Source organism: Tachyglossus aculeatus, chromosome 2 (genome assembly GCF_015852505.1).
Source record: "Tachyglossus aculeatus isolate mTacAcu1 chromosome 2, mTacAcu1.pri, whole genome shotgun sequence".
NCBI classification, from domain to species: Eukaryota; Metazoa; Chordata; class Mammalia; order Monotremata; family Tachyglossidae; genus Tachyglossus; species Tachyglossus aculeatus.
The window spans coordinates 43,821,262-44,109,619 of record NC_052067.1 but is presented as its reverse complement, the minus strand read 5'-3'; the positions used below and the strand labels follow the sequence as shown (position 1 = coordinate 44,109,619).

The window sequence follows — 288,358 nt, the reverse complement described above, 5'->3', positions numbered from 1 at the left end:
CCTATCTAATATGATATGCCTGAAGGATTTGCTTTTCATTCAATCATTCCTTCATTCAATCATATTTATTGAGTGCTTACTGTGTGCAAAGCACTGTACTAATTGCTTGGGAGAGTACCCTATAACAATAAGCAGACACATTCCCTGCCCACAATGAGCTCACAGTCTATGGAAGTTATGAGGACACAGTGGTCAGGCGACACAGAACCGCCAGAGTCATTCCCGCTCCACCTCACCTCACCCTCTCACCAAGTTGGACACACCCCCTCCAATTTCCCAAAGACATCTTGTCTCATTTGGTGCCCATATCAAACAACTTTCTCCACGCAAAAACCCACATCTTCAACTCAGCCTCTCCTCCGCACTCAACTCCATCACTCCCCGTCCCTCCGTCAAACTCACGCTAACCAACCCGGCACCCAGGATCACCTCTGCAATACACTTCCTCCATTTTTTTGCTCAAGGCACAGAGCAATGCGGGAGGAAGTTCAGACACTGGGCCCACACCATCCATCTCAAACTCATCATCACTACCTATATAACTCTGCCCTCCCCTCTACGCAGCAACAATATTTCTCCATCCTTATTGACTCCCATGCCCCTTTGCTTGCATTAGCTGTGTCAAACTCTTAACACCCTCCTCAAACTCCCTTCCCCCCTGCTTTCTCCGCCTCCTCGTGCCTAAGACCTTGCCAAATATTTTATTGAAAAAATTGAAACCATCAGGCAGGATCTTGCTAAAACCTCCCAACTCCTCTCTAGTCCCATCCTCCTCCTGCTTCTCTTTGACTCTCCCATCCTTCCCAGCATTATCACGAGAGATCTTCCACTCCTCTTAAAATCAATCCCCGCCACTGTACCTTCGACCCCATTTCTTTTCCCCTTCTTAAAACATTTGTTCACCTCTCTTCCTCCCTCCGTGGCCACCTTTTCAACTGCTCAGTCTCCAGTGGCTCCTTCTCCAGTGTTTTCAAACATCTCCATGTATGTTCAATCCTTAAAAAATCCCTCCTTAAACACACAACATACTCCAGTTATCGCCCCGTCTCCCTCCTACCACTGCTTTCAGAACTCAAGCAAATTGTTTAGCCTCACTGCCTCCACTTCCTCTTCAAGAGGCCCTTCTCGACCCTCTGCAATCTGACTTCCACCCCCTCCTCTCCACAGAAATCGTCATCTCTAAAATCACCAGTGACCTTCTTTGAGCCTAATCCAACAGCCGCTACTCCATCAAACCCTCCATGACCTCTCCATTGCCTTCGACACTTTGGACCACCCCCTTTTGCCAACACTATCTAACCTTGGCTTCACTGACACTGTACTCTACTCAATGTCCTCTTAACTCTCTAGTCGTTCATTCTCGGTCTCTTTCATTGATTCCTCCTCTGCCTCCCACCCGCTGAGAGAATCCCTTAAGGCTCAGTTCCGAGTCCCCTTCTATTCTCCACCCCAACCCACTCCCTTGGAAAACTCATTTGCTCCAACTGAACAGTTTGTGATATTCATTCCATCATTCATTCTATCATATTTATTGAGCGCTTACTGTGTGCAGAGCACTGTCCTAAGCACTTGGAAAGTACAATTCAGCAAACAAGGTTAGAATGTTAGTATTACTGTCATCATTATTATTATTACTACTACTATTAATAAGGATAATGATAATAGCACTTGTTATTCATTCATTCTATCGTATTTATTGAGCACTTACTGTGTGCAGAGCACTGTCCTAAGCACTTGGAAAGTACAATTCAGCAAACAAGGTTAGAATGTTAGTATTACTGTCATCATTATTATTATTACTACTACTATTAATAAGGATAATGATAATAGCACTTGTTAAGAACTCTCTAGTCCCTATCCCTCGTGGGGTTCACAGCCCAAGTAGGAGGGAGGTCAGGTATTGAATCCCATTTTACAGATGAGTAAACTGAGGTACAGAGCAGGGAAATGGCTTGCCCAAGATCACAATGCAGGCAAGTGGCAGAGCCGGGATTAAAAAACAGGTCCTCTCTCAGGCCCGTATTCTTTCCACAGGGCCACTCAGCTTCTCCAAGGGTTTAATAATAAAGAGAAATATAATTGTAAACTTCTTATTTTAATTCACTCAATCATATTTATTGAGTGCTTACTGTGTGCCAAGCACTGTACTAAGTGCTCGGAAAGTACAACTCGGCAGCAGACAGAGACAATCCCTACCCAACGACAGGCTCACAGTCTAGAAGGGGGGAGACAGACAACAAAACAAAACAAGTAGACAGGCATCAATAGCATCAAAATAAATAAATAACATTATAGATAGATATACATCATTAATAAAATAAATAGAATAATAAATATGCACAAATATACACAAGTGCTGTGGGGCAGGGAGTGGGTAGAGCAGAGGGAGGGAGTCGGGGCGATGGAGAGGGAAGAAGGAGCAGAGGAAAAAGAGGGCTCTGTCTGGGAAGGCCTCCTGGAGGAGGTGAGCTTTCAGTAGGGCTTTGAAGGGGGGAAGAGAGATAGTTTGGCAGATGTGAGGTAGGAGTGAGGAAGTTAGCGGCAGAGGAGCGGAGGCTTCGCGCTGGAGAAGGAGAGAAGGGAGATGAGGTAGGAGGGGGCGAGGTGATGGACAGCTTTGAAGCCAACAGTGAGGAGTTTTTGCTTCATATGAAGGTCGATAAGCAACCACTGGAGATTTTTGAGGAGTAGGCTGTCGTGCCCTTTAATCCTTAATGCGGTAGATTCTGTACCTGTATCAGAGGGAACCAAGGAGCAAAATATTTTCCTTGGAGACACTGTGACATACGGAGAAATTGTGACAAAATGAACCAGTGGCAGAGTCAGGAAAAGAACCCCCAGATTTCTGACTCGTAATATCCAGCATTAAACTCTGAACCTCACATTCCTTCCCTCAGAATGAGCTTTCAAATTTTAAGATACCTAAATCTGTATTTTCATGTCGCTCGGTTTTCACTCTTCCCATCTCCATCTTTATTTTACCCTACTCTTCAAATAGTCGGTCTAGAAATATCTCATGGTAAGTAGAAAAAATGATAATAGTGGTACTTGTTAAGCACTTACTATGTGCTAAGCGCTATTCTAAGTGCTGGGGCAGATACAAGTTAATATGATTGGACACAGTCCCTGTCCCACATGGGGCTCACACTCTTACTCCCCATTTTACAGGAGGTAACTGAGATGTAGAGAGTGAAGTGACTTATCCAAGGTGACACAGTAGACTTGTGGCAAAGGCAGGATTAGAACCCAGGTCCTTCTGACCCCCAAGTCCATGCTCTATCCACTAGGCCACGCCCCTAACAGTTTTTCTGTTTTTTTACACTAAATGGCTGTGCAAAAAAGCGTAAGAGGACTCATCAGTGTTTGTTAGCATAGAGGGCACAAAGAGATATTATTTCCTTCTGCCGCAAATGGAGATTGCAGAATAAATATACGAAAGCGTATTTGAACAAACATACATTCTGGGAATGAGCGTAAATTATTACATCAGTGCTGGAGATGGCTGGTGAGTTGAAACCACTTGGAGCATTGGGAATTAAGTGGGGAAGGATTCACTCTGCTGCCCGGATCATTTTTCTACAAAAACGTTCGGGCCGTTTCCCCACTCCTCAAGAAACTCCAGTGGTTGCCCATCCACCTCTGCAAATGGAAACTCCTTACCATCAGCTTTAAAGCAATCACCTTATCCCCCCACCTCACCTCACTACTCTCTTACTACAACCTAGCCTGTACACTTTGCTCCTCTAATGCTTACCTTCTCAATGAACTCCAATCTCATCTACTTTGCCACTGACCTCTTGTCTGAATCCTGCCTTTGACCAGGAACGCCCTCCCTCTTCATATCCGACAGATAAATACTCTCCCACGCTTCAGAGCCCTATTGAAGACACATCTCCAAGTGGCCTTCCCTAAGCCCTCCTTTCCTTTGCTCCCACTCCCTTCTGCATTGCCCTGACTTCCTCCCTTTATTCATCTCTCCTCCCGATCCCACAACACCTAAGAACATATCTGTAATTTTATTTATATTAATGTCTACCTCTTCCTTGAGACTGCAAGCTCGTTGTGGGCAGGGAATGTGTTTATTGTTGAATTGTACTCTCACAAGCACTAGAGAAGCAGTGTGGCTCAGTGGAAAGAGCCTGGGCTTAGGAGTCAGAGGTCATGGGTTCGAATCCCAGCTCCGCCACTTGTCAGCTGTGTGACTTTGGGCAAGTCACTTAACTTCTCTGGGCCTCAGTTCCCTCATTGTAAAGTGGGGGTGAAGACTGTGAGCCCCACATGGGACAACCTGATCACCTTGTCATCCCCCCAGTGCTTAGAACGGTTCTTGGCACATAGTAAGCGCTTAACAAATGCCATTATTACTTATTATTTTTACATAGCACAGTGCTCTGCACACAGTAAGCACTCAATAAATACGACTGACTGAAGGCTTATTGAGAGGAGTTGGGATTTGAGGAAGGCACAGAGAACTCTTCCATTTGACAACTCTTCTAATCCTCACTTATTGACACCCACAACTGCCACCAACTTTTCCTAACCTTCAACTCCTCCCTGATGTTTCCAGTCCTCCCACTGTGACTCCTTTTAACCCCAATGCACGCCCTGCATTTCCGCGGACATTCGCTCACAGTGGGGAAGGACGCTTAGGAGCTGCTAGATCTGTAGGGTCCCCTTTCCTCAGGAGGAGCCTCATTAGGGATCCCATTGTGGAGAAAATCCCCTTGAGTTCTGGACCCATTCCTTTCCCTATCCCCACCCCACGCCGGGACTGTGGTGGATAGAGCCAGGGCTCCGGGCTAGGCCAGGGAGAGACAAGGATGCTCGGAGGAGGAGAAGGGGGGTACAGCAAACTCATGCAGTCCTAAGGCTCTACTAGGGTCTCTCCTAAAGCTGCCCTCGGCTCTCCCCAAAGCGGCACCTTGAAGACCAGTGGTGACCCAAAAGCGGTTCCTCTGATCCTGGAGGGCAAGCCCCCATCGCTACCATCTGGGGGATTCCTTGCAGCTGGCATTCCTCTGGCCGGCAGCTCCACCCTACCCCCTTCTCCGTGACACGGGAGGATGAAGCAGCAGCCTGAACTTTGGGGTTGGGCTCTGTGTGACAAACCACCCTGCTTGGGCGGTAAGGAGCATGAAACTGTAACTCCAACGGAATGCATTCTTGCCTTTGCTTGTGTAAGACCTCTCTTCCTCGCTCTCTCTTTCCACGCTGCCACCTCCTCAAGGGTGTGGGAGATGGAAATCGGGGGCATGGAGCCACAAATAATAATGTTCATATTTGTTAAGCGCTTACTATGTGCCAAGCACCGTTCTAAGTGCTGGGGTAGATACAAGGAAATCAGGTTGTCCCACGTAGGGCTCACAGTCTTCATCCCCATTTTACAGATGAGGGAACTGAGGCATAGAGAAGTGAAGTGACTTGGCCAAGGTCACTCAGCTGACAAGCGGCAGAGGCGGTATTAGAACCCATGACCTCTGACTCCCCAAACCGGGCTCTTTCCACTAAGCCACGAGTCTGCCCTGTTCCAGAGCTAGCTGGAGGCATTCATTCATTCATTCGTATTTACGCAGTCATTCATTCAATCATATTTATTGAGCGCTTACTGTGTGCAGAGCACTGTACTAAATGCTTGGGAAGTACAGATCGGGAACATATAGAGACGGTCCCTACACAACAACGGGCTCACAGTCTAGAAGGGGGAGACAGACAACAAAACAAAACAAGTAGACAGGTGTCAATACCATCAGAATAAATAGAATTACAGCTATATACACATCATTAATAAAATAGAGTAATAAATATGTACAAATATACACAAGTGCTGTGGGGAGGGGAAAGAGGTAAGGCAGAGGGAGGAAGGGGGGGATGATGGGGATGGGAGGATGGAAGGAGGAAGGGGGTCTCTGGGTACAGAGAAGCCCCAAGAGGTAAGGCAGAGGGAGGAAGGGGGGGGCGATGGGGATGGGAGGAGGAAGGGGGTCTCTGGGTACTGAGTAGTCCCAAATGAAAAGAGTATCTTCCCTCCAAAAGTCTTGTTACTTATGAACTTGTCTTGATCACTGTGCTTTAATCAATCAATCAATCGTATTTATTGAGCGCTTACTGTGTGCAGAGCACTGTACTACGCGCTTGGGAAGTACGAGTTGGCAACATATAGAGACAGTCCCTACCCAACAGTGGGCTCACAGTCTAGAAGGGGGAGACAGAGAACAAAACCAAACATATTAACAAAATAAAATAAATACAATAGATATGTACAAGTAAAATAAATAAATAGAGTAATAAATATGTACAAACATATATATATATATATATATATATATATATATATATATATATATACAGGTGCTGTGGGGAAGGGAAGGAGGTAAGACGGGGGAGATGGAGAGAGGGACGAGGGGAAGAGGAAGGAGGGGGCTCAGTCTGGGAAGGCCTCCTGGAGGGGGTGAGCTTTCATTAGGGCCTTGAAGGGAGGAAGAGAGCTAGCTTGGCAGATGGGCAGAGGGAGGGCATTCCAGGCCAGGGGGATGACGTGGGCCGGGGGTCGACGGTGGGACACTGCTTTAAGAGAAGCAGTGTGGCTCAGTGGAAAGAGCCCGGGGTTGGGAGTCACAGGTCGTGGGTCTAATCCTGACTCCACCACTTATCAGCTGCGTGACTTTGAGCAAATCACTTCACTTCTCTGTGCCTCAGTTACCTCATCTGTAAAGTGGGGATTAAGGCTATGAGCCCCACGTGGGACAACCTGATTACCTTTTATCTACCCCAGGGCACACAATAGAGCTTGGCACATAGTAAGCGTTTAACAAACACCATTATTATGGGCAGGGAACGTGCCTGTTATGCTGTTGGATTGTACTCTCCCAAGAATTTAGTACAGTGCTCTGCACACAGAAAGTGTTCAACAAATACGACTGACTAGCTGACTTACCATTAATTTATTTTAGTGCCTGTCTCCCCAGCTAGACTGTAAGTTCCTTGAGAGAAGGGATCATACCCATGAATTCCATAGTATTGTACTCTCCCAAGGGTTTAGTACAGTGCTCTGAATAAATTGTTCAGGAAGTATTATTGATCGACTGCATGGCTGGCAGAGAGGGTTCACTGGCTCCTGGAGGCTTTGAGGGAGAGGGGAATTTCAGAGAGTCCCCTTGTCTTAAAGCACGCAAGGCAATCTTGCAGGGCAGCGAGGGGTAGGCATATCAAGACGTTTTCCTGTCTAAACGTGATTCCAACCAAAATCCCAACTGGTTAGTGGAGGGAGTTAGGATCAATGCTTTAGATGAATCTCCAGTCCGGGATCATTTGGAAGGTGTGGGGCCAAGAGCAGCCTAAAAAGACTAGATTTAAGACACAGTACAAAAACCTTTGGGGGCCAGAAATCTTGCTTTTCTGCTTCGTGCTTGGTAAACTTAAAAGGGGAATCTTTGTTTTGAAATAAAAAGCACCTCCACAAACTTATTCAGCATTTATTCATAAATTACATGGCTTGTTCAGAGCTCAGACCTTCTAATCAAGATGTTATATCTTGACTTGGAGGAAGTGGGAATTTAAATTCTTTAGAAAGGTTTGTCACCCCAAATTTACAAATTACGGACCTTCTTTCCCATTGTTTAGATGGGAAAGGAGTCTGACTCTTAAGAGATGCAAATTTGTGAATTTTGGAGGACTCAAACCTTTCTAAAGAATTTAAAATTCTCAGGGTCCTCAGGGTCCTTTCCTATCTAAACAACGGGAAGGGAGGTCCACAGTTATGGAAATCGCCCCAAGGAGGTTCTCACTGAAAATTACATTTTTTTTGGCGGGGGTAGGGGAGACTGGGAATTGAAACCAAAATGAATGAAAGATAGGATGGGAGACTTTATGGTGGGGGAGTGTCTCTGGAGTTGAGGAATATTCATTTCTTTTCGGAATCCTTTTTATCACTATATTTATGTTCTTATTTTTATTCTCACTTCACACAAACTACCACCCCCACAGTGTGGGTTTGACAATGTACTTGCACTTGGGAATTTAGCAGATATACATAGATCATGGTTGGGAGGGAGCTATTTTATATAATAATAATAACGGTATTTGTTAAGTGCTTACTACATACCAAGCACTGTTCTAAGCGCTATGGTAGATCATCATCATCATCAATCGTATTTATTGAGCGCTTACTATGTGCACAGCACTGTACTAAGCGCTTGGGAAGTACAAATTGGCAACATATAGAGACAGTCCCTACCCAACAGTGGGCTCACAGTCTAAAAGGGGGAGACAGAGAACAAAACCAAACACACTAACAAAATAAAATAAATAGAATAGATATGTACAAATAAAATAAATAAATTTAAGAATAAACAAAAAAGAGTAAGAATAAACCAAAGAATAAACAAAATAGAGTAATAAATATGTACAAACATATATACATGGTAGATACAAGGCGATCAAGTTGTCCCACATGGGACTCACAGTCTTAATTTTCAAATGAGGTGACTGAGGCACAGAGAAGTTAAGTGACTTGCCCAAGGTCACACATCAGATGAGCAATGGACCCAGGATTAGAATCCCTGTCCTCTGACCTCCAAGCTCGTGCTCTTGCCAAAGTGTATATAACTGCACCCCAAACGTTACCCCACTACAAAGTATACTGTGGGGAGGGGCAGATAGAGTGAGAAAAAGAAAAAGAGAGGGAAAGATGGAGAGAGATGTCAGAAAGGTCACAATTTGCAGCTGCCCCACTCCTAACCTCTCAAAGCCAGACTAATTTTAACGCAAGGGATGGGGAAATCAGCAAGTGGGTGTGAGGGAAAGGAGCTGAAGCAACAGGTTCTCTGGAGAAGTATTTAAGAATTGGCATTCATCTCAAATTGAAATGCCCAGGGCAGCCCACTGACTGCTATATTTTTTTGTTAGGAGGGCAGGACGGGAACTATGGAAAGAAGTTTTTTTTCTGCCAAACTCTACCAAAGAACAACCCAGCCACCCAAGCCAACCCCTGGAAAACTGACAATGCAAATAGCCAGTGGGTATGAGCGACATTTCGCTGAGCACCTAAGCCCCTCTGCCAGGGTCGGGGGTTGGGGCTGGGGTGGGGGTGACATGGAAGGAAAGGAGAGAAGAAGCTGCTGATTTGGGGGCTAGGAATAAGCAGCCTCATCCACCCCCTTTCTCCTCCCCCTCAGCCATTTCATTAAGCACCACTTCAGCCACTAGCCCAGAGCGGTTATGTCACAAGCATGTGGGACTCATCAGAGTAACGGCTTGGCAGGCACGGGCCTGAGAGTCAAAAGGTCATGTGTTCTAATCCTGATTCCGCCACTTGCCTGCTGTGGGACCTCGGGTAAGTCACTTCACATCTCTGGGCCTCATTTACCTCATCTGGAAAATGGAGATTAAGACTGTGAGCCCCATGTGGGACAGGGACTGTGCCCAACCGGATTTGCTTTTATTCCTCCCTAGCACTTAGGTACAGTGCCTGGCACATAGGAAGCACATAACAAATACCATAATTATTATTATTGGAGGATGGGTCACAGGTGGCTCAGTGGAAAGGGCACGGGCTTGGGAGTCAGAGCTCATGGGTTCTAATCCCAGCTCTATGTCTGCTGTGTGACCTTGGGCAAGTCACTTAACTTCTCTGAGCCTCAGTTACCTCATCTGTAAAATGGGGATTAAGACTCTGAGCCCCACGTGGGACAACCTGATCACCTTGTATCCCCCCTCAGGGCTTAGAACAGTGCTTTGCACATAGTAAGCGCTTAACAAATGACATTATTATTATTATTATAGCTCTCAACAGACAGCTTTGCCCACCAACCAAATCTGCCTAGAAGCACCCAACAGGTAGATTTTTCCACGAACCAGATACTAGCTAGGGGGATCAATCAGAGGAAGGGGTGGTAGGGGATGATCAAAAATCAATGTTTTTAGTTAGAGGAATCTGAAACCAAAAGTTGCCTGGAAGCCTCTCATTGTCAAGGGCATCATAACTTTACAAGTTGCCATTCCGCCCTTTACGAAAAGTTTCCCAACCTAATCTCAAAATCCACCCTCTGTACCTACACCTCTGACCAAATCACCTCTCCCCTCCTAAAAGCATTTGCTCTTCTGTCCTTCCATACTGCTATCTTCGTCATTTCATTCTGTTGACTCTTTCCCTCTTGCCCAAGATTGGATTCTGCTTAACCACTGAGCTGCCTTCAGCAACGTGGATCATCATCAATCGTATTTACTGAGCACTTACTGTGTGCAGAGCACTGTACTAAGCGCTTGGGAAGTACAAGTTGGCAACATATAGAGACGGTCCCTACCCAACAGTGGGCTCCTTCCTCCTTGAAACACTAACAGGCCTTGGTTTCGTTGACACAATACAGGTGGATTTGGGGCCCCAGGGAAGGGGGTGGCATAGGAGACATGTAAAGTCAGGAACCTGGAAAATTTTTTTATGTTCTATACGATTTGTGGCGGGGGGGATTATGGCATTTGTTAAGGGCTTAGTACATGCCAGGCACTGGGGTAGACACAAATTATCCACCCCAGCACTTAGTACAGTGTCTGGCACATAGTAAGCACTTTAACAAATACCATGATCACAAGCTAATCAAGTTGGACTGAGTCCATGACCCTCATGGGGCTCACAGTCTTAATCCCCATTTTACAGATGAGGTGACTGAGGCACAGAGAAGTTAACTGACTTGCCCAAGGTCACACAGCAGACAAGTGGCGGGCCCAGGATTAGAACCCAGGTCCTTTTGTCTCCCAGGACCATGCTCTATCCACTAAGCCACGCTGCTTTTCTAGGGGTTGGGTAGGGGAGCGGGACAGCTTTAAAGAGTGGTGAGGCAGAAGAAGATAAGAGGTGGAATGAAAGTACATCATCATCAATCGTATTTATTGAGCGCTTACTATGTGCAGAGCATTTGCCTGGTGAGACAACATGACAGATTTACTATGTATAGAAGTAAAAATTGCCCTCCTACCACCTGACCAGACAGACCATTTTTATTCTGGGTCTTAGCCTGGAGTGGACGAGTGCTTTCACCATCTTGACTTCTGACAATTATCGTGATAAGTTTGTTTCTCAGAGAAGCCACATTACGCTTACAGATGAGGTCCCTTTATCAGTTCAATTATGAATTATAAAACATTAAAAATGTTTGAGCATGAGGTTATGCAGAAGGATTTTTGTTTGCTTTAATTATCATGCTTGCCCTCCAGTAGGTCTCTCTAGAGAAACATTAACGAACTCTCCAAAAGTTAGGCATTTTATGAAATTCAGAGAAAGGTTCTGAAAAAGAAATAAAACTGCATCATTTTGAGGAGAGTTACAAAGTTTTCAAAAATTGGATTTTTTTTTTTTTCCTTTCAGACATCAGAAAAACTAGGTAGCGAGGCCTGGACTAAACATTCTTTTAAAATGAGGTTTCATCTTTATAAGTTAAAGAAGTGGAAAAAGAAACATTTGAAACCACAATACTTTTTTGGAGGCTTTTAGCAGCAGAACTGATCTAAACCAAATTTTGGAACCAAAATGGAAAAAAGAAAATTCTCGGACTGAGGATTTCTATGCCAAGTTTCAAGCCAGGCCAAGTTTTTATAGCTGGCTCATAAACCCTAGAAAAAAAAAATGGGGTATTTTATAATGGAAATGCTGACATACTAATTTCCACACTAATAACTATATTTGAACTTGAAATATCTAACTCCAATAAAACAAGCACAAACAAAAGATGAAATATGACAAAAATATCTTTACCAATAATTTATAACCTTGTCAAATAAATGGTCTGTACATTAAGCAATGAAAAAACCTGCTGTTATTCTAAAGTTCACTGGTCTGAAAATAAAGGAAACATTAATTTCAAGTTTAGTTCTATGACTGAGAAGGAAAAGAGAAAAAGTGAAGAGTATTTTTTTTCACCCATTCATAAATCCTGGCAATTCTTTACGAATTACAATAGATTTTCAAAGAAAATTGGGGAAAAAAACCAGTCATGATTTACAAGTGAATCCTTCAATTTAAACACAATTTAACATTAGTGTTAGGGTATTCTAAATACTTAAACTGCAAGAGTGTAAAACTTGAATATCAACATATATTTATGTATCAAGAAGCAGCGTGGCCTAGTGGATACAGCATGGTCCTGGGAGTCAGAAGGACCTGAGTTCTAATCCTGACTTTCCCACTTATCTGCTGAATGACCTTAGGCAAATCACAACTTCTCTATGCCTAAATTACCTCATCTGTAAAATGGGGATTAATACTATGAGCACCATATGGGACCTGGACTGTATCCAACCTGATTACCTCAGTGCTTAGTACAGTGCCTGTCACTTAGTAAGCACCTAGCAAATACCATTTAAAAAAAACCTCTCAAGAACGCATGAATTTTAATCTGTGAAGTTCTGCTTACCTATTGACAGTAAGGACTTTCCACTGATATTGTAGGGCTCCATTAAACAGGAAAGTCCTTTTACTTCACAGCTTGAATTTAACTTGATATTTTGCATGAGAAATTCTTGCTTAAAAATCCCCGTGCAAATTATTCAAAAGATTAATAACATAATTTGGAGGCACCTTCGCTAGGCTGCAGCAGCACGGGAGAGAGTCGAGAGCGGAGACTCAAGTTTACCACGCGGAAGGCGGCAATTCTAAACCACTTCCATATTTTTACCAGGAAAACACTATGGATACATAGAGTTACTGACCCCTCACCCATATTCTGCCTCTGGCCTGGAATTCCCTCAATCTTCATATTCAACAGATGATCTTCCCCCACTTATTAAAGTCCTCCAAGAGGCCTTCCCTGATTAAGCCCTCATTTCCTCTTCTCCCCCTCCCTTCTGCATTGTCCTTGCACTTGGATTTGCACTTTACAGCAATTAGGTACATACCAGTATTTATTTATATTAATGTCTAAGCTCATTGCAGGCAGGGAATGTGCCTGTTTGTTGTTGTACTCTCCCAAGTGCTTAGTACAGTGCTTTGCATACGGTAAGTGCTCAATAAATACAATTGATTGATTGATTGATATCTGTCTCCTCCTCTAGATTGTAAGTTCCTTGTGGGCTGGGACTGTGTCTTCCAACTGTTATATTGTACTCTCCCAAGTGCTTAGTATAATATTCTGCACAAGGTAAGTGCTCAATAAATGTGATTGATTGATTGACTGGTTTGATTCTTCTAGCAACAGGATACACCTTTCCTCTTCCTCAACTAAAGTCTTATGAAATGTAAGTAGCCCCATCTGGTCACTTGTCTGGGGAGCACGCAATACCATTTGACCACAGTCTTCATGGTGAGTATAGTGAAGAATAAGAAAAGAAGGGGAGAACAAGGATTGGGGGCAATTTAATCTCCGTTGCACATTCAAGAAAATAAACTAGTACTTCATGCTCTGTAAAACCTTTTTGGCTACTGAAAACCAAAATTGAACTATAAGAAACTGTAACAATTAGTTTGGTGTTAAAAATCTAATGTTAAAGTTGATGCGAAGAATCATTTAATAATTAGTATATGCCATTTAATTATGTAATAATTACTACATGTAAAACCCAGGCAGTATATTTAGATATATAGCATTTAAGTTATTTTAGTTTATCCATGGATATTCAATTTGCATTTCCCTAAAGTTACCTACCTTATTTTGGCAGATCTGGTGGACTGGTCTTGAATGAAGATCTGGTATAACTGCAGCACTGCAACCTACACTTAGATCAAAAACTTCCAATGCTCTGTTAGTGCCAGCTCCCAGTACAATGTCTGCGATATCCACAAGTTAAGATTAGCTATCAGAAACATCTTAGGGGAAGAATTTCGAAGACTTAACAAATGATGTTCCTGACCCTTTCATTAGTTCTAACTGGTTTCAACCGAAATAAATGATAGTTTTCAATCACTTGTCTTTGGCTTCTGGAAATATGCAGATATGGTGTCAAGCATGCATTCACATAGGTAACTTTATATTATATTAAATACATTAAAGTAATTTAGCAAGTGTTCAGTTCAATTATATATGCACATATACATACAAGTTTATATTTATGTGTATATACATTATTTCATCAGTAAAATGAGCTATCCACCAAAGTTGAAGTATGAAAAATTATTATGGCCAGCCTATAAGTCACGGAGCTGGAATTAAAACCCTCGGACTCTCAGACCTGGGCTCTTGGCACTAGGCCAAGCTGCTTCTCACGTGTACTCACACAAGAAGCACTTCTGCATATATTACAATAACCTTCTATTTTAGATACCAAGTCATATGTCCTTCCAATCTGTAAGTTCAGTATCTGTCTCCCCAACTAGATTGAAAGCTCCCTGAGGTCAGGCATTGTTTCTACTAACTATACTGTCATGTCCCAAGAGCTTAGTTCAGTGATCTGCACATAGCTGGGCTTCAATAAATGCTATTGATCGGTTGTTCCGGACAATACGGTGAATAAGACTAAATGAATCCTGCTTTACTCCATTTATGATTGGAAAAGAAGACTGAGGTAACACTGGATACTATAGTCTTTCCATAACTGTGGTAAACTTTGCAGGAGAGCCAAAATAATAATAATGGCATTTGTTAAGCGCTTACTACTTACCAAGCACTGTTCTAAGTACTGGGGGAGATACAAGGTAATCAGGTTGTCCCACGTAGGGCTCACAATGTTCATCCCCATTTTACTGAGGCCCGGAGAAGTGAATTGACTTGCCCAAAGTCACACAGATGACAAGTGGTGGAGCGGGGATTAGAACCCACGACCTTTGACTCACAAGCCCGGGCTCTTTTCACTGAGCCACGTAATACCTGACACATGGCTATTGCCAAATGCTTTTCAAGGTCTCTGAATACCATATCAATTTAAGAGGCTACCAAAGAGACCAATAATTCCATATAACTGTACTGAATGCCTTTCAAAACAAAGCAAGCACCAAGTCTGCAGAAGAGTGGGAAAAGACCCTGGTCAATCAGAGAAGATGAATTTGAAACAAAGGATGTGTAGGAGTTTAGAAGACAGGGACTTTATCCCCTGGAGATTTTGCATCAGTTTAACTCCTTTCAACATCCATTTTGCCAAGACTAGAGCAGAACAACAGGTTAAGACTGCAAAAACATGCCCTTCCCTGGCTTTGATTCTGGAATTGCGGAGGGTTTCCACCGCCCCAGATCCGAAACCCAAAGCATGAGGCTCCCAAGTAGGCAACACTTAATCTATCTTCTTAACGTTTCTCCGCAGTAGTGACTTCCTCAAAAGTTGGAACAAAAGCCAAGACTTCACATTCTGAGAAGCCATTCTTTCTTGCTAGGATTTCTTCTTCAATAGTGGAAAATGTGCCAGATTGCCATTCCTTTTTTGAGGACGGCGCCTTCTACACTCATATGCAGTTCTTTGGGAAAGCTTTAGGCCCCATATATATTTTTCAGGGATACAGAAGCCCAGTGAATTACAAGGCACTTTACTGACGAGGAAGAATGAATACAAGCCACTACCAGTAGGACTGGATTAAACACGCCATTATCATCCATCTTTGACAAATACCAAGGAAGGACCTACCCGGGTCTCCTTTCTGTTTGATGCCAGTCAGAGACAGGCTGGTCAGATCATTGATCAGACTCATTAACATCATTTCTAACGTTCTTATGTAATTATGTTTGTGTATTAAAAAGAAAAAATAAAGAGAAACAGAAAAGGATACGTGAATAGAAATCGTTCACAGCAGACAGGCTGGTAATCTCCACTGGAGAAGTCATGTGGAACTTCTGAACTGATTTGCATATGCTCTTCTGTTGGTACCTGCAAAACAATATTGTAAATATTGCCAATCATCCAACCTTTTTCCTGAGAGAATAACTTGTCAAGATTAATTTGCCTTCATTTGACTGAAACAAAATAGTGTTCGATATCTTAAAACACCATGGGAATATTTTGCTGGCAGCCCCCAAGAAGGGGAAATGTATATCCATTTAAAAACACCAGTGAAAAACAATCCTTCCCATCTTCTTTGATCTCTTTCTTCTATTATCTAACATGAAAAGCAATATCAGCGGAGTAATCACATTGTGGAATACCTTTTCACTTACCTTTGCCTTAAATATATCCCTCCCCGCCCAATTCATCATGTCTGTCCTATTTACCTTGTTGAGAGTCAATAACCAGGATTATCAATATCTGAACACCTAGGTTGGTTAGAGAAAGCAAGACACTTTTGCCGGAAATTAAAGACCTTCTAAAATCACTACCGACCTAGACATGTACTTTATAAGTAAAATTGAAACCATCGGATGTGATCTCCCTGACATACCCCCTGCTCCTTTTCAGTCCCCCCCTCCTCCTGCCCCTTCTTTGACTTTCCCATCTTTCCCAGCAGTATTTCAAAAGGAAATCTCTCACCTCTTCTCAAATCCTACCCCCATATGTACCTCTGATCCCATCCCTTCCCACCATACCAAAATGCCTCCTTCCTTCTTCACTCCCTCACTGCAATTTTCAACGACTCACTTTCATTCATTCAACTGTATTTATTGAGCACCTATGGTGTGCAGAGCATTGTACTAAGAACTTGGAAAGTACAATTGAGCAATAAAGAGAGAAAATCCCTGCCCACACCGGGTTTACAGTCTAGAAGGGGGAAGACAGACATCAAAACGAGTAAACAGGCATCCATATAGAGTTAAAGGTATATACACATCAAAACAACTCATTTTCCAAAACTTTCTTCCCCACTGTTTTCAAACATGTCTGTCTCAGCATCCTAAAATAAAAAAACCCTCCCTTGACTCCAAGGCTCTCCCAGTTATGCCTCATATCCCGCCTAACATTCCTCTCCAAGCACCGTGAGCAAACTGTCTACACCTAATGCCTCACTTCTTCTCCAATTCTCTCCTCGACCTCCTGCAATCTGGCTTCCACCCCTTTCACCTTCCACCCCTTTCACTCCATTGAAACTGCCCTCTCTAAGGTCCCCAATGTCCTCCTTCTTGCTAAATCCAATAGCCTCTATTCCATCCTAATCCTCCTTCTTTCTTTCAACACTGTGGACCACCCCCTTCTAGAAACACTATCTAACCTTGGCTTCTCTGACACTGTCCTCTCCTAATTCTCCTATCTCTCTGGCCGCTTATTCTAGTCTCTTTAGCTGGCTCCTCCTCTGCCTCCCACTCTCTAACAGTGTGGGAGTCCCTCAAGGTTCAATTCTTCATCCCCTTTTATCCTCCATACACACCCACTCACTTGGAGAACTCATTTTCTTTTCGATTCCACCAAGCAATTTGACTTCTTCTTCGGCATTATAATTACAATTCATTTTGTGGGTTTAAAGGAATTGCTTCGTACAGTGCTCTGAACACAGTAAGCGCTCAAATCCTTCGCTTTTAAATACCATTTCTACACAGACGATTCCCAATTTTTTTTTAATTTATGGTATTTGTAAAACCTTTACCTTGTGCCAGGCGCTGTACTAAGTGCCGGGGGAGATACAAGCTAATGAGGTTGGACACGCTCTACATCACCCCTGGGGCTCACAGTTTCCTCATTTTACAGATGAGGTCACTGAGGTACGGATAAGTTAAGTGATTCACCCAAGATCACCCAGCAGACAAGTGGCAGAGCTGGAATTAGAACCCAAGCCCTTCTGACCCCCACACCCATGCTCCATCATGAAGCAACGTGGCTCAGCGGAAAGAGCGTGGGCTTGCGAGTCAGGGGTCATGGGTTCAAATCCACGCTCCGCCGCTTGTCAGCTGTGTGACCTCGGGCAAGCCACTTAACTTCTCTGTGCCTCAGTTACCTCATCTGTAAAATGGGGATTAAGACTGTGAGCCCCACGTGGGACAACCTGATCGCCTTGTATTCCCCCCAGCGCTTAGAACAGTGCTTTCCACATAGTAAGCGCTTAACAAGTACCACCATTATTATTATTATTATCCATTGGGCTACACTGTTTCCATTATTATTATTATTATCCATTGGGCTACACTGTTTCTCGTGATCAAAAACTAATTCAGTTTCCCAGAAGCACAGGTGGGGAGCATCCGTGCTTCCCAGACCTGACGTCCCTTACCAATCAGCAGCAGTGCCAGCCCCGGAACTTAAGCCATGATGCTCCCTCCCTTTCCCATTTGGGACAGGGAACAAGTCACCTGTGCAGTAGCTAAATCTGGGAAGGTGAAGCGCCTCCATCTCCTCCTTCTCCCTGCGACTCAGCCCCAACTCAGAGTGGATCTCCCCCTCCTCCTCCCCTCATAGGGTCTTAGCTCCCCGCTCCCTACACCATTTTTCAACTGACACACCTGGGCTGGGAGAGAAGGAAGAGAGAAAGGAGGACAAGGATCAGGTGGGAGAGAAGGTCTGAGGTAGAAAATGAGTATGATGCTTCCAGGGAGCCTCTGAGGGATTATCCCCTCTGCCTTGGAAGATTCTCCCTGCACTCTCTCCTAATGCCACTTCTCTCCCCATCCTACCCTATCTTCTGGCTTCACAGCTCTGAAAGGAGGGGACCGCCAGCCACAGATACGACCAGAAGGACAGAAAAGACATAGAAACTGGTGAAGTGTTGCAAGGGACTGGGTTTGCATGCATTGGAGGGAACGGGACTATAACTGGATTGAGAAGTACCCCTTACCATACCATGGCTGCATTCGATTCCACCAATTTGACTTCTTCTTCAGCATTATAATTACAATTCATTTCGTGGGTTTAAAGGAATTGCTTCGTACAGTGCTCGGAACACAGTAAGCGCTCAATAAATACGATTGAATGAATGAATCGAAAAACTGTCTATTGTTCCTTCTAAGAACGTTGAATTCTCCTAATTCTGGGTAATATACGAATAAATACTTGATTTGGTGCATGAGGAAAAATATTTACCTACCTTTTTAGCTCATCCTTACAAGTGTCAATATGGTATTTTAGGAGCTGAAATTCTACCCCAGAAGACATCAATATAAAATTGTCCATATAATAAAACTGTGCAGAGCTGATCGGCTTACAAAACATGTCCTTGCCCTGAAATGAAAATACAGTGATTACTTCCAAAATACCATTAGCATATTCTAAAAGTCACTTATTATGAATATAAAACTACTTCCAGCAAGACTCCCTATTTTCCAATTGTACTTTTGGGTATAAACATGTCTGACATTTAGCTAAAATTTTCCAAACATTGTCTTAACCCTCAAGGGACCTTTTTTTCTTCTTTATAAAGCTGTTGTTTAATTTCAAATACGTTTTAACAAAGTAGAAAAATCTTAAATAGAACAAATTACTGGACTTTCAAACGCTTCAAATTTGGCAGTAAAATTGTTTTTCAATTAAATGTTTTTCTTTTATTTATATCAAGCCAATATTTACTCACACTTCTAAAAGTTTTTAAATGTTGTCAGAGAGAAATTATTAAATGTGCCTTTACTTTCATATTTACATCTGGGGATCTGTAAAATTATTATTTTATTAAGTGGATCCTGCCAACAGCTCTAAAATCCTCCCCACTCTCTCTCTTGCTAAAGGTTTCTTCCCCACTTTAGTTACCTAATTTTCACTCTTGCAACCTCTTCCTTGTTGTTTTTCCTCCTCTTACCTATCCTGAGCCCTAGTTCATTTTGCATCCAGGTTTAAGCCCCTCTAGTAGCTTCTACTTGCTCCAGAAAAAAATTAAACTTACCTTTTCCTTGAGGAAACACCACCTGTTTACTTCTTGTGACTGTTAGCTGGTCACAGTAGCCTCTAATAAATGGTGTGAGTCACCAATCTTGCCACTTTTGAGATCAGATGAACAAGGATATCCCAGGGTCCTAGTTCACTCACGTATTGGAACTGAGATGAGTTTTAGATCCCCTTCTATTTTCCCTCTTCCCCGGTCTTTCTCATCGCTGCAAACACCATTATCCTCCCTATCTCACCAGCCCATATCCTTAGTGTTGTTCTCAACTCATCGCTCTCTTCCAACCCACGTATTCAATATGCCACCAAACCCTGTCGATTTTATCTTCACTGCATCGCTAAAATCTGCCCTTTCCTTTCCATCCAAACTGCTACCCTGCTAATACAATCACTCATCCTATCCCGCCTGGATTACTGGCTCAATGGAAAGAGCCCGGGCTTAGGAGTCAGAGGTCATGGGTTCAAATCCCGGCTCCTCCAATTGTCAGCTGTGTGACCTTAGGCAAGTCACATCTCTATAAGCACTTGTGTATATTTGTACAGATTTATTACTCTATTTATTTTACTTGTACATATTTACTACTCTATTTATTTTGTTAATGATGTGCATATAGCTATAATTCTATTTATCCTGACCGTTTTGACACCTGTCTGCATGTTTTGTTTTGTTGTCTGTCTCCCCCTTCTAGACTGTGAGCCCGTTCATGGGTATATATGTTGCCGACTTGTACTTCCCAAGCGCTTAGTACAGTGTTCTGCAAGCAGTAAGCGCTCAATAAATACGACTGAATGAATGAATGAACTTAGCTTCTCTGTGCCTCAGTTACCTCATCTGTAAAATGGGGATTAAGACTATGAGCCCCACGTGGGACAACCTGATCCCCCTCCAGCGCTTAGAACAGTGCTTTGCACATAGCAAGCACTTAACAAATGCCATCGTTATTATTACTATTACTGCATCATCCTCCTTGCTGACCTCCCTGCCTCCTGTCCCCACTCCAGTCCATACTTTCATTCATTCATTCAGTCGTATTTATTGAGCGCTTACAGTGTGCAGAGCACTGTACTAAGCACTTGGGAAGTACAAATCGGCAACATATAGACACAGTCCCTACCCACCAACGGGCTCCCAGTCTAGAAAGGGGAGACAGACAACAAAACAAGTAAACGGGTGTCAATACTATCAGAATAAATAGAATTATAGCTAGGTACACATCATTAATAAAATAGAGTAATAAATATGTACAAATATGCACAGGTGCTGTGGGGAGGGGTGGGGGGCAATGGGGAGGGGAGGAGGAGAGGAAAAATGAGGGGACTCAGTCTGGGAAGGCCTCCTGGAGGAGGTGAGCTCTCAGTAGGGCTTTGAAGGGTGGAAGAGAGCTAGTTTGGCGGATGTGTGGAGGGAGGGTGTTCCAGGATGGAGGTAGGACGTGGGCCGGGGTCAACAGCGGGACAGGCAAGAACAAGGCAAAATGAGAAGGTTAGCTGCAGAGGAGCAGAGTGTGTGGGCTGGGCTGGAGAAGGAGAAAAGGGAGGTGAGGTAGGAGGGGGCGAGGTAATGGAGAGCTTTGAAGCACCAGATTCTTCACTCTGGTGCCCTGATCATTTTTCTAAGACAACGTTCAATCCATTCTCCCCACTCCTCAACAACCACCAATGGTTGCCCATCCACCTGCTCAGTAAACAGACACTCCTTACCATTGGCTTTAAAGCAGTCAATCAGCTCTCCCCATCTTACCCAACCTCACTGATCTCGTAATTCTTATTACTATTATTAACACAGCCTTCCCAAGTACTCCCCACTTCACAGTTCCTCTCTTCAAGGACCCTAAGATGGAGACCTTGCTCCTCAGGTCCTCTCCCTCAAAACCCTTGTCTCACCCCATCCTCTTTGCCCAAATCTCCCCCAACCCCCCTACCCCACTGTGATTAGTGTGCTCCTGTTGGTGTCACTATGAGGATGACTGACACCATAAATAAGTTTTCCCTTTGGGAGGGCTACTTAGAAGTTAGTAGTAATTTGCTTAGGCAACTTCTGGGCCTCTCCCTTATAATAATAATAATAATAATAATAATAATAATTGCAATTTTTGTTAAACACTATGTGCCAGGCACTGTACTAAGTGCTGGGGTGGATACAAGCAAATCAGGTTGGACACAGTCCCCTGTCCCACTTAGGGCTCCCAGTCTTAAATCCCCATTTTATAGATGAGGTAACTGAGGCCCAGAGAAGTGAAGTGACTTGCCCAAGGCCACACAGCAGACACGTGGCAGAGCCAGGATTAGAACTCATAACCCTCTGACTCCCGGGCCCATGGTCTAGCCATTACACCACCTATGTGCGGAGCTAGCTCAGTTTGGACCATCATGCTATTGTACTAAAAACCTGCATCTACTGTGTTTTCACTAATGAGGGAGACGGAATAGTAAAATAAATTACAGGACGAAAACGGGGCTCTGTACAAGAACTCGGATTGCGATTATTTTAAACGGGATACTCTCTAATTTTACTCAGCTTGAAAAGATTTGTAACCACCTGACTTCCAAGTTCACAAAGTTACGCATTTACAAGTGACCTCCTGTAAGAAATACGAAACAGTCATTACCAAGAATAATGCAGGTTTTGTACTCCGAACTGACCAGATCCTCAGTGTCCTGTCTTCAGAAGCAGAAACTAACCACTTCCTGTCATGACTCCAACCAACTGAAGTCACTGCTCCATCATGACCTTAATGAAAACAAGGAGAAAAAAAACCCTTTTTTTATTCTTCTGCCACACAGATATCAATGACATGAGGACCCTTGTGTTTCCTAATATTCTTATTCAACAGAGTAGGAATGGCATTTTGTAAGTAATACAATAACAATGTAAAAGGCTTTATTGGGTGAGAATGAATCTCGATTTCTCAGGTTTCTTGTTCCACTCCGACCTTACCCACACTGGATGTCATCATCAAAAATCACACTGTACCACCTTTCTCACATAGCCAACTCTGACAAACCACTCTCCAACTGTAAGTCCTTAATGTAATAATAACAATGATTGCGGTATTTGTTAAGCACTTTCTATGTGTCAGGCACTGTTCTAAGTGCTGGGGTGGATATGAGCAAATCGGGTTGGACACAGTCCCAGGGAGCTCATAGTCTTAATCTTCATTTTTCAGATGAGGTAACTGGGGCCCAGAGAAGTTAAGTGACTTGCCCAAGATCACACAGCAGACAAGTGGCAGGGTAGGGATTAGAACCCATGACCTCTGACTCCCAAGCCTGGGCTCCTGCCACTAAACCATGCTGCTTCTCATGGCTGTGAGACACAGATCCTACACCATTGCCGACTATTTGAACAGTTCCATCGCTGTATTTACGGTTCACACTAATCAAATGGCCAGATAAGATCATGACCAATGAAGTTCTGGGATGTAGTTCTAGCGTTATATTGTACTTTGCCAAGCGCTTAGTACAGTACTCTGTACACAGTAAGCACTCAATAAGGAGACATTTGATTGATTGACTGATTGATTGGAGCTCTGCTCAAAGTAACAAAGCTTCACTGGCTGAACCATGTGAGAGAATGGGCATAGATATGGAAACAACTGCTGAAGGGAGAGCTGAAATTGGGAAATGAAAATAATGCAGGGGCTATTTATTGAGCACTTACCATGTGCAGAGCACTGTATCAATCAATCAATCATATTTATTGAACGCTTACTGTGTGCAGAGCACTGTACTAAGCACTTGGGAAGTACAAGTTGGCGACATATAGAGATGCTCCCTACCCAACAACAGGCTCACAGTCTTAAAGGGGGAGACAGAAAACAAAACCAAACATACTGTACTAAGCACTGTACTAAGAGTACAATATAACAATATATAACAGAGTTGGTAGACACATTCCCTGCACACAATGAGGTAACAGTCTAGAGGAGAGAAAGCATTTTAAGGAAGCAGCGTGGAAAGCATTGTGGCCCAGTGGAAATAGCAGGGGCCCAGGAGTCAGAGGACATGGGTTCTAATGTTGGCTTTGCTACTTGACTGTTGTGTGACCTTGGTCAAGTCATTTTACTTCTCTGGGCCTCAGTTGCCTCATCAGTAAAATGAGGATTCAATACCTGCTCTTCCACCTACTTAGACTGTGGACAGGGACTGTGTCCAACCAAATTTCCTTGTACCACTCCAGCGCTTCGTACAGTGCCTGGAACACAGTAAGCACTAAACAGATACCAGAATTATTATTATTATTATTATTATTATTATTATTATTATTATTATTATTATTATACAAGCAAATCAGGTTGGACACAATCCCTGTCCCACCCGAGGCTCGTAGTCTCAATTCCCATTTTACAGATGAGGTAACTGAGGCACAGAGAAGGGAAGGGATTTGCCCAGGGTCACACAGCAGACAAGTGGCAGAGCCAGGATTAGAACCCATGACCTTCTGATTCCCAAACCTGTGCTCCTTCCACCATGCTGCTTCTACCCATCCCTTCGGTGTGAATTGAAAATCTTGAGACACTTTTCTCTCCACTGAACTCAATTCCCTCACCCAACGTTGGGAGGTGAAATAGAAGTGATCGAAAACCAGCAACTCCCAGGCCTGGATTACTTCCACAATCTGCCTCCTGTTGCAGAGCTCTGTTGATGGAAATATAGTTGCCAGGCCATCTCCTGCTACTTCCAGTTCACCCTTACTTGTTATAACTTTGCCATTCCCCACCCCCTTCTAGACTGTGAGCCCGTTGTTGGGTAGGGACCGCCTCTATATGTTACCGACTTGTACTTCCCAAGTGCTTAGTACAGTGCTCTGCACACAGTGAGCGCTCAATAAATATGATTGAATGAATGAATGAATTCTCCAGCTCAGCAACATTACTTTTCTCTTGCTGACTCCCACGTCCACAGCCCGCACCAATTAATCCAGACTTTTAACTCTTTTCCAAAATCCCAGCACTCCCTACTCTGCCCTCTCTTGCTCCTGATGATCTCGCCAACTACTCTGCTAAAATGGAAACCATTAGCCACATGCTCCCCCAAATTCCCCCCCAACTCACTCTCTCCTATCCACAATCACTTGCTTATCCTTTTCAGCCACTCTCAAGGGATTTTCTCCATCTGCTTTAAAAATCTACCTCCTCCACCTCTGCCTCTGAAATCACCCCTTCATCTAATAAAAGTACCTTCCCTCACCTTTGTTCCTTCCTTTACTGCCATCTTCAATTACTCACTCTTATGGCTTTTTTCCCTCCACCTTCAAACATGTTCAGGTCTTTCTCATTCTAAAAAACCTTTCCCTTGATTCCATTCTGTCTTCCAGCTATCATCCCATTTGCCTTTCCCCATTCCTGTCCAAACTCCTTGAACAAGTTAAATACACCCGCTGCCTCCGTTTACTCTCTATCAACTCCCTTCTTATCCTACTACGCTTCTCTGCACCCTTCACTGTACTGAAACTGCCTTCTCCAAAGTTTCCAATGGCCTCCCCCTTGCCAGATATGGTGGTCCCCACCCTAATCTTCCTTGACTTCCTAGCAACCTGTGACACAGTGGACCACGCTCTATTCCTGGAAACGCAATCCATTCTTGGTTTCATCCACATAGTTCTCTCCTGGTTTCCCTCCTACCTCTCTAGCTACCCTTTCTCCGACCTCTTTGCTGACTCCACTTCCACTTTTCAGCCCCTAACTACAGGTGTCCTTCAAGATAATTCTTTGTACCCTACTTTTATGACTGTAAACCCACTCCCGCTGGGAGTTCATCCACCCCAGGGGCTTCAACTCACCCTTCTTATATGGATGACTTCCAGATCTACTATACTAATTCCAATCTCTCTCCCCACTTGCATCTCCTTTAGCCTGCAAGACCTCTCCAAATGACTTCAATAACTCCTAAACCAATTAAAAATGCAGGATTCAGAGATGGGGTAGTTTGCAATCCTCCCAGTCTGCTCCTACCACCTCTGCCCCCTACTCTTATGGCTCAGTGGAAAGAGCCCGGGCTTGGGAGTCAGAGGTCATGGGTTCTAATCCCGGCTCCGCTGCTTGTCAGCTGTGTGACTTTGGGCAAGTCACTTCACTTCTCTGGGCCTCAATTTCCTCATCTGTAAAATGGGGTTTAAGACTGTGAGCCCCACAGGGGACAACCTGATCACCCTGTATCCTCCCCAGCACTTAGAACAGTGCCTTGCACATAGCAAGCGCTTAACAAATGCCATTATTATTATTATTATTACACCGGTATTTTCTAGGAGTGATTTCAGAGCATAGCCAAGTCAACTGTCCAGCCTTCGTCACTGAAAGTGAAATACATAAAAATTGCTTAAAAGTTTTGGAGCCTTAAATTCTCTTTCCTCATTGTGACTGCTAATTTCAAATGCATCTGTAGACTGGACCCTGGTTACATGAACAAAGACAACAAACCACATTCAATTGAATGATCTGTGTGGCATGCCTGAGTTGAAGCATTACTGCGTTTTATTTGATCTGCTCTGCCTCAAAAACTGGTTTGTGGAATAGTATTATTCAGAGGAGCAAAATAAAGACGACCCATAAAAAGTGGCTACGAACATTATGCTTGTTTATTCTTCTGTATAATGGCTTTAAAGGATTTTCATATTGCTCATAAACAACTATATAGTCAGAAGTGAAGCTTAAATAAGCAAAATTTGTAGCTCTTGCATTCAAAATCATCTTTCTGAGATGTCTCTCAGCACAAGTCCCTCAGCACCAAGCAAAGGCTCCTTAATAAGGTTTCAGGACCATCCACTAGCTCTCTTCACATTACTAATCAATTCTCCTGGCCTGCTATTTCCCTCCTCACACTCTTTTCTCCTTCCAAGCCTACTTGCTTAGCTGTAACCCGCTCTTGTTTGCTCACCTTAGACCCTTTGCTCATAATGGCTCCACGCCTTATAACCCCACCTTCCAAGACCACCAGTCCTCAATCCTCCTCACCTTCACCAATAAGACTTATGCAAATATCAATCCCCTGAATCTAATCAACCCTCCAGCTGCCTCTTGTGCTTACTAGCAGTACCAATCTAACTTATTAAGCACTTGCTGCCTTCAGAATACCGCTAAAATCTGCGCTTTCCTCTGCATCTAAACTGCTACTCCATTAATAAAATCATTCATCCAACCCACCTGGATTACTGCACCAGCCTCCATGCTGACTTCCCAGCCTCCTGTCTCTCCCCACTCCAGTCCATACGTCACTCTGCTGCCTGGATCATCATAATATGTTTTGTTCTCTGTCTCCCCCTTCTAGACTGTGAGCCCACTGTTGGGTAGGGACCGTCTCTATATGTTGCCAACTTGTACTTCCCAAGCGCTTAGTACAGTGCTCTGCACACAGTAAGCGCTCAATAAATACGATTGAATGATTGATTACTGTATCAGCCTCCTCTCCGATCTCCCATCCTCCTGTCTCTCCCCACTTCAATCCATACTTCCCGCCGCTGCCCGGATCGTCTTTGTCCAGAAACGCTCTGGGCATGTTACTCCCCTCCTCAAAAATCTCCAGTCAACCTAGGCATCAGGGAAAAACTCCTAACTCCAAAGATTAGAACCCACACCCGAGGCCCAGACTTGCCCAAAGTCACCCAGCTGACAATTGGCGGAGCCGGGATTCGAACCCATGACCTCTGACTCCAAAGCCCGGGCTCTTTCCTCTGAGCCACACTGCTTCTCCAAGTTTAGGCTCTTCGTGGCTCCATGGCCACGGTTACAACTGCAGCCACAGTGATGGCTACAACGGCAGATGCCACAGCCTCCCTGAGGTGTTGCAGAGGGGCTCCAGGCTGCAGCTGATTTACTCTTTCCCACCAGGGCAGACTAGGTGGTGACATAGACGACAGCCAGTGTGGGATCCGGGGAAAACCAGTAGAGGAAGTTGCCCAAGGGCCTGGAAAGCCATTATATATATATATATATATATGTGTGTGTGTGTGTGTACATGTGTGTGTTTTGTGGGTGGGGAGAGAGAGGGATTGGGAAGGGGAGTGCAGCACAGCATAGAGGATAGAGCACATTCCTGGGAGTCAGAAGGTTGTGGGTTCTAATTCCAGCTCCGCCACTTGTCTGCCGCATGACTGTAGGCAAGTCATTTCACTTCTCTGTGCCTCAGCTACCTCGTCTGGAAAACAGGGATTGAGCCTGTGAGCCCCATGTGGGACATGGACTGTGTTCAATGTGATTTGCTTGTAGTAATAATAATGATAGCATTTGTTAAGCGCTTACTATGTGCAAAGCACCGTTCTAAGTGCTGGGGAGGTTACAAGGTGATCAGGTTGTCCCATGGGGGGGCTCACAGTTTTAATCTTGGCTTCACAGACTCCGTCCTCTCCTGGTTCTCCTCTTATCGCTCTGGTGGTTCATTCTCAGTCTGTTTTGCAGGCTCCTCCTCCCCCTCCCATCCCCTTACTGTGGGGGTTCCCCAAGGTTCAGTGCTTGGTCCCCTTCTGTTCTCGATCTACACGCACTCCCTTGGTGACCTCATTCCCTCCCACGGCTTCAACTATCATCTCTACGCTGATGACACCCAGATCTACATCTCTGCCCCTGCTCTCTCCCCCTCCCTCCAGGCTCGCATCTCCTCCTGCCTTCAGGACATCTCCATCTGGATGTCTGCCTGCCACCTAAAACTCAACATGTCCAAGACTGAACTCTTTGTCCTCCCTTCCAAACCCTACCCTCTCCCTGACTTTCCCATCTCTGTTGACGGCACTACCATCCTTCCCGTCTCACAAGCCCGCAACCTTGGTGTCATCCTCGACTCCGCTCTCTCATTCACCCCTCACATCCAAGCCGTCACCAAAACCTGCCGGTTTCAGCTCCACAACATTGCCAAGATCCGCCCTTTCCTCTCCATCCAAACCGCTACCCTGCTCATTCAAGCTCTCCTCCTATCCCGTCTGGACTACTGCATCAGCCTTCTCTCTGATCTCCCATCCTCGTGTCTCTCTCCACTTCAATCCATACTTCATGCTGCTGCCCGGATTATCTTTGTCCAGAAACGCTCTGGACATATTACTCCCCTCCTCAAAAACCTCCAATGGCTACCGATCAATCTGCGCATCAGGCAGAAACTCCTCACCCTGGGCTTCAAGGCTGTCCATCCATCCCCTCGCCCCCTCCTACCTCACCTCCCTTCTCTCCTTCTCCAGCCCAGCCCGCACCCTCCGCTCCTCTGCCACTAATCTCCTCACTGGGCCTCGTTCTCACCTGTCCCGCCATCGACTCCCGGCCCACGTCATCCCCCGGGCCTGGAATGTCCTCCCTCTGCCCATCCGCCAAGCTAGCTCTCTTCCTCCCTTCAAGGCCCTACTGAGAGCTCACCTCCTCCAGGAAGCCTTCCCAGACTGAGCCCCTTCTTTCCTCTCCCCCTCGTCCCCCTCTCCATCTCCCCATCTTACCTCCTTCCCTTCCCCACAGCACCTGTATATATGTATATATGTCTACATATTTATTACTCTATTTATTTATTTATTTTACTTGTACATATCTATTCTATTTATTTTATTTTGTTAGTATGTTTGGTTTTGTTCTCTGTCTCCCCCTTTTAGACTGTGACCCCACTGTTGGGTAGGGACTGTCTCTATATGTTGCCAACTTGTACTTCCCAAGCGCTTAGTACAGTGCTCTGCACACAGTAAGCGCTCAATAAATATGATTGATTGATTGGAGCCAGAATTTGAAATCATGACCTGCGACTCCAAAGCCCGTGCTCTTTCCACTGAGCCACAGTTTCGGCTTAAAAGCTTTGATTACCTGCATCTCTGAAGCATTTCTTTAGACCTACTGGTTTTTGCTTTCCCAATTTCCGAATTTTTTTGATCTAAAAATCACTCAGTTGAATTCACTGAAAGCTTACTGTAGGCAGAGCACTTTGCTAAGCAATGTTGGGCATTATCCTCACCTCAGCTCACTCCTTCAACATACATATTCAGTGGGAAATTAAATCTTGTTGGTCCTATCTGCCCAACATCTCCAGAGTTTGTTCCTTCCTCTCCAACCACACTGCTACCACACTAATGCAAATATTTGACATATCCCATCTCAGCTACTCTATCAGCCTCCTCGCTGACTTTCCCGCCTCCAGGCCCTCCCTTCTCAGTGCATACTTCACCTACTGCCGGGGCAATACTTCTAAAACATCATTCTATGCCTCTCTCCCCACTCCTCAGGTGACTCCATTGGTTGCCCATCCATCAATCAATCAATCGTATTTATTGAGCGCTTACTGTGTGCAGAGCACTGTACTAAGCGCTTCGGAAGTACAAGTTGGCAACATACAGAGACAGTCCCTACCCAACAGTGGGCTCACAGTCTAAAAGGGGGAGACAGAGAACAAAACCAAGCATACTAACAAAATAAAATAAATAGAATAGATATGCACAAGTAAAATAGAGTAATAAATATGTACAGACATATATACATATATACAGGTGCTGTGGGGAAGGGAAGGAGGTAAGATGGGGGAATGGAGAGGGGGACGAGGGGGAGAGGAAGGAAGGGGCTCAGTCTGGGAAGGCCTCCTGGAGGAATCCATCTCGGCATTAGGAGAAATTCCTCATCGTCATTCATTCAATCGCATTTATTGAGCGCTTACTGTGTGAAGAGCACTGTACTAAGCGCTTGGGAAGTACAAGTTGGCAACATACCGAGACGGTCCCTACCTAACAAGGGGCTCGCAGTCTAGAAGGGGGAGACAGAGAACAAAACAAAACATGTGGACAGGTGTCAAGTCGTCAGAACAAATAGAGTTAAAGCTAAATGCACAATCATCAATCAATCAATCAATTGTACAATCAATGGTATTTATTGAGTACGTATTGTTTGCAGAGTACCGTACTAAGCACTTGGGAATCTACAACACAAAAAAGCCGGCTGATAATAGTAATAATAATAATAATAATAATAATAATAATAATAATAATAATTGTGGCATTTATTAAGTGCCTATTATGTGCCAAGCACTGTTCTAAGCACAGGGGTAGATACAAGATAACCAAGTTGGACACAGTCCCTGTCCCACAGAGGGCTCACAGTCTGCTTAGAAGCAGCGTGGCTCAGTGGAAAGAGCCCGGGTTTTGGAGTCAGAGGTCATGGGTTCATATCCCGGCTCTGCCAATTGTCAGCTGTGTGACTTTGGGCAAGTCACTTCACTTCTCTGTGCCTCAGTTCCCTCATCTGTCAAATGGGGATTCAGACTGTGAGCCCCCCGTGGGACAACCTGATCACCTTGTAACCTCCCCAGCGTTTACAACAGTGCTTTGCACATAGTAAGCGCTTAATAAATGCCATTATTATTATTAATCCCATTTTACAGATGAGGGAACTGAGAAGTGATCTGCCCAAACTCATGCAACGGACAAGTGGAGGAGCCGGAATTAGAACCCATGACCTTCTGCTCTGTCCCCTAGGCCACGCTGCCCTACCCCCATGGAGCTTACAGCTCTCTCCCCTTTAAACATCTTTACTAGAGAAGCTCAGTGGAAAGAGCCCGGGCTTTGGAGTCGGAGGTCATGGGTTTGAATCCCGGCCCCGCCCACTGTCAGCTGTGTGACTTTGAGCAAGTCACTTAGCTTCTCTGAGCCTCAGTTCCCTCATCTGTAAAATGGGGATTAAGACTGTGAGCCCCACGGGGGACAACCTGATCACCTTGTATCCTCCCCAGCACTTAGAACAGTGCTTTGCACATAGTTAGTGCTTAACAAATAGCATTATTATTATTATTATTATTATTATTATCATTTACTCCTCTCCTACTACAACCCAGGTCACACACTTCACTCCACTAATACCAACCTACTCACTGGCCTTTGCTCTGTCACCTCACCCACCCCTGAACCCTCATTCCCACCCTCCCTCCTACCTGGAATTCCTTCCCTTTACATGTCCAACGGACCAGCGCATCTTCAAAACCCTTCTGAAATCCAGGTCGCCTTCCCAGACTAAGTTCTCCTCTCCCCACCCCATTTTCTCTCTCTATTTCCTCTCTCGTGTACTTAGTTCCACCCGCTAAGCACCTTACAGTCCTTCTGTATGTATTCTTATACTCTGTGACTTCCCCTAGCTGTAATTTATTGTAATTAATTAATTCAATCATATTCATTGAGCACTTACTGTGTGCAGTGCACTGTACTAAGCACTTGGGAAGTACAAATTGGCAACATATAGAGACGGTCCCTACCCAACAATGGGTAATGTCTGCCTCCCCAGTTAGTCTGTATGATCCTGAGATCAGGAATTGCATCTAATCAATCGATGGTGAGAAGCAGCGTGGCTCAGTGGAAAGAGCATGGGCTTTGGAGTCAGAGGTCATGGGTTCGAATCCCATTTCCGCCACATGTCTGCTGTGTGACCTTGGCCAAGTCACTTAACTTCTCTGAGCCTCAGTTACCTCACCTGTAAATTGGGGATGAAGACTGTGAGCCCCATGTGGGACAACCTGATCACCTTGTATCCCCCCCAGTGCTGCTGAGAGCTCACCTCCTCCAGGAGGCCTTCCCAGACTGAGCCCCTTCCTTCCTCTCCCCCTCGTCCCCCTCTCCATCCCCCCATCTTACCTCCTTCCCTTCCCCACAGCACCTGTATAGATGTATATATGGTTGTACATATTTATTACTCTATTTATTTATTTATTTATTTATTTATGTTACTTGTACATTTCTATCCTATTTATTTTATTTTGTTGGTATGTTTGGTTCTGTTCTCTGTCTCTCCCTTTTAGACTGTGAGCCCACTGTTGGGTAGGGACTGTCTCTATGTGTTGCCAATTTGTACTTCCCAAGCGCTTAGTACAGTGCTCTGCACATAGTAAGCGCTCAATAAATACGATTGATTGATTGATTGATTGATTAGAACAGTGCTTTGCACATAGTAAGCGCTTAACAAATGCCATCATTGATTGATTGATTGATGGAATTTACTGAATGCTTGCTCTGTGTTTGAAATTAATCAAGCCCTTACTGGTATTTATTGGGTGTTCAGCAGAGAAGCAGCATGGCTCAGTGTGGCTCCCAGTCTTAATCCCCATTTTCCAGGTGAGGTGACTGAGGCCCAGAGAAGTTGAGTGACTTGCCCAAAGTCACACAGCTGATAAGTGGCGGAGCCGGGATTAGAACCCATGACCTCGGACACCCAAGCCCCCGCTCTTTCCACTGAGAAGCAACGGCAACGAGGGGCATCCCTGATGAGGCCAGGCACCGCTTCCCTTGGCTCCCCCAAGTCCCCTTAGGAGTTCAGATGGGTGGTCATGGCACAGAGAACTGTCCCTGCCCTTTCTGCCACCCCAGAGGGGCAAGATGCGGGTGGTCACAAGGGCAATGCAATCAATCAATCGTATTTATTGAGCGCTTACTGTGTGCAGAGCACTGTACTAAGTGCTTGGGAAGTCCAAGTTGGCAACATATAGAGACGGTCCCTACCCAACAGTGCGCTCACAGTCTAAAAGGGGGAGAGACCAGGATGCAGAGACAGGATGTCAGCAGTGACGCAAATGCAATGTTTTTAATGAACACAGGATTAAGAAATGATGCTACTTGGTTTTATAGTTTTATGCACTTCATAAGGCAATTGTTTAAAAGTGTCACCCCCTCTTAACCTCCCCCTCCCCTTCTTGGAGACTTTTCCCCATTCCATTTGCCATTGGGAATTAAGTGGGTGAAGGATTGAAGTTAATGAAAGAAGCTAATGAAAGTTAATGAAAGGAACGGACCGGGTGTCAGTTCTTCAACCAACCAATCAATCAATCAATCGTATTTATTGAGCGCTTACTGCGTGCAGAGCACCGTACTAAGCGCTTGGGAAGTACAAGTTGGCAACATATAGAGACAGTCCAACAGTGGGCTCACAGTCTAGAACCAGTCCATCGATGGGATTTATTGGGTGCTTACCAGGTGCAGGACACTGTACTAAGCGACTGAGAAAGTACAGCATAATCGAGTTGGTATTTGGGAACTCTGCCTACAAGGAGCTTACCGGTGAAAGGGCTGTTTATCTGTTTCTCTCCATGCCCCTCATCCTGCCACGTCATTTTTCATTAGTTATCCCGTGGTCCATGGAGTTGGGAAAGTTGGGAAAGGCCAGGCTAGTCAGTTGGGGGAAGAAGCAGTGCTTTCCCGGAAATCTCAAGCCACTGGAGACCCTCCCTCCCTGCCTACCCATCTACCTTCTCCTCTTATCAGTCTTAAAATATGCCCGGAAGATGGGTTAAATTAATCTGCCATATTTACCTTTCAGACAAGCAAATTCACTGTTAGGGAGAAGTTATTGTACTACAACTCTGTAGTACTGCCCCTACTACCCTAAAGAGACACTTCATTATTAAGCGGGTAGATTTTCCAATAGTAAATGTGGATTTTTAGTTAAAACTTAAAGCGAAAATCATATTTGGGAGAAAATGTAGCTATTTCTATGTAGTACGTTATTTGTGAAAATACGCTTCCTTCAATGGTTTTCAGCCTTTGCTGCCATCTTGGCAGAGCTGATAATGTAAACTTACACACACACATACAGCGTGGTTCAGTGGAAAAAGCCCGGGCTTGGGGGCCAGGGGTCATGGGTTCTAATCATCATCATCATCATCATCAATCGTATTTATTGAGCGCTTACTATGTGCAGAGCACTGTACTAAGCGCTTGGGAAGTACAAATTGGCAACATATAGAGGCAGTCCCTACCCAACAGTGGGCTCACAGTCTAAAAGTCTAATCTAATCTAATCTAATCACAGTCTAATCCCGGCTCCACCACTTGTCAGCTGTGTGATTTTGGGCAAGACCCGCTCTCTCCCCACCATCCTTTCCCCCCTGGGCCTCTGCCCCCTCTCTCCCGCCCGACTTGTACTTCCCAAGCGCTTAGTACAGTGCTCTGCACGCAGTAAGCGCTCAATAAATATAATTGATTGATTGATTCTTTGGGCCTCAGTTCCCTCATCTGTAAAATGGGGATGAAGACTGTGAGCCCCATGTGGGACAACCTGATCACCTTGTATCCTCCCCAGTGCTTAGAACAGTGCTTCGCACATAGTAAGCACTTAACAAACGCCATCATTATTATTATTATTATACACACTTACAACTGAACATTTTGCTATCACAATGCCAGGAATAAGGGACTTCTCACAGCAATGATGCTACAGAGAAAATTATTTTCAATCGACATTTATGAAGTATTTATTCTACGCAAAGCTCTGCAGTGTGCGGGAGTGTGCAACAGAGTTAGCAGATACAATCTTGTAATCTAGTAGGGGAGACAGACATTAGCAGGAGGCAGCCACGGAGTTTAAAGATACCTACCTCAGTGCTACAGGGAGGGATGAGGAGTAAATGCCCAAAGGCTCAGGAGCCATGGAAGTGTTGGAGTGACAGTAAGAAGGTAGGAAGGGGGAGAAGACGGGAAATTAATCAGAGAAGACCTCCTGGAGGAGATGTGAATTTAGAAGAGCTTATAAAGATGGGATGAGGAGTGGTCTGTATATACGTCTGTACATATTTATTACTCTATTTTACCTGTACATATCTATTCTATTTATTTTATTTTGTTAGTATGTTTGGTTTTGTTCTCTGTCTCCCCCTTTTAGACTGTGAGCCCACTGTTGGGTAGGGACTGTCTCTAGATGTTGCCAACTTGGACTTCCCAAGCGCTTAGTACAGTGCTCTGCACACAGTCAGCGCTCCATAAATACGATTGATTGATTGATTGATTGGTCTGCCAGACGTGAATCTCTTGGCCAAGGGGATTCACTGAGTGTAGGTTAGAGTTTTCACTAGCCGTAACGAATAATCATAATTGTGGTATTTATTAAGTGTTTACTATGTGTGAGGCACTGTACTAAGGGCTGGGGTGGATACAAGCAAATCAAGCTGGACGCAGTCCCTATATCCCACACTGGACTTGGATTCTCAATCCCCACTTTCCAGATGAGGTCATTTAGGCCCGGAGAAGTGAAGTGACTTGCCCAAGGTCACACAGCAGACAAGTGGCAGAGCCAGGATTAGAACCCACAACCTTCTGATTCCCAGGCCCGTGCTCTATCCACTATGCCAGGCTGCTCAGAGGGCATGAATTCCCCTTCCAGTTGGTTTGCAGGAGGTTAAAATCGAAATGAACAGCCATAGAGGCCACGGTGAAAAGGTTTGAGAATAATAACGATAATAATAATTGTGGTATTTGTGAAGCACTTATTATGTGCCATGCATTGCACTAAGCACTGCGGTGCATATAAGATAATCAGGTAGGATGCAGTCCCGGTCCCACGTGGGGCTCACAGTCTAGGAAGGCGGGAATAGGCTTTGATCCCCATTTTACAGATGAGGAAACTGAGGCACAGGGAAATTAAGTCACTTGCCCAAGGTCATAGAGCAGACAAACGGTGGGGCTGGGATTAGAACCTAGGTCCTCTGCCTCACAGGCCGTATTCTTTCCACTGGGTCACACTACCTCCCAACTGCTGATGTATTCATCAATTTAAAAGTCACGTGAGTCTGGAAAGCAGAATTCTTTTTTTAAATTGGGGAAAATAAAAAAGAATATAAGAAAACAAGTTACGGCGGTTCAGTACGGTTAAATAACAAATCGGTCTATCGGAAATCTGCAACTGCAAGCCATTTGAGCTCCCGGGAATTTCAAACTACTTTGCTGCCCTCTTGTGCAATTTGAGGCCGTTTTATATTGGAGCGAAGTATTCCGTACGCTATCGGAAGTGTCTGCGGTTCAATTTCTCTCCCAATTAAAAGAAATTAAGGTCTGGTTAAGGCCTTGATCTGAGGCTGGGGGAGTCGACTGGCTCTGCCTTGGGCAGGTCAAGCCCGGGCTGCCTCTTAAAGAGAAGCAGCGTGGCTCTGTGGAAAGAGCCCGGGCTTTGGAGTCACAGGTTATGGGTTCAAATCCCGCCTCCGCCAACTGTCGGCTGTGTGACTTTGGGCAAGTCACTTCACTTCTCTGGGCCTCATCTGGAAAATGGGGATTAAGACTGTGAGCCCCCCGTGGGACAACCTGATCACCTTGTACCCCCCGCCCCGCAGCACTTAGAACAGTGCTTTGCACATAGTTAGAGCTTAATAAATGCCATCATCATCATCTTAGTGCACTCTTTGCTACGGGATACACTTCAACCCATCCCCTGAAATTCCTGGCAAAAGGAAGTTTGCCTTGAAATAATCATATTTATTGAGCACTTGCTGTGTGCACAGCATTGTGCTAAGCGCTTGGGAGAGTACAATATAATAATAAACAGACACATCCCCTGCCCATCTAGCGACGAAATGAAATACTCACCTGAATGCCGTGGGAATAACTTTCTAGATCTCTGTATCTCATTGCTTCACCCTCTCCCAAATTCCAATAATCCCAACATTACCACTACAGAGGCAGCCTGGCACAGTGGATAAAGCACGGTCCTGGGAGTCAGAAGGTCATGGGTTCTAATCCTGGCTCCGCCACTTGTCTGCTGTGTGACCTTGGCCGAGTCAATTCACTTCTCTGGGCCTCAGTTACCTCATCTGTAAAATGGGGACTGAGACTGTGAGCCCCACGTGGGACAAGGGACTGTGTCTAACCCGATTTACTTGTATCCACCCCAGCACTTAGTACAGTGCCTGGCACACAGTACGTGCTTAACTAATACCATCATTATTATTATTATTATTGCCACTGTCCCATTTTGCCAATGAATTAATGTTTCCCTAATTGCTTAGACTTTAAAGAATAGTATTGCTTTATGTTTATAAATGAATTAAAAAGACCCCAGTGGTTTGCAGGGCAGATATAATAATAATAATAATGGTGGCATTTGTTAAGCACTTATTATGTGCCAAGCACTGTTCTAAGCACTGGGGGGGAATACAAGGTGATCAGGTTGTCCCATGTGGGGCTCACAGTCTTAATCCCCATTTTACAGATGAGGTAATTGAGGTATGGAGAAGTGAAGTGACTTGCCCAAAGTTACCCAGCTGACAATTGGCGGAGCCGGGATTTGAACCCATGACCTCCGACTCCAAAGCCCGGGCTCTTTCCACTGAGCCACGTTGCTTCTCTTTAAGAGGCAGCCTGAGCTTGACCTGCTCAAGGCGGAGCCAATTGACTCCCCCAGCCTCAGATCAAGGCCTTAACCAGACCTTAATTTCTTTTAATTGGGAGAGAAATTGAACCGCACACACTCCCGATAGTATACGGAATACTTCGCTCCAATATAAAACGGCCTCAAATTGCACAAGAGGGCAGCAAAGTAGTTTGAAATTCCCGGGAGCTCAAATGGTTTGCAGTTGCCGATTTCCTTGATGGTGGCATTTGTTAAGCACTTATTATGTGCCAAGCACTGTTCTAAGCACTGGGGGGGAATACAAGGTAATCAGGTTGTCCCACGTGGGGCTCACAGTCTTAATCCCCATTATACAGATGAGGTAACTGAGGCATGGAGAAGTTAAGTGACTTGCCCAAAGCCACCCAGCTGACAGGTGGCGGAGCCGGGATTAGATCCCACAACCTCTGACTCCCAAACCCGGGCTCTTTCCACTGAGCCAAAGGCATAAAAGAGGAGGCGGGCATAGCATCATCGTCATCAATCGTATTTAGTGAGCGCTTACTGTGTGCAGAGCACCGGACTAAGCGCTTGGGAAGTCCAAGTTGGCAACATATAGAGACGGTCCCTACCCACCAGTGGGCTCACAGTCTAAAAGGGGGAGACAGAGAACAAAACCAAACATACCAACAAAATAAAATAAATAGAATAGATATGTACAAGTAAAATAAATAAATAAATAGATAGATAGAGTCTGCTACTGCCAATCGGTGCTCACAAACACATTAAACAGGCATGGGGAAGGCCTCACTGTCCATAGCATCGTTTTAAAATATGATGGGCGGCTACATATTACTGCTACTTGGAGGATAGCCATGACTTGACAGAGTGCTCGTCTTCTAGCATTCTTTCACGGTAGCGCTGCTTCATTTTAAAGATGGTATATGTTGGTACTTCTAAAACTGCTTCCTCACTTCGAGCTAATGCTGCAGAGTGTACTTTGCCTTAAACACTTCCCTTCTTCTCCTCCTCAACTGACATGTATAATGTGATAAAAATCCACTTTGTTTGGTACTATCATCATCATCATCATCAATCTTATTTATTGAGCACTTATTATGTGCAGAGCACTGTACTAAACACTTGGGAAGTACAAATTGGCAACATATAGAGACAGTCCCTACCCAACAGTGGGCTCACAGTCTAAAAGGGGAAGACAGAACAAAACCAAACATACTAACAAAATAAAATAAATACTAGATACTAGTACTAGTACTAGATACCAGCATATCAATTAAGCATAGAAATGGCACCTCTAATATGTTAGCCCAAGGTGGTAGACTGTGACTGTGACTTCTAGACTGTAAGCCCGCTGTTGGGTAGGGACCGTCTCTATATGTGGCCAACTTGTACTTCCCAAGCGCTTAGTACGGTGCTCTGCACACAGGAAGCGCTCAATAAATACAACTGAATGAATGAATGAATATAAAGTATGAAACGTTAAAAATTAAGTATTTATGTACGTGCTAATCTAATTCAATCAGTTATTATTGGTTCATTTATATTAACTGATCTTATTATATTTAATATTGAACATTTTTTAAACATATTTTTATTGCTTTTCTCAATATTGTTGGAACTTGAGAACGCGTTAATTCACTGTACATTGCTTCTTGTGGTAAACTATACTTTCTCAGGGAAACCTGCTTCATTGAGCACTTACATATTCTATTTTCAAGATTTGATATTTCCGAAATCTAATGAGACTTGCTGAAAAACACCAGATGAGCTGAATAGTAACATGATTATGGTTAGGAATCAAATCCCCTTTTATCCTCCTGTTTTAAAAAATTAAAGGATTTTCAGAAAAGGTATATTATTCATTTTAGAAAAGAGTGAGGTAAGAAGCGGTTTTCCATTGCCACCTTCCACACAGTAAACTTGAGTCTCCACCTTCGACTCTCTCCCGTGCTGCTGCTGCCCAGCACGGGTGAGTTTTGACTTGTAGCCGATTGTCTTCCACTCACTAGCCACTGCCCAAGCTAGGAATGGAATGGGTAGGCCTCGGCTTGACTTTCCCTCCCATCCCTTTGACCGTGGGGAAAATGGGGAAGGTAGGATAATTGAGAAAGAGAGAGTGGGAATTGTGCAGAGAAGGCAAAGAAAGGACAAGGATAAAGAGCCAGTAACTGGGGTAGAGACTTGAGGGGAAAAAGTGGAGGAAAGGAGAGGAGAGGGTGACAGATGAAAAGGAAGAAAAGACAGGACTGATAGAGAATGCACCAGAGGAGAGTGCTGGAAAGGGACAGAAGGAAAGGGTGATATGAAAGGGAATAACAAGAACAGGAGGAGAGAAAGACAAAGGAACAGAGAAACAAGGAAAACTGAGTCACTGGGTAAAAATAAGAATGGGAAAAAGAAACAAGAAAGGGCACCAGGAGGGAACGAGAAGCGGCGTGGCTCAATGGAAAGATCATGGGCTTGAGAGTCAGAGGTCATGGGTTCAAAACCCGGCTCCGCCAATGGTCAGCTGTGTGACTTTGGGCAAGTCGCTTCACTTCTCTGTGCTTCTGTAAAAGGGGGATTAAGACTGTGAGCCCCACGTGGGACAACCTGATCACCTTGTATCCTCCCCAGCGTTAGAACAGTGCTTTGCACATACTAAGTGCTTGACAAATGCCATCATTTTTAATAAGAGAAACATGACAAGTAAAGCAACAAGAGGACTGGTACAGGCATGGGAAAAATGAATGGACAGTTACATGTAAGGCGAGGCTATCTGATGAAAGTTATTTCGAAGAGTCAGTAATCCTTGGCCTCTGTGGTGAAATGCTGGAGAAAAATGGGGGAATCATACGATGAGTAAAATTGAGAATTATTCACCCATACAACTGAGGATGATTGCACAAGAAAACAGGGACACTGCAACGCAGCCAACACTTTTCTCCTTTAATGCCAATTTACTCAGTGTACCTTGAACTATTAATGGTATTTAACGAGTGCTTACTATGTGCAGAGCACTGTACTATGTGTTATTTTTAATGGTATTTGTTAAGCCCTTACTATGCTCCATGCACTGTACTAAGCTCTGGGGTAGATATAAGTTAATCAGTTTCATTCATTCAATCATATTTATTGAGCACTTACTGTGTGCAAAACACTGTACTAAGTGCTTGGGAGAGTACAATATAACAACAAATAGACACATTCCTACCGACAGCGAGCTCACAGTCTACAAGGGGAAACGCAGTCCATCTACCATATGGGATTCACAGTCTTAATCCCCATTTTACAGATGAGGGAATTGAGGCACAGGGAAGTGAAGTGACTTGCCCAAGGTTACAGAGCAGACAAGGGGCAGAGTCAGGGTTTGAACACAGGTCCTTCTGAGTCCCAGGCCTGTGTTCTATCTCTCTAAGCTCCCAGTAAATAACACCGATTGAAAGACTTATTAGCTGGGTGGTCAATGGCAAGAACATGATGAAAAACATCATCATCATCATCATCATCATCAATCGTATTTATTGAGCGCTTACTATGTGCAGAGCACTGTACTAAGTGCTTGGGAACTACAAATTGGCAACATATAGAGACAGTCCCTACCCAACAGTGGGCTCACAGCCTAAAAGGGGGAGACAGAGAACAAAACCAAACATACAAACAAAATAAAATAAATAGAATAGATATGTACAAATAAAATAAATAAATAAATAAATAGAGTAATAAATATGTACAAACATATATACATATATACAGGTGCTGTGGGGAAGGGAAGGAGGTAAGATGGGGGGGATGGAGAGGGGGACGAGGGGGAGAGGAAGGAAACATTCAGTATGTGTGCAACAGAAAGTAAATGACACCAGCAACAAAAGAAACCAAGCAATTATTGCAGAGAAAACTCCTCTCTCATCCACCCCACTGAAACACAACCAAGCAGAAACTAACAGGTACACATACACAAGTCCTAACACAATTACATTCTGAAAAAAATATAGAGTCAGCACATGGACTCCTTAACATATGTTCCTAAACAGGCACTAAAACACTAATGTGTTTTAAAAGTCACAGACTCAAAGGATACGAAATGACATAAGATGCATGTGGTTAAATCTTCTACAGAGAAAAGGCATCCATTCATTCATTCAATTGCATTTACTGAGCACTCACTGTGTGCAGAGCACCGTACTAAGCGCTTGGAAAGTACAATTCAATTTTTATATCAAATTCTTTACACAAATAGACTATGTACGACAATCATTCATTCATTCGATCTCATTTATTGAGCGCTTACTGTGTGCGGAGCACTGTACTAAGTGCTTGGAAAATACAATTCGGCAACAGAGACAACCCCTACCCAACAACGGGCTCCCATTCTGGAAGACATTCAGTCCCCTCTAGACGGTGAGCTCGTTGTGGGCAGGAATGCGTCTGCTTGTTGTTACACTGTACTCGCCCAAGCACTTAGTACAGTGCTTTGCACACAGCAAGCACTCAATAAATACGACTGAATGAATGAGTGGATGAATGAATTCAGCCCCAACACTCGATTTCTTAGAGCGAGAATCGGCTGTTTGGGGAAGAGAGAAAAGTGGCAGTTAGCAATGCGTGCAAAAGAATGTGTTGGGTCCAATTTAGCAGTTTACCTGAAAATACAGCTGGAGTTTTAGAAATATTGGAATCAAACACCAGTAAGGACTGATTAGCCAACCCACAAGCCAAACGTTGACCATCTCCTAGGGAAAGAAGAACATGAGAAACGGCATCACTGCTCAGACCAGTAGTTCATCCACTCCTGTATTCAATCTAACTGGGAACGTGTTTGCTAATTCTGTTGCACTGCCCTTTCCCAACTGCTTAGTACAGTGCTCTGCACATAGTAAGCATTCAATAAATACCATTAATTGACTGATTGATTAATAGGATCAATCAAGAGTATTTCCCAAATAGGCAGTGGACTCGAGGGAGACTACGCCAGCTGCAAAAAACACAATCCTTGCCTTCAAGGAGTGAACAGCAGCATGGCTCAGTGGAAAGGGCACGGGCTTTGGAGTCACAGGTCGTGGGTTCAAATATCGGCTCTGCCAATTGTCAGCTGTGCGACTTTGGGCAAGCCACTTAACTTCTCTGTGCCTCAGTTCCCTCATCTGTAAAATGGGGATTGACTGTGAGCCCCACATGGGACAACCTGATCACCTTGTATCCCCCCCAGCGCTTAGAACAGTGCTTTGCACATAGTAAGCGCTTAACAAGTAAAAAAAAAAACAAAACAAAAAACTAGATATTTGGCCTCCTTATCCATTCTGACGGGTAGAGAGATGGGCTATTTAATAACATTAACCTTTTACCGTGTATCCTTAGTTTTCCATTATTAATCCACAATGGAAAGCTTGCCCCCCAAAATATCCCTCAACAATGTATGGATTTATTTCTCTGTGCCTCAGTTACCTCATCTGTAAAATGGGGATTGAGGCTGTGAGCCCCACGTGGGGCAGGGGCTGTACAACCCAATTTGTTTTTATCCACCCCAGTGCTTAGCACAGTGCTGGGCACGTAGTAAGCCTTTAACAAATACCACAATTACTGTTATTATTATGGGCCATTTGCTCCTTTCAATTCAGAAACTCAGCAGGAAAATATGGCCTCTAGGGAGCAAGGGGATGAATTCTATTCCTGCGCAAATTAGCTACATTTGACTATTTTGGCTGTTTTTAGCCATTTTATAAGGCTGAGTAGACATACATGCAGAAATGCAGGTATGCGTGTATCTATCTGTTCTGCATAGGTGAAGATGACCCTATAATGCCTGTCTCCTCCTCTAGACTGTAGGCTTGTTGTGGGCAGGGAATGTGTCCGTTTATTGTTATATTTTACTCTCCCAATAAGCACACAATAAGCGCTCAAAAAATGTGATTGAATGAATGAATGAATGAACGATGGGGTCCTACCAATGAATGTAGATTTGGGTGAAAGTCCAATGTAAGGATCGTCAAACCCTCCTGCATTATTCTTATTATACCTGTATATATGTATATATGTTTGTACATACTTGTTACTCTATTTATTTATTTATTTTACTTGTACATACCTATTCTATTTATTTTATTTTGTTAGTATGTTTGGTTTTGTTCTCTGTCTCCCCCTTTTAGACTGTGAGCCCACTGTTGGGTAGGGACTGTCTCTATATGCTGCCAACTTGTACTTCCCAAGCACTTAGTACAGTGCTCTGCCCACAGTAAGCGCTCAATAAATACGATTGATGATGATGATGATAATGGTATTTGTTAAGCACTTACTATGCGCCAGGCACTGTACTAAGAGCTGGGGTGGATACAAGCAAATCGGGTCGGACACAGTCCCTTGTCCCAAGGTGGGGGGTCACAGTCTCAATCCCCATTTTACAGATGAGGTAGCTGAGGCACAGAAAGGTGAAGTGACTTGGCAGACAGGTGGCGGAGCTAGGATTAGAACCCATGACCTTCTGACTCCCAAGTTGATACTCTATCCACTACACCACGCTTATGGTTTGTCCCCAATTGGGCCCATCTCCATTGTCTCTCTGTCTCCTAACAGTCCACTCTTAGCTCTAAGAGGACAAGCCCTCTCCTGCTCTCGGCCCACCAGACTGTAATATATTGTTTTAAACTGGGCTTCACCATGTCTTTAAAACATTTACCCCACAGTCCACTGTAATATACCCTCACCCCACAGTCCACTATAATATATTGTTTTAAACTGGGCTTCACCACGTCTTTAAAACATTTACACCGCCCTTTGAGGGGCTGTGCCTTCTGTTACCTCCCATACCGCACCCGTTCTATCCCCCCGTCATCCATTCTCTTCACGTTACTCTGATGCTGGCGAGCTGACTCTTTGGGGCTCTGATTTTTGGTTATCTTGTCTTCATCATCATCATCAATCGTATTTATTGAGCGCTTACTATGTGCAGAGCACTGTACTAAGCGCTTGGGAAGTACAAGTTGGCAACATGTAGAGACAGTCCCTACCCAACAGTGGGCTCGCAGTCTAAAAGGGGGAGACGGAGAACAAAACCAAACATACTACCAAAATAAAATAAATAGAATAGACAGGTACAAGTAAAATAAATACAGTAACAAATATGTACAAACATCATCAATCGTATTTATTGAGCGCTTACTATCATCATCATCATCGATCGTATTTATTGAGCGCTTACTATGTGCAGAGCACTGTACTAAGCGCTTGGGAAGTACAAGTTGGCAACATATAGAGACGGTCCCTACCCAACAGTGGGCTCGCAGTCTAAAAGGGGGAGACGGAGAACAAAACCAAACATACTACCAAAATAAAATAAATAGAATAGATAGGTACAAGTAAAATAAATACAGTAACAAATATGTACAAACATCATCAATCGTATTTATTGAGCGCCTACTATGTGCAGAGCACTGTACTAAGCGCTTGGGAAGTACAAATTGGCAACACATAGAGACAGTCCCTACCCAACAGTGGGCTCGCAGTCTAAAAGGGGGAGACGGAGAACAAAACCAAACATACTACCAAAATAAAATAAATAGAATAGATAGGTACAAGTAAAATAAATACAGTAACAAATATGTACAAACATCATCAATCGTATTTATTGAGTGCTTACTGTGTGCAGAGCACTGTACTAAGCGCTTGGGAAGTACAAGTTGGCAACATATAGAGACAGTCCCTACTCAACAGTGGGCTCACAGTCTAAAAGGGGGAGACAGAGAACAAAACCAAACATACTAACAGAATAAAATAAATAGAATAGACATGTACAAGTAAAATAAATAAATACAGTAACAAATATGTACAAACATCATCAATCGTATTTATTGAGCGCTTACTATCATCATCATCATCAATCGTATTTATTGAGCGCTTACTATGTGCAGAGCACTGTACTAAGCGCTTGGGAAGTACAAGTTGGCAACATATAGAGACAGTCCCTACCCAACAGTGGGCTCACAGTCTAAAAGGGGGAGACGGAGAACAAAACCAAACATACTACCAAAATAAAATAAATAGAATAGATAGGTACAAGTAAAATAAATACAGTAACAAATATGTACAAACATCATCAATCGTATTTATTGAGCGCTTACTATGTGCAGAGCACTGTACTAAGCGCTTGGGAAGTACAAATTGGCAACACATAGAGACAGTCCCTACCCAACAGTGGGCTCGCAGCCTAAAAGGGGGAGACGGAGAACAAAACCAAACATACTAACAAAATAAAATAAATAGAATAGATAGGTACAAGTAAAATAAATACAGTAACAAATATGTACAAACATCATCAATCGTATTTATTGAGTGCTTACTGTGTGCAGAGCACTGTACTAAGCGCTTGGGAAGTACAAGTTGGCAACATATAGAGACAGTCCCTACCCAACAGTGGGCTCGCAGTCTAAAAGGGGGAGACGGAGAACAAAACCAAACATACTACCAAAATAAAATAAATAGAATAGATAGGTACAAGTAAAATAAATACAGTAACAAATATGTACAAACATCATCAATCGCATTTATTGAGCGCTTACTATGTGCAGAGCACTGTACTGAGCGCTTGGGAAGTACAAATTGGCAACATATAGAGACAGGAGAACAAATATTTCCTACAAAACAGCGCAGCCTGACATTTGGAAATCAAGAGAGGGTTTGGCGTCTCTGAGCAGAGGCGATCCAGAGGCCGACTGGGGAAAGGGATCCACCTGGACCTCACATCAGCCGACCTGTACTTCCCAAGCGCTTAGTACAGGGCTCTGCACACAGTAAGCGCTCAGTAAATATGATTGAATAAATGAATGAATGAATCAGCACAGCAATCAATCAATCAATCGTATTTATTGAGCGCTTACTGTGTGCAGAGCACTGTTCTAAGCGCTTGGGAAGTACAAGTTGGCAACATATAGAGACAGTCCCTACCCAACAGAGGACAATCTCTATATACGCACCACGTGGATTGGATTGTTGTTTTGCCCTCACAGAGAAGTAGAAAGAATCAAGCCACTAATAGCTTCGTGTAGATAATAATAAAAATAATAATAATAATGGCATTTGTTAAGTGCTTACTATGTGCACAGCACTGTTCTAAGCACTGGGGAAGATACAGGGTGATCAGGTTGTCCCTCTTGGGGCTCACAGCCTTCATCCCCATTTTACAGATGAGGGAACGGAGGCCCAGAGAAGTGAAGTGACTTGCCCAAAGTCGCACAGCTGACAAGCGGCAGAGCTGGGATTTGAACCCATGACCTCTGACGCCCAAGCCCTTGCTCTTTCCACTGAGCCACGCTGCTTCTCTATAGATGTAGATATAGTAATCAATCAATCAATCATTTATTGAGCGCTTACTGTGTGCAGAGCACTGTCCTAAGCACTTGGGAAGTACAAGTTGGCAACACATATAGACGTATAGTAATCAGTCAATCAATCAATCGTATTTTTTGAGCGCTTACTGTGTGCAGAGCACTGTAGTAAGCGCTTGGGAAGTACAAGTTGGCAACACATATAGATGTATAGTAATCAATCAATCAATCGTATTTATTGAGCGCTTACTGTGTGCAGAGCACTGTACTAAGTGCTTGGGAAGCACAAGTTGGCAACACATATAGATGTATAGTAATCAATCAATCAATCGTATTTATTGAGCGCTTACTGTGTGCAGAGCACTGTAGTAAGCGCTTGGGGAGCACAAGTTGGCAACACATAGAGACGGTCCCTACCCAACAGTGGGCTCAGTACAAATTGGCAACATATAGAGACAGTCCCTACTCAACAGTGTCTTTTTCTTAATGGTATTTATTGAGCACATACAGAGCACTGTACAAAGCACCGTCCAACGCAACAGAGTTGGTAGACACATTCTCTGCCCACGATGAGCTTACAGTCTTAGAAGGGTGCCAGCTGTGACTATGGGCAAGGTGCCAGGGACAGTCTTGTCTTGCCATTTGATTGTGAGGTGGATTTTTAGATGGCACTGATAAAACTACTCCTGAAACTGGACGTGTTACAGCAGGTGGGACTCAACCACAGTCCAGACACTGACCTTGGTGCAGAGCCGGAGGCCTCGTTGTCATCGCACTCTCTCTTCTGGTCTTCCCAAGACCCAGCTGGCCTCTTTCATGTTGTTTTCTATCTCTTTACCCTTGTATTATTGGTCAGCGTACTGCCTAGGTAGCGGAATGAGGAGACTACTTTGAATTCCGCTTTGAACTAGAAGCAACATGGCCCAATGGAGAGAGGACAGGCGTGGGAGTCAGAAGGACTTGGGTTCTAATCCCGGTCCTGCCGCTTGTCTGCTGTGTGACCTGGGCCTCAGTTTCCTCATCTGTAAATTGCGGATTAAGAACGTGAGCCTCACATGGGACTGGGACTTTGTCCAACTTGATTAGCTTGTATCTACCCCAGCGCTTAGTACAGTGCCTGGCACATAGTAAGAGCTTAACAAATATTATGTGTTGTCAAATGGAAACTTTGGGCTTTGTGTAGTAGTGTTTCCTGGGTATGGAGTAACTAAACTGCCATTTTAACTGGTTTACTTATGTATTTATTTCTTGCTTACTTTTGTTATTACCGTCTGTATCTCTTCTCCCTTTTATTCCAGGTTGGGGCAGGGGGCGTGTGTGTGTTGGGGTGGGGGGGCATGTGTGTATGTGCATGTGTGTGTGCGTGTGTGTGTGTGTGTGTGTGTGTGTGTTTGTGGGGGCAGGGGGAAAAATCTTCTCCATTAACCCATCAGTTCCTTGGAAGAAGAGATTATATCATCTACTTTTATTGAAGGCTCTCAAGTGAGCCCATTGTTGGGTAGGGACTGTCTCTATATGTGGCCAATTTCCCAAGCGCTTAGTATAGTGCTCTGCACACAGTAAGCACTCAATAAATACAATTGAATGAATGAATGAATGAATGAATGAAAGTGCCTATCGCAGGCGCTCAATCAATCAATCAATCATATTTATTGAGTGCTTACTTTGTGCAGAGCACTGTACTAAGCGCTTGGGAAGTACAAGTTGGCAACATATAGAGATGGTCCCTTCCCAACAGTCTAAAAGGAGGAGATAAATAGTAAATACCGATGATGATGATGATGCATTGATAAGATACTTTGTAGAAAAAAATAGTATTTCCCCCCCCACCCTTGGGACTGTTCTGCACAAACCTGAATACTGAACGGAGCATATGGCTGTTGGTTTATGGTCTACAGGTATCTGTCTGCTAGGCTTGGTTGGAGCTGAACTCTCCAATGAATATTCTTTCCTTTAAGAAACAAAGAAATAATCAAAATAAAGAGTAAAGACTTCACAAACACAATCATGCCAGAAAGGGAATTTTTCCCCACATTTTTGCAAAAATCCAGCTACCTTTCTTAACTTCATTCCGAAATAAAAGATAATAAATTCCTGCATCATTACCAACACACCCCTGTATCTAGAAAAGGCCAAGAATAATACGTTCAGCATAAACTGATGCAGATAACAGGCTAAGGTATATTTTTAAAATTTCATTTGGATTTACAAGCATGATTTATGAACCAGTTCACCTTGCGAAAACAAGTTAAGGTTAGAATGGGTCTGTCATTTATCAAATGGGCCTAGAATATGCTACTGGTTCTCTCCTTCCTATTTTCTCTTAATTACGCTCCCATGAGAAACTTTTGGAGGAATGTCCTTTTATATACATTTCCTAAGGGAAAATGTTTATTCTCCCTTAGCTTACTGTTATGGAGAGCAGCAGCAGATAGTGGAATGGGTAGGCAAGGGAAGGTAGGTAAATGAAAATGGAGTCAATGCAGTTTTTTGCTAAAAAATGAGATTTCCGCAAGTTGAATATATTTTGCAAATTACCTGGTTTGGATTAAATACCGGCTGCTTTGACGGAACTGTTCAGACTATTTAAAGTGCTTTCCTTAGAAATTATTTAATACGATGTACTTAGAACAAAGCTTTTAAAAATCAGCATTGTACAAAATGGAAGTTTTAAACAAAAACATGTTTCAAATTGTATTATCATGTAGCAATTTACACCGTGCTTCCTTTTTTGCAACTAATAATAATATTAGAGAAGCCCCAAGGCCCTCCTGGAAAAAGCATGGGCCTGCGAGTCAAAAGCCCCGGGTTCTAATCCAGCCTCGGCCGCGTCTCTGCTGTGTGACCTTGGGCAAGTCACTTCACTTCTCTGTGCCTCAGTTTCCTCATATGCAAAAGGGGAATTAAATTCGGCTCCCTCCAACCTACACTGTGAACCCCATGAGGGATAGAGACTGTGTCCAAATTGATAACCTTGTCTCTACCCCAGGGCTTAGAATAGTGCTTGACACATGGAAAGCGCTTAACAAATATTTGTGGTATTTGTTAAGCAGTTGCTATGTGCCAAGAACTGAACTAAACACTGCAATAAATACAAGATAATCAGGTGAAACATAGTCCCTGTTCCACATGGGGCTAATAGTCTAAATAGGAGAAAAAACAAGTACGGAATCCCCATTTAATTAATCAAATTTACTGAATGCTTACTAAGGCACTGTACTAAGTGCTTGGGAGAGTACAACACAAAAATATAACCGACACATCCACTGCCTACACAGATGAGGAAACTGAGGCACAGAGAATTTAAGTGACCAGCCCAAGGTCACGGAGCAGTCAGGGGGCAAAGCCAGTATTAGCACCCAGGTGCTTATCCACTAGATGCACCTGCTTCTGTATATTAAAAAGCTGAATAAAGTAGAACGATTGTATTACATAACTAAGCACTTTTTTAAAGCATATGCTTGGAAATTACCTGCAAATGACATGAAAAGGAACTGTTTTCCTTTTACTTTTTGCCTAATGCACAACGGTATTACATACCACTGGCAACTGGTTCTTGGCTTTGAAGATTTTCCAATGTCGTTACTTCTGTTCATTTTTGGTGAAAACATAGTTCTTCTGTTGGAAAGAAAATTCGCTTTTTGTGACACTTTAAAATGTGCAGAGAAATACGGTTTGCTGTAATACTGAGGTATTTTGTTATGTGCCTTCCCAGACTGAGCCCCTTCCTTCCTCTCCCCCTCGTCCTCCTCTCCATCCACCCCATCTTACTTCCTTCTCTTCCCCACAACACCTGTATATATGTATATATGTTTGTGCATATTTATTACTCTATTTATTTATTTATTTATTTTACTTTTACATATCTATTCTATTTATTTTATTTTGTTGGTATGTTTGGTTTTGGTCTCTGTCTCCCCCTTTTAGACTGTGAGCCCACTGTTGGGTAGGGACTGTCTCCATATGTTGCCAACTTGTACTTCCCAAGCGCTTAGTACAGTGCTCTGCACACAGTAAGCACTCAATAAATATGATTGATTGATTGATGTGCTTGATTCACATACTTAACAACCTTTATCATTAATAGGAGCAATCAGTCAGTGGAATTTATTGAGCGCTTACTGTGTGCGGAGCGAAACAAACCGAACAATTCCAGTTAAATGAGAGCATCTGAAACATAAAATAATCAGTGTGCTGTCCCTCACAATATTTCAAACGTGAATCTTTCAACCATCATCATCATCATCATCAATCGTATTTATTGAGCGCTTACTATGTGCAGAGCACTGTACTAAGCGCTTGAACGAAGCGCATTTTTTACAAACACAAACGAACTAAAAACTGATGATGGAGCAAGGAGAGAAAATGGTATTTACATGAATAGATAATTTGGAAAAAGATTTGGCTTTGTCTATAATTCACTATATTTATGCAGAAAGCTCAAACTCAGTTATGATTTGGTTAGTAAAAGAAGAAACAGTTGGTGTGCAGATATGCCTATTAAGTCTTTCAAGCCATGCACTTCGTTAATGAGTAACAAACCAACAAAATTAAGACTGTGAGCTTGTTGCTGGCAGGGATAGTCTCTCCTTATTGCTGTACTGTACTTCCCCAAGCGCTTAGTACAGTGCTCTGCACACAGTAAGTGCTCAATAAATACGACTGAATGAATGAATGATTGAATGAATGAAAATTAAAACTGTGAGCTTGTTGTTGGCAGGGATTGTCTCTATTGCTATACTGTACTTTCCCAAGCACTTTGTACAGTGCTCTGCACACAGTTAGTGCTCAATAAATAAGATTGAATGAATGAATGAATGAATAAAAAAACACTACTGGAGCATGGAGTCAATTTTAAAGTAAGCAAATGAATTTATAAAAATAATTGAAGAAACACCTGATGGAAAGAGGAGTTCAAGTAAGACCTCAATAAATACAACTGAATGACTGAGTGAATGTTTAGAAGGAGATGGTGTGTTACAGGACACTTTGTAAGGACAATAAGAAGGGTATTGCTCAATATAAAGTGGGCAGGTTCATCATCAAATTGAAAAACCACCACCACTATTAGCAGAAAAAGCTTCTACTTATCATCAATCATCATCATCAATCGTATTTATTGAGTGCTTACTATGTGCAGAGCACTGTACTAAGCGCTTGGGAAGTACAAATTGGCAACGTATAGAGACAGTCCCTACCCAACAGTGGGCTCACAGTCTAAAAGGGGGAGACAGAGAACCAAACCAAACATACTAACAAAATAAAGTAAATAGAATAGATATGTACAAGTAAAATAAATAAATAAATAAATAGAGTAATAAATAAATAGAGTAATAATAGAGTAATAAATAGAGTAATAAATAAATAAATTATGCAGCCTCCTGCAATGATTCATAATTATTCTACAGATCCTAATTTATTTAATGTTGTGATGTTATGCTCTGAATTACCTGAACAAAGATTTAGCGATAGTTCAGTGATACTTAATGTCAAAGAATATAGATCATGCGGGAAACCTATCAACTCTACCAATCTCCCAAGTGCTTAGCGCCCTGCAAACGGTAAGCACTCAATAAATACTACTGCCTGGAAGAAGGTCATAGTTTTCCAGAGGTTTTGGAATGGATCCTGTTTATATTATTCTATATTATATTATATTATATATTATTCTATATTCTATATTATAAGTCTATAGGAAAATGTAATGCATGCTATAGCTGTTCATGATACAACCACAACTGCATCATGGGGTATACATGAATAGGTAGTCAGATTTTTAAACAAATGTACTACCGACATCCTATGAGAAGCAGTGTAGCTCAGTGGAAAGAGCATGGGCTTGGAATCAGAGGTCATGGGTTCTAATCCCGGTTCCACTACTTGTCAGCTGCGTGACTTTGGACAAGTCACTTCACTTCTCTGTGCCTCAGTACCCTCATCTGTAAAATGGGGATTAAGACTGTGAGCCCCACGTGGGACAACCCTGATTACCCTGTATCTCCCCCAGAGCTCAGAACAGTGCTTGGCACATAGTAAGTGCTTAACAAATACCAACATCCTTATTATTATCATTATCATTATTACTATTATTACTCACCGTGGCATGGACAGATAACCCGATGATCGAACTTTTTTGTGAAAAACCAGAGGTTGGTCTTTTATTTTGTTCTTTCCATCTGAATTCAAGCAATTTGAAAAGTTAACAAAATGTTCTTTAGCATGGCAGCTTTGTTACGAAAATGACAGGGGCACTATTTCTTTAAGTTGGGGAAGAAACATTAGCAGACACCGTAGGAGCCCAATTCCTAGTTGGTACGAAATTGGGCCGCAGCACGGCATAAGTCGGGTAAAAGAGAAAGAGGCCTGAGGACAAATCAGTAGATCTCTCAGATCACCGATCCAGAGTTAATTAGTGCATCAGTCAATAAATGGTATTTTTTGAGAGTCTTCTGTATGTAGAGCCGTGTACTGAGGTGCTTGGGAGAATACAACATAGTTGGTAGACACATTCCCTGCCCACAATGAGCTTACAGTCTTCAGGGGGAGACATACACTAAAATAAATTACGGATATGTAAATAAATCCTCTGTGTGGCAGAGGATGGGGTGAATATCCAGGGTTCAGATACAAAAACATAAGTGGCCCAGAAGGAAGCATAAGGAAAATGAGGGCTTAGCTGGGGGAAAACCTCTCAGAGAGGCCTACTCTGCCTCTCACCCCCTAACTGTGGATGTCCCTCAAAGGTTCATTCATTCAGTCACTCAATCGTATTTATTGAGCGCTTACTGCGTGCAGAGCACTGTACTAAGCGCTTGGGAAGTACAAATCGGCAACATATAGAGATGGTCCCTACCGGAGACCTTTAGAACCACTCCATCATCTAAAACTCCATGCATGGTGGTTTCCCAGCTTCCGATCATCATCCTTGCCCTGAGCCTGGACTGCAAGGAGTGTGAGGATTTATATATCTATATATATCTATATCTATATATATATATTATATATATATATATATCTACATATCTATATATATAGATATATCTAGATATATATCTAGATATATATATCTAGATATATCTATATACACACACACCCCACACCCATACATATATATATAGCTATATATATATCTAGATATATCTAGATATATATCTAGATATATCTAGATATATATCTAGATATATCTAGATATATATATAGCTATATATATATGTATGTGTGTGGGGGGATATATGTGGATATGTGTGCATGTGTGTGTGTGTGCGTGTGTGTCTGCAAGGAGATACAATTGTGCATGAGTATACTTAGGGAACTATAGGCAGATAGAGAATAAATCAATAAAAATCAATAAAATTGTGATTTGCTTGTAGAAACAGTGGTGCGCTTCTTGACTCTTATTAGGCTAGTGTAATTGATGCTGGGTAAATCTGTGCCGGCCGTAAGATCCAAATCCCAGACTGACCTCTTGAAGTACTTGTCACCCCTATTAGACTATCTATTCTATTTATTGTATTTTGTTAGTATGTTTGGTTTTGTTCTCTGTCTCCCCCTTTTTAGACTGTGAGCCCACTGCTGGGTAGGGACTGTCTCTATATGTTGCCAACTTGTACTTCCCAAGCGCTTAGTACAGTGCTCCGCACACAGTAAGCGCTCAATAAATACGACTGATTGATTGATTGATTGATTGTCACAAATATACTTCAAAATCTTAAAACAAACTAAAAAGCTTATACTTTACAAGCTAAAAATGGGTTTAGAGCTAATTAAAAGGCTAAAACATCTTCATGGCTTGAAAAACGCGTAACATTTTTAAGTTGGCAAATCTAAAATACCAGGTGCATTAAAAAACAATACTATGAATAGCCTAAACATTAATTTACTGCTTTAAACCATCATGGGGTGCTTATACTGACCAGATTTTTTTTGGCTGCCTGGCTGGGTGGTTTTCTTTTTAGCAGCTCCAATGCACAGGGGAGAAGTAGGTAAGAGACCACTACTGAAAATAAAAGCACGAGAATATGAGAAATGACTTTCAGGATCAGCCCCACAGGTCATTCAATGTGACGATGGCACCATGAGATCGTTGGAGAAGTGGAAATTACTGGCCTTGAAATTCATCCCTCCGGTTGAAGATCTGCATACCAACATCTCTAACTTTGTCCTTCCCTTACTCGTACCTTATGTCATCCATGTACATGAATTATCTATAACAATCAATCAGTCAGTAAATGAATTTATTGAGTGCTTACTGTATGCAGAGCACTGTACTAAGGGCTTGGGAGAGTACAATATTACAGAGCTGGTAGACGCGTTCCTTGCCCACAATGAGCGTACAGTCTAGAGGGGGAGACAGACATTAATATAAATAAATAAATTACAGATATGTACATAATTATTGTAGGGCTGAGGGAGGGGTGAATAATGGGTACAAATCCAAGAGCAAGGGTGATGCAGAAGAGAGTAGAAGAGAGGAATTGAGGCCTTTATTAAGGCTGTGTGGTTTTACCAAGGCTAATAACTTCTTACTAATTAGGAATTAGGAATTAATTCCTAATTAGTAATTAGTTACTAATACTACTTACTAATTAGTTATTAATAACTAATAACCATCGCAAACTACACACCAGGCTGCACATCAAAACAAGCATTAATCGCAGATGGTTAACAGAGGTGAATAATTCCCGAGTTTTCGAGGAAATACAACTTTTTATGTATCGTAGCCCTCTGTCCTAGGGGATTGGGAGATCTTGGTTTCTCTGTCCCAATCAATCAATCAATCAATCGTATTTATTGAGCGCTTACTGTGTGCAGAGCACTGTCCCAGAACCAGAAGAGCGCACTACTGCCCCAGAAAAATACACCTTCCACCCATACTTGATACTTGGGAATTAATAGGAGAGCTCAGCAAGCAGGACAAAGAGAGAGGTAAAGTTAATGAGTGCATATCTTGATTTTCTTTTGCTTTACCATCCCGAACTGGGAAGCTGAGAGGCTAGGGGTATTATGAAAAGAAAGGTAGATTCCGGGGACACTAACAGTATCAAAACTAGAAATTGTAGTGCTTTGGCCAAGAAATAAAATGTCAGTCCTCTCCAAGGCCTGTGCAGGAATGAGAGGTTTGGAGACCCTGGGGAAACTGGCACTGTGGGTGGAGAGGGTTAAGAGAAGCAGTGTGGCTCAGTGGAAAGAGCCCGGGCTTGGGAGTCAGAGGACGCGGGTTCTAATCCCGACTCCTCCACTTGTCTGCTGTGTGACCTTGGACAAGTCACTTCACTTCTCTGTGCCCCAGTTCCCTCATCTGTAAAATGGGGATTAAGACTGTGAGCCCCACGTGGGACAACCTGATTACCTTGTATCTACCCCCGTGTTTAGAACAGTGCTTGGCACATAGTAAGCGCTCAACAAATTCCATAATTATTATTATTATTATTACTCATAAAGAACTCCAGTCATTTTGTTCCAGGAAGCTTTAATTAAAGGGTCCATCCCTATCTCCATCTTGTTTCTGAGAGAAGGGTGACGGGAGGAGAAGGCTGTCTACTGCCTTTTAACCTCCCAGCTTGCCCACTGTCACAAAATAGTAGTAGTAGTTAGTTGAGGTATTTGCTAAACGCTTACTATGTGCCAGGCACTGTACTAAGCTCTGGGGTGGATACAAGCAAATCAGTTTGGACATAGTCCTTGTCCCAAATGGGGCTCACAGTCTCAATCCCCATTTTACAGATGAAGTAACTGAGGCCCAGAGACTTGCCCAAGGTCACACAGCAGACACCTGGCGGAGCCGGGATTAGAACCCATGACCTTCCCTTCCCCACAGCACCTGTATATACGTATATATGTTTGTACATATTTAATACTCTATTTATTTATTTATTTTGCTTGTACATATCGATTCTATTTATTTTATTTTGTTAGTATGTTTGGTTCTATTCTCTGTCTCCCCCTTTTAGACTGTGAGCCCACTGTTGGGTAGGGACCGTCTCTATATGTTGTCAACTTGGACTTCCCAAGCGCTTAGTACAGTGCTCTGCACACAGTAAGCGCTCAATAAATACGATTGATGATGATGATGATGATGATGATGACTCCCAAGCCCGGGCTCTAGCCACTACACCATGCAGCTTCCCATAAATGAGCGACGTGGGGAAGACTGTAGCGGGGATTGCCGGCATCCTGGCTCCGAGGGGAATATGCAGGAGCAGCAATCGGGGAGTTTCAATTAATAATAGGGAAGTTTGAGTCTGATCTACCAACTCCCTGCCCCTTCCCCTGGAGTGTTTGTTTGCCTGTTTGTTTTTTTACACTGGTATGTACAATTCATAGGATATTTGTTACTCACTGACTAGGTAGAGGTTATCTGTCTACAAGACTTTCTCCAAACAACGAAATTCCCCAATGCCCTGCTATGGGACATGGAAGATTCAGATGCTGGTGGTACCAAATATTTCTTTCTGCATCAGATATTTAAGAGACATCTATAAGACTGTGTTGAAAATACAACTGAGACATTTTCCTCTTGGCTGGGTCACCACAACACTATGTTAGGAAATATCTGGACAGTGTTAACAGCCATTGGGAACCGTTTAGTACATATTTACTATTCTTTCTTTTGTTAATGATGTGCATATAGCTTCAATTCTATTTGTTCTGATTATTTTGACACCTGTCTGCATGTTTTGTTTTGTTGTCTGTCTCCCCCTTCTAGACTGTGAGCCCGTTGTTGGGTAGGAACTGTCTCTATATGTTGCCGACTTGTACTTCCCTAGCGCTTAGTACAGTGCTCTGCACACAGTAGGCGCTCAATAAATACGATCGATTGACTGAATGAATGAACAGTGCACTACATAAACAAAACACTACTCTCCCTTGGGTTTCCACGCTGGTCACCTCCTCGACTAGCAACTTCCTAGGTAGTGTCCTGAGCTGACATGACTGGAGAGAAAGGTACTAGGACTGGGATTTGGGATTTTAGCCAAAAGCTTGCCAGGCAATGAAAACCAGGGTCATCTTCCAAGAGAAAGGCTAGAGCCGATGGGAGAAACTACCAGGATATCACACTGATCCCCACTGCCAGAATCATTTTGGCCTGGCTTCTAAATGACCGCGTTAACCACGTGAACCATGTTAATCCTGAATGCCAGAGTGACTCCACACCAAAGCACCATTCAGCAGATAGGATTTTTGAAGTACGACAGATAAAAGTGAAGTATGAAGAACAGAAAGAAAGAACAGAAGCACTTATGGACACAAGGGTGACTGAAAAGACCTAAGTGAAATCTTCAGTCCTGACTACGAGATAGACAGACACACACCAAGCTGTCGCATGTTATGCTGCCATGTTGCTGCTTAAGCCCTTTTGTTGCTGTTTTCACATTTCTCATTTCTCAATCCTAAAGGAGCTTTGGCCCCAAAACAGCTACCGCATTTTTATTAGGGTCTGCCATCCTGGTCCAACTGTGACAACTGACCACCCGCTCTCAGCTGGGATGCAGCACGGCTTGACACTTGGTTTCATTTTATCTGGAAAACATCTCCCCCATCCTCCTTCCTTTCCAATTTCCCAATTTCATTTTACCACCGAGCCACGGCTCAGATATACCGCTGTCATCCATTTTTCCACCCTTGTCCGCCCCGGCAAGACCGCGTGGCCATGAACGTTGCTTTGATGTTGCATTTTGGAACTGACTTTTAGCCATTTGAGGTTGAATACGGCTTGAAGGTGACACTGAAGACACTGCCCGGGAGTTGGTTGCGTCTGCTGTAATAGATCCGGGCCTCAAAGCGGGGCAGAAGCTATGCTAACTTCGCAGACCTCCAACTTGACGTGGGCTTGGTGCTTCATGGATGCCATACTCTGTTTTGTAGCCTCCCAAAGGACACTACTGGCTTCTTCCACTCTGTTTCCTCTCCCTTGAATAATCTGGGCATCATTGAACAGGTCACTGCCAAGGTAGCAGAACTGGGTAACTGCTGTAAATTTTATCTTGTTGACGGAGGCGGGGTATGTAAACTGGAAAGCAATTAAGGAACCGTGCTCTCATTGCTACTGGCCTCACTGGAGCATGCAGAGCCTGCCCAGAAGGGAGTAGGAATAATGGATATTGCTCCCAACTTGTAACTCTAGGATGATATCTGTTTGATAGGCCACCATGGATACCAACCATGAAAGAGTCACTTAGCACAGTGCTTTGCAAACATTTGGCACTTGATAAATATGATTGATTGAATGAAAGAATGATGTCATTTTTAGCCTGTGAGCCCACTGTTGGGTAGGGACTGTCTCTATATGTTGCCAACTTGTACTTTCCAAGCGCTTAGTACAGTGCTCTGCACACAGTAAGCGCTCAATAAATACGATTGATGATGATCAAGCTTATTGCCCAAAAAAGTAGAAAGTTATTATTATTAGGAATAATGATAACAATTGTGGTATTTGATAAGCGCTTACTATGTGCCAGGCACTGTTCTAAGCACTGGGGTGGAGACAAGCAAATCAGGTTGGACACGGTCCCTGTCCCATGTGGGGCTCACAGTCTCATGCTCCACTTGAGGTAACCGAGGCCCAGAGAAGTGAAGTCACTTGTCCAAGGCCACCCAGCAGACAAGTGATGGAGCCGGGATTAGAACCCATGACCTTCTGACTCCCAGGCGTGCTCTATCCATGCTGCTTCTCAAAGCTGAAAGTTGAATAGTTAAGGCCAGTATTTCTACGGGAAACTGGCAGACAAAAGGGGGAGGTCTACCAAACCAAAGTGGGTCAATCTTCTTTCTGACTGGAAGATCTTCCTTCCTCTCCCCCTCGTCCCCCTCTCCATCCCCCCATCTTACCTCCTTCCCTTCCCCACAGCACCTGTATATATGTATATATGGTTGTACATATTTATTACTCTATTTATTTATTTATTTATTTATTTTACTTGTACATTTCTATCCTATTTATTTTATTTTGTTGGTATGTTTGGTTCTGTTCTCTGTCTCCCCCTTTTAGACTGTGAGCCCACTGTTGGGTAGGGACTGTCTCTATGTGTTGCCAATTTGTACTTCCCAAGCGCTTAGTACAGTGCTCTGCACATAGTAAGCGCTCAATAAATACGATTGATTGATTGATTGATTGATCTGAACATTATACCAAAGACACTTCCAGCTTCTCAAGAAGTTTCACCACGGTCACTGATCAACCATACTCAACGGTAATGGCAATGCTCATCTCAACACAATACAGTATGTATGAAAGGAAAGGATGATAGTAAGTTACCCAGCTGTAGTTGTACAGCAAATTGCGAAGAGAGATGCCTAATAATAGTGATAATAATTGTGGTATTCGTTATGTGCCAGGCACTGTACTAAGCTCTGCGATGGATCCCAGAGAGAAGCAGTGGGGCTCAGCGGAAAGAGCACGGGCTTTGGAGTCAGAGGTCGTGGGTTCAAATCCCAGCTCCACCAATTGTCAGCTGTGTGACTCTGGGCAAGTCACTTCACTTCTCTGTGCCTCAGTGACCTCATCTGTAAAATGGGAATTACGTCTGTGAGCCCCATGCGGGACAACCTGATCATCTTGTATCCCCCCTAGCACTTAGAACAGTGCTTTGCACATAGTAAGCGCTTAACAAATACCATCATTATCATTATTATCCAAGCAAATCGGGTTGGACACAGTCTCTGCCCCAGTCTTAATCCCCATTTTACAGATGAGGTAACTGAGGCCCAGAGAAGTGAAGGGACTTGGCCAAAGTCACGCAACAGACAAGTGGCGGAGCCGGGATTAGAACTCAGGTCCTTCTGACTCTCAGGGCTGTGCTCTATCTATTAGGCCAAGCAAGGTGGGCAGTACAGCTATAAGGCAAAGCTAAATTTAATGTCAGTAACCAGAAAAAAAGCACCCTGTTGGGAAGTAACAGCTGCAGATTGACAGGACATGATGGGCAACAAGTGGGGGATTAAAAACTAGCAGATGCATTACCATAACAGAGAAAACCCTCTATCCCCAACTCTATCTCTGGAGTGAATTCTGTATTGAACATTGGTCTTTTATCCGTTAATTCGTAGCATCACCTTATAAAATACATTCTCTCCACAGACGTATTCAAGCTCTTAAAATGTACCTGGGAATAACTGAAAGAGTCTTTCCTGTTTTGCAATATTGCTGTGACTTCATGAGGGAAGGAAAATCAATCTCCAGGATCGAAATTTGATGTCCCAACTTCGAGGTGAGCAAACAGAAAACCTACAGGGGTGCAGTCACGAAAGAATACATCTGTTTATATCATTAAAGGCACAAAAGATGTCCACCGCCACCAAAATTATAAATGTCACACAACAGCAAGAGTTGACACACAGGAGCGAGGAACCCGACAGATCGTCCAAGCCATTATAAACGGTGGTTTCTTCCGGGGGCAAAAGTTCAAAAAAGTCTCATTAAGTCCAGTGATGTGGTGAGACTTCTAGAACTAAGATCTCCAAGTGCTCAGTACAGTGCTCTGCACACAGTAAGTGCTCAATAAATACGATTGAATGAATCTCCAGGGGACAGGACTTTGAACCAGTGAAGCAAAATATAAATATATTAGGAATTAAAGGCAACTTTTAAAACTCAGAAAAGGCAACCCTACTTACTCCTACTTTTCCTCCCTATGTAGACCCAGGTTTCCTACAACACATATGTTCATTCTTGAAAAATCCTGGACCAAAGAAAACTTGCATTTGAGTAGTCACCATGACTGGCCCCACATTAATGCTTAGCTGCATATATGTACACAGATCATTTCTTCCAGCACTGACTTCAAACAGGTCATGTTGTCAGAAGACTATTCCCCAATTCCTTGTACATTTTCTAGCCAAAATGTGCTGTGAAATCAAGCCTGATGACAGAACTGAGTATAACTATATATCATCTCCTACCCAACTGATTTTTCCAAAATTTTTCTGTCCTTACTTCATGGCACTTTTGTCTGACACCTCCTCTTCTCGTGTTTTGTTTCCTTGACTTCTCTTTATTGCCTTTCATTTATACAATAATTATACCAATCATGGTATTTGTTAAGCACTTACTATATGCCAAGCACTGTTCTGAGCACTGGGATAGAAACAAGGTAATCAGGTTGTCCCACGAGGGGCTCACAGTCTTCATCCTCGTTTTCCAGATGAGGTAACTGAGGCACAGAGAAGTTAAGTGGCTTGCCCCAGGTCACACAGCAGACAAGTGGAGGAGCCGGAATTCGAACCCACATCCTCTGACTTCCAAGTCCATGCTCTTTCCACCAAGCCACGCTGCTTCTCTATGTCCTGGCCTCGTTTCCTTGTGTCATCCTAACCTGTTGCCCTGCCTCTTCTTCAGTTCTGTTATTTTTCTCCCTTTGATCTCCCGTTCTATTTTTGTTTATTTTTTTTATCCTAGACAGGGAGGTCTACAGAGATGTACGTGAAAGTTCCCATTACAGCAACCTTAACCACAGCAGTTGCTGGGGTAGCCAAGGACCCAAAATGATTATCGTGGACGTTATTAAGCCCTTAGGAGTCAGAAGGACCTGGGTTTTAAACCCAGCTCCACCGCTTGTTTGCTGTGTGACCCTGGGCAAGTCACTTCGCTTCCCTGTGCCTCAGTTACCTCATCTATAAAATGGAGATTAAGACTGTGAGCCCTGTGTGGGACAGGGATTGGGTCCAACCTGATTAGCTCAGCTGTGTCCAAGAGGGAAATTCTACCACTACAAAGAACTAGGTTAGACAAAACTGAATGTCAAGGGATTCTTGTACTGTTTTGGAGCCTCGAATCATTGTATAATATCAGCAAAATAGTTGTTCTATGAGTGACACTAGTAAAATCAGAGACTGAGTATTCTAGCTGGGGAAAATCCTCTATCTAGAGAAAACACCAGAAAGCTGACCACCATTTCCCTAAAAAGTTTTCGAAGAAGGGCCTCCAAAACTCAGGTCTGGCCCAGGCACAAGGGAATCCTGAATCACCGGAAAAATCTGGGAGTACCAGCTAGAATCATCAGAGGAGTATTTCTGGGGAAGATTAGGACTATGAACTCCAAGTACTGAAAATTTAAAGAGTTTACAGTTTATACAGAACTGTACAGAATTCACAGATAAGGGGCCAGCCAAATGGAGCTGTTACGCCAAATAATTTTAAAATCGAGTGAAAACAAATTAAAGTTTGGCACCTTAAAATGATGAAAAATTTGGATTTTAAGGTTATTTATTTCCACAACTCACCTTTTGATTTACAGGATTGTTCATGATTGCACATGATCCAGCAACTTGAATGCTCAGCTCACTGAAATCTTAATTAAAAAATAAAATTTACAAATTCTGAAATGATTTTCCAGAAATCAAGGGAAAATGTATCTCTAAAATGTGAATGCATTATAAGCTGTAATTTCAAATTCCACTAATTAATGACTTGGCTTTGCCACCTAAACTGTAACATAAAACATACTTATTGGTGACATGTTTATTTGAACTGGCTATCCAGTGGGGCAGGGTCAAAAAGACAGGAAAAACAAACAACAGACAGCAAAGGAATGGTGAAAAGAAGAAAAGTCAGGAAAGGAAAAGAAGAAGGGGCAGTAGAAAAGAGACAGAGAGCGATGGGGGAAAAATATCCAGAGAAAGAAAGGAAGATAGAGGAAGGAAAATCAAATCAGCAGGACAGAACAAGAAAAAGACAGGGATGCTATTGTCTACAAACCAAATAATGGGTCATTTGGGAGCATAGATGTAATAATTGTGGTATTTGTTGAGCGCTTACTATGTGCCAAGCACTGTACTAAGCAATGCAGTAGATAGAATACAATCAGATTGGATACAGCCCCTGGTATCTGAATCAGTAATGCATTTTTTTATGGTTTTAAAACAAAGACATTTCTAACAATGTATGTCATTTTAGCATGTTCGAATCTTACCTTTATAATGTAAAACAGCTTCTAATTCAAAGTTTGCCAAGTTAATTACGTATAAACCACTTGAGCTTCCTATCCACAAGCGTCTGGCGTTCGTAACTGGAAAACTAATTTGAAAAGGAAAAGAAAAGGAAAAACAGCTTCTAAGTTTTCCATTACTCAGGAGAACAGACACTGTTAGGTTTCACAAAGTGGATTACAAATCCATTGGCATTTCACCCGGACAGGCGACTGTTTTAATACGTGAAGCATTACCGTTCACTCTTTGAATTACAGTTTTCTCACGTTTAGAAGAAAATAGATTTTATTTTTAGGGGTGATGGTAGGCTGCTCCTGAAAAATAGAAAATTATCCCCAAATCCCCTGTTATTAAATGTTACTCTTCTGGCACTTTTTTGCGCCTTCCTTATTTTGAATGTGGAAACATCCTTCTGCCTTATCAAACTGTTTAGGTCAGGTTGTAGAAAATGAGCACTTGTTTCCTTTCTAAAGAGAGACTTTACACTCAAAACTCATGTCTGGGTCTCCTTTAGAAAAAAAAAAACCCTCTTAATTTGAAGTTTTCCAGCTTTGAATATCCAGCAGCAGCTGGGTAGTGAACAAAGTTCTTGTTCTGGAGCACGAGGTGCAGAATACTTCTCAGAAGATTACTTATTTTGTGGCCTCGCAGTGCTTAATTTCTTTCTTAATCTTGCCCAAGTTTTGTGTAAATCTAGTACTTTTATAACCACAAAGATAAATTTGAATTGTAGACTCTAAGTGATCTACTGAACTAGTGATGGTCACTGATAATTGTGATATTGGGTGAACTGCAAACCCGTTACTCAAAAAAGAATCTCAGCAGATCAATCAATCAATCGTATTTATTGAGCGCTTACTGTGTGCAGAGCACTGTACTAAGCGCTTGGGAAGTACAAGTTGGCAACATATAGAGACAGTCCCTACCCAACAGCGGGCTAGCATTTCCACCCTCTTTCAATCCAGCGTGATTAAGTGGGTACAGCACAAGCCCGGGAGCGAGGAGCTGGGTTCTAATCACTGCTCTGCCATACTTCTGCTGTGTGACCCTGGGCAAGTCCCTTAACATCTCTGGGCCTCAGTTACCCCAACTGAAAATGGAGATGGAGGCTGTGAGCCTCAAGTGGGACCGGGACTGCATCATTCATTCATTCATTCATTCATTCAATCAATCATATTTATTGAGCGCTTACTATGTGCAGAGCACTGTACTAAGCGCTTGGGAAGTACAAGTCGGCAACATATAGAGACGGTCCCTACCCAACAACGGGCTCACAGTCTAGAAGGGGGAGACAGACAACGAAACAAAACATGTAGACAGGTGTCAAAATTGTCAGAATAAGTCGAGTTTATAGCTATATGCACATCATTAACAAAATAAATAGAGTAGTAAATATGTACACATAAAATAGAGTAATAAATCTGTACAAATATAGACAAGTGCTGTGGGGAGGGGAAGGAGGTAGGGTGGCGGGGGGAAGGGGAGGAGGAGAGGAAAAAGGGGGCTCAGTCTGGGAAGGCCTCCTGGAGGAGGTAAGGCCTCCTGGCATCCAATCTGATTAATTTGTAGCTACCCCAGCGCTCAGACCAGTGCTCGGCACATGGTAAGTGCTTAATAAGTACCGTAATTATTATTAGTAGGAGTATCCACTTATCTCAGGGTATCTTTACAACACTAAAGCAGTGTTGTAAAGATAAGCAGCGTGGCTCAGGGGAAAGAGCACGGGCTTTGGAGTCAGAGGTCGTGGGTTCGAATCCCGGCTCCGCCGCATGCCTGCTGTGTGACCTTGGGCAAGTCACTTCACTTCTCTGAGCCTCCGTTACCTCCTCTGTAAAATGGGGATTAAGACTGTGAGCCCCGCGTGGGACAACCTGATCACCTTGTATCCCCGCAGCGCATAGAACAGTGCTTTGCACATAGTAAGTAAGTGCTTAATAAATGCCATCATTATTATTATTATTATTATTAAACAGGGAGTGTGAAGCAAGGCAGCAGTTGAGCAGTTGAGTTGTGTGAGCCCCTTCCTTCCTCTCCCCCTCGTCCCCCTCTCCATCCCCCCATCTTACCTCCTTCCCTTCCCCACAGCACCTGTATATATGTATATATGGTTGCACATATTTATTACTCTATTTATTTATTTATTTATTTATTTGTTTTACTTGTACATTTCTATCCTATTTATTTTATTTTGTTGGTACGTTTGGTTCTGTTCTCTGTCTCCCCCTTTTAGACTGTGAGCCCACTGTTGGGTAGGGACTGTCTCTATGTGTTGCCAATTTGTACTTCCCAAGCGCTTAGTACAGTGCTCTGCACATAGTAAGCACTCAATAAATACGATTGATTGATTGATTGATTGATTGGCCCAGGAGAATACACAATTGGCAACAATGCCAACATTGCCTCATTTCCTCCCTCTCCCTGCTGCCACTCTGCCTGGACTCTGGAGACTCATTCTTTTTGTTTGTTTGTTTATTTTAATGGTATCTGTTAAGTGTTTTCTATATGCCAGGCCCTATCCTAAGCGTGGAGATGGATACAAGCTCATCAGGTTGGACACGGTCCATGTCCCACATGGGGCTCACAGACTTAATCCCCATTTTACAGATGAGATAACTGAGGCACAGGGAAGTGACTTGCCCAGGGTCACTCGGCAGACAAGTGGCGGAGCTGGGATTAGAACCCAGGTCCTTCTGACTCTTGGGCCCATGCTCTATCCACTAGGCCACGCCGCTTCTTGTCTAAAATTCCTGTGTGGTAACTATAATTTCAAACATTTCATCAGAGAAGCAGCGTGGCTCAGAGAAGCAGCGTGGCTCAGTGGGAAAGAGCCCGGGCTTTGGAGTCAGAGGTCATGGGTTCAAATCCCAGCTCCACCACTTGTCAGCTGTGTGACTTTGGGCAAGTCACTTCACTTCTCTGGGCCTCAGTTCCCTCATCTGTAAAATGGGGATGAAGACTGTGAGCCCCACGTGGGACAACCTCATCACCTTGTAGCCCCCCAGCGCTTAGAACAGTGCTTCGCACATAGTAAGTGTTTAATAAATGCCATCATTATTATCTGACCTGTGTGCTTCAAACAATAATAATTGTGGTGTTTGTAAATTGCTTACTATATGACAAGCACTGTACTAAGTGCTAGGGTAAATTCAAGATAATCAGATTGGACACAGTCACCGTCCCACACGGGGCTCAACTCACTGTGGGCAGGGAATGTGTCTGTTCCATCGTTATACTGTACTCTCCCCAAGTGCTTAGTACAGTGCTCTGCATACCATAAGTGTTCATTAAATACAACTGACTGACTTACTGGGAGAAAAGATATTTAATCTCCATTTCACAAATGAGGAAACTGAGACGTAGCAGTCATTGTCTTACGTCGTCGAGTCGTCTGATCCATAGTGACACCAAGGATGCATCTCTACCACAACGCCCCATCTCCATCTGCAATCGTTCTGGTAGTGGATCCAGAGTTTTCTTGGTAAAAATCTGGAAGTGGTTTACCATTGCGTCCTTCCACGCAGCAAACTCCAGCCTCCGCCCTCGGCTCTCTCCCGTGCCGCTGCTGCCCAGCATAGGTGAGTTCTGACTTGCAGCAGATTGCCTTCCACTCGCTAGCCACTGCCCAAGCTAGGAACGGGTAGGCCTCTGCCTGACTTACAACACGTAAATTGTGGATTAGAACCACAATTTTGAGGCCTCGCAGTGCTTAACTTCTTTCTTAATCTTGCCCAAATTTTATGTAAATCTAGTACCTTTATAACCACACAGATAAATTTGAATTGTAGACGCTAAGCGATCGACTGAACTAGTAATGGTCGCTGATAATTGTGATATTGGGTGAACTGCAAACCCCTGATGTCCAGGCCCGTGCCTTTTCCGCTAGACCACCGTCCTTCAAAAAATAAATTGGGGCGTGGAAATCTCTGCTATCTCTTCATTAAAGACTAATCTAAAGAATAAATTGAACCTGTTTATCCTTGAAAACATCTTTTACCCCCCATTATCATGTAGACCCACCAATTTCTAAGCCCCAAGTCATACCTTTTAGACTGTGAGCCCACTGTTGGGTAGGGACTGTCTCTATATGTTGCCAACTTGTACTTCCCAAGCGCTTGGTACAGTGCTCTGCACACAGTAAGCGCTCAATAAATACGATTGATGATGATGATGATACCAACTGAACATACGTTTATATCTATCCTCAGCACTTAAGCATCTACATATATATCTGAATAGTTATGCATATATAGTCACATATGAATAGTTATATGTTATCATTTATTCAGCTACTTAATCCTGAAATATTCATGCAACTATAGTTCATCAAAAACCTCATATGAATGCTCATTCATCTCCACATCAAGCAGAAATTCCTGACAATTTGAATTTAAGGGAGTCAATCAGCTCTCTCCCTCTTACTTCTCTATACTCTTCTCCCAGCTCGGCTCACCCTCTTCATTCCTGCCAACTAACGTACTCAACATTCCTCATTCTCATTTCTCCCACCACCAACCTCTGGCTCACCCGCTCCCACAGGCCTGGTCAGACCACTAGACCACAATCAATCAATCGTATTTATTGAGCGCTTACTGTGTGCAGAGCACTGTACTAACCACAGTTTTCCCCATCTTCCTAACCCTCCTGAAATTCATTCAATCGTATTTATTGAGCACTTCTTGTGTGCAGAGCACTGTACTAAGCACTTGGGAAGAACAAATCGGCACCGTATAGAGACGGTCCCCACCCAACAATGGGCTCACGGTCTAGAAATCACGTCTCCTCCCATATACTTTCCTAAATTCATTTCTAATCTCGCTACTTTCTCCCAACTCTCATGGCAGTACTTTATACCACCTATAAGCACTCCCAAAGCAGTTTTATCCATAGCTTATGTATTCCTTGACTCCTTCCTGTCTGTAATTTTCCATTAGTGTGTTTGCTTAGACTGTGAGCCCACTGTTGGGTAGGGACTGTCTCTATATGTTGCCAACTTGTACTTCCCAAGTGCTTAGTACAGTGCTCTGCACACAGTAAGTGCTCAATAAATATGATTGATTGATTGATTGATTGATCTGCTTCTCCCACTAGACTGCAAACTCCTTGAGGACAGGAATCACAACTACTAATTCTATTGTACTCTCACGAGCACTTATTACAGTGCTCCTCACAGAGATAGAGTAGGTGCTCCGTAACTACTACTGAATGACACTATAACCATGGTCTTCCTTCACCTCCCACTATTTGTAAGCAATTAATATGTATCTGTCACCCCCTATTAGTCAGCTAAATGAGGGTGGGGAATGGTTGCTTTGTTTAGGGCACAGAGTCCCAAGTACTTATTATGATGCTTTACGCAAAATATGCAGTCAATAAATATCCCAGATTGATTGATTAGTTAATTGAAAACTAATATTCAGACACAGAGATACACCTCAAAAATGATATAAACGCAAACAGCTGATAGAGAAGCAGCATGGCTTAATGGGTAGAGAAGGGACCTGGAGGTCAGAAGGATCTGGGTTCTAATTCTGACTGTCACATCTATTTTTGTGAACATGGGCATATCATTTAACTTCTCTGTGCCTCAGTAGCTCTCTTCCTCCCTTCAAGGCCCTGCTGAGAGCTCACCTCCTCCAGGAGGCCTTCCCAGACTGAGCCCCTTCCTTCCTCTCCCCCTTGCCCCCCCTCCATCCCCCCCATCTTACCTCCTTCCCTTCCCCACAGCACCTGTATATATGTATATATGTTTGTACATATTTTTACTCTATTTATTTATTTATTTTATTTGTACATATCTATTCTATTTTATTTTGTTAGTATATTTGGTTTTGTTTTCTGTCTCCCCCTTTTAGACTGTGAGCCCACTGTTGGGTAGGAACTGTCTCTATATGTTGCCAATTTGTACTTCCCAAGCGCTTAGTACAGTGCTCTGCACATAGTAAGCGTTCAATAAATACGATTGATGATGATGATGTCACATAAAAAAAAATGGGCTTGGGAGTCGGGGGATCTGGATTCTACTCTTGGCTCTGCCATTTGCCTGCCGGGTCACTTCACATTTTCCTCACCTGTAAAAAGGGGATTCATCATCATCATCATCATCATCAATCGTATTTATTGAGTGCTTACTGTGTGCAGAGCACTGTACTAAGTGCTTGGGAAGTACAAATTGGCAACATATAGAGACAGTCCCTGCCCAACAGTGGGCTCACAGTCTTTTCCCCCTTCCTCTTAGATTGTGAGCCCCGTATAGGACAGGGACTCTGTGTGCCTTTATAATAATAATAACTGTGGCATTTAAGTGCTTACTATGTGCCAGGCAGTGTACTAAGCACTGGAGTGGATACAAGCAAACCGGGTTGGACACAGTCCCTGTCCCGCATGGGGCTCATCGTCTCGTTCTCCGTTTTACAGATTAGGTAACTGAGGCCCAGAGAAGTGAAGTGCCTTGTCCAAGGCCACACAGCAGACGAGTGGCCGATCCAGGATTGGAAAGCATGACCTTCTGAATTCCGGGCCTGTGCTCTAAACACTATTCCGTGCTGCGTCAATGAGCAGTATGATTTTTAGTACGCTTGATAATGTGTTATGAACTAAGCGCTTAGTACAGTGCTCTGCACATAGTAAGCGCTCAATAAATACGATTGATGATGAATTTGCTGAGCTTTTAAAAGTACGCAGACATGTTTGAGTCCCAATCCTTCCTGTGCATTATCTTGGGTGCAGCATGGACTAGTGGAGAGACCACGGCCCTGGGAGTCAGAAGGTCGCGGGTTCTAATCCCAGCTCCGCCACTTATCTATTCTGATGGTACTGACGCCCGTCTACTTGTTTTGTTTTGTCGTCTGTCTCCCCGTTCCGGACTGTGAGCCCATTATTGGGTAGGGACCGTCTCTATATGTTGCCGGTTTGTACTTCCCAAGTGCTTAATATGCGCTCTGCACACAGTAAACACTCAATAAATACGGTTGAATGAATGAATGAATGCTCTTTGGCCTTGGGCAAGTCGCTTCTCTTCTCTGAGCCTCAGTCAGCTCTGGAACAGGGCAGACTCGTGGCTTAGTGGAAAGAGCCCGGGCTTGGGAGTCCGAGGTCATGGGTTCTAATCCCGCCTCTGCCGCTTGTCAGCTGTGTGACCTTGGGCAAGTCACTTCTCTTCTCTGTGCCTCAGTTACCTCATCTGGAAAATGGGGATTAAGATTGTGAACCCCATGTGGGTCAACCTGATTACCTTGTACTTAGAACAGTGCTTGGCACATAGTAAGTGCTTAATCAATCGTATTTATTGAGCGCTTACTATGTGCAGAGCACTGTACTAAGCGCTTGGGAAGTACAAATTGGCAACATATAGAGACAGTCCCTACCCAACAGTGGGCTCACAGTCTAAAAGTGTGATCAAATTCCAAATTAACAAATTCCATCATGATTATTAGTATTATTATTAGTCTAGTCAGGTTAGGATAAGCCCCTGGACCAGGATAGAAGGCATTTGGATACAGGGAAATGGGCAGATCAAGAAAATGTTGTGGAGAAAAAAACCCTCTGGATTTACCAACATTTTGAACATGAGAGATGCAAAAGAACAAGGGATCAAGAGCTACACCAAAGCTACCCTGGTGATTTCAAAGATGTGATCATCACCAACAGCATTTACTGAGTATCTCCTGGGTGCAGAGTATTGTGTAAGAAACACAAAATACAAGGAGACATGGTCCCTTCTCTCAAGTAGTAAGCTACTGACGATGCTAACTGGTTTGTATTTTCACCATAATTCATTCAGAGTAAAGGATTCTAGTGATTCCCTTTATGTTAATTTTTAGCTAAGTTTATATAAGCTTATATACTTATAGGTATATACTTACAAATCATATTCTGCATTGAAATTAAATGATTGATCACAGAGTTCCAGCCTAAGTACAGGCAACGTGGCTTCCGCCCTTTCTTCTTCTTGAACCCTCGGGCAGGAAAACTGGTTCTCACCTAGAGAACACAGTCGTTAATAGTTATTATGAATGATGAAAATTACAACGTTACCACCAGTGGATTTCAGAAGCAGTTTTCAGAAACCAATGCTGCCATAAACCAGAGAACTGCCTATTATAATAGACACAATCAAAACGCAGCAGCCGGGCAGACAAAAATTTCACACCTACAACACGTTCCAAGAAAAAGAGAACAGACAGAGATAATGAAACAAATCTAACAATCAATAATAATAATGACTGATAAGCGCTTGATATGTGCCAGGCAGTGTATTAAGGTACAAGTTAATAAGTTTGGACACAGTCAAATAAATAAATGAATGAATAAATAGATGTATGAGTTGCTGATGGGATGACATGGAATGGGATGACCGTCCTCTAAACTGTAAGCTCACTGTGGGCAGGGAAAGTGACTACTAACTCTGCTATACTGTACTCTCCTACTTAGTACAGTGTTCTGCACACAGTGAGGGCTCAATAAAAAAGATAGATTAACTGACCGACTGGATGATGATGTGATAGTCACAAAGGATGTTTGAGACCAAATTGATCAATTAGATGTGAACCAGTACCAAAACCGGAGAACACACACCCAAGAATTGTGAAAAAATATGAAGGATAAGTGGCAGAATGCCTGGTAAGTCTGAATAATTTATCATTACAGAGAAGCTGTGTGGTCTAGGGGAAATTAATCAATCGTATTTTCCGAGTGCTTTCTGTGTGCACAGCATTGATGCACTGATGAGCATTGATGCATTGATAAATACGATTGATGATCATTGTACTTGGGAGCGTACAATGTAACAGAGTCGATAGACTCATTCCCTGCCCACAGAGAGAAGCAGCATGACTTAGTAGACAGAACACGAACCTGGGAGTAGAAGGACTGAGGTTCTAATTCTGCTCTGCCACTGTCTGCTGTGTGACCTTGGACAAGTCACTTTACTTCTCTGTGCTTCAGTTATCTCATGTGTAAAGTGGAGACTAAGACTGTGAGGCCCATGTGGGACAGGGACTATGTCTAAGCCAATTATCTTTTATCTCTTCCTCCCTTCAAAGCCCTACTGAGATCTCACCTCCTCCCGGAGGCCTTCCCAGACTGAGCCCCCTCCTTCCTCTCCCCCTCCCCAACTCCCCCCACCTCCTTCCCCTCCCCACAGCACCTGTATATATGTTTGTGCAGATTTATTACTCTATTTATTTTACTTGTACATATTTACTATTCTATTTACTTTATTTGGTTACTGATGTGCATCTACCTTTACTGCTATTTATTCTGATGCCTTGACACCCGTTCACATGTTTTGTTTTGTTGTCTGTCTCCCCCTTCTAGACTGTGAGCCCGTTGTTGGGTAGGGACTGTCTCTATATGTTGCCAACTTGTACTTCCCAAGCACTTAGTTCAGTGCTCTGCACACAGTAAGCGCTTAATAAATACGATTGAATGAATGAATGAATGAATGAAGTACTGAAGGGATGAAGGGTGAATAAAGGGGGCAAATCAAATCGCAAGAGTGATGCAGAAGGGAGTGGGAGAAAAGGAAATGAGGGCTTAGTCAGGGAAGCCCTCTTGAAGGAGATGTGCCTTCAGTAAGGCTTTGAAGAAAGGGAAAAGGCTCACTGTGGGCAGGGAACGTGTCTATCAATTCTGCTGTACTGTACTCTCCCAAGTGCTTAATACAGTACTCTGCAGCTCAGTAAATACTCATAGAACGGCTGAAGATGACGGTCAGAGAGGGAGGGAGAAGGCGAGTGTTTTGATAAGGTGCGAAGGGATGGGGTCGGAGGCACAGTGGAGGGTGTGGATTTTGAGAGGAGGTGGGATGTCTCATCTTGAGACGCTGCTGGGAAAGTTGGGAGAGACGAAAAAAGGGCCAGGAGGATGGAAGGACTGGAAAGGAACAGGTGAGATTTTAGGGAGATCACACCTGATGGTTTCAATTTTCTCAATAAAGACGTAGGAATCAGAGGATCTGGGTTCTAATTCTGCCTCCACCACTTGCCTTCCGTGTGACCTTGGGACAGTCAACTTAACTTCTGTGCTTCAGTTTCCTCATCAGTGAAATGGGGATTAAAATACCTGTTCTCTCTCCCAGGCTGTGACCCCCATCTGGGAAAGGGATTGTGTCCAATCTGATTAACTTGATTCTACCCCAACACTTAGAATGGAGCTGTCAATCAATCAATCAATCAATGGTATTGATTGAGTGCCTAGTCTGTGCATCCCACTGAACTAAGCACTTGGGAGAATACAGAGTTGCTAGACATGTTCCCCGCCCACAAGGTGCTTACATTCTAGAGGGGAAGAGGGGCATTAATAGAAACAATAAATTACCTAAGTGCCTAAATTCCCTCATCTGTAAAATGGGGATTGAGACAGTGAGCCCCACATGGGACAGAGACTGTGTTCAGCCCAATCTGCTTGTATAACAATAATAATAATGGTATTTGTTAAGCGCTTACTATGTGCAAAGTTGGAAAACTTGGGAAAGTTGGGAGAGACGAGAAAAGGGGCAGGAGGATGGAAGGACTGGAAAGGAACAGGGGAGATTTTAGGGAGATCACACCTGATGGCTTCAATTTTCTCAATAAAGTAAGACCTAGGAATCAGAGGATCTGGGTTCTAATTCTGCCTCCACCACTTGCCTTCCGTGTGACCTTGGGAAAGTCAACTTAACTTCTGTGCCTCAGTTTCCTCATCAGTGAAATGGCGATTAAAATACCTGTTCTCTCTCCCAGGCTGTGACCCCCATCTGGGAAAGGGATTGTGTCTAATCTGATTAACTTGATTCTACCCCAACACTTAGAATGGAGCTGTCAATCAATCAATCAATGGCATTGATTAAGTGCCTAGTCTGTGCATCCCACTGAACTAAGCACTTGGGAGAATACAGAGTTGCTAGACATGTTCCCTGCCCACAAGGTGCTTACATTCTAGAGGGGAAGAGAGGCATTAATAGAAACAATAAATTACGTAAGTGCCTAAATTCCCTCATCTGTAAAATGGGGATTGAGACAGTGAGCCCCACATGGGACAGAGACTGTGTTCAGCCCAATCTGCTTGTATAACAATAATAATAATGGTATTTGTTAAGCGCTTACTATGTGCAAAGTTGGAAAACTTGGGAAAGTTGGGAGAGACGAAAAAAGGGGCAGGAGGATGGAAGGACTGGAAAGGAACAGGGGAGATTTTAGGGAGATCACACCTGATGGTTTCAATTTTCTCAATAAAGACCTAGGAATCAGAGGATCTGGGTTCTAATTCTGCCTCCACCACTTGCCTTCTGTGTGACCTTGGGAAAGTCAACTTAACTTCTGTGCCTCAGTTTCCTCATTAGTGAAATGGCGATTAAAATACCTGTTCTCTCTCCCAGGCTGTGCTCCCCATCTGGGAAAGGGATTGTGTCTAATCTGATTAACTTGATTCTACCCCACCACTTAGAATGGAGCTGTCAATCAATCAATCAATCAATGGTATTGATTGAGTGCCTAGTCTGTGCATCCCACTGAACTAAGCACTTGGGAGAATACAGAGTTGCTAGACATGTTCCCTGCCCACAAGGTGCTTACATTCTAGAGGGGAAGAGAGGCATTAATAGAAACAATAAATTACGTAAGTGCCTAAATTCCCTCATCTGTAAAATGGGGATTGAGACAGTGAGCCCCGCATGGGACAGAGACTGTGTTCAGCCCAATCTGCTTGTATAACAATAATAATAATGGTATTTGTTAAGCGCTTACTATGTGCAAAGTTGGAAAACTTGGGAAAGTTGGGAGAGACGAAAAAAGGGGCAGGAGGATGGAAGGACTGGAAAGGAACAGGGGAGATTTTAGGGAGATCACACCTGATGGTTTCAATTTTCTCAATAAAGTAAGACCTAGGAATCAGAGGATCTGGGTTCTAATTCTGCCTCCACCACTTGCCTTCCGTGTGACCTTGGGAAAGTCAACTTAACTTCCGTGCCTCAGTTTCCTCATCAGTGAAATGGGGATTAAAATACCCGTTCTCTCTCCCAGGCTGTGACCCCCATCTGGGAAAGGGATTGTGTCTAATCTGATTAACTTGATTCTACCCCAACACTTAGAATGGAGCTGTCAATCAATCAATCAATCAATGGTATTGATTGAGTGCCTAGTCTGTGCATCCCACTGAACTAAGCCCTTGGGAGAATACGGAGTTGCTAGACATGTTCCCTGCCCACAAGGTGCTTACATTCTAGAGGGGAAGAGGGGCGTTAATAGAAACAATAAATTACCTAAGTGCCTAAATTCCCTCACCTGTAAAATGGGGATTGAGACATTGAGCCCCGCATGGGACAGAGACTGTGTTCAGCCCAATCTGCTTGTATAACAATAATAATAATGGTATTTGTTAAGCGCTTACTATGTGCAAAGTTGGAAAACTTGGGAAAGTTGGGAGAGACGAAAAAAGGGGCAGGAGGATGGAAGGACTGGAAAGGAACAGGGGAGATTTTAGGGAGATCACACCTGATGGTTTCAATTTTCTCAATAAAGACCTAGGAATCAGAGGATCTGGGTTCTAATTCTGCCTCCACCACTTGCCTTCTGTGTGACCTTGGGAAAGTCAACTTAACTTCTGTGCTTCAGTTTCCTCATCAGTGAAATGGGGATTAAAATACCCGTTCTCTCTCCCAGGCTGTGACCCCCATCTGGGAAAGGGATTGTGTCTAATCTGATTAACTTGATTCTACCCCAACACTTAGAATGGAGCTGTCAATCAATCAATCAATCAATGGTATTGATTGAGTGCCTAGTCTGTGCATCCCACTGAACTAAGCACTTGGGAGAATACAGAGTTGCTAGACATGTTCCCTGCCCACAAGGTGCTTACATTCTAGAGGGGAAGAGAGGCATTAATAGAAACAATAAATTACGTAAGTGCCTAAATTCCCTCATCTGTAAAATGGGGATTGAGACAGTGAGCCCCGCATGGGACAGAGACTGTGTTCAGCCCAATCTGCTTGTATAACAATAATAATAATGGTATTTGTTAAGCGCTTACTATGTGCAAAGTTGGAAAACTTGGGAAAGTTGGGAGAGATGAAAAAAGGGGCAGGAGGATGGAAGGACTGGAAAGGAACAGGGGAGATTTTAGGGAGATCACACCTGATGGTTTCAATTTTCTCAATAAAGACCTAGGAATCAGAGGATCTGGGTTCTAATTCTGCCTCCACCACTTGCCTTCTGTGTGACCTTGGGAAAGTCAACTTAACTTCTGTGCCTCAGTTTCCTCATTAGTGAAATGGTGATTAAAATACCTGTTCTCTCTCCCAGGCTGTGCTCCCCATCTGGGAAAGGGATTGTGTCTAATCTGATTAACTTGATTCTACCCCACCACTTAGAATGGAGCTGTCAATCAATCAATCAATCAATGGTATTGATTGAGTGCCTAGTCTGTGCATCCCACTGAACTAAGCACTTGGGAGAATACAGAGTTGCTAGACATGTTCCCCGCCCACAAGGTGCTTACATTCTAGAGGGGAAGAGGGGCATTAATAGAAACAATAAATTACCTAAGTGCCTAAGTTCCCTCACCTGTAAAATGGGGATTGAGACAGTGAGCCCCACATGGGACAGAGACTGTGTTCAGCCCAATCTGCTTGTATAACAATAATAATAATGGTATTTGTTAAGCGCTTACTATGTGCAAAGTTGGAAAACTTGGGAAAGTTGGGAGAGATGAAAAAAGGGGCAGGAGGATGGAAGGACTGGAAAGGAACAGGGGAGATTTTAGGGAGATCACACCTGATGGTTTCAATTTTCTCAATAAAGTAAGACCTAGGAATCAGAGGATCTGGGTTCTAATTCTGCCTCCACCACTTGCCTTCTGTGTGACCTTGGGAAAGTCAACTTAACTTCTGTGCCTCAGTTTCCTCATCAGTGAAATGGGGATTAAAATACCTGTTCTCTCTCCCAGGCTGTGACCCCCATCTGGGAAAGGGATTGTGTCTAATCTGATTAACTTGATTCTACCCCAACACTTAGAATGGAGCTGTCAATCAATCAATCAATGGCATTGATTAAGTGCCTAGTCTGTGCATCCCACTGAACTAAGCACTTGGGAGAATACAGAGTTGCTAGACATGTTCCCTGCCCACAAGGTGCTTACATTCTAGAGGGGAAGAGGGGCATTAATAGAAACAATAAATTACGTAAGTGCCTAAATTCCCTCATCTGTAAAATGGGGATTGAGACAGTGAGCCCCGCATGGGACAGAGACTGTGTTCAGCCCAATCTGCTTGTATAACAATAATAATAATGGTATTTGTTAAGCGCTTACTATGTGCAAAGTTGGAAAACTTGGGAAAGTTGGGAGAGACGAGAAAAGGGGCAGGAGGATGGAAGGACTGGAAAGGAACAGGGGAGATTTTAGGGAGATCACACCTGATGGTTTCAATTTTCTCAATAAAGACCTAGGAATCAGAGGATCTGGGTTCTAATTCTGCCTCCACCACTTGCCTTCTGTGTGACCTTGGGAAAGTCAACTTAACTTCTGTGCCTCAGTTTCCTCATTAGTGAAATGGTGATTAAAATACCTGTTCTCTCTCCCAGGCTGTGCTCCCCATCTGGGAAAGGGATTGTGTCTAATCTGATTAACTTGATTCTACCCCACCACTTAGAATGGAGCTGTCAATCAATCAATCAATCAATGGTATTGATTGAGTGCCTAGTCTGTGCATCCCACTGAACTAAGCACTTGGGAGAATACAGAGTTGCTAGACATGTTCCCTGCCCACAAGGTGCTTACATTCTAGAGGGGAAGAGGGGCGTTGTTAGAAACAAAGTGCCTAAATTCCCTCATCTGTAAAATGGGGATTGAGACAGTGAGCCCCGCATGGGACAGAGACTGTGTTCAGCCCAATCTGCTTGTATAATAATAATAATAATGGTATTTTTTAAGCGCTTACTATGTGCAAAGTGCCTAAGTGTTATCAAGTGCTCAAAGAGTATAGATCTGAGTACATAAGCAACGCAGAAGGGCGAGGGAGTTGGGGGAAAGAGGGCTTAATTGGGGAAGGCCTTAATAAGACTTTGAAGGTGAGGAGAGTGGTGATGTGCTGTGGTGAATATGGAGGGAATGTGGGAGGGAGGATGCGGGAAATGGGTTGGCAGTGATATAGAGCGGAGGCGGTAATGTGGCGTAGTAAGGGAGCTGTGGACCTGGAAGCCAGAGGTCCCGGGTTCTAATTCTGACTCTGCCACCTGTCAGCTCCGTGGCCTTGGGCAAACCACTTAATAATAATAATAATAATAATGGTATTTTTTAAGTGCTTAACTAGGTGTCAGGCACTGTACTAAGTGCTGGGGTGGATACAGTGTGGTTCAGTGGAAAGAGCATGGGCTTGGGAGTCAGACGTCATGGGTTCAAATCCCGGCTCCGCCACTTGTCAGCTGTGCGACTTTGGGCAAGTCACTTAACTTCTCCGGGCCTCAGTTACCTCATCTGTAAAATGGGGATTAAGACTGTAAGCCCCACGTGGGACAACCTGATCTCCTTGTGTGTCCCCCCCACCTATGTGCTTTGCACATAGTAAGCGCTTAACAAATACCATTATTACTATTATTATTATTATTATTATACAAGCAGATTGGGTTGAACACAGTCTCTGTCCCATGTGGGGCTCCCCATCTCAATCCCATTTTACAGATGAGGGAACTGAGGCACAGAGAAATGAAGTGACTTGCCCAAGGTCACACAGCAGACAAGTGGAGGAGCCGGGACTAGAACCCATGACCTTCTGACTGCCAAGCCTGTGCTCTATCCATTACATCACGCTGCTTCTCAACCTCAACTTACCCTCCTTGTGACTCAGTTTTCCCAGCTGTAAAATGGGGATAACAATACCTGAAGCTTACTCTGCAGGGCTGTTGTGCGAAGTAAATAAAGATAACAAATGTCAGATGACTTAACTTTTAGACTGTGAGCCCACTGTTGGGTAGGGACTGTCTCTATATGTTGCCAACTTGTACTTCCCAAGCGCTTAGAACAGTGCTCTGCACACAGTAAGCGCTCAATAAATACGATTGATTGATTGATTAACAATAAAAGCACCAAATAGAAATTCCTCTAGACTGTAATTTCATTTTAGGCAGGAATATGTTGACTAATTCTATCGTACTGTACTCTCCCAAGCACTCAGTAAATACATTGTATTTACCACACAACGATACTGATGCTCACTAATCAAACTGAAAATCCAAAGCTGAAAAGAAAGACATACTGCATTACAAATAGGCTTCAAAAAAATGACAAGAATTCAACTAGACATATTGATTGATTGATTGATAGAGGAGATGGAAGCATAGTGAGCGAGCTAGATGGGAGGCAGAGGAGCAAAGTGCTCTGGCTGGGCCATAGTAGGAGATCAGTAAGTAAGGTAGGTAAGGAAAGCTGATTGAGCGTCATAAAGTCACGGTAAGGAGTTTCTGTTTGATGTGGAGGTGGATGGGCAACCCCTGGAGGTTCTTGAGGAGTGGAGAGACGTGGACTTAACGTTTTTGTAGAAAAGTGATCGGGGAAATAGAGGAAAATATGGACTAGAGTGGGCAGGTCAGCAGGGAGGCAGATACAGTAGTCGGGCGTTCAGTAAAAGGGATTGCAAAGTAGGATTGGCTCTGAAAATAAATATTACCTGCCCAAACAGAACCTTGCTGTTGAGGGGACGGCAACACACCAGTGAGGATGTATGCGCAAAGTGGCAGTTAATCTGGAGGAGGAAGAGGTACCCCTCTCAAAACTCATTATAACTTGGCCTAACAATGCTCTGGTGATTTTATTTCTGATTGTCCAATCAATTAATGGTATTTATGGCGCATTTACTATATGCAGGGTGCGGCATTAAGTGCTTGGGAGAGAAAACATCGCTGAAAAGAAAGAATCCTGAATAGACATCATGTAGTTTTGCAAGATAAAGAGGGTCAAGGTGTTGCTGAAGTACGAAGGCGTATTGTGGGAGGGATCTTAGAAACGTTACCGAATAGAGTGTGCTGTCCTGACTTGATCCTATGAGTGAGGAAATTCCTATGTTTCTTCTTTAGGTCAATATTTACCACACAACGATACTGATGCTCACTAGTCAAACTGAAAATCCAAAGCTGAAAAGAAAGACATACTGCATTACAAATAAGCTTCAAAAAAATGACAAGAATTCAGCTAGACATAACATTCCTTTTCTCTTTTAAGGATCTCATCGTGATCATTGCCACTTCATAATCTTGGGAAAGGGGCTGAATTCTTAGTTTAACCATTTTTACATTTTAATGTGCTCTAGGTTTGGTTTAATAAAAAAAAAAGCGATTCAGACCCAAGCCCCTATCTTTTAGAAATCCTTGTTCCCACTCCGTTCTCCCACTTAAATCTATGTTCAACCTCTCAGTCTCTGTTAAATGGTTTCTTTTCCACATTCAAACGTATTCAGATTTTCCTTATACTAAAGTTGCCCCTTCAACCTCCACACTGTCACCTTTTTCCCATTCCTATCCCAGCTTCTCAAACAAACTGTATACATATTCACTCCTTTCAGTGCCTCTCCTACAACTCTCTAAGACCAATCTAGATGTGTCTTCAGTTGTTCTTTGTATTCGAGAGAGTTGGTGCCCAGTGTCCCTGCCACACTGTGCACAGGAAAAGCTTCTCCTTGTTTCGTTGTCACGCTTGACGCTTTCAGGACCTGATGTTTCTCTTTAGCCTCTCTGTCTTCAGTTCCTTACAAAGCCTTGGTTCAAATCTACTCCTTTCCTGATAGTTCCATGCCATGCTTGTCTATCTTTGGCCCCTGATTCCCAGTTTGGGGGCTGGGATGCAGCATTTTTTGATGCATTGTGTCCTTAAAATGTTTCCTCTGTCCTTTGAATTAACAATAATAATAATAACAACTGTGCATTTAAATAATAATAATAATTATGGTATTTCTTAAGTGCTTGCTATGTGCACTGGGGTAATAATGATAATAATAATGATGGTATTTGTTAAGCGCTAACTATGTGCCAAACACTGTTTTAAGCGCTGGGGTAGATAAAAGGTAATCAGGTTGTCCCATGTGGGGCTCACAGTCTTACTTCCCATTTTACAGATGAGGTAACTGAGGCAAAGGGAAGATAAGTGGCGGAGCCAGGATTAGAACCCACAACCTATGACTCCCAAGCCTAGGCTCTTTCCACTAAGCCAAGCTGCATCTCTAGGTATTATGGTATTTGTTAAGCGCTTTCTATGCGCCAGACACTGTTCTAAGAGCTGGGGTAGATGCAAGATAATCGGGTTGGACACAATCCCCGTCCAACAGAGGGCTCAGAGTCTTAAGCCCCATTTTACAGATGAGGTAAGTGAGGCACAGAGAAGTTAAGTGACTTGACCAAGGTCACACGGCAGCTTGTTAAGACCCCTTCTATGTGCCGAGTGCTGGGGTTTCAAGATAACCAAATCACGCACGGTCCTTGCCCCCCACAACTCTCAGAGTCAAAAGGGGAGGGAGAATGTGCATTTAATTCCCTTGCTTCTGATGAGAAAACGGAGGCACTGAGAAATTAAGTTACTTGACCAAGGTAACACGGCAGGCAAGTGGCAGAGCCAGGATTGTCCTCTCCCAAAACACTCATTACAGTTCTCTTGCACGTAGTAAGCGCTCAATAAATAACACTGATTAACTGATTAGCACTCAGGTCTCCTGACTCCCAGACTCCTGTTCTATCCGCTAAGCCGCGATGCTCTACTTGAAGAGCATCTTTGAGATCTTGTGACATTTCCTTAGTGATCCCCCTCTTTTAGACTGTGAGCCCACTGCTGGGTAGGGACTGTCTCTATATGTTGCCAACTTGTACTTCCCAAGCGCTTAGTACAGTGCTCTGCACACAGTAAGCGCTCAATAAATACGATTGATGATGATGATGATCCCCGTGTTGAGGAAGAGTTTGGGTAAGAGCTCAAGCAGGATGTCCCCTCCAAGTCTGCAGGGCTCAGCGGGTGGGCCAACGAGGAAAGTTGCTTTTCGGTTTTTTAGGGCTCCGCTCCCGCGCCTTCCCCAGTAGCCGGCCCAGAGTCCACGCTGACATGTACTGGATGTTCAGTACGTTCTGCAGAACCTCGTCTTCTATAGTTGAGGAAGGATACCGATATTTCCTTACCATCTTTTTAGGACTCCCGCCTTCTCCGTGATGCCCCTGTATCCACATTCAGTCTACAGAGGCACCACAATAGCATGAACAGGGCCATAACCAACCACAATCAGGTCTTCGCCCCCTTCACTCAGTATTTTATTACTCTATTTATTTATTTTACTTGTACATATCTATTCTATTTATTTTATTTTGTTAGTATGTTTGGTTTTGTTCTCTGTCTCCCCCTTTTAGACTGTGAGCCCATTGTTGGGTAGGGACTGTCTCTATATGTTGCCAACTTGTACTTCCCAAGCGCTTAGTACAGTGCTCTGCACACAGTAAGTGCTCAATAAATACGATTGAATGAATGAATGAGAGACCTTCCTCATAGTCAAGTCCGGTGGATTCTACTCAGTCCTAATCTCCCTTAACCTCGTGCCTCAGAATCGAGGATCGCCCACTGTCGCTGATAGGAGACTCTATCACAATCAATCAATCAATCAATCGTATTTATTGAGCGCTTACTGTGTGCAGAGCACTGGACTAAGCGCTTGGGAAGTACAAGTTGGCAACATATAGAGACAGTCCCTACCGAACAGTGGGCTCACAGTCTAAAAAGCTCAGAGGCAGAATGTAACTAGAAGATTTTGACACCAAAACAGCTAATTCTGTTTGCTAATGTTAGACTGGGGCCTAACAATAGGTTTGGCCTGGACAGATTCAGGTCATAAACCCCAGAATTTCTCACTGGAGAATGCCTTTCCCAAATATAACTCTGACAAAAAAACATAGGAATCTTACCTCCTTCCCTTCCCCACAGCACCTGTATATATGTATATATGTCTGTACATATTTATTACTCTATTTATTTATTTATTTTACTTGTACATATCCATTCTATTTATTTTATTTTGTCAGTACGTTTGGTTTTGTTCTCTGTCTCCCCCTTTTAGACTGTGAGCCCACTGTTGGGTAGGGACTGTCTTTATATGTTGCCAACTTGTACTTCCCAAGCGCTTAGTACGGTGCTCTGCACACAGTAAGCGCTCAATAAATGTGATTGATTGATTAATGCCTGCTTTAAAAATTTGACATTTCAGAATAACTCTCTTACCTGACCATCACCACTCCCAAGAACTAGCTGCTGATTTTCTTCATCAATAAATAAACTTAGCAGAGGAGAGGCTGTTGGAAAAGAAAATTTTAACCAGAGGGTGCGTAGCACATTGCATATAAGAAACATTACACAGAATATTGAATACATCCTATAGGGCAACATTTTATAAAATATGATATTTCATACTACAAAAATCTTTCCAAATCTCATAGTTTAGCAGAGTGCTTGGCACATAGTGTGTACCTAATAGATCCCACAACTATTATTATTATCCCTCAGCCCTTGGTTTGAGCTCCTTTTAATAACTGTGGTGTTTGTTAGGCCCTTACTAAGGTCTAGACAGCGAGCCCATTGTCGGGTAGGGATTGTCTCTGTTGCCGAATTGTACTTTCCAAGTGCTTAGTACACAGTAAGTGCTCAATACATACGACTGAGTGAATGATGATGATGACGATGGCATTTGTTAAGCGCTTACTATGTGCAAAGCACTGTTCAAAGCACTGGGGAGGATACAAGGTGATCAGGTTGCCCCACGTAGGACTCACAGTCTTAATCCCCACTTTACAGATGAGGTAACTGAGGCCCAGGGAAGTTAAGTGACTTACCCAGAGTCACACAACTGACAAATGGCAGAGCCAGGATTAGAACCCATGACCTCTGACTCCCAAGCCTGTGCTCTTTCCTCTATGCCATGCTGCTTCTCATATAAGATAAGAACGTTTTTACTGTGAAAACATGATAGCCCTGCTTGTTTCTCCTTTTTCTTATAATCAATTTGGATCTAATTATGTGAATTTTCCTGTGTATAGCTAAACGGTATTAATTCATTCGTTCCGTAGAATAATCCAACGAGAAACCACATAACATGGGCCTGACCAGGAAAGCTGAAGAATTAAAATTAGATAAGCAGTTTTGTTACTCTAGCATCTAATGAGCAATCAATTTCAATAAATAATGAGGGGGAATCACTTTTCAATATTCCAAAGCAAGTTATGTGATTAAAATGAGGCAGCAGGCATGTGTACTAAATGCAGAAATTGAATTAATGATTCATTTCTGAAGTGCTGATAGTATGCACCATCTTCAGGCACAATATCAATTTAAAATATTGCTGTATTTACTAAGTGAATCTAAATGAAAACTTAAAATAGCAGAGCCAATAAGCAGAAAAAGTAACTCTCTTTCCAACCATAAGCAGAGTAAATGGTAATCTTCCCTCTGAAAGGGAATATGAAATCAGGAATGAGAAATATTCATGGCAAACTTCTTTCACAGAAATAATAGTTGGATAAGAGAAGTCTCGTCAGACTGTATTACTCAGTGAATTCATCACCCTGGTCACTTTAGGTCTTAGTCTAGAAGTGATAAAATATAAATCAGTAAGATGTTGCTATTGACTGAAATACTGACAGAGTAAATTAAAATTTTTACGGTAAAGATAGCTACTTCATTGGAATCTCTGAAGCAATGAGCGTACACATTCATTCATTCAATCGTATTTATTGAGCGCTCATTATGTGCAGGGTACAGTACTAAGCGCTTGGCACTGTACTCACGCCTTCCCAAGTTCCAGATTCAATCACTAGTGAAATCTGGTTGCAGTCAGAGTAGCCATATGAAACAGAGAAAAATTACCTGTTAAAATTGCAGACTGGTATATTAATAGTGCGTTGCAATGGTCCCATACCTTTTGAAAATATGTTTTTTTTAGAAGTCAAAACTACGAATGGGTCATAAAAACATAAAAAATATATCAAAAGTTACCAAAAATCTGTAAGAACAATTGAAATTACAGCCCTCTAGCTAATAATTAATAAAAAAAATTACCGCAAAATCATAGAAAGGAAAAAAAGGAAACAAGACTGTATATAAAAAATACAGGAATTGTGATTCAGAGAAATATGCTGAAGCAACACAGAAGTATGAATTAAAGTCATTTCTAAAAGAAAATTAAAAACTTGGAAGAAATAGGAAAAACATGAATACATCAAGATGCTAGAAACATTTTTCTCATTATTTCATCAACTAAATAATAATAATAATGATGATGGCATTTGTTAAGCACTTACTATGTGCAAAGCACTGTTCTAAGCGCTGGGGTGGATACAAGGTGATCAAGTTGTCCCACGTGGGGCTCACAGTCTTAATCCCCATTTTACAGATGAGGTAACGGAGGCTCAGAGAAGTTAAGTGACTTGCCCAAGGTCACGCAGCAGACATGTGGCGGAGCTGGGATTCGAACCCATGACCTCTGACTCCAAAGCCCGGGCTCCTTCCACTGAGCCACGCTGCTTCTCTAAACTAAAGGGACCTAAGCAACTGCAAAACAACCTTTAAAGGGCAAACAGTGATCAAGCAGTAGTGATAGGGAAAACATAAACAAATATTATTGTATAGGTTAGTTTTACTAATTTTTTTATAATGGAAATAAAATTTAGAATACATTCCAGTTTGGCATTTCATTTTTCTCCAGAGTATTGTAACACCCTCACTTTGGACTTCCTGATCTGAAGTGCAAACCCGGGGTTTAGCCGACTAAATTTTGTCAATATACTTTGACTAGGTTTTGAGAAGCAGCGTGGCTCAGTGGAAAGAGCATGGGCCTTGGTGTCAGAGGTCATGGGTTCAAATCCCGGCTCCGCCAATTGTCAGCTGTGTGACTTTGGGCAAGTCACTTCTCTGTGCCTCAGTTACCTCATCTGTAAAAATGGGGATTAAAACTGTGAGCCCCATGTGGGACAACCTGATGACCATGTATCCTCCCCCGGTGCTTAGAACAGTGTTTTGCACATAGTGAGTGCTTAACAAATGCTATTATTATTATTATTATTATCCAGTTATTCAAAGGAGAGAAATAGTATTTTCTCCCTGAATGAAAAGTCATGCCGGTTGTAGTTCATAGGCTTATAAATCATCTCACTTACCTTAAAGCTTCTGTCTTCAGATACTGATACCAGTTTGTTTGGCTGCCAGACGCAAAACTCAACCGCTGTTACTGGGTTTAAGTGACCTTCCAATTCAGCTAATACCTCTTCGCGCTGTGATCATTTATAAAAGAGAACAATTTGACCTGTTTTGTAGTAATTACTATCACTAATGATTACGTACGCGCAAAATGTCCCACGGAATTAAAACACCTGCAATATTCCTGCACCTTTTATTCAGTGATCAGTGCTTTGCAATCACCTGTTGTCTACTTAGCACTGGAAAGGTGATCGTTATCAACAACCCAGAGACCCACTTTCCCGGGTCACCGATAACCCGATCTCAACTCAAACCTAATCTTCCTCCACCTGTCTTCGGCAGAAGAGATGGCTCCCTTCCCTGGAAATGCTATCTAACACTGGTTTTGCAAATACAGTCCTTTCCTCTTCTTCATTCATTCATTCAACCGGATTTATTGAGCGCTTACTGTGTGCGGAGCACTGTACTAAGAGCTTGGAGAGTACACCTCTCTGGCCACTCCTCCGTGTGTCTGGCTATTGCCCCTTCTGTGAGTTGATGGGTTCCTTTAGACTCCCTGGGAGTCAGAAGACCTGGGTTCGAATCCCGATTCTGCCACTTCCCTGTGACCGTGGGCAAATCATTTAACTTCTCTGTGCTTCAGTCTCCTCAACTGTAAAATGGGGTTGAAATACCTGTTCTCCTTCCTGTTAAGACTCTGGGACCCCCTTCGGGACAGGGACTATGTCTGAACTGATTGACGTCTATCCATCCCAGCGCTTAGAACAGTGCTTGGCACAGAGTAAGCACTTAACAAATACCGTGGAAAAATAAGGCTTTGAAGGTGGGAGGACTCCCAAATCCATTTTGATAGCCCCGCCTTTGTTCCCTATCTGTAATCTTATACTTCCTTTGGCCACCAAGACCTCTGCACATTGATGTCTCGTTGGCCCCTTAAGCTCAATATTTTTTTGACTTGTCTTATGCTGTTGAGTCGTCTCCGCCCCATAGCGACTCCATGGACAATCTTCCAGGGTGTTGAGCACGACGTTCTTTCACTGTATGCTCCAATCGCCCGGCAAAGTGCTCACGTGATTAAACCTGTGATAAAAGCAGCTGCTCCCCCGGATCCTCTCCCCATTTCCCGGTGGGACCCACGTGTGGTGGCCTAACAATGGTCATCGATGTCGGCCTAGACCTCCAGGAGAAAACCACCGTAGGTTGAGGCTCACTCCCCGATTTACAGATGAAGTAACTGGGGCCCAGAGAAGTGAAGTGACTTGTCCGAGGTCACAAAGCAGATGAATGCTGAGTAGATGCCAGGACCTGCTGACTTCTAGGCCCTCATTTCTGGGAAGATCCCAGGGCAACCCAAGGATCATCTTGGTCACCGGATTTGTTCCGCCTGCACATGTCTTCCCCCTTCCTGTTCCCTCCAGCCGCTTTCTCTTGAGGGCTTGGCCCTTCCCTGCCTTTGCCAGTACTCACTGCCCAGGCCACTGGAGAAGTTATTTTCTGGGAAAAAGAAAGCCCAGAGGTCTGGGCTGGGTGGAGGTGGGAGCGGGAGGGGACGGCTGGGCTAGCCCAAGTCCCCAGCAGCGCACCATGAAACCGCTTGGAGGCCCAGACAGTCACTACCATAGCCATAAGTGCTTAGTACAGTGCTCTGCGCACAGTAAGCGCTCAATAAATACGACTGAATGAATGAATAATTTATTTTAGCGTCAATCTCGCCCTCTAGACTGTGAGCGCCTTGTGATAATTATAATTATGGTACTTAAGTGCTTACTACATGCCAGGTAGATAAGTTCATCAAGTTGGCCACAGTCCCCGTCCCGCATGGGGCTCACGGTCTTAATCCCCATTTTACAGATAACTGAGGCCCAGAGACATTATTCATTCAGTCATTCGACAGACGTGAGGCGGAGTCGGGAGCGGAACCCGAGTCCTTCTGATTCCCAGGACCGTGCTCTATCCACTAAGCCACACTGCTTCTCTCTGCTTGTGTGCAGGGAATGGGGCTTCCAACTCTGTCATACTCTACTCTCCCAAGCGCTTGGTACACTGCTTTGCACACAGTAAGTGTTCCATAAATCTGACTGAATGAATAAATACCGTTAAGTGTTTGGCTGATTAATTAAAGATTATTTTGCTGTACCTCTGTTAGAAGTTGACCTTTAGAAGAAAGGGCTCATTTGACACAATGCAAACCATCCTTATACTTTACCCAAAGCAGAGTCAAAAATAGGATGTTTCCCTTTGGGGGATTCTTTATAATAATCATCATCATCATCAGTCGTATTTATTGAGCGCTTACTGTGTGCAGAGCACGGTACTAAGCGCTTGGGAAGTACAAGTTGGCAACATATAGAGTAATCAGGCGGGTGGAAGTAACCTCAAGCTTGCAAAATCTGGACCTCCTCCAGATGGAGAGGATTTTTGAAGTACATCAGAGCTTAGCTCCTCTTGCTAAATAGGACACATTTCCTAACCCTCCTCCCCAAAATGTATATTCATTCAATCGTATTTATTGAGTGCTTACTGTGTGCAGAGCACTGGACTAAGTGCTTGGAAAGTACAATTCGGCAACAGATAGAGACAATCCCCACATAACAATGGGTTCGCAGTCTAGAAAGGGGAGACAGACAACAAAACAAAACAAGTAGACAGGCATCAATACAATTGTTGTGTACCAAGTAGTGAACTAAAGCCCTGGGGAAGATACAGAATACAAGATCAGACACAATCCCTGTCTCACAATGGTTAAAGAAGGAGGGAAAGTAGGTATTGAATCCTTTGGAAAGAAGGAAAAGAATCTAAGGGATCTGAGAGCCTAGAAAATCCCATATGAGCAAAGCTAATAGCTACCACAAGTGACAGTCTCACCTTAGTGTTTAGCACGAGTATGCGATTTCCAACACATACTGCAACTTTTTGATCATCCGGACTAAATCTTATATGGAGTACCATTCCCAAAAGAGTTCCAATTACGATTCCTCGAGGCATCAACCCTACAAAAAAGATATTTAATTATTAGTTCACAGTGCTATGCTTTCTCAGATGCTTAGCACGGTGTTCTGTGCAGAGTAAGCACTCAATAAATGCCACTGATTGATAATGCTTGGGAAAAAAACCTCATTTACCGTAATCATACAAGAAAACTATAGGGCACTAAGTAAAAGAGTAATTATCCGATCAAAACTGATTTACAGAGCAGCAAACACGGATCTCCGTTAATATCTTCAATGAAATTAAAAGGCTTGAAGGCTAAATTGAAGATACCCAGTAGTCTGTTGACTCAAATGCATTTAGGAAAGGTGTCAGATTTAACATCCAGAAGCCGGTTAGTTGTTCCTTTAAGAATAAAGCATTGGACAACGCTCTCGAAATGCAAAAGGAAAAAACAAGACAAATGTGAGGCATTTTACAAGATACCATTTTGTACACTGAAGCAGTGATTTATTAAATAGCGTCAGAGGGGTCTGAAAGAATGAATGCGACTCTAAAAGCTCCTTATGCTTCTTCTGGTTACTGCGTCTCAAGAAGGCTACAAGTTTCCCCGGTGGAAGTGTGTCTTTTTGGATGATCGTCTTGCAGTTTGGCAAATTCTTCCAAGATAACCTGATTAGATGCCACGTTGTTTTACCGGCCAAATGTTTCTGCAAGCTGTTTCGAAGAGGGGACGGGGCAGGGAAGAGGTACGGCGAGATGTCCGCTGACCTTCCCCGGCTGGCCGGCCCTTTGGGATCCTCGCTTCCACCCAACCCCGGGAGCCGAGAGACAGCGACTGAGGATAAAAGCTTCTTAAGTGAGGTGGGGAAGGGGGTGGGGGGAGCCGCGTGTGGCGAGGGTGACGGTGGAGGTGGCGGCAGCTGGCAGTTGGAGTAGCCTCGAGAATGCCCTCTGTGTCCATCTGGCAGGAAGATGGTTGGGGTACACAGGAAATCTGCTAAAGAAGGGCCAAGAAATGATGGATCCCTGGGCGACATTCTATGACCATATTCCACCAGTTGAAAGGATTGCTTTATGCTTTATGCATCTACTATGTGCCAGGCACTGTTCTAAGCGCTGGGGTAGATACAAGGTAATCATCATCATCATCATCAATCGTATTTATTGAGCGCTTACTGTGTGCAGAGCACTGTACTAAGCGCTTGGGAAGTCCAAGTTGGCAACATATGGAGACAGTCCCTACCCAACAGTGGGCTCACAGCCTAGAACGGGGAGACAGAGAACAAAACCAAACATATTAACAAAATAAAATAAATAGAATAGATATGTACAGGTAAAATAAATAAGTAAATAGAGTAATAAATATGTACAAACATATATACATATATACAGGTGCTATGGGGAGGGGAAGGAGATAAGATGGGGGGATGGAGAGGGGGAGGAGGGGGAGAGGAAGGAGGGGGCTCGGTCTGGGAAGGCCTCCTGGAGGAGGTGAGCTCTCAGTAGGGCCTTGAAGGGAAGAAGAGAGCTAGCTTGGTGGATGGGCAGAGGGAGGGCATTCCAGGCCCGGGGGATGACGTGGGCCGGGGGTCAATGGCGGGACAGGCGAGAACGAGGTACGGTGAGGAGATTAGCGGCAGAGGAGCCGAGGGTGCGGGGTGGGCTGTAGAAGGAGAGAAGGGAGGTGAGGTAGGAGGGGGCGAGGTGATGGACAGCCTTGAAGCCCAGGGTGAGGAGTTTCTGCCTGATGCGCAGATTGATTGGTAGCCACTGGAGATTTTTGAGGAGGGGAGTAATATGCCCAGAGCGTTTCTGGACAAAGATAATCCAGGCAGCAGCATGAAGTATGGATTGAAGAGGAGAGAGACACGAGGATGGGAGATCAGAGAGAAGGCTGCTGCAGTAGTCCAGATGGGATAGGATGAGAGCTTGAATGAGAAGGGTAGCGGTGTGGATGGAGAGGAAAGGGCGGATCTTGGCAATGTTGCGGAGCTGAGACCGGCAGGTTTTGGTGACGGCTTGGATGTGAGGGGTGAACGAGAGAGCGGAGTCGAGGATGACACCGAGGTTGCGGGCCTGTGAGACGGGAAGGATGGTAGTGCCGTCAACAGAGATGGGAAAGTCAGGGAGAGGGTAGGATTTGGGAGGGAAGACAAGGAGTTCAGTCTTGGACATGTTGCGCTTCAGGTGGCGGGCAGACATCCAGATGGAGATGTCCTGAAGGCAGGAGGAGATGCGAGCCTGGAGGGAGGGGGAGAGAGCAGAGGCAGAGATGTAGATCGATGTCATCAACATAGAGATGATAGTTGAAGCCGTGGGAGCGAATGAGGTCACCAAGGGAGTGTGTGTAGATCGAGAACAGAAGGGGACCAAGCACTGAACCTTGGGGAACCCCCACAGTAAGAGGATGGGAGGGGCAGGAGGAGCCTGCAAAAGAGACTGAGAAAGAACGACCAGAGAGATAAGAGAAGAACCAGGAAAGGACGGAGTCTGTGAAGCCAAGGTCAGATAGCGTGTTGAGGAGAAGGGGGTGGTCCACAGTGTCAAAGGCAGCTGAGAGGTCGAGGAGGATTAGGACTGAGTATGAGCGGCGTTGGATTTGGCAAGCAGGAGGTCATTGGTGACCTTTGAGAGGGCAGTTTCCGTGGAATGTAGGGGATGGAAGCCAGACTGGAGGGGGTCGAGGAGAGTGTTGTTGTTGAGGAATTCGAGGCAGTGCGTGTAGACAACTCGTTCAAGGAGTTTGGAAAGGAATGGTAGGAGGGATATGGGGTGATAACTAGAAGGTGAGGTGGGGTCAAGAGAGGGTTTTAATAAGAGAGGGTTGTAATAAGGTTGGACACAGTCCCTGCCCCACATGGGGCTCACAATCTTAATCCCCATTTTACAGATAAGGTAACTGAGGCACAGAGAAGTGAAGCGACTTGCCCACGGTCACACAGCAGGCAAGTGGCGGAGCCGGGATTAGAACCCAGGTCCTTCTGATTTCCAGGCCCGTGCTCTATCCACTAGGCCTGCTGCAGGGTGACATCCTCTGATTGGTTTCTGCCAACTGGAGCCGTGGGGGCATTTGGGGGGAGGTGGTACAGTTGGATGAGTGTGCGTTTGTGTGTGTATGTGAGAATTTGGAAGCGCAGGGAGGATGGAGGCATTACCATTTTCACCAGGAATCTCATGTTCTTAGCTTTTCACATTTCTTTGTTTTTGTGCTATGTGCCGAAGGGATCCTTTCTTAAAAAACAGTTGATTTTTAATAGTGGGATCACAGTGGGATGCACAGAGACTGAGACGGTACGAATGTTTCCGAAAAATCAAAATCAGTACCTCACCCCACTCCTCAACCTCACTCATCTCCTCCCAGTTGGACCTGGAGCGCCAAACGGGGAATGGTCCAGCCTCCAGACACATCATCACCACCACCGCTCTCTGGGGAACCCATCGCTCTGCCACGCTCAGGAAGTGCATCTGAATGGAAAGCAATCCTCCTATTTGGAGAATTTCTCCAAGATAATCCATTAGGCGCCCTAGTCCTCGTGGGCAGAAGGGTCTGGAATTCCCTCCCCTTTCCTATCCAACAGTCCACCACTCTCCCCACCTTTAGAGGAGCATCGTGGCTCAGTGGAAAGAGCCCGGGCTTTGGAGTCCGAGGTCACGGGTTCAAATCCCAGCTCTGCCAATTGTCAGCTGGGTGACTTTGGGCAAGTCACTTGACTTCTCTGTGCCTCGGTTACCTCATCTGTAAAATGGGGATTAAGACTGTGAGCCCCCCGTGGGATAACCTGATCACCTTGTAACCTCCCCAGCGCTTAGAACAGTGCTTTGCACAAAGTAAGTGCTTAATAAATGCTATCATTATTATTACTATTTAAAACCCTCCTAAAATCACATCTCCTCCAAGAGGCCTTCCCTGACTAACCCTCATTTCCCTTACCCATTCTCTCCTCTCCACCACCTACGCGTTTGGCTTTGTAACCTTAAACAAACTGACACCTGTCTACTTGTTTTGCTTTGTTGTCTGTCTCCTCCTTTCATTCATTTATTCAATTCAATCGTATTTATTGAGCGCTTACTGTGTGCAGGGCACTGTACTAAGCACTTGGGAAGTACAAGTTGGCAACATACAGAGACGGTCCCTACCCAACAACGGGCTCACAGTCTCGAAGGAAGAGACAGACAACAAAACAAAACATGTGGACAGGTGTCATCAGAACAAACAGAATCAAAGCTAGATGCACATCATTAACAAACTACACAGAATAGTAAATAATAAATAGAATAGTAAATACTATTCTTCTAGAGTGTGAGCCCATTGTTGGGTAGGGACTATTTCTATCTGCTGCCGAGCTGTACTTTCCAAGCGCTTAGTACAGGCTCTGCACACAGTAAGCGCTCAATAAATACGATTGAATGAATGAAACTGATACCCCACCCCTAAAGCACTTATATACTTTTACTCTACTACTTCCTCTATCTGTAATTTATTTTAACGTGAGTCCCCCTGTAGACTGCAAGGTCCTCGAGGGTAGGAATCACATCTACCAACTCTATCGCACTGTACTTTCCCAAGCTCTTAGAGCAGTGCTTTGCACACCCTGTTCTATAAATGCAACAGACTGACTGATGCGTTCACCAATAACAGCCCATCGGCGGGAACCAAGCAGAGAGTGCGGCCTGTGAGCGGCCCGAAAAGCAATCCTTTCAACTCGCGGAATATGATCGAAGAGGGTCTCTGGGCGAAAAATCACTTCTGGGTCCTCATAATTTAGCAAAGGTACAGACTTCTCATCTACAGAGCTGGAAAAAGTCAAAAGAAGGGCAACCAAAACAAACAAAGCACAGAGAAGCATCCAAATAAGGACAGGTTGAAATGATTATGATTGTTCGCTCTAGAAAGAAACGAGCTGAGTGAAGGTGTGACGAGCTTTCAAAATCATGAAATGTGTGGGCAGGGTGGACAAGAAATGAACAATAAGGATCTTCCGATGATCTTTCTCCTCGTTTTGTGATTCGACTGTGACAGTTGTTTAGAACTTATCCCCACTGCTATGTGTCTTCCTCTCCCATGTAAGTTGGGAGCACCTAGTAGGAAACGTGTGGGACAGAAAGAGGGTTGTTGAGTTGTCGTCATTTCTCCCCGAGTTGGCCACACTTCCTGAAGATTTTGGAGCTTCACCTGCTTTGGGAGAGGGAAAGCAGACACTCCTTGGGAGCTTGGTTCCAGATGCCCTGTAGCTAGGGATGCCTCAGCATCGTCTGAGGGGTCTAAGCCCTCAAAACCCAACAGGAAAATGCTCCACCACCCCCAACTTCCGCAGCGAGACAAACTTCAAGCAGGTTCATTGCAGAATGAGTCAGGGCTCAAATATCCCTCCACTGCCCTTGGCTCTGAGCTGGGCATTCTTCCCTGAACGCCCATTCCATGGGAGCACATTAGAGCCAGTCCATGGTGGTACCACTAGAATGTATCCAGGGTACGGACAATTTATGAAATTTATCCAAAGAATGGAATTTAGGAGGAAAATTAAAGGACATAATACAGAAAGCCAAAGGGAGGAATGATCATGAAAATACTGAAGGTTCGGAGGTGCAAAAGAGAACAAGGTTCTCAAATCCAGTATTAAATATAAGCCTTTTTGAAGGCACATCTCCTCCAAGAGGCCATCCCAGATTAAGTCCCGCTTTTCCTCACCTCCTACACCCTTTGTTCTTCCCCTCCTCCAGCTCCACAGCACTTATGTATATATCTATAATTTTATTTCTTTGTATTGACCTCAATCAATCAATCATATTTATTGAGCGCTTACTATGTGCAGAGCACTGTACTAAGCGCTTGGGAAGTACAAATTGGCAACATAATTGGTCTCCCTTGGTCTCCCCCACTCCCCCGCAAGACCGTGAGATCATTGTGGGCAGGGATTGTCACTGTTTATGTTGCATTATTTAGTACAGTGCTCTGCACACAGTAAGCACTTAAATACGACTGAATGAACAAGTTGTTTTTATAAATCTACTGACGGTCTTAATTGGATGTTTACCGTGTGCAGAGCACTATTTAAAACACTTGAGAAAGTACAATAAAAAAAGATTTGGTGGGCATAATCCCTGACTTCAAGGACCTTACAATCTAGTGGGAGAGACATGCGTTAAAATAAATTATACGTTGAGGAAGCAGGTGAGTATAAGAATCTGTACCTAAATGCTGTCAGGGTGGGATTCATTTACTTATTCAATCGTATTTACTGAGCGCTTACTGTTTGCAGAGCACTGTATTAAGCGCTTGGAAAGTACGATTAGGGACAACCCCTACCCAACACGGGTTCACAGTCTAGAAGAGGGGAGACAGGCAACAAAACAAGCAAGTAAACAGGCATCAATAGCATCAATATAAATAGAATTATAGATATATAAACATCATTCGTAAAATAAGTAGAATAATAAACAGGTACATAATACACAAGTGCTATGGGAGGGGGTAGGGCAGATGGAGGGAGTCAGGGCGAGAAGGAGCAGAGGAAAAGGGGGGCTTAGTCTTGGAAGGCCTCCTGGAGGAGGTGAGCTTTCAGTAGGTCTTTGAAGAGGGGAAGTGTGCTAGTTTGGTGGAATTGAGGAGGGAGGGCATTCCAGGCCAGAGTGCTTGGGAGTATGGATGTTTTATGGAAATATTACTCTGACATATGGATGCAAATATACACAGCATATTTACTCAAATAATTGCCCCCATATTTTGCAAAACTTTTGCAATCCCAAAACAGGAAAGGGGCTAATACATGGGCTCTTCTAAGAATTAAGTCTAGAAATAAGGAGAGTAGGAGAAAAATGTGAAAACACAAGGAGGAGAAAAGGAGGGGAAATGAAAGAGGGCACTTGGATTGTATATCTTACTCTCCCACTCTCCCAGATGCTCCAAACAATAGGCACTCAATGAATTAACGTTCCCCCTTCCCCTCCCTCCATTCCTCCACCTTCATCTTTCTGTTCCTTCCACTCTAGAGTTCAGGTGTGCAAGCCTGAATCTGTGATATCCATGTGTTCTGACCCTTTTCTCCTTCCTAACGGGTACACTCTACTAAAATAAACATTTATTTCCTCCTCAAAATCCATGGGGACAGGGGAGAATTATGAGGTGAAGGCAATTATGCAAGTAAATACAGTCCAACACAAAAATATAATTTCAAAAATTACATTCACCTTGCTGTACTTTCTCTTCACACTCGTCCAGGCTCCACACTATGACATAGTCATGTGATGCGGAACAGACGAGAAGAGGACTGGCTTTATTTCCAAATGCCACAGCAGTGATTGATTGATGATGTCCTATCAAGTGCAGTGGCTAGGGAATATCAACACATATCGTCAATATCCAATGTTACTTCTGATGAAACACAAAACTCTGAAGTGAAAAAAATAACATTACAAAAACTACCAAAACAGTAATAAGATCCTTCAATGAAAGAAGCTGACTGTCCAAAGAATTTGGTATGCTTCAGTATGGAAAACAGCCTACTCAAATAATTCACATTAAGGCATTACTTTACTATTGAAATTGCTACAGGGGAATGTCAGGCTTCTTATCCAAAGTCCTAGGCAAACCAGTGACAAGCAGTCCCCATAAAATACAAAAAGAGGTTACCCTAAACTCAGAGGTCATGGAAAATGTCTGCATTTTCAGATTTGCTTCTAATTATCTTGACAATTTTTAATCAATGGTATTTGAGTGCTTACTGTGCACTGAAAGAAAATCAGCGTGGCCTACTGGATAGAGCGTGGTCCTCAGAGTCAGAATAAGCTCTGCCACTTGTCTGCTGTGAACTTGGGCAAGTCACTTTACTTCTCTGTGCTTCAGTGACCTCATCTGTAAAATGGGGATTGAGACTGTGAGCCCCATGTGGGAAATCCTCCTGATTTGCTTGGATCCACCCCAGAGCTTAGTACAATGCCTGGAACATACTAGTGCTTAACAAATATCATTATTATTATTAAGAGCTGAGTAGAGCTGGGTAGGGTAGTAGCGCTTAACAAATATCATTATTATTATAATCACTACTACTAAGATCTGGGTAGTGTAGTAGTGCTTAACAAATATTATTAATAAAAATAATAATAATGTTGGTATTTGTTAAGTGCTTACTATGTGCCAAGCACTGTTCTAAGCACTGGGGGGAATACACGGTAATCAAGGTTGTCCCACGTGGGGCTCACAGTCTTAATCCCCATTTTACAGATGAGGAAACTGAGGCACAGAGAAGTTGAGTGAATTACCCAAAGTCACACAGCTGACAAGTGGCGGAGCCAGGATTAGAACCCATGACCTCTGACTCCCAAGCTCAGGCTCTTGCCACTGAGCCCCGCTGCTTCTCTATTATTATTACAAGTATTATTATTATTAGTAGTACTAAGAGCTGGGTAGAGTACAATAGAACTGAAAGGCACAATCCCTACCCTCAAGGAACTTACAGTCTAGATGGGGAGACAGACATTACAGATCAATCAATCAATCAATCGTATTTATTGAGCGCTTACTGTGTGCAGAGACTGTACTAAGCGCTTGGGAAGTACAAGTTGGCAACATATAGAGACAGTCCCTACCCAACAGTAGGCTCACAGTCTAAAAGGGGGAGACGGAGAACAAAACCAAACATACTAACAAAATAAAATAAATAGAATAGATATGTACAAGTAAAATAAATGAATAAATAAATAGAGCAATAAATATGTACAAACATATATACATATATACAGGTGCTGTGGGGAAGGGAAGGAGGTAAGATGGGGGGATGGAGAGGGGAGATATGTACAGACGCGCTGTGGGGCTGAGGGTGAAGTGACTATCGAGCGTTTAAAGAGTAGAGAGCCAAGTGCAGAGGCAACACTGAATGGAGAGGGAGTAGGGGATAAGAGGGCTTAGTTGGGGAAAGGCTCTTGGAGGAGATGGGATTTTAATAAGGCTCTAAAGTTGGGGAGAACGGTGGTCTGCTGGATACAAAGGGGGAGGGAGTTCCAGGTCAGAGAGAGAAGGTGAGCAAGGGGTCGATGGTGAGATAGACGAGATCAAGCGAATAAACTGGTATTAAAGGAGCAATCCCAGAATGGGTTGTAGCGGGAAATCACTGTGGTAAGGTAGGAGGGAGTGAGCTGGTTGAGTGTTTTAATGCTGATGGTAAGGCGTTTCTATCTGATGCAGAGTTGGATGAGCAACGTCTGGAGGTTCTTGAGGACTGGGGAGACATAGGCATAGACACAGAAAAGTGATCCTGGCAGCAGAGTCAAATAAGGACTACAGTGGGGAGAGACAGGAGGTTAGGGAAGTCAATGAGGAGGCCAATGAAGTAGTCAAGGTAGGGGATGATAACTGCTTGGATCAGTGTGGCTGCAGTTTGAAAGAAGAGGGAAAGGTGGCATGAAACGATGTTCTGCAACAGGATCTGTTGACAGGTTGAATATGTGGGCTGAATGAGAACGATGAGCTGAGGATAATGCAGAAGGTACAGGCTTATGAGTCAGGGAAGGATAGTAGCTGTCTACAGTGATGGGAAAGGTAGTAACAGAACAGGGTTTGGGTAGGAAGATGTATAGTTCATTCATTCATTCACTTAATCGCATTTACTAAGCACTCAATGTGTGCAAAGCACTGTACTGAGCGCTTGAGAAAGTACAATACAACAATTAACTGACAACCCTTACCCACAATTAGCTCACAGTCTAGAGGACCATTTTGGACTTGTTCTGTTTCCAGGTTTTGGTGGGACATCAGAGTACTGATGTCCTGAACGCAGGAGGAAAGGAAAGACTGCAGGGAAAGAGGTTGCTTAGGGCTGGAGGGGTAGATTTAGGAATCATCTGCATAGAGGTGGTAATGGAGCTGTGGGTTTGAATGAGGAGTAAAGGGAGAGTAGAAGGGGGCCCAGAACTGACTCCCAAAGTGTCGGGATGGGAAGCTGAGGAGGAGCCCATAAAAGAAACTGAGACGGGGCGGCCAGAGAGCTAGGAGGAGAGCCAGGAGAGGATAATGTCAGTGCAGCCAAGGTTAGATAATGTTTTCAGGGGACGTGTCGAAGGCAGCTGAGAGGTTTAGGAGAATTGGGATGGAGGTGAGGCCCTTGGATTTGGCAAGAAGAAGGTCATCGGTGACTTCGGAGAAGGCAGTTTCCCTAAAATGTTGCAGGGAGAAGCCAGGTTGGAGGGCGTTGAAGAGAGAATTGGAAGCGAGGCAATGGAGGCAGCAGGTGTAATAAGAATGATAATAGCAATGGTATTTGTTAAGCACCTACTATGTGCCAAGCACTGTTCTAAAGCATGGCTCAAGGAGTCTGGAGAGGAATGGTAGGAGCAAGATGGGGCAATAACTGAATGGAGCCAAGGGGCCCAGGGAGTGGTTTTTTAAGATATAGTAATCATGAGCAGTGGGGAAGAAGCCATTGGAAAGTGAATGACAAATTTGTGACAAATTTTCTTTCAGCTCCTGTAAGCTCCCTAGAAGAGTCATTCATTACGCATATTAAAATGATGTAGGTGCCCCACTTTAAAATTTTGATATTGATCTATGGAGTTGGCATAAAAACGTATTTTGAAGTACCTCATTCGAAGGGATATCAGTATCCCATACACAAAGTTCATTTCCATCCAAAGGGAACGCACAGTAATGCAGGCCACAAGCAAGCTGAACAGGAGACGCCAGCCTTGAAGATTCAACAAAAAGTTTTTCCCGAATTATGTCGTCAACGCAATCGTCTTTAGTGGAATAAAGATCTTCTCGATTGTCCATACTGAACCTAAAATTAGAAATATAAGGCTTACTTGTAAGGTAGTTTCCAATGAAAAGCCTGCAACTGTCTAGTAAAAATCATGTCTTATGGAAAATATCACCAGGCCTCCTGCTAACCACATTCACTCATTCAATCGTATTTATTGAGCGCTTACGGTGTGCAGAGCACTTTAATTCAGTAAGATATACCCCGGATAACACTCTCCCCACAACCTAGTGATTTTGCCACTACTGCTTGATTCAATATAATGATAACTGTGGTATTTGCTAAATGCTTACTATGTGCTCAGCTAAAGCACGTCTAATACAATCAGATCAGATACTACAGTCTTTTTACAGATGAGGAAACGGGTACAGAACAGTTAGGTGACTTGCCCAAGATGAATAATAATGGCAATAGTAATAATTGTGGTATTTGTTAAGCACTTACTGTGTGCCAGGCACCGTACTAAGCACTGGGACGGACACAAGCAATTCTGGTTGGACCCAGTCCCCGCCCTACATGGGGCTCAACAGCTCAATCTCCATTTTACAGATGAGGTAACTGAGGCTCAGGGAAGTGAAGTGACTTGGCCAAGGTCACACAGCAGACAAGTGGCAGGGTCAAGATTAGAACCCATGACCCTCTATCCATTATACATCAGGCAACTGTCAAAGCAAAACTTAGAAGCCAGTTCTCCTGATTCCCCATCCCGTGCTTTTCCACTAGGCAAGCTGCTTCTCTAAACTCATTTAGAGTCATCCTATGATACATAAAATAATAATAATAATAATAATGGCATTTATTAAGCGCTTACTATGTGCAAAGCACAGATGCCATTTTTTGGATGGCTTGCCTCAGGGTTACAGCCACCCCACAGTTCACAAAACTGGGATAAATATCCAGTATTGTTTAATACCTTGCCCCAGGCTGCAACCACCACACAATACAGTGACCTCAAGGAGAAAGGAGAGGTTTGCTTCATTCATTCATTCAATCGTATTTATTGAGCACTTACCGTGTACAGAGCACTGTACTAAGCACTTGAGAAGTCCAAGTTGGCAACATATAGAGATGGTCCCTACCCAACAACGGGCTCACAGTCTAGGAGCGGGAGACAGACAACAAAACAAAACAAAACATAAAGACAGGTGTCAAAATCGTCAGAACAAATAGAATTAAAGCTATAGTCATTCAGTTATATTTATTGAGCGCTTACTGTGTGCAGAGTGCTGTATTAAGAGCCTGGGAAGTCCAGGTTGACAACATATAGAGAGGGTCCCTACCCAACAACAGGCTCACAGTCTAGAAGGGGGAGACAGACAATAATAATGATGGCATTTATTAAGCGCTTACTATGTGCAAAGCACTGCTCTAAGCGCTGGGGAGGCTACAAGGTGATCAGGTTGCCCCATGGGGGGCTCACAATCTTAATCCCCAGTTTACAGATGAGGGAACGGAGGCTCAGAAAAGTGAAGTGACTTGCCCAAAGTCACACAGCTGACAATTGGTGGAGCCGGGATTTGAACCCATGACATCTGACTCCAAAGCCTGGGCTCTTTCCACTGAGCCACGCTGCTTCTCTAACAAAACAAAACAAAACAAAACATATAGACAGGTGACAAAATTGTCAGAACAAATAGAATTATAGCTATATTCATTCATTCATGCGTATTGAGCGCTTACTGTGTGCACAGCACTGTACTAAGCGCTTGGGAAGTACAAGTTGACAACATATAGAGATGGTCCCTACCCAACAACGGGCTCACAGTCTAGGAACGGGAGACAGACAACAAAACAAAACGTATAGACAGGTGTCAAAATCGTCAGAACAAATAGAATTATAGCTATATTCGTTCAGTCATATTTATTGAGCACTTACTGTGTGCAGAGCACTGTACTAAGCGCTTGGGAAGAACATATAGAGACGGTCTCTACCCAACAACGTGCTCACAGTCTAGGAGCGGGAAACAGACAACAAAACACAACATGTAGACAGGTGTCAAAATCGTCAGAACAAATAGAATTAAAGCTATGTTCATTCATTCATATTTACTGAACACTTATTGTGTGCAGAGCACTATACTAAGTGCTTGCGAAGTCCAAGCTGACAACATATAGAGACGGTCCCTACCCAACACCGGGCTCCCGGTCTAGAAGGGGGAGACAGACAACAAAACGAAACGTGTGGAAGCAGCGTGGCTCAGTGGAATGAGCCGGGCTTTGGAGTCAGAGGTCATGGGTTCCAATCCCGGCTCCGCCACTTATCAGCTGTGTGACTTGGGACAAGTCACTTCACTTCTCTGGGTCTCAGTTACCTCATCTGTAAAATGGGGATGAAGACCGTGAGCCCCCCAGGGGACAACCTGATCACCTTGTAACCTGCCCAGTGCTTAGAACGGTGCTTTGCATATAGTAGGTGCTTAATAAATGCCATCATTATTATTATTATTATTATTGTAACCTCCCCAGCGCTTAGAATGGTGCTTTGCACATAGCTGGAGCTTAATAAATGCCATAATTATTATTATTACTATTGTAACCTCCCCAGAGCTTAGAACGGTGCTTTGCCCATAGTAACTGCTTAATAAATCTCATCATTATTATTATTATTGTAACCTCCCCAGCGCTTAGAACGGTGCTTTGCCCATAGTAACCGCTTAATAAATGCCATCATCATTATTATTATTATTGTAACCTCCCCAGTGCTTAGAATGGTGCTTTGCACATATTAGGTGCTTAATAAATGCCATCATCATCATGATTATTATTGTAAGCTCCCCAGTGCTCAGAACGGTGCTTTGTACATAGCAGGCGCTTAATAAATGCCATCATTGTTGTTATTACTGTAACCTCCCCAGCATTTAGAACAGTGCTTTGCACATAGTAGGCACGTAATAAATGCCATCATTATTATTGTCCTTCTAGATTGTGAGCCCACTATTGGGTAGGGACTGTCTCTATATGTTGCCAACTTGGACTTCCCAAGCGCTTAGTATAGTGCTCTGCACACAGTAAGCGCTCAATAAATACGATTGAATGAATGAATGCCATCAATATTATATTATAATTATATATTATATTATATAATAATTATTATATAATTATTATATGATTGTAACCTCCCCAGCGCTCAGAACGGTGCTTTGCACATAGCAGGCGCTTAATAAATGCCATCATTGTTGTTATTCCTGTAACCTCCTCAGCGCTTAGAACAGTGCTTTGCACATAGTTGGCGCTTAATAAATGCCATCATCATTCTTCTTCTTCTTTTCTCTCTCTCTCCCCCATTATTATTATTAGTATTATTATTACGTGGCCAGGTGTCAAGTCACCAGAATAAACAGAAGTGAAGTCAGACACACATCATGAACCAAATAAACAGAGGAGTAACAGTGCTAAGCGCTTAGAACAGTGCTTTGCACATAGTAGGCGCTTAATAAATGCCATCATCATTCTTCTTCTTCTTCTTCTTCTTTTCTCTCTATTATTATTATTATTATTATTATTATTATTATTATTATTATTATTATGTGGCCAGGTGTCAAGTCACCAGAATAAACAGAAGTCAAGTCAGACGCACATCATGAACCAAATAAACAGAGGAGTCACAGTGCTCAGCGCTTAGAACAGTGCTTTGCACATAGTAGGCGCTTAATAAATGCCATCATCATTCTTCTTCTTCTTCTTCTTTTCTCTCTCTCCCCCATTATCATTATTATTATTATTATTATCATTATTAGGTGGCCAGGTGTCAAGTCACCAGAATAAACAGAAGTCAAGTCAGACGCACATCATGAACCAAATAAACAGAGGAGTCACAGTGCTCAGCGCTTAGAACAGTGCTTTGCACATAGTAGGCGCTTAATAAATGCCATCATCATTCTTCTTCTTCTTCTTCTTCTTTTCTCTCTCTCCCCCATTATCATTATTATTATTATTATTATCATCATTAGGTGGCCAGGTGTCAAGTCACCAGAATAAACAGAAGTCAAGTCAGACGCACATCATGAACCAAACAGAGGAGTAACAGTGCTCAGCGCTTAGAACAGTGCTTTGCACAGAGTAGGCGCTTAATAAATGCCATCATCATTCTTCTTCTTCTTCTTTTCTCTCTCTCTCCCCCATTACTATTATTATTATTATTATTATGTGGCCAGGTGTCAAGTCACCAGAACAAACAGAAGTCAAGTCAGACGCACATCATGAACCAAATAAACAGAGGAGTCACAGTGCTCAGCGCTTAGAACAGTGCTTTGCACATAGTAGGCGCTTAATAAATGCCATCATCATTCTTCTTCTTCTTCTTCTTCTTTTCTCTCTCTCCCCCATTATCATTATTATTATTATTATTATCATCATTAGGTGGCCAGGTGTCAAGTCACCAGAATAAACAGAAGTCAAGTCAGACGCACATCATGAACCAAACAGAGGAGTAACAGTGCTCAGCGCTTAGAACAGTGCTTTGCACAGAGTAGGCGCTTAATAAATGCCATCATCCTTCTTCTTCTTCTTTTCTCTCTCTCTCCCCCATTACTATTATTATTATTATTATTATTATTATTATGTGGTCAGGTGTCAAGTCAGACGCACATCATGAACCAAATAAACAGAGGAGTAACAGTGCTCAGCGCTTAGAACAGTGCTTTGCACATAGTAGGCGCTTAATAAATGCCATCATCATTCTTCTTCTTCTTCTTCTTTTCTCTCTCTCCATTATTATTATTATTATTATTATTATTATTATTATTATTATTATGTGGCCAGGTGTCAAGTCACCAGAATAAACAGAAGTCAAGTCAGACGCACATCATAAACCAAATAAACAGAGGAGTAACAGTGCTCAGCGCTTAGAACAGTGCTTTGCACATAGTAGGCGCTTAATAAATGCCATCATCATTCTTCTTCTTCTTTTCTCTCTCTCCCCCATTATCATTATTATTATTATTATTATTATCATTATTAGGTGGCAGAATTATTATAATTATTATTATTATTATCATTATTAGGTGGTAGAATAAACAGAAGTCAAATCAGACGCACATCATGAACCAAACAGAGGAGTCACAGCGCTCAGCGCTTAGAACGGTGCTTTGCACACAGTAAGCGCTTCATAGATGCCATCGTCATCATTATAATACGATAATATGATAATAATATCATCATTATTATTAAGAAGATGTCGAAGATATTTCCCCAGAGCCCCGCTGCTTCTCCAGGGTTGGAGGCCGCTCACCCCAAAGTCCCGAGGGCCCGACGGGCCCGACCCTGGGATGGAGTCGTTGCCGTTGGTGACGGGCCGCCGCCGCTCGGTTGCCATGGTGACGGAGTCGCTCCCGCCGCCATCTTTTTTTCCTTTCCCCCTGTTCTCGCGAGAGGCGGGCGGCCTTCACTTCCGGCGAGGGGCGCGAGGCGGGCGGCCTGCACTTCCGGCGGCCATGGCGGCTGAGGCGGGCTGAGGCCGCGACGGGGACCGCGGTGAGCGCTCGCCTCCTCCAGGAGGCCTTCCCGGCCACTTATCATCATCATCATCCTCCTCACAATAATGGCGTTTAGTAAGCGCTCACTATGTGCAAAGCACTGCTCCTCCTCCCCATCGCCCTTCCCTTCCCACAGCACTGGTGCAATTTGTACATTTTTATTATTCTAGGCATTCATTCATTCAGCCGTATTTATGGAGCGCCAATTGGTTTAATTTGTACATTTTTATTACTCTAGGCATTCATTCATTCATTCAGCCGTATTTATGGAGCGCCAATTGGTTTAATTTCTACATTTTTATTACTCTGTGCATTCATTCATTCCATCGTATTTATTGAGCGCTTACTGGGTGCAGAGCACTGGACTAAGGGCCTAGGAAGGACAAGTTGGCAACATTCATTCATTCAATCGTATTTATTGAGCACTTGCTGTGTGCAGAGCACTGGACTAAGCGCTTGGGAAGTCCAAGTTGGCAACATTCATTCATTCAGCCGTATTTATTGAGCACTTACTGTGTGCAGAGCGCTGGACTAAGCGCTTGGGAAGTCCAGGTTGGCAACATTCATTCATTCAATCGTATTTATTGAGCGCCAATTGGTGTAATTTGCACATTTTTATTACTCTGTGCATTCATTCATTCAACCGTATTGAGCGCTTACTGTGTGCAGAGCGCTGGACTGAGCGCTTGGGAAGTCCAAGTTGGCAACATTCATTCATTCAGCCGTATTTATTGAGCGCTTACTGTGTGCAGAGCGCTGGACTAAGCGCTTGGGAAGTCCAGGTTGGCAACATTCATTCATTCAATCGTATTTATTGAGCGCTTACTGTGTGCAGAGCACTGGACTAAGCGCTTGGGAAGTCCAAGTTGGCAACATTCATTCATTCAGTCGTATTTATTGAGCACTTGCTGTGTGCAGAGCGCTGGACTAAGCGCTTGGGAAGTCCAAGTTGGCAACATTCATTCATTCAATCGTATTTATTGAGCGCCAATTGGTGTAATTTGTACATTTTTATTACTCTATGCATTCATTCAGTCAACCGTATTGAGCGCTTACTGTGTGCAGAGCTCTGGACTGAGCGCTTGGGAAGTCCAAGTTGGCAACATTCATTCATTCAATCGTATTTATTGAGCGCCAATTGGTGTAATTTGCACATTTTTATTACTCTGTGCATTCATTCATTCAACCGTATTGAGCGCTTACTGTGTGCAGAGCACTGGACTACGCTTGGGAAGTCCAAGTTGGCAACATCATTCAATCGTATTTATTGAGCGCAAATCGGTGTAATTTGTACATTTTTATTACTCTATGCATTCATTCATTCAACCGTATTGAGCGCTTACTGTGTGCAGAGCGCTGGACTAAGCGCTTGGGAAGTCCAAGTTGGCAACATCATTCAATCGTATTTATTGAGCGCAAATCGGTGTAATTTGTACATTTTTATTACTCTATGCATTCATTCATTCAACCGTATTGAGCGCTTACTGTGTGCAGAGCGCTGGACTGAGCGCTTGGGAAGTCCAAGTTGGCAACATTCATTCATTCAATCGTATTTATTGAGCGCAAATTGGTGTAATTTGCACATTTTTATTACTCTGTGCATTCGTTCATTCAACCGTATTGAGCGCTTACTGTGTGCAGAGCGCTGGACTGAGCGCTTGGGAAGTCCAAGTTGGCAACATTCATTCATTCAATCGTATTTATTGAGCGCAAATCGGTGTAATTTGCACATTTTTATTACTCTGTGCATTCATTCATTCAACCGTATTGAGCGCTTACTGTGTGCAGAGCGCTGGACTGAGCGCTTGGGAAGTCCAAGTTGGCAACATTCATTCATTCAATCGTATTTATTGAGCGCCAATTGGTTTAATTTTTTATTACTCTATGCATTTATTCAGCCGTATTTATTGAGCGCTTACTGTGTGCAGAGCACTGGACTAAGCGCTTGGGAAGTCCAGGTTGGCAACAGATAGAGACGGTCCCTACCCAGCAGTGGGCTTACGGTCTAGATATCATTCATTCATTCAATCGTACGTATTGAGCGCCAATTGGTGTAATTTGTACATTTTTATTACTCTATGCATTCATTCATTCAGCCGTATTTATTGAGCGCTTACTGTGTGCAGAGCGCTGGACTAAGCGCTTGGGAAGGCCAAGTTGGCAACATATAGAGACAGTCCCTACCCAACAGCGGGCTCACAGTCTAGATATCATTCATTCATTCAATCGTATTTATTGAGCGCCAATTGGTTTAATTTGTACATTTTTATTACTCTATGCATTCATTCATTCAGCCGTATTTATTGAGTGCTTACTGTGTGCAGAGCGCTGGACTAAGCGCTTGGGAAGTCCAAGTTGGCAACATTCATTCATTCGCATTTATGGAGCGCTTACTGTGTGCAGAGCACTGGACTAAGCGCTTGGGAAGGACAAGTTGGCAACCTATAGAGACGGTCCCTACCCAACAGCAGGCTCACAGTCTAGATATCATTCATTCATTCAATCGTATTTATTGAGCGCCAATTGGTTTAATTTGCACATTTTTATTACTCTAAGCATTCATTCGACCGTATTTATTGAGCGCGTACTGTCTGCAGAGCACTGGACTAAGCGCTTGGGAAGTCCAAGTTGGCAACATATAGAGACGGTCCCTACTCAACAGCGGGCTCACAGTCTAGATAGTCATTCAGTCAGTCGTATTTATTGACTGCAAATTGGTTTAATTTGTACATTTTTATTACTCTATGCATTCATTCAGCCGTATTTATTGAGCGCTTACTGTGTGCACAGCACTGGACTGAGCGCTTGGGAAGTCCAAGTTGGCAACATTCATTCATTCAATCGTATTTATTGAGCGCTTACTGTGTGCACAGCACTGGACTAAGCGCTTGGGAAGTCCAAGTTGGCAACAGATAGAGACGGTCCCTACCCAACAGCGGGCTCACAGGCTAGATGTCATTCATTCATTCAGTCGTATTTATTGAGCGCCAATTGGTTTAATTTGTACATTTTTATTACTCTATGCATTCATTCATTCAGCCGTATTCATTGAGCGCTTACTGTGTGCAGAGCACTGGACTAAGCACTTGGGAAGTGCAAGTTGGCAACATATAGAGATGGTCCCTACCCAACAGCGGGCTCACAGTCTAGATTTCATTCATTCATTCAATCGTATTTATTGAGCGCCAGTTGGTGTAACTTGTACATTTTTATTACTCTATGCATTCGTGAGGGGACCGTCTCTATATGTTGCCGACCTGGACTTCCCAAGCGCTTAGCGCAGTGCTCTGCACACAGTAAGCGCTCAATAAATGCGAATGAATGAATGTGTATTCAAGTTGGCAACATATTCATTCATTCAATCGTATTTATTGAGCATTTACTGTATGCGGAGCACTGTGCTAAGCGCTTGGGAAGTACAAGTTGGCAACATTCATTCAATCGTATTGAGCGCTTACTGTGTGCAGAGCACTGTACTAAGCGCTTGGGAAGTCCAAGTTGGCAACATATAGAGACGGTCCCTACCCAACAGCGGGCTCACAATCTAGAAGGGGGAGACAAAGAACAAAACAAATAATTAACAAAATAAAATAAATAGATTAAATATGTACAAGTAAAATAGAGTAATAAATATGTACAAACATATGTACATTTATATGCAGGTGTTGTGGGCAGGGGAAGGAGGGGAGTAGGGGGAGAGCTATAGAGCTATAATATAGTGTATAGAGCTGTAATTCTGTCGATTTCTTTTGATGTAATTGATGCTTGTCTCCTTGTTTTGCTGTCGGTCTCCCCCCTTCTAATCATAATAGCAACGCACTGTTCTAAGCGCTGGGGAGGGTACAAGGTGATCAGGTTGTCCCCCGGGGGCTCACAGGCTTCATCCCCATTTGACAGATGAGGTCACCGTGGCCCAAAGAAGTGACTGGCCCAAAGGCACACGGCTAAGTTGTGGAGTCAGGATTAGAACCCACGACCTTTGACTCCCTAGACTGCGAGCCCGTTGTTGGGGAGGGATTGTCTCTCTCTGTTGCCGAATTGGACGTGCTTAGTCCAGTGCTCAGCACACAGTAAGCGCTCAATAAAGACGATTGAATGAGTAAATAAATGAATGAAGAACGAATGAGTGTCTTCGGACCGCTCCCTCGGCCTCCTCCTCCTGCAAGCCCTCCTTCCATCCCTCCCTCTCTCACCCACAATTATTAATAGTAATAATAATAATAAATAATAATAATAAGGGTGTTTGTTAAGCGATTCCTAAGTGCCAAGCACCCTTCTTGTATCTGGTAATGATGATGATGTTATCTGTTAAGCGCTGACTATAACGAAATTACGGCATTTTTTAAGCGCTTACTATGTGCAAAGCACTGTTCCAAGCGCTGGGGGGGATACAGGGTGATCAGGTTGTCCCAGGTGGGGCTCACAGTCTTAATCCCCATTTTCCAGATGAGGTAACTGAGGCTCAGAGAAGTGAAGTGACTTGCCCACGGTCACACAGCAGACATGTGGCGGAGCTGGGATTCGAACCCAGGACCGCTGGCTCCAAAGCCCATGCTCTTTCCACGGAGCCACGCTGCTTCTCTCTGTGCCGAGAAGTGAAGTGACAGGCCCCGGGCCACACAGCGGACAAATGGAGGTGGTAGGATTAGAACCCAGGCCCGTCCTCCATCCCTTCAAAGCCCTACTGAGAGCTCACCTCCTCCAGGAGGCCTTCCCACACTGAACCCCCTCCTTACCTCCTTCCCTTCCCCACAGCACCTGTATATATGTTTGTACGTATTTATTACTCTGTTTACTCGTACATATTCATTTTATTTTGTTAATATGTTTTCTTTTGTTGTCTGTCTCCCCTTTCTAAGACTGTGAGCCCGCTGTTGGGTAGGGACCGTCCCTAGATGTTGCCGACTTGGACTTCCCAAGCGCTTAGTACAGTGCTCTGCACACAGTAAGCGCTCAATAAATACGATTGATGATGATGATGATGGGCCAAGCACTGTTCTAAGCGCTGGGGGAGATGCAAGGTCAGCAGGTTGTCCCCCGTGGGGCTCACAGGCTTCATGCCCTTTTTCCAGATGAGGCCACTGAGGCCCAGAGTAGTGAAGGGACTTGCCCAAAGTCACACAGCAGGTAAGTGGCAGGCGCAGGATTAGAACCCATGACTTCTAACTCCCAAACTGGGGCTCTTGCCACTGAGCCACGCTGCCTTTCGTTAATTAACTCTGATATTTGTCAAGCACTCTTCTAAAAACACTGGGATAGGTACAGGTTTAACAGGTTGGACCAGTCTCTGGCTCCCGTTTAGGAAGGAGGTATTGAATCCCTATTTCTTCTGAAATTTTCACAAATAAATTTCACTTTTTTTGCCCGTACAGTCCCTGTTGACTATCTCAAGGAGATTAAGTATGAAGAAATAACATCTGTTTAGTAACAAGGTTTAAAATATCAGTTCTACAGTACAGGGCGTACATTGTTTCTAGAAGCAGCGTGGCTCAGCGGAAAGAGCAAGGGCTTGGGAGTCGGAGGGTGTGGGTTCTAATCCTGACTCCGCCGCTTGTCTGTCGTGTGACCTGGGGCAAGTCATTTAATGTCTCTGGGCCTCAGTTACCTCATCTGTCAAATGGGGGTTGAGACTGCAAGCCCCACCTGGGACAACCTGAATACCTTGGATCTACCCCAGCGTATAGAACAGTGCTCGGCACATAGCAGTTAACAAATGCCGTAATTATTATTATTTTCTTTAAAATGAATCAATCCTACCTTGTCAGATGGAAAAAATATTTAGGTTTGGGGGCGGGGGGGCAGTTTTGCAGGATTTTTTTACCATCTCTAAAGGACTTTTTTTCCCCCACTCTGTTTCGTTTGTTTTAGTTTCATTTTTTAAATGCTCTGTGCCAGGAACTGTATAGAGCGCCGGGACAGATAAAAGTTGATCGGGTTGGGTACAGTCCCAGTTCCGTACGGTGCTCACAGTTTTGCCATTTTACAGAGGAGGTAACTGAGGCACAGAGAAGTCAAGTGACATACCCAAGGTCACACAGCAGGCAAGTGATGGAGCTGAAAGTAGAACCCAGGGCCTCCTGATTCCCAGGCCCGTGCTCTATCCACTAGGCCACGCTGCTTCTCAGTCAGTGATGGGAAGTATGAATTTCATCTTCCTGATGGGAAAAGTGGGGGTGCGAGAAGTGGACTGACTTTTCCCAAACCACTAGACCTCATGATTCCTGTTCAGTGTTAATTTGTCGTTGGTTGTGAGCAGCAGCATGGCCTGGTGGATAGAGCACGGGCCGAGAAGCCAGAGGGCCTGGGTTCTAATCCCAGCCCCACCACTTCTCCGCTTATCAATTGTATTTATTAATCTTGGGCAAGTCACTTTGGTTTCTATGCCTCAGTTTCCTCATCTGTAAAATAGGGATTCGATACCTGCTCTCCCTCCTACGTAGGCTGTGAGCCCCCTGAAGGACGGGGACTGACTGTATCCAGTCCGATTAGCTTGTATCTACCCCAGGGCTTAGGAAAACGTTTGATACTTACTGCTTAACAAATGCCATTTAAAAAAAAAAAAAGGAAAAATTACAACCTGTTTAGGGCTCACTAATCCTTACAGATCTCCTTCAGCAGCCAACTGAATTTCCGGTCCTGTTGGTTGTCTTTGACGCAGGTTTTTTTTTAGTAGTAGCATTTATTCAGCTCCCACTCTGTGTGGTCCATGTACTAGGACTTTGGGAAATACAGAATAAAGAGGTGACATTTTCCCTGACCACCAGCAGCCTACACTCTGAGGGGAGGCAAACGAGATATTTACAGCTCGGGTGGTCAGAATAATTGAATGCACACATGTGCGTGTTAGGTTTGGCTCATTGAATAATATTTATAGAGCACTTACCGTGTGCAAGAGTACTGTAGTAAGTGCTTGGGAGTGTGTACACTTTTTAATCTCATGGTTTTTAAGAAGTGTTCCTTGATCGTCAATCAGTGGTATTTATTGAATACTTATTCCGTGCCGAACACTAAGGACTGGAGAGTATAGTGGAGTAAAGAGACATCTGCCCTGAAAGAGTTTACAATCCAGCAGGGGAGACAGACAAGAAAATAAATTACAATGGGGGAAATTCACTATTCGCTCTAGAATTTTTTTTCCCCCCATAAGTCGTTCCCTGTATGCTTGCCTGTTAATGTCGAGTTCAGGTGATCCATACATATCCCTGCCTTCAAGATGTTTCATTTGTAACACTGTTTTTCCTTTCCTTGGGTTGGTATTCTAACCAACAAATGATATATCTTTAACCGTCTGTTCTACTTTGAAACTGTGAATTTCTATTTAAAACTGGATAGTTCTTTGGAAATTAAGGCCATACTTTGAAATCTGTAGTAATTACTCGTTTTGAATTAACAGAACATTTACAGATGACAGAAGACCTTTTACAATTAAGGCTTTGGCAACTATGGCAACCCGCTGGAACAGGGCCCTTCTCCTGTTTCTAGCATCTCAAGTGCTGTCCGTGAACAGCTTTGAGGAAGAGGAAGTTCCCGCAGAATGGGTACTCCTGCATTTAGTTCAGGGTCAGATTGGCGCTGGAAATTATAGCTATTTGAGACTGAATCACGAAGGGAAGATCATCCTTCAGATGCAGAGCTTAAAGGGCGACGCAGACCTGTACGTATCTGATACCACGCTTCACCCAAGTTTTGATGACTACGAGTTACAATCAGTTACTTGTGGCCAGGATGTCGTTTTCGTGCCGGAACATTTCCAGCGCCCTGTGGGAATCGGCATCTATGGGCACCCGTCGCACCTTGAAAGTGAATTTGAAATGAAAGTATATTACGATCAAACGGTTGTAGAGTATCCATTCGGCAAGGGCACGTACGGTACAGACGGTTCAGAGGCAAGCCGCAAGCAGTCTTACACACCAGAAGAGACATCTCAAGAAGAGGAGTCAGTGGTTTGGACAATACTAATTGGAATTTTGAAACTAATACTTGAAATTCTTTTCTAATATCATCATTGGATACCCTGGAATATGGAACCCCTGACCTGTTCAATTAACTGTGTTTGCTGTGGGAACATTTATATAGATCAAAATGTGGGGATCAGGGTGCCTTTTTTATATAGGGGAGGGTGGGAAAGTCAAGCCATATTTAGTTTTGTATTTAATTCCACAACAGGGAAAACAGCAAGCACAATATTTGTAATTTTGACTATAGAGTTGGAGAATGTACAATAAAGTAATTGCAGAAATTTCATCATCTTGAACAGTTTTTCAGAGTGAAAGGAAAATGCACTTCAGTGGGTTGGTCTTAGGTAAAAGTCTCATTGTCCAGTTAGAATTTGATTTTTATTTTGTAAAATCGCAACAGATGTTAAATTTTGGTCTTGGAAAGCCAACTTAAGTGAAGTTTTTTCTAATGTTTTTTGCACTTTAAGGAGGTTAGAAGCGGGGAACAACTAGGGAACAGAGCCATGTGGACTGTACAGCTGCCCAAGAATAATCCAGTATTAAATTAAAAAGAAGGTGATTAGTTCTTGCTTGAGATTTTAATAAAGACTCACTTTAATTATGCTCAAGAAGTGTGGCATTGTCCTCTATTTGATTTTGCTGATAGGGAAAAATTAACTACCAGAGTGGAAATAGTAAACAAGTCACATTAAGTAGCGTGAATGAAATTTAAGATAAAGTCAGTAAACAGTTAGGATTCTACAACTGAGTAATAAGTGATAGTAGAAATAGCAAATTGATCATTTTTATTTCTTTAGGGCTGGCAGAACTAAATAAAAAAAGAGACTAACTTTTCCAGTTACCAGGGAAATATTTTAGACAATCGGGTATTTTTATTAAGGTTCCCATCATGTCTTTCTTAGACAATTTGATGTTCTTTTGTAGTAACTTACCTTAATGTGTTACGGAAAACCAAACTGCTATGCGAAGAGATATTTATTTTGTCTTTAGCGTACATATCCATGGGTCACTTGGATTCAGGGCCTAGATTTCTGATATATTTTCTTCAGTGCTTTTCGGTTCAAGAACAAAGAAGTCTATCAATAACTAGAACTAGGATCAACTTGAAGGATTAAATAGCATCAAGTTTTATTTGTTGAAAAATGAAGTGGTGTTTTCCATAAAGTGGTAGGTTAATTGGCACCAAGTTCGTCAATTTAAATGCATGTCACAGCAATAGGAATTCCCATTTTATCCTTCCTTGCTGTTTTTTCCCCGTCTTCCCCCTTTCCTGGGTGTTGGGGGGGCTCTTTGACAACAATCACAGATCCAGCGACCTAGAAAGGAAATAGTCGGTCAGTAACAAGGCTATTACTGTTGCTTAATAAAAGCATTGTCATAGTTTTGTCACACCACAGACCACGTTAAAACTAACTGAATAGCGGGGAGAACATTTTTTTATTAACTTAATTCACTTACAATGACTGTTGAAAAGGAAAAGAACCTCCCAAACCATCACCGTTTGCTTGGTGTCTGAGATTAATTTGTCATCTCCCACTGTACTGCTCCCCTTAGTTGCGCTTTTTGTCTGAAAATGCTGACACGAAACTGCACCAGATTAAAGCTTTATATACTCTTTATATACTTGATTTTGCATAGATTCACTACTTGATGTAAGTTGATGTATATGTTACTTAACTCCTTAATATGGTTTCCAGAAATAAAGATATTCTACATTGCAATTTTAGATAAAGTTACTATGCAAGTTATACAATCCATTAAGAGGGTATAAAGAGTCATTGGGATTTATTTAATACAGCTTTTTTATAAAGGTTTTTGACTAAAAAGGTAAATGTTCTATTCCTAACCTTGTAAATAACAGCTTATGAAAATACTGTAAAGATAATACAGCCCCAGATCTATTACATCTCACACCCCTTAGGCGTTAGGGCAGATCAATGTCTTATTCTTGTAAAATTTCCTGATGATCTTATTTCATAACACGGGATTTTAAAAGTTCTTCCTCTTGAGACATTTCGGGATAGTTTTCCCTTAACGCTTTTCGCCGATATAAGTAAATTTAAAAGTTTGTTTCACAGTAACCCTAAAATGACGTCTCCTCCAGTAACATAATTTGTTTCAAGTTCAGTGGAATGAAGCCTGTTATAGAAAAGTGAATAAAGTATGATTTGTCCTAGTCATGACTGCCTTAGTGTTTGGAAAACTTAAAGTCTACATGATCATGAATCTTTTATTAAGTCTTGAAGAACGCTGGGAAGTGTCAAACATTCAGTACTTTTCAGACTGATCTTTGTTCATTACCTGATGGAATGGCACCAAGCCCCACGCAAAAAGTATGGTAACCTCGGTCACACACATCACAGAACATCATTTCTTCTTCGTGGTGAGGCTGTCCGCATATAATACAAGTTTTACACTCCATACATTGCCACGGGTAGGTCTTAATCATAGAAACAAGTTCCGTGGTCATGTCCAGGCAGGAGGGGTGGCCTAGATTAAAATTAATATTAAGGCAGAACTTTACCCACAGACATTTCAAATAATTCTTGTATAACAAAAGCTGCTTTCGTTACTTTAAAGCTTAGGTCGAAAACACCAATGTTACCAATGAGTGGTGTAATACTTTAGGACAGAAAAATCTGCCCAAAAGATGAACCTTTGAGATTTAAGACTTCTTTGGAGTCAAAAGCAGTTGAACTTTTAAAAATCCTAGTTTCAGAAGTAATGAACGTGGCACTCGAAAGGTTAAGAAATGATATTACTTACCACTATTCTCACATTGGGAGCAGTGTATAAGTGATTCAGGCTTTCCTTTCTTGCTGGAGTCCTTACCCTTCAGACAAATTCCACATAGAGCATTGGGAATGACCTTTGGCTGGAAGGGTAGAAGAGGGCTATAAATTCATGCCAGAAGAACTTTGTATGGGAATTTTGATAAATGATCCCCTTAATCTTAAAGACTGCTAATGAGGAACTTTTATATATTATGTAACAACTGCGCTTAAGGTATAGGTTATCTATTGAATGTCACTTTCAAATTTCATCTTGGTGTGTAGCAGTCTTTAACAACGTGTTTCAGTAGGACTGAACTGCGAACAGAATTTGAGGGCAATATATGGTAAAATTTTAATCAAGTAAAGAAACAGAAGTTACTCAAGTAGAAAATCCATTTTTTAGGAAATGAATGGGATTCAGCGATACTGGAGGATAATATTAATATCTTTAGATGCATTCAAAGTTAATCGCAATTATATATGGGATGGTTTCTATTACAAAATTATAGACATTTTTCTATTTAAAGGCTTGAAAATAATTCCATGTACGCATTTTAGACATTAGCAAAACCAGTCACAAATGCCCATATGTGTGAAAATTGAATTCAGGGGTTCTCCTCTTGCACATCTAACATACATAACACTCCAGTTGCTAAGGAAAACAAATACATAGTTTGTAATTTAACTTTCCAAAGCTTGCTAAGAGTGGGAAAATACCCATTTAGATGTATAAGACGTTACTTTTAGGAAGGGTAGAAAAGAAATCTTCAGCAGGGCAAGATAGACTAGGTTATTTTGTACTTTTTGATGGGAGTCAGTAAATATCTCTCCCAAAAAATATCTCCAACTTTACTGGAAAAAAAAAAAATGTAACGGCATGTCAGGAACACAAAGCGGTTTGTGCCAAAATATGACGTACTCCATGTTAGAATTTATAATTTAATGGATTTTGTTTGGAGTTTGTCTTATGTTTGAACATCTATTAAAGTCAAAAATAGTCAAGCCTCACCATCTGATATACTTTTTGTAGACGTACTCCATGTTAGAATTTATAATTTAATGGATTTTGTTTGGAGTTTGTCTTATGTTTGAACATCTATTAAAGTCAAAAATAGTCAAGCCTCACCATCTGATATACTTTTTGTAGACTCCAGCTAGTCCATAGAGGTAATTAGTTAAAGCTTTTAGCCAGTAACTCTTGAACCTAAGTAAAAATACTTTGAAATCAGAAAGAGCAACAAAGTCCCCTATTCAATTTAGCAAAATAAAATTCCCAAACTATCAACTGAGAAGGGACAAAATGGGTAGAGAGGAAATTTAAATTTAAAAAAAGGAAAGTAAATCAAACTATTGAAGTACACCACTCTCTTTAAGGCCTTGAGCCACACCTAATCGTTAGTTTAGCAACTCCAAGGGTGGATGCATTTCAGAACAGGTCTCAGTTGTTGAGCCATCATTTGTCTGGCCTGCTCAGATTGTTCCTCATTGTTTACCATTTTTTTTAAGATAATCTTCCTGTTCAAAAGATGACAGAGGCATTCATTAAGACTTTTTGTGCTTATTTATTTAAAAAAGCAGAATCAACCTGTATTATACATAAATATAATAAAAAATGGTAAAATAAATCTAAACATTCATGTCTCTACAAAATAATAAATACCACGGAAGTGAAAACATACATATAAAACTTTACTATTCTACACCTCCCAAATGTATTTCTTTATACCCTGCTCCCCCCAACAAAAGGACAGTGGCACATGCTTAAACCGTGGTCTTGCAGAGTTCTTACCCTCTCGTTTCTGCTACGATTCTAAGAGGAAGGTTTTAAATATTTTTCAACCTACACCTAAATAAAACAAACCTTGCTAAAAATAAGTAGCAAGTGCACTTCTCTAATCCAAATTCTACTTCTGTTAAATGGCTTCAGTTTTGCTGTAGCTGCCATAATATATAGCAGGAAGCTCTCTCAATGTACCAAAATGAAGAATTGCCTTTTGGTGGTGGTTTGTGTGGAATACCAAGAATATTTTAACACCTGTTAGATACTGGCATTATATTTTTGGTTAATTATCTTAATATCATTTCACTAATTTAAGTTCACTAAAAACAGTGACCTACCCCCACTATTATTCTAAGAAATAACTCCTCAGATACGGAAGTAATGAAAAATGCAAACACAATCAGGTGGAAAGCTATTCACATTGCAAAACGATTCAAATTCTACGCTCGTTAAAAAAATGTAAATGGCTAGAGGAAAAGGAAGCGACACGATAAAAATTCTAGTATTACTAAACGTGAAATCATTTTGTTTGAAAATTTCATATTTTCCTTACTCAGTGTGAGCAGCTTCACGGAAAAGTGGGAAAGAAAGGTAAGGGGGAAATACACCTTTGTAGCATCATTTCCTAGGATGCTTTGAAGCTCAATCTTTTACTATACTCAAAACAGTGAACAAGTAGCCTACTGGAAAGGGAGTCAAAGGACCCATGCTCTAATCCTAGCTCTGCTACCCTCCTGCTGTGTGACCTTGGGCAAGTCACTTAATTTCTCTGTGCCTCAATTTCCTCATCTGTAAAATGGGGATTAAACAGCTGTACTCCCTCCTAATTAGACTGTGTCCAACCTAATTAATGTCCACCCCAGGACTTCGTACAGTGCTTGGCATGAACTCTTACTGTTACTCCAACTGGTTCAGTGTACTGAGGTCTCTAAAAAGTCACTGCCTAATGCAGAATTTTTCCATTTAATGATCAAATTTGGGGTATTGGTTGGGAATCTAGTCTCTCAAGAAACATAATGGGAATGATCTGTCAAGTCCGCGGAACACTGAGATTTTAGAACCCCCTGTGCCCAATTGGAATAGCTGGTTTTACTTCTGATTATTGCAGCAACATCAGAGTCATTATTTTCATCAAAATAAAATACGATCATCATCCTAAACAGTTTCGATATCCCAAATGGAAGGCTCACAAAAGAACTTCATTTTGGAACTTTTATCAGTTTTCCTGCTTAAAAAGGACCCCAAGGCAAATATGAGAGTTTCATAGTAACTAAGACAGTAGACATCATCGTGATCTGTATGTCTGTATCCCAATAACTACTTTTCCATTTCAGGTTAATGTAACCTAAAGAATATTGTCCTCTGACAGTACGAGCTAATGCTAGTGAATGGCAGACAAACATGTTTGAATTTTCAAACTGTAGGACAGAATCTTCAGCTTAAAGTGCCGTTATACTTAGGCACATTTTGGTTACAAAGAAAGAGGGTTTACTTCCACTAAGTGTGTTCATTTTTCAGCTATATGATTTCAGAAACTTAAACAGGTAACTCCTTAAGAGTCCCCATCAAAACCAAAGCATCATCAGTCATATTTATTGAGCGCTAACTATGAACAAAGCACTGTATTCTAGTCTTTAAAGTACCTGACATCTCAGTTTGAAATAGGATACATCAAAATTTTTTTAAAGGTACATGCACAATGAGTACTTTGGGCACGCTTAATTCTCCAATTATCCCGTATTTCTTGGTTATTAAACGAACGGCAGCAACTACCAGGCAACCCCACGCTTGGGCCTTCATTTTCCAACTCAGGTTTTACTTTTTACTTTACTCAGTTCCTTTCTCTACACTTCCCTTTTCTTCCCCAGAATTAATCCAGTCTCCCCCTCCTCCTCATAAAGACCACTTAGAGTAGAATCAGGCTAAAATGTTAATGTCTTTAAATGCTGCCAATCTCAACAGAAATTCTTACTTTCTAGAGACCAATTGCACGAAACCACTAATAGAAAATTAAACACGGTTAAACGCAAGCTTCGTCTTTGGATGTCATCGGTGTTTGTGTGCAGCATGAATTTAAGTATTTTAATAAAGTAAATTAGGAAATGGGTGTAAAAGATTAAAGACTTCAAACTTGAATACGCAGACGTCACCTCTACGAGATGTGACAAGCTTTTGTTTCAATAAACTGTCAAACGTGCACCTGTTGGAGAGATTTTTAGCTTTTCAACAGGAACAGGAAGGGGGAAAATTAATAATCTCAAAATTCACTTCTGGAATATTTTCCAATACCTCTCAGTTTTAGCAGAAAACAGGATTTTCTTGCTTCTCTCAACAAATCAAGTCAGTTCTAAAAGCAATCTTGCAGAACCCATCACAACTGCACACATCACCTGACATCCAATTCTCACATTAATTCCATTTTCAAACATTCAAAGAGGTTTTCAAATGAATAAACACTCATTGTCATTCACTAAACCTGAAATTATGAGGCTAATTTCAATTCCTTTTATCTAACTAATCCCAATCTTTGCCCTGGGCACTCTTGAAAACTAATTTATGATTCAATTCAAATATATGCCCTTAAATTTAAAGAATTACAAGTTAAAGGGAGTGTCAGAAGCATATCCAGAAAATTTCCATTCTCCATAAATATGCATTCCTTTTTACTTGGCTACCTTAGTGTTCTTTGCCAGTTTCTCTTCTAAAAAAGACTGTCTCATCAAAGTAAGCAACTACACTGTTTCACACCAAAGAAGGCTGCATGTTGCTCGATGACAGGAACAGAACTTTAACCAAAAGATTAAATTCATTCTAAGTTTCTCTACGGATGATGTTAGAGAAATACAATTTTAATCTAAAATGAAAGACAAAAATGCAAGTCTACCTAGAATAGAAAAACGTTTAAATGTATACTTGCCTGGAATTTTAAAATCTTATAGAAAAACGGGCTTAAGATTCAGAAGCAGAAGCAACTCCACAGCCAAAGTAACAGAAAAGCCCAAAGTGAAGTAAAGCCAAAAGTAAGGAAAGAGTAGCTAGTGAAGTAGAGCAAGCGAAAGTTCCATATTTTTGAAAAATGAAGTTTGAATTAATATTTCAGAAAGGAAGGCTGGCCAGGAAAGAAGCCGAATCAGGGGCTTTTTTCTTCTACCTTGTACCCAGGAACTGTTTTGGAAAGAACAGAACGTTTGGAACCATCTTTTCTTGGAGTTGCTTTGTCTCTTGTTTTTTGCTTTCCTTGAAAAGAATCCTCCTGGTTTTCAGTAGGGACTTCACCTTCAGAGACATTTCCAGAGGAGCTGTCCTACAATAAAGAGATCACAAAATTGTCTTCACGAAAGTAGAAGTGATTGAGAATCGTCATTAATTACGATAAAAAAGCCCTTTCCTTCTCTACAGAAGTACACACGGAGGACTTTAAATAAAAACATATTCTCTACTGGTCTGGAGGAAAGGCCATTCCAAAAGGGGGTGAATCTATGCATTAAAATATCTTTCTGTGGTTAAAAAAAAAAAGGATCAGGATTCTTATTTTAACTTTAATAACAAATTATAACTTTTATCTTTCATAGCAAAACTGACCTAATAGAGAACTCACAATATGAGCATTCAATTTTTATGACTGGAATAACATAGAATTCCTACGGAAATGTATTCCTTTGTCTCAATCAATCAATGGTATTTATTGAGCGCTTATTATGTGCAGAGCACTTTAATATGTGCTTGGGAGAGTATAATATAACAGAATTAGCCCAAAACGAGCTGATTTTAACAGCAGGCCCACCTATTCCAATTTTTTCTAAATGCCAAATGAGTGCTAAGAGCAATAGATGCTTTCAAGGAATTTCTTCGATTCTCATTTTTTTCCAAAGGATGGCTGTCAAAAGAAAAACTTGGAGGCAATTTTCAATTAAAAGTGTATCACTTTTCCCGTACATTTTCACTTCATATTCATTTCTTTTATTGAAAAACAAAAAAAGGGCACAAACTTAGGAGCTACATTTAGATACCATCATCATCATCATCATCATCAATCGTATTTATTGAGCGCTTACTGTGTGCAGAGCGCTGTACTAAGCGCTTGGGAAGTACAAATTGGCAACATATAGAGACAGTCCCTACCATCAGTGATCCCAATATTCATCGAGTGCAAGAGCAGACTTGGAGTACTGACCTGGGCGCTGCAAAGGGGGGAAGAGGAACAGAGGCAAGAAAAGGAGGAAGGAAAAAGTGGGAGGAAGGAGAGATGGTGGGGAGGGAAAGGAGAAGAAGGGAAGAAGGTACTTACCCTTACTGCACTGCAACCTCCACCACTGCTGTCACCGCTGCCATCACCAACCCAGCACCCTAAGACGGGCTGTCTGGTTGAATCAAAGTCACTAAACTTGGGAAAAGCAGCAGTGGAAAGTGCCTGTGGACTCGGCCTCGGTACAAAACCTATAAAAACTGGTCCCACCGAGTTTACCCAGCCCCTGCTGCGGCTCAAGAATCTTGGCAATGGTCTCATCCCTGGAACACCCTCCGGGGAGTGAGGGGGAAAGACAGCTATAATAATAATTAGCATTTGTTAAGCGCTTATTATGTGTCGGACACTGTAGCGCTAAGGTGGACACAGTCCCTGTCCCATGTGGGGCTTAGAGTCTCAACCCCCATTTTACAGATGAGTTAACAGAGGCGCAGAGAAGTTAAGTGTCTCATCCAGGGTCACACAGCAGACAAGTGGTGGAGCCGGGATTGGGTAGGGAAATGTCACTGTTTACTGTTGTATGGTACTTTCTCACGCACTAAGTACAGTGCTCTGCACATAGTAAGCGCTCAATAAATACGACTGAATGAACCCATGACTTTCTGTCTCCCAGGTCTGTGCTCTATCCACCGTGCCACACTGCTCACGGCTTGTCCTCCCTGGGCTCCAAGGATGGAGCAAGAGGAAAAAAGCCTCTGGCTTAGCCCCGGACCATCCAGGAACAGCAAGAGAAACCTCGCGGGCATCGGGCCGGTAACTGCAACCTGGTGTCGGGGCAGGAAGCAGAGGCAAACATCTTGGCCAAAATGCCGTTGGGATAAATCCCACTTGGTGCCAATCCCAAAGGGTGACCTAGTGCCCCGGTTATCAAAATCTGGCAGGTGTGAAAACTCTACAGTAAAGGAATTGCTAAACCCACAGGGACATAAATCACCCGTCCAATACTGAAATACATTCTGTTGGGTGACATTCTTGAAAACCTAAATCGATCCACCAGCAACCTCAAACAAAGAAACACACACAAAAAAAGCCCTTCACTGCAGTTACGGTAACGGAGAGGATTAGAATTAAAGTCATCGATGGGTCTAGGGTTAGGTTCATTCATTCATTCATTCAATTGTATTTACTGGGCGCTTACTGTGTGCAGAGCACTGTACTAAGCGCTTGGGAAGTCCAAGTTGGCAACATATAGAGACGGTCCCTACCCAACAACGGGCTCACAGTCTAGAAGGGGGAGACAGACAACAAAACCAAACATATTAACAAAATAAAATAAATAGAATAGTAACAATGTACACGCAAAATAGAGTAATAAATCTGTACAAACATATATACAGGTGCTGTGGGGAGGGGAAGGAGATGGGGCGGGGGGGATGGGGAGCGGGAGAGGAAGGAGGGGGCTCAGCCTGGGAAGGCCTCCTGGAGGAGGTGAACTTTCAGTAGGGCTTTGAAGGGAGGAAGAGAGCTAGCTTGGCGGATTTGGGGAGGGGGGGCATTCCAGGCAAGGGGGAGGACGTGGGCCAGGGATCGATGGCGGAACAGGCGAGAACGAGGCACGGTGAGGAGGTTAGCGGCAGAGGAGCAGAGGGTGCGGGCTGGGCTCTAGAAGGAAAGAAGGGAGGTGAGGTAGGAGGGGGCGAGGTGATGGACAGCCTTGAAGCCAAGAGTGAGGAGTTTTTGCCTGATGCGTAGGTTGACTGGTTGCCACTGGAGATTTTTGAGGAGGGGGAGTAACATGCCCAGAGCATTTCTGCACAAAGATGATCCAGGCAGCAGCGTGAAGTATAGACTGAAGTGGGGATAGATGAAGTAGCTACGGATACCCGTGATCGGTTCTGTCGACACTGGACACTCGATTTGAAAATAACTGACGTTTAGAAATTGTGGTTTTTGACAATTCGTTATTTATCCAGAATTCCTCCAAAAGGGGAAAATACGCATCTCCTGCAATTTTATCTCACCGAAGTGCCTTTGTTTTTTCTTTTCTCATCACCTCGTCCCTCTTCTGCATCATCTGAATCTCCGTCGCTGTCTAAAGCAGGCAGCTCTGGGTCCAGAGGGGGCTCATACAGTGCTGTGTTTAACGGCAAATAACGCAGTTCATCTGGCGAGTACCTAAAGTCCAATGATAATAATTTTCCTAATACCAGTCACCATTAAAACCCAATGCAATGTCTACAGAATTTTGAGACAACGTGCTATTTTCCTTATTCATTTAAACGACGGTATTTACTGAGTGCCAACTACATGCAGAAAACCATATGAAGCACTTGAAGAGTACACTAGAAAGCAAAACACACATCCCCAGTTGGCAAAGAGTTGACAATTTAACGGGGGAGTCGGGCCGATACAAAGTAGTTCCAAACAGTGGGGGAAAAAGCAAGAACCAGAATAAAACTGATAACACAAACATGCCGGGATGAAATAAGTGAAAAAATGAATGTACATAGATGCGTAAGTAATGACGGAGGGAAAAAATGAATATGTGCTCCGGCTTGAGTGAGGATCTGAGCTTCTGGGACATGGAGGACGGGAAAAGAAGGATGAGTGGATTCAGGAGGGAAGAGTTTGAGAAGTTCAGTTGGACACGTGTTGAGTGTGAAGTGCTGGCAAGTAGAGAGATATCTTGGATATTGGTGAGAGGGAATGTGAGATTTCTTTAGCTGGAGAGAGGTCAGGGCTAGTGACACAGCTTTGGGAATCATCAGCACACTTTAAACGTGCTTCATATAACTGAAAAAAGTAAGCTGGCTCATTCTTGCAATGCTGGCTATGCAAAATACATTATCATTAATACCGTCAAATTGAGTCACGGTTTAACCTGCTGCCCTTTCAGGGAGTTAAATTTCGATAACGTATGAAAAAATTGTCACTGAGGAACTTGAATTCAGTGGTAATCCAACCCATTCCCCCACTCCAACCCAATTTACCCAAATGATTCTGCTGTATTCTATTACCTTCTACAGCCTATTTTGATTTTCATCTCACATAATTTCAACAGAGGAATGGAAGTGTCTCCAGAAAAAGACAAAACTTTAATAAAGCTAAAAATGCAAATGTTTGAAACACGGCAGGAATTATTTTTTATTTACCATTCAACCCAGTTTGCTTAACACCAGACCTATGTGAATGTTCTAGCTGCCCGGGAAAAAACCTGGGGTTCTCTGGAAGTGGAGATGTTATGAGGAGAGGGGGACGGGCACTAGGATACTATATCATTAAAAAGCAGATTCAGCGCCTATGTTGGCCACCTCTCTGCTCTTTCTTTCTTCCTACCTCTGGGTACTCCGCTAACGCCCAGGAAACAGCCACTACAAATAAAAATGAAAATGAAAGATACCTTTTATAATACTCCTGGAACTGTCCCGGTATGAGGGCCACTGGATAGGAACTGACCTTCGTTCGCTCTGAAGGCAAGACTTTGTATTTTCCTTGGGGCACTTGAATAACCTGCATCATATTTAATACCAAAAGCAGATCGCTGATTTTCATGAGTAGAAATACTTCAGGCAAAGAACAGCAGAGTTACCTATTGCAAGAGGCCACCTGTCCTCTCATATAATTTATCCTTTCACATAATCAACCATATAATCATACGTCAAAATGAAAATGATTGGTTGATTTAATTTCATATAGATTATCAATATTATTTAATATTGTAAGATTGTAAGGAAATCAGAATTTTCGGAAGACATACATCACCAGTATTTACTGAGCACGAACTGAGTGCAGAGCAGTCTACTAAGCCCTGAGAGTACAGTAGAATTCTTTTCTATAATAATAATAATAATGATGGCATTTGTTAAGTGCTTACTATGTGCAAACCACTGTTCTAAGTGCTGGATGATAAATGATAAATGGCTATAATGATAAACTACTCATATTTATCAAGAAATTTAAAATAGCCTACGTGCGTCTGTAAATCAAAATAAGCTCTTCTTTCTTCCATTCGCTCCCGGTTTAAACTGCTGTTGAACTCGGCCGCTTTTTTGGCCGCTTTCTTAATGTACTCTGGAACTTTGCTGGCTTCCACTTTCTGGGTGTTTTGCTGTTGCATTTGCTGAAATGAGTGAGAAATTTGATCAAGGAGAAAATTAAGCTGCAGTCAACTTGACAGTGGAGTACTTATTTCGACAGTACGTACGGAGAGCCTACCGGTTGCGGAGCTCTGTTACACATCAATCAATCAATCAATCAATCGTATTTATTGAGCGCTTACTGTGTGCAGAGCACTATACTAAGCGCTTGGGAGGTACAAGTCGGCAACACATAGAGACAGTCCCTACCCAACAGTGGGCTTACAGTCTAGAAGGGGGAGACAGAGAACAAAACCAAACATACTAACAAAATCAAATAAATAGAAGAGATATGTACAAGATAAATAAATAAATAGAGTAATAAATATGTACAAACATAGGATGCAACAACAAAAGTGGTCCGTACAATCTAGTGACTGTAAAACCCGTTGCCAAAGCCCACTGTGTGGTCAGAACAAACTCAAAAGGGCTTCTTCATGATAAAACTTCTTTATTTTAGAGCACGAGCCCCCTGAAGGACAGCGATGCTGTCCAATTCCCACATTACTACTACCACCACCACTACTCCTTTATATTCTAAGTGATATCCCTTGCTTCAAGCATGGCATACCAAGAATTACACTTCTCTGAGCCTCAGTTACCTCAACTGTAAAATGGGGATTAAGACTGTGAGCCCCACGTGGGACAACTTGATCACCTTGTATCCCCACCACCGCTTAGAACAGTGCTCTGCACATAGTAAGCGCTTAACAAATGCCATTATTATTATTATTATTATTATTCCAGTAGCTGGGGCCCCACTAAATCCAACATAAGTGAATGAATCCTCACAAATGGACGCTGACAATCCCGTGAAGGGGGAAAAAGGCATTAATAAGAAAACAGACACAGATAAATGAAACGGATAAAAACAGGCTTGGGCTAACCAGTCATTTTGATGATACAACAGACTTCAGTTGTAATCACTTGCATAAAACTGTATACAACGTGTCATAAGGCAGGGGCCCCTATTTAATAGGTATGTCCTAGTAGAGAGAAGATTAGGGTTTGGGGAAAGGTAAACAAGTTCTACGTTGTCCAGTCAGTCAGTCAATGATACTTGTTGAGCGCTTACTGTGTGCAGAGCACTGTACTAAGCGCTTGGGAGAGTACAATACAGGAACGTGTCAGATACATTCGCTGCCCAAAGCGAGCTGACAGCATTTATCCCTAAATCCTTGGGTTTTTCTCATGGACAAATTGTAGAACTTGGATTCCAAGTTCTTTTGGCAACCCAATCTCCACCACTGCAGCAACAATCCCGAGGCAGAGGATCTACCGGAGAGTCTAATAAGCCGATCCCTCCTGGCCCACTCAAGAGAAAAAGACCTGTAATCACCCAGATTACTTACAGAATACTCCTTATAATGGTCTGTTATTCGTTGGCGTTCTTTCTCTTGCAGAATAACCGAATATTCAGCATGTTTAGCAGGGTATTCTTTAATCATCAGATCGATAACTTCGTCGCTACGCAACGCTGTTAAACCTGGATTAGATAAGGAGATGAATGACTCACCCCAGCAACCTGGGTTTCAGCTCATAAAGCCGTTTCCTCACAGTGAATTACAGTTTGGCATCAATTTAGTTGTAATACTACTTGCAAGATCAGAAAGATGAACGACCAAAATAAGTTAAGGTCATTTCAGATTTTGATATCAAGTAGAGTGCAAAATGGGCAACTGAATTACAAATTTCCACCTGCGGGTATTTTTACGTATACATTAACATACATTTAGAAAAACTTTCTGAAATGGACATCAAAGAGAGCACAAAAGTTTTGTAAATCCCTCGCATTTCTGTTATCCATTTAAAAACGTATATGGAAAGAAACAATAATAATAACAAGAATAATAATGATTGTGGTATCTGTTAAGTGCTTACTATGTGGCCTGCACTGTGCTAAATGCTGCAGAAGATATAAGGTAATCAGGTTCCACATGGGGCTTACAGTAAGAAGGAGGGAGAACAGGTATTGAATCCCCATTTTGGAGATGAGGAAACTGAGGCCTAGAGAAGTTAAGTACCTTGTCAAACATCCCACAGCAGATGAGTAGCGAGCTGGGATTAGAACCCAGGTCCTCTGGGTCCCAGGCCCGTGATCTATCCACTAGACCATGCTGCTTCTCTACATTAGAAAACAGCTGAGAAATAATGTTTGCACCAAACTGAGGCAGTGAATCTTATCTGTTCATATGTCCAAACTTCTTTCATAGAAAATTTACTCACAAACTAACCGGTGTTTTTAAAAGATCAGTCCATCTTTGGAGAATTGAGTCAATCGGTTTTCCAAAAGGGCAGAATCCTCCCACCCTCAAAATGTAATAACAACAAATGCCGGCATGTTGTAAAATTTATGATCAGAGTTTTTCTTTCCATTTCCAATAAACAACAAAGCATGGGTCAGGCAATTCGGCTCTGGCTAAATACAGTTTCCAGTATTTTAGGAATCGATTGAATCCTTGCGACATTACTTCTTCAACAGTCAGTTTGCAATGTCATATTAAGAAATTACCTAGTGTACACTGAGTCTCTGTGATGACATTTAATTCCCTAAGGTACAATTTCTCCTTGTGAGACAAATCTCGTCGCTCTAAATCTCCAGAAAAAAAAGAAAACATTTTTTTAAATTATGAAATGCAACATTTCCCAATCCGATAAAACATTTTATAAAAATAAAATAAACTATGCATTGCTATTCTTAATCAGCATATTCTAGCATAAGAAAACAACAGAATTAACAACCGTAAAAATGATTCCAAGGTCATGTTTTCTCCAAATTTTTTATTTATAATAAGCACAAAAGGATCACCTGCTTTACATATATTTAGTATAAACAAATATATAGTGTACATATTTCATGTGTATAAATTCCTGCCCCAATGTGAAATTTTGCTGCATGATCTGGGTAGAACAAGATTCGTTCATTCGATTGTATTTATTGAACGCTTACTGTGTGCAAAGCACTGTGCTGAGCGGTTGGGAGGGTACAATATAACAATAAACAGACACATTCCCTGCCCACAGGGAGCTCACAGTCTAAAGGTGGAATGATAGAGAACAGAGATGTATAACATGACCATGACTAAATCCCAGCACCAAGGCTCAGTGAATTTTCAGGAATTATACCCTCCAAAATACTAACTCATTAGCATCATATAAGGAACTAACTGTCATTGCTTAAAGCACACTGGTTCCCCTAAGCGTTTATCCGGCAACGGTGAATTTGAAAGTTCTGATTTTATTCTATTTAATGGTCCTCCCCAAAGACTCCAACACAGTGGAGTCTGAGCAGTGAAGTTTTCTACCCAAAGAACCAGGCAGAGCTTCTTGTGTGACCGACAGGTGCAGGAGGAATTCTGAAAATAGCTGGACGATGAAAACTTCAGCAGCTATCAAAGAGGCTACCCTGGTAAGCCCCTTCCTTCCTCTCCCCCTCGTCCCCCTCTCCATCCCCCCCATCTTACCTCCTTCCCTTCCCCACAGCACCTGTATATATGTATATGTTTGTACATATTTATTACTCTATTTATTTATTTATTTTATTTGTACATATCTATTCTATTTATTTTATTTTGTTAGTATGTTTGGTTTTGTTCTCTGTCTCCCCCTTTTAGACTGTGAGCCCACTGTTGGGTAGGGACTGTCTCTATATGTTGCCAATTTGTACTTCCCAAGCGCTTAGTACAGTGCTCTGCACATAGTAAGCGCTCAATAAATACGATTGATGATGATGAGGCGGGCACGTTGGCCGGATGCGGGTTTCGTTTATACCCTCCTGCTCACTTGTTTTACCCGCTGTCCCATATGGAACACGATCGGCAGCGATGAGAAAATGCACCAGCGCTCCAATCGATTCCTTCGTGCAGATTCCTGGCCCCAGACTTTTCGGGACTAAATTGAATCCTTGGCCTATATGGGAAGATTCCATCATACAATACTACAAAAGATAGATACTGCTCACGATAAGGTCAGAAAAGCCCAATGTAATTCTTGAGGGCAGACAACTTGAAACACCCTTTTTTGTCTGTTCATGCAAACCTTTAATTTCATCAGACGTGGCCCTGCTAACTCCTCTGTGGTCTATGTCCATTGTTTCCAAATCATCTTTAGTCCATCAGTGGTATTTACTGAGCGCTTACTGTGTGCAGGAGCACTGTACTAAGCACTTGGGAAGAAAAATACAATTCAACAGAGTCAGCAGATGCCATCCTTGCCCACAAGGAGCTTTCAGTCTTCATTCAATCGTATTCTTCAGGGGGAACCAGACTTGAAAACAGATTAGGGATAAGGGAAACAGTACAGTATCAAAATATTTACATAAGTGCTATGGGGTTGGGATAAGTAACAAAGTGCTTAAGGGGCTCACAGCCGTAACCCACTGAACCAATGGCCAATATGCAAAAACACAACTATAACATTGGGGCAGGAATGCTATATATATATATGTGTGTGTGTGTGTGTGTGTGTGTATATATATGTATCTATGTATGTATATGTGTGTGTGTGTGTGCACATCAGATTAACACATCTATAAACTGGAACCCAAATACCTGGATATTTCCGCTTAAATGACGTCACCCCCAAGTATTCACTGACTTGTTCCTGAAGCATGTAATATTCTCCGGTTTCATCAGGTGGCCATTTATATTCTATCAGATTTTCTGCTGGAAAGTAGCTAAAGCTAAACGTAGAAACATTTCATATAAAGCACCATAGTTTCAAAACACTGGTCTTCAACATTTTCGTTTTGCACGGGGTTAGATTTGGGGGAGCGCTTTGTAAACAAGTCAGGGAATTTTGTTACGACTGGCAATAGGAAAATCAGGCTTGGGACTGTTGCGTGCCAAAATCTAAAATTGAACTTAATAAAATGCGAATACTGTTTATCTTACTCTAGACTGGAAGCGTCCTCTAGTTTGTAAATTTGCTGTGGGCAGGGAACACGTCCACCAAGGTGGGGTGAATAAAGGGCATCGATACAAGCTCAAGTGTGAGGCAGAAGGGAGGAGGAGTAGGGGAAACGAGGGCTTAGTCAGGAAAGGTCTCTTGAAGGAGATGTAATTTGAGTAACGCTTAAAAGGTGTAAATGAATGTAACCGTGTCCAACCCAATTTGCTTGTATCCACCCCAACGCTTAGTACAGTGCCTGGCACATAGTAAGTGCTTAACAAACGCCGTTAACATTATTATTATTAACAAATGCCATTATTATTATCCACCAACATGTCACCTGACTCACTCCCTTTACTCACCACCGCGCCCTCCCCCTCCAAACCCCCAGCAAGCTGTAGTGAGGAGCAGCATTGCCTAGTGTATAGAGCACAGGACTGGGAGTCGGAAGGTCATGGGTTCTAATTCCTGCTCTGCCACTTGTCTGCTGGGTGACCCTGGACAGGCCATTTAACTTCTCTGGGCCTCAGTTACCTCATCTGTACAATGGGGATCGAGACGTTAGCCCCACAAGGGACGGGGACTGTGCCCAACCCGATTTGCTTGTATCCATCCCAGCGCTTAGTACAGTGCCTGGTACGGAGTAAGCACTTAACAAATACCATCATTATTATTAGTATTATTATTAACCCCCAACACTTATGTATATAACCTGTAATTTATTTATTTATATTAATGACAGTCCCCGCCTCTAGACTGTGAGATCGTTTTAGGCAAGGAGTGTGTCTATTATATTGTTGCATTGTACTCTCCCAAGCGCTTTGAACAGTGCTCTGCAAACAGTAAGTGCTCAATAAATACGATCAAGAGTTGATTACCAACTCTTTTATATTGCACTCTCCCAAGCTTTGTACACAGTAAGCACTGGATAAATATGATTGATTGATTGATTGATTGATTAGATTAATGGTCAGCAAGAAGCCACTAGGTTGCTAAATGAATTTTTGAAACTGGAATAGCTTCTTGAAACAGAACTAGGGCCCCTGACCTGACTAATTCTATAGGGGTATATCAGTCAGGAAACCTCAAGAGGCCCAGACTAATTCAGCATATTCAGTAAATATGCTGAAAAGCGCCAAGATCCTGCACCCCCGTCGGCTGACAAATGAGCAGGAGTAGCAGTTGAAGCGTGCTCTGTAAACGGCTACAATTCACGGCTTTGCAGTCCAAGATTCAGGACCTGCACAAGAGCTCTGAATTCCTATTCCACCCTCCACTGGTCAGTCCTTATCATCTGAAAAAGGAGTAGGATTCCAGCACTTATACCTAGACTATGAAGTAATAATAATAATAATAACAATACTACTTACTATGTAGCAGGTACTGTTCTAAGGGCTGAGATGGATACAAGCAAATCAGATTGGACACAGTCCCTGTCCCACATGGGGCTTCGGAGTCTCAATCCCCATTTTACAGACGAGGTAACTGACGCCCAGAGAAGTGAAGTGACTTGTCCAAGGTCACCCGGCAGACAAGTGGTAGAGCCTGAATTAGAACCCAGGTCCTTCTGAATCCCAGGCTCGTGCTGCTTCTATATGGTTCAGCTTCAATGGTATTTAATGAGTACTTACTGTGCGCAGAGCACTGTATTAAGCACTTGGAAGAGTACGATACAAAGAGTTGGTACACACGGATCCCTGCCTTCAAGGAATTTACATCTGGAGAATAAGGTGAGGGGCATTTACCATTTGAATAATGGGTTTGTGGGACCAAAAGGGCAAACTTCAAGCACAAATGCAATCGTGGTAAAACAGGAGTTCAAGACATCTGCCAGCCAAGATTCATGGAAGCCTGGAATTATGTTATAGCAACAAGGAAAAGTTACCTGCTCCTAAATGAAACTTTGCACCCATGGGAAATATGCTCTTTGCCAAACGTACACATATTTAAATGGGAACATATTTTCAACCCAGGCAGTTTCAAGAATTGTCATACACAAGGGACCCCTGAGAAAGTCTGAACGAAGAAAAATGCTCTACTCTTTCCTTTCTTTATCAATGTTCCCAACTTCCTTGCCTCACTGAATCCCTCCTCTGGCTTGTGACTCCTTTCCTCCCTGTTACACGGGGGCCTGAGAGAGAGCAGGACAAGGTCCTTCCACCCCAGACAGAGGACAAAGACGGCCATGACTGACCCAACAGTCAGCAACAAGGGAGGCTCAGGAATGGTGTTCTCCGGTCCCTTTAATAATCGTGTATTCATTAAGCGCTTACTCTGTGCTAAGGGCTGGGGAAGGTACAAAATAATCACATTGGGCACAAGGAAAAGGTCCAGTGACTTTGGCCTTTAAACCACCAGTGAACTGGGTGGGCTGCTAGAGGGGAAGCTGCTTGAGGGGCATCAAGCCCCTCTGCTGTGGCACCCAATAATTGGAAGAGATTTTTTGCAAACTGCTTTACTTTCCATGAAGCAACTTGGTGGGCACTCAAATGTTTGTGGTACTGTGCATCAATCCCCTGAGAGAAAGGCATTCTGAGGCCAATAAGGATAATAATAATAATAATAATAATGGTATTTGTTAAGCGCTTACTATGTGCAAGGCACTGTTCTAAGCGCTGGGGGATACAAGGTGATCGGGTTGTCCCACGTGGGGCTCACAGTCTTAATCCCCATTTTACAGATGAGGTAACTGGGGCACAGAGACGTTAAATGACTTGCCCAAAGCCACACAGCTGACAAGTGGCAGAGGCGGGATTAGAACCCATGACCTCTGACTCCCAAGCACGGGCTCTTTCCACCGAGCCATGCTGCTTCTCAGATGCAGGAATGATGATGCAGGAAGGATGATGACGAACGAGCGTGAACTGTAAAGAGTAGCTTCTAAACCATGACATAACTGACCTCACGGAGCAAATAGGAAAGGGAAGCACCGATGCACGGGTGCAACAAGCCAACGGCACAAGCGCTTAGGACAGTGCTGTGCACCCAGTAAGCGCTCAATAAACACGACTGGATGATTGAATGACTGAACTATTAAACAATAAAATGACAATACCCAAGGTCTTGACTAGATGTTTCACAACTCCGGGAGCTATCGCCTGAGCCCATCCTCCTCCTTTTAGATGGCTGGGTGTCATCATTGGAATTTTCTTCAGTGTCATCCTGAAATTTAAAAAAAAACGGTTTCAATGACTGTTTAAAAAGAACTACTCATCTGGGTACACTTGCACGTGAAACTCGTATGTTCATAAAGCAAACTTCACCGATTCAGATTAAAGAGGATCTAGTTTGAATAACTAAATTGCCAAGGTGGTTTCCAATGTCCTTTCACTACCACAAGTGGATGGTGCCCTGTGTATCACAGAGAAGCAGTGTGGCTTACTGGAAAGAGCACAGGCTTGGGAGTCAGAGGTCGTGGGTTCTAATTCCAGCGCCGCCACTTGTCAGCTGTGTGACTTTAGGCAAGTCACTTCACTTCTCTGTGCCTCAGTTACCTCATCTGCAGATGGGGATTAAGACTGTGAGCAACCTGATACACTTGTATCTACCCCAGCGCTTAGAACAGTGCCTGGCATATAGTAAGCGCTTAACAAATGCCATCATTATTTTTTTATTATTATTACTCTGGATTACAACCATAGTGCAATTTGAGAACCCTCACTCAGCACTAATGACAGAACCACACCTTTCCCTTGAGCTTGGCGATGGACACTCCATGGATGTTGGAATAAGCACTGCCCAAAGTTTGTGTCAGATTTTCAAGGTCGCTAAACCACTAACCAAATAAATTGAAGAGCTAGGAAGGTTCAGCAACTTCAGAAGGTGTTGATGAGTTTACTGAAGATTAACCGGTATCTAGGTTTTTAAAAATTAATTTTATATTACTTTTCCAGAGGTTCTGGAACATGTTTTCCCCGAGAAAAAGCACCCCATGATACAGCCATTCACAATACCACTACACTGCCCTTTTACCACTCAACTCTCAAGGCTTCCGCGCCACTGTGACTTCCGTTCACTCAATTGTATTTATTTAGTGCTTACTGTGTGCAGAGCACTGTCTTAAGCACCTCATTGGGTTGTGGGGTGTGTGTGCTCGCGGGTGTGCGTTTGTGTGTGTGTGTATGTGTGCATACTATGCTCTTTGGTATCTGTACCAACCTCTCTTTAAATCTGGCAAAGAAGGCTAAGTGATTCAGTGCTCTCTCCACAACTAATGTCACCTATCTCCCGCTTCTTGCACCTTAACTGATGTAAAACCCAGCCTGGGTCAAATATTTCTTTCTTAAATGTAAAGTCAACCTGCCTCCCTTTACCACTAGAAAAAAAAAAAAACAAAGGAAAGAAGCAATGGGTCGAACGTCACAAATTCTGTATTAACGAATTCCGAATTGATGCAGTTTTACCGTGTACTTTTTTGAATGTATATAGGCGAAACACTAAGATTTCTAAGTATACAACTGAACAAATAAAAATATTTAGACTAGTAAGTCGTTTTCTTTATCTTGATGAACTTTGGAAAGAGCAGAATTTAACCCAAGAAGCCTAGAGATTTGATTACTTTACTTTTTCAAAATAGGATTATTCCACACAAGAAGATAATTAATCTTAGAACTCCAAACTCAATACAATTACTGTGGCATCAACACTTTTTTCAGGATTAAATACTGTTCTGCTGAATTCCCTAAGACTAAACATATTACCACCATATACAGTTGTTCTTCATTCTCATAAACCAACACTGAGTGCGTGTAAGTGTGAAAGGCCAACACACACCCAATACGGGCTGCACCATGTACACACAAAATATGATATGTTTGATGTTTGCAGCCATGGCATTGTTTGTGCTTTTTGCCTCTTAAACTTTTTAGAAAGCATCTACTCAAAAAGAGCTGCTTTCTTGGGTTCAGCATGCTATACTGGCCTATCTGTGGAAAGTGACCGCCAGGTTTCAGAAGGGACAGAACCATAAGGAGCTACTCCTTTCCTGAATTTGGCATGCTATACTAGTCTCTCCGTGGCAAATCGACTGCCAGGTTTCAGAAGGGACACAGCAACTCTGAGGAGATACTGAGCAAGTGGAGCTTAATATAATAATAATAAGAGGAGGAAGAGGAGGAGAAGTAGTTGTGGTATTTGGGGGGAGACAGACATCAAAACAATTAAAGAGGCATCAATATAAACAGAATTATAGATATATATATATATATATATACGTGAGTGCTGTGGGATGGGGAGAGGGGTTAAAGAGCAAAAGGAGCGAGTCAAGGTGGTGCGGATGGAAGGGGGAGCTGAGGAAAGGGGGCTTAGTCTGGGAAGGCCTCTTGGAAGACTTCAGAAGAGGATTAGAACCCAAGACCTTCTGACTCCCAGACTGTGCTCTATCCACTAAGTACTGAGGGGCTGCATCCACTTCAAACTCTTGCATTAGACTCCCAAATTAGACCACTGTACTGGCCTTCCGGGTTTGCCAATCATCCGTAAGCTACCGGTCTGTAAAAATGACCTAAAGTTGGCCAGGACTGTAATGCCCGTAAAATTAGGGCGGGTGCTACACCTGGATGGCAGGGTGAGAGATCCTGACTGCTCTGTATTGCAAACTGGAGTCTGTGCCTCTTCGGGTACCCACTGGGTTTTCCAACACAGGGCTCTTGCTCTCCGGGTACAAGGGCCAACAGAGGATAACTACAATCCCATTGTCCGGAAGGGAGGGAAAAGGAGGGAAGGGGAAGGGGGAATGGGGAAGGGGGCCCGGTGAGGAAGGCCGTCCGTCTCGGAAACAGGGAGAGCGGCCAGAAAAAAGGGGGCCGCCTCTCACCCGTCACACACCGCACGTTCGTGGGGAACCTGGTGCTAAATCATTCGTAGACGACCTGCTGCCCTCCCTCCGCCCATCCGCCAAGCTAGCTCTCTTCCTCCCTTCAAGGCCCTACTGAGACCTCACCTCCTCCAGGAGGCCTTCCCAGACTGAGCCCCTTCCTTCCTCTCCCCCTCGTCCCCCTCTCCATCCCCCACATCTTACCTCCTTCCCTTCCCCACAGCACCTGTATATATGTATCTATGTTTGTACATATTTATTACTCTATTTATTTATTTATTTTACTTGTACATATCTATTCTATTTATTTTATTTTGTTAGTACGTTTGGTTTTGTTCTCTGTCTCCCCCTTTTAGACTGTGAGCCCACTGTTGGGTAGGGACCGTCTCTATATGTTGCCAACTTGTACTTCCCGAGCGCTTAGTACAGTGCTCTGCACACAGTAAGCGCTCAATAAATACGATTGATGATGATGATGATGTTGAAGGAGGGCATTTTCCACATTACCCTGCCCCGTCCGTCCCGGGCCAATCAGCAGCTGCCCCCGCCTCAGCACTTTTTGTAGAAAAACGATCCGGGCAACAGAGTGAAGCTGTCACTGGGGGGAATCAGCCTCGGGGCAACACGTGAGCTGACGGATCGGAGGGTTGGAAATGGATTCACAGACTCGAGGGTTATAGGTGATGGAGGCGGGTTTATTAAGATGATAGCCCACGGAACTCACGCTAACTAACCCTCAGAAGCGAAGCTATTCCTAGGCTAACATGCAGTAAGTGGTCAGCAGAGTGCTCGGCTTCTAGAAGCTGATAAAACCGAGGAGACACCTCCGAAACTAACCCAAAAAGGCTTCTTTTTGTCCCCAAATGGGCTACCTCTCAAACCACCCCAAACGGGCTTCCCTTCAAGTTACCCCGAACGGGCTGTCAAAGAAGTACCCCAAACGAGCTACCTCTCAAACCACCCCTATCGGGCTTCAAGTTTCTGGGCCGAGTTACTAGAATACACACTCCTCAGCGCCAACGGGGCGGTCCGCTCGGTGTCTCGGCGCCACAAAAGGTCTGACGGATTGGGGGTCCCCGACTCTGGGTAGAGGCGACTCGCCACTCGGGTGTGGCGGAGTTCGTGGAGACCCCCTCCCCAGATATACCTCGCTACTTCCCGATCCTCTTCCCTCCTGTTGACCATACTTGAGGTGAAAAAGGATCGCGTGACAACAGCCATCCCCATTTTCTCATTCCGGGTCTAACTGTTCGGCCTTAATGCTCACTCAGCGTCTCCCGGCGACAGCGCCGGGAGCTTTGGGAAGCGTTAATACTTCCTATCGCTCCCTGTCAGAACCTCAGGTGCTGGTGAGCTACGGTTAGCCTGGCCAGGATTTGACTGGTCCCAGAAACATGGGCTGGAGTGGGGAGAGACAGGAGGCACGGAGGTCAGCAAGGAGGCCGATGCAGTAATCGAGATGGGAAAGGATTAATTCCTGGATTAACCTGGTTAGCAGCTTCTACGAAGAGGAAAGGGAGGATTTTAGTGTCGCTGTGAAGATTGAACCGACAGGATTTAGTGATAGATTTAATCTGCAGGATGAATGAGAGAGATGAGTCAAGGATAACACCCAGGTTCTGGGCTTGTGAGACGGCAAGGATGGTGGTGCTGTCTACAGAAGCGGCGTGGTTCAGTGTAAAGAGCATGGGCTTTGGAGTCAGAGGTCATGGGTTCAAATCCCGACTCCTCTGCCATCTGTGTGACTTTGGGCAAGTCACTTGACTTCTTCATGTCTCAGTTACCTCATCTGTAAAACGGGGATTAAAACTGTGAGCCCCCCCCCCCGCCCCCGTGGGACAACCTGATCACCCTGTAACCTCCCCAGCGCTTAGAACAGTGCTCTGCACATAGTAAGCGCTTAACAAATACCATCATCATTACAGCTATGGGAAAATCGGGGGCAGAGAGAGTTTGAGCGGAAAGATATGGAGTTCTGTTTTGGACACGTTAAGTTTGAGGTGTCCAAGTGGAGGTGTCTTGAAGGCGGGAGGAAATGTGAAACTGCAGAGTGGGAAAGAGATCAGGGCTGGAGATGTAGATTTGGGAATGGCCTGCGTAAAGGAGGTAATTGAAGCCATGAGAGTGAATGCAACTTCCTTGCAAGTCCTCTCCTCCTAACTTTCCCATCACTATAAACACCACCACCTTACTGCCTCTCAAGGCTGTAACCTTGGTATTACCCTTGACTCCCCTCTCAAGCCCCATACTCCGTCAATCTACAAATCCTGCTGTTTTATTCTCCACATCTCCAGAATCCTCACCTTCCTCTCCATCCAAACTGCTGCCACCATGCTGGTCCAAACACTTGTCATACTCCATCTTGACTCACAATCAACCTCCTCCCAGACATCTCCGTCTCCTGACTCTCCCCTCTCCAGTCCCCATTTCACCCTGTTTCACGGATCATTTTTCAGAAAATGTTACTCTGCAAACATCTAGATGTTCCTCCAAAACCTCGAATGGTTGCCTACTCTCCTCTGCATCCAGCAGAGCTTTCAGGCACTTAATCAGCTCTCTACCTCCTACTGACCTCCCTCCTCTTCCACTACACCCCAGTTCACTTACTTTGCTCCTCTGGAGCCAACCTAACAATAACAATTATTGTACTTCTTAAGCGCTTACTATGGGCCAAGCACTGTTCTCAGAACTAGGGTAGATACAAGATAGGTTGGACACAGTCCCTGTCCCACATAAGGCTCCCACTCAATCGTATTTGAGTGCTTACTGTGTGCAGAGCACTGTACTAAGCGCTTGGGAAGTACAAGTTGGCAACATATAGAGACAGTCCCTACCTAACAGTGGGCTCACAGTCTAAAAGGGGGAGACAGAGAACAAAACCAAACATATTAACAAAATAAAATAGAATAGATATGTACAAGTAAAATAAATAAATAAATAGAGTAATAAATATGTCCAAACATATATACATATATACAGGTGCTGTGGGGAAGGGAAGGAGGTGAGATGAGGAGGATGGAGAGGGGGGCGAGGAGGAGAGGAAGGAAGGGGCTCAGTCTGGGAAGGCCTCCTGGAGGAGGTGAGCTCTCAGTAGGGCCTTGAAGGGAGGAAGAGAGCTAGCTTGGCGGAGGGGCAGAGGGAGGGCATTCCAGGCCCGGGGGATGACGTGGGCCGGGGGTCGATGGCGGGACAGGCGAGAACAAGGCACGGTGAGGAGATCAGCGGCAGAGGAGCGGAGGGTGCGGGGTGGGCTGTAGAAGGAGAGAAGGGAGGTGAGGTAGGAGGGGGCGAGGTGATGGACAGCCTTGAAGCCCAGGGTGAGGAGTTTCTGCCTGATGCGCAGATTGATTGGTAGCCACTGGAGATTTTTGAGGAGGGGAGTAACATGCCCAGAGTGTTTCTGGACAAAGACAATCCGGGCAGCAGCATGAAGTATGGATTGAAGTGGGGAGAGACACAAGGATGGGATATCGGAGAGGAGGCTGATACAGTAGTCCAGACGGGATAGGATGAGAGCTTGAACGAGAAGGGTAGCGGTTTGGATGGAGAGGAAAAGGCGGAGCTTGGCAATGTTGCGGAGCTGAGACCGGCAGGTTTTGGTGACGGCTTCGATGTGAGGGGTGAATGAGAGAGCCGAGTCCAGGATGACACCAAGGTTGCGGGCTTGTGAGACGGGAAGGATGGTAGTGCCGTCAACAGTGATGGGAAAGTCAGGGAAAGGGCAGGGTTTGGGAGGGAAGACAAGGAGTTCAGTCTTGGACCTGTTGAGTTTTAGGTGGCGGGCAGACATCCAGATGGAGATGTCCTGAAGGCAGGAGGAGATGCGAGCCTGGAGAGAGGGGGAGAGAGCAGGGGCAGAGATGTAGATCTGGGTGTCATCAGTGTAGAGATGATAGTTGAAGCTGTGGGAGCGAATGAGGTCACCAAGGGAGTGCGTGTAGATCGAGACCAGAAGGGGACCAAGCACTGAACCTTGGGGAACCCCCACAGTAAGGGGATGGGAGGGGGAGGAGGAGCCTGCAAAAGAGACTGAGAATGAACGACCGGAGAGATAAGAGGAGAACCAGGAGAGGACGGAGTCTGTGAAACCAAGGTCTGATAGCCTGTTGAGGAGAAGGGGGTGGTCCACAGTGTCGAAGGCAGCTGAGAGGTCGAGGAGGATTAGGATAGAGTATGAGCCGTGGGATTTGGCCAGCAGAAGGTCATTGGTGACCTTTGAGAGGGCAGTTTCCGTGGAATGTAGGGGACGGAAGCCAGACTGGAGGGGGTCGAGGAGAGAGTAGGTGTTGAGGAATTTGAGGCAGCGCGTGTAGACAACTCGTTCAAGGAGTTTGGAAAGGAATGGTAGGAGGGATATGGGGCGACACCTAGAAGGTGAGGTGGGGTCAAGAGAGGGTTTTTTTAGGATGGGAGAGACACGGGCATGTTTGAAGGCCTAATTTCCATTTTTCACATGAGGTATCAGAGGCTCAGAGAAATGAAGTGACTGGCCCGGGGTCACACAGCAGACATGTGGCAGGGCTGGGATTAGAACCCATGACCTTCTGACTCCCCCACTGAGACCGAGTCACTGTGCTCTGTTCTCATCTCTTGCGGCTGACCTTTACCTCACTCCACAACCAACACACCTCTGCTCTCCAGCTACTCCCTAGGGCCCGTTTTCAATTCTCCCTCCACTGACCTCTTACTGATGCCCGCCCTCCCTCCCACCTGGAACTTTCTTCCCCTTCGTAACCCGCAGACCACGGCTCTCCCCATCTTCGAGGTCCTTCTGAAACCACATCTCCTCCAGGAGGCCTTCCCTAATTATCTCCCACCTTATTTCCCACCTTACTGTCACTTCAGCACGTTTGTATCATTTAGCACTCGGGTACCAATCCACCCCTTCTCCCTCAGAGCACCCCGCAACACCCACAGACACACACACCCACACTCAAGTACATATTTTAAATCACCGTTACTTCCATCTACCTATAATTTATTTTAATGCCTGCTAAAATGTATCCTCCTTGAGGGCGGCCTACTAACTCTACTGTACTCTCTCAAACACCCAGTACAATGTTTTGCACATTGTGAGAACTCAATAAATACTAGAGACCAAATGATTCATTACACTACCCCCAAAATGATCTTGAGATAACAATTAATTTTGTTCTCATCAACCATATTCTCTATTTGCAAGGGAGTAAGGGGTTTGTTAAATCATAGTTTTGTGCAAAAAAGCGATGTACAAATTGCCATGTAGGAAAAATAGATTCATTTTAAGGGATTTCATTATTTTCTTACTTTCATTCATTCATTCAGTCGTATTTATTGAGCGCTTACTGTGTGCCGAGCACTGTACTAAGCGCTTGGGAAGTACAAATTGGCAACATATAGAGACGGTCCCTACCCAACAACGGGCTCACGGTCCAGAAGGGGGAGACAGACAACAAAATAAAACATGTAGACGGGTGTCATCGTCGGAACAAATAGAATTAAAGCTAAATGCACATTATTAACAAAATAAATAGAATAGTAAATATGTACAAGTGAAATGGAGTGACAGATCTGTACAAACATATACAGGTGCTGTGGGGAGGGGAAGGAGGTAGGGTGGGGAAATGGCGGGGAGGAGGAGAGGAAAAAGGGGGCTCAGTCTGGGAAGGCCTCTCAGAGGAGGTGAGCTCTCATTAGGGGAGGAAGAGAGCTAGCTTGGCGGATGTGCGGAGGGAGGGCATGGGCCAGGGGTCGACGGCGGGACAGGCGAGAACAAGGTACAGTGAGGAGGTTAGCGGCAGAGGAGCGGAGGGTGCGGGCTGGACTGGAGATGGAGAGAAGGGAGGTGAGGTAGGAGGGGGCGAGGGGATGGAGAGAGAGCCTTGAAGCCAAGAGTGAGGAGTTTTTGCTTGATGCGTAGGTTGACTGGCAGCCACTGGAGATTTTTGAGGAGGGGAGTAACATGCCCAGAGCGTTTCTCCACAGAGATGATCCAGGCAGCAGCATGAAGTATAGACTGAAGTGGGGAGAGACAGGAGGATGGGAGATCAGAGAGGAGGCTGATGCAATAATCCAGTCGGGATAGGATGAGAGATTGAACCAGCGAGGTAGCGGTTTGGATGGAGAGGAAAGGGCGGATCTTGGCCATGTTGCGGAGGTGAGACCGGCAGGTTTTGGTGACGGATTGGATGTGAGGGGTGAACGAGAGAGAGGAGTCGAGAATGACACCAAGGTTGCGGGCTTGTGAGACAGGAAAGATGGTAGAAGACCTCAGTGCTAATACTGGCTCTAGCACTTGCCTGCTATGTGTCCTTAGGTAAGTCACTTGACTGCTCTGGGCCTCAGTTTCCTCATCTGTAACATGGGAGTTAAAGGTCCCCTCTCTTTCTCTCATGGGGCTGTGAGCCCCACTGTGGGATGCCTGTCTTCTTATCTTGTTTTGTTGGCTGTCTCCCCCACTTCTAGACTGTGAGCCCACTGTTGGGTACAAGTTGTCTCTATTGCCAAACTGTACTCTCCAAGCGCTTACTGTGTGTAGAGCGCTCAATAAATACGACTGAATGAATGAATGATAGGGACCATCTGATCCATTATCCTACATCTACCCCCAGCACTCAGCAGTGACTGGCACGAAGTAAGCACCGAACCAATTTATAATGTTTAATACAGTGCCCCAGCGCTTAGTACAGTGCTCATATTATTGTTATTATATCTCCTCCAGGAAGCCTTCCTGATTAACCTCCTCACCTTTTCTCCCACCCGTCAACTAGGGACTTGAGTTCATTACCCACCCATTGTTGGGTAGGGCCGTCTCTATATGTTGCCAACTTGTAGTTCCCAAGCGCTTAGTACAGTGCTCTGCACACAGTAAGCACTCAATAAATACAATTGAATGAATGACTAAGCACTAGGCACTCACCCCCATTCCCACTGCGCTTTTTTTAATTTACAGATTCGCACCGTTGGTCACTTTCCCTCCCTACAATTTACTTGAATGTCCATTTCCCTCCCTAGATTGTCAAGTCTTTGAGGGAAAAGAGCGTGTCTACCAACTCTCCTGTACACTCTGAAGCACTCAGTACAGTGCCCGGCACCGCGGAGATGTTCAATAAATACCACAGGGCGCAGAGCCTAGCGGACGGAGCCCGGGCTTGGGAGCCAGTAGGTCGCGGATTCTAATCCCGGCTCCGCCACTCGTCTGCTGTGAGGCCTTTGGCAAGTCACTTTACTTCTCTGGGCCTCAGTCACCTCTCCTGTACAATGGGGATCGGGACCGTGGGCCCCAAATGGGACAAGGACTGTGTCCAACCCGACTTGCTTTTAGTCATTTAATCGTATTTATTACGCGCTTACTGTGTGCAGAGCCCCGGACTAAGCCCTTGGGGAGTACAATACAACAAAGTGAGGATGCAGCGCTTAGTACGGGGCCAGGCACAAAGTAAGCGCTTAGCGAATGGCACGGTTATTCTGTTTCTCACTGAGTGTCTCCGGGCAGGTCAAGGAGGGAGGCGGGTTTCTGGGCTCGGCGTTTGCTTCAGCCAGTGTCCCCCGATGTCCCCCTTCGGGGAGGGTTTGGATCCCGCTGGGTGGGGAGGAGGGATTCCTCCCCTCGCCCCCCTCATCACCTCACAGCACCTCAGGAGGAGGCCAGACCCGGCTGCCCCTCAGGAACTCCTTCCCACAGCCCCTCAGCACTTCCACCCCTCACACCCTCTGCCCACAGCCCCTCAAGCCGTCCCTTCGCCCCCACACCCTCTGCCCACAGCCCCTCAGGCTGTCCCTTCTCCCCTCATATCCTCTGCCCCTCCACTCCTCAGGCCCTCTGTCCCTTCAGCCCTCAGCCCCTTCGGTCCTCAGGCCCTCCTTCCTTTGCCTCTCTGGCCCTCGGTCCCTCTGGCCCTCACGCCCTTCAGCCCTCTTTCCCTCAGGCCCCCTGCCCCTCAGGCTCTCCGGCCTTCAGCACTTCCGTCCCTGCTCAGTGGAGTCAGAGTCGGAGGTCATGGGTTCAAATCCCGGCTCTGCCAATTGTCAGCTGTGGGACTTTGGGCAAGTCACAACTTCTCTGGGCCTCTCAGTTCCCTCATCTGGAAAATGAGGTTTGGGACTGTGAGCCCCCCGTGGGACAACCTGATCATCTTGTAACCTCCCCAGCGCTTAGAACAGTGCTTTGCACATAGTAAGCGCTTAATAAATGCCATCATCATCATTATTATTATTATTATCCCTCTGCCCCTTCGGCCCTCAGGTCCTCCTTCCTTTGCCCCTCTGTCCCTCCGCCTCTCAGGCCCTCTGCCCCTCCAGCCCTCCTTCCCTCAGGCCCTCTGCCCCTTCGGCCCTCAGGCCCTCCTTCCTTTGCCCCTCTGCCCCTCCGGCCCTCCTTCCTTCAGGCCCTCTGCCCCTCCAGCCCTCCTTCCCTCAGGCCCTCCTTCTTTTGCTCTCTGGCCCTCAGGCCTTCCTTCTTTTGCCCCTCTGGCCCTCAGGCCATCCTTCCTTTGCCCCTCTGGCCCTCTGCCCCTCCGGCCCTCCTTCCTTCAGGCCCTCTGCCCCTCCGGCCCTCTGCCCCTCCAGCCCTCCTTCCCTCAGGCCCTCTGCCCCTTCGGCCCTCAGGCCCTCCTTCCTTTGCTCTCTGGCCCTCAGGCCTTCCTTCTTTTGCCCCTCTGGCCCTCAGGCCCTCCTTCCTTTGCCCCTCTGGCCCTCTGCCCCTCCGGCCCTCCTTCCTTCAGGCCCTCTGCCCCTCCGGCCCTCCTTCCTTCAGGCCCTCTGCCCCTCCAGCCCTCCTTCCTTCAGGCCCTCTTCCCCTCCAGCCCTCCTTCCCTCAGGCCCTCTGCCCCTTCGGCCCTCAGGCCGCCCTTCCTTTGCTCTCTGGCCCTCAGGCCCTCCTTCCTTTGACCTCAGGCCCTCAGGCCCTCCCTTCCTTTGCCCCTCTGGCCCTCCTTCCATTGCCCCTCTGGCCCTCGGTCCCTCCACCTCTCAGGCCCTCTGCCCCCCCCAGCCCTCCTTCCCTCAGGCCCTCCTTCCTCTGCCCCTTCGGCCCTCAGGCCCTCCTTCCTTTGCCCCTCTGGCCCTCGGTCCCTCTGTCCCTCCGCCTCTCAGGCCCTCTGCCCCTTCGGCCCTCTGGCCCTCCTTCCTTTGCCCCTCTGGCCCTCTGTCCCTCCGCCTCTCAGGCCCTCTGCCCCTTCGGCCCTCAGGCCCTCCTTCTTTTGCCCCGCTGGCCCTCGGTCCCTCGGTCCCTCTGCCTCTCCGGCCCTCCTTCCCTCAGGCCCTCTGCCCCTCGGAGTCCCCGGCCTTCGGCACTTTGGTCCCTCCGTCCCTCCCTCCTTCCTTTGGCTCTCCGGCCCTCGGTCCCTCCGCCCCTGGGCACTTCCACCTCTCCGGCCTTCAGGCCCTCCTTCCTTCGCCCCCCCGACCCTCGGTACTTCATTCATCCATTCAATCGCCTTTCTTGAGCAGCCTGTGTGCAGAGCACCGGACTAGGCGCTTGGGAAGTCCAAGTCGGCAACACACGGGAGCCGGTCCCTCGGCACCAAGGGCTCCCGGGCCTTCGGCACTTGTCCGCCCGTCCGTCCGTCCTCCCCCCCGGGGTGGGGGGTCCCGGGGGTCCCGCCCGTTTGTCCGGTCCCCGTCCCCGGTCCCCGCTCACCTTGGGGGCCGGGGTCCCGGGGCTGCCGGGCTCGCTGTCGCCCAGGCGCGGGGAGAGCTTGGCTCCGGCCATGTCCGCCATGAGCCCCAGGCCTTCGGGGCCTCCGCCCCGCACCGGCGGCGGCCGCCTCCTCCTCTTCCTCCTCCTCCTCCTCCTCCTCCTGGGCGTCGTAACCGCCGCCGCCGCCGCCGCCGGCCCCCCCGCGCGGAGGAGCGGCCGTCCCGGAGCCCGTGGCCCCGGCCCCGCCCCGGCCCCGGCCCCCCGCCGGCCCCGGCTCCGGGACCCCCGCCCCGGGCCCGACACCATGGCGACACCCCAACCCTCCGAGCCGGCACGCCCGCTCCTCCCTCCTCCTCCTCCTCCTCCGCACAACACTGCACTAAGCGCTCGGCCGAGAGCCGCCGGCACCGTGCCCTTAGCCAAGTCCCTTCTCTCGGCCTCGCTCGGCCGTAACCTTCATTCAGTCCTATTGATTGCGCGCTGACTGCCTGCCTGCCTGCCTGCCTGCAGGGCGCTGGACTAAGCGCTTGGGAAGGACAAGTCGGCGACATCTAGAGACGGCCCCTGCCCAACAACGGGCCCAAGGTCCAGAAAAGAGGGACTGAGTCCATGAGCCCCATGTGGGACGGGGACCGGGTCCACCCTCATTAGCCGGTCTCTACCCCAGAATTGAATACATCATCAATCGTATTTATTGAGCGCATACTATGTGCAGAGCACTGTACTAAGCGTTTACAGTGGCTGGCACATAGTAAGTGCTTCACAAATACCTTTTTAAAAAAAAAAAAAACTTGGACTCTAGCCTTAGACACTACAAGACTGGGCTCTGGTCAGGCATGGCCCAGGACTACAGCAAGCTAAATAGATAGATGATAGGTAGATAGGTAGATAGATTAGATAGATATAGATAGATATGATTGAGCCCCTTCCTTCCTCTCCCCCTCGTTCCCCTCTCCATCCCCCCCATCTTACCTCCTTCCCTTCCCCACAGCACCTGAATATATGTACATATGTTTGTACATAGCCCCTTCTTTCCTCTCCCCCTCGTTCCCCTCTCCATCCCCCCATCTTACCTCCTTCCCTTCCCCACAGCACCTGAATATATGTATATATGTTTGTACGTATTTATTACTCTGTTTACTTATTTATCTTACTTGTACATATCTACTCTATTTTATTTTGTTAGTATGTTTGGTTTTGTTCTCTGTCTCCCCCTTGTAGACTGTGAGCCCGCTGTTGGGTAGGGACTGTCTCTATATGTTGCCAACTTGTACTTCCCAAGTGCTTAGTACAGTGCTCTGCACACAGTAAGCGCTCAATAAATACGATTGATTGATCGATGGATAGATGATTGATAGATGGATAGATTGGAGATAGATTAGATAGAGATAGATAGATTAGATAGATGATAGATAGATGTGAGCCCACTGTTGGGTATGGACCGTCTCTATATGTTGCCAACTTGTACTTCCCAAGCGCTTAGTACAGTGCTCTGCACACAGTAAGCACTCAATAAATACGATTGAATGAATGAATGGATGATAGATAGATGATAGATTAGATAGATAGATACGTACATATATATACACACACGTATACTCATTAATTCTATCGTATTTATTGAGCAATTACTGTGTGCACAGCCCTGTACTAAGTGCTTATATATACATATGTAGATATATACCTCTATATACACACGTATATATATAGATAGATAGATAGATAGATAGATAGATAGATAGATATCCCTGGACAGAGGAACTGTGGCCGACGATGTCCGGGGCCATCTGGGATTGGTCCCCGGCCCCAACCCGTCTCCGCCCGTGACCCACTGGGGGAACCCCACGCTGACTTCTCCCAGCCCCCCAAACCCCTCCGACCCGAAGGAGCCCGAGACTCCTGGGAATCAGAAAATTTGGAGTGTGCTCCACAAATACGATTGATTCATTGATTGAGTGCCTCATCTGGAATCTGCCTATCAGACGTATCTTGTTTCAGTGCCACTTGTCAGCTGTATGACTTTGGACAAGTCACTGAACTTCTCTGTGCCTCAGTTACCTATCTTGTTTCAGTGCCACTTGTCAGCTGTATGACTTTGGACAAGTCACTGAACTTCTCCGTGCCTCAGTTACCTCATCTGTAAAATGGGGATGAAGACTGTGAGCCCGACGTGGGACAACCTGATTATCTATCTCGGCGCTTAGAACGGTGCCTGGCACATATTAAGCGCTTAACAAATACCATCGTCATTATTATGCTGCTGCCAACAGCTGCCCTACCTGTCCTTTCTGCTCATCTTTTATTTCATAAATTATATTTATTGAGCGCTTACTGTGGGCAAACCACTGCACTAAGCGCTTAAACATGACCGACTGAATGAATGTTCACAACCTGTAACCTGGAAAGCATCTTTGCTTTCTTGCAGCTGCCCAATGCTACCTCGCCTGTCCTTTTTGCTCATCTTTTATTTCAGTCCCTCCAAGGACTTTAGTGTGCCCCCCAAACCTTGTAGATCATTCCCCCCAATACCCCTCAACTTTTCACTGATTTATTCTGATCCTAACTTGTCCCCTGTATTTTATAGGTCCCCCTTTCGGGGCTCTCGATTTCCCCCCATTCTGCAGGCTCAGAGGCCTTCTCTTTTACCAAATCCACTCAATCTTGTAGAATCAAAAGTGACACTAGGGCCTCTGGGGCTTATGGACTCCGTGGAGTTTTATACTTTCGTCCATCTTTGTCCCCTGCTAGAGGGAAGGAGGTGTGGAGCCAGGGGTTTAAATCTTGAGATTGTGCCTTTAAATCTCCATTAGCATTTCCTTTTTTTGAATTTTTTTCAATTATATCACCGACTGAAATATTGAACAGGCACGTTCAACGAGTTTTACAACTCTTCAAAGAACTCGGGCCAAGTTCCCTTTCAAATTCTGGCTAGGTTTCACATCTTTATTTCTTTTGAATGGCTGGATTGACAAGGGGCTCCTTTTGCTTCTCTGTCTTGATCTTTTATCGAGGCGGTCCCTTTCTCAAAAATAGTTTACAGATCTGACACGCGGATAGCTATAGCTGGTTTCTCTTACTATTCGTTTCCTCATCCAGTCTGCTGATATGGTCCCAAGTTTCTACAATTCACTCCGGTTCACAATAAAACGCTTGTTAAAGACCTTCAATAAATGAACCCTAACACCCCTCCACAATGATTTAAAGGATAAAATTAAGTCAAATAAATTTCAAAGCTAGGATATTTACAATCATATTGATGGTGTTCCAAAATATCTATTACTGAATTTTTCAAGTACATTGAAAATTTCAAAAATCCATTTAGCAACAAGTCACCTGAATTATTCAAAATAAAGAGCAAATACTAGGGCCAAGACGACATAAGTTTCAGTTTCATATTTAGCTGAGAGCCAGTTGTCCCAGGCAACATCCCAGATCCACCTGCTAGCAATCTGAGAAAGAAACAAGAAAAAAACAGATCTCGGTGAAAACGCTCACAAAATATATCAGATGGTTTTCACACTAGAAAAGGTTTCATTTTTTAATCAACTGTTCTGTAGCAGAGTTAACTAGCAATCGGTAATCATCAATGGTATTAAGCGCTTACTGTGTGCAGAGCACAATACTAAGTGCTTGGAAATTGGCAATGTTTCACAAAGAAAAAATTTCTTTGGTGACATACGCAGCTCCTACAGAAAGAAGCAGCGTAGTTTAGTGAAAAAGAGCGCAGACTCGGGAGTCAGAGGACGTGGGTTCTAATCCCGGCTCCGCCGCTTGTCTGCTGTGTGACCCTGGGCAAGCCGCTTCACTTCTCTGGGCCTCAGTTACCTCATCTGTAAAATGGGGATTAAGACTGTGAGCCCCACGTACCCGTATCTATCCCAGAGCTTAGAACAGTGCTTGGCACATAGTAAGCGCTTAACAAAGCCTATTATTGTTATTATTATTTGGGGACACCTCTTTTAAAATTAGATTCCTCATTTTCTGAAGCTCCCTCATCTCGGACCCACGGCCTTCCGACGCACAGTATTTCATACCAATCCAGCCTAATATTTTGACCAAGATGTGAAGTGGAGGGGTAAGGAGGAAAAAACAGGAAAAGGTAAAAGAAGGTGAGCTAGAAATGAGAGGCAGAGATAAGCTGCCCAAACACCATTCCCATCCTCAGTCACCCCTCACCCTGTAGCCTCCTCACCGAACCCTCCCCCTGCTTCAGCCCTCTCACCATTTCCATCTCTCAACGGCCAAGTTGCCATTTTAAATAACAAGACTTGCTTTAATTGCACTAGTGATCTGATTGAATGGCCATTTGCCCAAAAGCAAACTATCGAAAGCAAAAGCGGCGGCAAAGGTGTCACTAAGACTGCATAAAAATCCTCTGGATGTCACATTTGAGAAACCCCACGATTTTCACAGCTCAGCCTTACAACTACAATAGAGCAAGTAGGAAGGAACCAAAACTGAATCCAAAAATCCATTTTTTTCATGCCAGAGTTACTAACACTTAACTCCTGGGATCCCAAGGTAAAATTGTCAGGATACTTACATTTACTGCCTGACCAGTCTTTTGAATGAAGAATACTTGTGTTATGTATTTATAGCGTTGAAACCCAAATTCCTTGACTGTTGCTAAAATTTCATCTGCCAGCTGAATTGAAATGGAAGGACAAATCTCTTCATCATAGGTGACTTCTTTAAGTCTGGTCTAGGAACATAATTTTTAAAAGAAACTTCATTTTCAACCTAGTGGTTGAACAATGTCCCTTTGATAAGACTATTCTTGAAGCCCCTTGGGCTACATGCAGCTTTTAAAAAAGGCTTCAGTGTCAATCCCAGTTACTCCTTTTCTGGCACAACCATTTCCTATGCCCATTTCCCTCTTCACCCTGCCAAATTACTCCCCTCGTGCCCTTCACCCTAAGTATCTTCTGCCCTCGGCTCCCAGGAAGTGGAGGGAGATCGTGAGGGGTTTTTAGTACTTTCTGTTCCTCCACAGACAGAGCTGAGAATGCCCAACAGACACAGCCCTTTAACCTGTGGTTTGTTATGTATTTATTATATGCCAGGCATGGGACGGCAGCGAAAATGGTGGCCTATGCGATTTATTACTCAATTTATTTATTTATTTATTTTACTTGGACATATCTATTCTATTTATTTTATTTTGTTAGCATGTTTGGTTTTGTTCTGCCTCCCCTTTTAGACTGTGAGCCCACTGTTGGGTAGGGACTGTCTCTATATGTTGCCAACTTGTACTTCCCAAGCGCTTAGTACAGTGCTCTGCACACAGTAAGCGCTCAATAAATACGATTGATTGATTGATTAACGCTTCAAAACCCCCTTGATGGTGATGATGACGAATAACCAGCCCCCAGAGTAGTGGTAGTAATACTAGTAGGAGTAAAAGCAGTGGGGCATAGTGGAGAGAGCACAGGCCTGAGAGTCAGAAGGACCTGGGTTCCAATGCCAACTCTGCCACTTGCCTGCTGGGTGACCTTGGGTAAATCACTTCTCTGGGCCTCAGTTACCTCATCTGTAAAATGGGATTCAAGACCGTGAACCCCATGTGGGACGGGGACTATGTCCAACCCGATTTGCTTGTATCCACCCCAGCAGTGCCTGGCACATAAGCTTAAGAAAAATACCACAATTAGTAGCAGCAGTGCACTGTACTAAATGTTTGGGAAGTGTAAAATAAAGAAGTCCTTTTAGACTGTGAGCCCACTGTTGGGTAGGGACTGTCTCTGTATGTTGCCAACTTGTACTTCCCAAGCGCTTAGTACAGTGCTCTGCACACAGGAAGCGCTCAATAAATACGATTGATGATGATGAAGTGACACATTCATTCCCCTTCCACAACTCTTTTGGAGGAGACAGACATAAGAATACTTACAATTGCAGTGTTTGAAATAAATGTACATTTGAATGAACTTACATATATAAGGGCTGCATTTGAGGAGACTTTCATAAACTTACGGGTAGCATTAATACTATTGTAAAGGTTTTAGCTTGTCAAAGTAGCAAAAATGTTCTCCTACCTTCAGGATCTGTTGGATTTCCATTTTTATTGCCCAAGTCTGAAATTTCTTGTATGGCTCCATTCTGTACGTGTTGGCATACTTAATCTTGGCCAAGGTATTCTTCCATGACCCTAATTCTCCTTTACCTAAATCTGTAAGTGACTCATCGAACGGGGGTTCCACGGCGTGAACATCATGAATCGACTCTCTCAATCTCTCCTTTAATATCTGTGTATACTAAAACAGGCCAAAAAAAAAAAGTGTGTTTTGGTGTATCTCAGTGTTGGTTAGTTATCTGTTTTCAGATAACGTTTGTTTTAGCGAAATGAACTAAACCACCACTGGAAGTGTTTCTTTTGATTGGCCATTCAATTGACTAGGCAATTGCATTTCTACCCAGGGCTTTTTAAGGCCCCATTCTGTGGAGCTCTCCCCCATGTTAACCCACTGGAAGGGCTCAATAATTGATTTGGATTCACTTTTGCAGATGCCCCAAGCATTTCTGGCGGCCGACCTGTATATATGTATATATGGTTGTACATATTTATTACTCTATTTATTTATTTATTTTACTTGTACATATCTATCCTTTTTATTTTATTTTGTTAGTATGTTTGGTTTTGTTCTCTGTCTCCCCCTTTTAGACTGTGAGCCCACTGTTGGGTAGGGACTGTCTCTATATGTTGCCAATTTGTACTTCCCAAGCGCTTAGTACAGTGCTCTGCACATAGTAAGCGCTCAATAAATACGATTGATGATGATGATGACCGCTAGCCCATCCTCGCCTTGCCCAGGCCTCTACCCTCACCACCGGCCTCCTGTCGGGCGGCGTCCCCCTCATCGGCCCTTGACTCAGTCGATTGCATTTATTGATCACTTATTGTGTGCACTGTACTAGGTGCTTGGGAGAGGACAATAAAACTGTAAACACATTCCCTGCCCAAAACGAGCTTACAGTGTAGAGGAGGAGAAAGATATTAATATAAATAATTACAGATACGGACCTAGGTGCTGTGGGGCTGGGAGGGGGGATGAATAAAGGGAGCAAGTCAGGGTGACCGAGAAGGGAGCTGAAGTAGAGGAAAGGAGGGATTAGTCGGGGAAGGACGTCTTGGAGGAGATGGGACTTCAATAAGGCTTTAAAGGTGGGGGGAAAGTCACTGTCTGTGGGATTTGAGGAGGGAGGGTGTTCCAGGCCAGAGGCAGGACGTGGGTGAGGGGTTGGCGGTGAGACAGATGAGATGGAGGTACAGTGAGAAGGGTGGCATTTAGAGGAGCGAAGTGTGCCAGATGGGTTGTAGTAAGAGGTTTAGCCTGGTGAGGTAATAATAATAATGGTATTTGTTAAGCGTTTACTATGTGCCATGCACTATTCTAAGCACTGAGGCAGATAATAATAATAATAATGGCATTTATTAAGCGCTTACTATGTGCAAAGCACTGTTCTAAGCGCTGGGGAGGTTACAAGGTGATCAGGTTGTCCGGCATGGGGCTCACAGTCTTCATCCCCATTTTACAGATGAGGTGGCAGACACAGAGAGGTGAAGTGACTTGCCCAAAGTCACACAGCTGACAACTGGTGGAGCAGGGATTGGAACCCATGACCTCTGACTCCAAAGCCCGTGCTCTTTCCGCTGAGCCACGCTGCTTCACAAGACAGTGAAAACAGAGAATAATGAGAATTTATAGCATCCTGTCGGTCCTAACTGGATTCCTGAAATTCCCAATTGCTCCGCTCCCACGTTGCTGTATCTCAATAAAAGAAACAGTGAGAACGGGATCGGGGCTGCTTGTCACTCGTACCTCTCTCGGGAGGTGAACGGGCAGGTGGCCACTTTTCTCCTTTCCTGCTCTATCTGAACTCATGTCTCCGAGTCATTTTTCCTATCTGCATCACCACCTTGGGTACTCGAAACCTGCCGCCAATTTACACTGATTAACCTATTTTGCACCCTATTTTTTGATAATTTTGGATATAGCAGCTGGTAACCACGATGAAAGAAACCTGAGTTGAATTTTTCCAGCTTTGTCCATTCATCTTTAAGATAAGCTGATTCGATTGGTCTCATCTTCCCTCCCAAATCCTCTCTAACTTGCTCACAACCACCGTCTGCCCTGTCTCTCGGGCCCGCTCCTCCCTCCGCCCCTTCTTTCTTTAACTTCTCTGTGCCTCAGTTGCCTCATCTGTGAAATGGGGATTAAAACTGTCAGCCCCCCGTGGGACAACCTGATCACCTTGTAACCTCCCCAGTGCTTAGAACAGTGCTTTGCACATAGTAAGAACGTACCAAATACAATTATTATTATTATTATTATTATAATAACAGTAAGCACTTAACCAATACCATCCTGATTATCATTACTAAGCCCTGGAGGGTCTTGAGGGGCGGGAAAACGGGGCCCAGATCATTTATGAAGGGAAGGGCTGAGGGCGGCCCAGTGGAGTGTGGGCTGTGAGCCCACTGTTGGGTAGGGACCGTCTCTATAAGTTGCCAACTTGTACTTGCCAAGCGCTTAGTCCAGTGCTCTGCACACAGTAAGCGCTCCATAAATACGATTGAATGTTGCCAACTTGTCCTTCCCAAGCGCTCAGTCCAGTGCTCTGCATACAGTTAAGCGCTCAATAAATACGATTGAATGAATGTTGCCAACTTGTCCTTCCCAAGCGCTTAGTCCAGTGCTCTGCATACAGTAAGCGCTCAATAAATACGATTGAATGAATGAATGTTGCCAACTTTTACTTCCCAAGCGCTTAGTCCAGTGCTCTGCACACAGTAAGTGCTCAATACGATTGAGTGAATGAATGTTGCCAACTTGTCCTTCCCAAGCGCTTAATCCAGTGCTCTGCACACAGTAAGCGCTCCATAAATACGATTGAATGAGTGAATGTTGCCAACTTGTACTTCCCAAGCGCTTAGTCCAGTGCTCTGCACACAGAAAGCGCTCAATAAATACGATGGAATGAATGAATGTTGCCAACTTTTACTTCCAAAGCGCTTAGTCCAGTGCTCTGCACACAGTAAGCGCTCCATAAATACGATTGAATGAATGAATGTTGCCAACTTGTCCTTCCCAAGCGCTCAGTCCAGTGCTCTGCACACAGTAAGCGCTCCATAAATATGATTGAATGAATGAATGTTGCCAACTTGTACTTCCCAGGCGCTTAGTCCAGTGATCTGCACACAGTAAGTGCTCACTAACTACTATGGAGTGAGTGAATGAAAGGTAGCACTTAACTCATACCACCCTGATTATCATCACTAAGCCCTGGAGGGTCTTGAGGGGCAGGCATTCAATAAGTAGAAGCACTGGAAAGAGCCCAAGCTTTGGAGTCAGAGGTCACGGGTTCAAATCCCGGCTCCGCCAATTGTCAGCTGTGTGTGACTTTGGGCAAGTCACTTCACTTCTCTGGGCCTCAGTTCTCTCATCTGGAAAATGGGGATGAAGACTGTGAGCCCCCCGGGGGACAACCTGATCCCCTTGTAAACTCCCCAGTGCTTAGCACATAGTAAGCGCTTAATAAATGCCATTATTTTATTATTATTAAGTAGAAGCATCGTGGCTCACTGGAAAGAGCCCGGGCTTTGGAGTTAGAGGTCACGGGTTCAAATTCCAGCTCCGCCAATTGTCAGCTGTGTGTGACTTTTGGGCAAGTCACTTCACTTCTCTGGGCCTCAGTTCCCTCATCTGGAAAATGGGGATGAAGACTGTGAGCCCCCCGGGGGACAACCTGATCCCCTTGTAAACTCCCCAGCGCTTAGAACAGCGCTTTGCACAGAGTAAGCGCTTACTAAATGCCATTATTATTATTATTAAGTAGAAGCAGTGTGGCTCACTGGAAAGAACCCGGGCTTTGGAGTCAGAAGTCATGGGTTCAAATCCCGGCTCCGCCAATTGTCAGCTGTGTGTGACTTTGGGCAAGTCCCTTCACTTCTCTGGGCCTCAGTTCCCTCATCTGGAAAATGGGGATGAAGCCCGTGAGCCCCCCGGGGGACAACCTGATCCCCTTGTAACCTCCCCAGCGCTTAGAACAGTGCTTTGCACAGAGTAAGCGCTTAATAAATGCCATTATTATTATTATTATAAGTAGAAGCAGCGTGGCTCACTGGAAAGAGCCCGGGCTTTGGAGTAGGAGTTCACGGGTTCAAATCCCGGCTCTGCCAAATGTCAGCTGTGTGTGACTTTGGGCAAGTCACTTCACTTCTCTGGGCCTCAGTTCCCTCATCTGGAAAATGGGGATGAAGACTGTGAGCCCCCCGTGGGACAACCTGATCCCCCTGTAAACTCCCCGGCGCTTAGAACAGCGCTTTGCACAGAGTAAGCGCTTAATAAAAGCCATTATTATTATTATTAAGTAGAAGCAGCGTGGCTCACTGGAAAGAGCCCGGGCTTTGGAGTCGGAGTTCACGGGTTCAAAACCCGGCTCTGCCAATTGTCAGCTGTGTGTGACTTTGGGCAAGTCACTTCACTTCTCTGGGCCTCAGTTCCCTCATCTGGAAAATGGGGATGAAGACTGTGAGCCCCCCGGGGGACAACCTGATCCCCTTGTAAACTCCCCGGCGCTTAGAACAGCGCTTTGAACATAGTAAGCACTTAATAAATGCCATCATTATTATTACTTCCCAAGCGCTTAGTCCAGTGCTCTGCACACAGTAAGCGCTCAATAAATACGATTAAGTACGATTGAATGACTGAATGACTGAATGAAGGCGTGTGGCTTGAGGCGTGGCGAGGAGGCTGAGGCGTGGCGAGGATTGAATGACTGAATGACTGAATGACTGAATGAAGGCATGGGGCCTGAGGCGTGGTGAGGAGGCTGAGGCGTGGCGAGGATTGAATGAATGAATGACTGAAGAATGACTGAATGAAGGCGTGTGGCCTGAGGCGTGGTGAGGAGGCTGAGGCGTGGCGAGGATTGAATGAATGAATGACTGAAGAATGACTGAATGAAGGCGTGTGGCCTGAGGCGTGGCGAGGAGGCTGAGGCGGCTGAGGCGTGGCGAGGATTGAATGAATGAATGACTGAATGACTGAATGAAGGCGTGGGGCCTGAGGTGTGGCGAGGATTGAATGAATGAATGACTGAATGACTGAATGAAGGTGTGTGGCCTGAGGCGTGGCGAGGAGGCTGAGGCGGCTGAGGCGTGGCGAGGATTGAATGAATGAATGAATGAATGAATGAATGAATGAATGAAGGCGTGGGGCCTGAGGCGTGGTGAGGAGGCTGAGGCAGCTGAGGCGTGGCGAGGATTGAATGAATGAATGAATGAATGAATGAATGAAGGCGTGGGGCCTGAGGCATGGTGAGGAGGCTGAGGCGGCTGAGGCGTGGCGAGGATTGAATGAATGAATGAATGACTGAATGACTGAATGAAGGTGTGTGGCCTGAGGTGTGGCGAGGAGGCTGAGGCGTGGCGAGGATTGAATGACTGAATGACTGAATGACTGAATGAAGGCGTGGGGCCTGAGGCGTGGTGAGGAGGCTGAGGCGTGGCGAGGCGGGGATTGAATGACTGAATGACTGAATGACTGAATGAAGGCGTGTGGCCTGAGGCGTGGCGAGGATCCTGAGGCGGCTGAGGCGTGACGAGGATTGAATGACTGAATGACTGAATGAAGGCGTGGGGCCTGAGGCGTGGTGAGGCGGCTGAGGCGTGGCGAGGATTGATTGAATGAATGAATGACTGAAGAATGACTGAATGAAGGCGTGTGGCCTGAGGCGTGGCAAGGAGGGCTGAGGCGTGGCGAGGATTGAATGAATGAATGACTGAATGACTGGATGAAGGCGTGGGGCCTGAGGCGTGGCGAGGATTGAATGAATGAATGATTGAATGACTGCATGAAGGCGTGTGGCCTGAGGCGTGGCGAGGAGGCTGAGGTGGCTGAGGTGTGGCGAGGACTGAATGAATGAATGACTGAATGACTGGATGAAGGCGTGGGGCCTGAGGCGTGGTGAGGATTGAATGAATGAATGACTGAATGAAGGCGTGGGGCCTGAGGCGTGGCGAGGATTGAATGAATGAATGACTGAATGACTGAATGAAGGCGTGGGGCCTGAGGTGTGGCGAGGATTGAATGAATGAATGACCGAATGACTGAATGAAGGCGTGGGGCCTGAGGTGTGGCGAGGATTGAATGAATGAATGACTGAATGAAGGCGTGTGGCCTGAGGCATGGTGAGGAGGCTGAGGCGTGGTGAGGATTGAATGAATGAATGAATGACTGAATGAAGGCGTGGGGCCTGAGGCGTGGCGAGGAGGCTGAGGCGTGGCGAGGATTGAATGAATGACTGACTGAAGAATGACTGAATGAAGGCGTGGGGCCTGAGGCGTGGCGAGGAGTCTGAGGCATGGTGAGGATTGATTGAATGAATGAATGACTGAATGACTGAATGAAGGCGTGTGGCCTGAGGCGTGGCGAGGAGGCTGAGGCGGCTGAGGCGTGGCGAGGATTGAATGAATGAATGACTGAATGACTGAATGAAGGCGTGGGGCCTGAGGTGTGGCGAGGATTGAATGAATGAATGACTGAATGACTGAATGAAGGTGTGTGGCCTGAGGCGTGGCGAGGAGGCTGAGGCGGCTGAGGCGTGGCGAGGATTGAATGAATGAATGAATGAATGAATGAATGAATGAATGAAGGCGTGGGGCCTGAGGCGTGGTGAGGAGGCTGAGGCAGCTGAGGCGTGGCGAGGATTGAATGAATGAATGAATGAATGAATGAATGAAGGCGTGGGGCCTGAGGCATGGTGAGGAGGCTGAGGCGGCTGAGGCGTGGCGAGGATTGAATGAATGAATGAATGACTGAATGACTGAATGAAGGTGTGTGGCCTGAGGTGTGGCGAGGAGGCTGAGGCGTGGCGAGGATTGAATGACTGAATGACTGAATGACTGAATGAAGGCGTGGGGCCTGAGGCGTGGTGAGGAGGCTGAGGCGTGGCGAGGCGGGGATTGAATGACTGAATGACTGAATGACTGAATGAAGGCGTGTGGCCTGAGGCGTGGCGAGGATCCTGAGGCGGCTGAGGCGTGACGAGGATTGAATGACTGAATGACTGAATGAAGGCGTGGGGCCTGAGGCGTGGTGAGGCGGCTGAGGCGTGGCGAGGATTGATTGAATGAATGAATGACTGAAGAATGACTGAATGAAGGCGTGTGGCCTGAGGCGTGGCAAGGAGGGCTGAGGCGTGGCGAGGATTGAATGAATGAATGACTGAATGACTGGATGAAGGCGTGGGGCCTGAGGCGTGGCGAGGATTGAATGAATGAATGATTGAATGACTGCATGAAGGCGTGTGGCCTGAGGCGTGGCGAGGAGGCTGAGGTGGCTGAGGTGTGGCGAGGACTGAATGAATGAATGACTGAATGACTGGATGAAGGCGTGGGGCCTGAGGCGTGGTGAGGATTGAATGAATGAATGACTGAATGAAGGCGTGGGGCCTGAGGCGTGGCGAGGATTGAATGAATGAATGACTGAATGACTGAATGAAGGCGTGGGGCCTGAGGTGTGGCGAGGATTGAATGAATGAATGACCGAATGACTGAATGAAGGCGTGGGGCCTGAGGTGTGGCGAGGATTGAATGAATGAATGACTGAATGAAGGCGTGTGGCCTGAGGCATGGTGAGGAGGCTGAGGCGTGGTGAGGATTGAATGAATGAATGAATGACTGAATGAAGGCGTGGGGCCTGAGGCGTGGCGAGGAGGCTGAGGCGTGGCGAGGATTGAATGAATGACTGACTGAAGAATGACTGAATGAAGGCGTGGGGCCTGAGGCGTGGCGAGGAGTCTGAGGCATGGTGAGGATTGATTGAATGAATGAATGACTGAATGACTGAATGAAGGCGTGTGGCCTGAGGCGTGGCGAGGAGGCTGAGGCGGCTGAGGCGTGGCGAGGCTTGAATGAATGAATGAATGAATGAATGAATGAAGGCGTGTGGCCTGAGGCGTGTGGACGCGGCCCGGTGCGGGGCACTCACGGCCTCCCTCTCGAACATGCTGGGCCTCCTCTCTCTCCTGGGCCCGGCCGGGGCCGCCCCCGGTGGCACCGACACCTTCCTCCCCTTCCTCTCCATGGCGTCGGCTTCTCCTCAGCCCGCTCGGGCGGGCCGCCCGCCACGAGGACGGAAGGCGCGCGTGCGCGCGGGCCGCCCGCCACGAGGACGGAAGGCGCGCGTGCGCGCGGGCGGCCCGCCACGAGGACGGAAGGCGCGCGTGCGCGGGCGGCGCGAGGGGCGCGCATGCGCGGGCGGCGCGAGGAGCGCGCGCGCGCGCCCTGGGGGGCGGGGCCCGCGCGTCACTCGGGCAACGGGCCGGACCCGGAAATGGCGGAGGTAAGCGCGGTCCCCTCCGGGCGCGCGACACCCGAACAGAGGGAGGGTCACGTGACCCCCTGGGGGGGGGCGCGCGCCCCCCCGCGCCTGCGCGTTTCGCTCCCCCAGGCCGCCTCAGGCCCGCGAGGCGCCTAGTCAGTTATTCATTCCTATTTATTGAGCGCTTACTGTGGGAAAACCACTGGACTGAGCGCCTGGGAAGGACAAGTTGGCAACATTCCTTCATTCCATCCTATTTATTGAGCGCTTACTGGGGGAAAACCACTGGACTGAGCGCCTGGGAAGGACAAGTTGGCAACATATTCATTCATTCATTCAATCGTACTTATTGTCTCCCCCTTTTAGACTGTGAGCCCACTGTTGGGTAGGGACCGTCTCTATACGTTGCCAACTTGGACTTCCCAAGCGCTTAGTACAGTGCTCTGCACACAGTAAGCGCTCAATAAATACGATTGATTGATTTATGGAGCACTTACTGTGTGCAGAGCACTGGACTAAGCGCTTGGGAAGGACAAGTTGGCAACATTCATTCATTCAATCGTATTTATTGAGCGCTTACTGTGTGCAGAGCACTGGACTAAGCGCTTGGGAAGGACAAGTTGGCAACATAGACATCCCTACCCAACAGCAGGCTCAAGGTCTAGATTTCATTCATTCATTCAATTGTATTTATTGAGCGCCAATTGGTTTAATTTGTACATTTTTATCACTCTGCATTCATTCATTCAACTGTATTGAGCGCTTACTGTGTGCAGAGCACTGCACTAAGCACCTGGGAAGTACAAGTTGGCAACATTCATTCAGTCCATCGTATTTATGGAGCGCTGACTGTGTGCAGAGCACTGGACTGAGCGCCTGGGAAGGACAAGTTGGCAACATTCATTCATTCAATCGTATTTATGGAGCGCTTACTGGGTGCAGAGCACTGGACTGAGCGCCTGGGAAGTGCAAGTTGGCAACATTCATTCATTCAATCGTACTTATTGTCACCCCCTTTTAGACTGTGAGCCACTGTTGGGTAGGGACCGTCTCTATACGTTGCCAACTTGGACTTCCCAAGCGCTTAGTACAGTGCTCTGCACACAGTAAGCGCTCAATAAATACGATTGATTGATTGATTTATGGAGCACTTACTGTGTGCAGAGCACTGGACTAAGGGCTTGGGAAGGACAAGTTGGCAACATTCATTCATTCATTCAATCGTATTTATTGAGCACTTACTGTGTGCAGAGCACTGGACTGAGCACTTGGGGAGTACAAGTTGGCAACATTCATTCATTCAATCGTATTTATTGAGCGCTTACTGGGTGCAGAGCACTGGACTGAGCACCTGGGAAGTAAAAGTTGGCAACATTCATTCAATCGTATTTATTGAGCGCTTACTGGGTGCAGAGCGCTGGACTGAGCGCTTGGGAAGGACAAGTTGGCAACGTTCATTCATTCAATCGTATTTATTGAGTGCCTACTGTGTGCAGAGCGCTGGACTAAGCGCTTGGGAAGGACAAGTTGGCAACGTTCATTCAATCATATTTATGGAGCGCTTACTGTGTGCAGAGCACTGGACTAAGCCCTTGGGAAGTCCAAGTTAACATCATTCATTAATTCAATCATATTTATGGAACGCTTACTGTGTGCAGAGCACTGGACTAAGCGCTTGGGAACGACAAGTTGGCAACATTCGTTCATTCAATCGTATTGAGCACTTACTGTGTGGAGACCACTGGACTAAGCACCTGAGAAGTACAAGTTGGCAACATTCATTCATTCCATCGTATTTATTGAGCACTTACTGTGTGCAGAGCACTGGACCAAGTGCTTGGGGAGTATAAGTTGGCGTCATTCATTCATTCAATCATATTTATTGAGCACTTACTGGGTGCAGAGCACTGGACTGAGCACCCAGCAAGTACAAGTTGGCAACATTAATTCATTCAATCATATTTATGGAGCGCTTACTGTGTGCAGAACACTGGACTAAGCGCTTGGGGAGTACAAGTTGGCAACATTCATTCATTCACTCAATCGTATTTACGGAGCGCTTACTGGGTGCAGAGCACTGGACTAAGGGCCTAGGAAGGACAAGTTGGCAATATTCATTCATTCAATCGTATTTATGGAGCGCTTACTGTGTGCAGAGCACTGCACTAAGCACCTGGGAAGTACAAGTTGGCAACATTCGTTCATTCAGTCGTATTTATTGAGCGCTTACTGTGTGCAGAGCACTGGACTGAGCGCTTGGGAAGTCCAAGTTGGCAACATAGAGACACGGTCCCTACCCAACAGCAGGCTCACGGTCTAGATTTCATTCATTCATTCAATCGTATTTATTGAGCGCCAATTGGTTTAATTTGTACATTTTTATTACTCTATGCATTCATTCATTCAACTGTATTGAGCGCTTACTGTGTGCAGAGCGCTGGACTAAGCACTTGGGAAGGACAAGTTGGCAACATTCATTCATTGAATCGTGTTTATTGAGCGCTTACTGGGTGCAGAGCACTGGACTGAGCGCCTGGGAAGGACAAGTTGGCAACATTCCTTCATTCAATCGTATTTATTGAGCGCTTACTGTGTGCAGAGCACTGGACTAAGCACTTGGGAAGGACAAGTTGGCAACATTCATTCATTCCATCGTATTTATTGAGCGCTTACGGTGTGAAAAGCACTGGACTGAGCGCCTGGGAAGGGCAAGTTGGCAACATTACTTCATTCAGTCGTACTTATTGTCTCCCCCTTTTAGACTGTGAGCCCACTGTTGGGTAGGGACTGTCTCTATATGTTGCCAACTTGGACTTCCCAAGCGCTTAGTACAGTGCTGTACACACAGTAAGCGCTCAATAAAAACAATTGATTGATTGATTGATGGAGCACGTACTGTGTGCAGAGCGCTGGACTGAGCGCTTGGGAAGGACAAGTTGGCAACATTCATTCATTCAATCGTATTTATTGAGCGCTGACTGTGTGCAGAGCACTGGACTGAGCGCCTGGGAAGGACAAGTTGGCAACATTCATTCATTCAGTCGTATTTATTGAGCGCTTACTGTGTGCAGAGCACTGGACTGAGCGCCTGGGAAGTGCAAGTTGGCAACATTCGTTCATTCAATCGTACTTATTGTCTCCCCCTTTTAGACTGTGAGCCCACTGTTGGGTAGGGACCGTCTCTATACGTTGCCAACTTGGACTTCCCAAGCACTTAGTACAGTGCTCTGCACACAGTAAGCGCTCAATAAATACGATTGATTGATTTATGGAGCACTTACTGTGTGCAGAGCACTGGACTAAGGGCCTAGGAAGGACAAGTTGGCAACATTCATTCATTCAATCGTATTTATGGAGCGCTTACTGTGTGCAGAGCACTGGACTCAGCTGTGTCTCACAGGAATGCCAAAAGTAATACTGAAAAGTTTATAAGTTGCCTTGAATTGAGAAAAATGCTATGGTGATTTTAAGTCTTGTTGACCCGTAAACAGTTGGTAACTGTGTAAAAGAGAACAAAAATATTATTTAAAAAAATACCTTGCTCTAGCTAAAGAATTGCCCTTTTGGCCACGGATACATTTTTAAACTTAACGCATTTTTAACCCCAAAATGTTAGCTCCAGGTTTAGCATTATTTAGACTGTGAGCCCACTGTTGGGTAGGGACTGTCTTTATATGTTCCCAATTTGTACTTCCCAAGCGCTTGGTACAGTGCTCTGCACACAGTAAGCGCTCAATAAATACGACTGATGATGAGTTCCCTTTATGTCTTTTGCAACGCAGGTGTTGATAATCGATTCCGTCACCACGTGCCTTTCTTCCCCAGTGTACGAGATGGTGTGTAAAACTGGATTTGATTTAAAAGATAATTACGATATTACCGGCATCTTATCTCAAGACGGTGAAGTATATTGGAAAGCAATTGCTGAATGTTTGTGCTTTTCCGAATCAGGTTTGTGTGGGGGGTTTTTGGTTGGTTTTTTTCGGGAATCGTATCCACCAAATCTACTGTATTGTACTCTTCCATGTATTTAGTACAGTGCTCTGCACATAGTAAGTGTTCAGTAAATACCACTGCCTTTTTCTGCTTAATAAACTTGAGTCTCCCCCCTCAACTCTCTCCCACGCCGCTGCCGCCCAGCACAGGTGACTTTTGACTTGTAGCAGATTTGCCTTCCGTGCACTAGCCACTGCCCAAGCTGGGAATGGAATGGATATCGCAGTTAGAGGCCTACTCCATGGTGTTATTTTAATTAATTCAATCGTATTTATTGAGCGCTTACTGTGTGCAGAGCACTGTACTAAGTCCAACGTGGCAACATATAGAGACGGTCCCTACCCAACAGCGGGCTCACAGTCTAGAAGGGGGGGACAGAGAACAAAACAAAACATACTAACAGAATAAAATAGAGTAATAATAATAATATATAATATTACAGAGGAACAATATTAGAGTAATTAAGAATAATAATAACCAAAGCAGCAACGTCCTTACTACCCCAGGGATTAGACAGTGCCTGGTCCAGAGTAAGCGCTTAACAAATACCACAGTTATTATTATTATTATTACTCTCCCAAGCTCTCGGTAAAGTGCTCTGCTCACAGTAAGTGCTCAGTAAATACAATTATTATTATTATTATTATTATTATTATTATTATTATTATTATTATTATTATTCCCCCAAGCACTAAGTACAGTGCTCTGCACACAGTAAGTGCTCAATAATAACAATTATTATTATTACTCTCCCATGCTCTTGTTAAAGTGCTCTGCTCACGGTAAGTGCTCAGTAAATACAATTATTATTATTATTATTATTATTATTATTATTATTATTCCCCCAAGCACTAAGTACAGTGCTCTGCACACAGTAAGTGCTCAATACTAACAATTATTATTATTACTCTCCCATGCTCTTGTTAAAGTGCTCTGCTCACGGTAAGTGCTCAGGAAATACAATTATTATTATTATTATTGTTATTCCCCCAAGCACTAAGTACAGTGCTCTGCACACAGTAAGTGCTCAATAATAACAATTATTATTATTACTCTCCCATGCTCTCGGTAAAGTGCTCTGCTCACAGTAAGTGCTCAGTAAATACAATTATTATTATTATTATTCCCCCAAGCACTAAGTACAGTGCTCTGCACACAGTAAGTGCCCAATAATAACAATTATTATTATTACTCTCCCATGCTCTTGATAAAGTGCTCTGCTCACAGTAAGTGCTCAGTAAATACAATTACTACTATTATTATTATTCCCCCAAGCACTAAGCACAGTGCTCTGCACACAGTAAGTGCTCAATAATAACAATTATTATTATTACTCTCCCATGCTCTTGTTAAAGTGCTCTGCTCACAGTAAGTGCTCAGTAAGTACAATTATTATTATTCCCCCAAGCACTAAGTACAGTGCTCTGCACACAGTAAGTGCTCAATAATAACAATTATTATTATTACTCTCCCATGCTCTCGGTAAAGTGCTCTGCTCACAGTAAGTGCTCAGTAAATACAATTATTATTATTATTATTCCCCCAAGCACTAAGTACAGTGCTCTGCACACAGTAAGTGCCCAATAATAACAATTATTATTATTACTCTCCCATGCTCTTGATAAAGTGCTCTGCTCACAGTAAGTGCTCAGTAAATACAATTACTACTATTATTATTATTCCCCCAAGCACTAAGCACAGTGCTCTGCACACAGTAAGTGCTCAATAATAACAATTATTATTATTACTCTCCCATGCTCTTGATAAAGTGCTCTGCTCACAGTAAGTGCTCAGTAAATACAATTACTATTATTATTATTATTCCCCCAAGCACTAAGTACAGTGCTCTGCACACAGTAAGTGCTCCATAATAACAATTATTATTATTACTCTCCCATGCTCTTGTTAAAGTGCTCTGCTCACAGTAAGTGCTCAGTAAATACAATTATTATTATTATTATTCCCCCAAGCACTAAGTACAGTGCTCTGCACACAGTAAGTGCCCAATAATAACAATTATTATTATTACTCTCCCATGCTCTTGATAAAGTGCTCTGCTCACAGTAAGTGCTCAGTAAATACAATTACTACTATTATTATTATTCCCCCAAGCACTAAGCACAGTGCTCTGCACACAGTAAGTGCTCAATAATAACAATTATTATTATTACTCTCCCATGCTCTTGATAAAGTGCTCTGCTCACAGTAAGTGCTCAGTAAATACAATTACTATTATTATTATTATTCCCCCAAGCACTAAGTACAGTGCTCTGCACACAGTAAGTGCTCCATAATAACAATTATTATTATTACTCTCCCATGCTCTTGTTAAAGTGCTCTGCTCACAGTAAGTGCTCAGTAAATACAATTATTATTATTATTATTATTATTATTCCCCCAAGCACTAAGCACAGTGCTCTGCACACAGTAAGTGCTCAATAATAACAATTATTATTATTACTCTCCCATGCTCTTGATAAAGTGCTCTGCTCACAGTAAGTGCTCAGTAAATACAATTACTATTATTATTATTATTATTCCCCCAAGCACTAAGTACAGTGCTCTACACACAGTAAGTGCTCAATAATAACAATTATTATTATTACTCTCCCGTGCTCTTGATAAAATGCTCTGCTCACGGTAAGTGCTCAGTAAATACAATTATTATTATTATTATTGTTATTCCCCCAAGCACTAAGTACAGTGCTCTGCACACAGTAAGTGCTCAATAATAACAATTATTATTATTACTCTCCCATGCTCTTGATAAAGTGCTCTGCTCACAGTAAGTGCTCAGTAAATACAATTACTATTATTATTATTATTCCCCCAAGCACTAAGTACAGTGCTCTGCACACAGTAAGTGCTCCATAATAACAATTATTATTATTACTCTCCCAAGCACTTAGTACAGTTCTCTCCACATAGCAAGTGCTCAATACCACAATTATTATTATTATTACTCTCTCAAGCGCTTAGTGCAATGCTCTGCACATAGTACGCATTCAATAGATACTATTGATTGGTTGAGGCAGAATGAATAAAGCCTTATTCATTCAAAGAATAAACATTCCCACTAAAGTTTGAACTCAGGTATCTCCTTCCCCATCACTTTAGACAGTTGGTCCCAAGAAAAGATTTTCGATCTGAAAATGCAATTGAAAAGAAAATCCTTAATCAATTAATCAATCAGTGGTATTTATTGAGTGCTTACTGTATGCAGAGCACTGAACTAAGCGCTTGGGAGAGTATAAGATACCTTAAGCCTAAGAAAAGCTTTATTTATTATTAAGTTTTTCAGAGAGCTGTTTAATCTAGTTCTTCTGAAGTTCAGCTTTTATTTATTTAATCTTTAAGACCAAAGTGTGGATTACGGAAGATGCGTGAGACTTCTGGGACCACTGTGTCAAGCTGTTCATCTGCACCTACTGTCCCTGACTAAGGACCAGTTTGAAGTTCAATATATCTCATGGTTCCAGTGGACAAATGTCCCAAAGGTATGGAAATCAGTACTGAAAAATATCTAGTACACATTTTGAAGAGGGTAAAGCTCAGGCACATAAGACCGGGTGAGGCAAGTAAGACATTAGAATATTGTTGTGATTGGGGCATATTTTCAACCATTTTACCTCCTGCAGTCCCTCAGAATTAAATCTGAGAAATGCCCTATGAAACTGAGAATTAAATTCTAATCCCGGCTCCACCACTTGTCAGCTGTGTGACCTTGGGCAAGTCACTTCGCTGCGCCTCAGTGACCTCATCTGTAAAATGGGGATTATGACTGCGAGCCCCACGTGGGACAACCTAATTACCTGGTATCTTCCCCAGCACTTAGAACAGTGCCTGGCACATAGTGAGCGCTTAACAAATACCATCATCATCATCATTATTATTATTATTAGTGGTATCAAAGGTTAAATGACAACACTGCTGTCCACTTGCCTCCTTTCAAAAGCCAGTACATTTTGTCTATATGAGAAGTCAGAATTAATGCCAAATGCTTTTATGTTTTATTCTCAGGTGTACAGCGTGTGCTTTCATTTTTTTTTAATGGTATTTGTTAAGCGTTTACTATATGCCAGGCACTTAACTAAGTGCCAAGTAGATGCAAGCTAATCAGGTTAGACACCGTCCCTGTCCCACCACTGTCTTAATCCCCATTTTCCAGATGAGGTAACTGAAGCACAGAGAAGTGAAGTGATTTGCCCAAGGCCTCACAGCAGACAAGCAGCTTGGCTTAGTGGAAACGGTACAGGCTTGGGAGCCAGAGGACATGGGTTCTCATCCCCGCTCTGCCACTTGTCTGCTGTGTGACTGTGGGCAAGTCACTTAACTTCTCTGTGCCCACGTTACCTAATCTGGAAAATGGGGATTAAGACTGTGAGCCCCCCGTGGGACAACCTGATTACACTGTAACTACCCCAGCGCTTGGAACAGTTCTTGGCACGTAGTAAGCGCTTAACAAATACCATTATCATTATTATTATTAAGTGACGGAGCCAGGATTAGACTACAGGTCCTTTTGACTCCCAAGCTCATGCTCTATCCGCTCGGCCACGATTCAGGGCAACCAAATTTAAGAAGTAATCGCCAGATCTACGGATGTGTGGTCCCATATTAAAACTGTAATATGGTATCTTTGAAATCTTGTGGTATTTCCTCAGTTTTCCATATTTTCAGAAGAAGCGTGCATTAAATGCTTAAGCACGCTCCACGCTCTTACATCTTGGGAGATATGCCAGCAGATCAAGGTACTTCATCGTTTTTCATTACCGTGACTACTGTGGTCACTTTTTCAAGAGTTAGAAGCAGTATGGCTTAGTGGAAAGATCAGAGGACCTGGGATCTCAACTCAGCTCTACCACTTGCTTGCTGGGTGACCTTAGCCAAGTGACTTCTCTATGCCTCTGTTTTCTCATCATCATCATCAATCGTATTTATTGAGCGCTTACTATGTGCAGAGCACTGTACTAAGCGCTCGGGAAGTACAAATTGGCATCATCAATCATATTTAACATATAGAGACAGTCCCTACCCAACAGTGGGCTCACAGTCTAAAAGGGGGAGACAGAGAACAAAACCAAACATACTAACAAAATAAAATAAATAGAATAGATATGTACAAGTAAAATAAATAAATAAATAAATAAATAGAGTAATAAATATGTACAAACATATATACATATACACAGGTAAATCATCTGTAAAATGGGGATGAAATACAAGCTTTCCCTCCTATTTAGATTCCGAGTCCCATGTGGGACACAGACTGTGTCCATTCTGGTTATTTTGTAACAACCCCAGTGCTCAGTTTAGCGCTTGGACCATAGTAAGCCTTTTAACAATACCACAATTATTATTTTTATTAAAACAAGTGCACTGTCTTCATTGACTGGTTGATAGGGTGTCTAGGCTTTGAAGAACATCATCTTCGATAATAGAAGGAGAAGGGTCCAAGAGAATGCTGAAATGTTACCATTTCCACAGGAGTGCAGCCATGTCTGTGATGATGGCAGAGTTAAATTCACTCTGTATTAACGCTGTGATTGTGTATAGAGGGCCATGGAGGGAGGGAGGAAAAGTGGGCCTTAGTCTGGGAAGGCTTCTTGGAGGAGATGTGCCTTCAGTAAAGCTTTGAAGAGTAATTGTCAAATTTGAGGAGGGAGGATGTTCCAGGACAGAGAGAGGATGTGGGTGAGAGGTTGAAGGTGAGACAGGCGAGAACGAGGCACAGTGAGAAGGTTAGCACCAGAAGAGCAAAGTGTGTGGGCTAGGTTGTAGAAGGAGAGAAAGGAGGTGAGGTAGGAGGGGGCGAGGTGATGGACTGCTTTAAATCCAGTGTTGAGGAGTTTTTGTTTGATACGGAGGTGGATAGGCAACCGCTGGAGATTTTTGAGGAGCGGGGGTGACATGCCCTGAACGTTTCTATAGAAACATGATCCGGGCAGTGGAGTGAAGTATGGATTGATGTGAGGAGAGACAGGAGGTTGGAAGGACAGTAAGGAGGCCTATGCAGTAATCTAGGTGGGATAGGTTGAGTGATTGTATTAATGTGGTAGCAGTTTGGATGGAGAGGATGGATATTTACTGATGTAACCACTATCAACCAGAAAGTTGCCACTTCCCATGTAGATCAGCTTGCTGGACATAAATGTAGTGGATAGAGCATGGGCCTGGGACTCAGAAAGTCAGCATTCTACTCCCAGTTTAACCACTTACCAGCTGTGCGACCTTTTTTTTTTTAATGGCATTTATTAAGCGCTTGCTATGTGGAAAGCACTGTTCTAAGCACTGGGGAGGTTCCAAGGTGATCAGGTTGTCCCACGGGGGGCTCACAGTCTTAATCCCCATTTTGCAGATGAGGTAACTGGGGCACAGAGAAGTTAAGTGACTTGCCCAAAGTCACACAGCTGACAATTGGCGGAGCCGGGATTTGAACCCATGAACTCTGACTCCAAAGCCCGTGTCCTTTCCACTGAGCCACGCTGCTTCCCCTTTAATTATTATTAAAAAGGGAAAACTTCTCCAAAAGCTCTATCCAGCACCTGCCTCTGTTCACAATCCTTCATCGGGAAGTCTATTTCTGGTTAGTTCCATGATACTGATTCAGTGTATTGCACATTCCCATCCAATAAGTACCGTTCATTCTTTCAGGTAATAAATTTTTATCATCTGTAACCTGATGGTTGTTCTCTCTGTGTTAGATCATGTAAAACGTTTGGCAACAAAATAATTTCAATTTCAAAGATTTCACCATCACTTAAGTCAAACATCTTGCAATCACAGCTCTTAATAATAATAATAATAATAATAATAGTATTTGTTAAGCACTTACTATGTGCAAAGCACTGTTCTAAGAGCAGGGGGAATACAAGGTTATCAGGTTGTCCCATGCGGGGCTCACAGTCTTAATCCCCATTTTCCAGATGAGGTGACTGAGGCACAGAGAAGTGAAGTGACTTGCCCAAAGTCACACAGCTGACAAGTGGCGGAGCTGGGATTAGAACCCACGACCTCTGACTTCCAAGCCCGGGCTCTTTCCACTGAGCCACGCTGCTTCTGAGCAAGGTGTTTGACTGAAGTGATGGTGAAATCTTCTCACTTTGAACAGTCTATCTCTGTGCTGTCTTCGAGTGAGGCAGTGACATCAGATACAAAAATCATAGGGATCTTCACTGGAAACCTAGAATTTGGTACTCGATAGGTGTACAATAAATAAAAGGCAGTTGTAGTTAGTAAAAGTGTGGAAAGAAAAGAAGGAAAAAGAGGAGAAAAAGAAGAAAAGTGGGGAGAACATACAGTGCTGAGACAATGCAGTTAGGGTAGGTGCAGTGTAATTTGCTCAGACTTGATCCAAAGGGCTGCTCAAATAATAATAATAATAATAATAATAATAATAATAATACGTAATAAGCACCTTGTGCCTTTAAACACTGAGGTATATATAAGATAATCAGGCCAGACATAGTCTCTGCCCCATACAGGGCACAAAGTCTAAGAAGGAGGGAGGACAGGTATTGACTCCCCATTGAGGAAACTAAAGCACAGAGAAGGTAAGTGACTAGTCCATGGTCATACAGCAGGAAAGTGGTAGAACCCATGTTCTCTAACTCTCAGGCCCATGCTCTTTCTACTAGACCATGCTGCTTCTCATACAGCACTTGGCGCATAGTAAGCGCTTAACTAATGCCATTATTATTGTACATTTTGCCACTTTGCTCTCTCACTGTCTGGTAATCTCCGCTTCTCTGAATCACTAAATTATGACGCTGAAACTCTTTTTTGATTTTAATTTGTGGTCGCATCTAGAGTGGTTAAGATACTGGTTTCGTAATTAAGCCCGTCACCTCACCATTGCATTTTCATCTCAACAGCTATTTCTTGAGATATTTGATGCTCTCCAAAGTCTACAACTTACGGCTGTTTCGCTTAGCTTAATGAAGCTGACAGCGAACCTGGAACGCGCTCTAGGAGATGTAAGTGCCAAGAGGTTCGTGTCTGAGAAAAATCACATTCGTATTCCGTTTATTTCTATGGACTTCCACATCTAGCGTTTCTTACTAATTATTCCTGTTACAGAAGAGCTGGAGAGTTACAATAATTTCCATCTCATTTGGGGATTTAGTTGCTGCTTCTCTAACCGTCTTCCTCAGAGATGGGCTTAGAGAAAAATAAGGTGACGCGTTATTCAGGTGTCTCGCCACCTAATAAGCGATGCTGGCGTTACCACCGTTAAGGCCACAGCTAAACTGGCCCATCTCAGAGTCTTGTTTGGGAATTTCTTCCGTGTCCAGCCAGGGAAGACCCCTGGGCCCCTGCTACGTCCTCTCACATGGGGATGGCCTAGCCCATTAGCCTATAATTGGCCATGCCTATGTTCTACTGCCATTTTGGTCGAGGGGTGGGTATAGTGGTGGCTCCGGTGGTCACTTAGACCAGAGTGGGCCAGTTCAGCACAGTCCTCGTTTGCCACCCCAGGTCCTGAGGTGGATAAGAGAGGAGGCTGATGCAGTAATCCGGTTGGGATAGGATGAGAGACTGAATGAGCAGGGTAGCGGTTTGGATGGAGAGGAAAGGGCGGATCTTGGCGACGTTGTGGAGGTGAGACAGTAGATATGATCTTAAATGCCCAACAGGTATATATAACGTAAACAGTAACAAATCAAAACCTTTTAATCATGTTTATTGACCTTACAAATGAACCATAAACAGACCTAGAAATTGCGCAGCAAATTTGGTTGCCCCAAGAAATGACAGAATAATAATAATTGTGGTATTTGTTAAACGCTTACTTTGTGCCATACACTGTTTTTTTGTTTGTTTGTTTTTTTTATAATATTTATTAAGCGCTTACTGTGTGCAAAGCACTGTTCTAAGCGCAGAGGGGGTTACAGGGTGATCAGGTTGTCCCACAGGGGGCTCACAGTCTTCATCCCCATTTTACAGATGAGGTAACTGAGGCACAGGGAAGTGAAGTGACTTGCCCAAAGTCACACAGCTGACAATTGGCGGAGCCGGGATTTGAACCCATGACCTCTGACTCCAAAGCCCACGCTCTTTTCCACTGAGCCACGCTGCTTCTCTATTCTCTATTCACTGTTCTAAGCACTGGCTAATCAGGCCGGACACAGTCCTTGTCCAACATGGGGCTCGCCTTCTAGGGGCTCACGTTGTTGGGTAGGGGCCATCTCTATATGTTGCCAACTTGTACTTCCCAAGCGCTTAGTACAGTGCTCTGCACACAGTAAGCGCTCAATAAGTACGATTGAATGAACGAATGAAGAGGTGACCGCGATTGAAGTGGTCTTCTGGGCCAGTGAAGCCAGGTGTTTGGCCACCACTGCCACTAGGGAGGAAGTAGCTGAAAGGATGGTGAAGAACATCAGAAAAGGCATTGAGGATGAATCTGTAACCTTTCTCCTTCCTTCGTCTTTCTCCTCTCGCCATTCTATTTCCCCCTCCCTTCTCCTCTTTTCTTTTCCTCTCTTTTTCTCCTCCTTTCTCTTCCTTCTTGCCTCTTCTCTTTCCCTTTCTCCTTCCTTTTTCTTTCTCTTCCTATTAGTCTAGTTCCCCCCTTCCCTTTGTCCACCCTCCTCCTGACTGAACCCACCCTTCTGAGAGCTCACCTCCTCCAGGAGGCCTTCCCAGACTGAGCCCCTTCCTTCCTCTCCCCCTCGTGCCCCTCTCCATCCCCCCCATCTTACCTCCTTCCCTTCCCCACAGCACCTGTATATATGCTTGTACATATTTGTTACTCTATTTATTTATTTATTTACTTTACTTGTACATATCTATTCTATTTATTTTATTTTGTTAGTATGTTTGGTTTTGTTCCCTGTCTCCCCCTCTTAGACTGTGAGCCCACTGTTGGGTAGGGACTGTCTCTATATGTTGCCAACTTGTACTTCCCAAGCGCTTAGTACAGTGCTCTGCACACAGTAAGCGCTCAATAAATACGATTGATGATGATGAACCCGCCCTTGTAAGATGACCAACAATCTTGTCACCTGAGTGTTTCAAAAGACATTTAATTGAAATGGTGGTAAAAGGAAAAATGATCAAAATTAGAGTAGCTTTCATTTTTAAAATAATCTTTTTTCTCATACCATTAATCTTTACAGAATTACATACCAAAAGTCACTGTTGCCGATTTGTACTTCCCAAGCACTTAGTTCAGTGCTCTGCACACAGTAAGCGCTCAATAAATATGACTGAATGAATGAATGAATTTCCTTAAAATAACTGTTTTCTTTCTCCTGTTTTCCTCCATATTTGTTCTGGGGGCTACTTGGATGAAGGTAATATTTTGGCTAAAAGAAAAATCTTTGAATTTTAGGTATTTTTACTGATTGGTAAGGGCTGCCCTTTCCTGTTACGGGATCTGCTCTCATCTCAGGAGCTTTCTGAAATCTTTGGACCCTCTGTGGTAAGTGAATCAGTTTGAAAATAGCGCACTACCACAGTTTCTCCTTTTCACAAACAAAACTTCTCTTCCAAAATTGTGAAAAATCTGGGTAGAAAACAGAGGCACCAAGTGTAATTTAAATGAAGAGGCAATTTTTCACTGTCATTACTGTTGCCTTCTCATTATGATCACCATCAGGGAAGCAAAAAAAGGTTGAATGGCAACACTGGCTGAAAGTTGAATGAAGTAAAGTTTGTGGTAGCTACAAGATTCATACCTAAAAAAGCCATTCTACTGCCATCACTCTTCTCTTTTGAAGGTAAACTCCTCCTGCCTTTCCCCCCAAAATGATTTTGTTATCTATTCTGTTTTCGTCAGAATGGCTTTGACATTGTATTGCTCAGGAATTACTTCCCAATCAATCAATCAGTGGTATTTATTGAACACTTACTGTGTGCAGAGCACTGTACTAAGCCCTCAGGAGAGTACGATACAACAGATTTGGAAGATATGTTCTCTGCCCACAAGGAGCTTACGGTCTAGAGGGGGAAACAAATATTAATATAAATCTATTAATCACGGCTATGAAAGTAAGTGCTGTAGGACTGAATATCAATTGCTTAAAAGGAGAGGAAGGGGGCATGCTGTTTAATCACCTGCACATTTTCCCTCAATATATTTCCACAGGATTTCAAGTATGCCACCATTATTACATTTTCAGGAAAATAATTTCATAGCACCTGAAACCCACTGTGGATTCAAATTTATATTGCCCTCCCCAACAATTTATTGTCCTTGTCTTGATTAGATGAATATACTCAGAGTATTCATTGGGTCTCCAAATGGTCTCAACTTACGTAATATTTTGTGGCATGGATTTGCATCTCCACAAGAAATTCCTCCCAAGTAAGTTGAATGTGAAATGCTTACGTGGCTTCATTTTATTACCCATCAGAGCTAAAAGGGGCAGAGAAAGCTTCAGGGAAAAGATTATACTAATGTATGTGGACACGGGTGGCCATTTAATTGCAAAGTCCAACCTCTTATATGAAAATAGGTCCAGGAAAACAGAGGAGTGTATCTACAGAGCACTAAGCAAATTGTAGTTTCTCATAGGAAATAAGGTAAGATGTATTAATACATTCCAAAACAATATAAAGGTATATAGTTACTTGATCAAATTGCAACATAAATATAATAATAATAATAATAGTATTTGTTAAGTGCTTACTATGTGCCAGGCACTGTACAAGCTGCGGTGGATACAAGCAAATCAGGTTGGACACAGTCCCGTCCCCTGTGGGGCTCACGGTCTCAATCCCCATTTCACAGATGAGGTAACTGAGGCACAGAGAAGTGAAGTGACTTGCCCAAGGTCACACAGCAGGCAGGTTTTAGAGCTGGGATTAGAACCCGCATTTAGCATTTTACCTTCGAGGCCCGTGCTGTAACCACTATGCCATGCTGCTTCTCATGGAGGAAGAAGTAAGGATTAGGGCACTGGAGAAGATGCCTCTAAAAGAAAGAAAATCAGGAACTAGCTGCTATTAGAGCAATAAAAGATGTTTGAATTAGAATTTGCATTTTGAGCATATGAAACTTTAATTTTTAAAACATCTTTCACACGCTATCAGTAGTAATGATAGTAATAATCATAATAATGATGATGTTTGGGGGTAGCTGCAAGATATTCAGATTGGACACAGTCTTTGTCCCTCATGGGGCTTAAAGCCTAAGGAAGAGGGAGAACAGATATTTATACCCCATTTTACAGTTGAGGAAACTGAGGCACAGAGAATTTAAGTGCCTTGTCCAAGGTCACACAGCAGGCAAGTACAGCACCAGGAGTTAGGAGCCATTTCCTCTGATCTCGTCCCACTAGGCCGTGCTGTTTCCTTGAATTTGCAAAGTCGAGATCTGTCATTATCTAATGATAAATTGAAGCGGGCTTTAATCTCTTTCTTCAAGTTAGCCAGAGGTTGAGGAGGAGAGGAAAGTTGGTGTTTAGGCTTCAGTAAACCTTATCGCTGTAAGAAACACCAGCATTAAATTTTAATAGCCTTTTTGTGAAAAGAGCACCAAAAGAAAAGCGCTATAATGAGAGTTGGCTTTGTAGATCAGCTTATATTTACGTATTTGGTGTGTTTTCACTGATGCCTTTGAAATAGAGCCAATACAGGTGGTCTCAGAAATGCTGTATTTAGGCTATAGTCACTTCTCATATAAATGCAGGAGTTGTTTTCACAAAGAATCTTTTGTTCACAAAAATGTGCATGTTGAACATGTTGTAAGTGTTGCACACCGGACACTGCACAAGTGCTAAGCAGTTTCTTCCAACACAGCATCACAGAGTACCCAGCTGGATGCCTATTGTCAGAAAAAGTCCTCAATTTCTCAGTAGCATTCTTTCAAAACGCATGATGAGAACTGCTACTGTGGCAAAACAGCATGGAATACCTTAGGACCAATGCGAGAATTTAAGGCATGTGGCCCTAAAAACAATGTGTTGTATAATTCACTTGATGGTATCATTCTGTGAATTACTTCAGGAGATGGGTGAACAATTTTTGTTTGCAAAATGTAAATTAAATTGAGGTACATGTCAACCCTTTATGAACCCTTGGTTCAGGTAAATTGTCGAAATTCCTTATTCTATAAGTATTGAGTTTTTAAAATCTAGCATTCTAGCCTCATTTATATTCATTTCCTAATAAACTCACTGGCATCTTTTCCTAGATATTGTTCTATGTTACTATTGTTGACAGCAGGATTGGGACAACTATTAGAGAGTTACCTTCAAAAAACAAAATTTACTTTAACCCACCGACCCTCTGTAACTTTTACCAACTTAAATGAACTGGAGATTTTTCCTGGTAAGTATTTCCTATTTTCATTCATTCAGTCGTATTTATTGAGCACTTAGCGTGTGCAGAGGACGGTACAAAGCACGTGGAAAGTATAATTCGGCACCAAATATTTTGTTACACAGTCCCTCTTTAAAAGCAGTCCTTTAGGCTGCTTTTAAATTCAGAAAATAGAAATATGACCAAAGCTTTTCCGTCTGTTAAGGAAGACCTACAGGGTCCATTGACTTGGTGTAAAGTTTGTTTCCTTTTATACCCGTGTCTCTCAACACTTGGGTTTACTATCTTTTTTTGTTAAGTGCTTACTTTGTGCCAGGCACTCTTCTAAGACCGGAGCAGATATAAACTGTCAGGTTGGACACAGTCCATGTCCCTCATGGAGCTCGCAGTGTTAATCCCCATTTTGCAGGTGAGGTAACTGAGACACAGAGATGTTAAATTTAATGCTAAGTGATGTGAAGATGTTAAGTGACTTGCCCAAGGTCACACAGCAGAAAAAAAGCAGCATGGCCTAATGGATAGAGCATGGGCCTGAGGGTCAGAAGGACCTGGTTCTAAGCCTGACTCCGACACTGGAGTGTGACCTTGGGCAAGTCATTTAACTTCTCTGTTCCTCAGTTGCATCATCTGTAAAAATGGGGATTAGAACGGTGAGCCCCATGTGAGACATGGATTGTGTCCACTACCCCCTCTCCCCACCCCACAGCACCTGTGTATATATGTACATATCTATAATTCTATTTATTTATATTAATGCCCGTTTACTAATTCTGATGTCTATATAGAATTTGAGATAAATATACATAAATATTTATATTTATTTTTATGAACAATTATTTATATAGTAGAAATAATTATAATAATATAAATAATTATAAATGTTTATTTATAAATAATATTATTTATCATTTATTTATATACATGAATGTATAGCTAGTTAAAATAAATAGAATTCTAGATGTATATAAATAAATAGAATTCTAGATCTATATATCTAGATATATATTTATATAAAACTAATATAGTTTTATTAGTATTAGAAATAGTATAATGGTCATATATTACTATAATAGCATAACACACTATATAATCATAATATATGTTACAGTTTAATTACGGTATAGAATAACAGTATAATATAATAGTATAATGTCATATATAATACTATGATAGTACAACAGTCATAAATGCTATTAGTAATAGTATTCATTAAGCACTTATATATATATATATCTAGATATATATATCTAGAATTCTATTTATTTTTATTGATTCTATTGATACCCACTTACTTGTTTTGAGGTCTTTCTCCCCCTTTCTAGAGTGTGAGCCCATTATGGGCAGGGATTGTCTCTCTTTGTTGCTGAACTGTACTTTCCAAGTGCTTAGTACAGTGCTCTGCACACAGTAAGCGCTCAATAATTATGATCGAATGAAAGAATGAATAATTTCCTTGCATCCACCCTAATGCTTAATACTATGCCTGGCACATAGTAAGCGCTTAACAAATACCATTTTTTTTAAAAAGTGGTAGGGTCAGGATTAGAATACAGGTTCTCTGAGTCCCAGGCCTGTACTTAGAACAGTGCTTTGCACATAGTAAGCACTTAACAAATGCCATCATTATTATTATTACTTTATCCCCTGGGCAATGGTGCTTCCCTTTCTTTATCTTTTTCGGGTACCCTCATTCACAAAACATATTAGTTTTGTTAGCATTATAAATAGTATAATAGTCATATATTACTATAATAGCATAACACACTATAATCATAATATATGTTACAGTTTACGGTATAGAATAACATAGTATAATATAATAGTATAATGTCATATATAATACTATGATAGTACAACAGTTATAAATGCTGTTAGTAATAGTATTCATTAAGCACTTACTGTGTGCAAAGCACTGTATTAAGTCCTGGGAAAAAATATACAGGTGAGCGTTAGACACAGTCCCGTTGCCTTCCGGAGGCTCACAGTTGAAAAATCCCCCTTTTAGACTGTGAGCCCACTGTTGGGAAGGGACTGCCTCTATATGTTGCCAAGTTGTACTTCCCAAGCGCTTAGTACAGTGCTCTGCACACAGTAAGCGCTCAATAAATACGATTGATTGATTGATTGAGTGGGGCAGAGTTTGGTGACAGAAAGAGCAGGAAAGATGAAATAATATAAATGCAAAACACCAGCACAGGAGTTCAGAATCTAACAAGTCCATTGGTAAAGGGGACTTCTGGGGGCTTTTCACATTTGTAGAGGCGGCTGCTGATTCTCCTAAAATCCCCTCCCAGCCCCACAGCATTTACGTACAGATCCGTAATTTATCTATTTCTATTAAGGTTGGTCTTCCCCTCTAGACTGTAAGCTCCTTGTGGGCAGGGAATGTGTCCACCAACTCTGATGTATTGTACTCTCCCAAGCGCTGAGTACAGTGCTTTGTGCATAGGAAGTGCTCAATAAATACGATTGATTGATTAAATCCCCGACAGCCCGGAGCCCGGGATAATGGAAGGGGCTGACCTCAGGGGTTTTCGGTGGAGAGAGAGGTCAAGGGGCACGATGATTTAGCTTAAATCCCCGATGATCCCACAGGCAGAGAGCATGACGGAAGCAGGGATCTTGGATGCCCTAACGGGAAGGCAACGGGACTTCTCTCCCACCTACAGACTGTGCTCAAAATCATTTTGTTTCAGAAAACATCTCCTTCCTTTCTGAAGATGGGAGAGGAGAGGGTAGGAAGGATTGTAGTGTCCATATTGTCAGATTCTTCTGGGACCTAAGAAGTAACAATTCTTGTGCTTATCAGAATTGTCTTCAATATTTTTTTTTGCAATCCTTAACTTAATCTTGTTCCAGTCGGCTATAATTCCCAAAGTAGATTTTAACCTCATTTAACCTTAACCTTTAACCTTTTACAGTCAGCTCTAATTCCCAAATTAGATTTTAACCTCATTAACCTTAACTATTAACCTTTTGCATTTGGCTCTACTTCCCAAATTCGATTTTATTGCAATGATGTTCTACAGATGGACTAGTGATTTTTTGATAGGAAAGGTGAGAGTGTAGATAGCTGTTGTATTTGTTTACCTGGATCAAGATGTCCCTAGATCATCATCATCAATCGTATTTATTGAGCGCTTACTATGTGCAGAGCACTGTACTGAGCGCTTGGGAAGTACAAATTGGCAACATATGCGCAGGACTCAACAGTGTGAGAAACATCTTCGTTTAAATTCCGATTTAGTGCTTGCCTGTGAATTAAGAATTTCTTAATTGATTTTGCAGATATCAATCATGAAGCACTCTCAGTTGCCCAAGAACTGTTGAAGAAATCTGGTTTCGTCTTAAAAATTATGTTGCCATTTTGGGAAGCTGCAATAACAGAATTCAGACTACAAAGGTAATTAAATGATAAATTCAGGATTTCGTTTATGATTTGGGGGAAAAGCAGAGTGTGAATTAATATTAATTATAATAATAATGGTGGTTGTTAAGCACTTATTATGTGCCAAGCACTGTTCTAAGCACTGGGGTAGATACAGTGTAGTCAGGATGGTTACAGTCCCTGTCCCACATAGGGCTCACACTCTTAATCCCCATTTTACAGATGAGGTAACTGAGGCCCAGAGAAGAGAAGTGACTTACCCAAAGTCACACAGCAGACATGTGGCAGAGCTAGGATTAGAACCCATGACTTTCTGACTCCCAGGGCCATGCTCTATCCACTAAGCAACGCTGCTTCTCATTTCATTACATTTTTTGACCTATGTAAGACAATCTGTGAATGTGTCATGCTTCAGTGGCTTGGAGAACCACAGAGTCAGTAGCTGGATTAGATGATTAAGTGTGTTTTGGTAAGTATTCCCAGCTCCTCCACTAGTCAGCTGTGTGACTTTGGGCAAGTCACTTCACTTCTCCGTGCCTCAGTTCCCTCATCTGTAAAATGGGGATTAAGACTGTGAGCCCCCCGTGGGACAACCTGATCACTTTGTGACCTCCCCAGCGCTTAGAACAGTGCTTTGCACATAGTAAGCGCTTAATAAATGCCATTATTATTATTATAAGTAGTCCAAATATCAGGTCTGGAACGATCCTTGTTTTCCATCCATATTTCTGGATCTGGATAGATGAAACCTGTCCCTTCTCTCCCCCACAGTCCCTCCCTGCAAATGTGTCCGGTTCCTCCACGGAGATCGCCCACCTTTTAACCTGCATTATTTTGATCCCTTTCTCACATTCCTTTTCTCTTTTTCCATCCCTACACTGACCCCTGGGGACTTCATTCCCCATGTGGGTGTTCCCGACAACTCTTCTGCTGCTCGCTTCCCATCACTCCCCACATCCACTGGCCTCCAGCTTCACCCCACCTCTCACCCACTCCCCTACTTGGACACACACTCAATGTCACAGTGCTTAGAACAGTGCTTTGGCACATAGTAAGTGCTTCACAAATACCATCATTATTATTATTATTATCTCTCGTCACGCTGCAGTCGCTACCCTCAGCAGCTCTGAAATCCCTCTCTCCGACCACAACCTCCTCACCCATCTTCTCTCCCACACAACCCCTTTCAGTCCGTACTTGGCCCTGCTGCCCGGATTATTTTTGTGGTGGTATTTCTTAAGCGCTTACTGTGCACCAGGCACTGTACTAAGCGCTGGGTGGATTCAGGCAAATGGGGTTGGACACAGTCAGGGGCGGACAAAACCATATAGTCCTTGTTACCCCACCCGTCAAGAATCTCCAGTGGTTGCCTGTCTACCTCCACATCAAACAGAAACTCCTTACTATTGCCTTTAAAGCACTCAATCGCCTTGCCCTTTCCTACTTGGGTTCAAATCCCATGTCTGCTGTGTGACCGTGGGCAAGTCACTTAACTTCTCTGAGCCTCCGTTACCTCATCTGTAAAATGGGGCTTGACTGTGAGCCCCACGTGGGACAACCTGATCACGTCATATCCCCCCAGCGCTTAGAACAGTGCTTTGCACATAGTAAGCGCTTAGCAAATGCCATCATCATTATTATTATTACTTTACCTTTCTATCTACTACAACCTAGCCTACACACTTCACCCCTCTAATGCCAACCTAGTCACTGTCCCTTGATCTCGTCTCTCTCTTTTCAATTCTTCTTTGAAGAATTGGGCATACGCTTGTTTCCATTAGAAGATCTAGGAGGGGTGAAGGGAGATGATTCTTCACACTGCAGCTCCAGAGAAATAATTGTGGAATACTCCAAAGCTGCAGAGGAGGACCTTTTGCTTGGTATTTATAAAGTGCTTTGGATCTTTCTAACTTCCTGTCCAATGAATGAGCGTCATTTTCAGTTTTCTCATTTCTGCGATTTCCACAGGTATGCTGAAAGTGTGATGTTGCTACTCCCTCAGCTGGAAACTGGACTCAGAAAAGTTTTTATCACAGTTAACAAATGCGCAGAAAGACTTCTAACAGCGGAGGTATATATTTCTTTTCTATTAAAAAAGTATTCGGCCAGTTACCCAGCAAGCTACTTATCAGGGGAAGTTTCTAGCAAAGAACCTTGGTTTTATTTTTGATTAGATTTGCATTTTTAGGGTCTACCCAATTTCTGCCTCCCATGTAATTTTTAAGATAGATTAAACCTCCCAATTTAACCCAAAAAATCATCAAGGTTTTTTGTTTAACATTCTTACTGTGTAAACGGTCTTAATTTGATTTATGAATCCATCCTAATTCTGCCACGTTCATTTAAATTAATTTAGCTCACATGAGTAAGGAATGGCCTTACTCTTTCGTCAGTAGAATCGACATGCATTTGGAATGAGGTATTTGGCAGGCTTTGGTCCTGTTAAGTGGGACATGAATCCCCCTTTTTCTTTTCTGGGGAGATTTCCCTTCTCTCTACTCTGCATGTAGTCTAGAGTTTCCGTAGGTAACAGATACCCGTACGTGGAGCTTACTTATCTCTTATGTAATGACATCATTCTTGCTAAGAAGGACAGTTCTCGTCTCAAGACCAAGATCAAGGTATTTTTAAGGTGGTGTGTTTACCAGAGTCCAATACTCCCAATAATAGAAGGCTGCAGGATGCACAGAATTATACTATACTATACTATACTTATAATATACTATACTATACTATGCTTATAATATACTATACTATTATGGCTCCGGGGCGTCCAGCATGGGAGGATTGTTTTGTTATGGAGTCCTGGCCTTCTTGCCCCACACAGCAGCTGGGCACTCAGGATCCAGCCTCTCCACCCCGGGGTCACTTGGGCTGTTATTATTATTATTCTTAGTAGTAGTAGTAGTAGTATTAGTAGTCTTAATTGCTCAATAAATTCAATTATTATTATTAGTAGTAGTAATAATAATGGCAGTAATTGAATTTATTGAGTGATTACTGTGTGGAAAACACTGTACTAAGCGCTTGGGAGAGTACAGTATAACATTAGAACAAGTGAACCCTTGCCCACATCCTGCCTCTAGCCTAAAATTTCCTACCCCTTCGTATAATAATAATGATGGCATTTATTAAGCGCTTACTATGTGCAAAGCACTGTTCTAAGCACTGGATATCTGACTGTGAGCTCACAGTCTAGAGACGAACTGCTGTCCCTAAATCCCACGCCCTCCAGGAGCTCCATCCTTTCATTCATGCAGTCGTATTTACTGAGCACTTAACTGTGTGCAGAGCACGCGGGAGAGTACAATACAACAATAAACGACATATATTATTCAATAATAAACGACAATGAGCTTACAGTTTACAGGGGGAGACAGACATTAATGTAAATAAATTACAGATATGTAAGTACACATCTGTACAGCACTTAGAACAGTGCTTTGCACATACTAAGCGCTTAATAAATGCCATTATTATTATTATTATAAGTGCTGTGGGGTTGCAAGGGATGGATAAGGGGGTCCTCCTATCCCCACCCACTCTCTGCAGCCCCAGACAGACTCTCTGCTGCATCTGGTTCCCTCTCGGCCCTCCCTCAGGAAGCCGCCTCTGTGTTCCTCCCTATTAATGAATCAGTATTATTTACTGAGAACTTCCTCTGGCAGAGCACTGTACTAAACGCTTTGGAGAGTAGAGTGAGTTAGTAGACGTGATTTTTCAGTCCCTCCCCCGCACCCCCCATCTACTCCCTCATCCTTCCTAGCCATCTCCGAGGAGATCTCCTGCCTCGTTTTGAAATCTGACCCCTCCAACTGCATGTGCAGCCCCATCCCTTCACACTTGCCCTGCACTATTCCACCCTCAGTGACCACAATGTTCAGCTACCCAACTTGTACTTCCCAAGCGCTTAGTACAGTGCTTTGCACACAGTAAGCGCTCAATAAATATGATTGATTGATTCTTCTCCTCCACTTTCAGGCACACCTGAATATCTCCTCTCCTAATAAAACCCCTCCCTCAATCCTACTGCACTCTCCAGCTATTGCCCCATCTCCCTGCTCTCACTCCTGTCCAAGCTCCTCAAACCAGTTTTTCGCACCCACTTCTCCTTCTCAGTTCCTTCCACTCCACTGTAACTGCTCTCTCCAAATAATAATAATAATGATGGTATCTGTTAAGCGCTTACTACGTGTGAAGCATTGTTCTAAGCGCTGGGGGGGATACAAGGTGATCAGGTTGTCCCACGTGGGGCTCACAGTCTTTACCCCCATTTTCCAGATGAGGTAACTGAGGCACAGAGAAGTTAAGTGGCTTGCCCAAGGTGACACAGCTGACAAGTGGCCGAGGCAGAATTCGCACCCATGGCCTCGGACTCCCAAGCCCACGCTCTTTCCACTGAGCCACGCTGCTTCTCTAAAGTGACCAGTGATCTCCCCTCTGCCAAATCCAATGGCCTCTACTCCATCTTTATCCTCTTTGACCCTTCAGAAGCCTCTGACATTAAGGGTAGTAATAATAATAGTAATTTTAATGGTACTTGTTAAGCACTTACTATGTGTCAATTACTGGTCTAAGTGCCGGGGTAGACAAAAGTTAACCAGGTTGGACATTCCCTGTCCCACGTGGGGCTCACAGTCTTAATCCCCATTTTGCAGATGAGGTAACTGAAGCCCAGAGAAGTTAAGTGACTTGCCCAAGGTCACACAGCAGACATGTGGCGGAGTTGGGATTAAAACCCAGGTCTTTCTGATGCCCAGCCCTGGGCTTCTCACCCCTTCTCCTGGAAATGCTATCAAACCTGGTTTCTCCGACGCTGTCCTCTCCTAGTTCTCTTCCTACTGCTCTGGCCGCTGTTTCTCAGACTCTTTCACTGGCTTCTTCTCTGCCTCCCATTCCCTAACTGTGGGGTTCTGTTGGGGAGATCATCTACTTCCACAGCTTCAATTAGAACAGTGCTTGGCACATAGTAAGTGCTTAACAAACACCATCATTATTATTATTATTATTATTATTATTACTATTATCTCTCCATGGATGACTCCCAAATCTACACCTTTCCAGCCGCAGCCTCTCTCCTCCTCCTCCATCTCACATTTTCACCTGCTTTCAGAACATCTGAATTTGTTCCTCCCAAACCCTCTCCTTCTCCCGACTTTCCCATTATCCACCTTCCTCTCCATCTCACAGGTCTGCAACCTTGGTAGAATCCTCGACTCTTCCTTCCCTTTCAAGCAGCGTGGCTCAGTGGAAAGAGCCCGGGCTTTGGAGTCAGAGGTCATGGGTTCAAATCCCGGCTCCGCCAATTGTCAGCTGTGTGACTGGGCAAGACACTTAACTTCTCTGGGCCTCAGTTCCCTCATCTGGAAAATGGGGATTGAGATTGTGAGCCCCATGTGGGACAGGGAATGTCCAACCTGATTAACTTTTGTCTACCCCAGCACTTAGACCAGTAATTGGCACATAGTAAGTGCTTAACAAGTACCATTGGGACAACCTGATCACCTCGTAACCTCCCCAGCACTTAGAACAGTGCTCTGCACATAGTAAGTGCTTAATAAATGCCATCATTATATTATTATTATTATTAACCTGCATATTCTGCTTGGCCTAGGGGACAGAGTGCCTATTTGGGAGTCACAGGGCCTGTGTTCCAATCCATGCTCTGCCACTTGTCTGCTATGTGTCCTTGGGGAAGTATTTCACTTCTCTGTATGTGTCTTGTTGTATTGTTCTTTCCCAATCACTTAATACAGTGCTCTGCACACACAGTAAGCCCTCAGTAAACAGTATTGATTATCTTCAAAGCCCTATTAAAATAGCATCTCCTCCAGGAAGCCTTCCCCAACAAGTCTCTCATCTTCCCATTCTATTTTCTCTCCCTACTGCGTCCCCCAAGCACTTGAATCTGAACACCTAAGAACTGAGCTACTCACATAGTCCCACAGCCCCCATGGTACTTCTGTACGTATCTTACTGCTTCTTCCTACCTGTAATTTATTTTAAAGTCTGTCTCCCCCTCTGCTTGAGGGCAGAGCTAAGTGTCTACTCTGCTTTCCCAAGTGCTTAAATGACGGTGCTTTGCACACAGTAAGGGCTCAGCGAACGTGGTAGGGACGATCCCAACCCTCAAGAAGTTTGCAGTCTAGCCGGGAAAACAGACACTAAAATAAATGGCGGGAAGGCAGAAGCAGTAGGGTATAAAAGTTCGGGTGTAAAAGTAGCCAAGTTTTAGGTGATGCAGAAGTGCCTAAGTGGAGGTTGGGGGGCCTTGGGGAGTGATTGCTGCGAGTTTGGGGTTGTGAGCGCAGGGTGGGAGGTAGGTGGAGCCGACATTGAGTAGTAAGAAAGGAGAAAGCAGGACCCGGACATGTTTTAATAATAATAATAATAATAATAATAATGGCATTTATTAAGCGCTTACTATGTGCAGAGCACTGTTCTAAGCGCTGGGGAATTTACAGGGTGATCAGGTTGTCCCACGTGGGGCTCACAGTCTTCATCCCCATTTTATAGATGAGGGAACTGAGGCCCAGAGAAGTTAAGTGACTTGCCCAAAGTCACACAGCTGACAAGTGGTGGAGCCGGGATTTGAACCCATGACCTCTGACTCCAAAGCCCGGGCTTTTTCCACTGAGCCACGCTGCTTCTCAGTGTGAAGATCCCAGCTGGAACCCCAGTAATATTATCTTTGCTTGAGGCATTCATTCATTCATTCCCCCTCCCCATCCCCCCCATCTTACCTCCTTCCCTTCCCCACAGCACCTGTATATATGTATAGATGTTTGTACATATTTATTACTCTATTTATTTATTTATTTTACTTGTCCATATCTATTCTATTTATTTTATTTTGTTAGTATGTTTGGTTTTGTTCTCTGTCTCCCCCTTTTAGACTGTGAGCCCACTGTTGGGTAGGGACTGTCTCTATATGTTGCCAATTTGTACTTCCCAAGCGCTTAGTACAGTGCTCTGCACATAGTAAGCGCTTAATAAATACGATTGATGATGATGATTCATTCATTCATTCATTCAATCGTATTTATCGAGCGCTTACTGTGTGCGGAGCACTGTACTAAGCGCTTGGGAAGTACGAGTTGGAAACATACAGATTTGACATATAGATGAGAAGCAGTGTGGCTCAGATGGAAAGAGCCCGGGCTTTGGAGTCAGAGGTCAGGGGTTCAAATCCCGGTTCTGCCAACTGTCCGCTGTGTGACTGTGGGCAAGTCACTTCACTTCTCTGGGCCTCAGTTACCTCATCTGGAAAATGGGGATGAAAACTGGGAGCCCCCAGTGGGACAACCTGGTCACCTTGTAAGCTCCCCAGTGCTTAGAATGGTGCTTTGCACATAGTAAGCGCTTAACAAATACCAGCATTACTATTATTATTATTATTATTATTATTATTATTATAGAGAGACGGTCCCTACCCAACAACGAGCTCACGGTCTAGAGGGGGTGACAGACATTAATACAAGTAGATAAAACAATAAATTACAGATATATACAGATAGATACATATGTGCTGTGGGGAGTCATTCACTCAATCGTATTTATTGAGCGCTTACTGATAGAGAACTGGGACACAGGTTTTAAAAATATTGCTGGAGACGGGGCAGCTGGGGAGACATAGGAAAGGGCTATTTCAAGTCTGGAGGGGGAAAGAAAACCGCTTAGAGCAGGGAAGGGCGAGCCAGGGAAATAATTGATTTTCTACTCGTGATTGGGCACAACTTTGGGATCTGGACATAGTAAAGACCCCAGGGATAAATCAGTAATTACTTTGTGACATGTTTCTGGATTTTATGTAGTGCGGGGGTGAACGTAGCCTGGGGTACGCTTGGAAGACACTAGAATTAAGACCGAAAAATACCACTTGTTTTTAATTTTAATTTTTTTCTTTCCGAAGCACTCAGCTCTCTACACCACATTTGATGAAGTAAGTAATTAAGCCTTTTTAGATCTCTTGAAATGGCAACTTTGATATTGGGATTTTACTTGATCTTGATGCGGCTTGTTTAAGGGTGCAGTTCAATTCCAACCGAACTCCAGGCGTTAAAGGAAAACTGAGATTGAAGTTTTATTTTTGGCAGCTGTTAGTGTCCTACAGCGGGCATAACAGTTGCCAAAGGGACTGTCTAACAGGATCACGGCTTTCCAGAGGTCCTCTTTATTTAGGATTCTCCCTGATTCCCCCTTTCCAGGGTTCGTCACTGCAGCATAGTCCAATGCAACAAGGGGCATTGTTGCAATAGTGGGGGGGCCTTACCTTTAGCAAATACAAAAAACAAAACAAAAACCAAATTCCTTCCTAATATTACCGTGCTTACCTCCCCTTATCTGAACCACCCCTTTCCTTGCATCCCCTCAACCCAATTCAGGATGGCTTTGAAATTTACTCAACGCTTACCATCTCCCCGCCAGAACATCGAAATGTGTAAAGCCTTTCGTTCTGTAGGCTTCATCAGAATTTGGCCCGTGCTTCTTTAATTGATGATGTAATTTATGAGAAGCAGCGTGGTCCAACGAAAAGAGCACGGGCTTGAGAGTAAGTTCTGATTACGGCTCTTGCCACTTACCTGCTGGGTGCCCTTAAGGCAGGCCACTTGATTTCTTGGTGCCTCAGTATTCTCATCTGCAAAGTGGGGTTCCAATACCTGTTTTTTCTCCCCCTCAAACTGTGACCCCCATGTGGGATAGGGATTGTATCTCACCTGATTATCTTAAAACTACCCCAGTGCTTAATACAGAGCTTGGCACAAAGTAAGTGCTTGAAAAACTGAACTCTGATCTACTACTAACTACTACTACTACTACTACTACCACTACTACTACTACTACTACTACTACTACTACTACTACTACTACTACTACTGTTTTTACGTTCTTCTGGCACCTCTTCTTTGATTTCTTTCAACCCTATTTTGACAAGGAAGTTCTTCTTCAAGAAATGGTGGCCGGTTGGCTAGAGTGCTGCCTTTCAGTGGCAGCAGCATCTTTTGCTGACGGGTTTTTTTAGTGGGTTTTTAAAAATTCAATTTTCGATAAAGCCTTTCTGGGAAGATCAGCAACCTATTACCTAACCTGAGGTTGGGAACACAAAGGGACAACCCTATCAGTATCGATTATAAATATGAATTCCTGTCATTATGATTTGTGGTAGTTACTCATCATCATCAATCGTATCTATTGAGCGCTTACTGTGTGCAGAGCACTGTACTAAGCGCTTGGGAAGTACAAATTGGCAACATATAGAGACGCTCCCTACCCAACAGTGGGCTCACAGTCTAAAAGGGGGAGACAGAGAACAAAACCAAACATACTAATAAAATAAATAGAATAGATATGTACAAGTAAGATAAATAAATAGAGTAATAAATATGTACAAACATATATACAGGTGCTGTGGGGAAGGGAAGGAGGTAAGATGGGGGGATGGAGAGGGGGACGAGGGGACGAGAGTTACTGAGCTCTTAATATGCATAGAGTATTGTGCGAAGCACTAGGTTAATTATAAGAGAGTCCATAAGAGCCAGCTGTCATCACATGATTTCAGTGGGGGCAGGACAGACACAGAGAATAATCAGAATAAATGGACAATAAAATCCTCCAGAGATTAAAGAAAGTCGAAAGAGTCGGTAATGTAGTTCTGGAAAAAGTAGGTACTTGCCTCGCAGTTTAGTATGAATTCTTTGGATGGGCCGATCTTCCCTCTGCCTTGGCTCCTGCTACTGAGCTCTGCACTGTTCCAGACTTTACACTAATCTAGGAGGGGAATGCAAAAGCTCGGAAACAAGCCAGTCAGTCGTATTTATTGAGCTCTTACAGTGTGCACAGCACTGTACTAAGAGCTTGGGAGAGTACAGCATAACAATATAACGGACACATTCCCTGTCCACAGTGAGCTTACTGTCATCATCATCATCATCAATCGTATTGAGCGCTTACTATGTGCAGAGCACTGTACTAAGCGCTTGGGAAGTACAAATTGGTAACATATGGAGACAGTCCCTACCCAGCAGTGGGCTCACAGTCTAAAAGGGGGAGACAGAGAACGAAACCAAACATACTGATAAAATAGAATAGAATAGATATGTACAAGTAAAATAAAGAAATAGAGTAATAAATATGTACAAACATCTATACATATATACAGTCTAGAGGGGGAGACCGACATTAGTTTAAATGAATTGCAGATATGGACAGAAGTGCTGTGGGGGTGGTGATGAATAAAGGGAGCAAGTCAGGGCGACACAGAAGGGAGTGGGAGAAGAGAAAAAGAGGGCTTAGGCGGGGAAGGCCTCTTGGAGGAGATGGACCTTCAGTAAGGCTTTGAAGAGGGGGAGAGTCATTGTCTGTCACATAGGAAGAGGGAGGGCTTTCCGGGCCAAAGGCAGGCTGTGGATGCCAGGTTGGAGGGGTTGTAGCTCAGAAGAAATCCCCGAGGAACCAGCAAGATGCCCCAGCCGCCTGCACAGGGCAGGAGCTTCGGGACACGGGTTGGCGCGAGGCTTAGGATGCAGGGCATTAGCAGCACAAGGCGTTCCTGTTCCGAGCCCGGAATGACTCCCAGCGGGGACACAGCGGGCGTATACCCACTCTCCGGCCCTGGTTCCCCCTGCAAGGTGGCAGTGATGGCGATGGAGCCGGGGAAGGGGGAAACAACTCTATATCAATCAATCAATCAATCAATCGTATTTATTGAGCGCTTACTATGTGCAGAGCACTGTACTAAGCACTTGGGAAGTCCAAGTTGGCAACATATAGAGACGGTCCCTACCCAACAGTGGGCTCACAGTCTAGAAGGGGGAGACAGAGAACAAAACCAAACATATTAATAAAATAAATAGAATAGATATGTACAAGTAAAATAAATAGAGTAATAAATATGTACAAACATATATACATATATACAGGTGCTGTGGGGAAGGGAACTACAACCCAGCCGGTGAAGCAGCATGGCGTAGTGGATAGAGCTCAGGCCTGAGTGTCAGGAGGTCATGAGTTCTAACCCCGGCTCTGCCACTTGTCTGCTGTGTGACCTTGGGGAAGTCACTTCACTTCTCTGGGCCTCGGGTTCCCTCATCTGTAAAATGGGGATTGAGACCGTGAGCCTCACGTGGGACAGGGACTGTGCCCAACTCGATTTGCTTGTATCCACCCCAGCGCTTAGTACAGCGCCTGGCTTAGAGTAAGCACTTAACAAATGCCACAATTATTATTGTTATTATGCTTCGCTCCTCTAATGCCAACCTACTCACTGTACCTAGAGCTCACCTGTCTCTCCGCAGACCTCTCGAATACAACTTGCCTCTGGCCTGGAATGCCCTCCTTCTTCGTAGCCGACAGACAATCACTCTCCCCACCTTCAAAACCTTCAAAATATATCTTTTTTAATACAAAGCACATCTCCTTCATGCAGGAAACCAGGCTGCAGTGAAAATGGGGGCAGTCTCTCTGAGCTCAGGGCTTCTGACTAGAAGCTCGTTGTGGGCAGGGCCCTGGCAAAACCCTCTTCTCCCACATCATCCTTGCACTTGGATTTGCCCCCTTTATTCGCCCCTTCCTCAACCCCACAGCACTTATGTGCATATCTATTATTCATTTATTTATATGAATGTCTGTCTCCCCCTCAAGACTGTAGCTTGTTGTGGACAGGGAATGTGTCTGTCAACTCTGTTACACTGTACTCTCCCAGGTGCTTAACACAGTGCTCTGCACACAGTACGCTCTCAAATATGATTGATAGCAGGAAAAGTAAACTCTTATTCCTTTGGTTACTTATGCCTCCTGTCTTTGGATGACTAGGTACCGGGGAGAAGGATAATGATCCTCTTTTGAGATTCCTTTTCTCAGACACCCCCGTTTCAACCTCTAATGCCTGGGAAAACTGTTATGAGAAAGGAATCACTTTCACCCCTAAAAGTCACTTCAAAAATGCAACTGTACAAGTTAACAACATCAAAGCAACAGTCGTTGGTTATAAACCGCTGCAGACACCCACAGATTTTAAAGGCCAACATAATCAATCCTCTTTATTGAGCACTGATTATGTGCAGAGCACTGTGCAAAGCTCTTGGAGGAGTACGGCATAGAAGAGTTCCCTGCCCACAGTGAGCTTGCAGTCTAGGGGGGATACAGACATTACTATAAATTATTCTTCACCCTCGTGGGACTGGGCAGCTGTTTGCAGCTTTGTGGGCCCCAGTCGCTCTGCCCACTTAAAGCTTCACCATTCTGGCGTGGCTTCCTTCCCAGAGTGGCTAGAAAGAAAGGGGATGCTAGTCCTTACTGGATTTAAAGTATTTAGGGAAGACTTGTGGTTGGTAGCCGTCGTGTTTTATTCCAGAGAAAATATATCCGCAATGTTATTATTAATGCGTAGGTTCCTAAAAATGAAATTCGAACTTGAATCGTTTTTTTCTTTTTCTGAGCTTTCTTAATATCCCCTGTATAACCTCAGATAGGCTGTTGCTTTGATAAATACCTTTCTGGCTTGAAATTTGCAATAGTGTCTCCCTTTCCATTTCCCTTTCACAATAAAGAATTATCCTTCTTGGTTGAAAAGTGCTTTTATAACTTAGAATGGTACATTCTCCAGATGCTAACAAATTTCCAATTTAAGAAACGCAGGATGTATTCCTTTGGCTTTTTAGATACTGGCAAGGCAGCTGGAAGATGAACAGATCAACCAACTTCCGCTTTTCCTTGGAGAACCCACCATGGTATTTCATTCGATTTTTCATATTTAACGTCGGCTTTTGGAGCAGATCTCAGAAAGTTATTTAGTTCTTAAATGCCTACTTGTGTTCAGCCAGGGCAAAAGATTTCTCGAAGGGGATCTGTGCTGTAGTACTCTTAGACGTTATTTAGGTGAAAGGAGCAAGTTGAATCAAGGTATGCTAGAGTTATTTACCTCAAACAACTAGATCTAAAATGCAAACACTTGATTTAGCTTGTAGTAATCCATCTCATGTTGCTCTAGTACATAGGTGTGATGACGTACCTTCATTGAAGGGACTCTGACCTGGAACTGTCCCTGTGCAGGTTCAAACCTGGTTGGGAGAGTGGAGAATAGGGTTAGAGTCCTTGATAATGTTGACCCAAAGTCTGGAGTTTGGGCTCTTGGGGGTAGAGGCAGAACAGGTCTGTAAAAAAACATTCAACCTCCCATTATCTTTTCCTTGGTGAGGAAATTTGAGAAAGGATCACTGGCACCCTCCTTCTATCTCTTCTCGAGCTGGGAATCTAAACTGGCAGCTCACTGTGGGCGGGGAATGAGACTTCCAACCCTGCCGTACTACACTCTCGATGCGCTTAGTACGGTGTTCTGCGCACAGTAAGCGCTCAGTAAACCCCACTGATGATGAACCACACACCAAACTTTCTTCATCCGGAAGCAAATTTTGCCATGTAATTGTGGAACCAACAAAAGTTCGTAGGCGGGGTGAATGGGTTGGCATTTAAAAAGAGCTTGAAATAAGTGCTCTGTATTGAACCGCAATCCCTCTGAAGGTCACACCTGGAGAGTTTCCAGTCCTCTACCAGTCTCTGCTACGGGAGGGAGAGTCAAGAAGAGGCCTAACCATTGCATTCCTGGCTTGGGCAGTGGCTAGCGAGTGGAAGGCAATCTGTTACCTCACCTCCTCCAGGAGGCCTTCCCAGACTGAGCCCCTTCCTTCCTCTCCCCCTCGTCCCCCTCTCCATCCCCCCATCTTACCTCCTTCCCTTCCCCACAGCACCTGTATATATGTATATATGGTTGTACATATTTATTACTCTATTTATTTATTTATTTTACTTGTACATTTCTATCCTACTTATTTTATTTTGTTGGTATGTTTGGTTCTGTTCTCTGTCTCCCCCTTTTAGACTGTGAGCCCACTGTTGGGTAGGGACTGTCTCTATGTGTTGCCAATTTGTACTTCCCAAGCGCTTAGTACAGTGCTCTGCATATAGTAAGCGCTCAATAAATACGATTGATTGATTGATTGATTGTTACAAGTCAAAACTCATCCAATCTGGGCAGCAGCGGCATGGGAGAGAGTCGAAGGCGGAGGCTCAAGTTTACCGCGCAGGAGGCGGCAGTGGTAAACCACTTCCATATTTTTACCAAGAAATGTTTATGGCTACAGTATCAGAACGAGTGCAGGTGGAAAGCGGGGCACTCTGGGAGAGATGTGTCCGTGGTGTCGCTAAGGGTCAGAAACGCCTTGACGGCAGAAAACGAGACACTGAACTGCAAATTTATTTCTTGGCTTATACATTTTATAAAAAAAAATGGCCTTGTCTTGTCTTATAGAAGCAGCGTGGCTCAGTGGAAAGGGCCCAGGCTTGGGAGTCGGAGGTCATGGGTTCTAAGCCTGGCTTCGCTGCTTGTCAGCTGTGTGACTTGGGGCAAGTCACTTAACGACTCTGGGCCTCAGTGACCTCATCTGAAAAATGGGGATTAAGACCGTGAGCCCCCCGGGGGACAACCTGATCACCTTGTATCCACCCCAGCGCTTAGAACAGTGCTTCGCACATAGTAGGCGCTTAACAAATGCCATTATTGTTATTATTGTATTATGCCGTTGAGTCGTGTCCAATCCATAGCGATGCCATGAACCCCCCAACTCCGCCTGCAATTATTCTGGGAGTGTATCCATAGAGTTTTCTTGGTAAAAATCTGGAAGTGGTTTACCGTTGCCGCCTTCCGCCCAATAAACTGGAGCCTCTGCCCTCGACTCTCTCCCATGGCCCTGCTGCCCAGCACAGGGGAGTTTTGACTTGCAGCAGATTGCCTTCCATAAGCTAGGAACGGGATGGGGAGGCCTCTGCTTGACTCTCCCTCCCGTAGTCAAGACCGGTAGAGTACTGGAACCTCTCCAGGTGCGACCCTGAGAGGGGTAATGGGCTTGTAGGCCATTGAAATTAACAAAAATTCTCCGTCTTATTGTGTGTGTGTGAGGTTATCTGCCCTATTTTTTCCCCCCTCAGGAATTTCTGTGGGACTTCTTGAACCATCAAGAGGGGCCGCGTGTAAGAGATCATTTGAGTCATGGGGAGTTCAATTTACAGAAGTTTCCAAAAGAAATAGCCCACCAGATACTTGCGTTTTCCATTGTACTTTTGCTCAGATTTGCTGGAGAAGAGGTTCTGTCCGTTTTTAAGGTAAAGCTTTATTCACAGCACACATTGAACTTGATTCTCCAGTTGCAGTTCTATAGGGGCATTCGGAAAGGCCAGGACTGTTCTTTGAAGATTTCTAACCCACAGTCACCTTCCAACCTTAAAAGTAAACCTAACGGGCTCTTCATGGTGAGGAGGTTTCCCTGAGCAATCTAACTGGTTAGCAAACTTAATTAGTTCTGTGAAAATCAAGTGCTAAGTGAAAGAGCACTGTGTATTATTATTTTGTACTCTCCCAAGCACTTAGTACAGTGCTCTGCACACAAGTGCTCAATAAATACGATCAAAAGAAGTACAGTTTCCCATAGTTCCTCAAATCCCCCCAGTTGACTGATACTCTATAAATATATTTTAAAACAGTGATGAAAGCCCAGTGAATATAGTTCAGTGATCAAATGGCAATGCACATATGTAACAATAGTGAGATTTTGAATTTGATTTCTATGTACAAAATTTTCCAAGTTATTTTTCTCATTCAGTTCAGGAAAAGAGATGTTTCCGTGATCTGTGCTTACAATATTATTCATTATCTATCAAAATGGGCTGCATTCAGTTATTCAGGTTGGTCAAAGTACTTCAGAGGAAGGGGAAAGGGAGTGTTTAAGCCAATTTAAGCTGGACGGTGTTAGAGCAACTGTAAGACAAAGCAGGATTAAAATTGAATAGTAGTCTCATAAAAGAGCATGAAAAGAAGTGCATTAGGGTTGACTTCCAAGTACCCGAAAGAGATTCAGATTGGCTTTAAAGTAAACTCAGTCAATTCCAAGGTTGGATTGATATCCTACTCAATTTTATTACAATTTGGCACTTCTGTATTTAAATCCTTATCATTCTACTCCCGAAAGCATTCCTTGTACTATATACATTACTGCCATGTTATGATATATATAATATATGGGGATTAAGACTCTGAACCCCATGTTGGATACTGCCTGTATCCAACCTGATTGTCTGTTATCTACCCCAGCACTTGATACAGTGCCTGGTCCACAGTGAGTGCTTAACAAATAGCATTTTAAAAAAAAGACATGGTAGAACAACTTGACATAACCATGGCAATAAAAGTACTAGTGGTAATATTTACTGAGCAACCACTTAGAGTGGTGCAGCGTGCTAGGTACTTTTATAGGTGTTTATAGTCTAACAGGAGGGACCAACATTAAAATATTTACAACTACAGCAGTCAAAATAAATAAGTACACATATCTATGTAAGTACTGAGAAGGGCATATACTTCAGAAATGATAAAATTGGTTGAAGGGATGATATAGCTAAGGGTGCTGGGAAATTAATCAAGGAAGGCTTCTGGGAGGAAGTGAAATGAAAAAGGATATAGCCAAATGCGCCATTGACTTTTTTGGTTCAGTTTTTATTGAGGAAAGCAGTAGAGATATTTCCGCATGCTAATTACTTTTCGTAGCAGCTAAATCAAGAGGGCTTGAATCACAAGTTACTGTAATTACCCAGGATGTTTTAAATCGAATTGATAAACCTGATGTAAATAAATTACTGGAAACTGAAGATTTTTTCAGAAAAATTAAGGAATTTTGAGACTTCTGGGAGCATACCAATAGGAAATTGCAGAACTCACGGAGAGTCTGTAATCTAGCATTAAAACAGCTACTCTACTGATGCTTGTGATTGACCAACATAACTTCCATCTTTAAGGAGGATTTCACAGATAATAATCCTGGAAATTGTAGACCAGGTTTCTCTATCTGCACTTTAGTAGAATGTGTAATCGTCATCATTCACATTACATATTGATATTCGTTCATTCATTTAATCATATTTATTGAGCACTTACTGTGTGCAAATCAATCAATCAATCAGTCAGTCGTATTTATTGAGCGCTTACTGTGTGCAGAGCACTGTACTAAGCGCTTGGGAAGTACAGGTTGGCAACATATAGAGACGGTCCCTACCTAACAGTGGGCTCACAGTCTAGAAGGGGGAGACAGAACAAAACCAAACATATTAACAAAATAAAATAAATAGAATAGATATGTACAAGTAAAATAAATAGAGTAATAAATATGTACAAACATATATACATATATACAGGTGCTGTGGGGAAGGGAAGGAGGTAAGGTGGGGGGATGGAGGGGGGAGGAGGGGAAGAGGAAGGAGGGGGCTCAGTCTGGGAAGGCTTCCTGGAGGAGGTGAGCTCTCAGTAGGGCCTTGAAGGGAGGAAGAGAGCCAGCCTGGTGGACGTGAGGAGGGAGGGCATTCCAGGCCAAAGCACTATACTAACTGGTTGGGGGAGTACAATATGACAGCAGACACATTCCCTGCCCACCACGAGCCTACAGTCTAAAGGGAAATGAAAGCAGACACCGCTTCTACTATGTTTGGAGCACTGTTCTAGACCCTCATAACATACACCAGAAGAACAAGATTCAGTCGCTGATCTCCCACTCCAGCCCAACCTGCACACTTTGCTCTTCTGTGGCCAACTTGGTCTCTGTGTCCCGATCTCGTTTATCTCCCTGCTGACCCCTTTCTCACATCCCTCCTCTGGCCTGTAACTCGCTGTCCCTGCATATGCACCAAACAACCACTCTCCTCACCTTCAAAACCTTACCGAGGTCACATCTCGTCCAAAAACCTTCCCTGATTCAGCTCTCTTTTCTCCAACTATCAATCAATCGTATTTATTGAGCGCTTACTGTGTGCAGAGCACTGTACTAAGCGCTTGGGAAGTACAAGTCGGCAACACATAGAGACAGTCCCTACCCACTGCCTTCTGTGTTGCCCACAACCTTGCATCTGTACCCTACCCTCAGCCCCACAGGACTTACATCTCTTTCTTTTGACTGTAAGCTGTCTGTGGGCAGGGAATGTGTCTGTCACCTGTCTACTTGTTTGGTTTTGTGGTCTGTCTCCCCCTTCTAGACCGTGAGCCCGTTGTTGGGTAGGGACCGTCTCTATCTGTTGCCGATTTGTACTTCCCGAGCGCTTAGTAGAGTGCTCTGCACACAGTAAGCGCTCAATAAATAGGATTGAATGAATGAATGAATATTGCACTCCCCCGACCGGCTTCTCCCCAGAGCTCTCCAGAGCTTAATCCAGTGCTCTGCACATAGTACATGCTCACTGATTGATTGATTGCAGATGATCGGTTGCTTTTATAAAAAAAAGTCAGAATAATCTAAAAGTTATAGAAATTTTGTTAAATCTCTGTCTATTACTAACTTTTTTTTTTTATAAACCAGGAGAACGCAACAATCAAAGCATTGATCGGCTGCGCGGAAAGCTATCGTTCTCGCTTCCATCCAGTTTCTCGGCTTAAGAAACAGGTATGTACATTGTGCTCCTGCACAGAGTTATTTCAGGAATAATTTTCCATTTCAATTTCAATTTGTAGCTTCTCTATCTTTTCGCTTACCTATTTGCTTTACAAATTGTCAAACTTGTCTGCAAATTGTCAAATTGACAGATGTGTCAAACTATCTTTTCAATTCGTTTGCAAGCCTATGAAGGAAGACCAGTTCCTCTTAAGGCGGCAGGCTTGGGTCCACACAGCTTCCCCACTATCGGGGTTCAGGGATTCCCTTTGGACTGTCTAGCAAATAGGCCACACAGCGGACAGGTGGCGGAGTCGGGATTAGAACCCATGACCTTCTGATTCACAGGCCCGTGCTCTACGCAGTCGTATTTATTAAGCGCTTACTCTGTGCAGAGCACTGTACTAAGGGCTTGGGAAGGTGTAATACAACAGTAAACAATGACAATCCCTGCAAGACAATCCCTTCCCACAAAGAGCTCACAGTCTAGAGGGGGGAGACAGACATCAATAGAAATAAACAGACATCAATACAAATAAATTAAATTACAAATATACATCAGTGCTGTGGGGCTGGGTTGGGAAGGGGGCCAGGGAGAAGGAAAGAGCGAGAGACAACATAAGAAAGAGACAGCAAATAGACGTAAATAGACAGCTGGCACTTGGCTGAATGGGATGCAGCAATGAAAAGGTGACCAAAAGACCAGTGACAACTCATATTATATAATGGAATGGAATCTTGCTTCCCGTGAGAGGCTCCCACAAAATCAATTAACTCGATATCCCTGGAATGTTAATCCAGGCTTTCCTGAATCAGCAGACGTGGCCTTTCTCCAGAATCTCGCAAGAATACAGATGGACAAACACTAAGTAGAATGCCCCTGGGAAATCCGGACAACAGTACGCACTGCTTACCCAAAAGTGCTTTAAGTGTAGTTTGAAAAGCGTCATGTTTTGGATACAGTGATTTGGAAATTCATTTTTGTAATAAAGCGAATTTGGACCCTTTAGATACTGGACTGTGGGAAAAGCATAAGTGCCTGGAATCAGCTTCCTGTGGCGCCAGAAGAGCAAGTACAAGAAGTAACCGGGTAAGCCCTACCCTTATTTATATCATTTTATCTTCCCAAAATCTCGTGAGGTAAGAAAGGCAGGCGTTATTTCCTCCATTTTACACATAAGGAAACATTTAATATAGGAAAGAAATGGAAATGTTATATAGGAAGAAACTACAGGATTTGTCGACGGACAGAATATGAAGGATGAAAAAGAGAGAGAGAGGAGTCCAGGATAGTGCCAAGGAGAATCTCAAGGTTTGTGAGATAGAGAGGACGGTGAATTTGTCGGCAGTGATGGGAAAGTCAGGGGGAGGAGAGGATTTGAGCTGTTGAGTTTTAAGTACCAGAAGGACATCCATGTATAGATATCCTAGAGGCCAGATGAGATCAATCTGCCTCTACCTGTATTTACTGAGCATTTACTCTATGCAGAGCACTGTACTCAACACTTGAAAGAGTACAGTAACAACAAAGGCGGCAGATGTCTTCCCTGCCCACAGTGAGCTTACAGTCTAGAGGAGATGTGAGACTGCAGTTATCAAAGGGCAGCAAGGTACATTTGGGAGTCATCCGCTTAGGGGTGGTAGTTGAATCTGTGGGAGCAGATAAGCTTTCAGAAGGAGTCGATGTAGATTGAGAAGAGAAGGAGACCCAGGACTGATCCTCGTCTGTCAGCAAGGCAGAGGAAGAACTGGTGAAAGAGACTAGAAGGATCTGCCAGAGATGGGAGGAGAACCGGGAGAAGATAGTGCCAGAGAAACCGCGGTTAGATGGTGTTTGCCGGAGGAAGGAGAGAGCCGTAGTTTCAGAGGCAACCAAGCGGTCGAGATGGTTTGAAACGGAGTACAATCCATTAAATTTGGCAAGAAGGAAGTGTCTGGTGACTTTGGAGAGAGGGGTAACTCTGAAGAGCATATAGTAGGAGCTTAACTTACAGTTGAGGCAGCTGAGGCTTAGAGAAGTGACTTGCCCATCACACGGCAGGCACGTGGTGAAGCCAGGATTAAAACCCAGGTCCTTCTGACTCCCAGTCCCGTGTTTGATCCACTGGACCATGCTGCTTCAAGGAATTCGTAAAGGAATTAGAGATCTGGAATAGTTGGAAAAGCTGTCGGAGTCAATAAGGGAGAAGTGGTGTTGCAGGGAGGAGGAAAATGGAGCATTATTGCAGGTGTGCCGAACTACTATATTAAAAACCTTTCAACATTTAGCACTTGCAAAGGTATAATCTGATTGCTGCATATCAGGCTATACGTCCCTCTTGCTTCCCAGGAGAAGCTTATTATGTTCCATCATTTGCAGTTTGCCTCTAGATGGTAAAGTCCTGGTGGGCTGAGATCATGTCTAACAATTCTTATATTGAATCAATCAATCAATCGTATTTATTGAGCACTTACTGTGTGCAGAGCACTGTACTAAGCGCTTGGGAAGTACAAGTTGGCAACATATAGAGACAGTCCCTACCCAACAGTGGGCTCACAGTCTGAAAGAACTTGAACTTGTCCAAGCTCTTAGTTCAGTGCTCTGCACCTTAAGAAGCACTTAATAAATATCATTGATTGAAGATTTACTGTAAATTTACCATTGGAAGGGTTAGCAAAATGCAAAATACAGGATTTCTGTGTGCACTGTGGGCCCATAAATGCTACTGCTTATTCCCTTTGAGCATGAGAGTCCTACAGCTTGGCCTCATGGCCTGCATCAGGGAGGCCAGCCTTCCTCTTACCAAGTTCCAGTTTCTTTCCTACAGAAAATCACGTCTCCACCACGTTTCCACCTTGTTCCCTTATGCACGCAGAAAGTACACAGAGACAAAGTCTATGGTAAGCGGCGTGACGTAGTGGAAAAAGCCCAGGCCTCTGAGTCGGAGAACTTGGGCTCTAATCCCGGCTCTGTCACTTGCCAGCTCTGTGACCTTGACATTTAACTTCTTTGTGCCTCAGTTTCCTCAACTGTAAAATGGGGATTCAATACCTGTTCTCCCTCTTAGGCTGCGAGCCCCATGTGGGACAGGGACTCTGTCCGATCTGATCAACTGGTATCTCCCCTAGCACTTAGAACGGTGCTTGACAAATAATAAGCACTTAACAAATACCATAACAATAAAAAAGTCCTTTATAAGGAGTCTGGTAAAGCTGCTCAGAGAGTATTAGGGTTTATCATGCCTATTGGTTCGTCTTGCCACCTCATAAAAGTCACGCTTCACAAAGTTTATTTTCCCCTCCACTCCTAAGGGGAAAATCAAACTAATTACCCCCAATTTATAAATAAAGAAACAGAAGGGCTGGGTTTTGCCCAAGACCCTCTAGCAGACTATTGAAAAATTAATGTCAATTTACACATACATCAGTATGACCTTTTTTTTTATTCTGGTAATAAGTCTGGCTTTTTGGATTTTTTTTAGATTAGACAGCAGTTTGGGAACCAGTGACTGTCAACCAGTGATTATGGAAGTTTTCTCTGAGCTGCAGCGTCACATGCCATGGAGACCTTACGTTTTCAATCATTTAATGGATAATCCTACAACAGAGAAGTAAGTTTCAACAGTTACTGAGGATGCTTACCAATGCACTCTTTTAGTAACCAGGATGTCAACCTGTTTGAATTTCAGATATTGAAAAGATTTATGGTCTTTTACTGTCGGAGGAACCGGTGATGGACATTCATTTATTACAGCTTGTAGGGTTCGTTAAATGCTTCCAACACAACAGGTCTTTTCCCCCTGAATTACCAAGAGGGACGTGAAAAGTGACAAAAATGATTAAGGAGCTAGAAAATGCACCCTGTGAGAGCAGCGTAAGATAACTGGTGGCTTAGCTTAAAAAAGAGAAGACTTTAAATGGGGTAACTCAATGACTACCCTCAGCTACCTGTTTACTTGTTTTGATGTGTATATATCTATAATTCTATTTATTTATATCGATGTTTACTTGTTTTGATGTCTGTCACCCCCCTTCTAGACTGTAAACCCAGGGTGGGCAGGGATTGTCTATCTTTATTGCTGAATTGTACTTTCCAAGCGCTTAGTACAGAGTAGCATGACCTAGTGGCAAGAGCCTAGGCTCGGGAGTCAGAGGTCGTGGGTGCGAATCCCAGTTCCTCCACTTGTCTGCTGTGACCTTGGGCAAGTCAATTAATCAATCAATTGTATTTATTGAGTGCTTACTGTGTGCAGAGCACTGGACTGAGCGCTTGGGAAGTACAAGTTGGCAACATATAGAGACGGTCCCTACCCAACAGCGGGCTCACAGTCTAGAAGGGGGAGACAGAGAAGAAAACCAAACATATTAATCAAAATAAAAGAAATAGAATAGATATGTACAAGTAAAATAAATAAAGAAATAAATAGAGTAATAAATATGTACATACATATATACACAGTAGTTAACTTCTGTGGGCCTCAGTGACCTCATCTGTAAAATGGGGTTTAAGACTGTGAGCCCCACATGGAACAGCCTGCTTACCTTGTATCTACCCCAGCGCTTAGAACAGTGCTTGGCACGTCATAAGCGCTTAACAAATACCATAATTATTATTATTAGTAAGCGCTCAATAAATACAATTGGATGAGTGAAAGCCTTTGAAGGTTTTCTGCGGAGAGGATGCTAATTACTTGTTGTCTGTGATCACTGAAGACCATATAAAAGGAAATTAGTTCTAATAGTTACAAGAAGAATTTGGGTTAGACAGAATAATAATAATTATTATTATGGTATCTGTGAAACACTTATTATGTGCCAGGCACTAGAGAAGCAACATGGCTTAGGGTTCTTAGGATGTGGGTTCTCATCCCGGCTCCGCCACTTGTCTGCTGTGTGACCTTGGACAAGTCACTTCACTTATATGTGCCTCAGTTACCTCATCTGTAAAATGGGGATTAAGACTGTGAGCCCCAGGTGGGACAACTGATTACCTTGTAACTACCCCAGCTCTTAGAATAGCGCGTGGCACATAGTAAGCACTTAACAAATACCATAATAATAATAATACTAAGCACTGGGGTGGATACAAGCAAATCACATATAGGGCTCAGCTGGGTGACTTTGGGCAAGTCGCTTAACTTCTCTGTGCCTCAGTTACCTCATCTGTAAAATGGGGATTGAGACTGTGAGCCCCACGTGGGACAACCTGGTCACCTTGTAACCTCCCCAGCGCTTAGAACAGTGCTTTGCACATAGTAAGCGCTTAATAAATGCCATCATTATATGGGGCTCACAGATGAGGCAACTGAAGCACAGAGAAGGGAAGTGGCTTGCCAAAGGCCACACAGCAGGAAAGTGGCGGAGTCAGGATTAGAACCCATGACCTTCTGACTCCCAGGCGTGTCCTCTATCCGCTATGCCATGCTGTTCCTCTAATTCACAGAATTAACCAAAGGAGTAATTCTCTGTCTAGATCTCTAATAAAAGTATCACCATCCGTCTGTCCCGGTTGGTTTATTTATCAGCCTCAAGACAGACGGCTGAGGAGAATCTGGAGAACTTTCCGACTCGTATTATCCAATGCAACATTTTGATACTTTTTTTATGTCAATTAAAATACTGAACAGGATTGAAGTTATGAAAGGATCAAAATTTTCTGCAGGTACATCTTTTCCAGAAATGCACGTAGTTAATTTTTTTCCCCCTTGTCTTTAAGGTGGTCCCAGTTGCTCAGCGAACTCTGTGGCCGGTCGGTCCGCACTTTATACTGTCCACGTCCCGTCCTGGAAGTGCTCACGATTCTCCGGAAGATCGGCCGGCAATGCCAGCTGGTGTCCGATCAAGTGATTGCCATCACAGAAATTAGATATGAACAGTGGACAAGGAAGACGCTTCGGTCCCGGCAGAGGCAAAACTACGTTCGAATGCTGAACAGGTTAAAAATGCTTTTTCTTGTCTTGAATGGCGACAGCTGCGGGAAGGATTGAGGGGATTCTCTAACTGTACAGTTCGACTAAGGCTCTGAGTCAACTGTGTTTGGGAATTCTTTATTTCTTTAATAATAATAATAATGGCATTTATTAAGCGCTTACTACGTGCAAAGCACCGTTCTAAGCGCTGGGGAGGTTACAAGGTGATCAGCTTGTCCCACGGGGGGCTCACAGTCTTAATCCCCATTTTCCAGATGAGGGAACTGAGGCCCAGAGAAGTTAAGCGACTTGCCCAAAGTCACACAGCTGCCAAGTGGCGGAGCTGGGATTTGAACTCATGACCTCTGACCCCAAAGCCCGGGCTCTTTCCAGTGAGCCACGCTGCTTCTTTAATGTGAACTATCTGGTAGTCCTCAGCCAGCCGAAGGAGCAGCAGCGTGGCTCAGTGCAAAGAGCCCGGGCTTGGGGGTCAGAGGTCACGGGTTCTAATCCCGACTCCGCCACTTGTCGGCTGTGTGACTTTGGGCAAGTCGCTTCACTTCTCTGTGCCTCCGTTACCTCATCTGTAAAATGGGGATTAAGATTGTGAGCCCCACGTGGGACAACCTTGTATCCCCTCAGCGCTTAGAACAGTGCTTTGTACATAGTAAGCGCTTAACAAATACCATCATTATTTATTATTGATTGATTTGTACCCAAAGTCACTGTAGGTGCACCTGGACCCCGGTTAGCCTCTGTTAGGTCCTAAAGCCCCCCAGTTTTTCTGGTTTTCAAATGCAGCATTGGGGGGCAATCTCTCAGTGCAAATCCCTGTATCCCTTTCGCTTCCACCACCCTTTTCCGGAAGCCTGTGCTTCCCCTCAGAGGCAAAAGCGTTCACTGGGGATGAACTAGCCTATCACCCTCCCCACCCGCCAAGGCCGGGACAGTGCCTCCTCACCCTCTCACAGCTTCTCGGGTCCACGCGACTCTCCGACACCCGGAGTTCCTCCTCCGCCAGACAGACACCGAGACCTGAGGTCTCAATAATGTTCAATAGTTTCTTAATCTGGCAACAGTGAAACCAATTGTGGCTCAAACTGCCTTCCCCCATATCTAATCCCAACCCTCTCCCGAGGTCATCTCTGATCACCCTCTGTGCTCTGTGACTGTCCGGAGTCACCACGGGTTTTCTCCTCCAACTACCTGACACCTCCTGCTTCCTTCCTTCCTCATCATCCTTTGGATTGACAGGGAAGGGCCCCAAAAAGTGACTTTCTTGGCTTCTTCCTCTCCCTCCTAAGTGCGGGGGCCGCTTCTATTTCTCCTCGTCTAAGTTTCAGCCTTCCCCTTTCTCCACTGTACGATGCTGTTTCAACAGAGTGGAGAGTACAATCTCGGATACCCTCTTTCTTTAAAGCTTGAATTGGGGACGATTCCAAAACCAAGAATCACTTTAGTTTACCTTTATTTCCCGATGACTTTAGTCTGGGATTGACAGTCAAGACTTGAAGCACTCTTCTCATGTTTAAAAAGAGAGTTTCTTTTAGGGTTAGGAACATGCTCTCTGAGAAAAAGAAAATGTCTCACTAGCCTGGGCGTGTGTCAAACTTGTCAGGCCTGTAGATCTGGCCTGGATGGAAAGCTTTTCATACCAAAACTCGATCCGCATCTTAACTGGAATTTAAGAGCCCTCATGAGCCTATCCTAAGAAAGTCCATTATCGGCCCGTAGTAAAAGTCCACCCAATCGATCAATCAATCGTATTTATTGAGCGCTTACTGTGTGCGGAGCTTGGGAAGTACAAGTTGGTACCATATAGAGACAGTCCCTACCCAACAGTGGGCTCACAGTCTAGAAAGTAATGTTTTCAACAGTGGCACCTGGATACTTTGAGGACCCAATATGATGGTTGCCTTCCTTGATATCTATCCAAATGTTGCCGAGTAATGCTTCTGATTTTTTTTACCTTCTATATCCCTAACTTTCCCTCTAGTAACCCTTGTGGATCAATCAATCAGTTAATCAGTGGGAAGGCCGGGTTTCTCGGGCAGGTGGCCAGCGGGTTGCCCGCCGTGCGGCGGTGCCCCTCCGCGGGTGTTACAGCCCCCCGGCAGCAGCCCGCCAAGCTAGCTCTCTTCCTCCCTTCAAAGCCCTACTGAGAGCTCACCTCCTCCAGGAGGCCTTCCCAGACTGAGCCCCCTTTTTCCTCTCCTCCTCCCTGTCCTCCCCTCTTCCCCTCCCCCCAGCACTTGTATATATTTGTACATATTTACTACTTTATTTACTTGTCCATATTTACTACTCTGTTTTATTCATGATGCGCCTATAGCTGTAATTCTATTTATTCTGATAGTATTGACACCTGTCTACATGTTTCGATGCCTGTCTCCCCCTTCTAGACTGTGAGCCCGCTGTTGGGTAGGGACCGTCTCTATCTGTTGCCAACTTGGACTTCCCAAGTACAGTGCTCTGCACACAGTAAGCGCTCAATAAATACGATTGAATGGCATTTGTTAAGCGCTTACTACGTGCCACTGTTCTTATCCTATCTTGCCTTGACTGAGAAGCAGCGTGGCTCAGTGGAAAGAGCCCGGGCTTGGGAGTCAGAGGTCACGGGTTCAAATCCCGGCTCCGCCACATGTCAGCTGTGTGACTTTGGGCAAGTCACTTCACTTCTCTGGGCCTCAGTTACCTCCTCTGTTAAAATGGGGATTAAGACTGTGAGCCCGCCGTGGGACAGCCTGATCAGCTTGTAACCTCCCCCGTGCTTTGCACACAGTAAGCGCTTAATAAATGCCATTATTATTATTATTATTATTATTACTGCATCAGCCTCCTGGCTGACATCTCTGCCTCCTGTCTCACTGCCCCACTACCAGTCTGTACTTCACTGTGCTGCCTGGACAGAAACTCCTCACCCTGGGCTTCAAGGCTGTCCGTCCCCTCGCCCCCTCCTACCTCACCTCCTTTCTCTCCTTCTCCAGCCCAGCCCGCACCCTCCGCTCTTCCACCGCTGATCTCCTCACCGTACCTCGCTCTCGCCTGTCCCGCCGTCGACCCCCGGCCCACGTCCTCCCCCGGGCCTGGAATGCCCTCCCTCTGCCCATCCGCCAAGCTAGCTCTCTTCCTCCCTTCAAGGCCCTGCTGAGAGCTCACCTCCTCCAGGAGGCCTTCCCAGACTCAGCCCCTTCCTTCCTCTCCCCCTCGTCCCCCTCTCCATCCCCCCATCTTACCTCCCTCCCTTCCCCACAGCACCTGTATATAAGTATATATGTTTGTACATATTTTTTTTACTCTATTTATTTGTACATATCTATTCTATTTATTTTATTTTGTTAGTATGTTTGGTTTTGTTCTCTGTCTCCCCCTTTTAGACTGTGAGCCCACTGTTGGGTAGGGACTGTCTCTATGTGTTGCCGACTTGTACTTCCCAAGCGCTTAGTACAGTGCTCTGCACATAGTAAGCGCTCAATAAATACGATTGATGATGATGATGATGACCATTTCTCTATAAAACCACTCAGTCCGTGCTTCCCCACTCCTCAGAAACCTCTAGTGGTTTCCCATCTATCTCTCCATCAGACAGAATCTCCTTCCTTTTGGCTTTAAATCACTCAATCAATCAACTTGTCCCCTCCTACCTTACCTCCCTGATCTACTACTCCGGCCCGGGCCGCACACTTCGCTCCTCTAACAAACACCAACCTTCTCACTGTACCTCCATCTCGCCCATCTCGCCGTCAGCCCCTTGTCCCCATCCTTCCTCTGGCCTGGAACTCCTTCAACCTTCGTATCCGACAGATTCATTCATTCAATCGCATTTACTGAGCGCTTACTGTGGGCAGAGCACTGTACTAAGCGCTTGGGAAGTACAAGACGGTCTAGAGACGGTCCCTACCCAACAACGGGCTCACAGTCTAGAAGGGAACGGATAAGCATTCTCCCCTCTTTCAAAGCCTTATTAATAATAATAATAACGATGATGGTATTTAAGTGATTTCTCTATGCAAATCACATCTCCAAAAGGCCTTCTGTTTCGTCCTTGCACTTGATTTGGACTCCACCCAACTAACTAGAAGGGAACAGATAAGCATTCTCCCCTCTTTCAAAGCCTTATTAATAATAATAATAATAATGATGGTATTTGTTAAGCGCTTTCTCTGTGCAAATCACATCCCCAGAAGGCCTTTCATCCTCGTCTCCTACTTCCTTCTGTTTCGTCCTTGCACTTGATTTGGACTCCACCCAAATAACTAGAAGGGAACGGATAAGCATTCTCCCCTCTTTCAAAGCCTTATTAATAATAATAATAATGATGATGATGATGGTACTTGTTAAGCGCTTTCTCTACGCAGATCACATCTCCAAAAGGCCTTTCGTCCTCGTCTCCTACTTCCTTCTGTTTCGTCCTTGCACTTGATTTGGACTCCACCCAAAGAACTAGAAGGGAACAGATAAGCATTCTCCCCTCTTTCAAAGCCTTATTAATAATAATAATAATAATTATTATTATAATGATGATGGTACTTGTTAAGCGCTTTCTCTACGCAGATCACATCTCCAAAAGGCCTTTCGTCCTTGTCTCCTACTTCCTTCTGCTTCGTCCTTGCACTTGATTTGGACTCCACCCGAATAATTAGGAGGGAACAGATAAGCATTCTCCCCTCTTTCAAAGCCTTATTAATAATAATAATAATGATGACGGTATTTGTTAAGCGCTTTCTCTACGCAAATCACATCTCCAAAAGGCCTTTCGTCCTCGTCTCCTACTTCCTTCTGTTTCGTCCTTGCACTTGATTTGGACTCCACCCAAGTAACTAGAAGGGAACGGATAAGCATTCTCCCCTCTTTCAAAGCCTTATTAATAATAATAATAATAATAATGATGATGGTACTTGTTAAGCGCTTTCTCTACGCAAATCACATCTCCAAAAGGCCTTTCGTCCTCGTCTCCTACTTCCTTCTGTTTCGTCCTTGCACTTGATTTGGACTCCACCCAAAGAACTAAAAGGGAACGGATAAGCATTCTCCCCTCTTTCAAAGCCTTATTAATAATAATAATATAATAATAATGATGATGGTATTTGTTAAGCGGTTTTTCTACGCAAATCACATCTCCAAAAGCCCTTTCGTCCTCGTCTCCTACTTCCTTCTGTTTCGTCCTTGCACTTGATTTGGACTCCACCCAAATAACTAGAAGGGAACGGATAAGCATTCTCCCCTCTTTCAAAGCCTTGTTAATAATAATAATAATAATAATGATAATGATGGTATTTGTTAAGCGCTTTCTCTATGCAAATCACATCTCCAAAAGGCCTTTCGTCCTCATCTCCTACTCCCTTCTGTTTCGTCCTTGCACTTGGTTTGGACTCCACCCAAATAACAAATCACTCCACCCTGAGCCCCACAGCACTTTATGTACCTTTTCATGATTTATTTTAATGTCTCTCTCCCCCTTAGTACAGTGCTCTGCATAAAGTGCTCAGTAAATACCACTGATTGATTGATTGACTGATTTTTAGACCGTGAGCCCACTGTCTCTATATGTTGCCAACTTGTACTTCCCAAGCGCTTAGTACAGTGCTCTGCACACAGTAAGCGCTCAATAAATACGACTGATTGATATTGACTGATTTTAACTGATTTGGTCCCCTGCCCCAGCCCCACAACTTTGATAGAAATCTCAAGTGCCAAAACGATACTATCCTTTCGAAGCCCCTCATTTTGTCGGACGAATCATGAAGTAGGTGAGGGAGTACTTTTATTTGGGGGGAAAATGATATCTGCGCTAACTAGTCTTTTGTTTATTTCTAGTATTAAATTTCTGTCGCCTGTGCTCCTGTTAATTTTACTGCTAATTTCTCTGGAACTAGTCAACGTACACGGTGTTTGTGAGAAACATACTTCGGAATATCAGCGGTATTTAAAGTGAGTAAAGGGACGTACTGAATACCCACTGGGGGTTAGCACTGTACCAATGGTTTGGAAAAGTACCGCAGAAGCAGGAGATGCTTCTCCTCTCCTTCCCCTCCCCACAGCACCTGTATATATGTTTGTACGTATTTATTACTCTATTTCCTTATTTATTTTATTTGCACATATTTATTCTATTTATTTCATTTGGTTAATATGTTTGGTTTTGTTCTCTGTCTCCCCCTTCTAGACTGTGAGCCCACTGTTGGGTAGGGACCGTCTCTCTATGTTGCCGACTTGTACTTCCCAAGCGCTTAGTACGGTGCTGTGCACACAGTAAGCGCTCAATAAATACGATTGAATGAATGAATGAATGAATGAATGAATCCAGCCCATACTGAGCTTACACTCTTAGGACAAAGACCGACCTTAAAATAGACCTCAAAATATTGACACAAAGGATAAACCAGTATAAAAAAGTTGACAATTGGTATACATATGTCAGTCGGTCAATCGAATTGATTGAGTGCTTACTGTGTGCGGAGCACTGTGCTACGCGCTTGGGAGACTGTGGTTCAACAGTAAGTAGACACATTCCCTGCCCACAACGAGTTTACAGTCTACACGTGCTGAGGGAGGTTTTAAGTAAATATGCAATTTAACTTGTTCAATGCCCCCACAAGGAGCATGCCACAAATTCCCATAGTAATCAATTTCAGCGCGTGACTGGTTGCCAGATGCCCTCGAATGTATTGGTACATTCAAGCGCTTAGTACAGTGCTCTGCACACAGTAAGCGCCCAATAAATACGACTGATTGATTGGGAGCGTGCAAAATTCAGCTAAAATCGGTCAGTATTCCAGAGGCTCCCCGGCCCCTGGGAGAATAATAGTAATAAGAACAGGGAAGCAGCATGGCGTAGTGGTTAGAGCCCGGGCCTGAGAGTCAGAGGGTCACGGGTTCTAGTCCCGGCTCCGCCACTTGTCTGCTGCGTCACCTTGGGCAAGTCACTTCCCTTCTCTGGGCCTCAGTCCCCTTGTCTGTAAAATGGGGGTGAAGACTGTGAGCCCCACGTGGGACAACCTGACTACCCTGTATCTCCCCCAGCGCTTAGAACAGTGCCCGGCACATAGTAAGCGCTTAACAAATACCATCATTATTATTATTATAACAATGGTACTTGTTAAAAGCTCTGATCGAAGTGCCGGGGCAGCCCCCGTCCCACGTGGGGCTCACGGTCTTACTGCCCATTTTACAGATGAGGGAACTGAGAAGTGAAGCAACCTGCCCGAGGTCATAGAGCAGACAAGTGGTGGAGGCGGAATTAGAACCCAGGTCCTCTGACTCCCGGGCCAGAGCTCTAAACGATGGATTGAATGCTGACTCTGTACTTCCCAAGCGCTTAGTACAGTGCTCTGCACACAGTAAGCGCTCAGTAAATACGATTGATGGTGATGATGATACTCTGTGCAAGAGCAATGTGGCCCAGTAGAAATAATAATAATAATAATAATAATAATGACGGCATTTATTAAGCGCTTACTATGTGCAGAGCACTGTTCTAAGCGCTGGGGGGGATACAAGGTGATCAAGTTGTCCCACATGGGGCTCACAGTCTTTATCCCCATTTTACAGATGAGGGAACTGAGGCCCAGAGAAGTGACTTGCCCAAGGTCACGCAGCAGACACGTGGCAAAACCGGGAATCGAACCCATGACCTCTGACTCCAAAGCCTGGGCTCTTTCCACTGAGCCACGCTAGGAGTCAGAGAATCTGGTTTCTCGTTCTGGCTCTGTCACTTGTCTGCTGAGTGAACTTGGGCGCGTCACTTCACTTCTCTGTGCCTCAGTTTCCCCCTCTGTAGAATGAGGTTTCAATACCTGTGCTCCCTCCTATTTAGACCGTGAACTCCACTTTGGGACAGTGTGAGGCGATCATATCTACTCCAGTGTTCAGAAGTGCTTAACACATATTATTATTATTATCATTATTACTATTATTATATCATCAAGCGACAGAGCCAGAACTAGAACCCAGATTCTCTGTCTCCTAGACCTGTACTCTTTCTACCGGGCCACACTGCTCCTGCATCATCATCAATCGTATTTATTGAGCGCTTACTGTGTGCAGAGCACTGTACTAAGCGCTTGGGAAGTCCAAGTTGGCAACAGATAGAGCCAGTCCCTACCCAACAGTGGGCTCACAGTCTAAAAGGGGGAGAAATAAATAAATTAATAAATAGTTCTAGTATTTATTAAATATTATTTAATATTTATTAAATTTATTTATTAATAAAATTTAATAAAATACTAAAAGGGGGAGACAGAGAACAAAACCAAACATATTAACAGAAAAAAATAAATAGAATATGCACAAGTAAAATAAATAGAGGAATTCATTCATTCAAAATTAAAATAAATAGAATACTCAATAAATTGTACAGAGCCCAGGCCCGGGAGTCAGAAAGATCTGGGTTCTAACCCCGCTCCACCACGTGTCTGCTGTGTGACCTTGGGCAAGCCGCTTCCCTTCTCTGGGCCGCAGTCGCCTCATCTGCAAAATCTGCATTCGGTAAATTGATTAACAGCTGAGCATTTCCTTCCTTTCGGAGGCTAAACATTTTGCCTTTGGTCTGTGCAGTGGAAGAGGTATCCTCCGCATAGAATTGAGACTGTAGGTAATTCTGTTAAATAATAATAATGGCATTTATTAAGCGCTTACTGTGTGCAAAGCACTGTTCTAAGCGCTGGATGACTGTTTGCTAGGAGTGGCAACAATTTCCCACCTATTAAAATGGCGATAGTTGTAGTTCTAGTATTTATTAAATACCCTTGGGCAGAGCACTGTGCTTAACACACACTCTTAGGAGTGGCAGCAATTTTCCACCTATTAAAATGGCGATAGTTGTAGTTCTAGTTTTTATTAAATACCCGTGGGCAGAGCACTGTGCTTAACACACACTCTTAGGAGTGGCAACAATTTCCCACCTATTAACATGGTGCTAGTTGTAGTTCTAGTATTTATTAAATACCCGTGGGCAGAGCACTGTGCTTAACACACACTCTTAGGAGTGGCAACAATTTCCCACCTATTAAAATGGTGATAGTTGTAGTTCTAGTATTTATTAAATACCCGTGGGCAGAGCACTGTGCTTAACACACACGATTAGGAGTGGCAACAATTTTCCACCTATTAAAATGGTGCTAGTTGTAGTTCTAGTATTTATTAAATACCCGTGGGCAGAGCACTGTGCTTAACACACACTCTTAGGAGTGGCAACAATTTTCCACCTATTAAAATGGTGATAGTTGTAGTATTTATTAGATATCCGTGGGCAGAGCACTGTGCTTAACACACACTATTAGGAGTGGCAACAATTTCCCACCTATTAAAATGGTGATAGTTGTAGTATTTATTAAATACCCGTGGGCAGAGCACTGTGCTTAACACACACTCTTAGGAGTGGCAACAATTTTCCACCTATTAAAACGGTGATAGTTGTAGTTATAGTATTTATTAAATACCCGTGGGCAGAGCACTGTGCTTAACACACACTCTTAGGAGTGCCAACAATTTTCCACCTATTAAAATGGTGCTAGTTGTAGTTCTAGTATTTATTAAATACCCTTGGGCAGAGCACTGTGCTTAACACACGCTATTAGGAGTGGCAACAATTTTCCACCTATTAAAATGGCGATATAGTTGTAGTTCTGGTATTTATTAAATACCCGTGGGCAGAGCACTGTGCTTAACACACACTCTTAGGAGTGGCAACAATTTTCCACCTATTAAAACGGCGATAGTTGTAGTTCTAGTATTTATTAAATACCCGTGGGCAGAGCACTGTGCTTAACACACACTCTTAGGAGTGGCAACAATTTTCCACCTATTAAAACGGCGATAGTTGTAGTTCTAGTATTTATTAAATACCCGTGGGCAGAGCACTGTGCTTAACACACACTATTAGGAGTGGCAACAATTTTCCACCTATTAAAATGGTGCTAGTTGTAGTATTTATTAGATATCCGTGGGCAGAGCACTGTGCTTAACACACACTATTAGGAGTGGCAACAATTTCCCACCTATTAAAATGGTGATAGTTGTAGTATTTATTAAATACCCGTGGGCAGAGCACTGTGCTTAACACACACTCTTAGGAGTGGCAACAATTTTCCACCTATTAAAACGGTGATAGTTGTAGTTATAGTATTTATTAAATACCCGTGGGCAGAGCACTGTGCTTAACACACACTCTTAGGAGTGCCAACAATTTTCCACCTATTAAAATGGTGCTAGTTGTAGTTCTAGTATTTATTAAATACCCTTGGGCAGAGCACTGTGCTTAACACACGCTATTAGGAGTGGCAACAATTTTCCACCTATTAAAATGGCGATATAGTTGTAGTTCTGGTATTTATTAAATACCCGTGGGCAGAGCACTGTGCTTAACACACACTCTTAGGAGTGGCAACAATTTTCCACCTATTAAAACGGCGATAGTTGTAGTTCTAGTATTTATTAAATACCCGTGGGCAGAGCACTGTGCTTAACACACACTCTTAGGAGTGCCAACAATTTTCCACCTATTAAAATGGTGCTAGTTGTAGTTCTAGTATTTATTAAATACCCTTGGGCAGAGCACTGTGCTTAACACACGCTATTAGGAGTGGCAACAATTTTCCACCTATTAAAATGGCGATATAGTTGTAGTTCTGGTATTTATTAAATACCCGTGGGCAGAGCACTGTGCTTAACACACACTATTAGGAGTGGCAACAATTTTCCACCTATTAAAATGGTGATAGTTGTAGTATTTATTAGATATCCGTGGGCAGAGCACTGTGCTTAACACACACTATTAGGAGTGGCAACAATTTCCCACCTATTAAAATGGTGATAGTTGTAGTATTTATTAAATACCCGTGGGCAGAGCACTGTGCTTAACACACACTATTAGGAGTGGCAACAATTTTCCACCTATTAAAATGGCGATAGTTGTAGTTATAGTATTTATTAAATACCCGTGGGCAGAGCACTGTGTTTAACACACACTATTAGGAGTGGCAACAATTTTCCACCTATTAAAATGGTGATAGTTGTAGTATTTATTAGATATCCGTGGGCAGAGCACTGTGCTTAACACACACTCTTAGGAGTGGCAACAATTTCCCACCTATTAAAATGGTGATAGTTGTAGTATTTATTAAATACCCGTGGGCAGAGCACTGTGCTTAACACACACTATTATTATTATTATTATTATTATTATTATTATCATCATCAAAGTACAGAACCATTCTTGGTTTGGCAGACTCTGCCACTCCACACTCCTTTTTGCTTGGAGAGGAAAGATATTTGCATTTGGATCTGCAAACTTGGGACATTTGACATTCACCCCACCCTCAACCCCACAGCACTTACTTATCTTTAAATTGTATATTATAAATTATTCGTTCATATAAGAATCTCCCCCCCTAGACTGTAAGCTCATTATGGGCAGCAAATGTGTCTGCTAATTCTGTTGTGCTGTCCCAAGCGCTTAGCACAATAGCGAGCACTCAATAAATCCCACTGATTGATCATTTTAGTAGTAATTGTAGAAATGAAGAGACAGTTTCAATCTAAAATAACAGGGGCGGTTAATCGTAGAATGAGGTAACGGAGATATTTCTGTAATTTTCTGATTTTGGGCAGCGAATGTGTCTGCTAATTCTATTGTGCTGTCCCAAGCGCTTAGCACAATGCTGTGCACATAGCGAGCACTCAATAAATACCACTGATTGATCATTTTAGTAGTAATTGTAGAAATGAAGAGACAGTTTCAATCTAAAATAACGTGGGCGGTTAATCGTAGAATGAGGTAACGGAGATATTTCTGTAATTTTCTGATTTGGGGCAGCGAATGTGTCTGCTAATTCTATTGTGCTGTCCCAAGCGCTTAGCGCAATGCCCTGCACATAGTGAGCACTCAATAAATCCCACTGATTGATCATTTTAGTAGTAATTGTAGAAATGAAGAGACAGTTTCAATCTAAAATAACAGGGGCAGTTAATGGTAGAATGAGGTAACGGAGATATTTCTGTAATTTTCTGATTTGGGGCAGCAAATGTGTCTGCTAATTCTACTGTGCTGTCCCAAGCGCTTAGCACAATGCTCTGCACATAGCGAGCACTCAATAAATCCCACTGACTGATCATTTTAGCAGCAATTGTAGAAATGAAGAGACAGTTTCAATCTAAAATAACAGGGGCAGTTAATCGTAGAATGAGGTAACGGAGATATTTCTGTAATTTTCTGCTCTGCACATAGTGAGCACTCAATAAATCCCACTGACTGATCATTTTAGCAGCAATTGTAGAAATGAAGAGACAGTTTCGATCTAAAATAACAGGGGCAGTTAATGGTAGAATGAGGTAACGGAGATATTTCCGTAATTTTCTGATTTTGTCTTGATATTTTTTAACAGGTTCTTGAAGTCAATCCTGCGGTATACTGAGAATTTGGTGACGTACACCGGCCTGGAGAAAAACAAATGGGATGAAGCCCTGGATCTTGCCCACAACATTTTAATAAAAATTAGAGCTTTTAGTCAGAAAAACCACACATCAACGCACTTAGCGAAGCAGTATCCAAATAAAGCTACCGCATGAGAACTCTTGAAAGCAGCTCTTCAGTTAAGGTCTAGTAAGTAATATCAATCAATCGTATTTATTGAGCGCTTACTGTGTGCAGAGCACTGTACTGAGCGCTGGGGAAGTCCAAGTTGGCAACATCTAGAGACGGTCCCAACCCAACAGTGGGCTCACAGTCTAACAGATTAATGTGGTCTAATGTGGTGTATTTCTCCTTTCAGTGGATCTCTAGAGCACGATTATCTGCTTCTAGCAACTCCGGCTTGATTTTCTTTAGGATCTTTGATGATCCACAGTCTAAAACCAGTTTCCAGGTGCCCGGAAATCCCCTCTGCTCCTGGCCTGAGGCTGCTCTGTGGCCCAGGAGTTCAGCGTGCTCGGCCCCTGTGGCCCGAGCGGGCGTGGGTGCTCGAGAAGCAGCGTGGCTCGGCGGAAAAGAGCCCGGGCTTCGGGTTCAAATCCCGGCTCCGCCACCTGTCCGCTGTGTGACCTTGGGCAAGTCACTTCACTTCTCTGGGCCTCAGTGACCTCATCTGGAAAATGGGGATTAAGAGTGGGAGCCCCCCCGTGGGACAACCTGATCACCTTGTAACCTCCCCAGCGCTTAGAACAGTGCTTGGCACATAGTAAGCGCTTCATAAATGCCATTATTATTATTATCATGGCACCCAATAAACATTGTCTCCCTTGAGGGGACAAGGCCACTGAGGCCAGGCCGCGTCCCCAGCGGCTCTCGTCAGATCCCTGGGCTGACAGATCCCAGGCAGGGGCAAGGTGGGCAGACAACACCGACTCCTCGTCCCTCAATCTTGGGGTGGGTTTTTAGTGGTGTGGGGGCCACGGGGCCCATGGGACATGGCGGCCTGAAGGGTGATCTCCCCACCTTTTCCCCCTAGCTACCGGCACCTGGCTCCAGCCCCCGGTAAGGCTTTTAGACTGTGAGCCCACTGTTGGGTAGGGACTGTCTCTTTATGTTGCCAACTTGTATTTCCCAAGCGCTTAGTACAGTGCTCTGCACACAGTAAGTGCTCAATAAACAGATTTGGAGATTCCTCAAAAATCTCCAGTGGCTACCAATCAATCTGCGCATCAGGCAGAAACTCCTCCCCCTGGGCTTCCAGGCTGTCCATCCCCTCGCCCCCTCCTCCCTCACCTCCCTTCTCTCCTTCTCCAGCCCAGCCCGCAACCTCCGCTCCTCCGCCGCTAATCTCCTCACCGTCCCTCGTTCTCGCCTGTCCCACCGTCGACCCCCGGCCCACGTCCTCCCCCGGGCCTGGAATGCCCCCAATCCCTCTGCCCATCCGCCAAGCTCGCTCTCTTCCTCCCTTCAAGGCCCTGCTGAGAGCTCACCTCCTCCAGGAGGCCTTCCCAGACTGAGCTCCTTCCTTCCTCTCCCCCTCGTCCCCCTCTCCATCCCCCCATCTTACCTCCTTCCCTTCCCCACACCACCTGCATGTATGTATATATGTTTGTACATATTTATTACTCTATTTATTTTACTTGTACATATCTATTCTATTTATTTTATTTTGTTAGTATGTTTGGTTTGTTCTCTGTCTCCCCCTTTTAGACTGTGAGCCCACTGTTGGGTAGGGACTGTCTCTATATGTTGCCAATTTGTACTTCCCAAGTGCTTCGTACAGTGCTCTGCACATAGTAAGCGCTCAATAAATATGATTGATTATGATGATGAATAAACACGATTGATTGATTGATTGATCCCAAAGTACCTCTGCCTCCTCTCCCTTCCCATCCCCTCCTGCTTGCTGTCTTTTCCTTCCCGTCTCTGCCCAATCCCCCGGATGCCTCACCCCCCCACTCAAAATGAGGGTGCTCTGGTTTTTATTGAGCTTTTCCCCAAAGGCCCTTTTTCCCTCATCTTGGAGCCCTGAGCAGTACTGTCAATAATCTGGGGATCCTTTTCCAGCTCTTCTCCTTGCCCTTTTTAAAACGTGGACATCAAATCAAACCCCAAACGCTACAGAAACTTTGGCCAAAATCGAATAGCGGGAAGATTATTTTCTCCTCTAGGACTATCGTTCACCGGCTCGGCCAACCCGGTGTCACGTTCAACTTTTCCAATCAATCAATCGTATTTCAAACCATGTTAAACCACGTTACACGGCTGATTTATGTAGTTGTGGTCCTGCAAACGTCTCTACTTTCTTTTCATTCATTCATTCATTCATTTGTACTTATTGAGCGCTTACTGTGTGCAGAGCACTGTACTAAGCGCTTGGGGAGTACAAGTTGGCAACATATAGAGACGGTCCCTACCCATCGACGGGCTCGCCGTCTAGACTTCCAGGACTTCACTGTTGGTAGTCTTTTCCCTGGCTTTTTGACGATGTCTGTGGTGCTGCTCAGATTGCTTGGCTACCTCCCTCTGCCTGCTCTCTTTTTAACTCTAACTTTTCATTGTTAAACCCATAATTTTCTAGAGCGGACAACTGCTTATTCCTCAGAACCCCTCCCAGACAGAAAGCTAGTATGCGTAGGATAATAATATAATAATGATGGGTACTTGTTAAGCGCTTACTGTGGGCCAAGTAATAATAACGATGGTATTTGTTAAGCGCTTACTGTGTGCAAAGCACTGTTCTAAGCGCGGGGGTAGATACAAGGTAATCTGGTTGTCCCAGGTGGGGCTCACAGTCTTAATCCCTATTTTCCGGATGAGGGAACTGAGGCCCAGAGTGAAGGGACTTACCCAAGGTGACACGGCAGACAAGCGGCGGAGGCAGGATTAGAACCCACGCCTTCTGACTCCCAAACCCGGGCTCTCATAGGATGTCATTCGCTTATCAGGCGATGCCAGCTGGACCACCTCCAATTACAGGGAGGGAAAGGAAATCCGAAGGAAAGGGATCCTTCGACGTCCGCTGGCAGCAGCCTCCAGAAACTGGGGTTCATCATCATCATCAGTCGTATTTATTGAGCGCTTAGTGCGTGCAGAGCACTGTGCTAAGCAGTGTACTGGGTTCACTAACAAGGCAGCATGGCCTAGTGCACAGAACCCGGGCTTGGAAGTCAGGAGGACCTGGGTTCTAATCCCAGCTCCCCGACTTGCCTGCTGTGTGACCCTGGGCAGGTTACTTAACTTCTCTGTGTCTCTGTTCCCTATCTAGGATGAAGACTGTGAGCCCTACGTGGAACAGGTGGATCACCAGGATGTAGTGAGAGACTGAATACATCAAGCAGTATAGGACGGCGTACTAAGCGCTTGGGAGAATACAAAAGAGTAGGTCGACGTGTTCCCTATCAATCGATCAATCAATCAATCGTATTTATTGAGCGCTTACTGTGTGCAGAACACTGTACTAAGCGCTTGGGAAGTACAAGCTGGCAACATATACAGACGGTCCCTACCCAACAGTGGGCTCACAGTCTAGAAGGGGGAGACAGAGAACAAAACCAAACAGACTAACAAAATAAAATAAATAGAATAGATAGGTACAAGTAAAATAAATAAATAGAGTAATATCCTTCCTATCGAAAGGAAAGAGGAGCTTTTTTTGATGAACTGGGAACTAAGGTGAGGAGAAGCAGCGTGGCTCAGTGGAAAGAGCACGGACCCTGGAGTCGGAGGTCACGGGTTCAAATCCCGGCTCCGCCACTTGTCAGCTGGGTGACTTTGGGCAAGTCCACTTCTCTGGGCCTCGGTTTCCTCATCTGGAAAATGGGGACGAAGACTGGGAGCCCCACGTGGGACAACCCGATTACCGTGTATCCCCCCCCCCCCCAGCGCTTAGAACAGTGCTTTGCGCATAGTAAGAGCTTAATAAATGCCATCATTCTTATTATGATGACAGAAGTCTTGGGTGCAAGGGTGTACACTTGCCAGCTAATGCTAGGCTGGTGCACCCCAGCATGTGAGGATAGTGGGGTGCTATCGGGAACCTTGACCCCGGGGTCCGGCCCCGTTAGTACCGTTCACTGAGACGGTCTCGCTATATGTGTGATTTAGGAGCAGTAGCCCCTCTGTCTCTACATGTTGCCCAACTGTACTTTCCAAGCGCTCTGCACACAGTAAACGCTCAATAAATACGATCGAACGAACAAATCTGACACAAGATGCCCCATCACCTTATGTTCTTTGCCCAAAACCCAAGGCCCAGACAGGGTCGAAACAGTGAAATTCTGGCATGAACTCACCCCTCTGAATGAAAGCAGGACGTCCAGACAGCAGCTGGCTGGTCACCTGAAACGACACATGAAGAAACAAAGAGGACGGAGGAAGGACTTGAAGTAACCTTCCTCTCGACTGTAAGCGGAGAACACACTTACCAACTCTTTTATGTCGCCAACTTGTACTTCCCACGCGCTTAGTACAGTCTGCACCCAGTAAGCGCTCAATAAATACGACTGATTGATTTTAAAACTGCACTCTCCCAAGCGCTTAGTTCAGTGCCCTGCCCAAAGGAAGAACTCAGTAAATACATGGTAAAGAGCAGCCAAAGACAATGAAGTGCGACAGCTGGGTTTGTTTTTTTTCCCTTGTTGGTAATTTATTTCAACGTCCGCCTTTCGACTGTGGGCACGGATTCTGTCTACCAGCTCTGTACTCTCTCTGCACGCAGTAAGCACTCAGTAAATGACTGAGTGAATGAAGCGTTTAGTCTACTGCTCCGCATGCAGTAAGCACTCAGTAAATACCACGGATGGGTTGGTGCTGGGTGATAACTGGCACGCCGCAGTCGCCAAAGGAACAGCCTCTTTTGAGCAGGGGCTTTGGAAACAGATGTGCACGTAGCCAGGTATTTCAAACAGGTTCCACCAGCACCAAGAGATAAATCCATAAATCCACCATGGATCTCTCCACCCACACTGGGGTGTGATTTTTTTACCATCAATGGGGTCGTCTGGGAACACACCGGGCAACTCCATCGCCACAGGTGATCACGATCCCTGATTGCGATGAAACGGCGATTCGATTACAAGAAATCAAAGAATTAACACTGACAAACCATCATCAATCGTATTTATCGAGCGCTTACTGTGTGCAGACCACTGTGCTAAGCGCTTGGGAAGTACAAGTTGGCAACGTACGGAGGAATTGGCTCTTTTTTCCACTTTTAAGCACGCGAAGCTGGGGAATAACATGGCAGAATTCTGAGTTGGCCCACCTAAGAGTGGGCGAAATGCAAAATGCATTTTGCTCCAAAATGCAAACCAAAATGCAAACCAAACAGCTCAAAGCTTTCTGGTTCTCCCACATTCGAGACCTTAGGGTTTAACCAGTTAAATTCTAGTTAAACACCAGTTAAATGGTGTCAGAGAAGCAAAATGGCCTACTGGAAAGGGCCCGGGCCTGAGTCCCAGCTCTGCCACTCGTCTGCTGTGTGACTTTGGTCAAGTCACTTCACTTCTCTGGGCCTCAGTTCCCCCACCTGTTAAATGGGGACTAAGAGCGTGAGCCCCATGTGGGACAGGGACCGTGTCCAACCTCATTACCTCGTATCTACTCCGGTGCAAAGAGCAGTGCCTGGCACAAAGTAAGTGCTTAACAAATATTATTATTAATACCACCCTTATACATCACAACAATTATATATTATATTATCGTACCATTTTATATAATGACAATTATTAATAATAACAAAAAAGAAATCACTTTCAAACAGATTTCATCCAACATTGTAGCTTTATTTACACCATTGGTATCGTAGATTCCTAAGCACGATCCCATTAAAGGACGATACTGCAATGCAGAAAATGACCACAATTGACATATTCCCTCATAATCACCGAAACACGATCTAAAATCCAGAATCTCCCTGGGAGGAGGAAAATGCCACATTGCTGACGCTGTAAAAACCGCTACATGGTTATAAAAAAAGTCCCCAATCCGCAGTGAAATTTAAAAAACATTTCACAGAAATCCATTTGTCTTGGGCAAGCATGAAAAAACCAAATTCTCTTATACAATTTACAGGCAGGCCGATCAGAAACAGTTTCATTTTCACCCATTATTTTATGGCGTTTGCACCTATCATTAAATGCCTTTTACAATAAGTGCATTTGCCATTTTATTTTTTTTTACAGGAAAGTGCACGTCTTCACAGATGACGCACACTTCAATATTTTCACATCGTTCTCTTGGTAGTGTCTAATACAAAAAATTAGAAAGAGCCTATTTTTCGACAGGGATTCACGTTATTTGTGGTAAATGTGCTTTCAGAGCCAATTTCTTTTTTACTGATGCTCAGTATGCCAGAGAAAGCCATCGAGACTTTAAGCTTATGTCATTTTATACTAAGAATTAGCACACCAAAGTCCTTGGATACTTTACCTCCTCGGAGAACTCCCTCTCTGTGGACGGCCAGATGGGTTTGCCCTCATATGAGCACAAAGACTGCCTTAAAATAAATGTCTTCAACTGCCACTTATCATGAAACTAACAAATTCCCCTTAAATGCTGCGTCTATAGAGGCGATGTCAAAATGCCAAGAACAACTGAAATGAAAAGCACAAAAACTGAACATATTAAGCTTGCTTACAGTGCTTTTGAAAGTGCACATTTTGAAAGACCCGCTTAGTATTACATTACAATTGTCAATGGTCTACATATGTCGTAGCAGCTTCATGCTTGACAGTTTAAATATGACTGCCCGCATTTATTATCGACCCTGTTCTTCTAAGTTATACCGAAAATATGTACAGGAGAAGCTTCTGTCTGAAGCAGAGACCTTAAATGGTCTTAGACAATTACTAATGCCGTTTCCCAATTTGGCTTTAAAAATATTCAGATAGATAAACTACAAATCTGAAAAAATAGATGTCTGAAGGCTTCATTTTCAGTCTCGTTTATAGTCCTTTAATATCTCTTAAAGCATCAGTTTTTTTTTTTTAGAAAAATGCAACGGTGATCAAAATCAATCTATGGATTTGAGATTCTCAATAACGTCTCGATACAGGATCAGCAGCAACAGGTGTGCCTGTCATACCCTTTCACGACAATGATCTGTAGGCGTTAAAATTGTTGCACCACCGTCACTTTTTTAAAAAGAAGAACAATTACAGGAGTAATTGAAGGTAACCTTAATGGTGTAATAAGCCTTCCAAAGGAAGGAAATATCAATGTAAAGCTTACGCGACAAACTTGGCTTGTCTGGTGTGTCTGTGGACTTACGGAATCACTCCAAAGACCGACTGCTCTAATTCCAAAGGATAATAAAGAGTTGACATCCAACGAATGTCCCTGCTTTTTAGGGTTGAGCCTTTGCTTTTAAAAATGTGATAAAGCCATATTCGAATGCACGCGCTCACATCCGTAATCTTGTGTGAGAAGCCTGAAGCTTTAGTCGAATTCTTCTATCGAATTCCCTGTAACATTGGTAGTTTTGACGTGTCCGCTGCCGGCAGGGGACAATCTGCAGAGAAAATCCGACTTCCAGAGTTAAAGGGGCATTTTAACCAGTAAAGAAGCACAAATCCTTTACTTAGGCTCAAGCTGTAACCAACTCTTTCCTTTCAGACGTAAAATTGTATTTTTTTTAATCTATCTGCAGTGGTTTTTGGAACCCAAGGCACAGTTAGAGAGCAGACATTCGAGCCAAGAGTGATCATCTGAAAAACGGGAACCACTTAAGTCTTCGGTCCACTTTATTAGAACAGTTCCCTTTGTCTCGTGCTTAAGCAACGTCCTCCAGATAATCTGCAACGTCACTGAGGTGAGACAGAGTAAGGTCCTGTGTGAAGTCTTCAAGCTTTTTTTAAAAAAGAAGAAAGAAAGTGATTTAAGTCTCAAAAAAAATAAATGCATCGCGGATATAACAAATCTTAATGCTGTAATGGAACAACTTAAGAGAAATCAGGCTGACCATCTCCTTTCGGTAGTCTGCAACTTTCGTCCTTTAGATGGGACGCTGCCCGAAAGCGTTTAATCCGAGGTTCCTTAACCAATGGCGTGACTACCAATCAATCAATCAATTAATCAATCGTATTTATTGAGCGCTTACTGTGTGCAGAGCACTGTACCAGAACAAATCGCTGAGGCAGAGATGCTGCTGTAGGCGGGCTGGCGGAAAGAATGATGAAGCCACCCTCAGGGGCATTGGAAGGAGGCTGGTCTTGCCTTGGGAGTGGTAAGTCAGCTTGAGTTTTGGGGATCAATCAATCAATCAATCGTATTTATTGAGCGCTTACTGTGCGCAGAGCACTGTACTAAGCGCTTGGGAAGTACAAGTTGGCAACATCTAGAGACGGTCCCTACCCAACAGTGGGCTCACAGTTGGATGGGGGACTCGGGCCAGGACTGTGGGCGAGAAGCCGAATTTCGAAGCAGCGTGGCTCCGTGGAAAGACTCAGAGGTCAAGGGTTCAAATCCCGGCTCCGCCACTTGTCAGCTGTGTGACTTTGGGCAAGTCACTTCCCTTCTCTGGGTCTCAGCGACCTCATCTGGAAAATGGGGATTTTACTTTGAGCCCGCCGTGGGACAACCTGATCACCCTGTAACCTCCCCAGCGCTTAGAACGGTGCTTGGCACAGAGTAAGCGCTTAATAAATGCCATCATTATTATTATTCTAGCGCTTGGTACAGCGCTCTGCATCCAATCGTATTTATTGGAATGAATGAATAAACCCTCTGATTCAACTGGGAGCGGGAGATGGGGAGGAGAGAGGGCAGGGAATCAATTCTGTCTACATACACACCCGCGCCCCACGCATACATGTGCCAGAGCCGGCCGTGAGGGAGAGAGGCCTCCTCTAACCACGCTCCACCAGGACACCAACGGTCCCCCCATTCTCCAGTCAAGAGGATGAGGACCGGTCGTCTTGGTCCCCCTCTCAGGGGTCGCCGGCTGGCCCCCTAAATCCCATCCTAGGTGTGTGAGTTGGATTTGGGATTAAACGGCTGAGATACGAGCAGCAGCCTACGCTTTCCAACGCGAGAGAACCGCCTTGGTTTTTTTTGGACTGGCAGCGCTGCCAAAATCCTCACCCCCTTCGTCAGCGTTTCGGTTCTTAGAAGGAAAAACCCTCTTCGGCGGGAAGGGCCCGGGCTTGGGAGTCAGGGGTCGTGGGTTCTAATCCCGGCTCCGCCGCTGGTCAGCCGGGTGACGTTGGGCAAGTCACTTCGCGTCTCTGGGCCTCCCCCTTTTAAATGGGAATGAAAAGACCAACCCTCTGCTGTCTGTCTCCCCTTTCTAGACTGTCAGCCCGCTGTTGGGTAGGGACTGTCTCTATATATTGACGATTTGTACTTCATCAATCGTATTTATTGAGCGCTTACTATGTGCAGAGCACTGTACTAAGCGCTTGGGAAGCACAAATTGGCAACATATAGAGACAGTCCCTACCCAACAGTGGGTAGGGTACTTCCCAAGCGCTTAGTACAGTGCTCTGCACATAGTAAGCGCTCCATAAATACGATTGAATGAGTGAATGAACAACTGGGGAGGCCGTAATTGCAGGCGGGGCTGTCGGGGGTGGACTCGGAGTCAAATTCAATAATGATTGAATTTGGTAAGCGCTATGGGCCACGATAACCGGGTTGGGAAACGGTCATTTCCTGCCCCACGTGGGGCTCACGGTCTAAGACGGAGCCCGAATCTCTGCCCCACTAGCCCACTGCTCCACCCCTCTTGTTGCTTACATCACTGCCCTAATCTTTTATACTGTTTTTGTGTTTCCACTGCTTCTCCCTCCCTCTTATGTACGTCAGTCAACCCCTCTCCACTCCCGCGTCCTCGGACTGTGAAGCAGCATGCCTAGTGGACGGGGCGCGGGCCCGAGAGTCGGGAGGACCTGGGTTCTAATCCTGACCTCTGCCGCTTGCTTGCTGCGTGCGACCTTGGGCACTTTTAACTTCTCTGTGCCTCAGTTACCTCATCGGTAAAATGGGGATGAAGACTGTGACCCTTATGTGGGACAGGGACTGTATCCAACCTGATTACCTTGAATCTATCCCGGAACGTAGAACATGGCCTGGTACGTAGTAAACACTTCACAAGTACCACAATTATTATTATTATTATTGTTATTATTATTATCCCCAGGAGGGCCAAGGACTAGGTCTAACTTTTATCTGTGTACTTTTCCCAGCAGGAAAAATACAGTGTTCTGAATGAAGTAATCAATTACTACCACTATTATCGCTGCTACATCAACACCCAAATAATAATAATAATAACGATGATGGCATTTATTAAGCGCTTACTATGTGCAAAGCACTGTTCTAAGCGCTGGGGAGGTTACAAGGCGTTCAGGTTGCCCCACGGTGGGCTCCCAGTCTTAATCCCCATTTGACAGATGAGGTCACTGAGGCACAGAGAAGTTGAGTGACTTGCCCAAGGTCACACAGCTGGCAAGGGGCGGAGCTGGGATCTGAACCCCTGACCTCTGACTCCAAAGCCCGGGCTCTTTCCACTGAGCCACGCTGCTCAAACACACACTTCCTCACAAACATACAGACACGCTTGGCCAAATAAACATACACATAGACTTCCACTTTTCCCAATACATATATTCCCAAATAACCCCTTTAAATTCAGTTCTGTAAAATACGTACATACGTACTCTGAAATATACACATTTAGGTCCAATGTTCTGTACAAGGAACATGCTAACACACAAATCCACACAAGCACAACAGCCACACGGTGACTTGAGTTTGTCACTAGCCGTAACCCACTAATAAATCCAATCGGAAGGGCTGTGACAGGATCTTCTGCTCTTTCTCCAACAGAGAGGAAGGGGAACAGCCGATCAAAAGTTTTCCATTAAACACGAGGGAGTGGATTTTAACCGTGGAATAAAAGATTCAATTTTGACATAACGAGTAGTTACGTCAATAAATAGGTTGCCAGAGAGGACTTCGGGCTTTAGCCGGATCCTTTCAAAATAATTCAACATCAAATCTGTAGGCAGGGGAAATGGGCTCAGCAATGAAGATGAACAAACCAGAGGCAGCGTGGCTTAATGAAAAGAGCCCAGGCTTGGGAGTCAGAGATCACGGGTTCTAATCCCAGCTCTGCCACTTGTCAGCTGTGTGACTTTGGGCAAGTCGCTTAACTTCTCTGTGCCTCAGTTACATCATCTGGAAAATGGGGATTAAGACTGTGAGCCCCACGTGGGTCAACCTGATTACCTTGTATCTACGTCAGCGCTTAGAACAGTGCTTGGCACGTAGTAAGCGCTTAACAAATACCATTAGTATTATTATTACTATTATTAAACCCGGGCTGAAATGGCAATCAGCCAGTAGAACAAAATACAAACTTCAATCTACTGTGGTACTCTTTCGCATCACTCCATGCTGCCTCATCCTGGGTATATCCCCCATCCCTCTCTTTCCCTTCCTTTGAAGCCCATATTATCATCCACCTCCACTCCGGATACTGGTCACGGTCAGGTCCCACCTCCCACTCTCTGAATCATTTCGATCCCTTTCTCCCATTCCTTCTCTTTCTCCAGGCCTAAACGGATCCTTGGGGACTTCAACATCCACACAGATGTTCCTGACAATCGTTCCACTACACACTTTCTGTCTCTACTGACCTCCTGCTCTACCCCAGCTCTCCCACTCACCCACTTGATCTCATCATCTCTGGTCACTGTACAATCTCTACCCTCACCGACTCTGACATCCCCTACCACCTCATCGACTGCCTTCTCTCTCACACCCCTCCTCCCCGCAAATCTGTCCTGTTCCCCCACAGAACCCTCTGATCTTCTGACCCCATCCATTTTCTCACGTCATTTGCCTCATTTCGCCTCCACAGCCAAACTACTTTTCCTTGATGGCCAAAATGATGCCCTCAACTTTACCCTCTCAACTGACCTCAACTCGCTTGGTGCCCTATCCTTTTGTCGGTCTCATACCACTAAACCACAGCCCTGAATCACCTCCACAGTGCGCTTCCTTCAATCCTGTGCACAAACCACAGAGCGCTGCTGGCGGAAATCCAGATATCAGGCCAACTCGGTTCACCTCCAGTTCACCCTTGCCTGCCTAAGCCCCTCTCCTCTGCCCGGCAAAATTATTTCCCCAGCCTTATTGTTATCATCATCATCATCATCAATCGTATTTATTGAGCGCTTACTATGTGCAGAGCACTGTACTAAGCGCTTGGGAAGTACAAATTGGCAACATATAGAGACAGTCCCTACCCAACAGTGGGCTCACAGTCCCATGCCCACTGCCTTCACCAGTGGTTCCAGATGTTTAATTCCCTCCTCAAACCCTCCATCCCCTGGCATCCCCCATCCCTCAACCCTAATGACCTGCCTACCTACTTTATTGAGACAATGGAAACTGTCAGACATGATCTCCTTAAAATCTCCCCTACTCCTCTAGTTCCTCTCTCCTCCTGCCACCTTCTTCAAGGATCACAAATGTTGCCAAATCCAAAAGCCTCTACTCCATCCGAATCCTCCTCGACCTCTCGGTTGCTTTCGACACAGTGAACCACCCCCTTCTCCTGGAAACGCTACCCAAACTCGACTTCACTGACACTGTCCTCTCCTGATTCTCTTCCTATCTCTCTGGCTGCCCATTCTCAATCTCTTTCGTAGGCTCCCCCTTTTTGCCTCCCAACTCCTAACTGTGGGTCCCCCCCTATTCCCCATTTACTCCCACTCCCTTGGAGAACTCATTCACTCCCACGGCTTCAACTACTACCTCTATGCCAATAAAGAATATAAATCAAGAAATAAAAATAGTGCACAGTGCACATAGAGTCATACTTTATCACTGTCTTCTATGTCCACGGAAATCTCTTCTTCTATTTCTTCATCAATACTTATTTCACTTTTCTCTGAGCGATGACTGGTACTGATTTCCAGAGGGAAATTTGAAAAGAAAAACCAAAAACAACCAGTAAGACAAAGATAAAAACAGTGGGTAGTCCTCCTTTGGCAGGCCGATACATTTTCACATGCAGAAAGCTCATCATTTTTCTTCAAGCCAAAAAATCCCAACCAAATATTGTGTGCTGAATTGATAATACTGCTGGAGAAGCAGCATGGCTTGGTGGAAAGAGCCTGGGCTTGGGAGTCCAAGGTTGTGGGTTCTAATCCCACCTCTGCCACCTGTCAGCTGTGCGACTTTGGACAAGACACTTCACTTCTCTGGGCTTCAGTTATCTCATCTATAAAATGGGGATTAAGACTGTGAGCTCCATGTGGGACAACCCGATTATCTTGTATCTACTCCAGGGCTTGGAACAGTGCTTGGCACATAATGACCGCTTAACAAATACCATCGTTATTATTATTATGTTTTACTGCTTTAAGATTCAGAGGCCTGGATTCAATGAGTTACATGAATCTATTAAAAAAAAACTACCAACAAACATTTTTAAGAAAAAGCACCTTCCTTTACACAAAGATACTCAATAATAATGATGGCATTTAAGTGCTTACTAGGCTTCAGGCACTGTACTATGTGCTGGGTTATTCATTCATTCAGTCATATTTATTGAGCGCTTACTGTGTGCAAAGCACTGTACTAAGCGCTTGGGAAGTACAGATCGGCAACGTATAGAGACGGTCCCCACCCAACAAAGGGCTCATAGTCTGGAAGGGGGAGACAGACAACAAAACCAAACAAGTTAACAGGTGTCAATACCATCAAAATAAATAGGATTATAGCTATAGACACATCATTAATAAAATAAGAGTAATAAATATGTACAAATATACACAAGTGCTGTAGGGAGGGCGGGGGGGAGGGGAGGAGGAGAGGAAAAAGGGGGGGTTCAGTCTGGGAAGGCCTTCTGGAGGAGGTGAGCTCTCTGTAGGGCTTTGAAGGGGGTTAGACATAAGATGATTGACTTTGAACCAGGCCCCGGGTCATGTGTGGCTCACAGAGGAAGGGAAAGCAATCAATCAATCAATCAATCGTATTTATTGAGCGCTTACTGTGTGCAGAGCACTGTACTAAGCGCTTGGGAAGTACAAGATGGCAACGTATAGAGACAGTCCCTACCCAACAGTGGGCTCACAGTCTAGAAGGGGGAGACAGAGAACGAAACCAAACATTCTAACAAAATAAAATAAATAGAATAGATATGTACAAGTAAAATAGAGTAATAAATATGTACAGACATATATACAGCAGGCATTAATCTCCATTTTACAGAAAAGGAAACAAGCAGAGAGAGGTTAAGTGACTTGCCCAAGGTCCCAGAGCAGGTCAGCGGCGCAGCTGCAGCTAGAACGCAAGTCTCCCAACTCTCAGTCCCACGGTCTGTTCCTCTGGGCCGCACCGCCTCTTACCTCAACCGCTCCGTGTACTTTGTAAAACGGGCATCAAAACCCAAGAAGAAAAAAAGTGAGGCTACATTTCCCGGAAAACTGTCACTACTGGCCTCCTCTTCGAAGTTTGAAGACTGGGGAATCTTCAGCGGGCTGTGAATTTCCCTTCTCTGCATCCTGAAAAGACTCCGGGGTTTTCTTGGGTAACTGCCTGGGTGCTCAGTTTTTACATATTCCTGGGCAAGTGTGGTCTTCTTTTCGCTCCAATACAGCGCCCTCAAATTCCACGTACTATCTGGATAGTCTTTTGGACGAGCAATTATGTCAGTGGACTGATCATCACCTGTTCTGGAGACCTTTATTTTCTAGCTATATGCTAGAGTTGGGGGCACCTACTCCGAGGGGCCGGGGGCTTGGAGGAAGATGGGGTTAGTACAGTGCTCTGCACATAGTAAGCGCTCAATAAATACGATTGATGATGGGGTTTAGGGACTGAGGGGAAAAGGCTTGCTCCCAGAGCTTTCTGGGTTAGGTGGGCAACTGCAGGATACTACTCCAGCTAGCCCTCAGAGCGACAGAAAGCTGAAGCAGATCTGCTACCAGCCTGCTGTACCTATTTATTACTCTATTTATTTGTTTATTATTAGTATTATTTATTTATTTTACTTGTACATATCTATTCTATTTATTTTATTTTGTTAGTATGTTTGGTTTTTGTCTCCCCCTTTTAGACTGTGAGCCCACTGTTGGGTAGGGGCTGTCCCTATATGTTGCCAATTTGTACTTCCCAAGCGCTTAGTGCAGTGCTCTGCACACAGTAAGCGCTCAATAAATACGATGGATGATACTGTGTAACCTGGAGACTATCCTTAAAATGGATTGCGAACCCTATGTGGGACAGGGACCACGTCCTAGCTGATAACCCTGCATTTATCCTAGTGTTTAGCTTACTTAAATATCCCACTTCTTGCATACTGTTTAATACGTTTTAACAAGGGTGAAGCTACTACAGCACTTGTGAATATATGTACATACTTATAATTCTATACCTTTTTACCGCTACAACTCTTTACTTGTTTCGATGTGTATATATATGTACAATTCTACTTATTTACACTGATGCCTGCTTACTTGTTTTGAGGTCTGTCCATCCCTTCCCACCCTCCCTGCCACCAAGACTGTAAGCCCAGTATGGGAAAGGATTGTCTCTCTTTACTGCCGAGTTGTACTTTCCAAGCACTTAGTATAGTGCTCTGCAGTACATATTTATTACTCTATTTATTTATTTATTTATTTATTTATCTTACTTGTACATTTCTATCCTATTTATTTTATTTTGTTGGTATGTTTGGTTCTGTTCTCTGTCTCCCCCTTTTAGACTGTGAGCCCACTGTTGGGTAGGGACTGTCTCTATGTGTTGCCAATTTGTACTTCCCAAGCGCTTAGTACAGTGCTCTGCACATAGTAAGCGCTCAATAAATGCGATTGATTGATTGATTGATTGCAGACAGTTGGCACTCAATAAATATGAATGAATGAATGAATGACTGGGGGTCATAGAAGATTTAAATCTAGTATTAAGGGGAGTAGAAGAAAAAAGAGAAGGAAAAAAGAGGAGGGTAAGAGGGCACCTGAGACTTATTACACTTATATCTATTGCACACTCCAAAGTGCTGCACACAATAGGCACTCAATGAACTAATGCTTCCTCTCCCCAGTCCTCTCCTGGAGCACTGCCATATCAAAGAAGAAAGCCCATTCTCCTGGTGTGTTATTGCACCCATCTTCCCTATCCTGAGCACCGGTTTCAATAGACACCACCACTTGCAGTGAGACTGTCTCCGCGATACTATTACCTTCTTACCCTCCTCTTCCTTCTCCCCGCCGGGTTATGCTGGAAACATGGCCGACAATTAAGTGGCTCAAAAATAACCCTCCTCAACAACTGGGATGGGGCAATTATGTAGTGGAGGCAATTATACCGGTAGAAATGGTATTATTACTATTATTAAGATTAACCCACCGGGTTGACCAGAGCAAATCAGTATCTATAACTGATAATCACCGGGTTAGCCATACTTGCCGCGGTCTCTCGAGCCAGGCCAAGGGTCTTGCTCACCAACCAGGGAGATCGAGGAAAATTGCAGGGCTGTGAGACAGGGTCTGAGCTCCGCAGAGCTCAGCAGCAGCAGCGAACGGGACTTTCTGGGCACTACCTAACCCTCGCTGTTGCCCGTGGGGATCTGTACTTCCCCCAGCCCGATGAGTATTTGTGGCCCCTCCACCCCAGAAGCCCCGAACATGTCTGTGTCTCACCCACCTCCAAGGGTGCCTGGATAGTTCTCTCCCCAAGTACAAGTTCAAAATCAAAAGCAGGCGCCTGCGTTGTCATAGTAACTATAATAAAAAACGCCCATCAGATGGAAAAAGCAGAGGGGCCTAGTGGATAAAGCACCAGCCTGCGAGTCTTTGAGACTGTGAGCCCACTGTTGGGTAGGGACTGTCTCTATATGTTGCCAATTTGTACTTCCCAAGCGCTTAGTACAGTGCTCTGCACATAGTAAGCGCTCAATAAATACGATTGATGATGATGAGTCAGAAGGACTTGTGTTCTACTTATCTGCTGCGTGACCTCGGACAAGTCGCTTAATCTCTCTGGGCCTCAGTTACCTCGTTTGTAAAATGGGAATTAAGGCTGCGATCCAATGTCCAACCTGAATATCTAAGACCTATCTCAGTGCCTGGTACATAATAATAATAATGTTGGCATTTGTTAAGCACTTACTAAGTGCCAAACACTGTACGCACTTAAGTACCATAAAATAAAAAGTAAGTAGAGCTGTCTTTGCCTTCAAAAATATCACTATTAACTTACCTCAGCATTTTCTTACCTGCTAAAATCATCAATGTACTCATCTTCTTCTCCAGCTCCTAAATATTGAAAAGGTTATTAAATACAATGCAAACCATCACTTAAAACACTGAACTCAGTTCCCACGGCTAAAATGCTGAGGCCAGCGGTAAGAATCTTTGCTGCCTAACTGCACAACACAAAATGTTGCCACAAGTGAAAAGTAATAAAAGCATTAAGTGGCATTGCTCTTCTGATAGAGTATGAGTTCTCTAACAGTGAAAATGGGTGTACACCAACCAATATTGTAGGGAAGGCACTTAGAGTCTAACAATGAAAATGGGTGTATATCAACCAATATTGTAGGGAAGGCACTTAGAGTCTTAAGTGCATCAGAGCATCACATTTTTTCCATTTCATCTCTTATCCTTCTGATTTGTTGCTAATTTTATCGACTCTCTTCTCAATTTGCAGCGCTTAGAACAGGGCTTTGCACATAGTAAGCACTTAATAAATGCCATTATTATTATTATCATCCATCTCCGTCTCCTCAACACCTTCTCTTCCCCTTCTGTTCCTTTTCTGCTGTCGCCTACCTTTCCCTTTTCTATCCCTTTTCCTGTCACCCCTCCCAACCACCTAACCTTCCTCTTTTACCTAATTCCAACCTCCCTCTGCTAGTCAGTCAATCGTATTACTGAGCAATTACTGTGTGCAGAGCGCTGTACTAAGCACTTGGGAGACTACAACAGAACAACAGATGCATTCCCTGCCTACAAAAAGCTTACAGTCTAGAGAGGGAGACAGATAGTAATATACGTAATTAATATATTACAGATATGCACACAAGTGCTGTGAGGCTGGGAGGGGGGATGAATAAAGGGACCAAGTCAAGGTGAGTCGGAAGGGAGAGAGAGATGGAGGGTTTAGTCAGGGAAGGCCTCTTGGAGGAGGTGTGTCTTCATATGGCTTTGAAGAGGGGGAGAATCATTGTCGGATTTCAGAACGGAGGGCGTTCCAGGCCAGAGATAGGATATGGACGAGAGGTCGGTGGCGAGACAGAAGAGATCGAGGTACAGTGAGGAGGCTGCATTAGACGAGTAATGTTTGAGGACTGGGTTGTAGTAGGAGAGTGGCATAGTGAGGAAAGAGCGGGCAAGGTGACTGAGTGCTTTAAAGCCAAATGGTGAGGAGTTTCTGTTTGACGCAGAGGTGAATGGGCAACCATTGGATGCTCCGGAGGAGTGGAGAAACGAGGACTGAACATTTTTGTAGAGAAATAATAATCCGGGCAGCAGAGCGAAATATGGTCTGGAGTGGGGAGATACAGGAGGCTGGGAGGTCAGCAAGGAGGCTGATACAGTTATCATAGGATAAGTGACTGGATTAACACGGTAGCAGTTTGGATGGAGAGGAAAGGGTGGGTTTTAGCACTGTTGTGAAGGTCTAACTGAGGACAGTCAGGGGCAGCAAAGGGTTTGGCTAATAAGTTGAGGAGTTCTGTTTTGCACATGTTAAATTTTGATTGCCTGTGGGACGCCCAAAGGGAGACGTCTTGGGGGAAAGAGGACAGATGAAACTGCGGAGAGGAGGGAGGTCAGGGCTGGAGAGGTAGATGTGGGAATCAGCTGTACAGTAGGAGAACTGACTGTGTTTTCTTCCAAGCAATGTTCACTTCATTATAAGGAATAGTACTAAAACTGCTACTGTGCTTACTTAAACCAAGACGAGGGATTCCAATCTTGCCGCTGACCACTTTCAGGTCTTTCAAAACTGTACTTCTCCTTGTATCTGAGAATTGAAACACTCTTGTCCAATTAACTTAGGAATATAATGCCTTCCTGGTATTTTCTTTAACAAACACAGAAATTAGCCTTATTTACGGCACTTGTTAACAACCAAGCCCATTTCTGAATCTGGGTCATCTCTCATACCTGAAAAATTGATTTTCCTTTTCTCTCTCTCAAATTCCAATACCCAAAGCCTAATTAAGAACCTTCCCTTCTTATCATCTTACCTCCTTCCCTTCCCCACAGCACCTGTATATATGTATATATGTTTGGACATATTACTCTATTTATTTATTTATTTTGCTTGTACATATCCTATTTATTTTATTTTGTTAGTATGTTTGGTTTTGTTCTCTGTCTCCCCCTTTTAGACTGTGAGCCCACTGTTGGGTAGGGACTGTCTCTATATGTTGCCAACTTGTACTTCCCAAGCGCTTAGTACAGTGCTCTGCACACAGTAAGCGCTCAATAAATACGATTGATTGACTGATTGATTGATTATCAAGAAAGCCTGGAGGAGGAAGTTCTGAACCAATTCATTCTCCTTAGCATATCATAGAGAAATGTATAGATTATGTGAACCCGATTTCCAAGAATTTAAAATGATTTGTTCTGTCAACTCCGCTTTCCATTCACCATCCAGCAGCTGTTTGGGAATCCTGCAGTCATTCACTCATTTCACATGTTCTGCTCACTGAAAGAATGATGTGATGAGCCTTGCCCTTGTGCTGGTGAGCTGACTGCATTCCATTCATTCATTCAATCGTATTTATTGAGTGCTTACTGTGTACAGAGCACTGTACTAAGCGCTTGGGAAGTACAAGTTGGCAACATATAGAGACAGTCCCTACCCAACAACGGGCTCGCAGTCTAGACTTCCAGGACTTCACTGTTGGTAGTCTTTTCCCTGGCTTTTGATGATGTCTGTGGTTCTTGGGTGGTGCTGCTCAAATTGTTTAATCAATCACACTTATTGAGCGCTTAATGAGTGCAGAACACTGTACTAAGCTCTTTGAAGAGTACGCTATAACGCAGTCATATATGTCTGTCTGCCCTTCTAGACAGTAAGCTCACTGTGGGCAGGGAACAGATTTACCGACACTAATATAAATAAATTGCGGCTATGTACCTAAGTGCTGTGGGGCTGAACGAGGGGGGATACAGGGGGCAAATGCCAGTGCAAGGGTGATGCAGAAGGGAGAGGGAAAAGAGGAAATGAGGGCTTAGTTAGGGAAGGTCTCCCGGAGGAGATGTAATAGAGGAGAGAAGTGTGAGGGCTGCAGAAGGAAACCAGATGTGTTTTCTATGATTCAGGTCTCACAGTCACATAGGCGGACACAGTTTAATAAGAAGCTTGATCCCCATTTATGCTCAAATATCTCTACCCCTTTTTCAAAGGCCCACCAGGCTTTCTTGATTTTCCACTTTGTACTTATGTAACCATGCATTGTTCATACTACACTGCTTAGGATGCAGCACTAAACATAACATAAATTGGTTACAGGCTATAATTAGAGTGATAGTTATAGGTTGGTAGGTAGGTAATCTTGATTTTGAGGCCTTCTGTCTTTCCACAGTACCAGACTGCCGCTGCATGAACTCTGGCAGGTCTGAAGAAACGTGGCTTAGTGGAAAGAGCCCAAGCTTGGGAGTCAGAGGTCATGGGTTTTAATCCCGGCTCTGCCGCCTGTCAGTTGTGTGACCTTGAGCAAGTCACTTCCCTTCTCTGGGCCTCAGTTACCTCATCCGTAAAATGGGGATTAAGACTGTGAGCCCCACGTGGGACAATCTGATTACCTTGTATCTACCCCAACGCTTAGACCCGTACATGGCACACAGTAAGCGCTTAACGTTATTATTATTCTTTTCAGTCTGTTTCAAGAGCTCACTTTCCCAGGAGTTCCTTGACTACTTTCAATATTTTTGATGATGCTCACAAATCTCATCATAACAAAATTGAAGCCCTCAAACACCTGTGAGGTGACATGTAGATTAAGCTAAGAAATGTGAGAGGCTGGTGGAAGAATGCCAACGCTGAAGGGCTGTGTTGACTGCTAAAAAAACTAAAAACTTTTACTCATTACTACAGAAGCTACATACCCTTGTACCTACTATGATAGCACCACTGAAAACAGCTGAATCAGCTCGTAGAGAGAGCAAAAATACCACAACAATCTTCTGAATATATTGAAGAGCCCACTTGAGGCCTAGAAAATTGGCCCAAATGTGACAAGATGGCTTCTCTCCAACTCCCGCTAGACTGTAAGCTCACTGTGGGCAGGGAATGTGTCTGTTTATTGTTATACTATACTCTCCCAAGACCTTAGTACGGTGCTTTGCACAAGGTAAGCACTCAGTAAATGCAACTGAACTAATGAAAGAACTTTTAGAGAAATGAGTACTACAGTCAAGGCCTGAAAAATGGTAAAGATTCTGGATCTGATGGTATTCCTACAGGAATCTATAAAAAAGAGGGATCTTAGCCTTCATACATCTTCATGAGCTCCACACATGTAACACTGAGAAAATGCCACAGGACTTCAAAGATGCCACCATAATCACCATCTTCACCATCAGGAAGAAATGGAGAAGACAAGTGAGAAGCAACGTGGCCTAGTGGAGCGAGCACGAGCCTGTGAGTCGGAAGAACCTGGCTTCTAATCCCGGCTCGCCACTGGTCTGCTGTGTGACCTCGGGCAAGTCACTTCGCTTTTCTGTGCCTCAGTTCCCTCATCTGTAACACGGAGATAAATACTGCGATTCCCATGTGGGGCATGGACTGGAGCCAACCTGATTAGCTTGCATCTATCCCGGTGCTTAGTAGAGCGCCTGACACGTAGTTAATGCTTAACAAATAAATAAACCCAAAAAACAAAACAAAAAAAATACACAAATATAGAAAATGTCAGGGTATTGCCATGGCATGCCGGTAAAGTGTCTAGCCAGAAGTTTTCTTAATGGTTACAGAAGAATAAAGTTGACCATTCATAACTTGAATCACGTCTTTTTACATCAAAACAGAGCAGAGCAGACATAAATGAACTTTACAATAAAACATGTGCGGGAAAGGCGGAGGGAGTAAACATAAAGACTTTCCTGTTGACTTTCCTGAAACTTTTGACATCTTCAAAAGGCAAGAGCTCTGGCAATCGCCAAGCAAACCTGCCTGTCCTAAGACGTTCCCCACGATCCTCCGGCTTCTCCAAGATGGCACGATCGGTTGACTCCGAGTTGAAAATGTCCTAAGGTTTTTCCCCATCATCGCCCCAGGAGAGCGGAGCGTGAACTAAATCCAGTTGCGCTCACCTAAACTGCTATTTGAAGAGGAGACGAGAGACCTGAAAGCTGCTTTCGAACAGCTGCAGGGAAACAGTTTCAACTCCACCTGCGGCAGCCTTGGCCACTTCCCTTCCTTGCTGTCCTTGGGGCCAGCGGGAAGGACGGAAGCAGCTTCGGAACGACTCCTCCTAATGATCAGCAACTAAGGCCACGGAACTTTTATCCTTAAAATAAGAACCGGGTAATACATAGCTGGATTTGGCCTGCGTTAACAGTGATGGGGTGGCAATTAGAAAACTGGCTAAGCTGCAGTTGTGGGAGTTACTCTGCCCATGACTTCTGGGATCTGAGCTGCAAGAAGCTCTGCTTCTCTAGCCACAGTACCCTATCGATCTTATTATGTGCATCACTATCCTCCTCTTTTGCATTGTTCTTGTATTTTTATAGGTTGCATCTTTCCGTATGTGTCAGTCCCCTCTCCCCATCTTATTAATAATAATGATGGCATTTATTATGCGCTTACTAGGTGCAAAGCACTGTTCAAAGCACTGGGGAGGTTACAAGGTGATCAGGTGGTCCCACGGGGGGCTCCACCCCCATTTTACAGATGAGGGAACTGAGGCCCAAAGAAGTCAAGTGACTTGCCCAAAGTCACACAGTTGACAATTGGAGGGGCCGGCGTTTGAACCCATGACCTCTGACTCCAAAGCCTGGACTCTTTCCACTGAGCCATGCTGCTTCTCCGTTCTTTGGGGGCCGAGTCTAATTCTCTAATTTGTGTATTTTCCCCCAAAGCTTTGTATGGTGCTTTGCACCAGATATGAGCATAGCAATAATAGTGTTTGTTAACTGCTTACTCTATGCCAAGCACTGCACTAAGCACTGGGATAGGGTCAAGAAAAATACTGTTAGAACTATCATTTCAAATGATTTTGTCCATTAGGGTGGGATATTGAAATCCAACATCTTGGATACTTACTTTCAGATTCCTTTAGGATAGATGCTCCAGTCAGAGAGTTCAATCCACTTTTTAAGGGAGGAGCATTAGAAAGAGATGTTAGGCTTCCGACATGTTTATTGGATTCATTTTTCCTGTGGAGAAATTCGAGAGCTGGGCTTATCAGTATGTTAACCTTTCTCTGTTCATTAACGATGCAAGTCCCTGAAATTCATTTTAAATAAAAATGTTACATAAATGTACAGGGAATAAAGTTTATTCATTCTACAATCTAGAGGCTTAAAACCGACCTTTTGGAAGGGGGTAAGCAAGAGAACAACTACAGATTCATCTAGAGCAGAGTACTTAATAAAACAATCACCTCCTCACCTTTTTGGAAACTTCGGCTTGTCATCTGGCTCATTACGTGTTTCTTCTACACCTGCATCTTCAGCATCACTGCTTTTATCAGAAGCCCTTTTCCACCCACGAATAAGAAAGGCAGCCGAGGCAAAAGATGAATGGATAAATACGTGCATCTACTCCTCTCACTGTCAGACTCTAGATAAATATTCTATAAAGCCATCATACAGGGAAAAATACCTACTAATGACTGAATGGGCCATGGGAAAAAAGAACGGAATGAATTTCACGTCACTTTGGCCCTTGTTATTTTGGTGGTGTTTATCATTACCATCATCGGAAGTTTTGAACAGCGGGTATTTATGTTAGGCACGTTGAATAGTAACTGTTCCTACCTTCAATGAGTTCATAACCGATACAAACGATTACACAAACTTTGGTTGAAATAAAAAGAAAAGGCTCAAAACTTTGGTTGAAATAAAAAGAAAAGGCTGGTTTTAACTATGGAGAAGGCTAACGTGGCTGATGGATAATGCCTAATGGATAATCGCGTGGCTAATGTCACTGCATAGAGACATTAAAAACATTTCACCAAGATAAAAGATTCTAACCGAAAAGATTCCCTCAAGACTGTAAGCTCAACATGGGCAGGGAAGGTTTCTGTTATAGTGTATACTGTACTCTCCCAAGCACTTAGAACAGTACTCTACACACAGTAAGGGTTCAATAAATACGACCGATTGATTGATTCCCTTGACAAACAGTATCTACTCTTAATATTCTATGTACCATGACTGTGTCAATGATTCATTTGCATTACCCAGAGAACTCAGTGTAACTATTTGCCACCACAAAGTCTGACCTCACTCTTCCACGGTGGCAGGGGGAGAGGGCAAGGGTGGTAAACCAGCCAGAAGCAAGTGCTTCTGATGGGGTTATAAATAATAATAATAGCATTTATTAAGCGATTACTATGTGCAAAGCACTGTTCTAAGCTCTGGAGAGGTTACGAGGTGATCAGGTTGTCCCACGGGGGGCTCACAGCCTTAATCCCCATTTGACGGATGAGGTAACTGAGGCACAGAGAAGCCAAAGTCACACAGCTGGCAATTGGCAGAGTTGGGATTCGAACCCATGACCTCTGACTCCAAAGCCCGGGCTCTTTCCACTAAGCCACGCTGCCATCAGCGGTGAAAATTTCTGAAGGAAGAGCCACCTAGGGTGTCACGCGTGGAGAATGGGCCTAAAGGGAAACCTGAAAATAGCTTGGCTAAGAGTGGGCGGTAGAGGCCACGGCCGTTACCAAAGTAGTTCTGCGGGCTACCTACTGCCCGCCGGCCTGGGCCACTGCGGCCCAGCTTTGGAATCAGGCTGTGGTCACTTTTTTTAAAAATGGTATTTGTTACGGAGAACTCACTATGTGCCAGGCACTGCACTAAGCGCTGGGGTAGATACCGATAATCGGGTTGGACACAGTCCTTGTCCCACAGTCCACAGTCTTCGCCCCCATTTACAGATAAGGGTAACCGAGGCACAGAGAAGTGGTCACACAGCAAGCCAGCGGCAGAGTCAGGATAGGAACCCAGGTCCTCTGACTCCCAGCTCTGTTCTCTTTCCACTGGGCCACACTTTGGCTATAAAAGGGCTTAATGTATATAATTCTTTCCAGCATTTCCCGATATCCTGCACTGCCTAGCTGCCCGCTTGCGTGTTGCCCCTCTGGAAACATGGCTGGGGAGGGTGGGAAGGTACACATCCCAAACCCTGACACTGTTATCCGTCTTGGGCAGGGATTGTCACTGTTTACTGTTGTACTGTACTTTCCCAGGCGCTTAGTACAGTGCCCTGCACATGATAAGTGCTTAAAAAATATGACTGAATGAATGAATTTCTTGGGCACTGAGATCTATGCCATACAGGTTCACATATTGAGTAATCAATAAATACCACTGATGGGTTGACTGATCACTGTTTCTCTAGGCTTAATCAGGGGAACAGAGTCAAGAGGCTAGAGAAAACAGCTTGCCGTCCCAAATTTAGTCCATGCACCATATTTTGCTTTCACTCACTCACCAACCATAAGTTTTCTCCAGTTTTGGAATGGGATCGTCAAAGAAAGAATCTCCTTCTCCATCATCTTCATCTGGACATGCATCGCTTTTATCTTTGGCATCTAAAGATAGGTTTTTCAACGAAGAGCCAAGCTTTGCTTCGTTTGCTAATAAACGCAGACTGCTCTTGCTCTTTGCTTCTGATGATGACACGCTCTTATCACTTTGACTCGTTTCCGAGGCCTTTCGAAAAGGAATGAGAAAGCACGTTCGGGGAAGATTTTAATCTTGAATGAACTTGATGGGAATACATTGCAGAGAGAACAAAACAAATAATAAAAAGGCATCTCTGTAAAGTCAATTATGCAACACGGATTTGAATCACTGAACTTAAAGACTTCCAAACGCCATAAACCCCTGTGAGTACAATGGACACAATTCAGTGATGGCTAACATTCTCTTTAATTTAATTTTACATAGGTTTGAAATCTCCAAATTAGAATTGCACGTTTGGCGGGGCATCATCATGAATGTTTTAATATGTCCCGCTGTTGGGTAGGGACCATCTCTATATGTTGCCGAACTGTACTTTCCAAGGGCTTAGTACAGTGCTCTGCACACATTAAGCACTCAATAAATATGACTGAATGAATGAAAATGTACAAAAGTGCTTTTTAATCCAACTTATCCACATACATCCGCTTTTCTTGAGAGTTGATAAACAATACCAAATAGGTATCCTTCTACCCAATTTTTAAAGATGTTCAGGGAAGGAGTTTCATCCTAAAATTGTAAATCCTTGAGAAGCAGCATGACCAAGTGGAAAGACCATGGGCCTTGGAGTCGGAGGACCTGGGTTCTAATCCCAGCTCTACCAACTGCTTGCTGTGTGACCTTGGACAAGTCACTTAACTTCTTGGTGCCTCTCTTCCCTCTACGGAAAAATGGGGATTAAATATCTGTTCTCTTTCCTACTTAGACCGTGAGGTCCATACAGGACAGGGATTGTGTCCAACCTAATTAACTTGTACTTACCCCAGCACTAAGAAGAGAGTGTTTATATATATGTATATATGTTTGTACATATTTATTACTCTATTTATTTATTTATTTATTTTACTTGTACATATCTATTCTATTTATTTTATTTTGTTAGTATGTTTGGTTTTGTTCTCTGTCTTCCCCTTTTAGACTGTGAGCCCACTGTTGGGTAGGGACTGTCTCTATATGTTGCCAATTTGTACTTCCCAAGCGCTTAGTACAGTGCTCTGCACATTGTAAGCGCTCAATAAATACGATTGATGATGATGATGATAATACATAGTAAGTGCTTAAACGAATACCATAAAAAAGGAATCATTTCAATTACTTTTAAGTCTAAAACAGTAACTTAAGAGTTCCAAACACGGTGAGTAATTCAAGCATGAACCATTAAATGAGAACCCGAAGTACTTATAAAAACAGAAACATACCGGCTTTGATCTAGACCCTAAATGGCACTTAATCAGAACTCTCCCCGTTATTTATCCTTCAACGAAGAGCCAAGCTTTGCTTCATTTGCTAATAAACGTAGACTGCTCTTGCTCTGTGCTTCTGATGATGACAGAAGCTTCATCTTCAGAGAGAAGCAGCTTCTCTTCAGCTATACCCCATCTCATATGCTTCATGACCCTCATGCCAAGCCCATCCTTGTCCGTCTTTGTGCCTCGTTCTTTTCTCTCTCACCATCCATCTCCTGCTCGTGCCCTCTCCTTTGCCTGGAACTTCCTAACCCATCCCATCCAGGAGACGGCTGTTCTCCCCTCCGTCAGGGCTCTTCTAAAATCAAATTTCTTTCCGGAGGCCTTTCCCTCCTTATTTTTCTCCTCTATTGCTACTTCAGCATCACCTAAGCACTTGGGTACTCACTCTCCAAACACAGAACTTAAGTACACATATCTGTATACTTTGGTCATTTCCCCTTATCTCTAATTTTTTTAGTCTCTCTCTCCCCAGCTAAACTGTAAGGTCCTTGAGGGCAAGAATAACGTTTACTATCACTGATGTACTCTCCCGAGCATTCAATACCGAGCTTTGAGCAGAGTAAGAGTTCAATAAACACTACTGATTGATTAAACATTTCAATACAGTCTCCTAATGATGAGAAACCGTTTGTGATGAAGTCAACCTCTAACCCACGGTACAATTTTTCAGAATCAGCATGGCCTAGGGGATGGAAGATGGGTCTGGCAGTCCAAAGGACCCGGGTTCTAGTCTTGGCTCTACCACTTGTCTGTTGTGTAACCTTGGGCGGGTCACTTGACTTCTCTGTGCCTCAGTTACCCCCATCTGTAAAATGGGGATTAAGACTGTGAGCCCCATGTGGGACAGGGACTGTGTCCAACCTGACTAGACTGTACCTACCCCAGAGCTTAGAATAGTAAGCACTTAACAAATACCATCATTATTAAGCAACTGAAATATTTTTCTCATCTGACTCCAAACTGTATTTGACTAAAATACTACCACCAAAATTGAAAAAACCTCCCATTACCTCCTATGTCGCTCAAAACAAACTCGGTACACTTAGAATTTCGGCTACAGTACAGGAACAGTCTAAAATGCAGCAACTCTCAGGTATATGCAGAAATACTGGGATGGGAAATTTGAGATAATGGCTCATCAGGGGATGTCTGGAATTTTTTAAATGATACTTTTTGTTAAGCGCTTACTATGTGCCATGCACTGTTCTAAGCACTAGGGTAGATACAAGTTAATTAGGTCAGACACAGTCCTTTTGTCCCACAAAAGACATGGGAGGGCTATGGGGAGGAAGGAAGGAAGGATCTTTGGACTCCAGCCCATTCCGAAACAGAACAAGAATGGGCAGAAAACAATCCAAAGGGACAGATGCCTGAGATCTATTTCTAAAACCAGTGGTGGAGTCGAAGACATCCACACAAGTCAGAAATTGGGACTGCGCCTGACTTTTCCATATAGCTTTAAATTCAGTGGAAGGTAGATTATTTTAGCCAGCTCCTTCGTGGGGCTCTGGGCTGTTAAGTAAAACACCAAACAGACATAACAAAAACCCATAGGGAGGGGACTCTCCCATCACAACAAATATTTCAGATATTTGAAAAATCAGGTATTTGGGGCTTTCAGAATGTACATTAATGTTAACTTGCAAGGGGAGGTGGGCTGCTGAGGTCAGTGGGATCATTAACGTGGAAGTCGAAGGATCAGTGGCAGAAGGAAACAAGGACAAAATAGCAAGAAAAGCAGTTGTTACAAAGAAATGAAGAGGTGGATCCAATAGGATGGTAGATCTTAACAACCAACAGTTGCAGAGCAGGTTACAGATGGATAAAATATAATAATAATAATAATAATAATGAAGGCATTTATTAAGCGCTTACTCTGTGCATAACACTGTTCTAAGCACTGGGGAGGTTACAAGGTGATCACGTTGTCCCACGGGGGGCTCACGGTCTTAATCCCCATTTTCCAGATGAGGTAACTGAAGCCCAGAGAAGTTAAGTGACTTGCCCAAAGTCACACAGCTGATAAGTGGCATAGCCGGGATTTAAACCCATGACCTCTGACTCCCAAGCCTGGGCTCTTTCCACTGAGCCACGCTCAGGGGGGTGAGGCAGAGAAAACTACACTGTGGGTGAAGAGCAGGGTAACTTCACCCCACCTCCCTGTGAGCTGGGGAGAGTGGAAGAAGTTGAGGCTCCCTTGAGATGGAAGTGGAATCAAGTGAGAGCCGAGTCTCTGTGATGATGAAGAGGAATGAGTAAGTCAGGAATTGGCTGCCTTGGCTCTCTCCCATTTAGACTGTGAAGCCCTGTTAATCAATCAGCAGTATTTAACGAGTGCTCATGATGTGCAGAGCAATGTAGTAAGCGCTTGGGAAAGTACAATACAAATAGATCTGGTAGACAAAATCCCTCTCCCCAAGGAACTTACGCTCTAGAAGGGGTAACATACTGAAATGAATTACAGGTAAAGGAAACGGCAGAGTGTAAGGAGCTGTGGAGCTGAGTGTGGGGTGACTATCCTCAAACTATCCTCAAACTTGCTCCGCACCTGGCCACTCTGAGGCTGTATATATATATATATGTTTGTACATATTTATTACTTACTTATTATTTATTTGTACATATTATTATTCTATTTTGTTAGTATGTTTGGTTTTGTTCTCTGTCTCCCCCTTTTAGACTGTGAGCCCACTGTTGGGTAGGGACTGTCTCTATATGTTGCCAATTTGTACTTCCCAAGCGCTTAGTACAGTGCTCTGCACATAGTAAGCGCTCAATAAATACGATTGATGATGATGATGATGATGACTATCAAGTGCTTAAGGGGCACAGATTTGGGTGCATGTGTGACACTGATGGGACGGTGGCTAGGGGAAATGAGGACTTTGTCAGGGAAAGTTCACTGGAGGAGATGTGATTTTGAGGAGGACTTCAAAGATGGGGAGAGTGGTGGCCTGCTGAATATGAAGAAGGAGGGAGTTCCAGGCCAGAGGCTGAAAGAACAGTTCTCGGCACATAGTAAGCGCTTAACAAATACCATAATAATAATTAAGTGGGATAGATGAGATTGAGGTGTGGAGTAGTTTGGTGTTAGAAAAGCAAAAAGTGCAGGTTGGGTTGCAATAGGAGACCAGTGAGGTAAGGTGATAATAATAATGAATAATTATGGTATTTGTAAAATGTTTGAGATGTGTCATGCACTGTTCTAAGCGCTAGGATAAATACAAGTTAATCAGGTCAGATTAACTGTCCCCGTGCCACACGGGGCTCACAGTCTAAATCAGGAGTAATTGATCGAGTGTCTTACAGCTGATGGTCAGGGAATGCATCTGACTTGATTATCTTGCATCTATTCCAGTGCTTAGCACACAGTAAGTGCTTAACAACATTATTACTATTTTTACCCAGAAACTCCCTTAAAATCAATCAGCTTGCTTTTATTTTAAACTGAATTCTTTAAAAAACCATTTCATTGAAAATATTTTGGCGATTTGGGGACATAAGTGGCTTTGATAAAATCTCTCATTCCCCCATTTTCCACTTCCAAAAAAAAAGGGGGGGAGGGGGCAAGAGAGCAACTAATCTGTAGTAAACTCCCTTTCTTTGGCCTAAAGAGGGGAAAAAAGCAACCAAGGTGGATACCATGCTTAAACAACAACTCTTTGTGCCTTTTCTATTCTAAAATACATCTTAAATACCTGTATGATAAAGTTATTAGTACATTAAATAACCTTCCATTAAAAGTTTGAGGAATAACCTATCAAATATTTACAGCTGAGTGTAAATAGAAAAGAAAATGGGAAAATTGACAGTTGTGGGATCTTCTTTTAATCTATACCACATAGAACTGCAACAGGAGTAAAAACTGAACTATAAATGCAATTTGAACTTATTAATTTGGTTGTTTAATATCTACATTAATAATTTTTAAAATATTTTGGTATAATAAGTTAATTGCCAAGTACAACATTTTAGAAGAAAGCTGCAACTCTGGGTTCATGCTTATAATAATAATAATAATAGTACTTGTTAAGCACTTACAACGGGCCAAGCACTGTTCTAAACACTGGGTAGATACGGATTAATCAGGTATAGAGCATTACTTATTTTAGGATAGGCAGTTTCTACTTTAAAGAACTCTAAAATCACTAGCTAGTTTCTATGCTCACATGCATTTTACCTTTTCACCGGACTTCTCCCCACTTTTCTTCTGTTTACCATGTCCTTTAAACCTTGGTATCTGAGCATGAGAATAAAATTACACCGTTTACCGCATATTATAATGTTGCTTTACTTTAAATAGAACAAAGAATGGATACACTATTCATAAATCACTCTACACAAGACTTCAAATTTTTTTAAAAAGAAACAGCAAACAAACAAAAAACCTTGTTTCCCATGTTCAACAAATTATTTACGGTATATACATCCTGCCCATTTGGTGGCATAAACTGTATTCTGATCAAAAAAAAATTCTGGAATATTTCTGGCAAAATCATACTTACCCAGTAGCTACCAAACCACCATATACGGACAACATAATCATATTATAACAATATGATTAATAATAATATTAATAATAATCATATCAACTTAATAATCACATTAACAAACTTAAGCCCATTCAATTTTTGTCCTAGGCTAGTCTCTTGGATTGTGTATATTCTTCCAGGGACAAAATTGTTTCATTCAACGTGATTAAATATTTTCCCAGACTCCAATTCAAAAAGGAGCAAATTGACCATAAGGAATGGAAAGCTGGGGGAAGGAAAGGGAAGAATACACAGCTAAGATGATATTACAAAGAGGCACTTCCTTTCTATATATACAGCATCACATTTTGATTTAATATCTAAAAAGCTGTGGTCATGATCCCATAACTTCCCAGCTACCCCTACCCCCTTCCTCCACGAAAAGGAAAAACTTTTCACCCGGAAGTCAACTCATTACTGTTTCTAACAACCTAAAAAGCAAATTATTCAAAAAAAGGCGAATACTCAGTGGTGCAATTATTACCTCTACGAATTCAAGTGGCTGAAGGAGATCCGATTTATATACACAAGCGAACAGCTCAGTGATCAATTAATTCTTAAACTTTTATTCAGTTCCACACCTGAGTACTGTCCAAAGTAGAGGGTGGAATTTTAACCAACTGAAAACATCTCAAAATGAAAATTCCATATTTTTAGGCTAAAACAATTATTTGTCCTGACAAAGAGGCAAAAAATAGCTACAGGACTTGGATATATAAACTTGACTCTACTACAACAAGACCTTAAATAAGAGGCCTTCCCCAACTAAGCCCTCACTTCCTCTTCTCCCACCCGACTCCGCATCACCCTTGCACTTGGAATTGCGCCCTTCATTCCCCTCACCTCAGGCCCATAGTGCTTATATGCATATCCATGATTTAATTGATTTATCATCATCAATCGTATTTATTGAGCACTTACTATGTGCAGAGCACTGTACTAAGCTCTTGGGAAGTACAAATTGGCAACATATTGAGACAGTCCCTACCCAACAGTGGGCTCACAGTCTAAAAGGGGGAGACAGAGAACAAAACCAAACATACTAACAAAATAAAATAAATAGAATAGATATGTACAAGTAAAATAAATAAACAGAGTAATATGTACAGATTTATATTAATGTCTTTCTCCCCCTCTAAACTATAAGCTCACTGTGGGCAGGGAATGTTTAGTACAGTGCTCTTAACAGAGTAAGCACTCAGTAAATATGACTGATTGATTGATACACAACACACATTTTGGGAGACAATAAGATCTTACCCCACAATAGTTATGAAAGAGTCAGAGGAGTTGGGAGTCAGAGGTCCTGGGTTCTTTTTGGGGGGTGGGACGGGGAAGAAACGTACCTTACTCGGCACTGTAAGTGGACTGGTCTTTCCATCTGGTGATTTTGGTGGAGAATGAAAATCAGTTGGATCTGGCGCTCCCTAAACAGAAATTTTCAGTTTAAAAGTGTTCGCTACATTATTCAAAAAGAGAATATTAACGTGAAGTCTTCAATACCATTGAAGCATTAAAAATTTTACTTATTTTCATTCTCCTGGTTACCCTCATCTTGTTTTCAACGAAATACTTTCCCAAAGCCCTCCGCTTTACCGCTCCCCGAAGGTGGGATGCTCCCTAAAAGCCCTCGGGCAGCAGCAAGCACTACGCAGGCCAGCTAATCAATCAATCAATCAATCGTATTTATTGAGCGCTTACTGTGTGCAGAGCACTGTACTAAGCGCTTGTAGCTAAGCTTGTAGCTAAGCTAAGCCAGAGGGAATAGGATCTAGCCTGGCCTGGATGAAATCCGTGGCGGTGGCAGGATGGAGAACGCTACCGCTGCTTTTCTGGTTCGGGCTGAGGACCAGCCCATCTTCCCACCCGGGCGCCATGGGGATCCAATGCAGGTCCAGTGCTCCAGGTGAGGACCCAAGTCTGGAGTCCACAGCAGCCACAGCTGAAAGGCTACTAGTGGAAAGAGCACGGGCTCTGGAGTCGGGGGTCATGGGTTCGAATCCCGGTTCTGCCAACTGTCAGCTGTGTGACTCTGGGCAAGTCACTTAACTCCTCTGTGCCTCAGTTCCCTCACCTGTAAAATGGGGATTAAGACTGTGAGCCCCCCGTGGGGGACAACCTGATCTCCTTGTAACCTCCCCAGCGCTCAGAACAGTGCTTTGCACATGGTAAGCGCTTAATAAATGTCATCATCATTATTATTATTATTACTAGCCCACGGCTGGTAATTCATTCAGTCTTTCATTCAGTCGCATTTATTGAGCGTTTACTGCGTGCAGGGCACTGTACTAAGCGCTTGGAAAGTACAATTTGGCAAGAGATAGAGACAATCCCTACCCAAAAACGGGCTCACAGTCTAGAAGGGGAGAGACAGACAACAAAACAAGTAGACAGGCATCAATAGCATCAAAATAAATCAAATTATAGATATATACACATCATTAATAAAAGAAATGGAATAAACAATATGTACATATATACATAAGTGCTGGGGGCAGCGGGAGGTAACGCTGGATGGGGCACATTTACACAACCTACTGGGTCCCCAGCGGGCAGAAGGACCTATCCTACAGGAATCTGGGGCAGGGAGTGCAAAAATCAGTTGCTCTGAAATTGTGCCCGGGCAGCGCTGGAATCATGCCCTCTGTTTCTTAGAGAAGCAGCACGGCTCAGTGGCAACAGCACAGGCTTGGAAGTCAGGGGTCATGGGTTCTAATTCGGCCTCTGCCACTTAGCCGTGTGACTTTGGGCAAGTCACTTCACTTCTCTGGGCCTCAGTTACCTCATCTGTAAAATGGGGATTAAGACTGTGAGCCCCACGTGGGACCACCTGATTATCTTGTATCTCCCCCAGCGCCTAGAAGAGTGCCTGCTTCATAGTAAGCGCTTAACAAATACCATCATTACTATTATTATTATTAGTATTAGTATTATTCTCCCCAAGATGCCTAAGGCCAGAAAAGACCCTAAAGCAGCAGCAGAGCAAAAGACACACTGGTGAGTAGCTTTCTCTTCCCTTTCCTTCTTCTCCCTCTTTCTCTTTCTCTCTCTCCTTTTCATCCCACTCTTTACCTCCCTCCCCCCTAGATTGTCATAACCCAAATTTATCCCCCCCAACCTCAAAATACAAAGTGGGCACCCCTGGGACAGACGCTTCTGACTCCACGAGCACAGAGGCTCAGAGAAACATAAGATTACTATTTTCCATGCTTGTTCAAATCTGCAGCCTGATCTTTTGAGGCCCAAATCTATGGGTTGTAAGGCTAAATTCAGCATGAATTTTGAGAACTTCATTGCCACACTCTGTGGTCATAAAGATGCTGCACAAAAATAACTTGTTGAGAATACAACTGACTTACTTCCCCACTGGCAGAGCTCTTCTTTCGTTGACACCTTCTGATCACTTCCAACAACAGTGGTCCACCTCCGGTACCTTCCGCTTCAATAATTCCTAAATTCTGGGCTAAATCCTCTCGAGCTTCAAGACCATGCACCTGAAACGTCAAGGCACATAACCTGAAATCACTTTATAATTAAAAATAAAAAACTAAGTAAACAGGTGATTTGACTATCTATTTAGAAGTGCAGCAGTTTTTGTGGTGTCATTCTAAAGGGCTAAACATTTCCTTTAACCTTGTGAACTTTCGTTTCTGTATTGTCCCTGCCCCATTATTCGATAAGCATTAGATGTCTCATGATTTCTTTGCAAAGCTACTTTACTAGGAGGTATAACATTTCACTTTTTTCATTCGCATCCAAACTTGCTAGTAAAAACCCTATTAATTTGAAATTAACTAGTCTGAGATTTACTACTTAGTATTTATTACTTGCTGCTTCCAATTATTTCCTCTCCTGCTGCCAGAATGGGCAGATTTTGATCTACGGCAAAGTGAACAAAACTTCAGTTAGCCAGTGGCAAGAGAATATGCAGAGGTAGTGGGAGACTCAGAGGAAGGTGAAAAGGCATTTCTTGCCAATCAAGTTTCCCAGGAGACAGATTTCAAAACACAGATTAGCAGACATAACAAACAGAAAGGTGTTCTTCTACACAAAGGATGTCTGTGTCTACACGCAAGGGCTGTTTACCCATCATTAAATGAAAGGGTTGGAATATGGCACCTTCTTATATCATCAGAACTTCAGAGAAATGAGAGCTTGCTACGAATCAGTTTGTGACGTGACCCTTGTCAGGGACACCCTATCAGCAAGGAGCAAGATTTGCACGAAGGTATGCTATAAGGGTCTTAGTAGCAAAGGAAAACAAACAAGAAACCGGTGGTGACTGTTCTGGGTTCAAAAGTTCCTTGACTTATGCAGTTCGGCAGACTTGAACAACTATCGTCACGATCAGTAGGAGTCCCTAGACATTTGGGAGCATTCGGTAAAAGCAGAATTCTCAGCCTCTGCCCTTGAAGAGCTAAAGAGCACAGCTCCCCTTGGAGAAGCACCGTGGCTCAGTGGATAAGGAGGCCACTGGTTTGGGAGTCAGAAGGACCTGGGTTCTAATCCCGGCTCCGCCACATGTCTGCTGGATGACCTGGGGCAAGTCACTAAACTTCTCTGGGCCTCAATTATCTCATCTGCAAAATGGGGATTAGGAGCCTGAGCCCCATATGGGACGGGGACCGTGTCCACCCTGATTAACTTGAATCTACTCCAGCGCTTAGAACAGTACTGGATACACAATAAGCACTTAAGTACCATAACTCCCTATCTGCTAGGCCTAGAATTCCCTCCCTCAACAAATCTGAAAGATCACAGCTTCCCAATATTCCAAGCCCTTTTGAAATCTCACCTCCTAATCCCAGTACCCCAAGACATTTAAATGCACTGGCCACCTCAAGCACTTATGTACTTATTTATAGCTATCTGTAGGACTCTTGCATATGCTGAATCAATGATTTATTTTGACTACTTGCTTTTATTTTTATGTCTCTCTCCCTGGTTAAAGTGAAAGCTCCCGGTGGGCAGGGAATGGGTCACTTCTTTGATTTCTATTTAATAATAATGGCATTTTAAGATGGTACATTAAAGTACATTTAAGAGGCAAGAATCATTAACTGATTAAATATTTATTCAGGCAATTTTGTCAATTTGAAACCAGATGGTTAGAGATAGTTAGGGTGCTAGAGGATTTGCAGCACATTGATTTATTCTCTCATATTTTAAACAGGTTGACATTCAACTCTACACCAAGGTGCCCACTCCACTCCATCCCTGCTCCCTTTTCATCCATGCTTTCAAGATGAAAAGTTGGCACCCAAGGTAAGTGCAGGAAAATGATCACTTTATCCTAGTTCAAGCATTGGCAATCCCCAGCATGCCCAACAGGAATACCAGAAGGTGGCTGGCCTCTACACTTAGGAGGAGGAAGAGAAATCCGGGAGAGTCAAACAGAGGTGCCCTTCCTTGAGGGAAGTGTAGAGATTTTGCCAGGCCAATCGGAGGGAAGGATTGGAGACGAAGTAGTGTGGGTGGGGTGAGTAGCGCGGGGGATCTTTGGCCATCCTGAGGGGAGAGGTGGTGAACCCATGTGCCTGGGAGAGCAGGATACAGGGAAAGCTCATGCAACGATCCTGGCGGGACACAGGACACAGGGAGGGATCGGAAATGATCCGGGTGTACGGTTCATGGTCCAGGTTGGATTCCAGGGTCCCCGAGGGGGAGGACGAGCACTGAAAGACCCTGTATTCGATGAGTCCGGAACCTGGGACGTGCAGAGAAAGAGAGGAACGGGCCAGAGGAACATGAGCCCAGGAACATCTACCAGAGAATATGGAGGGTCCTGGCGGGGAAGAGTATTGGAGCTGGGGAACGGCAGTTTGAACTGAATTGTTGTCACTGCTACCGAGTTAGGGCATCGTTAAACATTACTGAGCTCTAAGATTTTGGTGTCTGTCCGTGGAAGGGCTGGCGGAGTTCCGGGGGGCTGGGGAGAAACATATATCTGGGGAGTTGCAGGAAGGCAAGGGAGTGCTTTCTCCCACAAGCTTTCATTCCTCCATTTATTCATTCAACTGTATTTATTAAGCACTCCCTGTGTGCAGAGCACTGAACTAAGCGCTTGGGAGAGAACGAGACAACAATAAACAGACGCGTTCTCCCAACCCACCGAGGCCAGCCCTGGGATGGGTGACCTAGGCTAGTCCTCGATGTCCCCAACCCCTTCTGGAGCCAGCTGGGCTTCAGGCAAACATGGTGGTGGCAGAGGCGGGGTGCAGGAATTTGGGATGCAGAACATCTTCTAGCCCGAGTTTCAATATCAGAAGAACTGAAGGGACCCAGAAGAGGTTGATCAGAGTCCAGGCAGAATAGTGGGGAGAATAGTGAGCGCTTAACAAATACCACACTAATAACAACCCCCAGTACCACCTCAGGGACACACTCTCCAGCTGAGGCCTGAATTCTCTTGCCTCCTTTACCACTGCTTGAGGGTCTTCACCACTCCCCCAGGGCTCCCATGATTCTTTCCTACGCACATCTGATGCTGCGTGGCTCAGTGGATAGAGCGTGGGCCTGGGTTCTAATCCCACCTCCATCACTTCTCTGCTGCGTGACCTCGGGCAAATCACTTCACCTGTCTGTGCCTCAGTTACCTCAACTGTAAAATAGGGATGAGAGCGTGAGCCCCAAGTGGGCAGGAACTGTGCCCAACCTGATTAACTTGGATCTATCCCAGCACTTTGGACAATGTTTGGCACATAGTAAGAGCTTAACGAGTACCATAATTATTATTAGTTGGACAGCAAATGGGATGCATAGGATTTTGAAGCAGTAGCACTTCAGACTATTCATATTAATGTCTGTTTCCCTCTCAGGGAACGTGTCTGCTAATACTGTTTTACTGCACTCTTCCAAGTGCTTAGTACATTGCTCTGCACTTAGTAAGCACTCAATAAATACGATTGATTGACTCAAGGGAGACGGTTCAGGTGCCCCCAAATTCTGATGTGTTCAGAATTTTAGCAGTACCAGAATACAATCCCTAGGAAACAGGATGGCTTTGAGCTCCTCTTTTGTTCCCTCAATGTGATGATGACTGGGGTGGGAAGAAAAGAAAAATTCTCTTTCTGGCCTTCAGACTTCCTCAGCTGTAGCTCCTTTGTTGCTTCTGTGAAGTTGGGAAAGTTGAGGAGGCACAAAAATGAACAGCAAGCTAGTTCCCCTTCCCATTCCCTTCCCCAAGGAGTTAGGACCCTGAACAACTGCGAAAATGTTAACATAGTTGAGCTGTAGGATCTGAGCCACAGCTGCCTCCTCAGTCAGACCACATTCATGGTCCCCGCCACTCACTCCCTTTGGTCTCACAAAGCAACTTAAAACAAAAAAATGTTGCTGATACCTATTCTAATTTGTCAATTTTGCCTTTTGTATCGTGTAAGCCCAATTTAAATGCCTGGCAAACTATTGACAAAAATCACAGTTATAATATTAATGTCTAATATACAACCACCAAAAAAAATGGCCTCCATATTTTCAATCATCAGACAACCTCCCCAGAAGACAAAAAGTGTGGTTAATCAAAAAATGCCTCTCACAGCTTGGGCTTGCTACCCCATCTGCTTTCTGAGTTGCTCGCTTGGGCAGAGGAGTTTCCAGCATGGTGGATAGAGCAAAAGGGCCTGGGAGTCCGAAGGACCTGGGTTCTAATCCCGCCTCCACCACTTGTCTGCCTGGTCAGGTCACTTCACTTCTCTATGCTTCAGTGACCTCATCTGTAAAATGGGGATTAAGGTGGTGAGCCCCATGTGGGATATGGACTGTGTCCAACCTGATTACCTTGTATCTACCCCAGCACTTAGAACAGGAAGCACTTAACAAATACCAAAAAAAAAAAAGCCAAAAACACCTCCAACCTTTTCTGTGGAAGTCAGAAACGTTTTGGCTTGGGCCTCGGCATGCCTGAGGAGGAGACACACTGAAAAAATGGAAGACGAAAACTTACCAGCCCTTACTACTCAATTCTCAAATATCCTTCCCCTCGACTGACTGCGTGTCTGTTGCCCACGACACTCTGCTCAATAAGCAAAGACCACAGGTGCACAGCTAACTGGAGGGAAGATTTCCTTCTTTCCTGTTCCAAGAAGGGTGGGGAAAGGGAATGGCAACCAGAACTGGAAAACCACTGACGGCTTGCTGGGAGAATCACTGATGAACAGGGATGGACATCCTGCTTACTGCACAGGATTGTCTGCTCAACTCACGACTTTTGTAGCAAAGGCCTGAAACCTCTGGCTTAGGTGCATCACTGATCCCTCCCATCCAAAGCGGGAACAGCCCCGTTAATCTGAGAAACGGATAAACTGCAAGTGGGTAATCTAAAGTACACTGCATTTAGTTTCTTTCTGTTCCTACTGCAGAGTTTTAAGACACTTTCCTAAACATCATACTTACTGTGTTAGCTTCAGACTGGAAGACGGCCAAGGTAAAGTCAAGATTGAAAAACTGAAGAAATTCTGCCACAAGACTAGCTGCCAGATGACCTGCAGATATAAGTGGAAAATAATTGGATATGTAAAATCTAAACAAAAGAAATACAAGGTAAAAATACAGGAAATCGCTCCCTATAGTGGGTTTAAATTTAAAACCTATGAAAAATTAGAAGTGATAGCTACTTCAAGACCAGAAAGTGATAAAAGGATTTCTTTAATCTAGAAAGTAATTTTTTAAATGGCATATGTTAAGGGCTACGTGCGATGGGCACGTAGATACAAAATAATCACGTTGGACACAGTCCCTGTCCCACATTGGGCTCACAGTCTTAATCCCCACTTTACAGATGAGGTAACTGAGGCACAGAAAAGTTAAGTGATTTGTCCAAGGACACAGAGCAGAAAAGTGACCTCCTTCTTGCCAAATCCAATAGCTCTTACTCCTAGTCCTCCTCAACCTCTCAGTTGCCTCTGACACTGTGGACCACGCCCCTTCTCCTCAATACGTTCTCCAACCTTGGCTTCACTGACTCTGTCCTCTCCTGGTTCTCCTCATCCCTCTGCCCATTCAATCTCAGTCTCCTTTGCGGACTCCTCCCAAATCCCCCGCCGTCACTTAACTCTAGGGATCCCTCAAGGTTCGGTTCTTGTTCCCCTTCTATTCTCCATCTACACTCATTCCCTTGGAGAACTCATTCACTCCCACGGCTTCAACTCTCATCTCTGTGCGGATGACACTCAAATCTCTATCTCCTCCCCTGTTCTCTCTCCCTCCCTCCAGGCTCACATCTGCTCCTGCCTTCAGGACATCTCTACTTGGATGTCCTCCCGTCACCTAAAGCTTAACTTGTCCAAAACAGAACTCCTTATCTTCTCCCTCAAACCCTGTCCCCTCTCGAACTTTCCCGTCTCTGTAGACAGCACAACCATCCCTCCCGTCTCACAACCCTGAGTGTCATCCTTGACTCTGCTCTCTCATGTACCCCACATATCCAATCTGTCACCAAATCCTGTCAGTCTCACCTTCACAACATCGCCAAGATCTGCCCTTTCCTCTCCATCCAAACCACTACCACGTTAGTACAATCACTCATCCTAACCCCCTTGGCTTACTGCATCAGCCTCCTTTCTGACCTCCCAACATTCTGCCTCTCCCTACTTCAATCCATACTTCACTCCGCTGCCCAGATTATCTTTCTACAGAAACGTAACCCCCGCCTCAAAAATCTCCAGTGGTTGCCTATCAACTTCCCTATCCAACAAAAACTCTTCACTATTATTGGCTTTAAAGCTCTCCATCACCTTGCCCCTTCTTACCTCACCTCCCTTCTCTCCTTCTACATCCCAGCCCGAATGCTTCACTCCTCTGGTGCTAACCTCACCACTGTGCCTCGATCTCGCCTGTCTCGCCGCCAACCCCTGGCCCACATCCTTCTAGACTGTGAGCCCACTGTTGGGTAGGGACCGTCTCTATATGTTGCCAACTTGTACTTCCCAAGCGCTTAGTACAGTGCTCTGCACACAGTAAGCGCTCAATAAATATGATTGATTGACTGATTGATCCTACCTCTGGCCTGGAACGCCCCCCTCCTCAAATCCGCCACTCTTCCCCGCTTCAAAGCCCTGCTGAAGGCGTGCCTCCTCCAAGAGGCCTTCCCAGACTCAGCTCCCATTTTCCCCAGCTCCCCCTCACTTCCATGTCACCTAGACTTGCTCCCTCTGCTCGTCCCCCCATCCTCGCCCCACAGCACTTATACATATATGTATATATCTGTAATTCTATTTATTTATATCGATGTCTGTTTATTTGTTTTGATGTGTCTCCCCCCACACTCCAGACTGTAAAATGGTTGTGGGCAGGGATTATCTCTCTTTATTGCTGTATTGCACTTTCCAAGCTCTTGGTATAGTGCTTGGCACACAGTAAGTGCTCAATAAATACAACTGAATGAATGAATGAAGTGGTAGAGCTGGGATTAGAACTCAGGTCCTTCTGACCCCCAGGCCCGTGCTCTATCCACTAGACCATGCAGCTTCTCATGGATTATTTTAGCTCCTGATTTCTTTCAATACTTAAATCCAAGACTTAAAGCAGAATTCAAATAAAAGACAAAGAAGCTGGAAAGAAACCTTACCATCTTTTGTACTTAAAAACTTTGTCAAGCTTTCATTGACCAGAGGTGCTTTGTTCTGTCGAAAGGTGGAAACAAAAATGGAAAATCATTAATAACGCAAGGACTACGATCTAAAAACTTCATGTGCCAATTAATATTAAAGCGATAACCCATAAAAATTGACTTCTATATCAGAACGCATAAACGGTAGAATAGCACATTATCTTTTCAACAACAGTAACCATATTAGGACCTCTCAGCCATTTAAAATTTCAGCGAATTTCCACCCACTAAAGAGTTTCTCCAGGTTGCTGAAATGTAAATCACCTACAAGTAACAGCACGAATGAATGTGGCCACACACTGAACCTGTATCCTAAACGACTGCCTCACAATGTGTGTTCTTGGCTTTGGGGGCACCGGAGAGGGTGTGGGTGGCTCAGTGCAAACCATCATCACTAATGAAAATCAAGCCAGTCAGTCAGGCGTACTTAGTAAGTGCTTGCAGTGTGCAGAACACTGGACTAAGTGCTTGGGAGAGGACAATATAACTATAAACTGACGCATTCCCTGCCCACTACGAGTTTCCAGTCAAAGTACAGGTCCTACTGAAGGTCGGATGTCTGTTGTCCATCCCCTCACTCCTCCCTCGTTCTCACACTGTGAGCCCCGTGAGGGCCAGGGATCACGTCTAATTTTCACCTGTGAATTTTTTCCCAGGGCAGTGAACACTTGATACCATTGCTACAACTACACTGACAGGTGCCACCACGTTACCTCTGACGAGCGAGGATGGTTTCGGGCTCATCCTACTGTGATTGATACTGTGATGTTCTTCCCAACATCAGTCGATCGGTGTATTTGTGGAGTGCCAACTATGTGCAAAGGACTGAATTAAGCACTTGGAAGAGAGTAATAGAACTTAGCAGACATGATCCCTACCTTCAAGGCTCTTACAAACCATGAGTGTGAAGATGAGGCCTTTCAAAACATAGAAAACGTTCCAGCGTGCAAAGACAAGACACAGGATCCAACCATTGAGGAAATCACAATAGTGGTCAGGGCCAAGAAAAATGGCAAACCACCTGGACCCCTAGAGATGTGCAGACATCTTCCCCTTCCTTCACCTTCCTTCCTCTCCCCCTCGTCCCCCTCTCCATCCCCCCATCTTACCTCCTTCCCTTCCCCACAGCACCTGTATATATGTATATATGTTTGTACATATTTATTACTCTATTTATTTATTTATTTATTTTACTTGTACATATCTATTCTATTTATTTTATTTTGTTAGTATGTTTGGTTTTGTTCTCTGTCTCCCCCTTTTAGACTGTGAGCCCACTGTTGGGTAGGGACTGTCTCTATATGTTGCCAATTCGTACTTCCCAAGCGCTTAGTACAGTGCTCTGCACATAGTAAGCGCTCAATAAATATGATTGATGATGATGATGATGATGAAAGGGAAATCCTGTTTAAACACTTTCACGAGCTCTTCCTCAACACAAAAAACACGGGAGAAAGGCCACAGAATTCCCAAGATGCCTTGTTTGGCATTATTTTCTAGAACAAAGGCAACAGTTTCTACTGTGGTTATTATCTCGACATTTTCTAAACTGTACGCCCATTGTGGGCAGGGAACGTGTCTGCCAACTCTATGGTTTCGTACTCTCCCAGGCACTTAGTACGGTATTCTGCAGGTACGCACTTGATGAATATCACTGATGATGATGACTCTATTATTCTTCACGGTTGACAGGGTCCTGCTCGGAATACCTCTGGATCCACTAGGGAAGAGTATCCTCAAACAAAGGTGGCTGAATTCTTCCAAGTAGTTTCAGATCACAAGACGGCACAAGGGACACTGCCACTGCGGCACGTTGGATGAAGGAATAGTGCAGGGACAATATCTCTACATGGCTTTCATAAACCTTGGGAAAGTATTTATCCCCACCACTAATCAAACAATCAGTCATATTTCTTGAATGCTTAATGGGAGCAGAGCACTGGGCTAAGCACAATATAAGAGCTGGTAGTCACATTCCCTGTCCACAGTCTAAGGTCCATTAGATCTGGACTCTGGAAATGAAGTGGCAAATTTGGCTGCCCTGAAACGTGCATGGGGATTTTAAGATTCCTCCATCATGATATGGCCGGCCAAGATATATCTGGGGGTGCTCTGTCCAACTGTGGGCCTGGTCCCGTATAATGCATCCGATGGAGTTCTGCTGGAAGATGAAACAAGACACCAGGATGCATGCGTCAAACTCTGCTCCTCTGGGAAACTCCTCCAACAGACCGCAAAAATCATCCAAAGTCCTAGCAAGATTCATTTAAGTATCCCTGCCTATAGATGGCTGTGCCCAAGAGGCAACCACACCCAAAGTGTGCAAATGATTGTAAACCACTTGGTCGAAATAGCCAGTGCTACAGTCTGACGGGTCTAAAGAAAACCATGGTGACTGAAAACCAGAGCAGATTGAAATCTATCTTGGCAACACAGAGCTAGACACTGTCAAGAGAACTGTTATCTAGGCAGTGCAATGACTGAAGATGCAACAATAGGCTGAGACGCAGAAAAGGCAAGCATATCTTTGGGGGACAATCAAACTGAATGTGGCAGAAGTAAGGTATCAGGTTCCAGACAAAACAAAGGTCTAGAGACCAATCTTCGCAACGGCTTCTCGCTGACATCACATCCGACTCCTTGAACAGTTCCACTGGTCTCACTTATGGCACATATTAACTATCAGATGGTAAGCCAAGATCACAAACGTGGATTCCTGAAAACATCAGTCTCCTGGTATGGAACCTCTGCTTATCTTAGCACAGGGGAGCAGAATGTAAAATGTGAGGAAGAGGGACAGTTAAATAGCTGCTACATGTTGAGCTGAAGTTAGCAACCAAATGCAAGGAAAGAGGAAACATTTTAAAGATTAAGATGGAGTTTACGACGGCATCTCAGACAATGCTACATCTTGGCTAAAAACTGTCAGTTGCTCTGACAATTGCCAGTTGCTCTGACATGACAAAACTGTCATGTTGCTCTAGGTAGATCAACTTGGACTACTGTAATTAAGAAAGGAAATCTTACGGCAGAAGTTTCAAAGAATCATAAGCCAAGAAAGCAAAATTGAAAGTCACCAGGTGCTATAAACATCAACATGACAGTACAAGGGACAGTCTTTGTGGGAGCACAATCTGGCCTAAACTGCGGGTCCTACATTGACTTTTTCCATCACACAGTCTCTCAAAGTTGAATTTACTAACTGTGGTGTCTTTTTCCAATACAGAGGTCTCTCTCTCTCTCTAATAATAATAACAATGGTTTTTGTTAAGCGCTTACTATGTGCTTAACTCTGTTAAGCACTGTTCTAAGCGCTGGGGTAGACATAAGGTAATCAGGTTGTCCCACGTGGGGCTCACAGTCTTCGTCTCCATGTTATAGATGAGGTAACTGAGGCACAGAGAAGTTAAGTGACTTGCCCAAAGTCACACAGCTGATAAGTGGCGGAGTCGGGATTAGAACCCATGACCTCTGACTCCCAAGGCCGTGCTCTTTCCACTAAGCCACGCTGCTTCTCTATAATAATAATGATGGTATTTGTTAAGGGCTTACCCTGTGCCAAGCACTATTCTAAGCACTGGGGGAGATACAAGGTCATCAGGTTGTCCCATGTGGGGCTCACAGTCTTCAACCCCCATTTTACAGACGAGGGAACTGAGGCACAGAAAAGTTAAGTGACTTGCCCAAAGTCACACAGCTGACAAGTGGCAGAGCCGGGATTAGAACTCAAGACCTCAGACTCCCAAGCCCAGGCTCTTACCGCTGAGCCACGCTGCTATATATATTAACAACTTAAGATAATTTATAAATTGCACTAAAAATACTGTATGTGGGACAACCAAGTTCAAGAATAGCTTGATTCAAGAAACAAATTGCAAAACATAATATTTAAGTAATATCTGTTTTCCAGTACAGTGGACCTTACTTCAGATAATTTATAAATTGCACTAAAAATCCTGTATGTGGGACAACCAAGTTCAAGAATAGCTTGATTCCTCAAGAAACAAATTGCAAAACGTAATATTGAAGTATCATCTGTTTTCCAGTACAGAGGACCTTACTTATAACCATGCATAGGTATTTTGATGAACTAAAATGATGATTTATAAACGGCACTAAAAATATTCTACTTGGGGACTACCAAGTTCGAGAATGGCTTGGTTTCTCAAGAAACAAATTTCAGAACATATTATTTCTGGCTGTTTCTACTGAGGGAGGACGTGGTTAACACTGAGCTGCTCCTGACTGGGGGAGGCCCCCTTTTCGACAGGAACCAGCTTCTCAAGACAGTGATAGGATTACGCATATAGAGCAGAGGAGATCCTCAAGACTTTACTGAGCGATCCGCTGGCAACTGGAAATTGACAAGGAATGCTGCCGGGATGTAGACGGAGGTGGCCATCTAAGCGCTTAGTACAGTGCTCTGCACACATATTAATTAAGCTGCACAGTAGGCAGTGCGGACGGAGAAGGAAGTGACTGACATTGTTCCACCTCTGGTTGTCACTTGCCACCAGATAATTTACAACAATTCCAGGCCAATATTCTGACTCCACTGGCAACGCTTATGGATAGGGGGTAGGGGAGGAATCGCTTGGGGGTGGTCTAGCTAACGGCTTCAGATACTCTTAGAAAACAATCACTTTCTTTGTCTATCAAACTCGGATGCTGAAAAACCATTATAACACTCATCCAAAGAAATGGATTTGAAAAATAATTATCCTTCCAAGAAAAGCATACCTAGCCATCAATCTACATATAAAAAAATCAAAATTATTGAAGGGTTGCAGTTCTTTCGATTTTCTTGAAGAGTTGCTATTTAGAATTGGAAACAGTCAGAGAGAGTGCTATGATTTCTGTTGATCGGACATGGCCCCTTTAGAAAAAAATAAAATATTCAATAAACAACAACAAGAAAACCTAAGTGTACCTAGTTAGCATGAAATGCTGTAAAGTGAACTGTCTGGAAAGTAACTAAATCCCTCCCAAATATTTCAATGTTTCATAGCCTTAAAACTCACTCCATATCACTTTACGTGGGTCACCACGATATCACAAATGAATACTCACTGAATCCTGGCATGGAGGCTAAGGCTATGGGATCCAGCTTATCAAATCCAAGACCAACTGAATCCGGCTGAAGATTTGAAGACTAAAGATGTTACATAGAAGGGGCAGCAGTGCTACAGTGAGGAACCACCTTGCTTCATACACGCACAGCTATACTTGCCACCCTTTTGGGTCAATTGCAGACATGTGAATCTAAAACTCATGTCTGGTGGAAAGAATAGGGAACTGGAAGTGAGGAGACCTGAATTCTCATCATGGCACTTGCCTGCTGTGTGACTTTGGGCAAGTCACTTCACCTTATCCCTGTCTCTGTTTCCTCACTTGTAAAATGGCAATAAGATACCTGCTCTTTTAGACTGTGAGCCCACTGTTGGGTAGGGACTGTCTCTATATGTTGCCAACTTGTACTTCCCAAGCGCTTAGTACGGTGCTCTGCACACAGTAAGCGCTCAATAAATACGATTGATGTTGATGATGATGCTCTCCCTTACCTCTTAGAGAGTGAGCTCCGGGAAGAGCAGTAGCTGCCTAAACTGATTATATCTACTCATCCTTAGCACAGTGCTTGGAACATAGTAAGCTCTTAATCAGCTTCCTTTCTAGCTAACTTACTCTGCCTCCTCATCTCTCCCACTGGTGACCCCTTGCTCTCTCACCCTTCCTCCTGCCGGAAATTTCTTCCCTCTTCAAATCTGCCAGACCCCAGGTCTCCCCATCTTCAAACCCCAGGTCTCCCCAACTTCGAACCCCTTTTGAAATCCTACTTCCTCCAGGAGACTTTCTTCAACTCATTTTTCTTCTCAACAGGTCTCCTAATTGCTATCTCGGTAGTTCTGAGCTACTTCAGAGTTTATACACTCACAATCACCATGGTATTTCTGTGAATATTGACTTTCTCCTCTATTTGTGTACTCATCCACGTATATTTTCCATTCCCTTTATCCCTCCTACCTGGAATATATTTTGTGTCCTTCTTCCCTGCTATACTGTAAGCCTCCTGGGCACAGAGGTGTGTCTTCTAATGGTTTTGTACTCTCCCAAATGCCTAAAACAGGGGACTACCCATAAGCCGACTCCTTGAGAAACCCAGTGGTTGCCCATCCACCTCCGCATCAAACAAAAACTCCTAACCATTGGCTTTAAAGCACTTAATCACCTTGTCTCCTCCAATCTCACTTTGCTACTCTCCTATTACAACTGAACCTCACACTTGGGTCCTCTAATGCTGTACCTCGATCTCATCTAGCTTGCCACTGACCTCTAGACCATATCCTACCTCTGGCCTGGAACACCCCCCCTTCTCATATCAGATAATTGCTCTTCCCAACTTCAGAAACTTTACCGAAGGCACGTCATCTTCTCCAAGAAGCCTTCCCTGACAAAGCCCTCCACTCCTCTTCTCCCACTCCCTTCTGTGCCACTCTTACTTGCTCCTTCATTCACTCTCCCTCCCATCCCCACAGCACTTATGTACATCTCTGTAATTTATCTATTTATTGATTGATATCAATGTCTGTCTCCCCGTCAAGACTGCGAGCTTGTTGTGGGCAGGGAATGGGTCTCTTTGTCATATTGTACTCTCCCAAGCATTTAGCACAGTGCTTTGCACACAGTAAGGGCTCAATAAATACGACTGAATGAATGAAGTACTGACTGATTGACACGGATCAGAAATGGTCTGAATGGGGTGTGATGGAGGTTGGAGCCCTGAGGTTCCTGGGGTGGATGTGGGGGGGGGGGGGGGGGGGGGGATTGACTGACTGATAGATAGTAAGCACTCAATAAATACTTTTGGTTGACTGATTAATTAATTAAGGAATATGCGTGACGAGTGGTGGAATGCCAAGTCAATCAGTCATATTTACTGAGCGCTTACCGTTTGCAGAGCACTGCACTAAGCACGTGTGAAAGTATTTATTTTATTTGCACATATTTATTCTATTTATTTTATTTTGTTAATATGTTTTGTTTTGTTGTCCGTCTCCCCCTTCTAGACTGTGAGCCCGCTGCTGGGTAGGGACGGTCTCTATATGTTGCCAACTTGCACGTCCCAAGCGCTTAGTACAGTGCTCTGCACACAGTAAGCACTCAATAAATACGACTGAGTGAATGAATGAATGAATGAATGAATGAAAGGACAATAACATAGAGTTGGTAGACACACTCCCTGCCCTTAAAGAGCTTACAGTACAGAGGCCAAAGGAAGATACTCAGGGCTATGCAGACTGCCATGAAATCAAGGCCCCGTTCCTGCCACAGTGGCACTTCTGATGATCGAAGATGGTTCCAGTCTCAGTTTAGCCACAGCGAAAGAATCCTGAAGAGACGGCAACTGCATTTCAATATTCTCAAGAGACCTCCTATTGAAGACGAGGCACCGAACATCATCAAAAATCTTCCATCATGTGAAGGTATGACATATGACCTGCCTATGGACTAAATCGCTGCGGCAGTTAGAACCAGGAAACATGGTAAAGCCTCTAGACCAGATTGTACTTGCCAAGCGCTTAGTACAGTGCTCTGCACACAGTAAGCGCTCAATAAATATGATTGATGATGATCTGCTCATCTGCGAGCATGGAGGGGACACTGCTTAAACATTTACACAGGCTCTTTTCATTCTTTCATTCAGTCATATTTATTGATCACTTACTGTGTGCAAAGCACTGTACTAAGCACTTGGGAGAGTACAACAGAACAATTAACACATATGTTCCCTGCCCACAACGAGCTCCTCGCCATATATAGAGAATATATAGATATATAGAGAAGCAGCGTGGCTCAGTGGAAAGAGCATGGGCTTGGGAGTCAGAGGTCATGGGTTCTAATTCCGGCTCCGCCACTTGTCTGCTGTGTGACTTTGGGCAAGTCACTCAACTTCTCTGTGCCTCAGTGAGCTCATCTGTAAAATGGGGACTAAGACTGTGAGCCCCACGTGGGACAACCTGATCCCCTTGTATCCGCACAGAGCTTAGAACAGTGCTTCGTACATAGTAAGCACTTAAATACCATTATAAGGAGCAGCATGGCTCAGTGGAAAGAGCACGGGCTTGGGAGTCAGAGGTCATGGGTTCAAATCCCGGCTCCACCAATTGTCAGCTGTGTGACTTTGGGCAAGTCACTTAACTTCTCTGGGCCTCAGTTCCCTCACCTGGAAAATGGGGATTAAGACTGTGAGCCCCCCGTGGGACAACCTGATCACCTTGTGACCTCCCCAGTGCTTAGAACAGTGCTTTGCACATAGTAAGTGCTTAATAAATGCCATCATTATTATTATTATTATTAAGTAGCATGGCTCAGTAGAAAGAGCATGGGCTTGGGAGTCAGAGGTCATGGGTTCTAATCCCGGCTCCACCAACTGTCAGCTGTGTGACTCTGGGCAAGTCACTTAACTCCTCTGGGCTTCAGTTACCTCATCTGTAAAATGGGGATGAAGACTGTGAGCCCCCCGTGGGACAACCTGATCACCTTGTAACCTCCCCAGTGCTTAGAACAGTGCTTTGCACGTAGTAAGTGCTTAGTAAATGCCATTATTATTATTATATAAAACATAGGAATGCCACAGGATCTCAAAGATTCTACAATCGTCACCATCTTCCAGAAATAAGGCAAAAAATCAGACTGCGGTGATTATTAAAGCATCTCACTACTTTCCACTGCTGGCAAGATCCTAGCCACAGAAACCCTGGACTGGCTACTAAGGAATATCAATAACCAAACCCGCCTGGATTCACCGTGTGGCTTCGGTTCACCGTGTGCCACAGCAGCATATCAGATTCTGGGACAGTTGAAGGGGGCACCTATGAAACCCCACACAAAAGCATCTGACTCCATCGATAGACCCAGACTCTGAAAATTATTTAGCAAATCTGGCTGCCCTAAAAGGTCGTTAGGATTTTCAAACCCCATATGGCAAGTCAGGATAGAGCTGGGGGTGTCCTGCCCAATCCACTCTCCAGTGCGAGGGGTAAAGCAGGGAATAATAATAATAATAATAATAATGATAGCATTTATTAAGCACTTACTACGTGCCAAGCACTATTCTAGGCACTGAGGAGGTCACAAGGTGATCAGGTTGTCCCATGGGGGGCTCACAGTCTTCATCCCCATTTTACAGATGAGGTAACTGAGGCCCAGAGAAGTTAAGTGACTTGCCCAAAGTAACATAGCCGACAATTGGCAGAGCCGGAATTTGAACCCATGACCTCTGGGCTCTTTCCACTGAGCCACAGAGCCCGGACCCGTAAAAAGTACTCTACGCAGTCACGCTGGAAGATGAGGTGTGAGACACTTTGGCTCCTCCAGGAAACCTCCAACTCAACAGGCTCTGAGCATCATCCAAAGCCCTACAGGTTTTCAATCAAGTATTTCTGAATGCAGATGATTGTGGTTTATAGATATACAACCAAAAAGACATTCAAATCATTGTAAATTACTTTCCCAGTATTCCAAATGAAATGGGCCAACAATAAATCTGAACAAAACCAAGGGAAGCTAAACACACGACCAAAAATCTATATTGGCAACCCAAAGTAAATACTGCCACAAAATTCTGTTACCTAGGCAGTACACTAACCAATGATGCAACGATAGACAAGGAAATAAAAAACAAATTAGAGGCGGCCATGACGTCTTCTGGAAAATTGTTACACAGAATGTAGGTTCTCCCTATGGCTGTGAGTCCTGGACTTCCACAGATGCTATACTGGACACTTGAGCAGTTCCATCAGTGTGTGTCACTTACAGACTATACTCATCATCAGAGTCATTCATTCAATCGTATTTATTGAGTGCTCACTCTGTGCAGAGCACTGTACTAATCGTTTGGGAAGTATAAGTCGACAACATATAGAGACGGTCCCTACCCAACGAAGGGCTCACGGTCTAGAAGGGGGAGACAGACAACAAAACAAAACATGTAGACAGGTGTCAAAACCGTTAGAATAAATAGAATAAATCAGATGGCGGGGCAGGATCCCAAATAACAAAGTCCTAAAACCAAGGCAGTTTATCCCAGCACCGAAATTATGCTCACTGCAACATCGTTACGCAGGGTGGGAAACATGAGGTGACTCTGCTAGGTAGCAAGCTCCTCAAGGGCAGGGATATGGATCTATTGTACTCTCACGAGCGCTTAGCACCAAATAAGCATTCAAAAAATACCACTGATTGATTGAGAGGAGACACTAGCAAGTAGCTGCTGGATAGTGAACTGAAAATGGGAAACTAAAAGCAAACCTCAGTGTCACATCCCAGTTGAAAGCTGGGAATCAACTGCTGCCAATAGACCAGTACTGCATACTGCAATCAGGAAAGAAGAGGCTCTGTTGGAGCAGATGTTCTGAAGGATCATGAAATAAGGAGGCAAAGGTGAAACTAAGTGCAAGCAACAGACATGACAGGATAATTGGGTCAATCTTTGTATTTGCACAGTATGGCTGGAATTATTCACCTCACATGCACCCATGGCGAAACTTCACTATCAGTAGCGTCTTCTTCAAGGATAAAAGACAATTTTATCTTTATAAATGAACAAATTAAATATCTGGCTTTCCAAATAACACTTCGGTTAAGCATCACTATTTAGCAGATACAGAGAAACTGCTCTAAAAGTATGGTGAGCGCCAAGTTCAGGGTTCCATACCTCTATTTTTTCTTGCTCTTCTAGTGCTAAAAACACTGCCGCTCGGAGTTCAGCCTGCCAAAAAAGAAGATAAAAGTATTTAAAAAATAATTTTCTTAATGACAGAAAGGAAGCAAATCATCAAGCCCCTAAATTATAGCCCAGCTCCTCTGACAACTATCTATTTTCTACACAGTTGAGCTCGTATTTGATAATTGAGGCAAGTAAGGACACACAATCTGAAAAACAGGCAAAACAGACAAAAATGATAATAATTAATCTAACTACAGGGTTCTGTGTGCACCACACAAAGGGCTGAGAGAATAAAATACAAAAAGGCAAGGTTAGTTTAGCGCCTTACCTTCAGCTACATTTTTGAACATAATTTTTCATAATGTCTCTGTTCAGACATTCTCAATCGTAACAGACCAAAAGTTAAGCTGAATCCTTAAGTTCCAAAAGGATTCTGAAATACAGTTCCTGGTTAGCATTTAAACCATACATTTTTCCTTTTCTAAAAACCAGAAAAGCGAGGGAGAAAGGAATGGAAAAGAAAGCATGGTAATTTCCAGGAAGTTAAAAACCCATGCGAATGAAGTAAAGTATGCCACAGGATCTCAAAGATACCGTCCATAAAACATAGTACATAAATCAATCGCAATCGCGCTGTGGTAAGCATTTCAGAGACTACAACAAAACAGAGTTGATAGACATGATCCTTACCCACAAGGAGCTTAGAGTCTAGAGGGGGAGACAGACAAGAAAATAAATTACAATCTATGTATACAGGTGCCGCAGGACTGAGAGTGGGGTAAAAAAGAGTACAAATCCAAGTGGAAGGGTGATGCAGAAGGAGTTGAGAGAGTAAGGGAAATGAGAGCTCAGTCGGGCAAGGCCATTTGGAGGAGATGTGATATTAAAACTGCTTTGAAGGTGGGGACAGTGGTGGTCTGTCAGATATGAAGCGGGGAGGGAGTTCCAGGCAAGAGGCAGGATGTAGGCGAGGAGATGGCAATAAGATAAGAGGAGAGCAAGGTACAGCAAGTAGGCTGGCATTAGAGGAACGAAGTGAGCACGCTGGGTTGTACAAGGAAATCGGGGAGGAAAGACTAACAGGGGGCACAGAGATTAAGTGCTTTAAAACTAATGCTAAGAAGTTTCTGTTTGATGCAGAGCTGGATGAGCAACTACTGTAGGTTCTTGAGGAGTGGGGGAACACAGACTGAATGTTTTTTCAGAAAAATGATCCAGAGAGCAGAGTGAAGTATGGACTGGAATGGGGACAGACAGGAAGCAGGGAGGTCAGCAAAGAGGCTGAGGCACTAGTCAAGGCAGGATAGGATAAGTACTTGGATCAACAACGTAGCAGTTTGGAGGGAGAGGAAAAGGCAAGGGATTTGGAGTCATGCTGAATATGTGGGTCGAATGAGAGCGATGAGTTAAGGATAATGCCAAGGTTAACAGGCTTGTGAGACAGGAAGGATGATGAGGCTGCCTCCAGTGATGGGAAAGTCACTGGAAGGAAGAGGTTGGAGTGAGAAGTTGAGGAGTTCTGTTTTGAACAGGTAAAGTCTGAAGTGTCGGTCGGACCCTCGAGTAGAGATGTCGTAAAGGCAGGAGGAAATGTAAGACTGCAGAGAACGAGAGAGATCGGGGCTGGAGGTGTAGATTTGGGAATGGTAGTTGAAGCCATGGGAGCTAATGAGTTCTCCAAGGGAGTGGGTGGAGATGGAGAACAGAAGGGGACTCACAGCTGAGCCATGAGGAACTCCCACAGTGAGGAGGTAGGAAGCAGAGGAGGAGTCTGCGAAAGGGATCAAGAATAAGCAGCTAGAAAGATAGCTGCGTTTGAAGGCAACGCGGAAGGCGCATCAGACAGTAAGTAGTTGAAGTTAGAAGTCAGAGAGGGAAAAAGAGTAGGTGTCTGTGTTTTTTCGAAAGTAAGACAGGATGGGCTTTGAAGTCCAGGAAAAGGAGGTAGAATATGAAAGCCATTTTGAGAGATGGCTCAGAAGGATGAGCGAGTGGATGTGGAGTGGGAGGGAGATGTGGAGGCTTACTAACACACTGCTGCATAGACCATAGAACTTGAGGTCCATCTCTTAATTCCTCAAAAACCTCCAATGGCTACCCATCTCCCTCTTTATTAAGACTCTTCATTGGCCTCAAGGTTTCTTTCCCACCAGCTTTCCCTCATCACACATTTTGGCTCTCTTCACCTACTACTTTCCAGGTCACATTCTTTGCTCCTGCCAAGCTCACCTTCCCGCATCCTACCCCTCACACTGTTCCTCCAGCCTGGAACTTACTTCTTCTGGAACCACTATCTACACTAAAGAAGCCCGTCCTAGGTCTTCTTCCCTCTCCTTTTTCACTCCCTCTCTTGGGCTCATTCACTCCCAGAACTTCAACTACCACCTCTAAGCGCTGGTCCCAACCTCTCTCCTCCTCTTCCACCTTGCATTTCTTCCTGCCTCCTGGAAGCTCACTATACCCAAAACTCAACTCATCATCTCTCCCAAATTCCCGCCTCCACTTTAACTTTCCCAACAGGGTCGACAACACTATGACATAGGCTCCTTGTCTCTGAAGAGGGCAACCTTTGCCTTCTCCCTCTCTTTCAATCCCCAATGTGGCCAAATCCTGTTTGGTTTTTCCTCCAGAACATTTCCAGGATCCACGGTTTTCTCTCTCACCTAATGGTCATCGTGTGGGCTCAGACACTTGTCATTTCCCACTTTGACAACTACATCAATCTCCTCACAGGTCTTCTTGTCTCCAGGCTACCTCCTCTCCAGTCCATATTTCACCCGGCTGCCCAGATTAAAAACTTTTAACCTGGTTTAAAACTTCATTCTGAACACATCTCTCCTCTCCTCGAAAACAACCGATGGTTACCTATTCCTTTCCCCATCAAGCAAACATTCCCGATGACTGCCTTTAAGGCACTCAATTAGGGCTCTCTACTTTATCGACTCTCTTCTCCCACTACAACTTGAACTCACACTCTTCATTCCTCTCAAGAAAAATCTACTCCATTCATGCCTTCATTCGTATTTATTGAGCGCTTACTGTGTGCAGAGCACTGGACTAAGCAACTGGGAGAGTACAACGATAAACAGACACAATTCCCTGCCCACAATGAGCTTCCAGTCTAGAGGGGAGACAAACATTCATAAGAACAAATAGATTACAGATATGTACATAAGTGCTGCGGGAGGGGGTGGGGATGAACAAAGGGAGAAGCAGTGTGGTTCAGTGGAAAGAGCATGGGCTTTGGAGCCAGTGGTCATGGGTTCAAATCCCGGCTCCGCCAATTGTCAGCTGCGTGACTTTGGGCAACTCACTTAACTTCTCTGTGCCTCAGTTACCTCATCTGCAATATGAGGATTAAGACTGTGAGACTCCCTTGGGACAACCTGATCACCTTGTAATCTCCCCAGTGCTTAGAACAGTGCTTTGCACACAGTAAGCGCTGAATAAATGCCATTATTATTATTATTAAAGGGAGTGAGTCAGGGTGACACAGAAGGAAGTGGGAGAAGGGGAAAGGGGGGCTTGTCAGGGAAGGCCTCTTGCAGGAGATGTGCTCTCAATAAGACTTTGAAGTGGGGGAGAGTCACTGTCTGTCAGATTTGAGGAGGGAGGGCATTCCAGGTCACAGGCTGGGCATGGGTGATGGGTCGGCAGCAAGATAGATGAGACTGAAGCACAGTGAGAAGGTTAGCACTAGAGGGGTGAAGTGCGTGGGCTGGGGTGTTGTAGGAGAGTAGCAAGGTAAGGTAGGAGGGGGCAAAGTGAGATGTGTTGAAGACAAGAAGAAATGCGAGACCGCAGAGAGGGAGAGAGATCAGGGCTGGAGTTGGAGATTTGGGTAACATCCGCACAGAGGTGGTAGTTGAAGCCATGGGAGCGAATGAGTTCTCCAAGGAAGTGGGTGGAGATGGAGAAGAGAAGGGGACCCAAAACTGAACCTTGAGGGACCCCCACAGTTACGGGTGGGAGATAGAGGAGGAGCCCGCCAAGGAGACTGAGAATGAACCGCCAGAGGGATAAGAGGGGAACCGGGAAAGGACAGAGTCAGGGAAGCCAAAGTTGGATGATGTTTCCAGGAGAAGGGGGGTGGGTCCATGGTGTCGAAGGCAGCTGAGAGGTAGAGGAGGAGGATTAGGAGGGAGCAGAGGCCGTTGGATTTGGCGAGAAGGAGATCATTGGTGACCTCTGAGAGGACATTTTCTGTGGAGTGAAGGGGATGGGAGCCAGATTGGAGGGGGTCAAGGAGAGAAGCGGAGAGGAACTGGCGACAGCAGGTGTAGACGACTCGCTCAAGGAGTCTGGAGAGGAAGGGGAGGAGGGAGATGGGGCCTTATCCTCACCTCTTCTGCACGAACCTCTTGCTCACTCCCTCTCCCTTCAAATTTGACGGGCCCAAATTCTCCCCATTTTCAAGGTCCTTCTGAGATCCTACCTCCTAAAGGTAGAGTTCCCCAATTCAGACCTAATTACCTCTCCTCAAGTCTCCCCTACCACCTATTCAGCATTTCTGTACTACCTAGCACGGAAGTAATCACAATTAATCAATTGTATCCATTGAGCGCTTACTGTGTGCAGTAAGGGAGGGAAAAAGAGTGCTTACTATTAAGTGCCTGGGAGAGGACGACAGACCTGAGAGATACATTCTCTGCCCACCACTGCAGTCCTGTACATCCTGACTTTCATAGTCTACTATAATAATGATAATTGTGGTGTTTGCTAAGTGCTTACTAAATGTGCCAAGCACTGAACTAAGTGCTGGGGTAAATACAAGTTTAATCAGGGTAGACACAGTTAAGCACATTTTCCTACTTGTAAATTATTTTTCTGCTTCCCCCTTTAGACTGTACATTATTTGTGGGTGGGAATCGTGTCATCTGTCAATCGATCCTACTTATTGAGCACTCACTGTACTAACGAATTGGGACAGAGTTGGTAGACATGTTCCCTGCCCACAAGCTTACAGTCCGGAGGGGGAGACGGACATTAATATCAATAAATAAATTATGGATATTTACATAAGTGCTGTGGGGCTGAGGGAGGGGTGAGAAAAGCGAGCAAATCCAAGGACAAGGGAAGCGCAGAAGGGAGTGGGAGAAGAGGAAATAAAGGCTTAGTCGGGAAAGGCCTCGTAGAAGGGATGCGCCTTCAATAAGGATTTAAGGCGGGGGAGAGTAATTGTCGGGTATGAAGAGAGATGCCGCTCCAGGCCAGAGTCAGGACGTGGGCGAGAGGTCAGCGGTGAGATCTGTGACATCAAAGTACAATGAGCAGGTTGAGACTAGAGGAGGGTAGTGTGAGGGCTGGGTAAATAATAATCCTGATACGTGCCAGGTACTGTACTAAGCGCTGGGGTAAGAATAAGACAATCAGGTTGGACAGGGTCCCTGTCCCATATAGGACTCACAGTCTTAATCCCCATTTTACAGATGAGGGAACTGAGGCCCAGGGAAGTGAAGTGACCCTGCCTAAGGTGACACGGCAGACAAGTGGCAGAGCCAGCATTAGAACCCAGGTCCTTCTGACTCGCAGGCCCATGTTCTACCCACTAGACGACGTTGCTTCCCGGGGTTGGAGTAGGAATTGTGGTAGTCTACTGCCATCATACCCTCCCAAGAACTTAAAACAGTGCTCTGCAGCCTCTAGTCCAATTTACCAGGCTTCACACTGGCAGCCGTGGGAGATGCTGCCTTCGGACTGTAACCGGGGCACTGAACGTGGCTGCAGCCCCCTGCATCCACCCCCACCCACTTAAGCGACCTTCCTTATAGTGCCCTCCAACCCCCCTTCCCGATCTGGTCCTGACTGACTCCCCGCCCCCACCCCGGGAAAAAGGCCCTTGTTTTTACCAAGTTACATTAACGACAACCTCATTCGCACCTACTCAGCCTTCCTGTCCCACCATCGACCCCCGGCCCACGTCCTCCCCCGGGCCTGGAATGCCCTCCCTCTGCCCATCCGCCAAGCTCGCTCTCTTCCTCCTTTCAAGGCCCTACTGAGAGCTCACCTCTTCCAGGAGGCCTTCCCAGACTGAGCCCCTTCCTTCCTCTCCCCCTCGTCCCCCTCTCCATCCCCCGCATCTTACCTCCTTCCCTTCCCCACAGCACCTGTACATATGTATATATGTTTGTACATATTTATTACTCTATTTATTTATTTATTTTACTTGTACCTACCTATTCTATTGATTTTATTTTGTTAGTCTGTTTGGTTTTGTTCTCTGTCTCCCCCTTCTAGACTGTAAGCCCACTGTTGGGTAGGGACTGTCTCTTTATGTTGCCAGCTTGTACTTCCCAAGCGCTTAGTACAGTGCTCTGCGCACAGTAAGCGCTCAATAAATAAGATTGATTGATTGATTGCAGCCGAGCCACAGGGAGCCCGAGGCTGCTCTTCTAGCCACGATACCCTATGGCTCGCGTGTTAGTATTTGTCCCTCTCCACGTCTTTTATGCCGTTTTGGCGTTCTTTTTGGTTGCTCCCTTGGCATCTGCTGCCGTTCCCCCTTCATTCTTAGACGGTCAGACCCTCCAGGCCCAGGGACCCTAATTCTCACTCACGTATTTTTTCCACGGTGTTTCACAGAGTCCTTTACATCCAGTAAGCGCTTAAGCTCGCTCAATCCTACGGATTGATCGCTGCCTTCTGTGCTTCCGAAGAACGATGTAGAAGCAGAGCACGGCACCATTGCGATTCTGGGTGAACCAGGCACCAGTGGCCCTCCGGGCACTGTCAGTGAAGTCACAAAGAAAGCCAGGCTTCCATCCCACAATCCGAGCGTACGGTTGGAAGACAAACCTGCCGTCGCCGCCGCAACCGACGAATATTTCCGACAGCAACTGCTCCCGGCCGAAGCTCTCTGCCTAAGCAATGGATTGGGAATGCCCGGATAGATGCCAGAGAGGGTGAGGGCGGACACTGGGCGGACGGTGTCCCCAACTCGGTCTTCCCAGCCCACGAGGGACCCTGAATGCCCCTAGTGAATAGAGCATGGGCCTGGGATTCAGAAGGCCATGGGTTCTAATCCCAGCTCTGTCACTTGTCTCTGTATCCCCCCCAGCGCTTAGAACGGTGCTTTGCACATAGTAAGCGCTTAACAAATACCATTATTATTATTGTTATTGTCTGCTATGGGACCTTGGGCGACTCACTTCCCTTCTCCGGGCCTCAGTTACCTCATCTGTAAAATGGGGATGAAGCCTGGGAGTCCCACGGGGGACAACCTGCTGACCCTGTATCTCCCCCAGCGCTCAGAACAGTGCTTGGCGCATAGTAAGCACTTAACAAATGCCATTATTATTATTATTATTCTCTGTGCCTCAGTAATCTCATCTGTACAATGGGGATGAAGACTGTGAGCCCCACGGGGGACAACCTGATTACCTTGTATCTCCCCCAGCGCTTAGAACAGTGCTTGGCACATAGTCAGTGCTTAACAAATACCATCATCATTATTACTATTATTATTATTCTCTGTGCCTCAGTTACCTCATCTGTATAATGGGAGGCCTGTGAGCCCTTCAGGGGACAACCTGATGACCTTGTGTCTCCCCCAGAGCTTAGAACAGTGCTACGGCATATAGTAAGCACTTAGCAAATACCATTATTATTATTATTATTCTGATCACCTTGTAACCTCCCCAGCGCTTAGAACAGTGCTTTGCACATAGTAAGCGCTTAACAAATACCATTATTATTATTATTATTCATTCATTCATTCAATCAATCGTATTTATTGAGCGCTTACTGTGTGCAGAGCACTGTACTAAGCGCTTGGGAAGTACAAGTTGGCAACATATAGAGACGGTCCCTACCCAGCAGTGGGGGTAGAAGTGGGAGGCAGAGAACAAAACAAAGACAGAGAACAAAACAAAATATGATACAATATGAAGCAGGGTGGCTCAGTGGAAAGAGCCCGGGCTTTGGAGTCAGAGGTCGTGGGTTCAAATCCCGGCTCCGCCACTTGTCAGCTGTGGGACTTTGGGCAAGTCGCTTCACTTCTCTACGCCTCAGTTCCCTCATCCGCCAACGGGCTCGCAGTCTAGACGTTTTGGACTTGCCCTTTGGAAGACAATTCTAGCCCATTTTACTTCAACTTGGTCACACGAAATGTTGGCCACTTGGCCCCCGCGCGCCCTCGGACGACTTTACGACGGCCCCAACCTCTTGATTTCCGCGCCTGCCTGCTTGAGGTCTGCTGTGGGACCTTGGGCAAGTCACTGCGCTTCTCCGGGCCTCAGTTACCTCATCTGTAAAATGGGGATGAAGCCTGGGAGTCCCACGGGGGACAACCTGCTGACCCTGTATCTCCCCCAGCACTCAGAACAGTGCTTGGCGCATAGTAAGCACTTAAATGCCATTATTATTACTATTATTCTCTGTGCCTCAGTAATCTCATCTGTATAATGGGGATGAAGACTGTGAGCCCCACGTGGGACAACCTGATTACCTTGTATCTCCCCCAGCACTCAGAACAGTGCTTAGCACAAACTCAGTGCTTAACAAATACCATCATCATCATTATTATTATTCTCTGTGCCTCAGTTACCTCATCTGTATAATGGGAGGCCTGTGAGCCCTTCAGGGGACAACCTGATGACCTTGTGTCTCCCCCAGCGCTTAGAACAGTGCTATGGCGTATAGTAAGCACTTAGCAAATACCACTATTATTATTATTATTATTCTGATCACCTTGTAACCTCCCCAGCGCTTAGAACAGTGCTTGGCACATAGTAAGCACTTAACAAATGTCATCATTGTTATTATTAGTAGTAAGCGCTTAACAAATGCCATTAGTGGAAAGAGCCCGGGCTTTGAAGTCAGAGGTCATGGGTTCTAATCCTAGGTCGGCCAACTGTCAGCTGGGTGACTTTGGGCAAGTCATTTCCCTTCTCTGTTCCTCAGTTCCCTCATCTGTAAAATGGGGATGAAGACTGTGTGCCTCCCGTGGGACCACCTGATCACCTTGTATCCCCTCCAGCGCTTAGAACAGTGCTTGGCACATAGTAAGTGCTTAAAAAATGCCACCATTGTTGTTATTATTATTAGTAAGCGCTTAACAAATGCCATCAGTGTTGTTATTATTAGTAGTAAGCGCTTAACAAATGCCATCAGTGGAAAGAGCCCAGGCTTTGGAGTCAGAGGTCATGGGCTCAAATCCCGGCTCTACCAACTGTCAGCTGGGTGACTTTGGGCAAGTCACTTCGTTTCTCTGGGCCTCAGTTCCCTCATCTGTCAAATGGGGATGAAGACGGTGCGCCTCCCGTGGGCCCACCTCATCACCTCGTCACCTCCACGGCGCTTAGAACGGTGCTTGGCACATAGTAAACGCTTAACAAATGCCATCATTGTTATTATTAGTAGTAAGCGCTTAACAAATGCCATCAATGGAAACAGCCTGGGCTTTGGAGTCAGAGGTCATGGGTTCAAATCCCGACTCGGCCAACTGTCAGCTGGGTGACTCTGGGCAAGTCACTTCACTTCTCTGGGCCTCAGTTCCCTCATCTGTCAAATGGGGATGAAGACTGTGCACCTCACGTGGGACCACCTGATCACCCTGTATCCTCTCCAGCGCTTAGAACAGTGCTTGGCCCATGGTAAGTGCTTAAAAAATGCCATCATTGTTGTTATTACTAGTAGTAAGTGCTTAACAAATGCCATCAATGGAAAGAGCCCGGGTTTTGGAGTCAGAGGTCATGGGTTCAAATCCCGACTCGCCCAACTGTCAGCTGGGTGACTCTGGGCAAGTCACTTCACTTCTCTGGGCCTCAGTTCCCTCATCTGTCAAATGGGGATGAAGACTGTGCGCCTCACGTGGGACCACCTGATCACCCTGTATCCTCTCCAGCGCTTAGAACAGTGCTTGGCCCATGGTAAGTGCTTAAAAAATGCCATCATTGTTGTTATTATTAGTAGTAAGTGCTTAACAAATGCCATCAATGGAAAGAGCCCGGGTTTTGGAGTCAGAGGTCATGGGTTCAAATCCCGACTCGGCCAACTGTCAGCTGGGTGACTTTGGGCAAGTCACTTCACTTCTCTGGGCCTCAGTTCCCTCATCTGTCAAATGGGGATGAAGACTGTGCGCCTCCCGTGGGTCCACCTCATCACTTCGTCACCTCCCCGGCGCTTAGAACGGTGCTTGGCACATAGTAAGCGCTTAACAAATGCCATCATTGTTGTTATTATTATTAGTAAGCGCTTAACAAATGCCATCATTGTTGTTATTGGTAGTAGTAAGCGCTTAACAAATGCCATCAGTGTTGTTATTAGTAGTAGTAAGCGCTTAACAAATGCCATCAATGGAAACAGCCGGGCTTTGGAGTCAGAGGTCATGGGTTCAAATCCCGACTCGGCCAACTGTCAGCTGGGTGACTTTGGGTAAGTCACTTCGCTTCTCTGGGCCTCAGTTCCCACATCTGTCAAATGGGAATGAAGACTGTGCACCTCCCATGGTCCCACCTGATCACCTCGTCACCTCCCCAGCGCTTAGAATGGTGCTTTACACATAGTCAGCGCTTAGCAAATACCAACCTCATGATTATATTATTCTCTGGGCCTCAGTTCCCTCATCTGTCACATGGGGATGAAGACTGTGCGCCTCCCGTGGGCCCACCTCATCACCTCGCCACCTCCCCGGCGCTTAGAACGGTGCTTGGCACCTAGTAAGCGCTTAACAAATACCAACATCATGATTATATTATTCTCTGGGCCTCAGTTCCCTCATCTGTCAAATGGGGATGAAGACTGTGCACCTCCCGTGGGCCCACCTCATCACCTCCCCGGCGATTAGAACGGTGCTTGACACCTAGTAAGCGCTTAACGAATACCAACATCATGATTATATTATTTTCTGGGCCTCAGTTCCCTCATCTGTCAAATGGGGATGAAGACTGTGCGCCTCACGTGGGACCACCTGATCACCCTGTATCCTCTCCAGTGCTTAAAACGGTGCTTGGCACACAGTAAGCGCTTAACAAATACCAACATCATGATTATATTATTCTCTGGGCCTCAGTTCCCTCATCTGTCAAATGGGGATGAAGACGGTGCGCCTCCCGTGGTCCCACCTGATCACCTCGTCACCTCCCCAGTGCTTAGAACGGTGCTTGGCACCTAGTCAGCGCTTAACAAATACCAACAACATCATGATTATATTATTCTCTGGGCCTCAGTTCCCTCATCTGTCAAATGGGGATGAAGACTGTGCGCCTCCCGTGGGCCCACCTCATCACCTCGTCACCTCCACGGCGCTCAGAACGGTGCTTGGCACCTAGTAAGCGCCTAACAAATACCAACATCATGATTATATCATTCTCTGGGCCTCAGTTCCCTCACCTGTCAAATGGGGATGAAGACTGTGCGCCTCCCGTGGGCCCACCTCATCACCTCGTCACCTCCCCGGGGCTTAGAACGGTGCTTGGCACATAGTAGGCGCTTAACAAATGCCATCATTGTTGTTATTATTATTACTAAGCGCTTAACAAATGCCATCATCGTTGTTATTAGTAGTAGTAAGCGCTTAACAAATGCCATCAGTGTTGTTATTAGTAGTAGTAAGCGCTTAACAAATGCCATCAACGGAAACAGCCTGGGCTTTGGAGTCAGAGGTCATGGGTTCAAATCCCGACTCGGCCAACTGTCAGCTGGGTGACTTTGGGTAAGTCACTTCGCTTCTCTAGGCCTCAGTTCCCTCATCTGTCAAATGGGGATGAAGACTGTGCGCCTCCCGTGGGCCCACCTCATCACCTCGTCACCTCCCCGGCGCTTAGAACGGTGTTTAGCGCCTAGTAAGCGCTTAACAAATACCAACATCATGATTATGTTATTCTCTGGGCCTCAGTTCCCTCATCTGTCAAATGGGGATGAAGACTGTGCGCCTCCCGTGGGCCCACCTCGTCACTTACTAAGCGCTTAATAAATGTCATCATCATCATCATCACCATTATCATCATTATTATTATTATTATTATTGTTGTTACGATTGTTGCACGCGGTGAGGCGGGTTTCGCCGGGAGGTCTGACCTTGATCCTGCTGAGGACGCCGCTGCTGTCCAGGGTGTGCACCAGCAGGTCCCTCAGCTCCGTGTCCTCCTCCCCCCCCGGCCGCGGCCGCCATTACCGCCGCCGCCATTACCGCCGCCCCCGCCGCCATCTTGCTTCTTCTCCTTGACAACCGCCCCGGCGCCGGCGGCCGCGCCTCCGCAGACGCACATTCGCCCCCAGTCGGCCCCGTGACGAATCCGCCGACGCCGAACGGGCGCCCGCCGGGAAGCGGAAGGCGCCAAGCCCGGCCACGCAGCGCCCCCTGCCGGCCGCCCGCCCGACCGACCGCTGCGCTCGCCCTACGATGCCGCAACCACCACGGCCTTTGTTAAGTGCTTACTACTATTGTTACTACTACTAATAATAATAATAATAGCGTTTATTAATCGCTTACTACGATGCAACAACAATGACGGCCTTTCTTAAGCGCTTACTACTACTACTACTACTACTACTACTACTAATAATAATAATGGCATTTATTAAGCGCTTACTGCAATGCAACAACAATGACGGCCTTTGTTAAGCGCTTACTACTACTACTACTACTACTAATAATAATAATGGCATTTATTAAGCGCTTACTGCAATGCAACAACAATGATGGCCTTTGTTAAGCGCTTACTACTACTACTACTACTACTAATAATAATAATAATGGCATTTATTAAGCGCTTACTGCAATGCAACAACAATGACAGCCTTTAAGCGCTTACTACTACTACTAATACTAATAATAATAATGGCATTTATTAAGCGCTTACTACAATGCAACAACAATGACGGCCTTTGTTAAGCGCTTACTACTACTACTACTACTACTAATAATAATAATGATGGCATTTATTAAGCGCTTGCTACGATGCAACAACAATGACGGCCTTTGTTAAGCACTTACTACTACTACTAATAATAATGGCATTTATTAAGCGCTTACTACAATGGGACAACAATGACGGCCTTTGTTAAGCGCTTACTACTACTACTACTAATAATAATAATGATGGCATTTATTAAGCACTTACTACAATGCAACAACAATGACGGCCTTTGTTAAGCACTTTCTACTACTACTACTACTAATAATAATGGTATTTATTAAGTGCTTACTATGATGCAACAACAATGACGGCCTTTGTTAAACACTTACTACTACTACTACTAATAGCATTTATTAAGCACTTGCTACAATGCAACAACAATGACAGCCTTTGTTAAGCACTTTCTACTACTACTACTGGTAATAATAATGGCATTTATTAAGCGCTTACTACGATGCAACAACAATGAGGGCCTTTGTTAAGCACTTACTACTACTACTAATGGCATTTATTAAGCACTTACTACAATGCAACAACAATGACGGCCTTTGTTAAGCACTTACTACTACTACTACTACTACTAATAATAATAATAATGGCATTTACTGAGCGCTTACTACGATGCAAGAACAATGAGGGCCTTTGTTAAGTACTTACTACTATTACTACTACTACTAATGGCATTTATTAAGCACTTACTACAATGCAACAACAATGACGGCCTTTGTTAAGCACTCACTACTACTACTACTACTACCAATAATAATAATAATAATGGCATTTATTAAGCACTTTCTATGATGCAACAACAATGACGGCCTTTGTTAAGCACTTACTACTACTAGTACTACTAATAATAATGGCATTTATTAAGCACTTACTACAATGCAACAACAATGACGGCTTTTTTAAGCACTTACTACAATGCAACAACAATGACGGCTTTTTTAAGCACTTACTACTACTAATAATAATAATGGCATTTATTAAGCGCTTACTACAATGCAACAACAATGATGGCCTTTAAGCGCTTACTACTACTACTACTACTAATAATAATAATGGCATTTATTAAGCGCTTACTACGATGCAACAACAATGATGGCCTTTGTTAAGCGCTTACTACTACTACTACTAATAATAATGGCACTTCACTTCTCTGTGCCGCAGTTACCACATCTGTAAAGTGGGGATTAAGACTGTGAGCCCCATGTGGGACAGGGACTGTATCCATCCTGATGAGCATGCATCTACCCCAGCACTTCAGAACAGTGTCAAAACAGTGCCTGACACGTAGTAAGCACTTCACAGATCCCACCAAAAAAGGTGGCAGAGCCGGGACTAGAATCCAGCTCCTCCCGACTCCGAGGCCCCAGCTCCAGCGTCGGGAAAGAATTAGAGCTACGCAGTTCAAATGGCTGAATTGGGGTTGGGCTGTAAATTTCTTGAGGGCAGAGTTTTGGTTTTGCTTGGTTTTTAACTTCTAATTACTGCTCCCAAGTGTCCAGTACAGTGCTGTGCACACGATGGTGTCCAGCATAGTGCTCTGCGTGCAGTAAGTGCTCAATAAACGCTGCTATCGATAGAGGAGCGAAGCCTTTTTCCCTGCCCACAATCGATCATGAGCTGTGGTGGGCACTGCCGAGTTTTAGACATCATCATCATCAATCGTATTTACTGAGCGCTTACTATGTGCAGAGCACTGGACTAAGCGCTTGGGAAGTACAAATTGGCAACATGTAGAGGCAGTCCCTACCCAACAGCGGGCTCGCAGTCTAAAAGGGGGAGACAGAGAACAAAACCAAACATACTAATAAAATAAATAGAATAGATATGTACAAGTTAAATAAATATTTATTTATTTAGTTAGACATGAGTTATATATGGTATTCTGGTAGTTCTGCCCTGGTGTGACAACATCCTGTCCTCGTGGCTCGGAGCGGCCGGGTCCAGGCCAGAAGCAGCGTGGCTCGGTGGAAAGAGCCCGGGTTTTGGAGTCAGAGGTCGTGGGTTCAAATCCCGGCTCTGCCAGCTGGCAGCTGTGTGGCTTGGGCGAGTCTCTGTGCCTCGGTTACCTCATCTGTAAAATGGAGATTAGGACTGTGAGCCCCACGTGGGACAACCTGATTACCTTGTAACCTCCCCAGCGCTGAGAACAGTGTTTGGGAAGCAGCGTGGCTCAGTGGAAAGAGCCCGGACTTTGGAGTCGGAGGTCATGGGTTCGAATCCCGGCTCCGCCACATGTATGCTGTGTGACCTTGGGCAAGTCACTTAACTTCTCTGAGCCTCAGTTACCTCGTCTGTAAAACGGGGATTAAGACTGTGAGCCCCACGTGGGACAACTTGATCACCTTGTATCCCCACCAGCGCTTAGAACAGTGCTCTGCACATAGTAAGCGCTTAACAAATGTCATTATTATTATTATTATTCCCGCTGATCCCTGACCCATCCCCTACATCCCTGTGGGACCACTTGACCTGGCACCTTGGGATTTTCCTCCTGACCACCCAGGAAAACCCAGCTGGACAGGCATTTTCCCAATCGCTTAGTACAGTGCTCTGCACACAGTAAGCGCTCAATAAATACGATTGAATGAATGAATGAACTTTCTCTGGACCGCAGCCTTAGCAGTCTTCACCAGTGGTTCCCACCTCTTTCCTTAGACATTCATTCATTCAATCATATTTCTTGAGCACTTCCTGTGCACAGAACGCTGTACTAAGCACTTGGGACAATACGATAATAACCAGGCACAGTCGCTGCCCACAATGAGCTTACAGTCTAGAGGTGGAGACAGACATTAATATAAATAAATTACAGATATGTACATAAGTGCTGTGGGGCTGGGACGAAGATTGAGAAGCAGCGTGGCTCAGTGGAAAGAGCACGACTTTGGAGTCAGAGGTCATGAGTTCAAATCCCGGCTCCTCCACTTGTCACCTGTGTGACTTTGGGCAAGTCACTGAACTTCTCTGTGCCTCAGTGACCTCATCTGTAAAATGGGGATAAAGACTGTGAGCCCCCCGTGAGACGACCTGATCGCCTTGTAACCTCCCCAGCGCTTAGAACAGTGCTTTGCGCGTAGTAAACGCTTAATAAATGCCATCATCATTAGAACAGTGCTCTGTGCTTAGTAAGCGCTTAATAAATGCCATTTAAAAAAAAGGATGAATATAGGGAGCAAGTCAGGGTGACACAGAAGGGAGGGGAAGAAGAGGAAAGGAGGGTTTAGTCAGGGAAGGCCTCTTGGAGGAGATGTGCCTTCCGAAAGGCTTTGAAGCGAGGAGAGTCATTATCTCTCATATTTGAGGAGGGAGGTGTTCCAGACCAGAGACAGGATGAAGGCGAGTGGGGAGAGATCGAT

At 44.2% G+C, this 288,358-nt stretch overlaps 6 protein-coding genes across 8 annotated transcripts in view; 2 read left to right on the top strand and 4 right to left on the bottom strand.

Moving 5' to 3' along the window:
* Positions 1-106,127, bottom strand: part of WDR27 (WD repeat domain 27) — a 269,128-nt gene extending 163,001 nt beyond the window's left edge. The window contains exons 1-21 of the mRNA XM_038770610.1: positions 105,991-106,127; positions 100,586-100,781; positions 97,201-97,342; positions 89,947-90,071; positions 87,042-87,155; positions 85,753-85,804; positions 84,115-84,185; positions 80,882-81,002; positions 71,766-71,883; positions 63,888-63,991; positions 63,199-63,266; positions 61,083-61,204; positions 54,894-54,976; positions 53,078-53,156; positions 50,521-50,598; positions 48,834-48,931; positions 42,307-42,396; positions 22,251-22,372; positions 18,854-18,987; positions 15,680-15,777; positions 13,632-13,753 (exon numbers count right to left, since the gene is read on the bottom strand). Of these exons, the coding sequence (XP_038626538.1) occupies positions 13,632-13,753; positions 15,680-15,777; positions 18,854-18,987; positions 22,251-22,372; positions 42,307-42,396; positions 48,834-48,931; positions 50,521-50,598; positions 53,078-53,156; positions 54,894-54,976; positions 61,083-61,204; positions 63,199-63,266; positions 63,888-63,991; positions 71,766-71,883; positions 80,882-81,002; positions 84,115-84,185; positions 85,753-85,804; positions 87,042-87,155; positions 89,947-90,071; positions 97,201-97,342; positions 100,586-100,781; positions 105,991-106,100 (2,247 nt within the window). The 5' untranslated portion in view covers positions 106,101-106,127. The remainder of the gene's footprint in view (positions 1-13,631; positions 13,754-15,679; positions 15,778-18,853; positions 18,988-22,250; positions 22,373-42,306; positions 42,397-48,833; positions 48,932-50,520; positions 50,599-53,077; positions 53,157-54,893; positions 54,977-61,082; positions 61,205-63,198; positions 63,267-63,887; positions 63,992-71,765; positions 71,884-80,881; positions 81,003-84,114; positions 84,186-85,752; positions 85,805-87,041; positions 87,156-89,946; positions 90,072-97,200; positions 97,343-100,585; positions 100,782-105,990) is intronic.
* A 32-nt stretch (positions 106,128-106,159) lies between these two features.
* C2H6orf120 (chromosome 2 C6orf120 homolog) lies at positions 106,160-114,797 on the top strand. 2 transcript variants are annotated; one of them, XM_038741582.1, is made up of 2 exons: positions 106,160-106,232; positions 113,628-114,797. In XM_038741582.1, the coding sequence occupies exon 2, from the start codon at positions 113,677-113,679 to the stop codon at positions 114,229-114,231; it is 555 nt and encodes a 184-aa protein (XP_038597510.1). In that variant the 5' UTR covers positions 106,160-106,232; positions 113,628-113,676; the 3' UTR covers positions 114,232-114,797. The 2 variants fall into 2 exon arrangements, with proteins under 2 accessions (XP_038597510.1, XP_038597514.1); XM_038741586.1 differs by lacking the exon at positions 106,160-106,232 and adding an exon at positions 111,344-111,361.
* Positions 114,798-115,295: 498 nt separating this feature from the next.
* On the bottom strand, positions 115,296-147,524 carry PHF10 (PHD finger protein 10). Of its 2 annotated transcripts, none has more exons than XM_038741574.1 (12): positions 147,393-147,524; positions 135,014-135,120; positions 131,619-131,749; positions 129,581-129,664; positions 128,421-128,554; positions 126,903-127,052; positions 126,333-126,442; positions 124,954-125,107; positions 121,898-122,050; positions 116,959-117,067; positions 116,494-116,682; positions 115,296-115,508 (listed from the first exon to the last, which is right to left on the bottom strand). In XM_038741574.1, the coding sequence occupies exons 1-12, from the start codon at positions 147,471-147,473 to the stop codon at positions 115,423-115,425; spliced, it is 1,488 nt and encodes a 495-aa protein (XP_038597502.1). In that variant the 5' UTR covers positions 147,474-147,524; the 3' UTR covers positions 115,296-115,422. The 2 variants fall into 2 exon arrangements, with proteins under 2 accessions (XP_038597502.1, XP_038597503.1); XM_038741575.1 differs by having other exon boundaries at positions 129,581-129,658.
* A 3,086-nt stretch (positions 147,525-150,610) lies between these two features.
* Positions 150,611-161,543, bottom strand: DYNLT2 (dynein light chain Tctex-type 2). Its single transcript, XM_038771156.1, has 4 exons — positions 161,387-161,543; positions 153,428-153,646; positions 151,936-152,094; positions 150,611-150,841 (listed from the first exon to the last, which is right to left on the bottom strand). Exons 1-4 carry the CDS (start codon positions 161,480-161,482, stop codon positions 150,731-150,733), a joined length of 585 nt encoding a protein of 194 aa, XP_038627084.1. The 5' UTR covers positions 161,483-161,543; the 3' UTR covers positions 150,611-150,730.
* A 3,961-nt stretch (positions 161,544-165,504) lies between these two features.
* Positions 165,505-222,523, top strand: ERMARD (ER membrane associated RNA degradation). Its single transcript, XM_038769516.1, has 18 exons — positions 165,505-165,670; positions 169,073-169,212; positions 173,590-173,691; positions 176,052-176,141; positions 176,929-177,026; positions 178,857-178,993; positions 182,273-182,387; positions 184,341-184,443; positions 190,285-190,314; positions 195,032-195,100; positions 197,355-197,528; positions 200,762-200,845; positions 201,844-201,923; positions 204,295-204,423; positions 206,529-206,747; positions 212,539-212,652; positions 219,105-219,322; positions 222,399-222,523. Exons 1-17 carry the CDS (start codon positions 165,553-165,555, stop codon positions 219,286-219,288), a joined length of 1,986 nt encoding a protein of 661 aa, XP_038625444.1. The 5' UTR covers positions 165,505-165,552; the 3' UTR covers positions 219,289-219,322; positions 222,399-222,523.
* A 2,372-nt stretch (positions 222,524-224,895) lies between these two features.
* Positions 224,896-284,241, bottom strand: CEP43 (centrosomal protein 43; the record flags this gene model as incomplete). Its single annotated transcript, XM_038761906.1, has 14 exons — positions 224,896-226,979; positions 231,961-232,048; positions 236,364-236,403; positions 238,040-238,114; positions 242,372-242,484; positions 242,720-242,806; positions 244,766-244,986; positions 250,447-250,506; positions 252,145-252,225; positions 254,158-254,292; positions 259,193-259,281; positions 261,366-261,420; positions 272,122-272,175; positions 284,152-284,241. Coding segments are annotated over 14 exons (1,263 nt in total), but the record flags the coding sequence as incomplete, so codon positions are not given.
* Positions 284,242-288,358: the final 4,117 nt, after the last annotated feature.

Excerpts from the sequence above, each read along its gene's own strand:
- DYNLT2 (XM_038771156.1), bottom strand. The coding sequence starts at position 161,482 with ATGGAGAGGAAGGGGAGGAAGGTGTCGGTGCCACCGGGGGCGGCCCCG. Across the intron at positions 153,647-161,386 it reads GCATGTTCGAGAGGGAGGCC|TATACACAGATATTAAAGGA; the intron begins GTGAGTGCCCCG and ends GGCCTGTTTTAG. Across the intron at positions 150,842-151,935 it reads AGACTGGTCAGGCAGTAAAT|ATTGCTAGCAGGTGGATCTG; the intron begins GTAAGTATCCTG and ends TTTCTTTCTCAG.
- C2H6orf120 (XM_038741582.1), top strand. The coding sequence starts at position 113,677 with ATGGCAACCCGCTGGAACAGGGCCCTTCTCCTGTTTCTAGCATCTCAA.
- PHF10 (XM_038741574.1), bottom strand. The coding sequence starts at position 147,473 with ATGGCGGACATGGCCGGAGCCAAGCTCTCCCCGCGCCTGGGCGACAGC. Across the intron at positions 135,121-147,392 it reads CCGGGACCCCGGCCCCCAAG|GATGACACTGAAGAAAATTC; the intron begins GTGAGCGGGGAC and ends TTTAAATTTCAG. Across the intron at positions 116,683-116,958 it reads CTCCCAATGTGAGAATAGTG|GCCACCCCTCCTGCCTGGAC; the intron begins GTAAGTAATATC and ends ATTTTAATCTAG.
- ERMARD (XM_038769516.1), top strand. The coding sequence starts at position 165,553 with ATGGTGTGTAAAACTGGATTTGATTTAAAAGATAATTACGATATTACC. Across the intron at positions 176,142-176,928 it reads AAATCTTTGGACCCTCTGTG|ATGAATATACTCAGAGTATT; the intron begins GTAAGTGAATCA and ends TGTCTTGATTAG. Across the intron at positions 190,315-195,031 it reads TCTACACCACATTTGATGAA|ATACTGGCAAGGCAGCTGGA; the intron begins GTAAGTAATTAA and ends TTGGCTTTTTAG.